The 288,358-nt window shown below is 45.5% G+C and overlaps 1 protein-coding gene and 1 long non-coding RNA gene across 2 annotated transcripts; both read right to left on the bottom strand.

Annotated features, from left to right (window-relative positions):
- Positions 1-16,924: 16,924 nt before the first annotated feature.
- On the bottom strand, positions 16,925-32,045 carry LOC138489625 (uncharacterized). The gene is made up of 3 exons (XR_011274838.1): positions 31,997-32,045; positions 30,198-30,281; positions 16,925-17,440 (listed from the first exon to the last, which is right to left on the bottom strand). It is a non-coding gene; the product is annotated as an uncharacterized lncRNA (long non-coding RNA).
- Positions 32,046-63,038: 30,993 nt separating this feature from the next.
- LOC138487311 (high affinity cGMP-specific 3',5'-cyclic phosphodiesterase 9A-like) lies at positions 63,039-226,248 on the bottom strand. Its single transcript, XM_069613918.1, has 15 exons — positions 226,018-226,248; positions 223,149-223,273; positions 212,412-212,482; positions 204,081-204,165; positions 196,514-196,595; positions 178,734-178,808; positions 177,641-177,727; positions 174,627-174,731; positions 167,478-167,560; positions 162,322-162,478; positions 96,993-97,106; positions 87,190-87,294; positions 86,970-87,098; positions 69,789-69,884; positions 63,039-63,059 (listed from the first exon to the last, which is right to left on the bottom strand). Exons 1-15 carry the CDS (start codon positions 226,246-226,248, stop codon positions 63,039-63,041), a joined length of 1,566 nt encoding a protein of 521 aa, XP_069470019.1.
- Positions 226,249-288,358: the final 62,110 nt, after the last annotated feature.

A 288,358-nucleotide genomic window follows, 5' to 3' on the forward strand; every position in this document is an offset into this window, starting at 1 on the left:
TGAGCGATCGAAATAGGATCTAAAATGCATGCCCGATCGATTTGGCCAATACAATTTCTGACCAAACTTCCCTTTAAATAGACTCTGAATAGCACTAGCATAACCCGCTTGTCAGTTTTGACTCCATACTTCGCTTCACTCACAGGGCACCATACATGGTGCAGAACCACCAGCGCAGGCTATTTGGATGCATACCTACCAGACTGGGTTGTACTCGCGATATCCACAACATTGCAGCATCCTCCCCTAAATGTTTGTGTTTTCACTTTTTTTAAGGCTCAAGGGGTAGGTCAGATTGTATTGTTCTTATTCTCTAGCACCTGTATGTATCATATAAGAGTCTCAATGTGTTATGGTAAGTTTAGGTTTCATTTGATTGGGTTAGCTGTGTATTGGTTGTGGTGGGGAGCTGGCTCATACTTATTTGTTAGGGGTTTATTACATATTGCCAGAATATCACTGATGTGGAGCAGCACTAATGTTCCCAGTGTATAGTCTCCCTACAGGCAATGACTGACTGCCAACCACCAGGCCAAGGATCAGGGGATGGTGTGAACAGATAGAATGAGGGCGTGGATAGATTGTCCCGTAAAATGCACACAAGGATAAGGTAGAAGACCAATGGTGGGCAGTACTTGTGCACAACACTAATTTGCTGCAAGAGTACATATGGCAGCAGTTTATATCTATGCTTTTGCAGGTGGGGCACTCACCTTGGACTTCACTCGAGATAAGAGTCAAGTGGTGCTCTCAGAGGATGTCTATTGGGGTTTGACACATTCTTTGGCACTCTCTCTACCCACCCACGCAGTTGCTCTCTCTCTGACACTCTTGAAGATATCCCCTTTTTCCAACTTCTCCAACTTTCACCTTTGCTCTCAGCCCATACTTTTTCTCTCATCCTTTCTCTCACACTCACTTTTTCTCTTACTCTCTCACCCTCTCTAGCTTATATTTCCTATTGCTCATCATCAGCACCCTCTGTCAATGGCTTCCTCTGTTGATCTAATCCCCTTCCCATGCCACTGCACACCTGCACCCTCTATTGCGTCTTCCTTTAAAATATTGCACTCTCCTCCCTGCACCCTGGTGCCTATAAATGCAAAGAACAACAGGAAACCCTCAAACTACTGACATTGCCAATGCTTGTTTTTGGGAAAGGGACCAGGCTGCTCCATGATGCTTGGCTTAAGCAATAATCTCGCGCCGGGGCATTACCAAGTCAGATAATGCCCCGGGACCCATAGTTAACAAAGGCCCGGGGCATTACCTGACTCGGTAATGTCCCCCGTGGTGAGGGTATTATTGCTATTAGTACCCCGGCCCACTGGACAGAGGTACTAAGAACATTTCGGAAAGGACGAAAAAACATAAGAAAAAAATCGCCATCAGGGAAGGGAAAGGAAGTCCCTTCTCCATGTCCATGGCAGCCATTCAAAAAATATAAAAAAGTAAACAAAAAAATGGCTGCCATGGAAATGAGAGAAGGCATTATGTTTAGTCCATTCTTCCTTTCCATGACGGCCTATCGCAGATTGGGAGCAGACGCGCTAGAGACAGAAGTGCTTCCACCGCGTTTGCTACTGAAGAAGAGACAAAAAGAAGATAAGTGAAGGGGAGCACTTATCTGAATGTGGTAATTCCCCCGTTACAAGCCTCCTCATTGGCTGGGAGGCTGACACCCCCGCCTCGATCCCCAACGGCTACTAATAAACAATGACACATTTTTTTGCACGCTCCCGAAGCCCACCAGCTAAAGTTAAAGATGGAGACCTGACCGAAGCAGAGCAGAAAAGCATTACATCTCTCGGTAAAAAAAGTAAGAATTACTGAGTGCAACATGGCAAAGGCTCTGTTTCTGGATGCCAATTTTGTAGAAGCCGCCTCTGACCTATACAATGGGATTAGAGTTCTAGAATGAAGCTGTAAGAGCTGATTTGTCTACCCTGTGTCAATGTGTGGCAAGGATCAACAGAAGACTTCACAGCAAGTCAGTGTTTAGGCATATTTTATATCTCATGAACAAAACAGGTTTGAAAAAAAAGCCTTGGGGAAATACGGAGAAGAAGGTGTAAGAAAAAGGGGCATAGCTATGTTCAGTGGTGCAAGGATATATGAGGAATGTAAGCCAGTGTAGGGTATGAATGCATCCTAATAGACTAGGACCCAAGGTCCTCAATCCACATTTCCCTAAACTAACAGCAATCCGAGACAAGGGCTGTATCACCTGGTTATAGGTCATTAAATCGCTGGAAAAACAAGCTTTTGGGATAAATAACTTAGATAAACAAAGGTTCGACATTTACATCGTATATCGTTTCCCTGTCACGTTCTGCCATCTAGTGGACTTCTATGGCACAACAGGAAAGTCAAACAATATAATGACACCCATTTTCCACATCCAATATTATTAAATATATCGAATGTATTACATTTTCTTTTATATATGGGGGACACCCCATCCTATCCCTTTAAGCAACCCCGATTCACCCTTACTGTCCCTAGCCTTCTCCAAACCCCACAACTCAACACATTAGTATCAGTCTTATTATACCAATTATTATACTCTTTCTTCTTGGGATTCGCGATTGAGCCCTTGCCTGAATTGAATCCTACCTTGCACCTTGACAATTGTCTACTGGAGCAACACCTCTCAACTCCCTCCTCTAACTGTTGGTTTTCCACAAGGCTCTCTTTTGGGTCCACTTCTCTTTACATTCTACACCTTTGCAATTGGGGCACTAATCTCCTCCTCTGGGTTCTCGCCTCGTTCCAACTCTTTGCAGGCAACACCCATATCATCTTCTTTTTTCCTGAACTCTCCTGGGATCTCTCTATCAAAATTTCAAACTGTCTCTGTGCCATTCAATATTGGATGGCTTTGCGCTATCTGATGTTAAACTGTACCAAAACAGATGTGCTTTTCTTCCCTGCCAAAAGCACTCTTTCATCTATTCCTCTGACTATCCAGTTCCCACCTGACAATACTCTTCTTCATCTAGAATCCTCTGCTTCATCTATGACCCTTGTCACACCTTCTCTACATTCATCTCCAAACAGCAGCTCGCCTCAACCACCTAAATATTAGGAAAATCAGGCACCTCCTTCCTTTCAACACTGCCAAGCATCTTTTAACCACTCTTGTCTTGTCCAAACTGCACTACTGTGCCAGCATGCTCTTTGGTTTCCCCAACTATGCTTTCTGTCCTCTCAACAAGATAATTAACTTCACTACCAGGACTCTCTTTGAACTCCCTCGCGTCACACCTACTTCCTTGTCCTGTCACCAGGCCAGATAAGCTGGTTTGATAGCACAGCGAGTAGAGCGCTCGCTTTGACATCTGTGCAGAGCCTGCTGACGCAGGTTCAAATCCCGGCGTGGCCAAACTCTGCCTTTCATCCTTCCGAGGTTGATAAATGAGCACCACACACCGTGGGTAATAATAAGCAGTGCTCAGATACCTGAGGGTTCGTAGTGCTATATAAATGCTAAATTATTATTATTATGGCTGATGATGCAAAACAGGCTTGATTTAAATGTCTTCTCCTGGTTCACAAATCTATCCACAGTAAGGCACCACTGTATCTATCCATCTCCACAAGCCTTCTAATATTCTCTGCTCTTTCTCCTCGACTACCCTTGTGGCTCCTTTCCCTCCCGCTGCTTTCTCTCACTTCCGCTCCTTCTCTCTTATTACTCCACTTGCATGGAATTCTCTTCCCCGGACATCCACGAAACCGTCCGCATGGATTTGTTCAAAACCAAACTAAAAGCCTATATCTTTGCCTCTAAGTTACCCTTTAACCTACCTCTCATCTGCCTGCTAGCTAACATTTTCCCCCCTCACCTCTAACCTGCCCATGTCCCTCACTTCCTCTCCCTCCACCCATCTTCTCAACCCGAGCACAGATGGCCGTACCGCCTACCCGCAGTTAAAAATGTCCAATGTTCATTGTCCTTAATCTATGTGTGTCTACTTATATATTGTCGCTGCTGGCTGTTCCATTTACTGCCCTCCACAACCTGGTCAGAATGTCCCTCAAACTCACCCAATTGTAAGAAGCTCAATGTTTCCCATCAAATCTGATTCTTATCTATTGTACGTTCTTTTGTGATTAAAAGGGCATTGTTCCTCCTGTATATAAATAAATAATTATTGTTGCTAATCACAATATGAAGATGTTTTTCACAATAGTAAGATTATTTATTCAAACAATATTTTAATAAAACAATATATATATATATATATTTTTAATAGATATGTTTTCCAACCAATAATATGACTGGGTTACTCATATAGTCACTCGCAGTCACAGCAGTTGACAAGTTCTTCTCCTCCCTGTCCCAGGTCAATTGACAGACTATAGTCGTTCTCTCGCCCCCATAAACCAAGGGCAGGGGTTCAGGAAAGCAATAGTCTGTTACAGACGTGGGTCTTTTGTTATCCCACCACAGGCTCGAGTTCACTGTTAGACCCGAAAAAGGTCTAGTTCTAACCAAGCAATCTCAAGATGGTCACCTTCCCCGTGGATATCTGTATCGCGTCACAGTCGGCTGTCACTGGTTCTCTGGCATAAGCCATTTGTTAGGCTAGGGACCCCAAAAGACAACGGATAAGGTCCTTTGTTGCAGGACTGAAGTCTGAGCTGCCTATTTCAGTTTCTGTGGCTACTTCTCCCTCCTCTCTCCTCTCCAACGCTCTCTTTTGTCCATCTCCTTCTAATACTATTTCTTTCCTCCTCCTCTCTTCCGTTTCCTCCCCAATCTTTCCCAGATGTTGCTCTGCTCCTTTCTTCTCCTCTTGCAACCTCGCTGCCCTTGCTGCTCTCGGTACACAAACACCCAGAGGAATGTTGTCCTAACCCACTCAACAACAGTGCATTTGTGGCCCTTTTTGTGCTGCTCAGCTGATGGCAATGAGGTGCAACTTCCCAGCGCACCAACCCCATAAAGGGGACTGCACCATCTTGAGGTCAGGCAGGTCTGTCATGTTGTATGACCATGCCAAGTATGCATGTGCCTGTTTGTCCTCAGCACACTAGGTCAGCAGTTTATGGTCCTGTGGTTTGGTGCTCTCCGCTTCCCCAAGTTTGGTAATTGTGCAAGTAGTCCAGTGGACTGAATCACAGACCCAATCAGTCTTTTAGAATATCTTCAGCACAGTGTAGCTATGGTCCTGGCTTGTGGAAAGCTTGTGTTCCCCTGTTTATTTGCTACTGGCTTTGTGGGGTTTGTTGTGAGCTAACAGGCTAAGCATGAGACTCAGACTTGCAACATGAGCCTCCATCATACCTGCCTGAGCATTCATACTTTCCCACCTACGTGCTGCATTGAGATGTATTCATTTTATTTTTTGTAAAGGGGCCGGGTCAAGGGTCACTTAACAGTGATATCTCGTTTTTGGGGCCAGAAAAAGAATAAAAGCAGTGTATCATTCGCCTCCCTCTGGAACAAGCGATAACATCTGTTTGAGGTAAAGGGAGACATGCAATGCAACACAAGAGAGGAATGCAGGGGTTCATCGTCCTTCCATCGAAAATTTACCATCGAACGTTAAATGCATCGAAACATAACCAACGAAAAATGCTCCATCGAACTGCCATACATAAAGTGAAAAGTGTTTATGTATCGAAAACCATTCATCAAACTGGGTTTCTTTATATACACACTTTACATTTTTTGCATTGCAGTCCGATGAAACATACATACAGTTTTAACGTTGCAGGGAGCTGTCCAGTGCTGAAAACTGCCATTTTTAACACTGGGCAGCTCCCTGTAACTTTTATTGTTTTTAGGGGGGTGCCCACCCACCAGGGATTCCCACCCCCTCCCCAACCCCATTTTCCAAATGTAACCCTTTCTGCAACCCAACAACCCAATTTCCAACACAGCCATACATCTACTTTAAGAGTATGTTTGTGTTGGAATTCCATCGAAATCCGTCTAATTTCATTTAATGAACATGCTTTTCGATGGAAAACCATTTCAATGAATGGAATTCGATAGAAATGAATTTGTTGGAAAGACTGGATACCGAATGCAGTCTTCCTGAAAATAAGCAAACCAGCTAGTGGCTGCATCGTGGTGATGACTCTAATACAGGATTCTGTGGAAGCCAGGATTGCTGTGTGAGTTTGAGGAGAATTGTGAAATGGAAGAAAGCAGCCGTGTTTAAGCCAAGCAACAGGCCCTCGTGCATATTTAAATGAGACCAGGGTCACATCTAAAGCATGCATGACAGGCACTCGTCTGAGAAATGTAAACAAGAATAAGGCTGTGGTGAAATCAATAAGCTTTGTAATCTGGCAGACATTATGAAGTGCAAGCATTCCCAGAAATGTCAAATCTGCAGTAAGAAGCATTGGCAAAGCCAGTGGGTCTGGATTTGGAAATGCAGTGGATAAGCTTGTTTTGGTCCTGTGGGGCTTTACAAAAATAATATTTCCCTCTACATTAACAAGGTCAGAGCTCTCGAATTTGACAAAACTTCTTGTTCTTCTAGTTGAAGTAAAAGAATGAACACACAAGAGAAGACCTACAAATCTGTATGTCCTATAATGTCCCCGGACCAATTTATTTTCCTATCGCATTTTCAATGGAGTATAAAGGTTTTTATTCGAGTTTCTTTTCAAATGAATGTTTAAACCAAATATCAGCACCAGCTTGTGACTTATTTATTTGTATTTATTCATGGGAAATCTATAAGGTGCTTATACAACAAGAAAGTGTTTCAAAGCACCACAAGGCACAAGGGTAGGGAACAAGGGAGCAACTAAACAGTGAGACTGAAAAAGAATAATTAGAAATGAACAACGGTCCTACGTGACCTTGTGACATTTGGGGCGTGCTAGTGTAGTGAGAAAATAGTAAAAAACAAAGGGGGTGGCGTGGGGGTAAGTGCTATTAAGGTCGCCCAGGGGAGGAAGTGGCAGAGGTGCTTGCTGGGGAGGCAGCAGGTAGTGCATGGGTGGAGACATCCAAGGCAAAGAGGGAGGACTACCACAGGTGGTTTGCATCACTGCTGGAATAATTGTTCTAATATTTAATGAACAGGAATCTATGGCATGGAAGCCTGGACATATGGGCATCAAAGCAAGTACTTGTGTGTAGGGAGTTTACAATAAACATAGTATTTCCACACTACGAGTCACCTTAAAGTGCATTTTATTCAGAATATGTGAAATAATATTAAATATTAAAGTGATGATTTTATGAATGTAAATTGAAGCTGGTTGTAAATGTATTAAAAGTTATAGTTGTATGTGACAGTTTAAAATGAGGAATGTATTATTGTTTAAATCTACATGGCCAGATGGCTTTTCTAATGTGGCTTTGCCAATGCTGATTTTCCAGGGAACCTGACAACATGCTCATTTTTCTGTTTAGCTCTACATATATATTTAAAGGGGGAAGGCTTAAAGTCTCCGAAAATTAGCATGCCCATTTGGAAACAAACTGAATTTATCTTGCACCAATGAAACATATCAAAATCCCTATAACAAATGCACAATCCTTTCAAACCCTCTGGTTAATGAAATGCATAAAACACCCACGTGGGCCCAACTTAAGAAAATTATTCTTAGAAAAATACGGTTAGAGATTCCGATAAGGCCTCAAATGAGTTTCTCTCAAGGGATATAATCTAAACTGATCCTACAACATGGGCTCTGCTTTCCAGGCCTAGTGTTTCAAAAAGCTAGAATACACTTAACAACTCACCTTTTGACATTATATGTCTCCATAAAATCCATCAATCAGCTGCAGTCCTAATGAAAACTGAAACAGAGGAAAGAGGAGGCATATCAGCCAACCCTATTAATCACTGACGGGAGGTTTTAAAAAGGTGTTTTTGATGGCCCATCTGAGTTAGCATTATTCATGTATTAAAACACTATTTTGGCTATAATTCCACAACTATGTGACATGGACCCAAAAGAAAAGATCTTTCGAAACCATGTGATTCACCTCTATAAAATAAGAACAAACAGGATGCTCCGAGAGTTATTAATAATTTATCAAATCATACATATTAATTTTTCAGTCATAATTCATTGTACATACTCATGTTGGGTGTTTCTGAATTCATGAATATTGTGTGAATTCAGAAATGTGTATTGTCATGTAGCTACAAGGAGATATGAACCAAACATTGATTTCAGCTCAACATAGTCCAAAGTGTACAGTCACCACCATGTTACATGTTCAGAAATATAATAGACCTATTAAAATTAAGGAGTGGATTCTCGGGAAGTGCCACCCTATTAAGATAGCCAATGGAAAGACTTGACCAATCAATATGTGCAATGTCACCATGACATAGTGTGGGAGAGCTACACATTATATAAGCAGAAACACACAGATAATTGTGAGAAGAGTTAGGATCCAAAAGAGGAACCACTGTTCCAAATGAATGAGTGCTCATCTTGGATAATGTCTAGAGATGAGAGGCCTTATACATGAAGAAGCCAGAAGCAGATTTGACCTGAGGTGGACTAGGTTTCCTAAAGGGACAAAGAGACCAGAAGGGGATGAACTGACTTGGGAATTGCCTGGAAACTCTTGGAGGGTTCCTGCTGGCTCCATGTGGTAAAGAATTATTGAAAGGTGAGTGTGAAAATTCCATAAATTATGTAGATATAGCCCCTATACAACTATTTGTCTTTTACGTCCCAGTAGTAGGTGAACTGGAAGAGTTTGCCATGAGGGGTGGCTTATTCCAAGTAGATTAACTTTACATTTCAGTGTGAAATTCAACATGACTTTAAATTGTGAGAAAGCAAAACCAAATTTGATTTATTATAGAATACTTAGCACATTCTTGTGCACAGTGTGCATCGGTTGATAAACCATCATCAATAAAATGGGAACAGAATATTATAGTTCGTTAGTGTGAAATGTTTCCTGCTTTCACTTTATTCAAAGCTATGTACAATTGCATTTAAATATGAACAAATAGTATTTTGAGCTTTCTCTTTGCAGTGTAAAACAGTTAGCATGTTCCAGCACCAAGAGTGCTGCATTTTGTAAATCCTAGCTAAATAAATGGAATCCTGTTTGACTGGAGCTATCAACTGGTGTGCAGTGCATTATAGCCTGACAGTGGATAAATAAATACAAATTGCGAGGGTCTAGTCCTTTAAAAAAAAAGATGCACACTGAGATGAAAGAGAGCTTAGTTGATTCACTTGGATTTCCATACTCATGCAATTTCAAAGGAAAAGAGAAACTTCTCTAATGGCACTGTGTTGAAGCGAGAGGATTCTGAATCAGATACACCCTAATCATTAAAGAGAATTGGGGGGGGGGCTGGTACTGGTGTCCATTCAGAAAATCATAATCTTGGTTGGATGCATAGTTTAGATTAATTAATATTCTGTGCTTTCTAAATTGATGAAACAGCTTCTAGAAACACAAACCTGTAGGTGATGATACCACTGATCTTGGCTTGCATTTCCTTTATATATGAATGATGTGAACCCTTAGCACTGGATTTACCTGACAGGGGGAATTAATTGGGAATGAAACATGGTCATGTGGATGTCTATGCAGATTTTCTCTGATACCAATACTTGTTATTGCTATTGCAGAAAATAAAATATGTTTAAAATTGATCAATCTTAAAAGAAATTCAGATTTTTGTATATGCTGTGCTGGCCAATAAACAGTGATTTAATTATACACTTAGATTGTTTTTTTTTTTAGAAATTAGTCCTATTAGAATTAAATAATCAAAAATAGAATGCACTACTTCTAAGGACTCCTTACCCAGTTTCCAGTTAAAATGTGGTCATATTAGTCCGCTTTCTTACAATAATTATTTTTATCTTTTTTAAATTAATTTGCATCCGATTACTGGTGGCATGGTCCAAAAGGGCCCCCAGAGAACGCTGGAGCCCGATAGGGGTCTGATCTAAAAGAACCATGTCATCCACGTCTGCCAACCATGGGACACACTCCTCCCCAAAGATTGCAAGACAGTATCCATGTCAGCGACATATAGATTAAATAGCAGGGTTGCAAAGACACACCCCTGCTTAAATCCCTGATTAGTGGGGATGGGTCATGTGACATGTCCTTCCTGATTGAGGTGAACAGTTACTCTGGTGTTAGAATACATAAGCCCTCATTACAACACCGGCGCTAAACCATGGCGCTATTAGCACCATGGTTGGTGCCGGTGTTGTAACGAGTCCGCCATGGTGAAATGAGGAAATACCGCCCCATTCCAAGGTTGGCGGGGCGGTATTTCCCCATTTCACCATGGCCCTTCCCCATTCCCATTTTTGCCCCATAGGGCTCAATGGGAATGGGGAAGGCGTCAATTACTGTGCTGCAAATTGCGGTACCGTAATTGCCTGCGAGGTCCCTTTGCGGGTCCCTACTTTAACGGCTGGTCCAGACCAGCCGTTCAGGTCGGGTCCCGCAAAGGGACATTGTAGTAAGGCGCTAAGTGGTTAATGGCGTCGCAGCCTTTTACGGCGCCGTTAACGACTTAGCGCCTGGGTCGTAATGAGGCCCATAGACTTGATGAAGTGAAGTAGCGAGGTGTCAACACTCCAATGAATATGTTTGACCCGCAGAAGCGAACACAAGGCCCGGTCAAATGCCGCTGCATAGTCTATGTAGCAAATGTATAGATTCTTATTTGGAGATTGCAATGTTTCAGCCATCAAATAATCTAGCGCCCAAATATTGAGCAATGTGTTTTTTTCCCCTTCTCTACCCAGTTTGTAGTTTATTTAGCATGCTCTTGCAATCTACCCACCTTTGCAAGTGCAACAATATAATACTCGAGAAAATGTTTCCACTTGAATCTAACATTGCACGGAGCCTGTAGTTTACCGAGTCCAGTCTGGAGTCCCTCTTAAAGATGGGAATCAATATTGATTTCCGCCAGGTGTCAGGGATTATGCCAGATTTAATAATATACTGAAAAACCAGGGTTAAAAGAGACGCCCATACTTGCAGGTGTTCCTTGATCACTGCATTCTGAAGACCGTCAGAGCCAAGTACATGAGAACCCTTCATGCATTTAATGGTCAACGCAACATCCTCCCTAGCAAAATCAGATTAAAAGTGTGAGATGTACAGGTACTTTTCAATAACATTATCCTTTGTATACTGATCATAGTACAGTCCCGTTATGAGACTGAGCCATTGAGACAGCGGGTTGAGTTCAACTGTAGCAAATTCTGGAATACATTTCCCGTAGTGTTCCAAGAACTTCTTACTATCATTTTGCTTTATTACTACAATATGATATGAGAGGTTATTCATAACGCACTTAATACCCAGAGGATTCTAAGCGTGTACCCGGGGGTCCAACCTGTGTTGCTCCATGTCGTCTTGCTTCCAAGGCAAGCACATTGCCCCTGAGCTATCCTCCCGAGACAGCTATCCTATGAAAAGGAACTTCCACTTAGCATTCTTTAAATCATGTTTATAACTGTGAACCAGTTTGTGTAATGTGTACGATACTTACTAATCTGACTCTTCTTTGCACTCCTGAATAACTACCTGATCTTTGAATCTGTTGAATTATCCTACGATGTTCTATTTTGCGATTGGAAATATTAGCCTAGAAGAGTCCAGAGTTCTTATTAATAGAAGTGGAAATATCCTGGTTAAGCTGCAAAGACTTAATACCTTGCACTATCATATAGCTGACATCCCATTCAAACGATGATAATAACATCTCAACCCTACCTTCAAATTGGCTAAAACACTTATCACATTATTGTTGGACCAGATGACGCGATTGCCCTGCATATTCACTGTCAAACTAGACAGAGCTCTGTTCTTATATGTCACTGCTCCGATCTTTTAACCAAATGAACATCGCATGGTCACTTAGGTCTGTAAAAGTGAAAAGGGCGGATGGGGACAATTGCAGCGGCTTACTGTTAACAAAAACGTAATCAAATTTAGAAGTGGCACTACTATTCATCCATGTGTAATGTGTATTCTTGACATTAACACCCAGCATTTGCAATTGTTTAAAATTATAATTATTCATCAAATCGACCCACCACCATCCCAAATTTGCGAGCTCTTACTCAAGTGTCAACAACAATATGTTCAGACATATCCTGAAAGTGATTCTCCATGCCCTCATTATTTCCAGCAGTCAGCAAGCATTGAAATCGCTAAGTACATATATACGTTACAGTTGGACTCATGCAGTGATAATCCACTCCACATGCCTTAATATGGTAGCTATCATATGGTATCCAGACGGATCATATAAATTAACAAACTCCTGTCATTTGCAGATAGATTATCAACTACCACAGCAAGGACGTATGGAGAGAAACTACCAAGCTTACATTCCCTTGTTACAATATGGACTCTGGTTCCGACTGCCAAACCTCCCTTTGGACACCCTCTGAGAGAAGGCGTTGCATGCCGACAGATACGATTGTAATGAGTTGGTGGATCTGGCGGCGGGTGAGGGTATGAGGAGGGGAGCGGTTGATGTGAGGTTGCCTTTGAGTGTGGATGAGGTGAAGGCTGTGATGGTGAGACGGGTCCTGGATGAGTGGCAGGAGAGGTGGGTGAGTGGGGTGAAGGGCAGGTGGATGTTCGGTGTTTGTGGGACAGTGTCGGTGAAGGTGGATGCAGGGAGTTCAGAATGGAGGAGGGGGGAGGAGGTGATGCTGAATCGGTTGAGGATAGGTCATGTGGGGCTGAATGACTGCCTATTTCGAATAGGGAAGCGTGAATCAAGGGACTGTGCGGTGTGTGGGGTGCCTGAAACGGTGGGACATTTTTTGATTAGGTTTGAGAGACATGTTGCAGAGGGAGGATTGATGAGGGTTCGGTTGACTGCGTTGGGTGTGGCTGAGCTGAGCGGGAGGACTTTGCTGGGAGGTGATGGGGAGAGAGGCAGGAGGAGGAGTAGTGTGATGTTGGATTTTGTGAGGCAGACGGGGAGGTGGGAGGAGTTGTGAGTTTAAATGGAGCTAAATAATAATTAGTGGGTACGGTGCACATCATCCTTTAGGATGGGGAAGCGCCTGCGTGGGTCCGCCCACGCCTCTGATAATTAAGAAGAAGAAGAAGAACAATCACATTTTCACAAACCCGGGTTATCTGCAAACACGAAACATCATCTGCACATAATTCTGCAAATCCATGAGGGTTAGAAAGGAAACAACGTTAACCCTTAGTATTCCAGGAAAGGCAACTGTACGAACATACAGTATAAACTTGTCACGGTTTATGCCCCGGCCAGAGACTGTGGGATCCTGCGCTCAGCAACTTGGTAGCCATATGCCTCAAAAAAGTGAGCCAGCTAGATCGCTCACATGCATAACCAGGGCTTTAAGTGGGAAGGGGCCTGCCGGGGCTGGGCCCCGGCAGGCTTTGAAATTTCATTTTGAGGCGGGGCCCTGCCGGGGCCCACTAATCTCCCCTGGCAGCCCCGGCCACTACACGAAAAGGCATTTTTTTCTACAGCCTAAAGCTCTTGCTCGTGTGCGAGAGCTTCAGGCTTCAGAAAAAATTGCCTTTCAGCCATAATGGTGGCGCCGCACCTGCGAGGCATCCCTTTAATCAAGTGATGCACGTGGGCCGGCGCCACCATTATGGAGAAAACGTGAGGCTGCTGGAAGCAGAGGCCTTGCTTTCTAAATACTGAAGCTCCCGCGGATTCGCGGGATTTTCAGTCTTTAGGAAAAAGGCCTCTGCTTCCAGTGGCCTCGCCCTTTCAGCCTTAATGGTGACGCTGCCCTTCCCCAGCTGGCGAGGGGCAGCACCACCATTAAGGCTGAATAGGCGAGGCGCTTTCCCCTGCCAGGCAAGCCTATGTAAAATAAATGCAAAGATCAGTATCCTCTCCCCCATAGGGGAGAGGGTGCTATTCTCTACAAAAGGCTGCCTGGCAGGGCTGCCAGTAGCCCATTGAGCCGGGGCTCGTCAAGGGGGCGTGGTCTAACGTGCTATCAAGACCCCCGTTGTTAGGCCATGCCCCCTTGATGAGCCCTGGCTCGATTTGTAGTGCCACTTAAGGCACTCTGCATAACCTGTATTATTCATTCATTGTAATGTAATGTAACAGATTTTGCAGAGTCCCGACTATGACCCGAAGACATCTAGGAGCTAGGAAAGCAGCAAAGTGAGCTCAGATCTCTGCCGAGCAGGTCATATCTGGGCCAAATAATCTCGGTAGGTGGTCTAGTTAAAATATGTTTGCGACAAACAACCAAGTCTAAATCCATGGTCCCAAGATGGCTATAATCAGAATTAAGAAATTTAACAATAATAGGAGATACAAACTCTACCAGAGCCAGTTCAGGGGGACAGCCAATTGGGGGGTGATTCAAAGTGTTCAATGTCAGAAGATGGATTAACTGACAGTGTCCGATTTCTGGGAAAAATGTCGAATATATAACTATGATTTAACAAAGGGCTCGCTGCTGTAGAGGGAATCTCCACAAATTTGGCATTTTCCAAGTGGCTGACCATCAGAATGCACAGGTGAGTGCGTCTCGAGAGGATAGCACAGGGGCAACGTCCTCGCCTTGGAAGCAAGACGACAGTAAGCGCATTACAAATAAGCTATCATATCATAGAAGAGGGGACAGCAACACAGGTTCGATCCCCAGGTCCATGCTTAGAAACCTCTGGGTATTAAGCGCGTTACAAATAACCTATCACATCATAGAAGAGGGGACATGTGAGGTGACAGAGCCCCATTGATTTTTTTTAGGGAGGCTTCCAATTTGGCCGAGTCAGCAGCTCAAGAAGCCATGTGAGCATACTACCTTTGTCCTTCTCGTGATGCGCGGGGTTTGCAATGTGATCCGGTTGTTGCAGCAAATGCACCCCACTGTAGGAGGGCTTATGAATGCAGGCACATTACCTACATCAGCCTGGGCAGAGGTGTCCCGTTGTTGTAGCCAATTACCCAAAGACCCATGTGGGCGAGTAGCCAAAAGCTTGGGTGCCCCTGATAAAGCTGCATTTAATACCTTACAAGGCGGTCTGGATGGGGGGTCGCCAGTCTTAGCTGAGCGGGGCAGAGAGGATGCAAAATGATTCCCAATCAATGGCCATATTTCCTGCCTCCTGCTGTTGGTTTGATGTCTGCAAGATGTTGCCGCCCCTGTTTTCTTGTTATTCCCTTTCTTCTTCCGCTTGGGTGCAGCTGCCGGGCAACCCTCAGTGGTGGCACATAAGTGGCGCAGGTGGATTCGATCAAGCTTTTATAATAGTTTGAGGTAAAATGACAGACGAGCAGTTATTCTTATCCATGGCCACAGAATAAAGTTGCTCAGGATCGGAGATTGCGTCATGCATCCAAGTAGTAACTGCCCAACTGAGTGGTGAAGAAAAGATGCTGGGGCGGCTTGACCCTTCCATGGAGACATGCTAGTGGTCCTGAAAAAAGAGACTCATCACTATTTCTCAGGATGATGTCAAGAACTTTGGCGAAAATCTGCTTTAATTCTAATTGCGTTTAGCAATATTGGAACACATCCCGAATACCATGTTCCCTGTAGCAGCAACAGAACTCGAACTAAGCATTTTGGGCTTCATCATGAGTTGGGCGGTAGCCCTTAAAAACAGCGGTAATGCTATTATCACCGCATTTAAGGGCTGGCACAATTATGAGTCTGGGGTCAAATGGGAGTTTTACCTCCAGCTAATTGCGCCAGCGCTAATAGTGCAACCCCAACTCATTGGGTCTAATGACCCAATGGGGATGGGGACCTATGCCCCCCCCCACAACTTGGGATCTGGTGGTAATTGCGCCAGACCAAGTTGCTGAAATGCAAATAGTGTTGGCCGTTATCCTGGCTCAATATGCACTGGGATACCACAAATCTTGTGATGAGGCCCATTGTCTTCCTTATCCTGTGTGAAAGGCACACACAATACAGTAGGTTCAAAGTCACTATCAGATATACTTACCTTTTCATGCACCTCCCAGCCCCCTTCCATGGCACAAAGACGGCTTGGCATTAAAAATGTAACTGTTGTCCGTGGGTTTTACGGTCAATGCTAACATATATTTACGCCTAGCGGCACAACGAGACAAACTTTATAGGACATCCTAAGGCCATTCAAAGGGTTAAATGGAGTTTATATTTGGTGCAAATGAGCCAGTTAGAGTAGAAGAAAGTTGTGATTGTGATATGTCGTATAGCATCACATATTCTACTACTGACCTGAGGAGGGCGCAGTGTCCCTGGAAATCGGATCAACTTCCCCCATAAGGAACTCCTGAGAAGCTGTGCATGTGAAATAGGGGACGGTGTGTGGAATAGAGCATTTCCTGATGCTGATTGTGCCAGGATGGGATATCTGTGTGTGGCAGTCAAGGGGCCATCACTCTATCCAAGCCCCAAGAAAGGGATAATTGGTGATTTATAAATAAGGCTTCCAATTTTCAGTTTTTACTGATTATTGCACATAAATACGGACGGAAATCAATCTGCTTTCTGTATTTATTTATAGAAATGGAAAAAAATGGAAAAACAGGTCTTTCTTTCTGGTTCTCTATGATTCCACTCATTCATCGCAGGCCAATCGCATTGCAGATTGGCAGCATGGGGAGTGTAAAAGCTGTATAAAAATAGCATTAAAGTTCATGAAATTGCTGACAGCATATATCTTAAGGAAGCAGCAGTCAAAGGAGCAACCGTTTGTTCTTATGGAAAAAATGTGCCTAGCATATCTTTCCTATACGGCTGCATGTGTGCTTTAATAAATGCATTTTTCATTAGAATAAATGTCCAAAAATACTAGCTGCAAATTATGTTTTTATATGGCAAAAAGTAAATGTGAATAAATGCAGAAAAAAGGCCCAAAAATAAATATGGATAAATACAGACGGAAATGGCAGCAATATATATATATTTTTTCAATTCAAAGTTTTTATTTTCAAATAAACAAAAATATAACAACAATTGAATAGATGATATTGACAAGAAACCTAAAAGCATCTGATACATATTAACAAGCACAATAACATAGCAGATCAAATCAGTACCAAGGTCTTTTAAAAAAGATAAGAAATAAAGCAGGACAAGAAAGAAAAAGAAAATAGAGCAAAGATTAAAGAACCTAAACATAATTATACTCTCAAGCATTGCTATTGGTTAATAAACCATCATATAATGAGTCAGAGAGCGAACCATGTTGGTATTATAGCTCACAGTCCAGAGACCTAATAGTCCAAATAATTAGGCATACATCACCCATATATCTCAAGGAAACTTCCCCAAATGTTCCAAAATTTCTCAACGTCTCCTGAATCTTTGTTAATGGCCTTCTCATAAGTGGAAACAGTGAGTAGTTCTTCCACCCACTCGTCAATGTTAAAGGAGCTGCTTGACTTCCACATTCTCAGTATCATCCTCTTGGCGATCATACATGCCCGGAGCAACCAAGTTTTCTTTCCAAAGGTAGAATCATCCAACTGAGATATGTCACCTAAAATCAGAAGGGAGCCAGATAAAGGGGTTGTACAGTTCAAAACCAGTCCTAATCTTTCACATACATATTCCCAAAACGTTTTTGTTTTCGGGCAAAACCACAACAAACAAGTGACTGAGGGAGCCACTTGAACCTTTGTACTTCCAGCAGAGATTGTCCGCCAAGAGTTGTCTCCGAAATAACTTAGCTGGTGTCCACTAGGCTATTGCAGCCAGTGCAGTTATTGAGCAAGTGCAAACAAAAACCCTGGATCAACTTTATATTGTTTCTATACATATTTGCACTTATGCAGTTTTTCAGTAGTGCACAAACTGCACTTAGCTGGTGTAAGCTTCGTAACAATGTCCTAAAATTTCCCTGTGGAATTCCGAGGAAGCTGATTGCTGGATGGAAGGAGCAAAGATTTAGAGCAACTAATTCCGCTGCCAACTGGACCGCGAATGCCAAAGCAAAGTTTGGGACATTTTAGGGTGGCGGAGCGACATTCACGCGGCCAGACTCAAGAACTTGGGGAATGCTCCTCCAACTTTCCGGAATATACAGTGACCACTGCGCACGTTCTGCTGTTATGCCACACTTTTTGTTACATTTAACCGGAATGTTTTGTGCGAGGGGATCAAATCGGTCGTTATGTACTGTTAGTAACTGTGGGCTGGTGATGCAAGGGTGAGCTATGGGTGACATCCATGTTGGAACAGGATCAGGATCAAGGAAGGTAAGTTGGCATTGGCACCAGGACATTTCATGTGTGGGGGATGTTTATAACAAATGTAGTATTTCTAGACATTACTTCTTAAATCCATCAGGCAACCTGCCAATCTCTCCAAGAGAATCAACACCGTCAAGGTGCCTACATGGATATTGGGTGATTTCTCAAAATCTCTTTTCCCCAAAAAAGCCAGGAGGGCTATGGCGGGCAGTAGCTGCCTAATATGTCCTTGAGCGCTCCATCACAGGTAACACCCAGCAGGGAAAACAAGTGCCTTTCCTGAATGGTAATCCAGTTTCTGAAAGTGCATAAACAGAGCATAGCTTAGATTCCAATGACTGGAACTCCACTGTTCCTCTGAGCAACGGGAAAGAGTGGCTACAAGAGACCGGCTGCACAGGGCACCTGTACACCCCACTGCCCGTCCCCCACACTTGCTTTCTCTCCATGGCTCTGTCCAATGCTGATCTCATCCATCTCCTGAGTGGTGCTCTAAGAGGATAGGGGTCTCTTTCCGCTATTGATGCTATTCGAGTGTATGGCTCCGAACACTTTGAACTCTGGGATTTAAGCCCCCATGTCATCCCTCCTCTGGTTCTATGACAGTTCCGTGCCATGGTCTGCTTTGACCGATGAATGGCAGAGGGCCGGCCATACAGGTTGGCTCCTATTTCTCTTCTTTCTTTCTGCTCCTTTCAGAGATAACATTAACTTAAAAAGAGCAAGTGCTTCAAATAAAGAGGAGTACTATTTAAATATACGAAATTACATTACTAAGCGTCACTGCAGGCCATGCTGGGGTCAGGTACGGAGGAAGGGGGAGATGGCAAGAGGAGCTCCGTCTTTAGAAAGGAAGTAAAGTTCAAGCCGAGCTCTGAAAAGATCCACATTTGGGCAGGCGTTGATTATTTTGTGCAGTGTAGCGGGGCGAGCAGGGAGAAAGAGCGGAAGCGATTGGAGGAAGAGTGAGGTTGAGTTCAGAAGTGGATCAGAGGGAACAAGATAGTGACTAAACTGAGATACGGGATAGGTACTGTGGAGCAAGACCATTTATAAATTTGTTGACCAGAAGAAGGAACTTGAAAAGGGAGCGGTCCTTTATGTAGAGCCAAGCAGCACGGTGCCAGTCCGTAGAAGTGGGGGAGGATCAACGTTGAGGACATTGTCTAGAGGGAGGAGTAGGGAGGAAGGGCAAGGAGTAGGCTTGAGAAGTAGACTAGTTAGCTGAGCCCGAAAGTGGAGATTTGATCGTTGTGGAGTGGTTAGTATGACAAAGTCAAATTTTCTGAATGTTGAGAAGGTTGTTACAAACAGCAGAGTGGGTGATAGTGATGAATTGTTTCAGTCGTAGGCTGCTATCAAAGAGGACCCCAAGAATGTGAATCTTGGGTGGAGGAGCAAGAAGGTCTGGCAGGAAGGAGACAGGAGAATATGGGGTAGAGATGGCCTTCGAAGCCGACAGAATGATGATTTCTGTTTCTGAAGAGGTCAGCATGAGGCAGAGGAGAGCCATGCAGTGACGAATTGCGGTCACACAGTTTGTAATCCATTTTGAGATGGCTGGGGTAGAAGAGGGAAAGGAGAACAGTATTTGTGTGTCATCAGCAAAAAGGTGATGGTGAAAGCCAAAGGATGAGAAAAGACTCCTTAGGGCAGAGGTCTAGAGGGCGAAGAGCAGAGGTCCAAGGACTGATCCTTGTGGGACACAGACAAGGAGAGAGGTGGGCGTCAGAGGTTTGCACGTTCCAAAAGACTTTGAAGGCCCAACCTTCCATGCAGGAGGTGATTCAGGCAAGAGCAGATTTGTGAAATCCAAGGTCCTGGGGAGAGAAGAGGAGAGAGGAGTGGTCGACAGTGTTGAAAGCAGCAGAAAGGTCTGAAAGGTTCAGAATAGAAGAGCGTTTGGCGTGGTGAATATTAGAGAGAAAGTTGGAGACCTGCATGTGTGCAGTGTCGTGGAGTGTTCACTACAGAAGACAGATTGAAGTGGATTTCCAAGGTCATTATCCTCAAGGTACTTAGGGATGCGGTCAAAGACTATCCGCTCAAGGACTTTTGAATAATGGGGAAGGAGAGCAATCGGGAGATAGTTTTCTGGGACGTTTGGGACAGCGGAGAGTTTCTTCAATAGGGGTAACACAGTTGCAGTTTTGCAGGAGCCAGAAAAGAGTCCAGCGGAGAGAGAGAGAGGATTTAAACTCAGAGAGATAAGGGCAAGTGATTGAGTCTACGTCTTTGATCATTTTTGGTAGAAAAAGGTTGATAGGAGCGCAAGATGGGTTGCCACTGTGAAACATGGGTGCTAATTTAATAGTAGAATGAGGGGAGAACTAATGGAGGGTAGAAGAGGTAGGTGGAGAGGCGGTGGCAGAAGGAGGGTTGGCTAGGGAGAGACAGCAGTGCTGCAAGAGTGTCATGAATTTGAGAGATTTTAGAGAAAAGGTATTGAGCAAAGACATTAGCAGAAACAGAGTGCTTTCTTTCTGGGCAGACCCTCCCCCAACATGGACCCTGGTGCATTTTGCAGGCATGCTGCGCAAATCTGTATATGCACAGACATGCATGTGAGCAGATTCATTTTAGTGTTCTGATTTCACTCAAAGAATGCAACCGTTTTCTGGTGAAATATTTTCATGTACAAGTTGGATGGCTCCCCACCAGCTGCATTTGTTCATAGTATTCTCTTCATATCTAAAATGATGACATTAATTGATTCTGGGAATTGGAAACATGCTGATGGTGCATTTTCTTTTAACTACACTGCGTGCCCAGTTGGTCCAAACTAAGCAATAGCCTGCTTCAAGATATTGGCCCTCATTACGACCCTTGCGGAAATCGGAAAACGATGGCGGAAATGCAATACCGCCATCGAATAGCGCTCGGTGCGACTATGACCCGTCACCGCAAAGTACTAAGCCATTAGCGACACCGTAGTGAACGCCAACGCTAACTGCACCAAGCACGCGCGCGCGCGCCATGCCAAACCGCAAACACCACCATGGCGCAACGGTACGCCAATTCCGACCCTAGCGGACATGTACCTAACGCCATCAGGCATGGCGGAATGTACCATTCCGCCATGGTGAGAAGTACGGCATCGCGAATCAACCGTAAACGGCCCCACTGAGTGCCTGTACACCGCTCCCTGCCCACAAAGTACAACTCCCCGTAGGTGCAATGAAGCCACAATGCAACCATTGAAATGTACAAGTCACCCATGCATGGCAACGAACAAAAGAAACACAAGAGGGGCCAATGGGAGCTGCAGGGCACAGATGGCACGAACACAGAAGCCATCCCAATGGACATGACCACAGTCCCCCACCAAGAAACGCACGCAAACACAGGCACCTGTGACCAGTCATATTCCGAGAATCACATCATTCCACCAGTCCACCTGGCTGACCGGCATCTGTTACACAAAACCCAATCCCCCGCCCCTGAGCATGACAACATTCAAACTGTCATATTGGCAGCCCCCATCCCTGACCTCACGGGCATAGTAGGCAAACGCGCCCAGTACAGTACCACGCAACTAAACTCCGAAGCTGGAACCCAATGCAGATCTCCTCACAATACATCGCCCCCCAAATAGGCATATGCCACATCACTTGCAAAGAAAAACGCTACACGGGCCAAATCAGAATAGAAATTTAATGCACATCAAAGTCACCAAGCCCATACAGCCATCAGGCCATGAACTCCTAAACACCAATCACCATTGTGGGCTGCATCCGCAAGAAATGACCAGCCACTACTTGTGTGTCGTCCTGTTCCCTCATGGTACACAGAGCCACATTCACGTACGAAAAGGCAACATGGAAGCGCACAGAACCGCAGGGCCGTCCCAATGGGGAGGCACTAGTCCAGCCGAAAGGCCGAAATGTTGCTCCGAGCCACCAGTACAGCGTAAGGGCATGTGGGCCATTGGCGATCGTCCCATAAGATCGTAATGCTGCTCCACTGATTAACACGAAGCAGCAGGTGTCGGGAGTAAAACCCATCTGCAGGAGTGGCATACAGATGGCAGTGGCAAAAGGGGAGGAGATACCTGTCAACCAAAAGAAAAGAAAAAGAACAGAATGGCCATCAGAACTACATTCCAACAACTCACTTCAATGATCACACGAAATCCACAGCCATATGCATGCTAGCCCACTCCAAAGGATCATCACCACCCCAAAACCACTTGCGACTCCTAACCATCTATATCGAGGTGCAAACACCATCACAAACGAGTGTACCTGTGCATGCGTCTGTCAAAACAGAATCCATCAGATGGGAATGTTAATGTGCATGGACACAAGTGTCTGAGGGCGTGTCGAGACAGGGAGGGCTCAACAAGGCCAGATAGACGATGGTCCCACCATGGCAGCCCTGCATCACATAGCGTAGGGGAGGCGGATAGATCCCAAGAAGCCCTGTACATGGCAAACTCTGTATCAAATCACCTGCCCATGCATCCATTCATCATTCCCTCATCCCGGAATCAAAACGCCTGAATAATTACTCACATAACATTAGAAACATCCATTGAGTCTGTGCGTTATGCAGCCTGCAAAATCCACAGTGCCCCAGCCCGTAATTCCGGTGTTGTGAAGTAACATGTATCTGGGAACGGCCGGCCTCATCGCCCACGTAGCAATTGCGCATCCCAAACTATTCATATCAATCATTGCTCCCTCGCCATGGGCCCTGTCTCAAGGACATTGAACAACAGAACGTTATATTTGCAGTCAGACCTGTGGGCATCTCCTCGCCGCTAGCTGGAAACCGAAAGCGCCGCCCTTGGAATTCCACATTTGCAACATCACGCCGAAAAGGCATCTGTGGCCGTTTGAAATCACTAATTATTCCATCGAGTGCGGCTGTGTGTGAAAATGTCAACTGCCTTCACCCACAAATGGGACGCCCCGCCCGTCATTGCAACTCGGTAAAGTGATGCATGAGGGCCCACCGTTACTCGAGTACTACGTTCCACTGACCCTTCACAAGTCTGTTCGCGACTGCACAGATAGTATGTGCAACAATGGGACCACAGCAGAATGAACATGTCAACCAATGTTACACGGCCATCGGGTACAAATACATGATTGCAATAGCAAGATGCCATTCCCAGATTTGCAGCGTTGTGCGCGGGACGTGCTCGGCCAAAGGGGAGAGCAGCTTGCACAGGTGGAATTAATCACCACAGGTGGAGGCCATACAGCCTGAAAACACATAAATTGCACAGCCAGTCTCCTCCCACAACCACACCGAAATGCTACCGGCAGGACTCGCGATGTTGGCCCTGGGGGACATGATAGCACTGCAACTACTCCAACTCCAAGAAGAAGACGAACACCAACTGCAACCGGCCGCACGAAGGAGACGCAGGAGGAGGAGGAGGGCAAGGCAGGGCCAGCAAGGGCCGCCAGCACAGCCACTACCACCACGCAGGCAGCCCGCAATCCCACGCCTCCGAGCACATCCGTTCGACCTCACTGATGAGCAGATCCACACCCTCTACCGTCTGGACCGGGACACCATAGCCGCCATTGTGGACATGACACAGGCTGACCTTGTCAGCATGATAGATAGCCCAACCGCCATCCCACCCCTACTGAAGGTGGTGTCTGTACTACACTTCCTGGCCACAGGCACCTACCAGCACACAGTCGGACAGTTGCATGGCATTTCTCAGCCACTGTTCTCACGGACACTATTGCAAGTGCTCGATGCCCTCCTGCAGCACGCAGACGACTACATCTCTCTACCACGCTCGGAGCAGGAAATTACCAACACAAAAGTGGGATTCCATGCACTTGCCGGCATACCGGGTTGCATTGGTGCCATCGACTGCACCCATGTGGAATTGGTCGTCCCACATGCAATGGAGGCCCAGTACCGCAACAGAAAACAATTTCATTCCCTGAATGTACAAATGGTGTGTGACTCCAACAGGATCATTACACATTGTTGTGCCCGATTCCCTGGATCTACCCATGATTCTATGGTCTTGAGGAACTCTACAATACCACGCTACATGGAGCGACACGCAGGGAACAGATCCTGGCTACTCGGTGAGTCTCATTACATGCATGATTATGTGGGGAATGTGATTTGGCAATGACCTGGCAGGAAGGGGGGGGGGGGTGTGCGTACGTATCAATGGCATTCCACATCATAGGTTTCTCGTCCACATACAGGTGATGCTGGATATCCACTGAAGAGATGGCTCCTCACACCAGTCCGGAACCCACGGGACCAGCATGAGGAGGACTACAACCATGCCCACTCACGTACCCGTGTAGTCATTGAACAGGCATTCGGCCTACTGAAGACTCGTTTCCGCTGCCTCAGCAGGTCTGGCGGGGCACTCCTGTACCGCCATGAGAAGGTTGCAAAGATGGTGATGGCATGTGTCATGCTCCACAACATGTGCGTACGTAGAAATGTGCCCATGCCCCCTGACGCAGAACTGCAAGCACCTGATGATGGTCATGATGAGGGTGGGGATGTGGCAGCACCTCATGGAGTCTGCGAGGCACCGGAGGCCCGTGACATTCGTCAGCATCTCATTGATGTATGCTTCTAGCACTCACGCCTGGTGGCTGATACATGGACACGGGACTCGTGGCACTGTGCGTGTCTGGGACATGCACAATATGGACTGTACGCCTATGATGGCCTAGTACACAAAAATCAATGTCCACACATCTCATTGGTTGATCGTGCACTTTATATGGCATATGTGATGTCATGTTGAACACCCTATCGACCCGCCACCCAAGTGAGCCCAACACACCCCCTCCACCCTCCTACCTCCCCCCCGAACCCCAGTGTCCAAAGATGCTCATTGTCAGTGGGCTGTCGCTATTGCAAGCCCCCTCTGCGGGTATCAGGGGCACCCCTGCCTGTGGAGCGCAGGTTCCTTCCAGATCTACGTTGGGGGCTGCCCTGGACGGAACTTGCAACGGATGATGTGTCTGCCTGCTCACGTCCATGCATGTCCCTAAGGGTTTGCGAGAGCTCAGTGAGCACACGGCGCACTGCGGCAAGTTCGGCACATACGTCTTTGGACGTCGCATGCAGTTCCCCCCTCAGGCTCTCGGTGCTTCTCTCCATTTGTGCCCTTAGCGTCTCTGTGCCTCTCTCCATTTCTGCCCTAAGTGTCTCAGTTGATGTTTCTATGTCTGCCTTAGTGCCCCCACATTCATCGGCATGGTCCTTGAGGAGCGTGGCCATTTGCTGCTGTTGCACGATTAACTTGTCGAGGGACTGTTGCCTCTGCTGGGCCATGCCCATTTGCGGGGGTGTCACAGAGGGGCTGTTGTCCTCATGTTGCCTTGCCACAGGGCTTGTGGGGGATGGCCAGTCGTTGTCTTGTGGGTGCCCCTGCGTGGTATCCTCATGTTGTACGGGATGGGACAGACAGGGGGATTGGGACAGGTCATGGATGGATCTGACTTCGACATCCCTGTTTTCTGTGTCGGAGCATGCTGCCATCAATGGGGTGTCACCTATGGTGCTGCTGCCACCAGAGGCAGTGCCTTCTGTGGCATCCATTGGGGGGACCTGTGGTGGTGGTGTTGTGGGCATGCTGGCTGCTGGGGTGCCTGTTGATGTTCCCTCCTCTGTGCTGCCACCTGATTTGTGCTGCTGCCGTGTCTTGATGCGTGCAGCTGAGGTGGAGGGTCTCTGGCCGTTGGTCTTGGCCCTCTTTGCAGGTGTGCTGGTAGGGGTGTCCTGTAGCTCGTCGTTTGGATCGGACCCTGTGGTGGAGTAAAGGAGGGCGAGGGTTAATGATGGGTCTGTGGGAATTGGAATGGCATTGTATCACATGCTCTGGGGTGGTACCTGAGGGTGATTTGGGTCGGGTCCTTGGAGGTGCTTTGATTTGTGTGTGGAGTGAGGGTGCAGTTGTTTGGCAGCCTGCAGTTAGGGTGTGCCTGCTGCACGTGTAGTGCGTGTATTAGGGGTTTTTAATTATTTATGTATTTATTGTGGGTTTTAACGTGCGCTATCAGGCCGATGTGTGTGGCCGTTCTCCTGGACATGTGTTTCTGTTGCACTATGTGGACGCATGGTACTTCACATGGATGGACTGTGTGGATTTGGCATTGTTTTATCTGGTACACCTACCTGAATCTTCGGATGTCTGCACTCCTTTCTCCATCCCTCCGACTCCCTCTATGCTCTCCATTCCGATGGTGGAGGCACAGATTTCTTCCCAGGGGGTCAACTTGATGGGTGATTCAGGACCTCCCCCGGTGGCTGTGGCAATGTTGCGGTTGGCAGAGAGTATGCTGCGGACGCGTATCCGCAGGTCGTCCCATCGCTTGCGGCATTGCTGTGGGGTGCGGGGTGCGGTCCCCACCGCACTTACCCGCTGTGCCACCAGAGCCCATATGGTCTTCTTGTTTGCAAGTGCCGTTCTGGTCATTTGCGTGGAGAAGACGACGGCAGCATTCTCCTGGAGGGTCTCTGTTAGCACGGTGAGTTCCTCGCGGGAGAAGTGGACCTGCCGCTTGCGGTCGCACGCTTTCTTCGCTACTTTTCCCATTTGTCTTGGTTTCGCTAGGGTGGGTGACGGGTTGGGGTGTGTTTCAGGGTAGTGATTTTGGTGGTTGTGTGGTTTTAGTGGTTTTATAGGTGTACGCCGGGATGTTTCCCGTTCCGGGCCCATGTTTTAACTTCCGTTTCCGTATATTTCCGGTCACCGTACTTTCCGGTAGGCGCACACTGCGGTGACCGCTAAGAGGGGTGGCGGTATTGCACCTAGGGCGCCGTACGGCGGCAGTGTGGGCCGTTTTGGGGTCATTTCCGCCATCGCGGACTTTGCACTTCCGCCGTGGCGTGGTGCTCGTGCCCGATGGGTCGGAATGGGCCGCACTTTGCTCCTTCGTGCAATGGCGGAAACGCTATTTACGCTGTGGCGCTCCGGTCAGTCGCTTTCCGCAAGGGTCGTAATGAGGGCCATTGTCACCTGTCTCAAGCACTGAATCCATTCCTGCACCCTCCTGCGCCCTCCTGACCGCTCAAACCACCTTCACCTCATTTATTTATTCTACATTTGTAAGGCGCTTATACATCAAGTAAATTGTGTTTCAAAGCACCCACAGGGCAGCAGGGAGGGACCGTGGGAGAGAAAAGCAAATATAACAATGAAAGATAGAGGCAGACCTACTAGGCCTTGTGAACATTGAGAACGTGAATGTGCAGAGAGAGAGAAGGGATTAGGGAGTTGGGGTAAGTGATAGTTGTACGTAAGAGGGAATTGCTAGGGAGTGAGCAGCTATTAAGTTACTTTGGTGAGAGTGGTCAGCCACCAATGAATAAGTAGGTGCAGGCCTGTGGTGGAATAGGCCAGTGGGTGCCAAGGCAAATGCTGGGAGCGGGCAGTGGCTGATGGGGATTGGGTGTGGGAGGCCAAGGCCCAGGAGTACACATAAGGGCCCTGGTCACCAATCTCAGCAACTGTGGGGTTTAGCAGAGCAGGGAGGAAGGGAAGGAGGAGGCATAACTGGAGGTCTTGAGGAGCTTCCAGAATTTGAGGAGATCCGGCTCAAGATGAAGGGGAAGGAGGAGGCTGTTTCATAGGAGGGAGACAGCTGAGGAAAGAAATTGGCCACCAGCTCGCTGTTTAGCAAAGTGCTTGACACGCAGAGATTTGTGCCAGAGAAACGTAGAGATCTGGAGGGAGAGTATTTAGTGAGAGTCAGTTGCAGATAGCATGCTCCCTGGCCCCAGACAGCCTTATGGATGACGCAGAGGGATTTGAATTTGATCCTTGCAGCAACCGGGAGCCAGTGGAGAGATTTTAGGGCTGGAGAGATGCGGTCCATGGGCTTGAGGCCAAGGATAAATCTTGCAGCCCTATTCTGGATTAGCTGTTACGGTAGTCTAGCCTAGAGAGAACCAGAGCTCTAGGGACATTGCGTTTCTGGGGGAAAGTGAGGAAAGAAAGAATTCCTTTGAGGAGGTGGAGGTGAAAGTCGGCCTTTTTTTTAGCAAGGTCCTGAGTGTGAGGGAGGAAAGAGAGGAGTCGAAGATGACTCTAGATTTTCTCGCTTGAGATGAAGGAAAAGGATGAGAGCCTATAGAAGATGGCCAGAGTGAGGGGAAGAAAGAGGGAGCAGGAGTCACAATTGGAAGGATCGCAGTCTTGATGGTGTTGAGGTAGAGATCATTGGAAGTTCACCCGGACTGGATGGCAGATAGCCAGTCAGGAATGATGGAGGAATTAAGGAGAGGATCAGAGCAGTGCTTCATTTGTAAAAAAAAATAAGTGCCAGTGCCCAAAGAATCCTGGATCACTAATGCTAGCCCCGGCGGCGCTGCGGTGCCAGCGGCCCGGCTCGGTGTTAGATCGGTCCACAACCAGCCCATCACAGTGCTACTGTTCCATGTCACATGTTTAGCGCTGCAGCATCTACTGGCACAGCCAGTAGTGGGATGGATGCGGAGGGAGCACCTACATCTATCTTTGTTTATTTCACAATTTATTTTATCACATGTTTTAAATCACTGAAAGTACTGTGGGATTAACTAGATTGGCATTATCTTGCATTCTGGGAGTTATAGTTTAACATTAAAACCACAATGATATGCTATATGGATTTACATGCTGTCATGTGGCTTTAATTAGAAATATGTGTTTTTTTGTAAGTAAACTCTACAAGACATTATTACTGTAGACCTTGAAATTCAACTATTTGAGCCAAGGTTTGTGATCCTGGGCAGACCCCTTTCCATCCCCCCTTGCCCCTGACATCCCCTGATATGACCTAGGATATGGCCACTGGCCACTACATGTCTTTTCTATGTGGGTTTCCTATTCATATTGAAGTGGAGGTTATGTTCAGGATAGCACTCTCATCTTCTGCCCCAGCACCCGTAGTGCCGCCTTGCACATAAAAAGCAGGACAGGCACCCTGCACACTTCAACGCCTGAAAATAAAGGTCCCGCTGCTATGTAGATGTTCAAGGTGGAAGTTATACAGAAACTACAGCATCTGGGCATTTGATTGGCAGCTCCATAAGCAACCCAGTGAAATCTATGCCTCCTAATTACCTACAATTATTTTAGCTGCCACAAGTGTTCCAGCGTTTCCCCCTGCTGACTAGTACCTTGTGTAACATCTTCCTTCTGCTTTGCACTCAGTTTCCATATGGGGCCATAGATTTACATGTTAGCATTGTCACAGAAAGCCAGGTGAGCTTCACCCCATGGGTAAAAATCATTGGTAACGCTAACATTTTGGGCTTTTGTGTAGGCATGGGAAAGGCACTTGCCAGGCATTGCCGTAGTGGTATTACCCGGCTATAGATGGTAGCAGGTGAAAAATGGTGCAAATACCTGGGCATCTACAAGTAGTGTCTGTCAAATGCTTAATACTTATACAAAAGCCAAAACTGTTAGCTTTGCCATTAGCTGTTTTTAACAGTACTTCTGTGAAGGACAGGCATAGTGCTTATAAATCAAGTGGCTGAAGGCAGACCTGGTTAACACATTTTTATTGTACCAGTAGCACGCCTACAGTGCCAATTAAGGCGCTTCAAGTGCTAAGTTTGATGGTAAGGCTCCATTAAAGCAAGCTCAAAGAGTTCCAATGAGGTGGCGTTTTTTGGCGAGCAGGGGGCGGAACTGGATGGGCAGTAAGAAGGAGCATCCCATACGCTTGTGCCAGCACCTCGATTGGGCTGAGAGCACCCAAATACGAGCTGCAGGGAGCTATGCGACGTGTAGATATTCTCAGTGAGTGTTTATACTAAACACTTCTTGGATCTCTTCCTGCCTCTGTTTACACTCCCCACTGACCTGTTCTGTGATCCTGGGCATGTTGACGTTCTCCCTGCACTTTGTAATCTATGATTTGGACAAAAAAAGAAATATTGCAAAATAGACGTTTTCTCATTTTCTCTGAAAACTCTCATGTCCTTAAAGCAGAAACGTTCCCCACACCCCCACCAAAAGACGGTCTGCAAACACATATGTGCCATGCGCTTTTAAACATGCCATGCAAAGCACTGAATTATTTTGCCAGGACACATTTTACTTACAAAGGGCAGCAAAGAAGAGCTCTTTCTACCCCCAAACAGTTGCTTTTTTGACGCTTTCATTTTCAGGTGTTTTGTCAGCCATACCTAAAATCACCAATATGTACAGCATAAAATCACTGCTTTTTTGCTCAATTATGTTTTGTGCTTCAGAATTCAACAATTATCGACTCAGTATTACAACGTCGCACCAATTACAGCTGTGAACTGTGGCACCTTTTTCTATTGATAAGTGCTCAGGAAATCTTTTAGCGACATTCAAAATTCCATTTGCTTCCATTACCTTCAATGTTATCGTCTGGCACACACCCAAGTACATCTGAACCCCCCCCCCCCCACTACCCCGCCGCCGCCTCTCGGAGAGGGAACAGGTTGAGAAGTATGAACACTGCATACACATTTGACTGGGTCCGGGTTCGTGTGTATTCCCAGGGCTGGGTATGCAAACTACTGAGTGAGATTCAGGTGTGGAACCCGCTTCGCGTGCTGCACCAACATGCTAACATTCTGTCTATCATAGTCTGACTTGGCAGGGCACACAGGGCCTCATTCCGACCCTGGCGTTAACCAAGGCGCTATTGACGCTGTTATCATTCCGACTCCGCCATGGTGAATGGCGGAATTACCGCCCCATTCCAAGGTTGGCGGGGTCGGTAATTCCCCATTCACCAAGGGCCCTTCCCCATTCCCATTTTTGCCCCATAGGGCTCAATGGGAATGGGGAAGGCGCTTCGGCACCGTAAATTACGGTGCCGTAATTAGCTCCTAGGTCCCTTTGCGGTTGGTTTTTTAACGCCTGCAAAAAGCAGGCGTTAAGTACCAACCCGCAAAGGGAACTCGGAATAGGGCGGTAAGGGTTTAACGGCACCGGTCTCGTTAACGGTGACCGTTAACCCTTACCGCCCTACTCGGAATGACCCCCACTGTGTATGTACAAGTCAGGTGGTGTAGGCTGGGACGAAGGGCAGGCAGTCTTTCCACCGGCATTCGGGTTTCTTTACACCCCGGCAGTGCTCCTTTTGCTGAACTCCCATAACTTTATTCAGATGTGACCTCTGCTACATAAACATTTTTGGAGGAATGCAGTCGCTCACTAAATAGTTCTGTGTTTGCTGCATGTCATCTTTAGATGCTTGGATTCAGGCATGCTATGCAGCGCCCCGCCTGCGGGGCCATCCAGAGTTTACACTCTAATGGAATGAGAACGATTTGCATCGCCTTTTCTCGCAGCGTTCTTGCTGGCGACTGTACAAACTCCCGTCACTTCTGCGAACCCTTGCTTTCTCACCTCTATTATTCTGTGACCCGCAGCCCCCTGAATCTTGGAATTACAGACCCGCATAAATCCTGCCTTGTGTGTTATTCTTCTGTCTCTTCATTGGCGGCCCTGCCCCTTGGCTGTGCCGGGGAAGGTTGAGGAAGGGGCGGCACTAGCAGACATTTCGCTCATCTCTCGCACTGGCGCGTATCCCTTCTCTGTTAAGAGTGCTCGCTCTTTTGTTATGCTTTGTATCCTGACACCTCTTTTGCCCCTCCCAATTCGCTGTCTCTTACGTTTTTTTTAAGGGGGGCAGAATTGGATAACCATCCTTAGGACAGTCCTGTTGAGGTATATTTAATCTAATGTAGTGTAGCGGAGCTGCTGTCATTTTGGCAGCCTCTTGGCGCTATGTCTATAAGAAGAGGGTGCAGGGAATTATTGGAATGAGCCGGCACACCCACATTGTCTTACAGGCCATGTTCAATGCATTTGTCCTCACATCTATTGTTAGAATTAATTTCATTTTTAAAATGTAACTTACAGGGATCTCCTCAGCGACTGGTCTGCTGTGTGTTCTTTTTTCGTAGTGCAGATTCCGACGCGGAAAAGGACAAAGGCATAGGCAGCCCCGCCCCCCAACATGTACATGAGCTCTCAGCTCACAAGAATCCACCCACCCCCACCCACAGCAATTTGTTATTGCAGAGAGCACGCCTGCCTCCTGGCTGGCGCCACGCTGGCGGGTAGCTGGGGCACTGTCAGCATGGCCTCAGTGATCGATTGCATTCATGAAAGAAAGTTAACCCTTACGTGTTAATTTTCTTTGATGAATGCCTTCATCCCCTGGGCACTGCTGCTCAGCGAGCCGTGATCAAGGGGCCCAGGGCAGCTGCAGAAAGACTGCCGGTGCCCATAAAACTGTGCCGGTGTTGGCCACCGCCAAACACCGGCACAAATTAAGCACTGGATCAGAGGGAAGATTGAAGAAGAGTTGTGTGCGTCATCTGCATAACACTAGAAGTTGGGGGAGAAGGTAGAAATGAGGTGTGCAAGCAGAGCAAAATAAGTGTTAAAGAGCCACGGAGAAAGGTTGGAGCCCTTTGGGATGCCGCAGGTGGAGATAGAGGTGGGGGAGGAGAAAGAGCCCAGAATAACCTGGAATGGATGGTCATTGAGGAAGGAGTTCAGCCAGTCTACTGTTCGCTCCGAGATACCTAGGGTATCGTGTAGCCGTTTTATGAGGATGGAGTGGTTGACTGTATCAAATGCAGAAGAGAGATCAAGTAGAATGAGAACAGCTGGAGAGTTGGAATCAAGAGATGCGAGCATTTCTTCACAGGGGTTCAGAATAGCAGTTTCAGTGTCTCTGGATGCTCAGAATTCAGATTGATGGTCATGGAGGCAACCAACAAGTTCAGTGTGCTGGGTCAGTTAGGGGAAGACCAAGAAATTCCCAAGGAAGGGGGTGATAGATATGGGGTGGTAGTTGGCTGGACAAGACTGGTCTGCAATAGGTTTTTTCAGGAGGGGGTGCACAAGGGAGTGCTTGAGGGAGGAGGCGAAAGATCCAGTAGCAAAAGAGGGGTTGCAGAAATCAGCAAGTGCAGGGACAAGAAGGCCAATATTGTCCTTGATGGTTCTGGAGGAACAGGGAGAGACCTGTTTGGAGGAGACCTTCATGGGGCAGACAACTCTAGCAACCTCATCAGGTGTGATAGGAGAGAAGGAGGAGAGAAAGGCAGAGGGGGTATGGAGGAGGGGGAGAAGGACGCAAGGGTGCTCTGGAGCAGTTGAGATTTTGTAGTGGTCTGTGGCCAGTGCGTTGCAGAGGGCCTGGAAGGGAAAAGGTGGGGAGGAGACTGCGGAAGGGCTGGCTAGTTCCTTGCAGATTTTAAAGAGTTTAGCCATGTTGTTGGATGAACCAGGGACTCGAGCCTGGATTTGGGCCCTTTTCTTGGGGCGAATGGAGAGTCAGTATTGTCTTTGGAGCAGGCAACAGGCCAGTTCATCAGAGCCATACATTGTTTAAAACTAGAAAATATATATTCAATGCAATTACTTGCAATAAAGGGATATTCTTCTGCTATGATGGTCCCTTTAGAAACAGAGCAGTTTGCCTTTAGTTTGATTCTATGGTGCAAACACACATGGCTAGGGACCCTGCAATACAACCCCATATGGGCCTTATGGGGCCAATATGCACAGCGAAGGAAACGCAGGAAGATATTACATTCTGAGTCTTGGAATTCTACTGGAAGCCCCCCTACACCACAGGAGAGACACTCCTATTACTCCAGCTATACATTCCATCCATGGACTGCACGTTCCCAAATGTTTCCGCTTCAAAACCGTCTGCAGCAATCATTGCACCTTCTACAAGACTGGCTCCCCTTCCTCCCACTCATTTATTTTATGAATTCCCTGCAGAAATCTTAAACCAGAATTTATTTTGGGAGACCAAACCAATTTCATTATGAAGGTCGCAGAGTGAAGGATGTTTCCCAGAGGCGGGAAACGTTGGCCTCCATCCCTCTCAGTGTTGGATCTCGGTTGTGAGTGGTAGACTGGAGGAAATTTTTAAAAATTGCTTTGTGGGTCTTCATGAATCGCAGATTGAGATTTGAATCGCGTCACATGTCATCGCTCAGAATCTGCCCGATTCTTCATCCTAAGCATGACTTCCTAGATATACTCAATGGAACCTGTGCCTTTCGGGGGCCAGGAAAGAGATTCGTAGTAAATAAAATGCTGAAGTTATATCTTCTGGAAAGGGCATGGAAAGAAATATTACGGCGGAGCATCAGACTAATTAGGTCGGTAGGGGAATTTGAGTGCGGTATCTCTGAATATTAATTAGGTAGGGAGCAAACTGAGCCCTACAGTGAGGTATATCAGTTTGTTAATACACCCATTGCAGAGGTCTGGTCATCAACTACAGGTTCCAATTTAACTGATGAATCAACATTTCACCCTTCTGAAATTGATAAAAATAAGTATTTAATAACAGACATGCAGCTCTTTGGGTCTGGGTAGAGTCAATTAAATATCAGACATGCCTTGGTCTGCTTTTCACCCTTAATAAGAACCATATCTCTCAACTCACACGCTTTTGGCGGGTGTCACCCGCCTTGTAAACAGCTGACTCACCCGCCAAGCCTCCAGCACGCCCATTCATTTCAATGGGCCTCTCACCCGCCAAAAACAAAATCGGGTGTTTTCCCCCGCCTTTGTGATACAAATGGTTGAGAGCTATGTAAGAACAGTACAATATGTCCCGTTAACCTCAGTCATATTAGAATATGGAGACATGGTTGCAGGCATGTGACCGTGAAAGGACTACAAGGCCAGGACAGCGTCAGTAACATGCTAAACATATATGACACCGCTTTTGATTCAGCTGAGGTGGCCTGCAGGACTGTTGCTGAGTGAATAACATCACAATGTGGAAAGATGAAGGTGCGCATTTACCTCTGAAAGAAAAGCCTGCCGGGCTTGGATATAGTCGCTCACATGTCAGGCAACCATGATGCAGCCAGGCATGGTTCAGAAGCTGCTTGTATGAGTACAACTGCGATTGGTAATTCTACTAGCGGGCGAGCTCATGGCACACGTTCTCCTGAAGCCTGGATTAGAGCTTTTGATGAGTCTTTTTTTTGTCACATGAATACATAGTTTATTTTTATTTCTATCCGATAAACTGCAACACAAGATGTAAACAATTGCCGTAACATGTTTTCCTTTAATAGGATGGCGGATAAGTGCCGTTGAGGACGGAAGCTTGATCTGCGCTCCCGCTCCGGAGACTTTCATTATGCTTAATTTTGACTTCACAAATGAGGTAAAACACTATTTACTAAGCTGCGGTTCCTACCGATGCTATTTTTGCTGTGTGAGGCGGAGTTCCTGTCCCCTCTTTCAAACCCGGGAGATGCAGAGAGGGATTTGAGGAGAGACCCGAGGGCATGGCCTCCTGACACTGAGGTCACGTGATTAACGAGCCGACGCATCCTGTCAGCTGACACGGCGATTTGGGCGGCCAGCTTTAATAAGGTACCACGATTTCTGGACAACAAAGGCTGAATTTCTATTATTATCATAACGCAAGGATTACTTTGGACACACAGCAAAGTTATTTATGAACTGAATGTGCTTTATTTAACACTTTCTGAACTAAGTGTGCAGATATTACTGCAGCTACATGAGGCATACAATTGTCTTTAATGGAAAGTGTATCAGGATTTAATCCTTGCTGTGCAACATAGTTTATGTGAATTTAAAAAGAAAAATATTGCTTTGGGGACACATGGTTGTTTTGAATCTTCAGTATAAACGCAGCCCTATTTTTTGAGAAATGATGTTGAGGAACCCATTCATTAATATATGAAGAAAATATCTTTGTCATATATGGCTGCTTGGCTTTGTTATAGCAAATCAATACTTTGGCTCAAATAAAGTATATTTATGTAATTCGAGTACAGCTATTTTGGGGAAAAAAGCATTTTTTAAGCATAGCTGCTCAGAATAGATTTTTGAACAAGTTGCTTAGCTGAGGGTAAGATTTATCGGTGCACATTTACCAAGGTTACTTCTAACAAAGCACCTTGAGTAGGTAGCTGTCTCTAATATTAGAAGATATTAGCAGCACATCATCATCAATTTGGTGCTGCATTCTTGACACAAATATGGCTTCAAAAAAAGGGCAAACTAAGGAACTGCCCTCAACATCGATGAATAGTGCTCTCCCACACCCAAGGATGATACACAAGATCCAGTTATGCTAGCCATTTTGTCAGAGATCAAGGCTCTCAAACCCTTCATGGAAGCCACAACTGCAAAACTACAATTACTTGATGACAAATGGTCCACCTTTGAAACAAGAATTCATGAAGTAAAAATGAGTGTTAGCAATGCAGAAGATGATACAGAAAGAGGGTTGTCAATGGACAATTCGGTTATATCTCTCCAGAAGCAAGCATAACATTTAGAGAATAGCAATAGGAGAAACAACCTACAGATTGTAGGCCTTCCGGAGAAAATTGAGAAAGTTGATTCTATTAAATTTCTATATTACATGCTTCCTACACTTCTGGACTTCCATGTGCCTCTGCAACTCAGTATCCAAAGAGCCCATCGTGTTCAACTCAATAGTTTATCTCGGAATACCCCAAGAACTCTGATTTTTTTGTTACTCGATTATACTCATGTAGTACTTATCCTGGAAAAAGCAAAGCAACATTTTGGGAACTGGTGTGGAAGACTCTTGTAGGCATTTTTCATATATGACAACCTAAGAATCATAAACATTATAGTTACCTGTTGACATTGTAATATCTATCCAAACAATTACATCCATTTGGAAAGTCTTTAAGCGTTTACACTGTAAGATATGGTGCAACTCAGTATATAACATCCATAGAATGGACAAATGCGATGCTACATCTCCACTTTTACTACTCAAGCATGAGTCAAAATGGATAGCAGTCATTTGTAGAATACTCACAAAATGCTTCTGTTAGTGGATAGGAAAATATAATCTATTGCCTTTCGAGTTCCTGGATAGCATCACTCCCCCACCCTCATGTGTATGTCTGTCTTGTGCGTCTTTGTTTGTGTAAAGTTCATATTAGGAGACTTATATATCTATGAGTTTATTTTTAAACTGCATTTTTATGCATTAGAATATATCATATGTTTGATGTCATATAAGACTCATAGTGATAAAATATGCTTGGAGGTATGGTTCTTTTATATTCATTATAGACTTATTACTTGTTCACTTTTTTATTGTATAAGTCTTGTATGCCTACTGATGTTAATAAAACTATTTAAACAAAAAAAACATGTTTTCCTTTGACCAAATGCTGGCAAGAACTAATCTAACCAATGCAATTGCTGATTACAGAAACATTTATCCGCGTGCAATTGTTATGAACTTAACCCAGACAAAACCCACAACTTTGTAAATGTTTGTTTTGTGTTTCTTTGGTAGAGCCTTATGCCCAAGCGATTGACCAACATTAAAAAGATGCTACAAAGAATGATATGACAAAAGAAAAAAGAAATTCAGAGCAAAGGAAGAACGAAAGACCACAAAACAGAAGGGGAATTGGTTTGATGGCCCATAGAACAGGAACAATTTGTCAGAAAACGGTCCTGGGTTCGCAACATCCCTCCTGTTACCCTGTCCTCTCGCAGGCAGCAGCAGCAGCAGGTGCTCTTACCGGATGAAAGACGGGGGGCAGCGGTGTCTTGTCCACGAACTGTCTCTTGCAGACGCGTTCGTCGGAAACCGCGTTTCCGACGCCTTGAGTGGAAGTTACCATGGCGATTACGGCAGTGGCCGTGTCGTGTCCCACGTGACTCCATACGCAAGGGGTCACGTGATCGACTTATTGCCGGTAGTCCGGTATTTAACTCCTCCTCGCCCTCCACTCGCTGCTTCTGATCGTGTTTGACAGCAGCGTTTGTTCTTGCTTGGATTTTCTGGTACTTTTTGACCTAGGATTACGTCTTTTGGATTCCTCGCCTGGATTACCCCTTTCTTGTAGTTACTTGGAATTTTGACCCCGGATCGTTCTAGGATTGTCTTGCCCAGTGATTTTGTGTTAGTAGGTTCTGGACGTAGGTGGTTTGTGACCGCTTCCTCTCTGATACTTTCTGCTTGTTCTCCTCTATTCTGGGACTTGTACTTGGTTGCTTGTTTTCTATCTCTCCTATTATTCTTGTTCCTCCTTCCATACATTCCGTTTAGCTCTCAGGCGTCCTCGTGCCGGCGGGCACAGGTTGAGGTGCTGGACTAGAGACTTCCTTAGCACTTTAGGCGTCCTCGTGCCGGCGGGCATAGGTTGAGGTGCTGGACTAGAGACTGCCTGGGCACCGTAGGCGCCCTCGTGCCGTCAGGATAGGTGATTGGTGATTTGGAGGACACGTACCCTTGAACTGGAGTGGATTTCCGAGAGATGACAAGGACAAGTACTCGCCTGGGATCTCTCACACCCTGAGAACACTGGTAAGAACCTTTCACTTCTCTTGCCATTTTTCTGTACCTCTTGTTACCTCTTCTGTTAAATACATTTTTCTTGTGGTCTACAGAACTCATCAGCCTTGAGGACCAATTTATGTGGAACTTCTTTGGTTAATGTCACGTTTCTCTGCAGGTTAGTCTCCTGAATATTGTTAAGCATTATTAGAGAGTTCTATAATAGTTGGTAATTAGTTGTATTTTTCTGCAGTTATTGGGAGTAACCTGGATGTCCTCATTTTCGTGAAGCGGTTGCGGTTCCAACGAATTTAGAACATCTTTCGATCAATTAGTTTCTCAGTCTGTCCTCTTGTACCCCTGAGAATCGCATTGATAGGAAGAATTCCTTACTTCACGACGTGTTCAACAAGGAGCAGATATCTAAGGTGTCTGACAAATTAAGGTTGAGCAACATAGTGAACATTGCAAGAAAAAAGAAGGCCAGCCAATATCGTCTCCTACAAACAAGAATCACTAACAATTTAGAGCGAGGCTGATCCTAAAATGTGGTTATTCCAATTCTGAAAAGCCTGATCATTTAAATTGTTTAGACCAACAAAGGTGCCTAGGCATAGAGAAACCTAGGGGCTGATTCATTAAATTATTTGCGCAGAAAATAGGTTACTTGCACCCAATCTCCATGCGCAATTCTGTTGGTCGATTTATGGAATTGAAAGCGCAGCACTTTTCCTGGAATTGCATGGATTATGCGCTGACCTGGCACACCTGTGCGAACCGTCGAGGCCCTTGTGCAAGACTCCGAGCAGCGGGTAGGCATGGCCTGTGCAGAGGGCTAGTAAGGGGTGGAACACCAGAAATGGGGACTAACTAGCAAAGAGGTGGGCGTTCCGAGGGACGGACTGCAGGCAGTTCCTTGCATGGCCACGATTGTGCAGCAAGAGACATATTCATGGAATCGATCGCACAACGTCTCGGCTGGGAAATGCCCACGCAAGCCCTTCATAGGATCCGCCACCCGAAGGCTGGCGTAAGTACACGTGCGTGTAGGATTTTCGGCACCCAGGTGGTATCGTATCACATGTCGGATTTTGGGGTGCGTTTACTCAATCGGGGTTCCGATGTAATGTAGGGGTGCATGTATGCTGTGTAGCGGGGTACATTTAGGGGTCACCAGAGGTCGCAACTGCGACCTCTGTGGTCTCCCTTGCAACCTCTGTTAAAAAAGAAAAAAAAATGAATTCTTTTTTTTTCTTTTTTGTAATGCAAGCTCCTGGAGTTTCATGTACAGGCCCAAAAAAAATAATAAGAACAGGAGTGCCTGCCACAAGTCTAACACTTTCAGCACTGACCCTAAATAAGAAAGAATAGGAAACCAAATAATGTATCTTTCTGGAATTCTATACAATAATTGCTAGACTCATTAAAGGTTTATTTCAGGCACACTTAAGGGGGTGAGTCACTGATTTAGTCTGTTCTTAAACGCCTCAACTCAGCCTTTCATCCTTCTGAGGTCGATAAATGAGTACCGACACAGGTTGGATGATATCGGGTGTATATTTTTTCTATATAAAGCGCTTAAGCGTAAGTGCTATATAATAACACATCATTATCATTTGGTCATGGACGTCTGCTTGCATTCACAGTAATTTGATAATATGGGCCTATACACAGTGATCTTAACGCTACATATGGTGATCCATTCTTGCATGACATGTGGCGATCCATTTTTGCATGAAATGTACATCACATTATAGTGATATTGTAACCATATTTTTTGTAGTGTACAATGCTATGTGATGTCACTTCCTGTTTTGTCAAGGGGTTAAAGGTCATGTTCCATCGCTTCCTGCAATATCACTTCGGGGTGGGGTCAAAAGACATCACTTCCTGTGATGTCATCAGGGGTTAAGGGTCGTGTGATGTCACTTCCGCTACCCCTGGCATTTTGGTGAAATGACACCCCTGGTACAGGAACGTTTTACGTGGGTTTGCACACACATTTCCCGAGTTATTGTCGAGTTGCGAATTTTCATACGCATGTTGTCGGGGTGCCGGATACAGTTACGGTGGACCTCGCGCAGGCTCCCCCCAGTCCTGCTTACAGGGGACCCCCGGCACTGTTTGAAGCGTGCATGTATTTGTGCCTGGGGGAGCGCACAAAGGTAGCTGATCTGGCAGTTTCTTGCTTTGCATGTGACCATGTCAAGGGCGTTCCAGCTGTGACTTGCGAATATGGTTACTTTGCGCGACCAATTCCATGAATACGATTTGCGTGCATTTTTCCTTCTTGGCGCACGGCCCTTGCGTGATTTCTGCACGAAATTCTATGAATCGGCCCCCAAATGTCTTGTGTCATTGGCTAGGAAATGTGTTATGTTATGTCACTTGAGATTTGTGTAGGGCACCTTTCCCACTAACACAACCTTATGGAACTGAGATCTGTGGTCCAGTGGTGCAAGGGGGTTAGTCTTACAGGTATGGGAGTCTTCTGAGCAGATGGCACAACCGACCACGTCAGGTGATGTAGCTTATCCTGTATCACTGGACGGGTGACCAGGAAAGGCAAGGATGGCCACAGCCCAACATTGCATGCCCGTAATTAGCTTTGCTGTGTTGACTTGATTCGCCTGCAGGTGATGACACATTCCTCGAAAATAGCAAAAGGCATCTTAATAACGACTAAGAGCAAAAAGTATACAGCACAAACAGTTGAGGCAATAGTCGGCATGTGTAAAACATTAGATTGCACATAGGTGCACTTTTCTTGAGCATACAGAAAGATGATATGAATACAGCAGGGGATCCTGTCGCCTCTGCTTACTGTGAACCATTATAGAAACAAGCTGGTCTGTAAATGCTCTCAGACGTTTGAAAACATGTTTAGGTGAGAACCAGTGACTGATGTCTGCAACAGTGGTAAAGTCACGTTCCAAACCGAAGCAATTAAGGGGTGTGGTGGGCTAGTGTGGGACTGTGTCCTCTGTACTGTCTCAAGTTAATCCCATGGAGCATCCTTGTTGCTGCATACTTGCCAAACACTTGGCATTGGCATTTTCCTGTTTGCTGAACACCTGTTAATCAGAGGAGGCTGCTTGAAATGACAAAATGGATGCTCCCATGTAAACACTTTGAGCCTCGTTTGCTCAAAAGTTTACACAGGAACTTTCTTTAAAAACATGTTTAATGTATGTTTTTGATTATTGCCAAACCTTTGGGACAGTAACATTTTAGAGTGAACTATTCCTTTAATGACACTTATTTTGTGAATCAGACATTTCCTTTGATATTTTCATCTGCAGTTCCGTTCACTTTCTCCTGGCTCATTTCCTGTCCCAACATGTGCCACGGATCACAAGATGCAAGTTGGCTTTTCCTGAAAAGATATTCATCGTTATAATCATTTCTGCAATGGAAAAGATGACGACAGAAACACACACTCTGTTGTTCTTAGAAAGGCTTGCTATTCGGTACAGATGAAGTTAACAGTAATACATGTGAGACATATTATGAAGCGTTTATACTGCACACAATCCCACAGTGGTGTTCTCAGAGTGCCTGCCTTATCCGGGAAGTAGGCATATTTTGCCCCGTAAGGGTTGGCTAGACCCTACTCTGACACGAGAAGAGGAGTGAGGATAACAAAAAGAAGGGGCGGGAAAGAGGGTAAAGTTTTGACAGACATCAGGAGGGGTGATATAGCCAGGGTGAGGTATGTTTGTGATAGTGTGATTGCATGTGGGTCCAGAGCAGTGCCCTATGTCAGCACTTGGGGAACAATGCTGTCTCCATCGGGAGGGGTGATATAGCCAGGATGAGGTATGTTTGTGATAGTGTGGGTGTGTGTGGATCCACAGCAGTGCCGTATGTCAGCACTTGGGGAACGGTGGTGTCTTCATCAGGAGGGGTGATATAGCCAGGACGAGGTATGTTTGTGATAGTGTGGGCGTATGTGGTCCACAGCAGTGCCGTATGTCAGCACTTGGGGAACGGTGGTGTCTCCATCGGGAGGGGTGATATAGCCAGGGTGAGGTATGTTTGTGATAGTGTGGGCGTATGTGGTCCACAGCAGTGCCGTAAATCAGCACTTGGGGAACGGTGGTGTCTCCATCAGGAGGGGTGATATAGCCAGGGTGAGGTATGTTTGTGATAGTGTGGGTGTGTGTGGATCCACAGCAGTGCCGTATGTCAGCACTTGGGGAACGGTGGTGTCTTCATCAGGAGGGGTGATATAGCCAGGACGAGGTATGTTTGTGATAGTGTGGGCGTATGTGGTCCACAGCAGTGCCGTATGTCAGCACTTGGGGAACGGTGGTTTCTCCATCGGGAGGGGTGATATAGCCAGGGTGAGGTATGTTTGTGATAGTGTGGGCGTATGTGGTCCACAGCAGTGCCGTATGTCAGCACTTGGGGAACGGTGGTGTCTCCATCGGGAGGGGTGATACAGCCAGGATGAGGTATGTTTGTGATAGTGTGGGTGCATGTGGGTCCACAGCAGTGCCGTATGTCAGCACTTGGGGCACGGTGGTGTCTCCATCGGGAGGGGTGATACAGCCAGCATGAGGTATGTTTGTGATAGTGTGGGTGCATGTGGGTCCACAGCCGTGCCGTAAGTCAGCACTTGGGGAACGGTGGTGTCTCCATCAGGAGGGGTGATATAGCCAGGATGAGGTATATTTGTGATAGTGTGGGTGCATGTGGGTCCACAGCAGTGCCGTATGTCAGCACTTGGGGATGGTGGTGTCTCCATCAGTAGGGGTGATATCGTCAGGACGAGGTATGTTTGTGATATTGTGGGTGCATGTGGGTCCACAGCAGTGCTGCATGTCAGCACTTAGGGAACGGTGGTGTCTCCATGTGTTGTGTAAGCAATTAGTAGAATGATAGGCACCTTGCTTGTGAAACCAGTTGTGGCTCAAAGTGATTGGATGCATGATGGGCCCAAGGGGAGCTCAAGACACCCAGTAGCAAGAGAAGGCCTTGGTCTGGATTGGGTTTATCCTGCACCAGTTCAGATCCCAGAGATATAGGTCCTGGCTGTCATTCCTGGGCATGGGAGGGACCGTGCAGAGTGTGGCTGAATGACAGGTGAATATGAATGAGTAATGACCAAGGAAGGAGAGGGATTACTGTACATGAGTGCTCTATGGTGTGGCACCCAGAGGTGCATGACAGTACAAAGATCCCACACTTGCCCTGTACTGTGCAGCTGCTGTATTCCCCCTAGGTAAAGCACCTTGAAGCACAGGACCATACAATTACCCCACAGTCACCCTAACTGCGAAACCATTTGTAACCGATGGTTCAGTGACTTGAAGCAAAGCACAAGGCACTCCTAATACTCGTTGATCACCCATAACTGTGGACGTTTACATAAGTGCCCTATGGTATAGCGCCTAGAAGCACAGCCCCACACTCACCTCGGACTGTGCAGTTGCTGTGTGTGCCCTCTGTGACCAGAACAGCAATGAAACATTGCACTTGCTCTGCCCCATGCTAAACCAGGTCAGAAAATTAAAAGGGAGTTGTGCAATACAAAGAGAGGTAAATGGTGTTGGTAATCAAAGGCAAGGGAATGTGATGGATAGGGTTAATAAAATATATATGTTATGTCTAGCCCTAGATGGAAAGTAGACGATGTTTGTGTTCTTTGTAGTGCTTAAAGATACAGTAATGGTCTTCTAGCACTAAGGAGCAGGGAGGGAATCTTTTTGCTTGTAAGTCTGTGCCCCAAGATAAGCACTGAAGGTCCTCTGGGCTCTAAATGGCCAAAGAAAGCCAGTTCTATTTTTATTTATTTATTTATTTGTATACAGTACTTAAACTTTTACAAATACGTATATCACAATAAAACAAAACAAAATAAAACACACTAAATACAACTTTCAAAATACATTTACACAGTGTACTGTATCAAATACACATTTAAAATTATAAAATGTTTACAAATTTGACCACAATACAATTCAAATGGTTCATCTTTCTGGTTTACACAATAGACATTAACCTTAAACTCAAATGTTTCATAAGTCCATAAAATATGGTTTCAATTGCGACAAAAATCAAACCAACTAAACATCGAATCCCATCCCAAAGATGGGGAAAAAGAGCTCTCATCCTACATCATACCAGAAAATAGGGGGTGGAGGGCGTAAGGAAGGAGGGGGAGAGCGAGGGGAGAGGGGGAAGGGAAAAGGGGGGTCGGGGGTATGCCCTTGTCATTCCATCTAATACCAAATAAGGAAATATTACCTATTCCAACCATAACTCGATAAATAATGTATTTTTATATAATAAATAGTAAAAACAGCAGAAAGGTCTGCATATTAAAACAAGCTTATACTTTCTTTGGGAGTCAAGTTCTATAATATGGATAAGGGGATGACCCTGAACACACTTCTCGGTTAGAGTGGCTTTCAGTAAGTAGATACCCTCTTGAGGGTCCATCCCTGGAGCCGCTGTCTGAGAAGTCATGGTGCCATGCCAGCAAAGATTTTAAGGATTCCTGGCTTGTTGTGGAGACAGGGCCCCTCGTAGCGGTCGCTGGGGTCTTCTGGGAATAATCTGCAGGTAAAATACCCCCTTTCCAACCAGATTGCCAGATAAGGAGTTGCCTCGTTAACAGGTGGCCTCACAAAGTCCCTTGACAGTCCTCAGGTCCAGAATGGAGAAAATGGCCTGGACACATGCATGAATTAGCTCCAAAAACGGAGCCAGGGGAGAGAGAAATGGTAATCTAAGGAGTTTATCTACCTGGAAACCCTTTAAAAGCACCATGCGTTTTTTGCATTACAACCTGTCACAATATCAATATGTTTACTGTAAAGCTGACACCCTAAGACTATTCAAAACCCAGGAGAGATTACATTAAAAATATGTGGAAATACTAATTAATGTTCACCACCACTGACCAATCCCACTTTCTGGCAGCAAGGAGAAAAGTAAGGTAGCTCTTGCATTCAAAGTTATTTCCAAATACCCTTTCCTTTGAGGGGTTTGAAGAGAGCCAGAAGGATCATGCAGGATGCAGAGTTTTGGTGGTGGGTGGGGTGAGGGGTGGGGAAGTGGGTGGAGCAGACATAGGTTCAAATGGTCAGCCTTCTCATCCCCATGACCCTGTCTCCCCATATAATTTGCCTCTAAGCCCACCCCAGAAGTTGTGCTTTTCATAACAAGGGTGATGTGTCCTGTCCTTAAATATATGAGTGCACCTGAGAAGCACACTTACTTGCCCTGCTAAAGTGAGGATGCCAAACCGTCCACTTGCCCAGATGGAGCAGAACAAGGCACGTGAAGAAGATTTCATTGAACAGGGTCGTTTGAGAGAGTGGAAAAAATATTGTTGCCATGGACATAAAGTTCTGGGTGACTTTGAGCATATTTCGAGGGCGATGGAAGGGTAGAGGGTTCTGACATCTGCCCAGCCTGTGTCTACCATGTGGCTCTGTCTCTATGAAGGCTGGCTTGGTTGTTAGTAGGGGAGGGTGAAATAGTATGTTTCAGACCCTACATGGAATGGTGAATTTGTAGGTAAAATCTGACTGTTTTGCCTTTTCAGCTTTTTTCTAACGTGAAACCTCACGTTTTGTGGTTGGTGCTTCAGGCCTGAACATAAGTTTGGGCAAATATGAGGCCACAACACTTTGGCTGCCTAATTGGCCAAACTATTCAGAAGATCAAAGCAAAAAAGAATTGCTAAATACCACTTTCACGCGAACTGGCAAAATGCACCCTGTGAGTCAAGTGGAACTTTAAGGTAATTTCACTAATTCTACTTTGAAGATGAATATTTCTCCCACCCCTAGTTATGGGAAGAGAGGGTGAGTAGGACAGCAGATCAAGAAAGGGGGATGAGGCTGGATTGGAAGCTGGGATGTGACAAGGTCTTGGACATCAAAGCCTGCTGGAAAAGATGGCTCAGGGATGAGAGAGCCAATGAGGAGGCAGAACTAAGCCTTTGTAGTTTTGCAGGTTATGCTCTGCCACAAGAAGACCACACACTAGGCGAAGGCTCTCTTTGGAAGGTCACCTACCTCCAAGAATCAACTATTTGTGGATCCTAAAACCCTTGCTATCAGCCACTAAACCACAATACCTGACAATTGTGTGGTTACCTAGGCTGATGGTGGCAGGTCCTGGTGATGGTTGGGTCCTGGGACCTTTGGTTGAAAGATCTGGTAATGCTGTTCCTACATTTCTTTTTGATGACCATAACTGGGAATGGTGTGATTACCAGCACAATTAATATCAATGCCTGGGCCATAATGTTGGTACCTAGGCATTTGATCATACCTTGCCATTGATGTATCTTCTCAAATGATGGCAACTTGAGTACTTGGAAAATGGATGGCAAATACTAGCAAACCCTTGCAAATGGTAGAAGTATTTAGATAGTTGAATACATTACACTTGGAGCATGGTGCTAGCATCTGGGTGTAACAGGAAAAAAGTAAGACATAGGGCCTCATTCCGAGTTTGGAGGTAATCATGGCGCTATTAGTGCCATGACTACCTGCAATACCGGTACCGACTCCGCCCTCGTTCAATGGGTACTTACCAGTCTATTCTGACCTTTGCGGGACCGGTAAGTCCCCATTAAAAAAGCCATTCCCCATACCCATTTGAGCCCCCATAGGGCTCAATGGGAACGGGGATGGCGCTAATAACGGTACCGCAAAATGCAGTACCGTTTTTAGCTCTAAAGTCCCTTAACGGGTCCCGTCCTTAACGAATGTCATGATGCAGAAATAAACCACATATTCAAATCGGTCCCCTGATCATTATCATCTAGAGAAATTCAGCTGGCAAATTAAAGGTTGTACGCAGATGTAAAGGTTTATTCTCATGTGATGGCAAAACATGGCATATGGTGTGGGCATCTCTTTGTATGATGTCAGTAGCTATTGAATGGGAAAGGTGTGAGAACCCAAGGTTTTGATGGGAATATCTGGGGAGGGTGTGAGTAGCTGGGCCTGTCTTGGCAAAACCTGGCACTTGGGCGAGCACCTTGACTTTTGATAACAATGCCTAATACATGATGGCTGTACCTATACTATGACGTGAATTCAACCCAAAATCATGGCTATGTTTGGCAAAAGCTTGAATACCTGGGGATGTGAAGGCCAAAACGTGCAAATGTCTATACAAAGGGCCTGGTTCACAGAGCGTTTTCCAATGGGATTGCGCCATTATAAAACAATTCTGTGAATCAGGCCAAAAGTGTTTACAAAAGGCAAAAGTATTAGCTGTGCCATTGCCTGCTCTGCGCGATCTCTCTTGGGAACGCTGCCGGTATCTACATTTGGCATTGCTCCCCTGCCCAGCCGTCCATTTCTGTTCATAGGCGCACAACCTTTCCTTTAGAAAATAGAAGACCCCTAAGGCTGCATACTCACAGTTAAAGGGGTGTCTTTGGGATGTTTACTTCAGTTTCCCAGCACTTGACAAAATTTCAAGTTTTCTTTTCTGCACCTGTAAAACAAAATGGAGACACCTGCATCTATGAGAATCGCGATGTTCTGTGCTGAAAAAGGATTTTATCCATCCGTACTAGAGGAGGGGGAGCCAGAGAGTTCATGGGTTAAGCAGATCCGGGGGGTCCAAGAGTCAAACACAATCAGGGTTTGCTAAAGATTCCTATATGGCTCCCAGCATTCCACCAGTCACAACACAAGCCCCTCACCTAGAGACATGCCTCCCCCCTGAACACAAGACCTATGCCTTGCGCTGTGCGCTGTGCCGCTCCACCCCCATAACACAAATCCCATTCCTGGCATCCTGCCTTCCCATCTCCAACAAAACACAGCCCTTACTCCACCCGCACAGCACAACACCCACACCTGCATCCTGACTCCCAAAATACAAGACCATACATGATGTCCTGTCCCCCACCCCATAACACACCTGGTGTCCTACCTCCCCACCCCAATAATGCAATACCCAGGCACGGCATACTGATCCTGCATCCCAACCCCCACAACACACACCCCATACCTTGTGTCCTGCCTTTCCTCCTCCAACAACACGCAGCCCTTACTCCACCCACACAGCACAACACCCACAGCAGCATCCTGACTCCCAAAATACAAGACCATACCTGATGTTCTGTCCCCCCACCCCATAACACACCTCCTCACCCCAAGAATACAATACCCAGGCAAAGTATACTGATCCTGGATCCAAAACCCCATGGCACATAACTCCTGCCAGGTATCATGAACACCAACCCGCAGAACACACAACCCATACCTGGTGTCCTCATTTTGAGCATATCATACATAGTGAGATGAAATGATTTACCGAGCAGCGCACATAGTCAATAGGTGATGTACATTTCTTTGAGACTCTAAGTGATAAAACTATGTGTTAATGTATAGGTTTAAAGATAAAAAAATAATACTCTCATAGAGATGGCTTAATAAAGTACACAACTCACACCTCAAACAAATCTGTCAAACACATAAATCTCTAAATTGGCCAACTAAGTTTAAACGTAGACAAACCAAACCCAAAGCACACCTCAATTCCTAGTACACACCATACCTGAAAACACACCGTGCCAAAAAAGGTTATGCGCAACTTCCTGGAAATCACTTCCGACTGAAGAAAACAAGACTCACCTCAGTGCTGTCACAACTCTATATAAAAATGAAATACTACTAGCCAAACGCAAAACCTATAATGCTAGAATATCCCAAGCCAACTCTAGTACAAAAGAACTTTTCGTTATCCTTAAAGAATTGGAAGTCCCTATCCCTGTGCCAGATAACTGCATCTAAGGACAAACTCTGGTGCTCAAACATTCAGCAAGCACTGGCAAATAAAATTACTATGCTACAAGCAAAAATTGCTAATAAAAAAGCCTCATTAACTAGTAGCATGCCTATTAGAACCTCATTAGATGCCTCCAAAAATACTGTCAAACCACCTCGTTTCAAGTTCTCCAAAGTCACCATAATTGAAACATAAAAACACATACTAGCTCTCAAACCATCTAACTGTCAGGGCGACTCATGCCCTGCTCAACTCATAAAGGATGCAGCCAGAGATCTGTCACCATTTATCACAAAACTTACCAACGCGTCATTTGCTTCTAATACCATCCCAACTAACCTTAAGGAATCATGGGTACTCCCATTACTGAAAAAACAGACTCTAGCCCCCTTAATTCCCACCAACTACCGACCCATCACTACGGTACCATTTCTACTGAAAATCCTAGAGAAAATGGCCTATTCACATATTCAAAAACATCTGGAATCAAATTCCTTACTAGGATCAAGACAATCTGGCTTACGGCCTCACCAAAGAACAGAAACAGCCTTAATAGACTTGAAGGCCCAGATAGATGAATTGAGGGACAAAGGAGACTCAGCCCTTCTCCTACCCTTGGACCTATCGGCCGCCTTTGATTTGGTCAATCACCAGGTCCTATGAGGGCATCTGGACTCGGCGACATACTTCTCCACTGAAGCCATAGCTTGGATACAATCCTTTCTTAGCGACTGCACCATGAGAGTCTTCTCACCTACGGCTGTTGCTGACCCTATTCCCCTCACGTGTGGCCTGCCCCAGGGTCCCTGTGTCTCACCAACCTTATACAACATATTCACGAAGCCCCTTTTCGATGATCTGGATCATCTGGGTATCACCTACACTAACTATGCAGATGATACACAGATCCTCCTACCTCTTACTGGCTATTATGAAAAGGATTTGGCCTTGGTGAACAAGGTTTATCTCATCATCCAGGCATGGATGGCCACCCATGGACTATGCCTGAATGATGACAAGACTGAGATTATCATCCTGGGCACTCCATCTTCCCTCAAAAAATGGAGTCCTAAATATTCCGCCTTTAATATCGACCAAAACATCATCACAGTCGTCAAGGAAGTAAAAACCTTGGGGTTCTACTTGGATTCCACTCTCTCCTTTAACAAACAGGTAAACGCCTTGGCCTCTGCCGCAGCCTATACCTGTAAATTGATACGAGCAGGTAAAGCCTTCCTCTCCAATGACATCTGCATTACCCTTGCCAGAGCACTTAGCTCGACTATTGCAATGCCATGTACATAGGGGCTAACAAACAAATAACCAAGAAAATCCAATTTTTGCAAAATAACGCTCTCAGAGCTGCGCTAGGAATTGCTAGGCGAGAACACATTTCTGAGTTGAGAAGAGCCAACAACTGGCTATCCACAGCTGACAAAAGCAAACTGAAAGTTGCCTCGATTACTCATAAACGTATAAACAAGGTAGCTCCACCCTACCTTTCGGACAGAATTAGCATGAAAACCACAACAAGAACAACCAGACTCTCCAATACTAATTGCCTTCTGACTCCCAGATTTAAATTGTCCAGAGTGGGAGGCAGTAGCTTCCAGGTTAACGCAGCCCAACTTTGGAACTCACTTCCCTCCTCCCTCAGACTGGAGCAGTCTTACCAAAAATTGTGACATAGTATAATAAAGTGGTTTAAAGCCACTGGGCCTCATTATAACCTTTGCGGAATGGGTTCACGGGCGCCGCTAATGGTGGCGGACCCGTTAAACCCATTCCGCAAGATTACGAGGTTCCCTTACGGGACCCGATGTGGACGTCTGGTTTTACCAGAAGTCCATAGCAGGTCCCTCGAGGAAACCAGGGAGCTAACAACGGGCCGGTCGTAATCGGTCCGTTGTTAGCTCCCGCACCCATTGCCATTGAACCCTATGGGGGCTCAAATGGGAATGGGGAAGGTCCGGGCCTGGGTTCCCTGTAGGAGGAATTACCGGGCCCTCCAAACTCGGAATGGCCCGGTAATTCCCCATTCAGGGAACCCGGACCCGGTTTTGGTGGCAGCCAAGCCCTTATTAAGGGCATGGCTACCGCCAAAGTCATAATGAGGCCCACTGACTGTTAGTGGTCCTGCTACACCCTGCCTAGCTGGCCGACCCTGTCACCGCTCTATGTATACACTATCTTTATTACACTAATCTTCGCTCTCTCCTATAGACTACACATGCCTGCTATCATCCCAATCTGAATTTTTTTCCCTGTAAATTTTCTGTATTTTTGTAACCGTATTACTTCACTGTGTAACTATACTGAATGTATATTTTCTTTTTGTGTGTAACTAAGCTTTGAGTGATCTTGTGCAATGCGCCCTTATACCCTTGGGTCTGGTGCAATATACAAATAATAAAACAAACAAACAAACAAACGCTATGGGTCTTATTACAAGTTTGGCAGAAAAGTGGACCTTAAGGTCACTTCTTTTGGTGGTAACAGAATTACCACCATTGTACCCACACTGTCAAATTATAGATTTGTTGCTGGAGGTAAATCCTCCACTTTACCTCCAAAAGTTAGCTTATGCAGTATTTCCACCAGTGGTAAATCTGCCAAAAATCCACATGGAGTTCTATGGACTCCAGAAAATGGGGAATTACAACACCCTATCACCACTTGTAATCCTGTAGTAACTCTACAGGGCCTAGTGGCAGTAGTGATAATCGAGTCCGGTGGTAATTCGCCAAGAAACACTACAAGTACCAGAAGGAAAAGTAATGTGAGTAGAAACTGCCCCCCCCCACCCTGTGAGTTTTATGACTGTTCCTGCCACAATAAAAAAAAGATCTGTTTAACATTGTTTCTCTTTAATCAGGCACTTATTTTGTAGATAACTGGATCTGCGGGTGTCAGGGACTCAGGTAGGCAGAGACAAGGACAGGCTAGGCGTAGGGGTGTTGTGGGTACTGTTTTGGGCACTGGAGGGGAGAGACAAACAAAGATGCAACCATACAAAAGGCTGCTTTGCCCCATGTGCAGGAGAAAGGGACTAAAGACTGCGTTTCCCAGCAGCCGGCGCCAAAGGACTACAATCCCCAGCATGCCCAGGGACGTTTTGGGCCAATCAGGAACCAGGAAGGGCGCGGCCGCCCCATCGCGCATGCGCAGAGCCCCGAGCACGGGGCTTGCGCTTGAGACTCCATGCCGACAAGACGTGTGGACCGGAGCTCCAGCAAAACTACACGCGAGGGGCCCAGCCCCACCCGAGCAGCAGCCCGGCCCCTCGCCCACACGAGATAAGTACTCCTCTTTGCTCAGGGCCCAAAGGGATCGAGGGGGAAGTGCAGGGGGCGATTGCTTGCCACCCCAGAGCCCCTGCACCGCTACGAAAAAGCTAAGTGTTTAGAACTTCGGCGCTCAATGTGCCGGCGGCATTCTTTTGGGATGCATTGACCTGTGCACGGGCGTTTAGTCATTTGGGGTGTTTCCGCATCTTGGAGACCATAGCAGATCCGTGAGGCGAAAACACAGCACCGGAGACACCTGCCACAGTTTTAGGGCACAAATCGATCACGAGGGTCTGCAGGAAGATTGCTTGTGCATTTGAACATGTTTGCAGGGATCTGCAAGGAGATCGCTTGCGTAGCATAGTGCAATAGCACTATACAGGTCTTGAGGGGGGCATTAGAGAGTGTGTCTGTGTGAGTGAGTCTGCATGAGGTGAATGCAGACAATAACAGAGGGCATGTTCTAATGCTTGTTAATTTCTTTTAGCTTGGACCTTTTGAAAACAACCCTTCAGACGTGCCAAGGACGTGACTGCTCTTCATGGACAGGACACAGAAGACCAGAGCTAAGTTGCATGCTAACTCCTGTACTGTTCCGATGACTTAGGGTTAGGCAGAGTTAAACTGTTCTTATGTGCAAATTGGTGCTTATGTACAAGTAGCTAGTAAGGGCTGAGAACACCAGAACAAAAGTGAGCAGCAACCAAACTTTCCCTGTAGAACTCCCCATTCCCAACCATAACCTCTACCTCACCCTCAATCCGGTTTACCTAATTCCCCCTACCTATCCAATCATCGAGACCCTAACCCTCCTTCCCTGCTCTGGTCCAGGAAACCCGTGTAAGCTCTGACTTGCGGGCTCCACGACCAAAGTAGGGGTGGTTGGTACTGCGTCGCTCCTGCGCCTTGGATTCTGGACTTCGTGACAGAAGCGCAAGCCCACGTAATATTCAGGTGCCCGAGCTACGTGGCCAGCCCCCATTGAAACCATGGAAGAAATAGCCAAAGCCCTGCAGAACTTACAAGGTGAACTGGCAGCGTCTAGACAGGACTACGCCACCCTGTCCGCACAGGTGCGCAGTTTAGCGGCTCAGACAGCGCCCTTACCTACCCAACCACCCACTCCGGTGCAGGTACACGTAAGTCCGGAGGCAATAGTTCCGTTGGCACCTCCTGAGCGCTACGCTGGAGACCCACAAAAGTTTACCACTTTTATTACTCAGTGTCGTCTCCATTTTCTGACCAAGACTGCAGCCTTTCGGTCTGTTCAGTCCCGAACGGCGTTTGTAATTTCGTACCTCACAGGGGACGCTGCGGCATGGGCAAACCCATTAGTCCAAAAAGACCATGCCATTCTTTATGACTGGGATGATTTCCTGGCGGAATTCGAGAAAATATTTAACCGGCGAGCTGCCACCCTTTGCAAGGATCGGGAACTGTTAAGCCTCAAGCAGGGGTCTAAGGAATTAGTGACATACGTCACTCATTTCAATCGGCTGGTAGCCGAAGCCGACTGGCCCCGTGATAAGCGGATGTCCCTCTTTTATCAAGGTTTGAGGGATGACATCAAAGAACTTATTGCCCAGGTAGATCCACAGCCAAGGGGATGTTCAGAGATGATTGATCTGGCCTTACGGCTTGACCATCGAATGGCAGAAAGGCGGGGCGATAAACGAAAGGGAGATTCACGACCCGTGCCTCGGTTGGATCTGTATAGGGGATCCCGGGGGGTGGCGGCCAGAACTGAGGGGGAAGAACCGATGCAGATAGGTTCAGTTCGAGGTCCCCTCACTAAAGAGGAAAAGGAACAAAGGAGGAAGGACGGCCTCTGTATGTACTGTGGCAAGGCTGGGCACTTTGTTCGTGAATGCCCAAGCAAGCCCAAGACCCAGGGAAACGCTTCGGCTCGTCGGTAGTGGGGGTCACCCGATCGAGCCTGTTGAGTAGTAGGGCCCCAATGGCAGGCATTTCGAACTATGCTACGCATGTCACCTTGACGGGATGTTTGGAGTTCCAAACACAAAAGAAACAGGTCACTATGTTTGTGGACTCGGGAGCGACAGGTAATTTTATTGATGTCCAGTACGTGGTTACCTTAGGTATCCCAGTACAGCAAAAGGCAGACCCGGAACCTGTACGTGCTGTAGACGGCACTCCTCTCAGCTCAGGGCCCATAACACATAACACTTGTTTGGTGACGTTACAATGCGGAGCTTGGCATAGGGAAAGCATTGCCTTTGATATCATTGCCGCCCCGCAATTTGGGCTGATTTTGGGATTACCGTGGCTAAAAAAGCATAACCCCCAAATTCATTGGACCACAGGGTCAATCAGTCTGGACTCACCGCATTGTCTTGAACATTGCCGGCAAGAAAGTACACCTTCAGTGTGTGCTCTCAACGTCTCGGTTAAGCAGGAAATGCGTCCCGAAAGTATACCCCAAGAATACACAGATTTCATGGACGTGTTTAACAAACAAGCTGCAGAATCATTACCCCCACATCGGCCATTTGACTGCAGAATTGATCTGGAGCCTGGGGCTACTCTACCGTGTAGTCGTATATATGCCCTAACGGAGGCAGAAAACAATCACCTCCAAGAGTACATAGCTGCGAATTTAAAGAATGGATTTATTCGCCACTCTAATTCGCCAGTGTCCTCCCCTTTGTTCTTCGTACCGAAGAAGTCTGGAGAACTCCGGACTTGCATAGATTACCGCAGAGTGAACCAGATAACCATTAAGAACCGTTATCCGCTTCCTCTCATCCCGGTTCTTTTGGATCAAGTTAGGGACGCGACAATCTACACCAAGTTGGACCTTCGAGGCGCTTACCATCTTGTGCGGGTGCGCGAGGGAGACGAATGGAAAACCGCCTTCCGGACCAAGTTCGGATTGTACGAATATCAGGTTATGCCATTCGGTCTCTGTAACGCCCCCGCTGCCTTCCAACATTTCCTGGATGAGGTCCTTAGAGAATATTTAGACGTATGTGCGGTAGTGTACATAGATGACATCCTAATATATTCTCAAAATCTCCAGGAACATGTCCAACATGTACGCGCAGTTTTGCAAAAGCTGCGAGAATACCACCTTTATGCAAAACTGGAGAAGTGCGAGTTCCATTGTACCACCGTGGAATTTCTAGGCTACTTCCTGACCCCAACCGGCGTACAAATGGACAAGAAAAAGGTGCAGGCAATCTTGGATTGGGCTCCCCCTACCAGTGTGAAAGAGATTCAGTCATTCCTGGGGTTTGCGAACTTCTACAGACGCTTCGTAAAGAACTTTTCTGCATTGGTCACTCCAATCACGAAGCTTCTCCGTAAAGGCTGCCCTTTTGAGTGGGACACATCGGCCGACCAGGGGTTTCGACAGCTCAAAAAGGCCTTCACCGACGCCCCGGTACTGAAACACCCGGATTTGTCTAGACCTTTTGTAGTGGAAACGGACGCCTCTAGCTACGCTCTAGGTGCTATCCTGTCCCAGCGGGACCCTCAGACAGGCCTGCTACATCCCGTGGCCTACTTCTCAAGGAAACTACTCCCAGCTGAACAGAACTATATCATTGCCGATCGGGAATTGTTGGCAATTAAGGCAGCTCTTGGTGAGTGGCGACACTACCTGATGGGGGCACGTCATACCACCACGATCATAACGGACCATCGTAACCTCCAGTTTATAAGAACCGCCAAGACGTTGAGCCCGCGCCAATTGCGATGGGCTCAATACTTTGCCGAGTTTGATTTCATCATAACGTATAGACCCGGAGCCAACAATCGAAAGGCAGACATATTGTCACGATATCCCGAGTCAGCAGAGCGAGAGGCAGGCATTGCACCACAACCTATTATTCCCCCAACACGTATCGTTGGAGCTACTTCTGATTTCTTTGAGGCCGTATTAAATGACCTCACTATGCAGGACGTCCATCAGTGGTGCAAACAAGATCCTCAGAATACTTTCGTTGAGGGACTCCCCTACCATGGGTCAGCCTTGTACTTGCCCACCAAGCAACTACGGGAAAAGGCCTTATCTTGGTGCCACGATTCGTCATTGGCAGGACACCCGGGAAAGTCAAAAACTCAGGAGTTGGTGGCTCGACATTTCTGGTGGCCCAAGTGGCGGCACGATGTTCTGCAGTATGTGTCTCAATGCGAGGTGTGTGCTCGAAATAAAGCTAGTCACCAAAAACCTGCTGGGCTCCTTCATCCTCTACCGACCCCTTCGGTGCCATGGCATACGATCACCATGGACCTTATTGTGGATCTTCCCGAGGTTCAGGAATTCACTTCTGTATTGGTAATTGTGGATACCTTTTCGAAAATGGCTCACTTCATCCCATGTAAGGGAGTCCCGACTGCTGGTGCAATTGCCGAATTAGTTCTGCAAAACATAGTCCGCCTTCATGGCCTTCCCTATTGTGTGGTCACAGATAGGGGTCCACAGTTCACCTCTCGCTTCTGGCGTGAGTTTTGCAAGATTCTGGGAATGGAAGTCCGCTTGTCGTCCGGATACCATCCCGAGACAGATGGCCAGACAGAACGCGTGAATCAATGCCTAGAGCAGTATTTACGGTGTTTTGCCACAAGTAGGGAGACAACCTGGGTCCAGCATACTTGGTTGGCAGAATTGGCATATAATAACGCCACACATGCATCCACCAAAAAGACTCCGTTCTACTGCCTTTATGGGCGACATCCACGGATCCTCCCAGTGGCCATTCCAGTTTCAGGATTTGAATTGCCTACGTTGGCTGGACAACGGTTGGGCATAGAGCAGGTTTGGAAGGAGGTGCAGGAGAATCTCACAAAGGCCAAGGACGCATATAAGCGCTATGCAGATAAGCGTCGTCGACCCAGCCCACTTTACTGTGTAGGAGATAGAGTGTGGTTATCCACTCGCAACCTTCGCATGGAAGGACCCAGGAAATTACAACCCCGATATTTGGGTCCATTCCCAATAGTTAAAATTGTGAACCCTGTTGCAGCTAAATTGACCTTACCTCCCCAAATGAAGGTACATCCCACTTTCCACACTTCCCTCCTGAAACCCGCTCCACATGGGACAATTGCTAGAAAACCACCTCCCGTTATGGTGCAAGGGGAACCTGAGTACGAGGTTCGAGCAATATTGAACTCTAAACAAGATAAAAAGGGCCAGGTGTTTTACCTCATTGACTGGGTGGGGTATGGCCCTGAGGAACGCACTTGGGAACCCTCCCAGCATGTACATGCCCCCAGGTTGCTGCGTGCTTTTCACAGGAATTATCCTAGTAAACCCGGAACAACTGCCTTCTGTGGGAGGGGGAGTACTGTCAGGGACTCAGGTCGGCAGAGACAAGGACAGGCTAGGCGTAGGGGTGTTGTGGGTACTGTTTTGGGCACTGGAGGGGAGAGACAAACAAAGATGCAACCATACAAAAGGCTGCTTTGCCCCATGTGCAGGAGAAAGGGACTAAAGACTGCGTTTCCCAGCAGCCGTCGCCAAAGGACTACAATCCCCAGCATGCCCAGGGACGTTTTGGGCCAATCAGGAACCAGGAAGGGCGCGGCCGCCCCATCGCGCATGCGCAGAGCCCCGAGCACGGGGCTTGCGCTTGAGACTCCATGCCGACAAGACGTGTGGACCGGAGCTCCAGCAAAACTACACGCGAGGGGCCCAGCCCCACCCGAGCAGCAGCCCGGCCCCTCGCCCACACGAGATAAGTACTCCTCTTTGCTCAGGGCCCAAAGGGATCGAGGGGGAAGTGCAGGGGGCGATTGCTTGCCACCCCAGAGCCCCTGCACCGCTACGAAAAAGCTAAGTGTTTAGAACTTCGGCGCTCAATGTGCCGGCGGCATTCTTTTGGGATACATTGACCTGTGCACGGGCGTTTAGTCATTTGGGGTGTTTCCGCCTCTTGGAGACCATAGCAGATCCGTGAGGCGAAAACACAGCACCGGAGACACCTGCCACAGTTTTAGGGCACAAATCGATCACGAGGGTCTGCAGGAAGATTGCTTGTGCATTTGAACATGTTTGCAGGGATCTGCAAGGAGATCGCTTGCGTAGCATAGTGCAATAGCACTATACAGGTCTTGAGGGGGGCATTAGAGAGTGTGTCTGTGTGAGTGAGTCTGCATGAGGTGAATGCAGACAATAACAGAGGGCATGTTCTAATGCTTGTTAATTTCTTTTAGCTTGGACCTTTTGAAAACAACCCTTCAGACGTGCCAAGGACGTGACTGCTCTTCATGGACAGGACACAGAAGACCAGAGCTAAGTTGCATGCTAACTCCTGTACTGTTCCGATGACTTAGGGTTAGGCAGAGGTAAACTGTTCTTATGTGCAAATTGGTGCTTATGTACAAGTAGCTAGTAAGGGCTGAGAACACCAGAACAAAAGTGAGCAGCAACCAAACTTTCCCTGTAGAACTCCCCATTCCCACCCATAACCTCTACCTCACCCTCAATCCGGTTTACCTAATTCCCCCTACCTATCCAATCATCGAGACCCTAACCCTCCTTCCCTGCTCTGGTCCAGGAAACCCGTGTAAGCTCTGACTTGCGGGCTCCACGACCAAAGTGGGGGTGGTTGGTACTGCGTCGCTCCTGCGCCTTGGATTCTGGACTTCGTGACAGCGGGGGTGTGGGGGGGTTCGGGTAGGCTATCATGGACAAATGAGCCTATCCAGTTTTTTATCATCCAAACTTCACACTTAGCCTAATACAGTATCCCTTTCCCTACTCGCAGATGGTGTGTCATGTATCACAGCTTGCCATGTATCAAAACATGTGCAACTAACAGCATTGATGCCTGCTGGCCTTGCTCTGATTGTGAGAATGGCACAGCTCTATGTGGGTGATGACGAATTCAGCCAAATATGCTGTGTGGCGAGAAAGCGATGTTCGGCCTGTCTTTTGACCACCAGTGGCTTGAAACTCGATTTGAGGTCTAGTCAGCACTGCACACTTGCCGGCCTGAGGTGCAGGGGTAGGAGGGGCCAGAGCCTGGCCGCCTCCTCCAGTTGTCCCAATGCACGGCCCTGCCATTTGCCATTACAGTCAGTGCTGGAAACTGAAAAAATTACTGGGGAACTGTCACCTATTTGGAGGGGCAGGGCTGTAAGAAGGAGGGGCGAGGCCAAAGGGTGTGGCCCCCGGGCAGGTTGCACAACACAGTCACCCTCATTCTAAATATGGCTTTCCGGAAATAAGGGTGCGGTAGCAACGTACCAGCACCCTTTCCAGCGGCCAAGGATCCCCAGCAGGCCTGACCTGCCAGGTTTTCAGGCCCCTACCGGCATGGATGTCACTGAAGCACCGGCACCATTAGCAATGGTGCTTCTGTGTCCCCATTTCTATGGAGTCTTAGAACTCCATGGAAATGGGGATTTACCGTTTCCATCACCCTTGTGATATCCCGGTGGCACTAAGATATCAGGTGGCGGTTTATGAGTTTTACAGGGTTGCCGGTAACCTGCTGCCTACCGGTGGGTTTTAACGGCAACCCCCTAATGAGCCCCACCATCTCTTAATGGAACCCAATGCTGGCGATTTGCATAAAAGCAAAGAGCATTATGGGAACATCATAATTTCCACAATTTAAAATGTTAAACATGTCTTATAGTGATTCAGTAAGAAACCCTTTTAAGTGAATAGTGGACTCTTCTGTTTTGATTGGTCACAATATTCACCCCAATAAAGAGATGGCTGTAAATTGCAGGACATATATATCGGTTTGGACTGCTACAACACTGTATGTGAGGCTTTAGCTGTTTCTGTATGCAGTGCAGTGCTGCTTCTGAAAGCTTGGTGCAGAGTGGGTTACTTCTGCCTGCAATAAGTGCATTTGATGATTATAGTCCCATAGGGAGACACAGAAGCATTGGCAGTTGTTAACGGTGCTTCTGTGATGGCTTTGTCTGCTGTAACCATTGTGCCTGGCGGTCAGACTTGTTGGGTACAGCCAAACCCATAGTTTGCAGGTCTGAAGACAATGATGGTTGTAGGCACCGCTGTTTCCTGACCAGCAAACTCAGAATGACGCCCATAGTTTCTGTGCATACTATAAGCCCGATCCATGGAAATGTGTGCAGAAATCCTGCAGGGGCGGCGTACTCAAAAGGACACTGTGTGAGCCTGCATGCAGAATCAAAAATTCGCACCCTGCATATTCATGGAATTTATTGTGCAAAGTAACCGTAATCGCAAGTCGCAGCTGGAATGCCCTCGAAACACCCACACGCAAAGCAGAAACACCCAGAACAGCTACCTTTGCATGCTTCCCCAGGCGTTTATACATGCACCCTCAAAACGGTGGTGGGTCCCCCCCAAGCAAAATGCGTATAAAAAATCATAACTCAGTAATTACTCAGGAAATCATGCGAACCCCCGTAAACTGGTCATGCACCCTGCTAAACTGCCTAAGCAGACCCCTAAATTGCATCAGAACTCTGGTTCAGTACACACACTGAAATCAGGCATGCAACCCCACCTCCGTGCTGCAAATCCTCTGCGCAAGTGTACTTAGGCCTGCCTTTGGGTGGCAGATCATATAAAGGACTTGCAAGGCCATTTCCCTGCCGAGAGGTTGTGCAATCGGATCCATGAATACGTCTCGTGCCACGCAACTGTGGCTGTGTGGGGGACTTCCTGCAGGCTGTCCCTTGGAACACCCATTTTTGAGCAAGTTCTTCCCCATTTTTGGTGTTCCGCCCCTTTCCCAGCACTCTGCGCAAACCATGCCCATGCTCTGCGTGGAGTCTCGCGCAAGGGCCTCGACGGCTCGCAGAGACATGCCAAACTCTATGCAAGTCCAGGAAAGGTACTGCGCATTCGATTCCATGAATTGACGAATGAGGATTTGCACGTAGAATGGTGCGTAAGTACCCTATTTTATGCACAAATAATTCCACGAATCAGAGCCTGTGGGTTCTGTAGGCTGCTTCCAAATTGTACATTTATTTGTAAGGATATGTGGATCATTTGCGCCACCTTCTGGCTTCGTTTAAGTTACCATCTCCCAACCAGTAGTAGTAGTACTGTACAACTGAAACCGAACGTTCATTGGAAGAACAGTTTGATTATTGTTTTTTGTGAGAGCTGCGTTTTAAATTTCGTTTGGATCCATTCATTTTCACTGACACTCTGTTGCAGGTAGCGTCTGCGGAGTGGGGATTGGGGGAGCCCAGAGGCGACCGCTGCAACAGTGTGTCTTGCGCACCTCTCCTCAGCGTTCAGCTTCGCCCTAGCATCCATCTGTATATAACTATGTCTTCTCACAATTGGCCCATATCAGATCACGTGCCATCCAAATTCCACAGCGGGGTCATCATATTCAAGTGCGTTACAGGGGAGCAACGAGCTTGCACAGCTGCCTTCACATGCATGCCCAAGGCTATTATTTATATGATAGGTTATTTATACCCCGCTTAATACCCAGAGGTTTCTAAGCATGGACCCGGGGATCGAACCTCTGTTGCTCTGTGTCGTCTTGCTTTCAAGGCGGGCACGTTGCCCCTAAACTATTCTCCCGAGACCACCCCATTTCTTGGGGAAACGTGGTGGCAGACTAGAGACCCGAGGGCCTCATGACTAGTTTGACAGTGATTGGTGGTAATTCTGCCACATTAACATCAAAATCGTTTACCGTATCACCACTTGGTGCAGTGGGTGTGACACGGCATTGCAAGTGGCTATAGACCTGTGCCATTGCCCATTTCTGGAGTCAATGGGAGATTTTTGGCAGATTTGCCGATGCTGGTATTTGCCGCATTGATAAATCATCAGATTTTTGGTGGTAAAGTGGAGGATTTACCTCCAGCAACAAGCTGGATGTGAATCTGCCAGTGTTACTCCAAACATTTGTGGATTTGCCTCATGGTAATACTGCCAGTGATAAATCTGCCAAAATGTATTCTTTGGCAGTGAAGGAAAAATGGTGGTAATTCTGTTATTGCCAAAAAAGTGGCGGTAATAGAACTACCACCACTTTTTCCCTCACGACCAATCTTGTAATGAGGCAGCAAGTATGGAACAATTTACTTTGCCAGAGATTTCCCAGGTGTTAGTGTTTGATGACACTCTGGGTAGCCCATGACGCATAGAATTAAGTTTGACTGTCATGTCTGTGGTCTATTTTACATGACAACAGTCAGCTGATCTGAAGAGCGGCCAGGGGGCCAATGCATGACGAGGGAGGAATATCTCATGAGTGCTAGGGACGCTGACCTGTGAGTGTGCGCAGAAGCTCTGTGGAGAAGCAGTAAGGCACAGTCATGCTCTTTGGATCTGCGAATAAATGACATGGAGCCCCTCGTTCGCTGCAGCGAGGACACGACAAGAACCCCTGCTTGAGTGGAGAAGATTGGGGGGGGGGGCACAGAAAGAAGAGGCGAACGGGAAGCACAGGGGTGATGTAAACCGGTGGGGCAAGCATGCTCCCTCCCCAAGGAGTCCTGATGCTGGGACTGTATCCTCAGAGCAGACCTGGGCAGGAAGAGAGAGTCAAGGCGATGGTGGCATCCAGAGCAGGCTGCAATGGGCCATAGGTGCCCCTAATTCAAACATCGCTTAGCAGGAACTGAGGTTAAAGAAGATTGTACAAATTAGGGGGCACTAAATATCAAACAAACTTATTACCAACCCTGTCACAGTGCACAATGGCCACATTCCATGTGACTTCTAGAAACGAGAAGAAAAGAGACTTTTAGGGTGGGGGAATTACTAATAAAAGATGAATGTGTTAAGGAAAAAAGCATACAATGTCTATACAACGGCAAACTTGAAAAATAGTATGTTTCTGAGCACATATATAAAGATAGGGTTTAAACTAGAAAGGAAAACCCATACAACCATAAAGGAAGACATTTTACAGAACATGTAGATGTTTCTTATGGCTTACCAATTTGAGGAAACAATCGAATTAAAAAGGCCGAGCTACGTTTTGGCTATTTGGACTATTTTTTTTATTTATTTTTTATTTTTAGTATACGTATAGTCAAAACATGACTTTATATACAACCATAAACTCATCAGAAAACCATATACAACGCAATACCTAAGACATAACATCACCAGCATAAATCCTCCAGGACCTTTACAACAATATCATAAAACTTCACCATATAGTACAAAAAATTAACACCATGACCTTCGATCAGGCATATCAATAAATCCTCCCCCGCGTTAATATCGGCCAAAGTACCATGAGACCTTTGAAAATTCTTGCGCATCCCAGATAAACCTTCACGAAGAGTCAGCAGACGAGGCGTGGATTCAATAAACTCTTCACCACATAATCTATATAAACACTCATGGCGAGGTAGAGCGAGTCTAGCGCCTACTATTTCAAGTGAACCAGCTATGTTAAATTTGATATTCAGGTAACGCCTGACCATGTGACTAGCAGGATAGGCAGACATATATCCTGGATTAGCAACCGTGTTCTGGTAGTATTCCAAGTACTCGCTGCTATTGACCTTGGTACCAAGGTTTACCAAAGAGTTAACCTGATCATATTCATGCAATGTTCTGTTCACTGTTCGTTTATATACGAGCATGGAGGGCTGCTCCGGGCAAGGGCCAATTAAATTGGCCCACTGTTCCGACGTTGAAAATAAACCTCTTTAGACAAGAGTCCCTTCCTAGAGCTATAACTTTCAAATAAAAGTGGGTTAGATACACCCGGGTGTCTGGTAGAGTACACTGGAGATTCATAAATGATAAGCCTTTTCTGTGTGACCATAGTTGCTATGGAAGAGACATTAAACTCAAGCCGAATGTACTGCACTGGCACAGACTTAGGCAGCCTGAGTAGAGATGTCAGTACCGTACCCTCCAACTTCTCCAGGTCATCACCAAATCCCCACGCCCATACTTCCGCCCCATATATCATGCAAGGTAATAACATGGCTCTATATAATGTCAATACCACGTTCATGAAATGACCTCCCTGTTTGCCTGCAAATGTATTCAGGGCTCCTAACTGCTGTAAGCAGGGGACAAGTCCTAAACATTAAAGTGAGGGTGCTCATCAACAAACGCAATTGCATGTGACGTTACCAGAAATTAGCATATCAAGGTGAAATATGCACATTTCAATAAATTGGCTTTGCACAGGACAAATGTCATTTGCCTTTCATAAAATCAACACACACACAAAACCAAGAGATGATGTTTTCTTTTAACAGTGTTTTTGAAAACGTTAAAAGGGGTGAATGTTTCAAACTCAAACCACTCATACAAATGTTTTCCCTGGAACTTGCAGTACCAAAATGGGACATTTCACCTTTAGTTGTTTGCTGTTTTTCATCAGGTTATAAAGTGCAGTGGTGAAGTGTCTGGCCGGAAAACCTGACGACTGCCGTTCCCCAAGGTCGGCTTTAATTCACAAATTCAAAGAGGCCATTCAATGGCTCTCATTTTAGCTGGGTGGGGGGAGACTGAGTCCACCCTCTGAAAAAAGTGTGTGGACTCCGTGTACCCTCGACTTGAGCCCTTGCTGTATGGTCTTGGAGTGTACAGCGCGACACTATACAGCCCACTTCATTTTCTCATGTACAAGAACACGGAGGTACTCATAGAGTGAGAGTTGTCCAGTTTGACCTCATATATTGCCCAGATGTACCTTTTTGGCTGAACGTGAGAGGATGCAAAAACCATAATTTTAGATTTTGCAGTGTTTATCCTAAGGCCCTTCAGCGTGGCATAGTCCCCCATAGTATGCAGTTGCTATTGCAACCCTCACGGTGTACAATCAAGTAGGCTAAGGTTGCCAGGATAACCGAGCCATGATGCCATGGTGTTGCCATATTTTGGGGGATCTGTATTACGGAGTTTCAGAGCATCATCTAAGTCGGCCAGATATAAATTGAACATTGCTGGGGTCGAAATGCATCCCTGTTTGACCCCCCTATATGTAGGTATCCATCCAACATCCATTCTTACACGTGTATTAGTACGTAGCTGGACAATCAGATGTAACAGCCCAGTGGGGGAATTCCAAGCATAAAGTTTCAGCCATAATCGCTCCCTCAGTACGGTATCAAAGGCGGCGCTGAAATCAATGTAGGCAACATACATAGATTGTTGTCTTCCGGCCCAGGCAGGGTGCATGAGTGTAACAAGTGTTAAAAAATGATATAGGGTACTGGACTTGGGCCGGAACCCCGTCTGATTAAATAGCAACATGCTATGTTCGTATATCCAAGCCTGTAGACCTTTTAATAATACATGTGCAAACATTTTCGAGGGGATGTCTAACAAGGCTAACATGCAGTAGTTCCTTGGATCCTTCCAGCTGCCCTTTCTATAGACTGGAACAAAAATGAGTGTCCCTCCATGGTGATGGAAGGACACCAATAATTACTTAAACAGGAGAGGGCCTGGGACTCAGCCACAGGGTTAATTTTCACCAGGGCATTGCAGGTTCCATTTGGGTGGGCTGGCTGCCCTACATGAATTTAAGGATTTAATCATAGTCACAAGGTCACCAGTTGTGCAGTTACAGTGCCAACGGGTACGCCCTACGCTCACACGAACCACATCTAACATATTAGCACCTAAAGTTTGTCCAATGTGTTTCACCCAGTCCTCAGCACTCATCCAGTTCCTAGGGATAAAGTCACTGGAGCGCAAATTTACTATCTTCCAAAATGATCTATTGTCATTATTTTCTTTGAAAAAGAATGGTGGAACCTTTCACTGTGCGCTCTGTTGCTTCTTGTATTTTGTTTGGTTGAATAAGTGATCCGACTGGCTTTTCTTGGTTTTTAAGTTAGACAATACTCCTTTTGTCGGTTTGCAGTGCCTTTATTACAAAAACCGTAATTTTGGGTTTATCCATATTAACAACCCTCTACACGTGTTTCACTGTCATTATCTTTCTGACAGTTCCTCAGGAGGGATAGGCCTTTATTCGGCTTTAATTTACAAACAACTGAAGAAGAAACAAAAAAATAAAATAATAATGACCATGTTTTGAAGAATTGTACTTACTTACTAGTGTCTAACATTTTCTAAACATTTTAGCAAAAAACGTTTATAATGACTTATTTAACAAATTAAGTCGCCCGTTTGAACCAAGAACTAGCACACTAATATGGATTGTAGGCTTACTCATGTGTTTAAGCTGTCTTTATGGCTTTAAATAGAGTAGCTAGGTTTTGCTTGAGAGTTAGTTTCCTCTCCTTAGCAGTAACCAGTCAGAGTGATGTCTGTATCCAGTATGTTTATACACCTGGATAGAAAGGAGATTTTAAAAAAATGCCCAGTCTTTCATGTTTACGGACTTTGTTTGCATGAAAGAAGACAGGTGTGCTACTTTAAGGGTTAAATACAAATATCGCTTGCATAGCTGCCAATAGCCCTCCTCTTCCAGATGTGAACCACTTCCACTTGTTGAATCATCATATGCCAGAAGGCGCCTGCCGCTGTATCCTGGGGCGTTGAAGGGTGGGGGGGTCATCATGAGTTCCTTGATTGCTCCTAAGTGCTATGCCAGTTTGTGCCTGATTTCGGCTTGGCATCGACTTAATGACTGGAGACTGCTTTGTTCCAAATTTACATTTCAGGATTGCTACTGCTTGACACCGATAACCTTGCTTAATGGTTATACTGCAAGTCCACATGGGCCACCATTGCTGTTCCAAGTATACAGACACCAGTCGCCGACTGCAGCCTTTAATCATGCTTACTGCTTGAGTCTAAAGCAGATGAGTGGTGCATACATGAAGCATTGTTGGCTCCACTCAATTACCCTGGTATGTGTGCAACAACATCCATTTCTGAGTCAAAGAAGACCAAGGTGAGGAGAGAGGAAGGTGAAGAGGTTAGGAGCAACAAAGGAAGGATGAATGGAGGCGAGGAGAAGAAACAGAAAGTAGGAAAGGTGGATGGTGGGAAGTCTCTTGGAGTTATAGGGAGGGTGACAGCAAAATGAAATGGCAACCCAAGCAGGTATGTTGTCCAGAAGCAGTGGGAGGAAGAACAAGAGCATGATGGAAAACCAAAGAGACTAGACATCACTCAGAAAGAGGGGTATGGCCAGGTCTAGCCACAGGCCCAAAGGCACAATTGAGCATTGCTGCGGCAAAGAGATAAGGGAGACTTGATTGAGGAATTATTGGTTCAGGACCCAGAGATAGGCATGCAAACCATTACCCAATGAGGCGCTAGACACTTTGGGACCTACTTCAGAGAAGTCACAAACTCCAATGAGAGCGCCTGAGATACCTTAACAAATCGACTGACTCATTGGCATATCCGGAGGGGCCTAAACTAAAGAAATAAGAAAAGACTGTGAAGGGTCAATGGAAGCACCAGTAGGGTTTATCATGTTCGAGCAAGAAGTTGAGGGAACCCTTGGCATGGGGAGTTGAAAGAAAAGAAGACATAGTGGAGGAAATGGAGCAGTAAGGGGAGAAGAGGAAGAGGTGGGGATATGAGCACAAGTTATCAATTTTAGAGGCAAAGTATCAGGCAATATTATCACCTGAGAGTGAGTATATGAGAGAAGGGTACATGAGACCTGGGATCCAAAAGCTGGTTAAGGAGCCCAAATAGATGAGGATGAAGAGAATGAAAAGTCAGAAGGGATCAATTGTAGAGTTGTTAACATGAAGCGAGTCAAGGTCACAGCAGGAACGGAGGGAAGTACAGCAAGTCGGAAATTGAGATTCTTGCCAACAATGTTCCAGTTTAAATAGAAAATTACAAAGAAACAGAAAGAAGGGAGCTAATAAGCATTGGGGAGGTTTGCATGAGGGAGTAAACAGATAGAAATAGTGAAGGGAAGATGCCACAGCAGAATACAAAAGGAGAGAAAAATCATCAAGCATCGAAGGAAAAAAATGGACATCAATGATGAATGATGAGATGTCGATGTGACAAATGTTAAGCTATTGGAAAGAGTAAGTAGAAGTAGTAAAAGACAGAGGAGACAGAGGAGACAGAGGAGACAGAGGAGATGGGAGGCTACATGTAAAAGACTAAGCGAAATGATCAGCAGTAAAAAGGAAAAAATAGAAATAGGGGAGCCATATGGATAATTAGACAAGATTGGATAAAGAGAGGACCAAGAGATATGAGATGGAGGAGTACGAATCTGAGTCCAGTGAAAAGAATCAGTAATCAAAGGAAAGGGGGCAGTCACATAAAGTGAGAAGCTGAAGGTTATAGTCCCCTGAAAAGAAAAAAAGGAAAGTCAGAAGGTAAGAGAAACATCAGTAGAAAGTCCATGTCATCAAAGAAAGGTGCACGAGGACCTTTGAGACCTTAGTTTGTTAAGAAAGATGGTCAGAGAAACTTAGAGAAATAGTGTGACATTCAAAAGAGGACAAGACTGGAAAAGAGGGAAGAGATGGGTGAGAAGTCCAAGACGAGTGGTAAAGAAAAGCTGTGCCACCACCAATACTTGACAGGTGGGGGAGAATGGGACAGCGTAGTTTGCCTCTGACTCTTCTTACATCTCAAAGTGGTGTCAAAAAAAGAAATCCAGGAATTGGTAGATAAACAAGATAAGGAGGATTCCTAGAGCTAAGAGGTTGGGAAGAGTTTTGAGGAGATAAAAGAATACAAGGAAAAGTATGAGTCATGATGTAGAAAAGAAGTGCAAGACATGTTAATATGTGTAAGTGAGGACTATAGCCAGATGGTAAAATAAAAGATGAAAAATAGCCCAGTATCTTAATAGGCAGCAAAAAACAGAAGAGCAAAGCATACAGCAGGATCCCTCCGTCCCCCTGCCCTTGATGGCGCATATCTGAAAGTTTTCTCCAAAATGTTTACCAAGCCCTTCAGCTCCTCTTGGGAGATATGGTGTTCACCCTGGCATATGGGGATGGGATTTTCCTATCTGTCCTCATTAATTCCATGCAATCACATACAAAATCACCAATAAACCCCAAAAACAACCTAATGGGAATCTTGAGTGGGTCATGTGACTGACTGTCCACTCATTTGTGATGGTGTCAGAGGAAACATAATTCACTTGAATGCTCTCCAGTTTAAGAGGACCGTCCATTAAAACAAAATAATTTCCAGTGCTCTTTTCCAAAGTCTGCATCATTAAAAATCACCAACAGTATTGATTCATGGTTTTCCCTTGGTTTAATGAAGTCTAGGTGGGGTTTGGCACATGTATCATATAACAGGGGTGCCCTTTAAGACCATCTTCCTTATAAATACAGATTATTTCTCTACGCTGTTGTGTGCCACAGAAAATATGCCCCTGCCTAGCAGTGAACATCCGGCTCCCACTAGGGCTGGGGCGTGCAAGGATGAGTTACAGTTATCTTCCAAGCACCCTTACCTCAGACAACGCTTCTTCCATTTCCTTGAGTTCTTCGTAGTGGTCCCGGGCGTCGCGCAGAGGCTGCAGCATGATCTCCTCTATCTGTGGGAAGAGCTAGCAGAAAGTCAAGATGACTTGTAAGGTGGAAGGATTTGTTTTTGGTGTTTCTCTGCAGATGCTTAGTGCCCAGAAACAAAGGTCTACATTGAGTAGACAAAGTCCCACTTAATAATAATAATGTTCATGCTCTTATGACTGAATGGGCAAGTTAATCAAGCCATACAAAGTTCCCAACAATATGTTTGCCAACTACATTCTTGGCTACCTTCAGTGAATATTGATATGGAATACTAAAAGTGATAGGCGGACTTAAAAGTATGAGTTACCTTGAAAACTACATGGCAATTTCCTTGCAAACTTAGAGAGAAACCTACTTTAAACAAAAGAAAGGCCCCAAACATTGGATGTTCATCACATTTGTTAAAAACTCAAATAGAAAAAGAAAGAATGAAGCTGTGTTGTCTCCTTCTGAATTTGTTAGCATAGTGGAAAATTGTTCATGAACAGAGGTAAAAATATCAAATAAATACCCTCCTTGTCTGTTCCGAATCAGGAAATACGAGGAACCAAAAGGGGGTCAGTAACCTAATATCCAAAGAAGGGTCTGTAACCGGGCCCCCAAAAGCAACATACCTCCCTACAGAGAACAAAACCACCTTTGCTTCTTACATGAGCAGGGAGCGCACCTCTGGATAATGCTAAATGCCTTCTTGTCTTTTTCTGGAGGGCCTCTGAAGCACTCTGCTGCCTAATGTGTCCCGTGTTGCCTTCCCCCCATCTTTAGAAAAATAATGATCTGAACTTTTATTGCCCACAGCAATTCCAGCTTATTGCCCTAGCCACTGCTCCACCAATGCCCCATTCTTTAGACTGCCCATTTCCCACATAGTCCCATACCAAACACACACATACACAAACACACAAGAACACATACAGACATTCAAACACATGCATATATAGAGTGTGTCAGGGAGGTGACTCCGGGGACCAAGTGCCTCCGCAAGCCAGTGGATGCAGGCACCCATTCGCAAAGTCTGCTGACCTGTTCCAGTCGGCAAAGTCGAAAAATGCAGGGATTCACCAAACAAATACAAACCTTACAGGGAACCCCAAAATAGGGCTCAAACCAATCCCAAACCTCCTCAAATGCAGTTATTTTGCAGTTATTTTGCAGTTATGCATCTTCCACTCCCAGGTTGCTCTCCTTGGCCCAGCATATACACACACATGAAACCCATGGTCGGTCCCAACATTAATATAGATTTACGCCACCCCCTTCTGCCGTATTTTTACCACAGGAAATGAAATTAAGGGCCACAACAAATTCCAATCCCTAGCAAAGTTCCTGGCATGAACAGGGGGAAACCCCCTATATGAGCCAGGCAGCTCAGTCAGAGGGTTTCAGTTGTTGGAGCAGGTTGTGTCTGGCTGGTGGAGCAGGTGGGAGAATGTGGCTTGGATAGTGAGGTAGAGGCCACTATAGATAATGAGGAGCCAGGAGGAGGAGGTGAAGAACTAGAGGAGATGATGAGAGTTTGAAGGAAGAGAAGGCGATATTAGACAGATGTGGTGAAGAGCAGTTGGAGCAGGAGGAAGTAACATCAGGATGAGGCGGTGAAGAGGAGGGAACATCAGTAGGATGTGAGAGAGATCGGAGGAGGAGGAGAGGGTAACATCAGGAGGACAAGGTGAGAGTTCAGAAGAGGAGGAGTAACTTGAAGAGATGTAAGACATTTTTGAGGAATTGAGGGATATCAATTTAAGAACCTCTGTGCCCTATTTCATCCATAGGTTTGTTGTTGTGTCGCATGTGTGTCCAAATGTGAACGGAGAAAAACAGGCTCCTGTCCTCCGTGTGATATGTCTCTGATTGGAGCTTTCACACAAACTTATGCGCCACCTAGTATACACAAATGCTCCAAAAAAGTGGTTAGTTAAAAAACGTATTTAAAGTTTTAATTGTGTGTTTGTTATCACATAAAGGTTTTGCCCTTTTTGAGACACGTGTTTCGGCATCTCTTGTGCCTTTTTCAAAACAGGGCATTGAAGTTACTTTTCTCAATTGTCATCTTTGTCTGGTTTTAAAGGCGATTGTCATGTGTTTAATCCCTCCTGAAAATTCGCTCAAACTATCTCTGGTGTCTCGCGTCGGCTCTCCGTGGAGACCCATGACATATCACCTTTAAAACCAGACAAAACAACGCTCTTAGAGCAGCATTGAGCATTCCCAAAAAAGAACATATCTCCGACATAAGGAGAGCCAACAACTGGCTCATCACTAAAGACAACATTTTGCTAGATGCAGCCTCACTCACACATAAATGCCTTAATAACGCCGCACCTCGTTACCTCATGGACGGATTTAAGAGGTACTCCCCCAACCGTCCCACTAGAAGTGCTAACTCCAACGTCCTTACAGTGCCCAGATACAAAAGTTCCAAAATTGGAGGCACTAGCTTTCAGGTGAAAGCCGCACAACACTGGAACTCCCGTCCCCCGCCCTAAGAGTAACCCAAACGTACCCACACTTCAGGCTCAATTACATCCATTGGATCAAGGAAAACGACCGCTAATCCACCTCCATCCTCCCAGCCCTACTCTCCAGTGACCTATTATTCTTGTGTACATATGGTAAAATTCTGGCAGTTGCCTATACTTCGCATATTGTAATTGTACTTCGTACTCTCTGTATATATGTACTTCTGTATATTACTATTGTATATTATTACTGTACAGCAATGTAACCAAGCTGAAAATATCCTTACTGCTTTCTGCACCCTGATACCTCCGGGTCTGGCGTGCATTACTAATATTAAAACAATGATACGGATTGGTTTGCTCCCAAGAATTGCGCACACAACCAAAAATTAAGTTGCTTAATTGCAGATAATTTAATGTAAATCAAACAACAGCCGAAACGTGTTTCGAGCAGAGCTCTTCTTCCAAGGCTGAGGAGGCTTGGCACTAGAACTACTGATAAAGGTAGATAAATATCCGACAATTATAAGTTGCGGCTCCGCTATATAAACGCGTATGCATATTCAATTGTATCTGTCAGCCAGAGCAATAAGAACCAGCGTTTCCGCCCGAACTGATGAAATGGAGTTCTAGTGCCAAGCCTCCTCAGCCTTGGAAGAAGAGCTCTGCTCGAAACACATGTCGGCTGTTGTTTGATTTACATTAAATTATCTGCAATTAAGCAACTTAATTTTTGGTTGTGTGCGCAATTCTTGGGAGAAAACCAATCCGTATCATAGTTAATTCATGTGCACACTGCAGGCAGGGCATTCACACACTGCTCCCAATTGCTGCCCATGAACCAGCCTTCAAAATCCTTTTTGTCAAGTGTGCCAATTCCACTATTGTCCTTTTCTGCCACACTTTTCTCTCTAATATTAAAACAAACAAACAAACATATAATTTGGACCTTGGGATGTCCCTTCCTCTCTCCCTTCCCCCTTCCTCCCACTCCCCTGACCTCAAAACAGACATTGTAACCCACATCACCTACCCCCTCTCCCCTCCCCTTCCTCCACTCTCCCCCTCCTTTAAGTAAATTGTTCTACATATTGTTCCAATGATTTGTTTCATGTTTGAAAATATGCTTCTCTCATTATTGTTCCTGTTGTTATACTGTAAAGCGCTTTGGCTTAAAGCGCTATATATAAACTCAATAAACATAAACATAATAAACATTTACACTCTGTCATAACGTGCCTTATGGTTTCTCTCATGTTAGTGGACTTACAAATTCGACAATTTCTGTTGTCATCCGGTATACCCAAGTCTGGCCAACAACTGTTAGTACCGACAATCTATTTATGCACAACAGCAACAGAAATCTCATTATAGGCCTTGCAGGGGACACAATTAAATATCTCTGGGGAGTTTTAAATTTATGGACAATCCCCCCGATTTCTTTGTAACACTTACATTTTGCGATATAAGAGTAGTTATTTGCCCAATCCCAGCCTTCTAATTTTTTGACAAAAGATTTATGGTACTCGTTCTGCCAGTCCATCTTACATTTGATTTCGCCAAAGGATGCCATGGCTAGAACTCTGTGTTTGGGAACTTCGTGTGGTGGTAAACACAGAAGTTCTAATAATGGGCAGGCTGGTTTAGTTCTGGATTTAATATATGGTAAACCTCTTTGTTTAATGACGATGGCAGGAAGTAAGATTAGTCCCAGTTTCAGTCTCAATAATTCAATTGACACTGAGGGGCCCAATCCCAATATTTTCCTCCAAAATGTGCTTTTAAGTGTCTTCAAACATGTCAGATCTTGCATGGCCAAGGCCTCCAGACCATACAACATACAAACATTGTTTGTACAGAAGTAATACCTGAGGCTGAATCCAGATGTTTCTTCTGCAAACGTCGCTATCATACAGGAAAGTATAATTGCTTTTCTGAGTTTGGTCATTATTAGTTCACCATAATCTCCCTTCGATGTTATCTCAACTTTTAGGTATATGTAACGTCTCACATATTCAATGCTGTAGCCCACAATGTCGTCTATTTACTTTTCTATGATTTGAAGAGGAAATATGGAAATCTGCCCTCCGTAAGAGAAGTACTCGTACCGGAAGAAGAACCAAAAACAATATTTGGCCGTTGGTCTGAGCTTACACCAACCCCCACTGCACCTACAATGGACAAGCACAATGAAAGATACCCCCTCAGTCACCCTTACAACCCAGGAGCAGTGAGAAGATTACCCAAAGTGGACGAAGACCCACAGAATGGAACCAAAGACAACTCCATTGACAGTCCCGACTAAAGGCACCAAGAAGCCATGCATCAAGTCGTTAGAGACAACACGGCATAGCAGCGTTAGACATGAAGCACACGTGCCATCCGTACCCTCGGTACACACCTACACCTAAATACACAAAGAATACATGCGTACAGTTCTATAAGTAGAGGACAGTGACATGTACATACTGTTTGCACGTTTATTATTTTCTTCATTAGCTTGCTGCAGCAATAAAGAAACCACAAGAAGCAAAGAGAACCTGTACAGGCTTGCAGAACCTTAGATGCAACTTATCCTATGGAATGGCAGGATCACTCAAGGGACCTGACAGAGCCATAACCCACTAACCTATGGATCCTATGGAAAAGCACATACAGTAGAAGCCATGCTATGGCTTAGGAAAACACAGTAGACCACAAATATCTCAGTAAAAGCTGAAGCTAAGCCGAATGAAGCGCGGACCAGAGAGCTGCCGTGCCTGTGTGGATGGGACCCGCTGCCAAGGTCGCAGTTTTGCAAATGACATTCTTTACCCTGAACTGAAGTGACACCAATGCGACAGATACGAGTAATTCTCCTTAAATACAGACTAATTCAGAGCTTAAGAGCTCACAAACACAGTCTCTGAACATGTTGCCCAGCAGAGCTGACAGTAAGCCAAGAACTGGCAGCTGGGAAGAAATGCAGTCTCACGAGACGGAGTCATATGCTGCGAAAGGAGCGCTCTCATAATGATGGTGGTTCACATACGGTTATAATGCAGACACATAGTTGTGCATATTACCTTGAACAGGTATACTCTGTGCTCAGAACCAACTTGAGTGCCAGGCCTGGGGGTGAGCAGCTCAGCCAATCACAATTTAGGACCCTAGGGGAGGGTAGCTGTGGGCACCGACCAATCATCAGGCCCGGATACTGCAACATTTAGCGGTAACAGTTTTCGGGGATGACCTAGCTCTGACACCTGACATGGGAGGACCAGTAAACTAACCACTTTAGGGATTGCTATATGGGAACTACCACTCAACACCCAATCACAGGAGGTGATGGGTTTCCTGGACAAGGGCCCAGAGTGTGACATCAGTGTGATGCAATCACAATACAAAACTGGCCTGCGAGCCAGTGTTCTCTGAGCTGTGCCTGGATTTGCCTCTGCGTACTGATCCCTGTCGGTTTGTTGGCTGTAATACCCACAGTTGAACTTGCTGCCTGTCTGCACTTGCGTTCCTTTTGGGAAAGGGGAAGGAGTTAGGCCTTCCATGAGTTCTAAGTTCACAAACTCCTAGCAACCACCCTGCTTGCCTGGGAGTTTGTCCCTAACAGATTGCTGTGCCTCATCTTTGTTTTCTCCAGGTTGATTACCAACCCATTCTTATCAGTGTACTTGAACAGTTCTGTCACAGATCTTTTCATTCCTGTGAAGGTACAGTTAAAGATAATCAAGTCATCTGCGAATGACAGACAAACTATTTTAGTTCCATTTACTGACGGGGTCAATTTGAGTCTTTGCCTAAAGCCTCTGGTAGGTCAGGTAAATATATATTAAACAACAGGGGGGCCAACACACATCCCTGTTTGACTCCCCTGTTGGTGATAATCAAATGTGTTATGGCCCCCCTACTGTCCATTCTAACTTGGACACTAGATTTCTCGTGCAGCATCCAAATCGCTGTTAACAAGTTGTCAGGACATCCTAATAATTCTAACTTTGGCCATAGTTTTCCTCGGTCAACAGTATCAAACGCCGCTCAGAAGTCGACCAAGACAGCATAAAGGACCGGATTGCCCTTTGTGTTTGCTTGCTGTATCATTCTGCCAACCAACTTCAAATTGTGTGCCAACCCGAACCTTGCCTCGAACCAGTTTGAAACTTACCCAGCCCTTTTGTGTATTTCATCCACTGTTGCAATTCATCTAATAGAAAGCAGGCAAATATTTTTCCAGCGATGTCTATCATAGACAGTAATCGAAAATTGGCGGGGTCTGATCGTAGACCTTTTTCTCCAGTATTCTGGTATTTTTTCTTCCATACAGACCTTTTGGAATAGAGTTTGGAGAATTGTTGCCCATATCTCTAGGTTTGTTTGTTTGTTTGTTTATTTATTTATTTGTCGAGCGCTCCAAACCTGAATGTACATGGCCGCATTACAGGAATTTTCAAATTCTTAGCTACATTGCATATTTATCGGGTTGTTTTTTAGTACTAATTTAGTAAGGCAATTGGGGCCGGGTGAGCGAGAACTTTTTAGTTTTGTGATCTTTCTCAATATTCCCTCCATGTCAATATTTATATCTAAAACCTCTTTTACTGTGCTTTTTTGAGGTATGTCTCTTTCTCACTTGTGAAGTTCTGACTTATATGGTCAATCGACTGCTGTTCACTAATGGAGTTTACCACTAGGTGTTCTTTAGCTGATGTATATTCACCTAGCACCTTCCATACATTCTTGTACTTCCCTGTGTTGATAACAGCTACAAGTTTCGGCCACTTTGCATTCTTACTCGAGTGATGCCACCATTTGACCCAATGCTTATATTTATTTTTAACCAAATAGATTGATTATTTTTTTCAGTCTCTGCTTCGCAAAGTGACATGCCCATCACCACCTTAGATCATAATGGCGTAGGGGACACCTCCGTACAAAAGCAGTAGCGAGAGAGACAGAACCCAGCCAGCCCTCAGGAGAAGACGGCTGTCGCAGCAACACCCCAAGATAGCCTGGCCGCCCACGGGGCTGGGGGAAGGATGCCCTGCGTGATACAGCCAAGGAGGACAGGGAAGGAAGAAAAACAGGTCAACACTCCCCTGGCCTGCCCTCGGAAAGGGGTGGGGACGATACCAGCCACCAACCAGCTGAGTCCCTCAGGGAGAAGGAAAAGGGGCCCCAGCTGGAGATATCAGAGTCGCTGTTCCTTGTTTCTACAAGTAGACATGGGATAAAATGACTGTGGAGATCAGGGACACACCCGGGACTACTAGAAGAATAAAAAGACACAGAAGGATGACGGAAGGTTAAGGGAGCAGAGAAGGAACACGCCGGGTCTTTCAGAAGTACCTTGATGCAAATGCTCCAGAAGATAATCCTGCATTGGTGTCACCTGTGGTAATAGATTTGCCTCAGGAATAAAAGGTTGTTGAACTTATACTAACTGGTCCATCATGCTGTTTGCGTCTGACTCTTTACAAGTGGTGGCAGCATTGGGATGTCATTGATGAACACCATGGAAAACTTTCTGAAAGCAATGACCGAGGGTCAACAACAGCTCCAGCAGGCTCTACACCTACAAGGCCAGCAGGCCCAAGACAATCGCGAGGCTTTGCAGCAGGCCATCCAAATACAACAAGCAAAGATGGTAGACATGACCACAAGCTCCTCAGGTCCCTACAACTATCTTACAGAAATAAACCCCAGGAGAGGGACCCTGCATATTTTTTTGTGAACTTCGAACAGGTTGCCCGTAATGCCGGCTGTCCACAGGAAAGGTGGGGGAAATATATCACCCCTCTCATGACCGGGAAATGCAAAGTGCCTACCAGGCCACCAACCACATGGGGGATACCCCTTTCCTCAACAAAAGAAAATCCATCCTGGAACACATGGGTCACGACAAAGAGTCTTACTGCATCAAGTTCCGAGTAACAAGACTAAATAGTGGGGAGACTCCCCAACAGCTCTTCTACTGTATCAAAGACCTAGCAGACAAGTGGCTGCAACCGACCAGCTCCACCCTGGCCGCAATGGCTGAGCAAATCATCCTAGAACAATACGTAGAGACGCTCCAGCCACCCATACGATGCTGGGTAAAACAGCATCATCTTCCTAGTCTAGCGGAGGCCACCAATATAGCCTCTGCCTACTTGAAGGCTGCAATGGGCTGCCTGACGACTGTAATAATGAATCAAATCAATAGCCCGGTTCTTTCAAACCCTCCGAAACCATGGGGACCCAAAGTAATGTGGACCCCAACCAAATAGCAGAAGGAAAGGCAGGAAGTACAGGAGCACATAAGCCCCCATACCAGCACCAAGATTCACGCCACTATCTATACCAAAGGCTCTACAGTTATACGAGTGTGGGGAATGGGGCCACATAGCCCGGAACTGCATAAAAAGGGCAAAAGCAGAACCAATGGATATCAGACTGTATGAAGGAACCGTGGACAAGCAGGTCAGAAAGCAGAGCAAATAACCTTATGTATGTGAAGCTGATGTAGAGGGCCACCACATGCGAGCCTTGGTGGACTTCGGTAGTCTTCAGACCGCTGTGAGGAGTGACCTTGATGGATCTGCCGACCCTGACCAACCAAGGGAAGGTTTAAGGTGCATACACAGGGACATAAAACCCTATCCCCTGAAGGGAGTGCAGATAAGAATAAAGGGGACAGAAATGCTCCTAAAAGCAGCTTTTCTACCCTCTCTCCCCGGCCCGAACCGATATCATTATAAAGATATCATTAAGGAGATAGAGGAGGGGTGGTGGAGTGAGGCTCTAATTTTCCATGAGAGGACCGAACCCGCAGAGAATAAGGAGAGAAAGTCACACAAAGGAAAGACAGAAACACGACTGAAATATCAAAAACATGTGCCCATTGGCCATTTATTGGAGATTAGATGAACAAAGGGTTAGCTTCAGAATGTCTCTGGGACAAGACCCTACCCTCTGCCATCTGAGAGAAACCGCTGAAACTCACTTTCCCCAGATCTGCGTGATTTTTCCGTCGCGGAAAGTCTGCGATGGAAATGTTTGCATGAGAAATGTACGAACCACAAAAGGTTTGTACATTTCCCATACAAACCCACACCCCCACCCACACCCACAACACACCCACAAAACACCCCCACCCACACCCCCACCCGCACCCCAACATACCTCTACCCTACTTACCTTTGAAGACGCACTGTGTCCCTGTGGCACCAGTTCCCTTTCACTTCTGTGATCGGGAACCGGCACCGCAGGGTCCTTTTCTTTTTTATTATTATTTTTTTTTTTGGGCAGCTGCAGGGGTTTCCCCGACAAACCTCGCTCACTATACTGTAACGTATAGTGAGCGGGGTATTGCGGGCGACACCCCTGCACCCCCTGTTTTTTTATTTTTTTTATCGGGTGTGCTGCAGACGTGTCCCCTGTAACCCCTGCTCACTGTACAACATAGTATAGTGAGCGGGCTGTTGCGAGGGACACCCCCACAGGCCCTGTAGTCTTTTTTCTTTTTACTAACCTAAAATGCATGCTACCAAAGGTTCGAACCTTTGGTGTTTGAACCTTTGGTGGTATGCATTTTTTGGACTTTTTGTAAAGTCGGACCTTTTTTTCAGTCATTTTGTACAGTTCCACTTTTCCCATTTCTGGAAGAATAGAGACCTCCTCTATAGAGTCACTGTCCAAAAGGGGCAGGAACCCCTGTGGCAATTAGTGGTCCTGCTTAAATTTCATCAAAATGTGATGGAAGTGGCCCATAACCAAGTGGGGGACCATCATAAAGATTTTTCAGAGGTTCTACTGACCTGGTCTCTATTGGGGAAATAACCTGTTTCTGCAGATGATGTCAGGCTATTAAAGAACCGAACCAACATACACAAGGCTCCCATTCAACTAATGCCTCTGATTCGAGAACCCTTCCAGTGCATAAGAATGGGCATTGTGGAGCCCCTGGACCCATCAAGTAGGGGCTACAAATATTTACTGGTAATCGTAGACTAGCACACAAGGTAGTGTGAGAAACCGGAAGGTGTCTCACCTGCCAGTCCACGGGGATCTGTCATCCAGGTGGCCAGGACATGGCCATCGCTTTTGGATCCAGGGACTGGACCAGTGCCGGAGGATCACCTGGATGAGGTGTCTTCAGGGAGTGGGAGTGGGAGTGGGACACCAAAGAGTGAGATGAAGTATCCCCTTCCCTGTAACACCTTTTCCCCATCCTACCAGGTAGGACACCTAGAAGCTCACCCCCCCTTTTCTGACACAAACACTTTCTCACAGTGAGCGACAATGGACTAAAACCAGAGCTGTATACCTTACATGTCCCAACACCATGGTCTGGCAAGGTCAGGCAATTACTGATCATTACACACACCTGACTCCCATCACACTTACCCACATGGATAAAAAGCAGAGCTCAGAAGCACACACTGAGCGAGAAAAAGCACATGAGGAAGCAGCAGTTGCAAGATGACAGTTTAACATAAGAAGAAAGGCGGCAAGACTGGAGAGGGTTGCAAGGAGGGACGTAACCTTGACCTCTAGAAATCGTTATTTTCACAAGCCTTGGAGAGTGAGAAGCCGAAGACCAGGAACTGAAACTGAACAATCCTACACAGTACATCAAAGGTATCCAGGGTGCTCCCGTGTCAATGACCCAGGCCGGGAGGAGTGATTGCCACTGTGGTACTGTCCTTAGCTTCTGCAAGAAAGACGCGCCAATAAAAGCTGTACAGCCGGTTGGAGAAACTGATACAAAATCAGCTTGTGTTTGAACCAATGTTGCAAGCAGCAACTTTGTATGAAGAATTCCACAAAGGACAGTGTTTGAAGCGCATGTAATGAGAGGCACAAACAAGTGGAAACTAAAAGAGTGAATGCACTTTGAAAAAGCCAAATAAGATACTGTGTACACAGTGGTCCGGTGCCACTTGGGTGCTCATTCGAAGGTCTCTGTTTGGTATCCAACTGAATGGTAACTATATTGTAAAAGGAACTTTATATCGAAGTGGTCCTGCGATTGGTCAAGCTACATTCAGTGCACATTCGAAATTCTTCGATAAGTGTAAAGTGAACTGCAATTGGTCCGAGCCCGGCTGAGGGAGACTAATTAAATATAAAGAAGGGATCTGAGCCCGGCTGAGGGGGATCCGTGGTGAACCATGAGTCACTCAAGAAAGAATAGTTTCTGAACATTAAAGCAAAGGGATCTGAGCCCAGAAGAGGTGGATCCAGAGTAACGGAAAATGGATCTGAGCCTGGCTGAGGGGGATCCACGGCGAGACACCCGAAGTAGAAACTTGTAAGAAGAAAAGAACTTTCTAATTTTGTTTTGTTCATTAGGCCCTCTTAATCAAGAGACTTGGATGATGAATGAAACTTGGGTACAGAAGGCCCTGATGCATGTAATAGAACTGTGTCCTCATGACGAAGAAGCCCAGGAGTGTGCTATGCTCGAGTGAACCGCCTTATCCCATGCTAAAAACATGGGGAAGGGTGACCAACGGCCCGAACATCATGATTTATCATTTTGTGAACGCTACTTTCTTTTTCATGAACATTTTCCCACACCATTTGTAACTTAGCAGTAAGGATTGGCAATAGGTTTTTAGTATAGGCCTTTTTATTTTGACAAGACTCCACTAGGACAGCTTTATTATTATTTTGATGGTCGTAGCTTGCACCTGTCTTAGGTTTAGATGGGCGTTTTTCAACACCATGTGAAAGTTCAATAAACACCCTTGAACTGTGGCCACTTGTGTCTGTCTTACTTGAATACCATGACTTTCCTTACAGTACCCAGAGGCATTCCCTTTGAGGGAGCTGTCAGCAACACAGTTATGCAATGCTCTAATGAAGTTCATGGCATGAGTCAGAATACCAAAAGAAAGTCACCGACCAAGGCACCAACTTTACCTCAAAATAGGTCCAACAAGTGTGTGAAGCTCTACACATCTCGCATCTAAAAACTGTCGTGTATCACCCTCAAACTGACGGTTTGGTAGAAGGATACAACCAGACTATCAAGCAGATGTTATGGACGGCCTTAGACGCGGGGAATCACGACTGGGATAGATTTATACTCCGATCTTGATGACCTTGAGGAACACCCTACAATCCTCCATCGGCATCGCCCTGTTTGAGCTCTTGTTTGGGAGAAGACCCAGGTCTCTGCTAGACCTACTATGTGTAGAATGGGAAGAACAACCAAGCAGAGAGATAACCATGACTGAGTATGCCCAAAATCTTTCAAAACATGTATAGATCTTGTCGGTGGTAGCTCAAACAAACCACCAACATGCACAAAAAGTACAAGAAAAATACTATAATCAGTAAACTTGCATCGACAGCCAGACGATAAGGTATTGGTGCTTCTACCGACCACCAAGAACACACATCTAGCTTCCTGGAAAGGACCCTGCCGGGTCAAGCGGCCGTGACCATGGTAACTTACAAAATATAACAAGAGGACAGGTGGCCCCGATACAAACCTGCCATGTGAATTTTCTCAAGAAGTGGAACGAGCCCCCCGCAACCATGGCTCTCATTGTGCGGGGACACCAAGACACAGATGTGATGCACCCAGAGGTGGAACCTGGGAATCGTGACCAACTGCAGATGAACCGAGAAATGACTACCTGTCCGTGTAATGAACTGGATAGCATAATAAAGAAATATGAGACCTGTATGTCAGGACAGCCAGGTCGGACGACAGAAACATACCATGCAATACACACCCCACCCAACCAGAAGTGCACCAGCGACCTTTCCGTATACAGAGGCATGTCTAGAAGCTGTGGAGAAAGTAGTAGAATCCATGCTAGAATATGGGGTCATCAAACCCTCAGTCAGTCACTGGTGTCCCCCCATAGTTCTGGTCCCAAAGCCTGATGGTACTATCTGCTTTTGTATGAATTTACAAACATTAAACAGCATCTCACGATTTGATGCATTCCCGATGCCACGCATCGATAACCTGTTGGACCGATTGTGTCAGGCCGAGTTCCTATCTACAATAGATCTGATGAAAGGGTACTTGCAGATTCCGCTACAGAGGAAGAGCAGGAGAAGACCGATTGTGCCACCCCTAACGGTCAGTAACAGTTTGGCTTACACGGGGCCCCAGCAATGTACCAATTCTGAAGGACAAGCTGCTAAGGACTCACAGCAAGTATGCAGAAGCATTCCTAGATGACATTGCCGTGCATAGCGACAACTGGGATGACACCTGAGGCAGCTGGAGATTGTTTTGGCCACCTTGCAAAAGATGGTATTACGTCCAAACCAAAAAAAAAAACACGATAGCAGTCATCCATCCCAAATACCTGGGATACCAGATAGGAAACAGAACGTTGCAACCACAGATGGATAAAATCGAAGCCATCCACCATCTTACTTTTCCTACAACACCCAAACATGTACGGGCCTTCCTGGGTTTCATAGGTTACTACCGATGATTTGTCCCCAAGTTCTCCATGCTAGCAGCCCCCTTGACAGATCTCCTGAAGAAAACAACATCTTTCTCTCCTGCAAAGCAGATGGCTCGGGCCCAGTTGGCCTTTGTGCAACTGAAGAGCAGCCTCTCCACATATGGCGTCTTCCATTGCCAAAACTTTTCGGAGCCGTTCTTCCTACATAGAGGTGCATCGGGTACGGGATTAGTTGCTGTGCTGTTCCAAGGGATAGGTGAGACAGAGAGACAAGTCTTGTTCATCAGCAGGAAATTACTTCCACAAGAGGCTTGGTACGCTACCATTGAAAAGGAATGTTTAGCAGTTTGATGTTGGTACTCTTGTTCAGAAGAGAACTGCCAGGCATTTTGGTGCTGGACTGCCCTTGGGCAGGACAAAGACTGATATGTAGTGGAAATTTCTCTTCTGTGAAAGGATGGTGAGCTAAAGACTCTGGTTGAGACTCTAACCAGGGATATAGGCCTGTGGAAGAGAAACTCCCAGAACCCCCCTTGTTTTTGAGTTAATCCAGACGTGGAACCTTTGCTCACTGTTCTTAGAGAGACACAGCTCCACCTCACTGATGAGGCCCAACCAGGCCGAAAACACATGTCTGGGGTTGCTGTTGGTACTCTTGTTCAGATGAGAATTGCCAGGCATTTCGGTGCTGTACTGCCCTTGGGCAGGACAAAGACTGATATGTAGTGGAAATTTCTCTTCTGTGAAAGGATGGTGAGCTAAAGACTATGGTTGAGACTCTAACCCGGGATATAGGCCGGTAGTAGAGAAACTGTCAGAACCCCCCCTTGTTTTTGCATATTAAGTAGCTTTGGGCTTTCACCCTAAGTTACTAGGGTAATCCAGACGTGGAACCCTTGCTCACTGTTTTTAGAGAGGCCCACCTCCACCTCACTGATGAGGCCCAACGAGGCCGAAACACGTGTCTGGGGATGCTGTTGGTACTCTTGTTCAGAAGAGAATTGCCAGTCATTTTGGTGCTGGACTGCCCATGGGCAGGACAAAGACTGATATGTAGTGGAAATTTCTCTTCTGTGAAAGGATGGTGAGCTAAAGACTGTGGTTGAGACTCTAACCCGGGATATAGGCCAGTATTAGAGAAACTCCAAGAACTCCCCTTGTTTTTGCATATTAAGTACTTTGGGTTTTCACCCTAAATTACTAGGCTAATACAGTTGTGGAACCCTTGATCACTGTTCTTAGAGAGGCACAGCTCCAAATCACTCACAAGGCCCAACCAGGACCAAACACGTTTCCGGGGTTGCAGTTGGTACTCTTGTTCCGAAGAGAATTGCCAGGCATTTGGGTGCTGGACTGCCCTTGGGCAGGACAAAGACTGATATGTAGTGGAAATTTCTCTTCTGTGAAAGGATGGTGAGCTAAAACCTCTGGTTGAGATTCTAACCCAGGATATAGGGTGGTAGTAGAGAAACTCCCAGAACCCCCCTTGTGTTTGCATATTAAGTAGCTTTGAGTTTTCACCCTAAATTACTAGGGTAATCCAGACGTGCAACCCTTGCTCACTGTTGTTAGAGAGGCACAGCTCCACCTCACTGACGAGGCCCAACCAGGTCAAAACACATGTCTGGGGTTGCTGTTGGTACTCTTGTTCAGAAGAGAATTACCAGGCATTTTGGTGCTGGACAGCCCTTGGGCAGGACAAAGACTGATATGTAGTGGGCATTTCTCTTCTGTGAAAGGATGGTGAGCTAAAGACTCTGGTTGAGACTCTAACCCGGGATATGGGCCAGTAGTAGAGACACTCCCAGAACCCCCCTTGTTTTAGCAGTCAAATGGGCCATGGAATCCGTATGCTACTATCTTCTAGGATGATACTTCGCATTTGTGACGGATAATGCCTCATTGGTCTGGCTAGCCAGACACAAGGACTCCAATCCACAAATTCTTCACTTGTTTCTGTCCCTACAGCCCTTTTCCTTCACCCCCGTCCACCTGCGTGGAAGCTGGTTATCTCAAGCCAATTATATGTCCAGATCCTTTTCCCTGCCCCAATGTCAGGGCTTGATGGGGGGGTGGGGGTTACGTGATGGGCAGCTAGCTGACCAGCATGTAACAATCCTTGCGGACAACCATACCGCCTCAGCAGTACGAGATGTCCCTCCGCAGCTGGACACCACAGGAGCCCTCTCAGCCCTCTCTAATCAAGACACAGGCTCTCTTGGAAGGATATGGGGGTGCTACCAGCCAGCAACCAGTAGAGACACCCAGGGGGAAGGAAAAGGCGCCTCAGCTGGAGATATCAGAGTCCCTATTCCTTGACTCTACAGCCAGCCTCTGGAGAAAACGACTGTGGAGATTTGGGATACACCTAGGCAAACAAGGAGAAGGAAGACACAGAAGGATGTAGGAAGGTTCACGGGAGCAGAGAAGGAACATGCCGGGTCTTTCAGTATGATCGGGAAGGGAAAGATCCAGGAGAGAATCCGGCATTGCCGTCACCTGCATAATAGACTTGCCTCAGTAATAAAAGGTTGATGAACTTATACAAACTCGTTCATGCTGTTTAAGTCTGACTCTTCACAATATTAAAGAATGATTAAACATGTATATGTAGCTGTTTTGATGCCAGTAGAATGATTCAGCACATACATTGGGCCTCATTACAACGTAGGCGTCCGCCGAATGAACAGTGCCGGTAAGGGACTGGCACTGTTCATTCTGGGCCGCCTCATTACGAGGTCTGCAGCGGGTCCCACTCTAGACCCCTGACCAGACGTGCAGAGCGGGACCCACTAGCAGTCCAGGATGTTAACAACGGGCCCGTCATTAAGGGGCCCGTTGTTAGCATCCTCCCCATTCCCATTAAGCCCTGTGGGGGATCAAATGGGAATGGGGATGTACCGGTTCCGGGTCCCAGGAAAGGGAATAACCGGGCCCTCCAATGTCGGAATAGCCCGGTAAATCTCTATTCTTGGGACCAGGACCCGGAACCCAGTTTGGGGGTAGACATGCCGGTAAAGACGGCATGGCTACCTCCAAACTCGTAATGAGGCCCATTGTCTTAGAAATGAGTAATGTTATGGTTTAATTAACTATAAATCTCTAGGTTAATGAATAGTGAATGTGTATTTTTCATTAATTTGTCAATATCAGTTAACATATGTGATGCTAACTCAGGTGTGGACACCGCTCTGCTTATATGCAGTGTGGAAGCAAATAGCATGTAAGCAAATGCAATAAAGGAACATACCTGCATCACAATTTCAAACATGGGTATCAGAACAAACTTGATGAATCCGATCTGAGCGGTGGGCTTTGTGACCTTGTCCCGGTCCATGAAGGGGGAGACAGGCAGGCCTTCAGACTTCTCACGATCACTCTGGACACAAAGAGAGGAGCTGACTTTAGTCAATGCTGGAGAAGGTCACAGCCAATACTAGAATTAATAGATACTAAGAGGTGATGTGTACCTGCATGAAGTACTCTTCCAGCAGGCAATCCACCCAGGGCTCAGCAACTTCGGTGGGGCGAACTTCGTTGGAGATATCGCAGCATTTAACCAACACCATTTCCAACTGGGGACAAGAGAAGTACACATTTGTTTTTTGCTAAGGGTTAATTAGGGGCTGGTTTTTAGTTTTGGCGTTGGTGGAACATTTTAGGGGCCACAGCTAAGGCAAGAGAAGGATGAAGCAGGCAATGGACCAGCCATTGTTTTCATTGGGCCTCTTATAAATCCCAGAACCCTCACATCGACACTAGTTGGCTTGCTGGCTGAAATTCGTGCCCTGCTTCAGCCGCAGCCCCCACAATATCTTGTTTTGCTGCGTGCAGTCTCAGAGGAACCTGCTAGGTCAAGGCGTCTTTAAGTAAACCTTGATGTGAAATAGGGTCAGAAAAGAAAGTCAGTGAGGAAGAACATGGGCCAGCTTTTTATGGAACATAGGAAATCATTCTTAAACAGGATGTCCCTGTCCCTGCTGTCCCTGCAGCATCTGCAGTCGAATAATTATTAATAAGGAATGGGCTCAATATTTTGGACCTGTTCACAAAGACTCTGGCTATCTGCATTTGTGATCCATGAAAATTGTGTAATTTTCAAAGTCGCAAGCATGCACAATCGGGTGTTCGTGTCATTTTCCATTGATACTATCCACAAAATAAATTGTTTATTTACAGATGTAAACACAATCTGTACCTTGTGGGGATTGGCTTAAAACCAATGGGTATGGGGGTAATGTTTCCGGTACTATCCAGTCTGCACCACTTCATCACAATCAGTGGCATTTGTCCAATCATGAGATTTGATAGAGTAGACCAGGGATCTGCAACCTTTGGCTCTACAGATGCTTTGGAATACAACTCACATCACCCCTAGCCAGCAAAGTCAATGGTGAGGGATCATGGGAGTTGTAGTCCAAAACATTTGGAGAGCTACAGGTTGCAGAACTCTGGAGTAGACATTTTTGGAGACAGCATTAAGAAGATCTTTACAGCAAGTCTAAAATAAGTGGACCTCATGCAAGATCCGCCCCACTGTATTAATAAACGTTGACTCTCGCAGCGGTTGTCAAACAAGTGCGCCCCACTCAGGGTACCTACTGTGTGATGCTGAAATGAGACCGTTACTGCAGTACTGATACGTGAAGACCCCACATAAGACAGGACATCATCCCTGCAAAACTGGGAAGGGTCCTCACTGTAGAACCCAAGGAAGAGCATGCAAGCACGACACTAGCACTGCAGTACAGAAAGGTGGCCCTAATTGCACGATTGGAACACATCCACCTGGCACAGTGCACTATACCTGCAATGCTGAAACCTGGGCCCTGCTGTAGGGCTGACACAAGGGCACTGTACACAGGTATTGGTTATTCCTCTGCTCTGCTCTTCATGCGTTGTAAAAAGTTGGGTGAATGATGATATTGTCAAGCTTCCTACATTTAACCACCATCCCTGCAATTTATATCCTATGTATTTGTGGGCTACGTTCAGCAATAACGTCCTTTACTTGGGGGGGGAGAGGCGGCGGGAAAGTAAGTTTAGAGGGTATCTTAAGCTTCCAAATGATGGAGGAGGCAGGCCATATCGTCTTTTAAATACTATTACCTGGAAGTTCTGGGCAACCTTCTACTTGCAGCTCAATTAATTTTCAGAAAATCAGTCACCCTTTGATCTTACTCTTTATTACAAAGACAGACTTTTTTAAAGCATTGATGCAGTGAATTCTTTACCAACAAAAGGCCGCACAAGACACATAATGGGCTATTTTGAGTTTAGAAGAACAAATGACACTTCTTTAAAGATCCACAATTCTATATCTTTGGGATCAAATCATGGAAAACTGGCAATAAAAAAAGGATACACTGTTGGGGGATATTTGCCCAACAAGCGGCATTATGAGCTTTTAACAGATCCGATGTATGTTATCACTTGGGTTACTTACATGTTTTCAGGTCAGACACTTTATGAATAAGGAACTTTTTTGGTAAAATGGAAAAGACCCCCTAACCAACCTGGTATCAAGGGATGAGAACTGATTCTACCGCTAGTTTCTCAATTGTACATAATTGTTCTGAAAACACAAACACAATAGTTATTACTCTTATGGCTGAAAACTAGACACACACGATGGTAGAACTGCATAAACAGGGATCTGATTGCCCAAGCCTTCTTTAGAATGCATACATTGTTGATACGAACTCATTTACCATTTTTTTAAAATTATAAACAGTCATTCGATCTCTACTACTCACTTATGACACTTCAAAAGTGGGGGAGTGCAATAATAAATGCATTGGCCCCAAGAATCAAAATGAGGGGAGCAATATTAAGCATAAGGTTTTAACGGCCTCAATATTTGTCTCTTGCTTTTGGAGGTGAGTTTTTAAAAATGTGTATTACGATTACTGGAACCGAAATTACTGCAACCAGTCTGCCCTTCTCTCCACAGGCCGCTCTGGCTCCGCTCATGCTGCCATAATGCATAATGCAAGACACCCCCAAAGTTCTCTTTCCTTAGAGCCAGCATTCAGCACTACCTAAGCCCTGCACACTTACCGGGCCTTCATTAACCACCGCTCCCATGTGACCAGGAGGAAGGAACCACAATTCTTCACTCCGCTCAGAAGAATCCAGTCTCATTAGGCCTTCCCTCCGCAGGTCAACTGACCCTACTCTTAATGCCAGCACCAGATTCTAGTTTTTTTCCTCATAAAGGAGTCATCCAGTTCTGCTGAAGCCCCACCCCTCCATCACCTGGCTTGGCTCTCACCGTCACATGACATAATCACTGCATTTTCTTTGAACTGCCGGGGAGTCACTCGCCCAGGCATCATCGACAAATGCAAGGGCCGCAATGATCTACCCACTCATCGTCGCCTTCCCAATCTCATGATATGAGGATTGTAAAGTCTTACGCTGCGGTTCTACGCGTAGCTGACATCATAGACTTTATCCACGTCCATAACTTGGATGACCTTTTCGTTGCAGAGTCCGTTTCGCCCGCCCGCCCCACATACTCAATGTTTTCATTCCATTAGGATACCGCTTTTCACATGTGGATAGAGTGGAGAAGGTCATTGGTGACCTTGCAGTCATCCAGAAGACAGCATGCCCTGCACTCTGCAGGCAACCACACTACTCTTATCCATGGAAGTCATCAGGGGGCACTTTCATCTCACCCCGGCTCAAAACTCGACATCTCCTCTACCATCCCCCAGGTTCCGCCATTTCTTTCCTGTATGAGATTACATCATCAGTCAGAAATTAAAACAAGATCTTCCTCTGAAATGCCAACCTATGTTTTACCTCAGCTACCAAAACCAACAAAGAGGAACTACTGGATGTCCTCAATACTACAGACATTTAGTCGTACATAACAAACCCTACCCACCTACATGCAGCACGGTGTACCGGATGTGTTCTAATGTCTACTTACAGATGGTCATGACTGCACAGATAATGCCATCATTCTAGTCCATTCCACTTGTGTTCTATTTAGTCAACAACCATGTACAAAAACACACACCTTACTCGCGAAGCGGTTATCCACGGTCTTCCCCACAAAAGCTTTGACCACAGCTGTATGAGCCGTAGTAGCCATTCGCTCCCTCCCAAGAACTTTTAACTGAAACATGATGATTCCCGGGTAAACTTCAGGCTCATCACCACCAATGAACTTGCCAACATCCTTGTCAACATCCGTGTATCCCTCAAACCCACCGCATATGAAGATGGCATCCTTCCCACCACCACCATCATCAAATCAATATGGCCCCAAGCATTGCAGCCCTTCCTTCATATCATCTATGCATCACGCTTTCAAGAGACGTTTTCCAAATGGATTTGCACCAAAAATCGAACATTAAATGCTGAATGCGACTGTTGGTCGCATTCGGCAAAGGTAAAAAAGATTGGACCCAAAAATACCAAACTGTGTGAGCAGGGGTTACGGGTTGTCCCCCGCCCCCTTAGTTCATTATTTGTGGGTTGCTGGAGTGTCCCGCCCATATACATGGAAGAGAAAGCGGAGGACAATTGAGCTATTTCCGAAAAGCTCGAATTACAAAATGCAGCAAAGTGGGCTTCGCTATTTTGTAATTCGAGCTTTTCAGAATTTGCAATAATGACGTACATCCCTCCACAACACTACAATCAGGCTCAAAATTCCCACTTCTTAAAAAAACAAATCTGTACCCAGATGACATCGCCAAATCCATAATGGGGGGAGGGGGCTTCGACCCATCGGGTCTTTGCCCCTTCTCACCCATTTTGGAGGAGCCAGCCCAGTAAAATACAAAAACTCCCTCAGCTGATTTTTCCAGCTGGGGGAGTGTTCTTAAATGTGAAAGGGAAACTTTGTTTTCCTTTCACAGTTACATTTCCCCAGCTGTGCAACCTCAATGAGCCATGCAAGGCTGGGAATGTTTTGTTTCCCCAGCCTCATTTGAAATGCTGGCTGAGAAACTGCATGTCTGTATGTGCAAGGGGGTGCTCCTGCACCTCCTCGCACATACAGACAAAGCAGGCTGGAGTGGGGCATCTCCAGGCCCATGCTCAGGCCCCTTGCATGCATGTGCAGGGACCAGGAAACTTCCTGATTCCTGTTCATGCTTGCAGGGGGCAGAAGCACTGGAACCTCCGGACCTGTGGCAGCAGGTACGTTTGTATATGTTCATTTTTTTAATTTAAATTATGTGTATGGATGCGTGCATGCTTGTATTGTTAGGTGAATGTATGATGATGGATGCTGATGTAAGTGCTTTCTGTGTGTATGTTGTGTAAATTTGTGTATTTGTATGTTTGTTTAATTAGTATTTAAATATGTGTATGGCTGCGTGTATGCTTGTGTTATGAGTGAGTGCATGATGGATGCTTGTGTGAATGAAACAGAGTGTTCGCTGTGTATGTGTTGCGTAATGTGTATTTGTATGCTCATTTATTTTTTATTTAAGTATGTGTATTTATGCTTGTGTTATGATAGTGTATGATGGACGTTCATGTGAATGAAACAGAGAGTGCTTGCTGTGTGTGTGTGTATGTTTTGTAAATGTGTGTGTGTGTGTTTATATGTTTATTATTTAAATATGTGTATGGGTGCGTGCATGCTTGTGTTTTGAGTGAGTGCATGATGGATGTTCGTGTGAATGAAAGAGTGCATGCTGTGTGTAGTTGTGTGTGTATGTTGTGTAAATGTGTGTGTTTGTATGTTTATTTATTATTTAAATATGTGTATGGATGCATGTATTCTTGTGTTTTGAGTGAGTACATGATGGGTGCTCGTGACTGTGATTGAGACAGTGAATGCTTGCTGTGTGTAAACCCCTGAGGTGTTGAGGGGTCGAGGGGATAGGGGATAGGGATGGTATTATTTTAATGGACATCTATCCCAGTAAAAAAGTTCCATACCTGCCCCCTGTCCCCCAGAGTGAGTGAGTGTGTGTGTGTGTGTGTGTGTGTGTGTGTACTGTGAGGCCCTAGTCATCTATGATAAATGTCTAGTAAAAAAAATACCATACCTGTCCCCCTTTCCCCCAGCGCCTTGCATACACACATATCACTTTGATTGTGATTGTGATTGTGTGTGCGTGTCTATGTGTGTTTGGTGCTGTGAGGCTGTGCTGTGAGGCCCAGGGGACAGGCATGGTATTTTTTCTACAGGACATCTATGATAGATGTCCATTAAAAAATACCATCCCGCCCCCTGGTATCCCAGTTCCTGGCATACACACATAACTACATTGATTTTGTGCATGTGTGAGGAGCTCGGGACCCAGGGAACAGGTGTGTCATTTTACTACGATAGATGGCCAGTAAAATAAAACAATCCTTACCCCAGTGCCCCCCAGCACCTCGCAATCACACATAATCACATTAATCATTATCGTTATTATGCCTTTCTGCAAGGCGCTGGTACACCATGGAGCAGACATGGAATTTTTTTGGACTGTGCATGGTTGATAAAGCAAGCAGGATAAGTGGTATTATTCTTACTGTGGTATGACATTTTGTATTGGCGTCTTTGGTAAAACAAGCATAGGTGTTATTATGTAGCTAGACTGGCATTCCAATGCAGCCAGTCTAGTAATTTCTTAATGTGGTATGACATTTTGTATTGGACATCTTTGGTAAAGCAAGCATGATAAGTGTTACTACGAAGCAAGGCTGGAATGTTGTATGCTACCAGTCTAGTCATGTCTTACTGTGGCATGACATTTTATATTGGGCATCTTTGATAAAGCAGGCAGGATCAGTGGTATTATTCTTACTGTCCAAGGAATTGTGGGTGCACTCCCAGTGTATGACATGGGGTTAAGATGCATATATGTATATTTTCTTTTGAGTTTTGAGGTGCGGGGGAGGAAGAATAGTCCTGTCCTATTCTTATTGTGGAATGACATTTTGTATTAGGCACTTTTGATAAAAGAAGCATAAGTGTTATTATGTAGCTAGACTGTCATTTCAATGCAGCCAGCTCAGTCATTTTGTATTGTGGTATGGCATTTTGTATTGGGCATTGTTGGTAAAGCAAGCATGCTAAGTGTTACTATGAAGCAAGACCATCACTTTTATGCACTTAGTCTAGCCATTTCGTATTGAGGTATGACATTTTATATTGGGCATCTTTGATATAGCAAGCATGATAAGTGTTATTGTGTAGCTCAACTGGCATTTTAGTACAGCCAGTTTGGACATGTTTTCATACTTTGGAATGCATTTTTAATGTTAAAGCCAACTGGAGTATGGTCTTATGTGGGGATACTGCCATATATTGGCAGAACAAATATGCACATGTTCTCTTATAGTATCATTACTGGCATGAGTATGTTCTTATATGGGAATAATAGGGTATAATGTTGCAGTCAGCATGGAAATGTATGGGCACAGCCAGTGTGAAAATGTTTTATACTGGCACATATTGTGGGAAAAGGCAACATGAGAATGTGTTGGAGAAATGCTCCTGTGCACTGTTGGTGACTTGCATCTATTGGATTTTTTTCATGAGTTACACTACAGAACCCAATTGCAAACTGTTTGGCTTTTTCTAAAAAGTCTGCTCGAAAATGAACCATTTTCACCCATTATTTAAAAAAGATTCTCGGGCAGAACCCCCACGAAGCCCCTTTGAGGGGTGTGGGCTCCCTGCTACGCTCAGTTGCTCAGCCATATCACAGACAAATAGTTACACCTCTGCAGTAAAAGAATTCACCAGCCGCCACTGGCCCAATCACTAACATTCCCTTCCTGGGGAATGGCCTTGAAAAAATTGTAACCATACAACTGCACAGAACAATAAGCAACCATGCTCCAGTACAGCAACTTGTGGCGGGGTTCCAGCTCTGAGAAACAGCCACGTGCAACGTTTGCCTGCCGTATATTTATAGCCAGTGAGAAAAGGCTATCTATATCATCAATGAACCAAAGACATTAAAAAGAATATATAGTCTGCTGTACTTATTTTCCTGTAAAGTGTATTCACTGCATACCAAATCACTTAAAATGTACATTCGATAAAAAGGGAAAAGGGCAGGCACATGTTTCACACTGCACCGCACTTTTCCAAGGCCACTTGTCTCGGGAGGATAGCTCAGCGGCAACACTTCCGCCTTGGAAGCAAGACAACACTGAGCAACACAGGTTCGATCCGCAGGTCCGCGCTTAGAAACCTCTGGGTATTAAGCGCGTTATAAATAACCTATCATATCTGTCATATCATATAAACAATCCTGATATTATGTTTCACCGAGCTTGTACGGCACCTGAGAACCAGCAGGTTTCATCTGGTCTGGCGTTCTGCTAGGATCTGCTGCTGCTGTATAGCTATAAGTAATAGACAACACCTTTATTTTATATATGTATTACTAATGTTATGTGTCTGCAAACACTAATTTTCAGATATTCTTTGAACTGGACATGTACAGTCAAAGGGCTTCATTACGAGTTGGGCGGTATTCCAGCGGTAAATCCACCGGAATATCGCCCAATGGATTTACTGTTACCGCCACTTGGTCCGGCGATTTACTGCTGGATTACAAGTGGGGGTAGCAGTGTTATTGCCCATTAATTTTTGGGGATTTCGGCTGAATTACTGCTCGTGGAATTACTGCAGTGTTAATTCCACCAATTTTGCGTATTTTTTCGGCGGAAAGCGGGAGGATTTAAATCCCCCACTCGACCGCCATACTCGTAGTACGGGAAAAGTAGCGGTAATTCCGTTACCACCACTTATTTCCCGCAACCGCTATACTCGTAATGAGGCCCAAGGTATTTACGCCATTCATGCTTATACATGTAAAATTCGGTAACTTCAAATACCAAAACTATTGGCTTTCACAAAGCTTGTTCACGTTTGTCCTATTGAAAACCCCACCCTGTAGTCCAAGTCAGTAGCACAATATTATCTGCTGAGAGTTCGGCTTGGTGTTTACATGTTACTACAAATAAGGAAAGCTTGCATCTCCAAGTGCTCACATATTACTGGGGTAGAATTGCATCCAACTCTGCGTGTCACGGGCAAGGATGCCTCACAACCCTGTGTTTGGAGTTCTCTGATGTGATCTCACACCCACATGCTAGTGGCATAGGTGCGGTCTCACACACCCCACTGTAAACTTGGCATCTCTGCAATGGCTCACAAGTGGGGTCCCACCTGCTCTTGGAGAACCTCCAGCTTTCCTACCGCTGCTGCTAGGCCCCTTACTCGCTAGCGACCACAGTGCCATTCCAATTCTGGAAGGCTCGTGTTCTCTACCAGCTGTAGATTCCAGTGAGTCCCCCCCCCCCCCATGGCCTCCTTGACCAGTCCAATGGCCCTTGATAGCTTCCTCGTCGCCCAGAAGAGCACCTAGCTCATGACCTTCCTGTTCGGCTTTGTGGCAGTGGGGCTGATGTCTATGGTCTCCCTGGCACGTCGCTGCGGGCACGTGACTGAATGCCAGCATGACGGCGTAGTACCAGCGCTTCACTTTGGATGATTGAGGGCCTGTGTCTGCTTGCTGCTTCAGCTTCCTGGTTGGGGATCTGTACAGTGGCGTGTCCAGACGCTTTTGACTGGGGTGGCCCAAGTGGGGCACTGACCTATGCAGGGGTGGCATGAAGTACACATACATAATGGTCATAGTTTAGGATAATGGGGCGGCACCTGCGGTGGCCAATCAGATTCCAGGGGTAGCACGTGCCACACCAGGCCACGCCCTCGACGCACCAATGTTACTGCTGGCTGTAACCTTGCAGGCCTGGTGATGCTCACGCTCGCCTGCAAGGCTCAAGACGAGTGAGAATGGGGAAGAAAGCAAATGCCCCCTGCAGTCTGCAGCCCAGCCACTTGCACAGCCTGCTGTGCAGTTTTCTTTTATGTACTCGCACATATGCGCTCCAAGGCATGCTGGCAGAAAAAGGGCTGGTGAGTGGGAACACACCTTCCTAAATCCTAAATTTTGATTGGCATACAATTAGTAAAGCAACTCTTCATTTTTGTATATGGGAGACAATATAAAAACTACTCACTGATAAACTGGCCAGTTCATGCAACAAGCATTGACAGTTGCCATCCCAACCAAATATTCGACCATCCCACCCCTCCCCTTCACCTCTCCTGCTCTGTAAATTTGTTATGCCCACAGGGTGGCACTAAAGTGCCAAAACATGCGCCAAAACCAAAATGCTGGACTGGGAACACACTGCACCAGGGATGTGTTCTGACTTTCTGTAATGAAGCAGATACATATTTTGTGAATGATGGAGTAACGTTGTTCATGTTCTGTGCACTTACACATTTCACGTGTTCGTCGCTGCCGAAATCAAAGTTAGGAACTATGTTTTTAAAGGAGTCCAGGATTTCCCCATGACGTGCCATGTCCGTGGCTAAAATTAGACCAATAATTGCCTACGGAAAATGGGAAAGAAATATTGTTTTATATAAACCATATTGAAAAGATGTAAGCATGTTAGTATTAAATAAGTGCACACACCGCAGATATTATTCACACACTTAATAGAATTCTAACTTAAAAGGCTTTAGGTTAGTACAGAGGCTATAGCATCTTAATATTTGTTCCGGACCGAAGCCGAAAGGAATGAGCTCCAGAGTCCAGGTGACCTTAGTGCTAAGGGCGTGTGTGTTCGTCCTGAATTCCCGCCCACATTTGTTTACTTCACTCTCATATTTAAATTCCTTGATAACCAACATGTAGATATCCCTAGAATTACTGAAATGTGTCTGAAAGACCTGGATTCCCGGACATATCCCGGAGGCCGAGCATATCCCTGAGGCCCAGGCATATCCCGGTCATATCCCTAGAATTACTTAAATGTGTCTGAAAGACCTGGATTCCCAGGCATATCCCTGAGGCCCGGGCAAATCCCTGAGGCCTGGCCATATCCTTGAGGCCCGGGCATATCCCTGAGGCCCAGGAATATCTCTGAGGCCCTGGCATATCCCTGAGGCACGGGCATATCCCTGAGGCCCAGGAATATCTCTGAGGCCCTGGCATATCCCTGAGGCCCAGGCATATCCCTAAGGCCTGGGCCTATCCCTGAGGCCCGGGCATATCCCTGAGGCCCAGGCATATCCCAGTCATATCCCTGAGGCATGGGCATATCCCTGAGGCCTGGGCATATCCCTGAGGCCCGGGCATATCCCTGAGGCTCAGGAATATCCCGGTCGCCCGGGCATATCCCTGAGGCCCAGGCATATCCCGGTCATATCCCTGAGGCACAGGCATATCCCTGAGGCCGAGCATATCCCTGAGGCCCAGGCATATCCCGGTCATATCCCTAGAATTACTTAAATGTGTCTGAAGACCTGGATTCCCGGGCATATCCCTGAGGCCCGGGCATATCCCTGAGGCCTGGCCATATCCTTGAGGCCCGGGCATATCCCTGAGGCCCAGGCATATCCCTGAGGCCCAGGAATATCTCTGAGACCCTGGCATATCCCTGAGGCACAGGCATATCCCTGAGGCCCAGGAATATCTCTGAGGCCCTGGCATATCCCTGAGGCCGGCATATCCCTGAGGCCTGGGCCTATCCCTGAGGCCCGGGCATATCCCTGAGGCCCAGGCATATCCCAGTCATATCCCTGAGGCACGGGCATATCCCTGAGGCCTGGGCATATCCCTGAGGCCCAGGCATATCCCGGTCGCCCGGGCATATCCCTGAAGCACAGGCATATCTCGGTCATATCCCTGAGGCACGGGCATATCCCTGAGGCCCGGGTATATCCCTGAGGCCGAGCATATCCCTGAGGCCCAGGCATATCCCGGTCATAACCCTGAGGCACGGGTATATCCCTGAGGGCGAACATATGCCTGAGGCCCAGGCATATCCCGGTCATATCCCTGAGGCACGGGTATATCCCTGATGCCTAACATATCCCTGAGGCCCGGGCATATCCCCAATGCTTTCTATGCAACTGTACATCTGAAATGCGGATAGAGAGTAGGGAATGGAAGGAGATGTAAGCATGTGTCTGAGTAAGAGTCCCCTGGCTTTTAGCCGATGTGGCAGCCTTAGAATTCCAAGCACGTAAAATCAGAGAGGAACTGAAACACATAGAAAAAAGAAATGGCTTCTCTCTTAGAAAAAAAAAGGGTTCTATGTTCTTTCATCGTCAGACATTATAACGAATGCCTTTTAAATGTGTACAAAATTACGAAAAGGTCATCAAATCTTTTTTTTCTTTTTAAGGCAAAGGGAAGCCATAGTTACTACCAATACCATCTGTGAGAATCAGCGCGCAGGGCCCACTTGCAGGGCTGATCTTTACTCCTGTGGTTTTATTTTGTTTTATATAGTGGGATAATTAATTACCTATTTGTTTTCAGCTAGCCAAAAAAAGAAAACTTCAAAAACACTTACTACTGAGTTTGGGAATTCGCTCTTATATCGCAGGTACACGGCTGCCATTAACTCATAACATTGAAACATTACCTCTCTAAATGGCACTCAATTAAGTGATGCCAAAAATGACTTCTCCATGCATGCGTGGCTTGTGGTTTACTTTGCGCATGTCTAACATGTTTTTAATCATGTAAATGCACACGTCAGGACATGTCTTTTCTTAACTGGAAATGAGATTGTAAATCATATTACGAACCCAAAAGGTGCTCATGTTAAAAAAGGATGAGCTGTCATACATGTTGCAAAACATTTCTGATGCATAAATCTACTGGTGCCAGACCTATTATAATTATTATTGTTCTTTTATAACACGCTGAATGCCAGCGAGTGGTTTCTAAGCGCGGGATTGGGATTGGAATTCGATTTCACCCAGTATTAATCTGCGCAGTTTCAATATTCCTTTTGTGCTTGATCCAGATGTCCAGGGAGGATTCGGAAGTAGAACGAAGAGGGCTGATGTCTTTGCAAGCAAGCGTTTTACTAAGTTGTGTGTTCTAAGAACCTGCATTTGTCACATCGCTTCTTGGACCCCAGAGAATAAGAAAGACCAGAGAGATCAGATACAGTAAAATGGTTTGGAGGAAAGAAGTTCAAATGAGTGAGAAACTCCAAGAACTGGTCCAGTCTTTGTTGAGGGACAGGCCCTTGAGAATGTGAAATGTTTCCAGATTAGACATGACATGGCCCAAATAAGAATCACTTGGATGTGTTTGGGTCCACCAATGTCTCCCAACACTCCAGCTCATCGTGGACCAGACCTACTGACTTGATCTCCCTGTGAATTTTACCAGGAGCCACCGAACACCCGAGCTCTTGAATGGTGGGACGCTGAGATCACTAACCATGGCAGCAGAGAGAACCACTGAAGGGAAACTGCTAGCCAGGGAAGAAAGAAGATCATGGGGGGATGGCGATTTCACAGGAGATAATAGAGGACATGAAAGGTAAGAAATAAAAAAATAATGTAACATGCAAGAGTGGGAAAAAACCATTAAGGAGGAGGAAAGGCTGGAGCTGCTCAATGCTTGCCAAGAAATGGTAGGCCAGGAGAGGATAATTTTTATTTTATTTATTTATTTTAATGTTTGTAACGCGTCACATGCCCGTGGGCCTCAGGGCGCACACAGAAACAAAAGACAGAGACAGACGGACAAGGCAGAGGAAAAAAAACGAGGAACCATGAGCAAGTTATTCCAGGTTAAAGAAATGAGTTTTTATGGCCCGTTTAAATACAGTGTAGCTTTGGATCTGCCGTATCTGAGCTGGTAGTGCATTCCAAAGAAGGGGACCCTGTACATCAAGGGTGGTACCCCCAAATCTAGCTGTCCTAAATCTGGGGTGTTTGAGGATGACCGCTGTGGATGAGCGAAGGTTCCTCTCATTAGACTTAATGCTAATGCGTGCAGACAGATATGTGGGGTTGCTAAAGCTCAGGCATTTATGGGTCGTAGTTAGCACCTTGTGTGTTATACAATGTTTTACCGGGAGCCAGTGAAGTTTCTTCCTAAAGGTGGAAATATGGGTGCGAAGAGATTGGTTAAAAATAGTGCGCACAGCATTATTCTGGGCCACCTGCAAAGAATGAACATTAGCAGCTGTGGTACCAGATAGGAGACTATTACAATAGTCTAATCTAGAATTTATCAGTGCTGAAGACAGGAGAGCACAGTTTTTTTCAGTGATAAATGGGCGAATATATCCTTTTCGCTTGTTAATCAGTCCGCAGCTAGACCTGATGTTAGAGAAATGGGACTTCATGGATAGCTCTTCATCAAGGACAACTCTCAGGGTCTTAACTTTCTTTTGGACAGTGATGATATTATCCGCAATAGGGAAGCTGGCATAATTAGGATAAAGTTTAGTCCGGGTGCTTTTGGAAGACACTATTAAGAGCTTGGACTTTTTATCATTCAAAGCCAGTGAATTACAGGCCATCCAGTCCTGTATGGCTTTGTATATGTTATTGATAGTTCTAACATCATTACTGTATGAGCCACTCAGTTGTATAACTACCTGAGTGTCGCCTGTGTAGTTTGTATATTGAACTCCAAGTTTACTCAAGAGGTCGAGAAGGTGGCGAATATACAGATTAAAAAGCAGAGACGACAGACAGGAGCCCTGTGGAACTCCACAAGTCTGAGAAATGGGGGAGGATTGATTGTTGCCTACACAAACCCTTACCATTCTACATTCTAGGGCCTAGAAAGGAGGCTATCCATCTAGATGCTGTCGTAGAACAATTGTCGACCTCTCCGAGCCTTGACACAAGTAAGCTGTGATCAACCAGCTCAAAGGCTGTGGAGAGGTCGAATAGCATAAGCATAGCAGCTTGGTTTTTGTCTGCTATGCCAGCCAAGATGGATTTAAGATCGAGCATGGCCGTCTCGGTGCCATGACGAGTTCTATAGCCCGACTATCGGGTGCCAAGGCTTTTATGTTCCTCGACATGAGCCTGTAATTGCAGGTATGCAAGTTTGTCTAATATCTTGAGGATAAAGGCACATTTGTTATGGGCCTATAGGTATCATTGTTGGTGGGATCCAAGTTTTCTTTTTTTAATAAAGGTGTTATCCATGCAGATTTTCCCCCTTACTGAATAGTATGTGGCAGAGACATCAGGTAGAAAGAGTTCTACATCTGTAGACAACTCAAAAACCCAAATGTCAGAGACGAGAGAAGAGAATTTTGGACAATATTTACCCAAACTATGTTGTCTACAACCATGTTCGAGAAAAGATTCCAGTCTGGATAGTGCCAGCTGAAGCTTGGCATCCCAGAGTGTGAACGGACATGTTGGGCAGGAAAGGAGAAGCATAAACACACACACACTGTGGTGAGGGAAGCCGAAATTGCTCAAGTGGAAAGTGGCAGAGTATGAAAAGGAAGTTAGTCATACAACTATTGACCCACCAACAAAGGAAGACCAGACGGGATGTACACAATGAACATCTTCGAAACGATTATGAAGGGAGTGAGGGCAGGAAAAGTCAGACAATATGCTCTAAAATAAATGATGACATTTTCATTTTAAGAGTGGTCTGAAACAGCCTTCTGCATCATTGCAGATGAGTCTGGGGGAGTTTGTCAGGGCCACTATGTACCTGATTATTCTCTGTGTTCTGGATGTGCAGAACTTCTCAAACTTTTTTAGAGGTTCTGAAGGATACATTTGGTGGCGATTTTGGAGCTTCTGATAATATCACAATGCCGAATTAGGGTGGTGGCTGCTGTTGTTGTTTTAGTGCTTATTCGGAAGGGAGAAGGCAGGGGACACACGACAGTGTGATTACAGACAGGGCTTAATCGAATTTACTTTTATTTTTCATAAATGCAGAAAGAGGGAGTGAGGATGAAAGCATTCTTTGAAAGGAATCTCTGGAATTCAAATAAATGGAGCTAGTGCCTCGTCAATTTAGTTTCAGGCAGAGGTTTTTTTTTTTTTAATCCAACAGGAGATCCTGTACTCTCTTGCTCCTGAAGGCTCTTGTTTGAACCCCAGAGGAGAACAGAGACTACAGCTCTCTGCACACGGCAATATTTTGATTTTCTTTGTAAGATGAATTTTAATTTGGACGGTTCTTTTGTGTTTCTGGTAAGCTTTGACTTTGTTGGACAGTAGATGGCGCAATTGTAACATGGAGTTCTAATTTAAATCAAATCAAACCACATTCAGCTTTATTTCGCAAGAAAACTGTTCTGTAAAAACATCACGCTACACGATATACAGTATCCCCAGTGTACACAAACATAGGAACGTATCGGTTTACGAACCATTACGTTTAAAACTCAACGTTCATCAATTTAAAACATACCCCTGCCTTAGTTTGGAGAAATATATATTTTTAAACTTGCAGCAAAACAAACTAATGCAGGGCCCAGCATCTATAAATGGTTCTATGTCATTTCACGGACAGATTGTTTTGCCGCGGTTGTTCTCAACGAAAAAACGAATCGAAATTGATACATTTTTATTTTTGGGCGGTTTACCCCCAAGCATCCAAGCCCTATTATTTTCTCATTATTCCCGATCCCCCCCACCCCTTATATGACTTTCCCACCCCCCTATATTTTTCAATGAGTTTTTCTGTTGAACATTTTTTGTTAAAAAAAAATCCAAAAAAAGACTGTCGATGAAAGGACGTTGTACCCTATAAATATATCAGTGCTGGTGGCACTGAGTAAAAGGCATATGTCTTAAAACTGGTGTTAACTGACTTATAATAGAAAAGTGTAATGTGTGATCTTCCACTAAAGGGTAATTACCGGGACAATACTTATCTTTTTACACCGATGATGGCACAAAATTCAGAGGTTACCGTATTCTCAAAAACCTGCTTGCTGCCTTATAGCTGATCTGCAACGCCTAAAACTGGAGCGAATCTGCAGATGGCTGGAGGCTCTGTAAAATGCTCACCTGCAAATATGATTGTTCAAGATTCACTCACAGGCACCTCAGGGATGCTCTATGCATCCAGGGGAAGCTCCGAGGACACCTCAGGGATGCTCCTGGCACCCCAGGGATGCTCCAGGTCTCCAGGCACCTCAGGGATGCTCCAAGCACCTCAGGGATGCTCCAGGCCTCTCAGGGATACTCTGGGCACATCAGGGATCCTCCAGGCATCTCAGGGATGCTCTTGGCACCTCAGGGATGCACCAGGCCTCTCAGGGATGCTCCTGGCACCTCAGGGATGCTCCAGGCCTCCAGGCACCTCAGGGATGCTTCCGGCCTCTCGGGGATGCTCCAAGCCCCTCAGGGATGCTCCAGGCCTATCAGGGATGCTCTGGGCACATCAGGGATTCTCCAGGCCTCTCAGGGATGCTCCTGGCACCTCAGGGATGCTCCAGGCCTCCAGGTACCTCAGGGATGCTTCAGGCCTCATGGGGATGCTCCAAGCCCCTCAGGGATGCTCCAGGCCTCTCAGGGATGCTCCGGGCACCTCAGGGATTCTCCAGGCACTTCAGGGATGCTCCAGGCCTCTCAGGGATGCTCCTGGCACCTCATGGTTGCTCCAGGCCTCCGGGCACCTCAGGGATGCTCCAGGCCTCTCAGGGATGCTCCTGGCACCTCAGGGATGCACAAGGCCTCCAGGCACCTCAGGGATGCTTCCGGCCTCATGGGGATGCTCCAAGCCCCTCAGGGATGCTCCAGGCCTCTCAGGGATGCTCCGGGCACCTCAGGGATTCTCCAGGCACCTCAGGGATGCTCCAGACCTTTCAGGGATGCTCCTGGCACCTCATGGTTGCTCCAGGCCTCTGGGCACCTCAGGGATGCTTCAGGCATCTCAAAGATGCTCCAAGCCCCTCAGGGATGCTCCAGGCCTCTCAGGGATGCCCCGGGCACCTCAGGGATTCTCCAGGCATCTCAGGAAGGCTCCGGGCAGCTTTTGGATGCTCCAGGCCTCTCAGGGATGCTCTGGGCACCTCTGCATTTGCTCCAGTTTTAGACCCATGATTCATGTATTAGGGAGAAGAAGCAAATCAGGAGATGCTCACGGGCATCTGCTATTTGTTGCAGTTGAAACCTTTATGAATCCGCCTTCCATGTCTCTTACCCATGGTGAGTTCAGCATGCCGTCTTTCAGCACAGCAATTTAGGCGTGGGCCGTTTCACTGCAGGCCGTTCACCGAAGATCCCCTTTCTGCATGCCCTGTAGGCTGCGGCCAGCAGAGCGCAGCGACCCATCAGCGCTCGAAAGTTATTTACTTAATATATTGTCATCCTAAACGCTAACAAATTATTGTATTGTACTTGTCAATTATATAACGTCTTTTACCATTATTATAGTCTCAATGCACTGTTAGTGTGAACTCCCTTGGAGAACCAAAGTCCAGAGTGTTGGAGGTCATGGAGCAAAGTTATGATACGCGTGTGAAATTGGCCAAATAAGTCTTAAGAGGGCTGGCCAGGCTCTGGTACAGAGCAACCCATGTGGTCAGGCATGTGGGTGGGTGCTGAGAGGAGTCAGAGCGTCAGAGCTGTGGACTCGCTCTATGCCCAGAGTACCCACATTTGTCATAGGTCTGCGCTGCATTCTGATGTCAGAGGTGTTGAGGCATAGTCTGGTGTGAGTAGGTGGAGAGTTATGTGAACAACACAACCACATTTTGTCATAGTCGTTGCTGTATTCTGATGTGTGCGGATAGCCATGCCTGTGGCCAGTGTCCACTAGAGTGGTGAGTTATATGTATCTGGTGGAGTTTGGTGGTAATTTGTTGTTTGTGCGACACATAGGTAATTGGCTTCTTTTGTCGAATCTTGCGGCTGTGTTAAAACGGTTAGCGACAGCGACAATGTGCAACTATTTGCAACAAGGGGAGCATTGGTTGTACTTCCGGGTTCTTCTAGGCAGATAAAATGGCCAGTGTACCCAGCTATCAGGCGCTTACTGAGCTTTTTCAGTTGTTACTGTTACCGTGGGCAGCCAATCCTATAGTTCTTACATGTGCAATACCTGCCCACCCCCTCTTCCTTCCAGAGTGATTCGGAGTCTGAATCCTGACTGCCCTCCAGGAATATTGAATGGGGGACCCCCACAGGGCATACTGGTGTGGGATATGGCCATGGCCCACGTCCTCCGCTGACAATTCCCCGGGGTGCATCACAATTTTTCCGATTGCGATGGTGGTGATTCTGTCACAACAAACTGTGAGTGCAATTGTCCTGTTTTTCCTGTACATGCCAGCTGTAGTGATTAACCAATCCTGTGACATTTCATATATGAAGGACTGTGATTCAGTTGGTGGTGCTTGAGGGAATCCAGGGTCATGATTGGTGTATGCTGGTGTGTGTGGTCCGGGCTGGCGTGAAAGCGGACGGCACTGCCAGGTATTTAGTGGTCAGGGTCGCCGCGAATGCAGCCGGCACTAACTGATGCTGAGTCTTTCTAAATTTGGATTGGAAGTTGGATGTTATTTCGGGAGGGGTTGCAGGATAATGCAGCAAATAGCCAGGTTTTGAGGACTTTTTTGAAGGACAGGTAGTTTTCGGACTGGCAGATGTGCAGAGAAAGAGTGTTCCAGATGGTGGGAGCCAGAATAGAGAACACTGAGCCGCCAACTCTGGTAAAATGGTGATGGGGGATAGCGAGGAGGAGAGCTGAGTCCAAGCTGAGCTATCGGGGAGGGGGGGGTGGTCGTGGATGACTTTGTTCTAAAGGAGCTTAGGGCCTGTATTATGGAGGGTTTGGTGTGGGATGCAATGGCTTTGAAGGTGATTCTTAGGCTAACAGGAAGCCAGTGTAATATTCTAAGAGCGGGTATGATGTGTTCGCTAAGTGAGAGGTTAAGGAGCAATCCGGCCGCTGCATTTTGGATTAATTGAAGTTTCCTGAGCTGACGTGCCAAGACACTGAGATAGCGGGAGTTGGCGTTGTCTAGGCGGGAGATGATGATGGCCAGTATTGCAGAGACTCTTAGGGGATAAGCGAGGTAGGGAAAGATTTGTTTTAGGATGCGTAAGTGGAAGTGGCAGGTTCTGGATACGGAGATGATGTGTTTGGAGAGAGATAAGCCTGCGTCCATGGTGCATCCAAGATTTTAAAGGACACAGAGACGGCAAGAGGGGCTTCCAGGGCAATTGGCCATGGTAAGGATTAGGGGAACAGAGCAGTTTTGCCAAATGCACTACAAAAAGGTAAATTTGCAGTGGTTTAGATGACAGTAAATATAAGGAAAACACCAAGCGCACAAGAAATGGAGCTGTACTTGAACTAAACTCGCCATTCAGAAATAGTTTGCTGTGTTCCACATGTCATGTATGTTAACTGCTGTTAACATACATGACATGCGGGGCAAAAAAACATATTAGAGCGCATAGTGTTTTCGTTAAATATATTATGAGTACAGAATGACGATATATTTCAGGAAACAATAACACACCAGCGCTGACAGGTCCCTGTGCCCTGCTGGCCTCAGCCAACAAGTCATGCCAAAAGTGGACCTGCGGCCGCGCCAAAAGGCCTGCACCGAAATGTTCGCTTCATGATAAGCATGCCTCCAGGACGTGTCAGGTTTTTAGATCGATGAGTTTTTCTCACTTGTTTTGCTGAATCCAACTTTACTGAATTGTTTTGGCGCATTGTACCACTTTTTTAATCACAAAGAAAGCGGGTGAGACCACCCACCACTCTATCCCCCAAACCTCCCTTCTATATATGAAACCCAAACTGACCATCTGTATGTCTGTGGTAAAAAGAAAAGAAGAAAAAAGGCGATAAAAAATCACCCAAAAAAATTGACAGGCTGCATCCAAGAAAAGTGAGGAATACACAATGTTTTCAATATGAAATCTTGCCAATGGTCGGTTTTAATACTTGCCTGGCCCATCTCTCTCTGAATTACAGAGTTGGCAAAAACAAAACTTCAGAAAGAGAATGATATGATATGATATGACAGTTTATTTATATAGCGCCTATACACAAAGTGTTTCAAAGCGCTTCAAGGCAAGGGAGGGAACAAGGGAAAATACAATGACATTCTTACAGGCCCTGAACAGTAAGGATGTGAAATGAACTATCGTACAGGGCCTGACAACATTTCAGATAGTGCAAGAGCTAAGACATAGATAAGGAAGGGAGGGGGGAGCGGGAAGGAAATGGAAACAGACAGGTGACTACCGTTCTAGGCCTGACAACATTTCTGGTAGAGCCAAAGAAAAACAAAAGGTGAGGGAGAAGGGTGCAGAAAGGGAGGGGAGGAACAAAACAAGCGACTATCATACTAGGCCTGACAACGTTTCAGATAGTCCTGGAGGGAGGGTGGGGAGCAAAAAAAACAGTAATGGGAGGGTGGAGGAAACAGACGAGGTTGCTATCATATTAGGTCTAGAGACAATTCTGATAGAGTAAGTGCATAGAAGAAAGTAAGGGGTGGAGATAGGAAAAGGGAGAAGGGAAAGGAGAAGAGAACAGAGAGTAAGCAGTCAAAAAGAGTGAAGAAGCAAGAGTGGAGAGCGAATACAATTGCAGAAGTCAGTAGTAACACATAATGTTGCAAGCCAGGATACAATATGAAGATGGGAACAGCATGATTCAGGGCCACCATGAGTACAAGATGCAAAGGAAGTCCAGTATGAGAGTTGAGAAAGAGTGAATGAAGTCCATGAAAGTCAAATCCAGCATTAGCCACAAGACGGTGATGGTGAAACCAGAATGTATCAGGACAGACTCCTGCAGAGGTAGGCTGGATCAGGTTGAGGTTGAGGGGGAGCAGGGTTGAAGAACCAAGCAAAACAGGCAACACCTGTGTGCGAGAAGGGGGTGCTCAAGGGAACATCACAAGGGAACCAGAAGGGATGGGGATGGCCTGTGGGGACAGAGGGGGTAACACACATTGGTGCATGCTTACCTGCTGTCTGAGCAGAGGGTCGGGCCCTGGGTCCTCCTGATCCGAACAGGTCCAAACAGGAATTGCCCTTTTCTCCGACTGCCGTTCACTGCAGACGCCCGGGCAAGAGACGCCCTTGATCTAATAGTTAAGAGCAGGAAGGAAGAGGTATGGCTAAGAAGGTGGGTGGTGCTTAGACCAGGTGACCTAGATCCACTTGCACCTGCTCCCCATCTGCAAAGGAAAAGAGGCTGGAGGGCTCCTTAAGTAGGGAAACAGAGTGGCAAGCAGGAAGGCACCAGGTGGGCAGAGTTTAGGCCAGATGACCTAGATCCACTTGCACTTGCTCCCCATCTGCAAAGGAGAAGAGGCTGGAGGGCTCCTTAAGTAGGGAAACAGAGCAGCAAGCAGGAAGGCACCAGGTCGGTGGGGCTTGCTAAGTGGTGATAAAGAGCGGAAAGCAGGAAGGCCCAGGTGGGCGGAGCTTGCTAAGTGGTGAAAAAGAGCGGCAGGCAGGAAGGCACCAGGTGGCCGGGGCTTAGGCCAGGTGACTTAGATCCACTTGAACCTGCTCCCTATCTGCAAAGGAAAAGAGGCTGGAGGGCTCCTTAAGTAGGGAAACAGAGCAGCAAGCAGGAAGGCACCAGGTGGGCGGGGCTTGCTAAGTGGTGAAAAAGAGCAGCAAGCAGGAAGGCACCCGGTGGGCGGGGCTTGCTAAGCGGTGAAAAAGAGCGGCAGCCAGGAAGGCACCAGGTGGGCAGGACTTAGGCCAGGTGACCTAGATCCACTGGCACGTGCTCCCCATCTGACACGAACTACAACTCAAGCCTTCAAGATCTCTGTAGCATGAGTCCACATGACTGTACCATGAGTCCAGAGAACTCATCCTTTATTTTATCCAGGCCATGAGTTACAACCATGAGGGGTGTTTCACCATATAGAGACCATAGGAACAGGGGCTGTGACCTAATATAATCCGCAACATAATCCATTCCCAGGTGACAATGCAGTGAAGAAACTGGGATTGAAATGCGCAAGCGTAACAATCTATGAGCAGAAGCAGCCTGAACGGCAGGAATAGTTTTGAGAGTCTGTAAATTCCCCAGCATGTGACATGCTCCCAACAGGTTCTGCTCTACAAGCCTTTCACTGGGTAATTTGCCAACATTAGGTCTGAATGCATCATCTTCAATTGGACCCACAGCTCGCGCATACCTTCAGGTCAGACAGAACACAGCATCTTCCACTGGACCCACAGCTCGCGCAGACCTTCAGGTCAGAACACAGCATCTTCCATTGGACCCACAGCTCGCCCAGACCTTCAGGTCCGAATGCAGCATCTTCGATTGGGCCCACAGCTCGCGCAGACCTTCATGTCAGAATGCAGCATCTTCAATTGGGCCCACAGCTCGTGCAGAATTTCAGGTCAGAATGCAGCATCTTCCATTGGGCCCACAGTACGCGCAGACCTTCAGGTCAGAATGCAGCATCTTCCATTATGCTCACAGCTCACACAGACCTTAAAGTCAGAATGCAGCATCTTCTATTTGGCCCACAGCTCGCGCAGACCTTCAGGTCAGAATGTAGCATCTTCCATGGGGCCCACAGCTCGCGCAGACCTTCAGGTCAGAATGCAGCATCATCCATTGGGCCCACAGCTCACGCAGACCTTCAGGTCAGAATGCAATATCTTCCATTGGGCTCACAGTTCACGCAGACCTTAAGGCCAGAATGCAGCATCTTCCATTGGGCCCACAGCTCGCATAGTCCTTCAGGTCAGAATGCAGCATCTTCCATTGGGCCCACAGCTCGCGCAGACCTTCAGGTCAGAATGCAGCATCTTCCATTGGGCCCACAGCTCGCGCAGGCCTTCAGGTCAGAATGCAGCATCTTCCATTGGGCCCACAGCTCGCGCAGACCTTCAGGTCAGAATGCAGCATCATCCAATGGGCCCACAGCTCGCGCAGACCTTCAGGTCAGAATGCAGCATCTTCCATTATGCTCACAGCTCGCGCCGACCTTAAGGTCAGAATGCAGCATCTTCAATTGGGCCCACAGCTCGCATAGACCTTAAGGTCAGAATGCAGCATCTTCCATTGGGCCCACAGCTCGCGCAGACCTTCAGGTCAGAATGCAGCATCTTCTATTGGGCCCACAGCTTGCCCAGACCTTCAGGTCAGAATACAGCATCATCTTCAGTATGTTATATCATGGGGGTGGGAGACCCTTTAGGTACCAAATGGACCAGTAAGAACACTGCAAGGCACTCGAAAGATCCATAAATTCCGAATAAACATTGAGTTTATTCCCGTCAGTGTATTTACTCAGTACCAAAAGTACATTTACAGCCCTTTCAGTCATCACTAGGCCTTCTCTAAAGCCAAACTGAATCTCGCAGATTGGGTAAAGCTCCTCGCCCCGATCCAACAATCTTGCATGAAGCATTCTTCTCAAAGGGAGATCGGTAGATCATTATTTGGTTCTCCCTAACCCCTTTTCTATGCATCGATAACAAAACTGACCTTTGCCAGCATTCAGGAACATGACCACTTTAGCTGTATCATCAAACACACCTTTAAAAACAGGAGTCCAGAATGTTACACCATATTTCTGAAGGTGCAGTGGGCACAGACCGGGCGCGGGCATCTTATTACTATCTTAGTTCGTCATTCAGGTCAGTCTGAAGCTAGATGCTCGCTCCGCTGTACGGACAGCAGAACCCCTTTCAGAAGCAGTTTCACAAGTACCTCTTGGTGGATAATAAAGGGCCTCTAAATGTGCTATCCAATCTAAGAGCCCCATTACAGCTTTGCCCGTAACCCACCTGCAGGATACTGGCAAAACTGCTGTATTGTTTCCCCGATATCCTGGTGTTACCGGGATATAACAGGTGGCGGAGATGCTGGTAACTTCCCATTCCATGGATGTGATTGCCGGAATTACTGGCACTGATAGTACCGGTGCCAGTGATTCAGGCATTTATTTGCCGGTATTGTCCTGAACTACCTACTGGTCAGGCCTGCCGGGAGATCACTGCCCCCAACCAGCAAACTTGTGTTTCCCCAGTCTTCAAAAAATGCTGGTGCTGGAATTACCAGCATTTTGCCAGCATTTTTTGTTCCAGACCGGGGAACTCATAATGAACCCCTAAATCTTGTACATTAGCACGCAGGCCCCTCGGTATCCCAGGTTCACTCATCCATGCTGAAATTATAGTGCAAAATTTTTAATTATCTTTAAGTGCAAATATATCAATTCTTCACCAGTCTTATCTTGTTGGGCTTGTTTTTGCCATTTTTATAAGTTTTATTAAGCTAATTTAGTTTCAAATTCATTTATTTTGTTATTTTGGATGTTATTTCTTTGGGGCTATTTTGTTTGGATTCAATTTTATTTTTCATTATTATTGATCTTTTAGCTTTCCTTTTTTCTGTACTTTATGCTGTTGACATATGTGTTGAGATATCAGTATTTGTAAATTGTCTAAAATAGCTCTGTTATATTTATTCCGATTGGGTGCAGTCATCGTTGAACCAGTCACTTGTATGAATGATCAAGACTGATTAGTCTTTTTCCCAATGGAATTTTTCATGAGCCCAATTTGACTGATAATCCAATGACCATAATGACTTTCTCTGAGCACAATCTGTGCCAGGGAATACCAAGTAACACTCAGGAGCAGCACTGAGGTCTGCATAAGATCGATTCTGAGAACTACTCCCTACTGCTCTCGTTTTGTAACCCTTTACCAAACGTTGCCATTCCCAGGTGAAAGTGCTAAGAATTATAGCAACATTTCTGGCTGACAAGGCACCCTGAACTTCTGCTCTATTTACCAGTGCACAACCATGCAGAATGCTTTGTTGTCCCAATGTTTCCACTTTGCTATCTGGCGTTTGATCACCTGGAATGATTCGAGTAATGGCAGTGACAGGTGCCTGTTGTTAGAATTGACCAGATAACAAAGTAAGCACAATGTACAATTTACAGAAAACAAAAAATATAAAATGAAAAGGAACCTCAGAAAAAAACAAAACCAAGACAAAAATTCAAGTGACCAAGAAATTTTAAAAAAGAACGCTTTATAAAATTCTTGAAAAAACAAAAGTACCCATACATCCTAATCTAACATACAACCTAGCAGCAATCATAACACAAAGCAATGTAGAGACATAAATTCATTGAAATTAAAAAGACCAAACGAGTACGCTACAGGAATGCCGACCACAGTTTCAGGCTGCTTGATACGTGTTGTCGCATACATAGTTGTTGTAAATACAGGCAAATTTATAAATGTTTACAGAAACACTTTAAAAAGAAGTAGTGTTGGCGTGGTTTTGATACGAGCAGGGTGGGAATTACTTGTCGCTGTGTGTTGCTGGAGTGTGTTGATATAATGGGGAACAAGGCAATGGAGGGTGGCAAGAAGACTGTAGGGCAGGTTAGTTAAAGGGATTTGATAGTTATAGAAGGAGTGTTGTTTGCCAAATTCCTGATGAAACCACGCCGTGGATTGCCGAAAGCTGGCTAGGCTCACAAATCCTGGCTATCTTTTTTGTTCCAGTTTCTTCTGAATGTATAGAAAGTGGTATGTTGGATGGTGCCACGAGAACAGGCTTGTTGTCACTAGTCCATCATGGCAGTGGTAAGACCTGGTCCCCTCTATGTGTGGCATTCAAAATGTAGCTTTCCCAATCAAGATAAAAGGTGCCAGATGAGACTCATTGGCAAGCCAGAAGGTCCTGGGTGTCAAGCGTGTCCAGTCTTTTGACAGGTTTGTAGTGTTGGTGTTTACCTGCGATCAATAAAGTTTTATTGTCAAAGGCCAGATATGAAAGGCTTCGGCAAATTCGATCCATGTGAGGACCTGGCAAACCGGAAGGAACGTATCAAGGCCATTTCACTTCTCACAGCCTAGTGAACAGCCATGATTTTAGACATTTCCAAAATATCTTATGGCCGTGTGGTGTGCGGAGCCATCTGAATTTCAAGCTCCATAAATTGTCCGCTAGGACGGAGAAGGTAGGCCTTTCTTGACATATCCTGCTGAAGGATGTGACAGTGACTAAGGCTTCCTTACTGGACCACAATATCGTGCTCACTGGGTAGTGGGTGCCCTTCTTTCCAGTAGCCTCTGGGCCTGTGCTGCGGAAGACTTATTGAGCAATGCAGAGGGATATGTATTGGATTCTGTGGGCCTCATTACGACCCAGGTGGAATGGGTTTAACGGCGCCGGTAAAGGTGCCGGTGCTGTTAAACACATTCTGCCCATTACGAGGTTCCCTTGCGGGACCCGCCCTGGACGTGTGGTCAGACCAGACGTCCTTTGCGGGTCCGGCAAGGGGACCAGGGAGCTAACAACGGGCCCTCCCCATTCCCATGGAGCCCTATAGGGGATCAAATGGGAATGGGGATGTGTTCCCTGAATGGGGAAATACCAGGTCCTCCAAGGTTGGAATGGCCTGGTATTTCCCCATTCAGGGACCACGGACCCGGACCCAAGTTTGGAGGCAGCCATGCCCTTAATAAGGCCATGGCTGCCTCCAAACTCGTAATGAGGCCCTGTGTGTGCCTGGGAGCCAGTGAAGGGTCCTGGGTGATCAGGGAATGTGTTCCCTTCTTTCCAGTCTCAGCAGGAGTCTGGCTTCTGAATTATGTTTTCTGTGGACAGTCCAACAAGTTCTCTGGGAAGCCTGAGTAAAGGCTGCTTGTAAAATGCATTTATTTTATTTTCTTTATTGGGTATTTATTATGCACCTATATACAATGTGTTTCAAGGTGCAACAAGATAAGAGGGGGGCGGAGGGGGCAGGGATAACAAAAACAAAATGGACCTAATAGGCCTTGTGACATTTGGATCATGCAAGTGCAGTAACAAGAATTGCGGGCAGAGGGGAAAGGGGAAAGTGCTGGGCAAGGTGGAAGGGCCCGTGGCGTAAGTGAGTGCCAGGAGAGGCTAGGTGGACAGAGCCAGGGGAATGCAAAGAGTGCAGGAGAAGGAAGGTCCACATGCTAAGCGCAAGGTAAGGGTTTTGTAGGGCTCAAGGGATGCAGACAAAGCCACGCTAGTGCAGGGGCAGGGGGGTTCAGAAGGGCAAGTGCAGGTAGAAGGGTGGGGGGGTGGTCAGGGGAGACCAAGTGCAAGGTAAACTAGCAAAGGAGGGCCTGGTACTCTGTAAGAATCTGAAGAAACCAGTTAGCCAGTCAAGAGGCAACCGGGGACATTAGCAGGGGAGGGGGAGAGGGAAGGAGGAAGAGAAAAGGAAGGTCTTGAGACACTTCCAGATGTTAAGGAGATCCACAGCAGAGTGTTCTACAAAGCAAGCAAAACTATTTCTACCTGCCATATGCTGTTTAATATGGCCCGTACCTTAAAAGCTAGCCGACGGATCATCTAACGAAAAAAGAGACACCAAAAGCAGCAGGCCAACGTTGCATTGATTGTCTCAAGAACTCCTCAAAACAGCCAATGATATAGGCGGCAGTCAAAAAGCTGCCCCCTCACAAATGCCCCATTGCCAAGGCTATTGAGTCCTTTCTTGCATTCTGAAGCACTCCATCGGCACAAGAAGCTGGAGCCTTGCCGATGCGAGGCACAGTGAGCCTTCTCATGCACCAGGATGTGCATCCAACCGCAGCTGACTACTCTGCCGTTCAGATCACAGGTATGCCGTGTTCAACTGATTTTTATCTGAGCATTGAGAAATATTTTACATTTAAATCAAAATTGATTTGCGCTCTATGTCGTCTGCCAAAGCAGAGTGCTCTACAAAGCAAGCAAACCAATTTCTACCCGCCATATGCTGTTCAATATGGCCCATACCTTCAAAGATGGCTGACCGATCAATGAACAAAAAAAAGCGACACCTAAAGCAGCAACCCAACACAGCATTGCTTGGCTCAAGTACTCCTCAAAACAGCCAGCCCCCTCACAAAGGCCCCATTGCCAAGGCACCTGTCTGAGCCTGTCAGAGCGTGGAAGAGCTCGCAATTGCTCTCCCAACACCCTGCTGCCTGCATGAGCAATCTCAGTCCCACCTGCATGAAATCATGTAAATCACCTCCTGCATGCACTCAAGCTGCATTGATGTCACCTCTCGCACCTAATACCTTATCCTACTGACCTTGGCAAAACAGGCACCTTTGGGGCAACATTCACCCAATCAGACTATCTGCTGTCTCTGCACTTTCAGAATTAGGAGCCCCCTCCTCACCGACACACGCCGTGAGTACCAGTGGTCCTACCTAACTTTGCCAATCCACCTCCGACATAACGAGCCCTGATGGGAGTTGACGGCCCAACTCATCTACATGTGAGCTATTTTGTATGCAGTGACTCACATCAATGTACTTCACCATCACATGAGTGATCTGTACACCTGTGCACTAACATTTTACTCAACAGGTGACCGCCACATACCAAACCCCTGAACTGTCCCTCCTACGCTCTAATTGCCCCTCAGTTGCAACCAATTCCAGGGAAAGCCCAATATCTTAATATACCTCACTGCCTCACCCTAACCCAAACATGCCTTGCATGCCTCATGTTTAGCAATCCCTCTGGCTTTAAACTAAATCTAAGCGTATACTACTCCTATGCTGCCACAGTATTAGGGAATATATGTTTAGCAAGCCCCCTGACTTTAAACTAAATCTAATCGTATACTGTATGTTGTATTTCTATGCTACCGCTGTATTAGGGCATATGTGTTTAGCAAGCACGCTGGCTTTATCTCAACCCAGGTGTATATTGCATGTTCCATTAATGCTGTGCCACTTTATGCCATATGCTTAGCAAGCCCTTTTAGCCCAATCCAAAATCAGGGAAACAGAGAGAAACCACAGCCTGCAGGGACAACATGTACCAAAGCTCACCCAGCGCACTGCAGTTTACTGCTGGCGCCTATATGCAGGTCAGAAATGGCCACGATCGCCTTTACTGCCCGCGCCACCTCCTTTCCCCATGTGCGACTCCTTTCCTCCCAAAGGTATCCCCATTTGTATTGCCTTATACATCGCTATTTGATGCTCAACTAACAGCTATTAATCCCAGCTTCACAGTAGCCCTTGAACATCCATCTAGTCATGCCGCCACCACCCTAGTTACAAGCACTAGACCTAGGCTTGCCACACCTACCCAAACTAATTAGTCACCTACTCTTGCACAGATCCAGATTTAAAAGCCAGAACTTGTTGTTTTTGCTTTTTAGTTTAAAAGTCAAGTCTTGCTGTTTTTGCTTTTTGGTTTCAAAATTCAAATCTTGCTGTCTCTGCTTTTTGGTTTAAGAGTCAAATCTTGCTGTTTTTGCTTTTTGGTTTAAAAGTCAAATCCTGCTGTACTTGCTAACTTGCTCTGCACTTCTCTTGTAATTGTTGCTTCTCTGTAACTTGCCAGCTCAGTGACTTCACTGCTCTCTTTGTTCCACTCCTACCAGCCCGCCCCCCTGCTTCTTCCTCCTTTACTCGCTACCACTCTCATGGTGCTTTCTGTTTCTCCTATCTTTTCCAACTGCTTCTCCATTGACTATCCTTCCCTTCTCACTAAGTCTGATGGGAAGAAGTTCAAAAAGGATATCGTGGCCTCAAACCCTGGTCTCCCTATCGCTGACACCTATTCCAACGCTTTCTCCAGACAGACCCTCACTGACATCCTCTTTGTCGTTCCTTCGCCAAATCTATGGACTCTTCATATTATCTCGGTGCTCTGTCCTGTCCCCTCCTCTCCCATTAATGGTGGTGTCAAACCGGATATTAAATTATGCCTCTTATTACAAACGATTTGTATGTGTATTGGCCTACGCCAAGTTGCGTAAAAATTCTACGCGAATAACTCTCTGCGGCAAGGTCTTGACCTTAGAAATTGATGTAAGTCGCCATCTTGAATCAAGCCTCCATTTTAGGTTAGAAACCGCCATTTTGGGGTTTTATACAAAGTCACCCTGTAATCTAAAATGGCCGTCTCGTGTGTCCTTGTTCTTGCCTTAACCTCTCCAACCTCTGTAGGGGAGTTAATGTCCAACCTGCCCTCAGGCTACATGTTAGGGTCATGTAGACCTTGTCCTTTGTTGACCTCGGGAGCAGGGGATTACTTGAATTAGCAATGTTAAACTACAAGAAAACAAGAACAGTAATGCTATCCGAATATAATATGCGAAACATTGTTTGGTCTGTATTAAAGCAATATATAAAGAGAGTAAATGTTAAATTGAAGAATAATGGAGTGTGTTAGTAAATGTATTGAAAAAGTAAACCACAAGCACAGGATATGTAAATTAGGAAAGTGAACCTGGCGCGACCCTAGCCCAGTGCATGATTAACCTGTAAAGGGGCTGGACATCATTTTACAAATTGTATAAATGCGTCGGTGTCCAGCTAGGAAATTCCCTCACTGCTCGTATTGAACCCTGCTGGTGGTCTCTGTGATGTATTGACGGCCAAATAGCTATTTGTGTACTTTGTTGAATACTGTTCAGTTTTGTAATAAAGATTCTGGGAATCTTTATAAGCCTATGTCGGTGTATTTTCCTTTGCTCGGTGTAACAGCCGTAATATTGTATTTTTTCTGATTCCACAGATTGCGCCCGAATAGGGGCCCTCAAGATTGACTTTGTCTCGTTGAAGGTTGGCTCGGCTATCGGACCGGGATCGGACGGGGTCAACAGAACCGGCCACTCTAAGACGAGAAGTGAATTCCTCGACGAAACTGCACGATCTGATCCCTGGACAGTGAGCTGTAGCCAGAGACGACGTCTTGACGAGGGTCCATATATTTGAGGTTGGTAAATTTGCCGAAAATCACCAGACACGTGGGTCCTTTGCATTGTCCTTAGTAACCCAATCGGGCCTCCCAGTCCTTTGGTCAGGTGAATCGTGTCCGGATTCTTAATTTAACCCTGACAAATTTGAATTTGGAGCATTGTACTCGCGAGCACAATTATTTAACCAGGTAACACCAGAACTTTGATATGCCTGGGAAATTGTCTGCCTGCTTTAGGGCATTTTTCTGCAGTGACAGATAATCTTTGGAAGATAGCCGTCCCGCACCACAGGAGGGGTCGCCTGCATGTACTATGTACTGTAAGAAAGGCTTTGGTAGTATAGCATTTAATGACATTTGGCACAGACAAACCAGACATAATTCTAATCTTCGGTGGTCAACCAATGGTAGTTTTGAAATCCCTCGTATAGAATATTTAGAGTCTGTATTAGTAAAGAAGTAGGCTAGGCCTGCAGCATTTGACGTGTTGCACAGTTGGAAAATAGAAGCTTTGCAGCAACAAAAGAGTAGAGAGAAACATATACGTCGACATATGACGAGTGTTCGAAAAGGCACGGTTATATGATCAAAATAAACAATTGGAGTCAGTTAGGAACACGGACAGGGCATTTCAATTAGGCATTCAGAAAATCTACCCTTCAAAAGATTTTCATATGTCAGACGAATTGATTAATAAACTTTTGCATGAACGAAGGCCCGATGCCTCCGCGCCACCTCCATATGTCCCTCCTCCTGGCGCTTTGCCCCTTCCTGTGGTAGTTCCCCCTCCCATAGTTCCTCCGGTCCTCCCTGTTGTTCTTCCTGTTGGTCTTCCAGCCGTCGCCCCTTTGCCTGCCCCCTTGCCTTCACCTGTTGTTATTCAGAATGTGCCTACTCTTCCTCTTCCAAGTGATCCTGCATCGCTTGTAGTAGACCCGGGAGCGAGACCAAGGGTTGTGACTCGTAATACTGGGTCGTCAGACAAGAGGAGTGAATTGACTGCTTGGGCTAAACATTGTATGGAGAAGGGTGAACAAGCTGATGTTTTTTCCACACTCGAAAATTTAAAAGATACTCCTGAGAAAAATGTTTTTATCGAAGGATTAGGGACTCATTTAAGTATAATGTGGAATAGACTAAATGATGTAGATTTCCCACAAGGGTTACGGGATTTGAACGCCTTAGCGTTGTCCAGAGATACTGCGGAGAAGTTATATGAGCATGTTGAGAGGATTTCTGAGTATAGGAAGGAGTTGGAATAGTTACAGAACGAGGAAGTAGATGGTGATAGTTTAGGTAGTATGAGCCTCATTACGACCCCGGCGGTAAACCATGGTGCTATTAGCACCATGGTCCATGCCGGGGTCCGCCATGGTGAATGGCGGAATTACCGCCCCATTCCAAGTTTGGCGGGGCGGTAATTCCCCATTCACCATGGGCCCTTCCCCATTCCCATTTTTGCCCCATAGGGCTGAATAGAATTGGGAAGGCGCTAAGTACGGTGCCGCAAATTGCGGCACCGTACTTAGCACCAAGGTCCCTTTGCGGCACCCTACTTTAACGCCGGCTAAAAGCAGGCGTTAAGGTCGGGTCCCGCAAAGGGAACTCGTAATCAGGCGTTAAGGGTTTAACGGCGCCGACACCTTTTACGGCGCCATTAAACCCTTAACGCTAGGGTTGTAATGAGGCCCTATGTATTTACAGAAACGGTTTTCTCCTCGTAGAGAATTAAAAGGTGAGGAAGCACGAATTTGTACAAAGGACGCGATAAGATGGATTTCGGATATGTCGATAACTCCAGATGAAGTATATGACACATACAGTCAATATACGTTAGAAATGCAAAAGAAAGTGATACAGGTGATGGTAGAGCACCTGCAGAATGAGTGTGTAAGAAGAAAGATTTGTTGTCCCGCAGAATTGTTGAGTGTTTATAAGAGAGCTTTTTTCGATTGATACTTCTTCGACTGCCTTAGCGCTTGATTTGGCTCTGTTGCTTAGTAAGCGTTCGGAGCTGCCTACTTCTCAGTTGCCTATGAGAGAGGTCCCTCCGACATTTGTCCCAAAAGTTGAGATTGCAGCTGATGCTGCACGAGGTATAGTAGCCGGAGAAATTCCTGCACATTACGTTTCACAGTTTGTTCACGTCCCGTTTTCAAGACAGGAAGTGAACACCATAAAGCAATCTATTTGTGATATACGAAAAAATCCGACTGGATTCTATAAAGAAATAGAGTCGGTCTTACAGTCGTCGGTATTCACTCTAAGTGATATTGACCTATTATTTCCCTCACTCCTTCCAGTTGATTTGTGGAAGCAGATTAGGACTATAGATGACATACATGGGTTGGGAGATACATGGGATAACATGACTAGGCTGGACAGAGAAAGACCAGCTGGAGAACGACCACCTAAAGTGATATTAACCTTGCCTGATAGAATTATTGTAAAATTGAAAACTATGGTTCCAGAAAAAAGAATCATATGGGACAAACTTACGGCCTGTGTCCAAGGAAAGTCTGAGGGTGCTACCGATTTTTTCAATCGGTTCGAGCAGGTATTCTCGGATTTCAGTGGACAAGACTTGGGCACAGAGTCAGGGAAATGGTTGTTTGTAGACAAATTTGTACGTGGATTGCTGCCTGACATCCAGTTACAGATTATGTCCTGTGAAAGTGCTTGGCAGGCGAAGTCCCAATCAGAAGTATTGCATATGGCTCAGTATTATGAAAATCGTGTAAACACTGAAAGAGAGAAACTTGAGAAAAAAAAGGGTGACTTGAAAACTAAAGTTTTATTGCAGCAGATTGTTAGAAACCCTAGAGGGGGTAATCAATTTAGAGGTCAGTACATTCCACAGGGAAGTGCGCCCTTGGCTCCGGTAACCATTAACCAGTGTGCCTATTGCCGACAGGAAGGCCACTGGCGCGCACAATGTCCAACCTTACAGCAAAGGTCATTTGGGAACATGGATAGACGATCCAGAGGTCGCCCAGGTGCAGGGGGCCCTGGCAGAGGTCAGTTTGCACCAGAATCACAGCAATCTCCTTCACAAGATAAGCAAGTTTTGAATGTGGATAATAGAAACATTTTTTATCACCCTTCTGCCGCGTACCTCTCCGAAGAACTTCCTTTTGATAATATTTTGTTCTGCTAGGATTGCCCGAAGCAGGATTTGGAACCTACGTCTATTCCCGTTCATCAGAAAGACCCTACGTTGAGATGGCGGTGGGAAATAGAAAGCATCTATTTTTAGTAGATACAGGAGCACAGAAATGTTCCATTGACCATTCACGGGTTCCAAATATTCCCCTGTCAGGGCAATCCAACGTTTCCGTAGGGTTTTCAGGCACACCTGTAGTTTGTCCGGTGTCTTTGCCGGTACTGATAACACTGGGTCCCTTCACGGAACAGTGTCCATTTTTACTTACCACGAACTGTGGGGAGAACTTGCTGGGGCTAAATTTATTGAAGGCATTACACGCAGTAATTCATTGTTCTCCGGATGGAATTCGGCTAACAATTTCACCCCAGCAATCACTCGCCTCTCAGTTTTTGACTCGACCTTTACCGCCAGAATTTAGTAATGTTCCAGAATGCTTATGGGCAATTGATGATAATGATGTGGCATTCTCCAGATTGAACCTGTTAAAATTATTTTGAAACATGGAGTAAAATTGCCTCGCATCCCGCAGTATAAGATTTCAGTTGAAGGCGAACAGGCTTTGAAATGTATAGTTTCTGATTTTGTACATTGAGGAGTAATTGAGGAGATTACGGGTAGCATATGTAACAGCCCCATTTTGCCAGTATACAAAAAAGGTGATAATGCGATTCCCTTTCGTTTTATAATTGATTTACGCGCTATTAACAAAATTGTGGCTCCTCAATTTCCTATTGTACCTGATGTTACAACGATATTAACCATGATTCCAGCTTCTGCCACTCACTTTAGCGTTGTTGATCTTAAAAACGCGTTTTTTAGTATTCCCATACACAAGGATAGCAGGTATTTGTTTGCGTTTATCCTAGGTGGACGCTCGTTTACATTTACTCGTGCACCACAAGGGTACACTGAGAGTCCAAGTATTTATAGTAGGGCATTGAAAGAGCAGCTTGATACCCTCGAGTTGCCTACTACTTGCACGTTACTACAGTACGTAGATGACCTCCTCTTGGCCGTTGATTCTGAGAGTGCCTTTAAAGAAGGCACTTTGTTGTTGCTTTGTCATCTAGCAAAACATGGCCACAAAGCTTCACTTAAGAAATTCCAATATTGTTGCCAGGAGGTCGCCTATTTAGGCTATCTCCTGTCAAAGGAGGGAAGACGGTTGACACCTGAACGAATAAAGACCATTTCTGGTATGCCTGTCCCAAATGCGCAAAAGGAAGTTAGAGCCTTGATAGGTATGGCTTCTTATTGTAGATTGTGGATTCCAAATTTTTCTTTAACGATTAAACCAATGCTGGCTTTGACAAAGAAGAGCATTTCTTTGCCATTGCCATGGACCTTGGAACACCAGACAGCATTCGATTTGCTCAAATCTGCGCTGTGTTCGGCACTGGTTTTAGGAACTCCGAATTATGATAAGGCCTTTGTATTGTTTGTACATGAACGTGATGGATGTGCTTTGGCTGTGTTAACGCAGGAACATGTAGGGAAGAATAGGCCGTGCGGCTACTATTCCTCCGCCCTTGATCCTGTAGCATTCGCTTTACAAAGATGTTTGCGCGCTGTTGCTGCTGCGTCTGTAAAACAGAGTGAGGGAATGGTCTTGGGTCATGCGTTAACCCTAATGGTACCTCACTCTGTAGATATTCAATTGAATAGAACTCAAACGCAACACCTCACTTCTGCACAATTGACAAGATATGAACTGATCTTGTTTGCTCCCCACATTGAAATTCAGAGGTGTTGCGTATTAAATCCGGCTGAACTTTTACCTGTCTCACAAAATACTGTTGATGATGACGATACGTCACATGATTGCCTTTATATGACAGAACAAGAGACTAAAGCCAGAATAGATTTGAAGGACACACCTTTGAATAGCTCTCAAGGAGAGCTATTTTGTGATGGCTCTTGTTTTAAACTTCCAGACGGTACATCCACGGCTGCTTATGCTGTCACTACTTTAAGCACGGTTGTGGAAACCAAAAGAATTATGCATAAGTCTGCGCAGGCCGCAGAAATTATAGAGTTAACTCGAGATTGTGAGCTTTCTGAAGGGCGTACAGTGAATATATATACTGACAGTCAGTATGCCTTTGAGGTGGCCCACAATTTCGGTAGACTTTGGAAAGAACGAGGTTTCTTGACCTCGCACGGAACAAAAATCCAGCACGGCACTTTAATAGTGCGATTGCTTTCAGCACTTGCACTCCCTGTTCAGTTAGCTATCATAAAATGTTCAGCACATCAAAAAGTTACAGATGATGTAGGAAAAGGGAATGCCTTCGCTGATCAGATAGCTAAACAGACTGCCACTGATTTCAGTTCAGAAGTTGTAAATGTTTGCACTTTGGGAGAAAGTATCGATGTTGTAAAAGATATTCAGGCAGATGCTACCATAGAGGAAACTAAGAGATGTATCGAGGGTGCAGGAAGATTGGATGATGATGGGTGTTGGGTAGACAATGTTGAAGGGAAATGGTTACTCCCTGACGCCTACATTACAATGATGGTTATTATGGCTCATGGTCCGAAACATGTGTGTGCGCGGACGTTAACAAAAATGCTACACAGTGTATGGGCCAATGATAAGATTTTCAAAATTGCGGAGCGTTTTGTCCAGAACTGCATGGTTTGCTTGCAGCACAATGTAGGGAAAGGTACCTTGACTCCTAGAGGACGTTTCGCTCCACCTTCTGTCCCGTTTGAGGTTATTCACTTTGATTTTATTGAAATGGAACGGTGTAACAATCTTAAATATGTATTGGTTGTTATTTGCGCCTTTAGTAAGTGGGATGAGGCCTTCCCGGTTAAAGATGCAACGGCCATAACCACGGCAAAAACTCTGTTGAAAGAGTTTTTTCCTAGGTTCGGGCTGCCGAAAGTCATCTGGTCTGATAATGGGCAAAACTTTATTGCTACTGTAATCCTGCAAATTTGCAAAGGATTACAGATTGACAAGCGGTTCCATTCAGCTAGACATGCCCAGAGTGCCGGATTAGTGGAAAGGCACAACGGCATTATAAAGAACAAACTCGCTAAGACGTGTGCTGGCACCAAGCTAAAATGGCCGGACGCCTTAGCGATCGTGTTACTATCGATGAGAACGACCCCTCAAACTAAGACTGGGCTCTCTCCCTTTGAGGTGGTAATGGGGAGACCTGCTAATATTTGGGGTATGCCAAAAAGTCGCTCATTACGGGATAAAGAAAATGTGTTTCTTTCAGACTACTGTAACCAGTTGACTAAAAATCTGTTTTCAATTTATCACCAGTGCACTACGAGGGCCCCGGTCACAGTCTACGACTGGGGGACTGGATCCTCACGAAGGTTTTTGAGAGGTCATCTTGCCTTGCACCTCGGTGGAGGGGTCCCTACCAAGTCCTGCTAGTCACCCAGACTGCCGTCCGGGTAGCGGGTCGTAAACACTGGATCCATGCGACGCACACCAAACGGATCCCACAGCCCGTGCCATACGATACAGAAGACACAGAATCTCTTCCCACTGCTGTAAATCGCGTGCCTGAAACAGCAACAACCAACAAGGGAGAATCGGAGACCGCTTCAGAATATGCAGGGCCGGACAAAACGGACATCTTGTCTCCGCACTCCCCAACAGTGGAACTTCCGGATCAATCCTTTCTTGATCCCATTTCCGTCCGTCCACCACTTCCAGGAGGAAGTGACGACACTTTGTTCTCACCAGAAACTGCAAAATATAATTTGCGCCCAAGGAAATAAATGTACAGCATGGTCTGACTGTGCGACTGAAAAAAATCATTCGAGGGCTTGTCTTTTTGGCCCAATTGTACAGAAAGGTTCTGTTGGCTAAGGGTTGTGGGAAAGACATTAAGAAGACGCACGACTGGAGTCGCCAGCAAATGAACAAGTGGTGTTTTTCGATTGAAGACTACGATGCCTGCCCCCGCTACCGCTCGTACTGAACTTTTAGATAAAAATGTGACTAGCAGAGACAATGATCAAGTATGTAAGGGGACCCCCAAAGTGTATTGTTGCCTCCTCGTACTAATTACTGGATTTGTAATGACTTTTGGGTTTGGGTTATGGTATCTGGAAGAAGCATATCCGTTAGAGGACTTTTTATCTATTGAAAATGTATCTGTGATTCCCACTCCTTCTGTGCAATTGCATACTTTGTCGCCTAGGGATTCTTTGCATAGACGGAATTATCAGAATAATACCCTTTTATTAATAATGAATGCCACTCATGCAATGTTTAATAAGACCAATTGCTGGATCTGTACACATTTACCGCAACATGGGGATAAGGGGCTAGGTTGGTATATTTACCCTTTGCTTCTGACAACTGCCTGTTACGCTTCTCTTGGAGCACTATTTTTTGGTCGATGGAATGACAGCATCTCAGGGAACTTGGATGGTACAAATTTAAATAGTTTTGAAAAGAATGTTTTGATGCCCCTGGGATGCTCGCTTTTTGCAAATAGAAGCAAGCCAAACGTTGCTTCTGTTAGGCCCTCTGATAGATTGTCTCTCCTTTTCAGTCTTTAATCTCTTTCAAAATGGCTCCTATAGGCTATAAGGATGCCACGCCTCCATCTTATTCTGTTAATCACAGCCCCGATTCAGTATCCTTCTGCATACAGAGGAATGGAACACGGTCAATGGGTAATTTTAGAAAGTGCGCCAACGTTGCGAATTTGACTAGTGAAAACAGACCTCTGTACGTAGGCGAACCTGCCTATTTTGTTGGCGGTAATGTGGCATTTCCGTGGTTGCCCAGGGATTGGCAAGGAACCTGTTATTTAGGGATTCTATTACCTGGGGTATTTATTGCCAGTACTACAGAAATTTCAAAGACTCGTCCACGACGAGGTGTAAAAGGGGATACTCCAGCGCAAACCTTAGGAGATATTATGAAATCTTTTGTACCATTTTTTGGGCAAATTACGAATTCAGAAGATATTAGGGGACTAGCGAGAGTATTGGAGAGAACCATCAATCGGACCACTGACATACTCTATAATATGACGCTAGAGCAGAGAGCGATAAGATTAGTGGCTCTTCAGAACCGGATGGGATTAGATGTCATCCTGGCAGAGCGAGGAGGAGTATGTAAATTAGTGGGGTCCGCTTGCTGCGTTTACGTTCCAGACTCCTCTCCAACGATCTTTAGGGCGATCCAAAATCTACATGTTCTTAGTTCAGAAGTACATGTTCCTGAGGGAAATTGGGAACTTGTTACATGGTTTTGGGACCTCCTACGGTCATGGGGATGGAAGTTGTTCTCGGCCCTACTGATCATCTTGGGAAGTTTTCTGTTTCTTTGTTGTTGTATACAGTGTCTCCCTGGTATATGCTCAGTATTAGGGGGATGTTGCCCGCAAGCAACAAGTGTATTAGGGAATAAAATACACGCCCCAAAGGAGCTCTCCAAAGAGTATGGGCCTCATTACGACCCTGGCGGAAGACCATGGTGCTATTAGCACCATGGTCCATGCCGGTAAGTTACCGACTCCGCCATGGAGAAAGGGGGAATTACCACCCCATTACAAGGTTGGCGGGGCGGTAATTCCCCCTTCCTCCATGGCCCTTCCCCATTCCCATTTTTGCCCCATAGGGCTCAATGGGAATGGGGAAGGCGCTAAGTACGGTGCCGCAAATTGAGGCACCGTAATTAGCACCAAGGTCCCTTTGCGGGTCCCTACTTTAACGGCTGGTCTACACCAGCCGTTAAGGTTGGGTCCCGCAAAGGGATCTCGTAATTAGGCGCTAATAGGTTAACGGCGCCGCAGCCTTTTACGGCGCCGTTAACCCATTAGCGCCTGGGTCGTAATGAGGCCCTATGTGTTGAAGGAAACTCTGGTATCAGACCTAATGGCAATAGATATGTCCAACAATGATTCAGGGTGTCTGGACGATGACGCATGGAGTTACTTGCAATCAAATCAGAAATAGTATTAGCACTTGGCATAGGCCAAAAGGAGGGTTTGTCAAACCGGATATTAAATTATGCCTCTTATTACAAACGATTTGTATGTGTATTGGCCTACGCCAAGTTGCTTAAAAATTGTACGCGAATAACTCTCTGCGGCAAGGTCTTGACCTTAGAAATTGATGTAAGTCGCCATCTTGAATCAAGCCTCCATTTTAGGTTAGAAACCGCCATTTTGGGGTTTTATACAAAGTCACCCTGTAATCTAAAATGGCCGTCTCGTGTGTCCTTGTTCTTGCCTTAACCTCTCCAACCTCTGTAGGGGAGTTAATGTCCAACCTGCCCTCAGGCTACATGTTAGGGTCATGTAGACCTTGTCCTTTGTTGACCTCGGGAGCAGGGGATTACTTGAATTAGCAATGTTAAACTACAAGTAAACAAGAACAGTAATGCTATCCAAATATAATATGCGAAACATTGTTTGGTCTGTATTAAAGCAATATATAAAGAGAGTAAGGGCCTCATTACACGGTAGGCGGTGAGCCATGGCGCTATTAGCGCCATGGCTCATGCTGGTAAAATACCGGCACCGCCTTGGCGGAAAGGGGATTTAGCGCCCCATTCCAAGGTTGGAGGGGCGGTAAATCCCCCTTCCGCCATTGCCCTTCCCCATTCCCATTTCTGCCCCATAGGGCTCTATGGGAATGGGGAAGGCGCTAATTACGGCACCGCAATTTTGCGGTGCCGTAATTAGCTCGGAGGTCCCTTAGTGGGTTGGATTTTAACGCCTGCAAAAAGCAGGCGTTAAATCCCCCAACCCGCAAAGGGGCCTCGTAGTAAGGCGGTAGGGATTTACCGGTACCGGTATTTTACCGGTACCGGTAAATAACTACCGCCATCCGTGTAATGAGGCCCTAAATGTTAAATTGAAGAATAATGGAGTGTGTTAGTAAATGTATTGAAAAAGTAAACCACAAGCACAGGATATGTAAATTAGGAAAGTGAACCTGGCGCAACCCTAGCCCAGTGCATGATTAACCTGTAAAGGGGCCGGACATCATTTTACAAATTGTATAAATGCGTCAGTGTCCAGCTAGGAAATTCCCTCACTGCTCATATTGAACCCTGCTGGTGGTCTCTGTGATGTATTGACGGCCAAATAGCTATTTCTGTACTTTGTTGAATACTGTTCAGTTTTGTAATAAAGATTCTGGGAATCTTTATAAGCCTGTGTCGGTGTATTTTCCTTTGCTCGGTGTAACAGCAGTAATATTGTATTTTTTCTGATTCCACAGTGGCACCCACTGGGACGTTCTCATGGCTTCCTTTGACTCCTCTAAATTCATCATTAATGTCTACCTTAATGGCACTGTCATGGTCCAAGGCCCTCAGGCCAATCTCCTCCTCTTTGATAGGCGCTTCCTTCGCCATATCAATCTCCTTTCATCTTCTGCTGTCCCCTCTTCGCCCCCCTTGGCTACCTTGCCCTCTCTTTCCTCCTCCTCTGCCTCACCTTGGCCTCCTTCTCCTCCGTAGGGCATACCTCTGATTTGTACCCCTCCACGGAAGGTCTTTAAGGCTGGCAACCTTCTTCATCTTGCCACTCGCAACTCTCGCTCTGCTGTCGAACACTCCTCTGACATCTGCCACCTCCTTGATGAACTTGACCTTGATGTCCTCGGTCTTACCGAGACATGGTTCACGGCCAGCTCTGTCACAAGCTTTGACACTCTCCTCCCTGAGGGCTACAAGATCCTCTCCGCACCTAGATTCTCTCGGTCCGGGGGGTGTATGCCTGATCTTCCCTGAGTGTATTCCTGCCTCTATCATTCCCACTCAGATTACTCCTCTTTTGAATGCCTAGCCTGCAGGCTCTCTCTCTCTCTCCTAGCCATTCTCTTACTGTGGCTACTATCTACCGACCTTGTGGTCAAATCACCTAATTTCTCTCTGAGTGGGCGGACCTCTCCTCCTCCCTCCTGGCCTCAACCACTCAACTCTTCCTCCTTGGTGACCTCAACATCCATCTAGAATCTCCTTGTTCATCCTCTGTACTCTTCTGTGACCTCTGCAACTCCCTCTCCCTTTCTATCCTCCCCTATGGCCGACTCACACTGCAGGGCACACACGTGATATCTTGATCTCCTATGACCTCCCCTTCTCCATCCCTCTGACCACTCCTCTCTCCTGGAGCGGTCACCCTCTCCTCTCCTCTCCTCTACTCTCCTATCCTCCCCTCCCCTCTCCTCTCCTCTCCTCCTCTCCACTTTCCCTCTCTTCCCCCCATGCCAAGCCTACCCCAACACCGCCACCTACCTTCTCGGACATCCAGCCCATGAAATATGTGTCATTTGAGGCTCTTGCTGCCACCTTCTCTCCCCCCTTCCACCCATGGCTGAATCACATCCTGGCATAGCCCTGTCTCTGTTCTACTCTTCTATTTCTGATATTCTTGATGCTTTTGCCCCTGTCATGAGGATCCGTTTGAAGTCCAAAGCCAAGTGCAATTCTTGGTATGACTCCAACCTAGCTACACTTAAATGTAGGTGGAGGACGGATGAGAGGAAATGGAGGGCTTCTTGTTCATCCTCTGACAAACTGGCATGTTGCCTGCTTCAGAGGCAATACCGACTCTCTGTCCACACCAAGAAGAGAGCCCACATTCAAGCCCGTGTCTCTGCGGCAGATAACATCTCGGCTGAACTCTTTAAAATCTGCAAGGAGCTGGCCAACCCTGCTGCAGTCTCTACCCCTGCTGTCGCCTCCCATGCTCTTTGCAATGCCATTGCCTCTCACTTTATCTCAAAAACCCAGGACATCCTGTTGACCCTCTCCTCCCCATCCCCACCTCTCCCCTCTCCTTCTGTACACCCTAACCCTCCTTCAGCCACCCCCCACAACCCTTGTTCTCATCCTTTCCTCTTTTCTCCCCTGATGGGGTCACCATACAAGTCCGATCTATGAAAGCCTTGTCAAAACAGGTTCATCCCTGTTTATCGAAAAACCATCAAGGACCACATTGATACCCTCGCTCCCACCCTTGTCGATTTCTGCAACCTCTCCTTTGCCTCAGGAGCCTTCACCTCCCCTCTGAAGCACTCTCTTGTGCATCCTCTTCTCAAGAAACCCACAGCTGATCCTTCTTGTCCGGCTAACTATCGCCCAATTCCCATTACTCCTTTTCTAGGCAAACTCCTGGAAAGGCGGGCCATCTCTCAGTTTAATCTTCATTCTGATTCTGTTGGCTGTCTCCACAACCATCAGTCTGGCTTTAGAGCTGCCAGAATCATGGAAACTGCTCTCATGAACATCCGTGAAGATCTGCTCTCCAACCTTGACTCTAACATTCCCTCTGTCCTCTTCTTACTGGATCTCTCTTCTGCCTTTGACATGGTCAACCACACCATTCTGCTCAACCGTCTCCGTGACAACCTGGGTATCACCGATCACGCTCATGCCTGGCTGACCTCTTTCCTTTCTGATCAACCCTCCCAGGTCCAACTTGGGTCCTTCCTTTCATCTATCTCCCTTTCTACCTGTGGTGTTCCCCAGGGGTCTAACCTCTCGCCCTGGCTTTTCAACCAATATCTACCAACTCTCGCCCACTGCATTGCAATTTTCTGCTCCAATTTCCAGTGCTATGCTGATGACACTCAACTAATTTTCAGGCATCCCTCTGCCACCGCCTCTCCTTCTCTCATCTCTGATTGCCTAATTGCCATTAAGGATTGGTGTGCTGCCAACAATCATTGTCTGAATGCCAGCAAGACGGAGATCCTCCTTATCAGCACACCTTCACCCTCCTTTCCCCTCACTCTCTGGCTGCCTCCCTTGGTCCTCCTCCTACCCCCATCTGCAAGGCCAAGAACCTCGGGCTATCTTTCCTCCTCTGCCCACATCACTGATGTCTCTAAAAAGTCAAACTTCCTACTGCACCTCCTCAGAGGTACTCTGCCTTTCCTCTCCTTCCCCCAGAAGCTCACTGTCTCCCGAGCCCTGGTTCTCTCTAGGTTGGACTATTGTAACAGCCTCTCTCTAAATCTACCTGCCTCTACTCTCCGCCCCTTGCAACTCATCCAGAACAGGACTGTGAGACTTGTCCTTGGCCTCAAGCCATGAGATCGTCTCTCTCTATCCCTGAAATATCTCAGTCTGCTCCCAGTGGATGCACGGATTAAATTCAAAACCCTCTGCATTGTCCACAAGACTTTCTGGTGCCTGGGTCCAAAATAACCTCAGCTATCCTTCCGTAAATACCTCCCCTCTCGAGCTTTCGCTCCTCTACCTCTAACTCCCTCAAGGTCAGTCGTTTTTCAAAGAAACGAGCTGGGGGTAGATCTCTGTCTTCGGCTGGGGCCTCCCTCTGGAACAGCCTCCCTTTCATTCTGAAACTTGAGGAGGACCATCGCCATTTCCGGAAGCACCTCAACACCTTCCTCTTTGCTTCTGCTTTCGCCCCTCCTCTCCCTTGCTGATCTTCTCATCTCTGCACTGTGCTGCTGGTCTACCCTCTGTCTTCTGACCCCAGGTACCTGTTCATTCTGCCACCCTCCCGCACTGCCTCCGGCCCATCCCTTGCAATGGGGTCTGTATCTATAACTATAGAACCCCCCCTTTTTCCTGCATTTATCAGATATACCCTGTCCGCTGCCTTAAACCCAGCACTTGCCACTTGCTGGCTGCACTACCACTGTTTGTTGTCTTTTATTACTTATTTATTGTGATTATTTATAAAGGTTTTCCTTTCCTCTGCACTTTCCCCACCCCCCTTCCATGCACGTTTCCCCTTTCCCTCTCCCATGCACTTACGCGTTCTCAATGTCACTGGGCCTAGTAAGATTGTTGTTTTTGTCCTCCCTTGTTCCCTTCCCTTGCCTTGTTGCACTCTGAAACACTTGTGTATGAGTGCGATACAAACAAAATATCATATCGTATCAACCCTCATCTAAGCTTACCAAAATGCCAACCAAGTGCAATCCCAAGACCACCCATAAAACTCCCCCACCCCCTAAACAGATACTCAAGCTGCTTACCAACCCCTATTGCTCACACACATCATCCATCACAACAGCACAGCTAGGGCCCACTGCTCAGTGCACAGGCATAACTCGTCTTACGCACCTCAGCTCTAAAACACTAGCAGTCCTGCAGCATAGCACCTTACCTGCACTAGGACCAGCCAGACATGCTAGACTCTCTTCAGAACTACCACCACACCTACTTAACTACCACCACACCCACTGGCCCCTTACCACACACTACTAACACCACACTGTTGCATACACCCAATAGCATAACACACAGTGAACTCCCCACCTCACAGCAGGAGCAAGGGATGACAACACATAAGGATCCTATCCCTGCCGCCCCCAACACCCTTGATACGGACACATTGCCCCACACAATAGCCACCAACACTAGTCTCAAAGGTGCCCTGATTAATGCTTGTTCCAAAGGAGCTTACGCCATTGATATCCACAATCTACTACTTGATCAAGAACTAGACTTCCTAGCTATCCACGAATCATGGCTATACCGAGCATCAGTCCCCTCTCTTGCCCTAGCTACCCCTCCTGACTATACTATCCTCAGGACAGACCACCAGGATACCATAGGGGGTGGAGTGGCAATAATCTCCAAAACTACTATGCAGCTTAGACCATGCCCCATAGACCCTGTTCCAGGATACAAACTCTTGCTCTTGAAGCTCACTCCAGACCCAAAAACCACATTCAACCTCACACTTATTTACAGACAACCTAATAACACTAACAAGCCCGAACTCGACATCCCTTTGCTCATCACTCCTCTTCTGAAACCACGCACCAAATGCATTATTTAAGGCGATATTAACCTTGGATGTGATGATACATTAGACCACAAAGCCACCACTCTCACTTCTGCCCTCCATGACATGCACTTCACACAAATTGACAACTCTCCAACTCACATTAAAGGAAAAATCCCCGACTGGATTCTGACATCCAATGTAACTATAAACGTAGAATCCATCTCAGAAGTTACTTGGTCTGACCACTTCCTAATACGATTTGACCTCCTCATCACGAAGGCACAAGTTCCACCTCCTGCCAGTCATAATAGACCTATTTCCATCAGAAATACCTGTAAACTCACAGCAGGAAATCTCAACCCTATACTTGCAGTTGCGTTCAAGACACACTCCACTGCTGACACTAACCCCGACAGTATCTCCACTCTTTATCACACTTGTCTGAAAACTACTCTCAACATAGTAGCCCCACTCATTTACAAAATTCCACACAAACTAAAGCTAATGAACTTCTGGTTTGACAAAGAACTCATACTCTTGCAGCTAAACAAAAGAACAATGGAGCACCTTCACAAAAAGAACCCTTCCACCAATACAGCTATTGCACTTGTTGCAGCCACTAAAACATACACATCAACAGTGGTAGCTCACAAAGCAAACTCCCTCAACACCCACATTACTAATGCGTCGTCAAGTGCCAAAGAACTATTCTCCATACTTAGGGAATGAGAATCACCCATTTTCTCTGTAGCATTCGCCCACTCAGACAAAGCCTGGTGTACCACCATTCAAAATGCACTGGCACACAAAATCCTCACATTACAAGAGAAAATAAAAAACAAAAGAAATCTACTAGCTGGCAAAAGTATGCCCTCTCACTTACCTAGCGCTAAGGCGGTTACCTCTGCATCCCAATTAAAATTTAGCAAAGTTTCCTAAGATCAGGTCTTGGCCACTATCACCACCCTTAAACCCTCCAACTGTAAAGGTGACAGCTTTCCCGCCCAGTTGGTCAAACTCTGTGCACCAGTCATAGGGCCTCATTACGACCCTGGCGGTAAGGGGTTAACGCCAGCGTTAGCTGCGCCGACCCCTTACCGCCAATTACGAGGTCCCCTAGCGCCATGGTGCTTTTAACACCTGCTTTTAGCAGGTGTTAAAATCCATGGCGCTAAGGGACCATGGAGTTAATTACGCCACCGTAATTTACGGTGGCGTAATTAACGCCTTCCCCACTCCCATTATGCCCTATGGGGCAAAAATGGGAATGGGGAAGGGTAAATGGGGATTGGGGACTTACCGCCCCGCCGAGGTCGGAATGGGGCGGTAAGTCCGCCAACCACCATGGCGTAAACGTAGTTTACGCCATGGTGGTAAAGTCACGGCCCAGGCGGTAACTTACCGCCTGGGTCGTAATGAGGCCCATAGTGCCCATTTTCACCGACTTCATCAATGCCTCGTTTTCCTCCAACTTAGTTCTGTCAGATATCAAATCAGCCTGGGTAACCCCACTACTCAAGAAACCGTCCCTTGATCCCACCATGCCTACCAATTCTCACCCCATCACTACCGTTCCCTTCCTACTGAAGATAATTGTGAGTAGCTTACACCCAAATCCAACATTACTTGGAAAGCAATCACCTGTTAGGAGTCAGAAAATCAGGTTTCCGCCTCAAACATAGTACTGAAACAGCGTTACTAGATTTAGAAATCCAGATGGACAACATCCGAGATTCTGGCAACACAGGGATTTTACTCCTACTTGATCTGTCAGCTGCGTTCATCCTGGTAGACCACGACATCCTGTGCCTTACTCTGGCTGAAAACCTCCACTTTTCCGCAGAAGCCACCCTATGGATCAAACCATTCCTATCGGAACGCACTTCCAGAGTATTTATTGGTGATGAGGCAGCCGACCCCATCACTGTACCTCTAGGTGTCCCTCAAGGCTCTTGCCTCTCACCTACACTGCACAATACATACACTAAACTACTTTTTGCAGCACTTGACGCCATGGGTGTCCTCTACACTGATTTCGCAGATGACACCCAAATATTGATTCCTATCACTGGGGACCACAAACAAGACACTGCCACCATTAATACAATTAATAAGATCTATTAATACCATTAATAAGATCTATGCAGTCACCCGAAACTGGGTGGCCACTCATAGCCTATGCCTGAACAACGAAAAAACAGAGATCCTCATTGTAGGCTCACCCGCCCACCTAAAATCCCTAGATGACAGCTACTCGACCATAAATATTGATGGCACCTCCACCCCAGTCTTGAAAGAAATAAAAACTCTAGGCATCTACCTAGATGCTAATCTCTCCATGACCAAGCACACCAACACCCTTTCCTCATCCACTGTCTATACCATGAAACATATCTCACTTAACCAACAATTCCTCACTCCCCACAACTGCCTCACCCTAGCACGAGCCCTCATCCTTTCAAAACTAGATTACTTCAACATACTGTTACTGGGCACCACGACTACTAATCTTGCCAAACTGCAACTACTTCAGAATAAAGCACTACATGCGGCATTTGGCCTAAAACGGAATGTTCACATTTCCCATTGTAGAAAAGTTCATTGGCTCCCTGTCAAAGCGAGAATCCTCTTTAAGGCTTTAATTACTGCCCATAAATGTATCTCTAATGATGCTCCCATCTATCTGAACAACAGTGTAACCCAAAAGATCTCCACGCGGTCCTTAAGATCATGCACTAGCATTGCCCTGAACGCTCCTCGATACAAGAGCAAAAGGGCGGGAGGCTCTAGCATCACAGTAGCCGCACCAATGCTTTGGAATACGCTACCGGCTCACATTAGAAATGAGCAATCACACCATTGTTTTGAGAAAATGATCAACACCTGGCTCTTTGACAAATTTGACTAATATACCAATCAAGACCATCAGATTTATTAATATTCAGTAAAAAAAAAACTTTGTTAAAGGGACGTTATGGTTAAGTTGCCCTACTAAAAACCCGTAAAATTCACACAAAAAAAAAACTTTGTTAAGGGGACGTTATGGTTAAGTTGCGCTATTAGAAACCTGTGAAATTCACTAAATAATGTTTACAAAGGTGACATTATGGTTCAAAGTAAAACCGAAAACCCCCTGAAATTCGCCAGTTATGGTAGGCTAAGCAACCATAACTGCCTGCACCACTGTGCACTGCTAACACTAACACTAACACCCAGGACATGAAAGATGGCATCACAAATGTCATTGATGACACCACTGATGACATCACATGTGTAGCCCCTTTGTTTTTGTTCACTGCCATATATATATATATATATATATATATATATATATATATATATATATATATTCAGTAAAAAAACTTTCTTAAAGGGACGTTATGGTTCAAAGTAAAACCGAAAAACTCTTGACATTCGCTAGTTATGGTAAGCTAAGCAACCATAGCTCGTCCCATCACAAATGACATTACATGTCTGTCTCCCTCTTTTTTCCTTTAGTGATATATCTTAGCCAGTAATACTTAGGAACAAAAAAATCGAAAAGTACTATATTTGTAGACTTGCACTTCAAATATGTTCTTACAGTAATTCATTTGGGGTTCACTCATAGCATATGAAACATATACATAGGGAGTATACAAGCATGAAAGATACCAATGCTTTTTGTGTATGAAGACAATCAGTAAGGTTATCCACACTTTCTTATTGTTCTGCTGTTTTTTTTATTACTGTACTTTCTGTGGATATGCTCATATTTGTATTCACATTACTCTCTTTAAGGTGCAGTCACATCATGTGATAGTTATTCATAGGGAAGTAGTAGGTTTGAAGCAGAACAATCATTTCAGCGCATAAAAATAATCAGATAGGTTATGAACAATTTCTGGTTCTACTATATAGGGAGTGGGTTTCATTAGCTACTTATAACATGTTGCACAGTACACAAAACTCTAATAAGAAAGCATTTACCATTTCACTATTTAACATGGGAAGATTATGAATATTGCACCTCCATCATGTATGCTGCACACAATGCTTATGTTTATACATGAGTACATTATTAAACTGTAAAGAACGTCATAATAGAATGCTATGTATATCAATGCATTGCTTAATGCACCACATAGCTCATGACATCTATTCCAATGATCCTTGACAGTTTTTTTATCAACATTATAATAAGAATCCCTTGTGCAGACTTTTCATGAAAAGTACATGCACATGTGATGTCATCAGTGATGTTATCAATTACATTTGTGATGTCATCTTTGATGTCCTGGGTGTTAGTCTTAGCAATGCACGTAGGTGGTGCGAGTTATGGTTGCTTAGCTTACCATAACTAGCAAATGTCAAGGGTTTTTCGGTTTTACTTTGAACCATAACGTCCCTTTAACAAAGTTTTTCTATTGAATATCCATGTATAAATATGGCAGTGAACAAAAACAAAGAGGCTACACATGTGATGTCATCAGTGATGTCATCAATGACATTTGTGATGCCATCTTTCATGTCCTGGGTGTTAGTGTTAGCAGTGCACAGTGGTGCGGGCAGTTATGGTTGCTTAGCCTACCATAACTGGCGAATTTCAGGGGGTTTTCGGTTTTACTTTGAACCATAATGTCACGTTTGTAAAGTTTTTTTAGTCAATTTCACAGGTTTTTAATAGCGCAACTTAAAGAAATACCGGAGAGGTGGGCACCACAATGTTTACTCACTTCTATTCAATTTCTACTACTCTCAGTTAATTGTTTGACCTGGAGCTGCCAGTTTGAACTGGCCCTATAGCACAAGGACATCCATAAACCACATACAAAAGAAAACAAGGCAACTTTGCCTTATTATAACTGGCGCTTCTCAGTTGGCCCTTAGAGAGGGCTGCAAATTCCCAAAATATTAAAATCCAACGTTCTCATAAATTCAAATCAAAGCTTCAAATCAAAGCATCAGTTAGATCCGTGCAGTTTTTGCCAGGAATGTTTGTTCACATCCCTGTTTTTATGATTAAATTTATTCTAAATGTGATCTGTTGGGCGATCATATTTTGCCATCAATATAAATGAAGCCAATGCATTTCGGTGTAAACCTTCATCAGGGCTGTATATAGGCTATTGATTACATCATCAAGCCACACATAGTCATACATATGTTAATACAAGTTCATTGAATGATTCATATACAATACATAATCGAATTCACACATACCATTTTGTTTGTCCCACGAATATTCAATTGGTACGCCAGGAAAAATAAATGAAAAACAGAATTTTCATTTAGTATCAGCGTTACAAGATTCTATGTACAGGACATTGAGGACCCAAGAACTACAGACATTACAAAAAGGCTTAAGCTTTGTGCCCACATATGACAGTACCTTATTTGAGTCCAAAATTGAACTATACAAACTAATCAGAAAAATGAAGCTAAAAGTGTTTTTTAGCGAACTAGAAAATGAGGAAACAGGGAACAGAAGAGAAGAAGAATTGAAGGAATTCAGGAGCAAGAGCACTTTTATCCCTCCCATCAGTATCCCATCAGTAGACATTTTCCAAAAACAGGTAACCAGAGACTTCGAAAAAAAATGCATTTTAAATCTAAAACTGGACGCAATATGAAACCACACGAGTTAAAATTAATTCAAGACTTATATGGTGATCCAAATATCACAATAAGAGCTACAGATAAAGGTGGTGGTCTAGTTTTGTTGAACACAGTTAACTATGATGAAGAATGTGAAAGACAACTGAGAGACATCAATACTTATGCACAATTAGAAAATGACCCAACAGCAGAAATTAAAGAAAATCTGGGGATCCTTCTAGACAAAGCGGAAGAACTAGAGTGGATAAACCATCACACAAAAAAATTCTTGATGAATTCTTACCCACGGACACCACACTTCTATACTCTCCCAAAGGTACACAAAGACTCAGTCAAACCACCAGGCAGACCAATTGTTGCAGGGATAAACAGCATCCTAGAACCTCTTGGTAATTATGTGGACTACTTCTTACAAATTTTGATTAAAAAGAACAAGTACATACATCCGAGATTCTACACACTTCTTGCAATACCTGAATTTAATACCATTTGATTCCCAAAACATTTGCTTTACAATTGACGTTAAGAGTCTGTACACGTCAATCCCACATGATCTGGGTAACGAAGCAGTAGAATGGATACTTCTGAAGGCAGAGGAGATAAGAGCTAAAAAAGAATTCATAATGGCACTTATGGAATTTATCAGCAACAATTCATACTTTAGATACAAAGACAATTACTACCTACAGGTGGCTGGCACAGCTATGGGGGCCACCATGGCCCCTTTCATATGCAAACTCATTCATGCACAAATTTGAAACTGAAAATGTTTTACATAACCAACGGTGGCAACAACATCTGGGTATCTGGATAAGATACATCGATGATATCTTTGGGGTATGGAAAGGCAGTGAACAAGAACTACTTGAATTCTTTGATTACCTAAACAGTAAGGACACAAGAATACAGTTCACACATGAATACTCTCGTGAAAGTATACACGTTCTGGATGTACAAATTAGAATAACCGACACAGGATACCAGACCACCATCTTTCGTAAGCCTACAGATAGGAACAATCTACTCCAACGACTCAGCTTTCACCAACCAAGCCTCATCAAAAATTTACCATACAGCCAGATGCTTCGCGTAAAAAGACTAGTGAGTGACCCTGCAGAGTACTAAAAAGAAGTCAAAGAAATGTGTAAGAAATTTCTGGACCGTGGATACAAGAAAGAAGAAGTGACAGCAGCAGAAACACGCATAGCAACTCAGAAAAGGGAAGATCTATTGAGAACTAAAACCAAGAAGGAAGATGAACCCCCCTTAGTATTCATATCCAAGTACTCAAGACAGAGTAATCGCATCAAAAGTATCATTAAAAAACACTGGAATACAGTCACCTGCGACCAACGTGTAGAACATTTATTCAAAGAGGTCCCAACATTCGCCTATCAACAAAGTCAGAATTTGAAAGATAAACTTGTAAAGACCAGACCAGCACAAAAGAAGAGAGCCACCAAGAGAATAGGCACTTTTCCTTGCCTGAATTGTAGCAATTGTGGCTGCATCATGAAAGGTGATTCTTTGAAACATCTGTATACAGGAGAGAATATAAAACTAAAAAGCTTTGGAACATGTGACTCCCAAAACGTGATATATACCATAAAATGTCCCTGTGGCTTGCATTATGTTGGACAAACTGTAAGAACGGCCAAGACAAGATGGAACGAACACAGATCTTGTATACGTAACAACAACAAAACTTCGGCTGTGGCAACACATTGGCATGACAAAAAACATAACTTGGCACAGATTCAATTTGTCATCCTAGAAATAGTTGAAAAGAGAGATCCACATGAAAACTTTCAGAAAACAATGGATCAACAAGAAACTTTCTGGATAGATTTTTTGAGTTCACTGATTCCTAAAGGAATGAACGAAGAAATTAACTACATGTGTTTTTTGTAATTAAACATTCATGACTGTGTATGAACTCGCACAACAGCCATCGTAATGGCCAACCAGGTCTGGAGTCCAGACATTAACATATGAAACGGACGTAATTTGACACTTGGAGTGACATTTGTTTCTAATTTCATAATATCATGCACTAGATTGTCTAAAACATTGTTTGGGTGAAAGTTTTCTGCTTGTCCTTCCAGATGAAAAACCATACGTGACGTTTTATTTAAATGCCACAGTCCTATTGTTTTACATTCACACTGGTGCCTGCTTTAATTAAGACCTACCGTTTGAAACCCGCAAATGAGGAACCTAAATACTTCACACAGTATGTTAATTAAATTTGTATAAAACCTGCAAGCATTAGCCAGTAGAGGTGGCGATACATGGTTACCCGCAATAATGATGAATTTAGAACATTATACAAGACCGATTACACTTATAACATGCATTCACTCTACTATGTACATGCATTCACAGTAATAATCCGATAATAATGTCAATCACATGAGAAAAGCGCTGACAGCTTGGTAACACATAGCGTTTCAGGAGTTGCCATGGAGACATCCCCGCCCCAGGGTAATCACCCGGGGGTGGGGCGCGAGGCGTACGTGCTCCGGCATTCCTGTTGGACCTCGGCGCTTCGACTCCGTCTCCAACGCAATGTTTAAGTAGAACTAAGAGACGTGCACATGCATGTCTCTCTCCAGTAGGCAGAACAACGCAGGAATCAAAGGTAAATGTCAGAGAACATCCGCCGCTTTGATCATTAAAGACATGCTGTTCGGGCTGGCCGTAATCAATATAGTATGGATGTTCTAGGGGCAATAGTCCTACCCGTACCAATCGCAACCAATTTGGAACTAATGTTGTAACGCACCAGGTGTCCAAGTTGTCCGTAATTGGACAGAATGGGGGCATCCTAAGGACATTAGACCTCTCCGTACTGGTCACAACCAACATAAAACATGTTCTTAGAACACAACAGGTGTCAGGGATGTCTGTAAATGAACAAAATGGGAGTGTCCTAAGGACAGTATACCTATCCGTACCGTCCGCAGCCAAGATGGAACTGTCCGTACAACAGGCGCGGTGTCCAGCACGTCCGTAGTCAAACAAAATGGAGGTGTCCTAAGGACACTGCACCTAGCTGTGCAGTCAGCAGAACATCTACGCACATGCGCACCACACCCATAAGTACTGCGAACATCGCGCCTGTTCCCTAACTGTCCGTCTCACTTGTGTCGCACTTTCAAATCGTTTCAAGATCCAAACACTATCCGTAGAACTCCTGCGCGCATGCACACATCCGTTACTATGCATTTGGTTTCCAGCAGGCAGCCATTTCCTTCACGGATGTGTTCACGACGTCATCATGTGACCGCACGCACACTGAGCGTGTGGACTAATTTGCGCAGTTTGTCTGCTTCCACAACATTTCAAAAGAACTTATACAAACATGGGAAATTATTTTACAGTATAAAATCACCATTTCACATGTCCCATGCAATGGCCCAACCTTTCAAAGTATTGTTTAGAATTTTTGCAACGCTTTTGAGTGATTGATATGGTCACGAGCCGCACCCCTCCACCCCTATAAATGGCCACACCACCGAGCTCATCTTTATTGTGCTTCTGGCTATAGCAGATTGAGTTGTGCTGCCTTTACTGCTGTAGCGAACATTAACCGACTAATCCTTATGGCATCCATGGCTGCTGTTGCTTCATTAGCCTCAGCACCACCCCCAAACCCTCCACTGCCAGCACATCCCCAAGGGCCTGCAGAAGGAAATACGGGTGAGGATGTAGAGAGCGAGAAAGAAGAGGAAGAAGAGAATGAGGTGGAGGAACTCCGCACTACAAGCACTCGCCTGGAGTCGTGGGTGTGGCGGTTGTTTACTGTTTTTGGGAACCTACCAAAAGCACGTGCGAACCAGGTCATGTGTAAGCAGTGCAATTTGGTGCTGGTTTGCAGGAGACCTGGTGCGTACAGCTTTGGTACGACAACCATGAAGCGACACCTAACTTCGTTCCAAAGTGTGGACATTCGCAATGTGGTGCCATGTGAAGAACGTAGTAGATTGAGTTCCTCCACAGCATCCTCCGTGGCCGATCCTCTCACCACAAGAGATACTCCTGTGGGGGAGCGCTTCCCTCTAGCTGCCTCACAGGCCATTCGCGATGCTGTTGACTCTTACCTTTCGAGGGTCACAATATTGTGTATGTACTGCGACGCAGTACTCTGTAGGGGGGAGAGTCTTCAAAGTGCTTTTGAGACTACGGTCACGGAGCACCAGAAGAACTACCTCCTACCTAAGTAAAGCCCACCCTACATCTTTCTCTCTCCACCTGCCCTTTCTTATCCCCGTGGTTGGTGTCCCTTCCTTACCCTCCTTTGCCTCCTCTCCTAGTGTGTTGTGTGCTGAAAAGCAATGAACTGGAAAACAACAAAAATTACAAAAAAGGCTCTTTTCAGAGCTGCCTTTCTCAGTTTAACAATAGAACTATCAAGTGACCGGTGTAGGCCCCCACGCATTTTTCAAAAAGTCTGCGGAAAGTCATAGGATGCACAAAAATTGAGGGTGCAAGCAGAGCAAAACCAATGCACTTTTCGCTGGGAGTAAGTGGTGGCTCTGAAAAGAGCCTTTCCGTAGTGTTTTGTGTGTTTCAAAAACTGTCGATTTGAAAAAACAGATTGCCAAATAGATGACTATGAATCCAAAAAAGGTTGCAATGCATTTTGTACATTGCGAAGAAAAATCTGATTGTCAGCATATGTGAGATGGACTCCATCTCTGCAAAAAATGAAAGTGCTGCGAAACAAAATGTTTTCATTGTGGAATGAGGACATGCCAAAATCTCTTAGAAAGGCACAAACAGCCTTATTGACATTGTGCCTTGCTTTCTCCATTTGTGGACCAAATGCAGAAGAATGCAGCCATATTTGTCTTTGTGCAATACGGGAAAAAACTATTTGGCAATTTGGAAACATGTCCATGACCTTCGCAAGTCCTTCCTTCATTGCAAATTGCAAAGAAATTCCAGAGACATGGCCTAAACTGTTTCCTCTGCAATTAATAATAATTATATCAGGATGACGCTCTGTCTGTAAAGTGGCACAAGGAGGTACAAAGTCCAACCACCTCATTCCAAGCACGCCATGTCAGTGCACTTCCGCATGAGGAAATCCAAGATCTGCACATAGACAGCAACTTTCTGCATGCACCTTCAACCAATGTATCCATGAGTCTCCCAAAATCCAGATAATCTGTTTTCGAGCACACAGAGCCATGACTGTCTGGTCTGCTATCAGGGAAAAGACGTTCTCACTAAATTTCCCTGTTCAGAACACACCCACTGAACTTTACTGACCAATCCCTACCTTCGGATAATCTCCTTTGCTTACATCTTCATCCCAGAATCCTTGTTGGTAATACGCGCTGCCTGCATACTACTGTCATTTCCGCGGACACGTAGAGGATCAGAGCGTGACGACTGTACATTTAAATATTATTCCCCTTTTCCCTTTCAAGATGGGCTCTGAAAAGAGACATTTGTTTTGTTTTTGGGAAGATGCCTTACAGACACCTGTTATTTCGTTTTTTTTAAATATGTTTTCTTCTTACTTTACTCCTACAATCATTACAGAACCTTCTCCAAAGCAAGCCTTACATTCAAAAAGAACATGGCATTTCCCAAAGAAGATAACGCAACACCATCTGCTTCAAAATAAGCCACATTACTGGGAACAATGTTCTCATGGCTGCAGAAAAACATACCAGCTCGTAACAAGAAAGCACACATGCCACAATTGATGTTACACCTCCCAATACTTTGATGAGGACAGAAAACAGAACTGTTGTCCCATTTTCCTCTAGGGAGTAAGCCATAAAAAATTACTTTCGCATTTGGAAAGATGTTAATGACTGCTTGCACCAAGTGTTCTAAATCTTCCAACAAAGTACGTGAACTCACGTAGCCCAAATGGCAAGCACCGTAGTGTAAAAGTACCACATGGGGACTGGTCATCCTACGCATGTCTCTGCAAACTTGGAGAATTGCAGCAACATTGCGATCCGTCTCAGCGCTCCACACCACTTCCACTCCTCTCACATCGAAATTGTGTGCCACATGCCTACTTTCGGAATAGTGCTGTAAACCATGGACAAAAATATCTCCAAGCACCAAAACCCTGACTGTCTCCACCTCTGCCATCTTCGCGTATATGCACCGTCTTTCAACACAAAAGAACAATATGAACATCTGATTGGCTGATGCCTACAGTCCCCTTTCCATGCTGGATTTGCTGTAGACGCCCTACCCGGGGACAAGCACTGTCTACGTGCCGCACGTAACTCTTAGCCAGTTCTTCTACCCTTTCCACATTACTCGCAAATCCATGCCCTCATTGGACACAGCTAGGCAGTCACACAACCATCCACCAATCACATTCAACATCTCTACATCTAACACCGTCATCAAAATTTCACACTTCAAATGTACTATTGAACACTCTGAATGCAAGTCGCATATCATTGCAAAGCACTTACTTCAAAAACTATTGTGCAAGTGTCACGTATTTCTACGTACAGCTCCATGCATGCGCACATGCATGACTATAAAGTACAGGTGTGCATATTTTAATAAGAGAACATGTGCAACCCTTATGATTTCATTTAAACAAGTTAATAGCACTAAATCTGCATAGCCAATACATACCAACGCTCCCCCTTTAAGTGCAAGACTTCCGATTTTTCATTGACAAACTGCACTACTTCTTACTGTCTCCCGCATAACCTATACATGTGTAACAACCCTCCCTATTTAGTGCGAAACTCGATTTTCTGTTAGAAAATGTCACCATTTTTTACTGTGTACCACCTACATTAATGCTACTTCCAATGCGATCATATGAGAAAAATAAATGCTCCCGATTGCTGTGGTGACATCTCCCTCTGAGGGTCTCCCGATTTTTCCAGATTCGTACTTATAAAATGAAAGGAATTACATTTTTCCCATCTACTATAATGACCTATGATTTACAAACCTCTCTGCTATGGACAACACAGCTTAAAAAAAATAAGACATTTTCATAAACTAAAAATTTTACTCATTTACGAATCAGCTTCAACTAACATACTGAAAATAACATACAAAGGCAGCACATAGTTAAGTGAAATGCACACATGCACTGTGTTGAGATATCAAAGAAAAATACTCCGACGAAAGATGCAAAATTAACGTGTACAGTGACATCACTGCTTTAAACACACAAAGTTACTAACTTCTTCTTTTTACAATTGCAGTGAAGACTACTCTCCTGAAAATCAACAGCATCTACACTTCAAACAACATATCCAAAGAAACCTAGTCATTCTGCAAAGAAAAGTAAGTACAGTACTACCTTTATATTCTTACTGTTTCTCAAAGAGACTGTGTGGGTTATTTATTTAATTTGCACACCAAAACAAACATTGATTTCTGAACCATTCTACCCACAAATACCCATTTATTAAAGAAAGAATAACAGGCAGAATGGCTCACAAATCCCTGTGTTTTTGGAACTCAAATAACATACAGAAGCCTTAGAATGTTAGTACTAGAAAACAAATAGCTGTTTCAATTTTATACCATTACGTTTACTAATAATGCTTCTCCTCACCACTAGCTCACTTTGTACTCTCATCTAAAGCACAGTGCAGTAGTATACAAACAGAAAAATAGCCTTCCCAACTCATTGTAACTGCCCAATGCACATTCACACACCACCATAAAGAGCTTGCCCATCAAACTCATGCACGCATGCACACATACATTGTACAACACACCAAACCATGCCTTCTTTTTTTCAACAGACCCCAAAGAATGCCTACCAAAAAGCAAGTCCGTAGAAAGGAACGAAGAAATAGAGCAAATGAAAATAACACTCTCCAAAGTAGCAGAGTTTGTAGAGAACGTTGGAACAAAACAGCTAATACAGTCATTTAGCAAAAGAAAGGAAGCTTCAACTACCGAAACTGTGGCTCCTCTATCAAAATGTGGCATGAAACAGAAAACGCTTTACAAAAAATCAGCTACCAGTACTGCTAACAATGCTCCTATGAATCCTGATATAGTAACAAGAACCCATAGTGAAAAAGGTATTTTAGCAAAAATGTTTTGCCACAGAGTTCTTCAGAATCTAATAAGAAGAGGACCGAAATCATCCTCAACCCTTACAACCTACCATAGAAAATTAATCATACAAGCTCTCTTAGACAGTGCAATCCTTCTCAAAAGGAAGTTATTTATTTTATTGTTAAATAGGATGACACCACTAACAAAACTAATTACTATACTACAAAAGAAACTTATCAATAAACGGAATGTCAACAAAAATAACTTCTTAAATATTTGTGGAGGTGAATGGAGTCCCACAACAACCACAGAACCATATTTTAATGAAGAAGCATACAAACAAAACCAAATAAACACAATTGCCATCCATCGCAGTGGACGAGGGTATGAAAAAATCAATCATACCATCATGGAACAAGAAACACTGCTTACAAAAGAATCCCCTGAAAACTCAGAATTACCTCTCCATTCGACTGAACCAGACCGTTCAGTATACAAATGGCCATGCACGTCAATGTGTGACATTCCTAACAAATCTTTCAAATCTTTACGTCAGTTCCTCAATCAGTATGTGAAAGGTAAAGACAGATGAAAGTGCTGCAAAATATGTATATGTGTCCATTGCGCAAATACACAGGACTACAAGGACATTCATTAGCCTGCTTTTGAGGACCTATTTGCAAAAGCACCTTCCATGATATCAAAATGATATCAATACATCATTCAAATGTAAGAAATCTGGTGTATAAACTGTACTATACTAAAAGTCCAGCTTTAGAATTAGCCAATTTAAATAACACTCTTCTACATGGTACACCCAAATACCTACAGGAAGAAACCGACCATATCCAGAGAAAATATTTTGGAAGTGAAAGCCAGTTACAAAATGCAATAGATCTAGAACAGACTAGCAACAATTCTGCACATAGCAACCTTCTATTACACACATACAAAAAAGAAATACTAAAATTTAAAATTGCATCGGCTGTTGCTAAGTGTAGTGGGGAGGATAATCGATTTTTGTTTATTAACTGTTCAATGGCTTTAGGAGATGACCTACTGTTGTGCTTATTCTTGTTGAATGTGCTTAGGAAGAACTCTATCGAACTGTTTTATCATTACTGCTCTATGTGTTATAAATAGAAAATCTAATAAAATATTTGTTTTAAAAAAAAATTGCATCGGCTGAAGTACCAAACCATGTGTGTGTATGTTGCCGCAGAACGTTTTACAAAAGGAACACAAAAACTATAGACGTAACATACAAAATAGAAGACAATGAAGATTCCAAATGGTTTGAATTAGCTCTCTACCTTTTATCAGAAAACAAATACCAAATAAGTGAAACCCTAATATGTTGCTGTTACAGCACTACAAAACTGGACAACAACCAAACTCCTTCACGTGCTATCACAAATAATTTGGAATTGTTCCCACTACCAAAACCCCTGCAACAACTCAATTTGTATGAGAGCATCATAATTCAAACAGTTCACCCGTTTCAAGCAATAATACGCCTTCAACCAAAAACAGCAAAACGACCTCCCTCTGAATTGGTGAAAGGCATTTGTGGCAAAGTAGTTTATTTGCCATTAGATCTGATAGAAAATGTACACACTCTAGGAGTGCAACGTCCAATAGAGCATTCTTTAATTGTCTTGGTAATCGGTGTACCAACAAAAGACAAATGAAATTGGCAACAACTGGTGGACTTACATAAAGTTAGACAAGCATTGCAATGTCTGAAAGACAATAACGAATACTACAAAGAAATAAATATTGAAGAAAGCTTCAAGAGTCATCAGAAACTGGTAAATTTGAACTTCTGGATCCTGCTGCAGTATCCACTCTTTTAGACCATTATACAATTCATCCACTGCATTCCAATGAAAGCATAGATGATGCACTAGAAACTTACCAAATGCGACAAACCAAAGGGTCACCAAAAAAAGTATAGAAGCACATGCTTTTCCACTGCTATTTCCTAATGGCAAAGGCAGAAGATACGATGATAGACCCACTCAGATTACAGCATCAGAATGCCGCTCATTACAAATGTATTCTCAAGATCCCAGATTTAGACAAAATGTGGAATACATATTCCACCTACTCTTTGAAAGTGAACTAGTAACCCTATGTTACGGAGTTGCACACATTCTGAAATCTGAAACCCACTTTCAAAATATGTCAGCTACGCAATTAATACAATAAGTACAAGAAAAAGATGAGGGTTTACAATCAAGTATAACAAATCTGTTTGCAAACATGCGTGGTACAAAAGAATGCTGGTTCTGATGGCACGGAGACGTACGTTGTATGATCAGAAACCTTGGACCACCGACTTGGTTTGTTACATCAAGTTGTGCAGAGTATGCATGGGAAGATTTACATGAGTTCCTACGGATATCAGACTTGGTTTGTTACACTAAGTTGTGCAGAGTATGCATGGGAAGATTTACATGAGTTCCTACGCATATCAAACAACAACAAAACCAACATAGATATATTAACACCTGGAGAACTTTGCTCTCTAGATCCAGTTAATGTGTCAAGATATTTCCATCATCGTTTCATTGCTATGCTACACTTTATTTGTAATAAAACTGTTCCTCCCCTCAGAGAAGTGCAACACTTCTTTTGGAGTCAAGAATACCAAGCAAGAGGAGCACCACATAATCACATGCTTTTATGGAACAAAGATGCACCTAAATTTGGTCACGACAGTGATGCCACTGTTTTGCAGTTCATCCAAAAATATGTCACTTGGGAAATCCCTTCACAACGGACATATAGTTACCTGCATGGACAGACTTTACAATTTCAAAGACACAAATGTGACAAATATTGTCATCGCAAATACAAAAGCAAAGGGAAATACTACACCAAATGCCGCTTTGGTTTCCCTAGACCAGTTACAGAAACAGGTGAAGTGAACAACTTGATGTCTTCAGTTCGACATAGTGTTAAAGGTAAATCACCTAAGAACACGTATTACATAAAAAGTACAGAATAATCAAAATAAATCAATGATTACAATGCAATCATTGCCCTCTTATTGAATGCAAACATAGATGTGCAGTACATTGCAGACAATTCCACTGCAGTTGCAGGATATGTTACAGCCTACTCACAAAAGCAGAAAAAACAGAGCTTCAAGACCTCTGGAATGACCTATCATCAGACAAAACACTATCGCAGGAATTGTACAGCTTAGGCATAAAAATGCTCTCTCATAGAGAATGTGGTGCCTATGAAGGAGCAGATCGTTTAACTGGTACTGCTTTGTATGGAAAATCAGACAACATAGTATGGCTAAGTCTTGGTCCTGCTAAATCTAGAAAAAGAGTTCTGAAATCATACGAGGACATAGAAACAATTGCCAGAAATGATCCCAAAAGCCAAGACATTTTAAAAAACAATTTACTGGACACATACTATCCGAACAGGAGTAGCACTTTAGAAAGCATGTGTCTATACGACATAGCTCAAAACTTTGCATACAAAAATAAAATAAAACCCAATGAAAGCAAAGGTAGATATAGAGTGACAGATTGTGAAGGCAGCTCAGTAAATCTTACCAAACGAAGCTTAATTAATCATGTCAAATTGTCATTAAAAAACTCCTCAACAGAAAGAACTATATTACATGTCTCTGCTACAACTTTTTAAACCATGGAGAAAAGAGGAAGAGATACTAGATAACTATGACTGCTATGAAGATGCTTTCAAAGCAAATGAAAGCGCTATGACCGATGTGATCTTTACGCAGTACAAAACAATGTTGCACAATGAACAGCAACACAAAGAAGAACTTCAGGCCCAACTTGATAAGGACACTTCCGACAGTAGTCAACCTTCTGTAACAGGAAGCCAAGAACCACTAGGACAGCCACTAATGGCACATGAGGCCGAATTAGCTACGACAGAAGTGGAAAACACCATGTGTCACTTTGAAGAAGATATAGAAGACTTAAGTGTACTACAAGTGAAACTGAACAAAGATCAGCGCACCATTTTTGAAGAAGTAACAAAACAAATTTCACATGGTGTACAACACGAAAATAAAGAATGTACCTGCCAAATTTACAAACCTATACTACTGTGCATCAGTGGTGAAGCTGGGTCAGGAAAAACATTCTTAATCAAAATCATCAGCAACTACCTTCAACAATTGATAAACAACAAACTGTCAGCTGTTGTAACTGCCCCCACAGGTTTAGCTGCCTACAACATAGGCAGTGTCACTTTACACAGATTACTACTCCTTCCAGTAGAACACCAAAACAAATTAGACTGTTAGAAACTTTCTGCAGAAGCTGCAATGGAACTACGCAGAGTATTAAAACAAATGAAAATGCTACTAATAGATGAAGTGAGCATGGTCTCCAACCTAATGTTGGCTTTGATTCACCTCAGATTGCAAGCAGTACTTAAAACAAACTAAGAAGTTCTCTTTGCAGGGAAACACATTATTGTTTTTGGAGAACTTCTACAATTGACACCAGTGAAAGGTGAACCTATTTTTAAAACCTTAGGACACAAACTCTGCTGTAAAACTGTTGGCAGCACAGGAAATGTCAACCTTTGGCAACATTTCCAATACAGAGAATGAACAGAGAGCATGCGGCAATCTGCATATCTCACTTACACCAACATTTTAAAAAGTATTAGAGTTGGTGTACTTTCTCAAGAATCATAAGCAATATTGAAAAACCGGCACATCCATGCACTTTATGGCGATAACGCATGTGCTACTGATGTTATGGAACAATGAGTGCACAAAAATGTCATTTGTATGGCCTTAATACCAACTCTTGCAAGCTGTTTCAAATTCAATGAAACTATGTTAAAAAATAAATGCAACCAATAATGGAAATTTGCACCACAGACATGGTATGACACTACCCATGTGTGAGCAAGCCACAACAAGACTAAATGCCTTAGAAAATTCAATCTCCAACACAGCTGGGTTGGAAAAAATATTAAAATTATCCTTAAATTGTAGAGTAATGCTTAAACGTAACCTTGACGTGGAGCAAGGGCTAGTTAATGGGGCACTGGGTACAGTTGTTGGCTTTCAAACATACCCACGTGACAACAACATTCAGTTTGTCAATATTCGCTTTGACAAACTTTCAGAAGTGAGAAGGATAGGGTGCTCAACTGCTCGATTCCTTCTCTTCAAAGACATGTATGTACGTAGAGAACAATGTTTTCTAACTCTTGCATATGCAGTCACCATTCATAAATCCCAAGGTCTTACCCTAGACAAAGCATTGATAGATATTGGAAACACAGTCTTTAAAGAAGGCATGAGCTACGTAGCACTATCACGCTTACGTATACATGATGGTCTATTTGTAATCAACTTTGATGCAAGTAAACTGAACGCTGATATTCCTTGCATTTTAGAATACAATAGACTGCGTATACCCCCATCTGAAACCATATCCTATTCAGAAAAAGTAAAACGTGGTAAAAGAAAACAAATTCAAATAGAAATGCAACAGAATCTGACGGCAAATCCTTCAAAGAAAACAAAAGAAGCTAAAACTTCATCAATTACCACAAGCAAAGAAGAACCTAATAGGGAAAGTAAATCAGGTACTTCTTCAAAGAAGGAACAGAAACTCTGAAAAAAGCACTCAGAGACAGACCTAGCTGGTCCATTCAAATTTTCAAATGAAACTGGTGTAAATAGCTATGCAAATGTAGCAATGAATATTCTATTTCAATTGCCACCAATTGTTAACAATATTTACTTACACAGTACAGACCAATTGTGTTTGCAAATGTTAGTCCTTCATAGAAACGCAACAAACAATCCTGACAACACGTACAGTGTTCACGGAATAAGACAAGAATTGGACTACTGTGCTGGAATGGTGAGATTCACTATAACTCACAAGAAGATCCACACGAATTTCTAATGTACTTACTACAAGTACTGGAAAACAAAAACATACCTATAAATGAAATCTTCCAGATTTCATACATGTGGAAACATACATGCACTCTCTGTAACAATGTGATACAGGAACAAATCCCAAATGAGCGATTTGTGTATGTATCCATAGCTAATTGTGAATCCATTCCATTTCAGCAAGTTGTACAGAATGCAAACCATGGCAGATTATGTAGCATGTGCAATTCAGATAATCGCTCAACCTTACTAATACAACACATAGTAACTACATAATACTTATGCTTCTACGTTACAATGCAGATGGTACCAAAAACAACTGCAAGCTGACTGGATTCACACACGGTCAAGTGTCACTTGGGAAGAAAACCTTTACAACAATAGGTATAATCTACCACGCAGGAGCTACAACCAATGCAGGTCACTACACTGCATACATTAAGAAAAAATGTGGATGGTTTGAATGTAATGATAGCACCATTATTCTAAACCAGAGATTGCCAGCTGATCCTACAAATGCATATTTAATCTTCTTAAAGACAAAATTTAATAACTAATGTGTACTTCATCATGAACAAAAATTCAAATAAAAGACTATAACCAGTTAGAATACGCCAACAGGTATCTAACTGCCCAAGAGTGTATAACAACCACACAGATAAATGAATACCACAGATCCGTAACAGAAAATGCACAGTTAGAATACGCCAACAGGTATCTAACTGTTTTCAAAAATCTGCAACAAGCCAACAGACATAGCATTCATCAGAAACAACAAGTAAACAATCAAAGAAAACAAAGAAATAGTTTGTAGCATAGCAAAGAAAGGGTTTTTTAAATCCGACAAGGATTTTTTCCCCCAGACCCAAGGATTTGAAAAACAAACACAGAAACTGAGCAAAATGCACAGTACACTGGTTTGTAAACTAAATATGAGGGTAAAAGAAAAAAAAAGCTTAAATGTCTACTGTACAATGTAATAAGTCTTTATAAAATACAAACACTAACATGCTCTTTTCTTTAATCAAAGAAGTTAAAAAAGGATATTTCCGCCAAGTACTAAACTCATGTAAGAAATATATGGATTCTCAACAAAGTAAACAGTAAGTATAATTTCACCCATGTCATACATATTTGAATCTATACGTCTAATCTATGGCAGTAATATGGTGCAGTGGCTTTAGGCAGGGCTTAGCGTCTTGGATGTATAATCTACCACCTACAACCTGCGGCCAAGTAACCAAGACTATAGATCCTACCCACAACCACTGCAGCATATCAAAACCATAGTGCTTATAATTTCACTACTTATAAGTTTACTCTTGGGTGCATGGTCTGCAGCGATGCACCTAAGACTGTAGGTTGTGCACACAACCACCGCACCATAGCACACCCATGCTGACTTATAACCTCACTCCTTATGACTACAGTTTTGGGTGCATGGCCTTTGGCCTTGCACCCAAGACTCTCGGTCCTGGCAAGAACCACCACAGCATATCGCACCAATTGTGGCTTCTAATTTCACTACGTATAAATTTGGTTTCGGGTGCATGGCCTTCTAGACCCTCCCCATAACCACCTGAATGAGGTTTTCTTTTTCTTTTTTTAATTTTAGTTTTTATTAGCATTTTTAGATATAACAAACACATTCAAGAACCCAAGAAGCTCCCCCAACCCCCCAACCCTCCACCCCAACCCCCTGCCCTCCCCCTTACCCTGTGTCCAAAAACCTATATTTGCCTTGGGAGAATGACAATGTTCAGTTCTTCGTCTGTACCGTGTAGATGATGTGATTTGTGGCCTTTCATTCACTAGGTCGTGGGTTCCATGGCGTGTTGTCTCACCTTTCGGGGTCCGTCCTGGCTTGTTCAGGCCGGAAGCCTGGCGTCAATATCAATGAACGTCCCAGCCCCAAGACTGCTGTACATCATACCAGTCTGGAGGAACATGCTGCTTTCTTTGTTCACCATCGCAGTTAGTTTGTCCATCAAGAACATTTTTTTCACTTTTAGCAGCCAGTCCTCTTTTGAGGGGGACTCGGGGCTTTTCCACTTCTGGGCAAGGGCCACTCTGCCCGCCCTCAGCATGGTTTCCCACATCCTAGGATATCGATATAGCTCTGTTTCCTCCGGGGGGAGAACCAACAACATTGTTAAGGGATTCAGTGGCAAACGTTCTTCTATTACCTCTGCCATCCAATCCCACACTGAACCCCAGTAGTCCTGAACTTTCGGGCAGAGCCACCACATGTGTCCTCTGGTGCCAGGCTGTCCGCATCCTCTTGGACACCTAGGCGAGACCCGCGCGAACATCCTCGACAACTTCGCGGGGTCCCTGTGCCACCCCTGTAGCACCTTAAAGTTATGCTCCATGTCCGAGGTGAACAAATTTCCGTGAAATGCTATCTTGAAGATTCTGGCCCAGGAGTCCTCGGAGATCTCTTCCCCTGCTAGGTTGTTCCAAAACATACGAAAGTTTCTTCTGCCTTGAAGGTCGTAGGTGTTTAAGATTTTATACATGTTGGACACTGCCCCTTTCCTTGAGGTCGCCAGATCGAGGAGTTTTTTGAAGGGGTCAGCTGTCTCCTCAAGTTCGGGCCCCATGACGGGTTGCATAGGATGCCCTTCAGGCGGAAGTATTCGAAGATAGACAGTGAATCTCTTCCGAGAGCGTCCGTGAGGTCTTCGTATGTTAGGAATTCCCCTTCTCTGAACAACTGCCCCGCCCATTCCATTCCCTTGTCCGACCATTCCTGAGAGTGCCGGAACCCCCTGCTTCCCAGTCTAAGGGGGTTGCCCCAGAGAGAGGTCATCGGGGACGGCCAGGTGGTGAGGTGGGCTGTCTGGGGGCCCTCTCTCCAGATGTCCCAGAGGACTCCCAGGGTCGGGTGGGACCTTAAGTGTTGAGGGATCGACCCGCGAGGGGCCCACAAGAGGTCTCGTACCTTCAGGGGATGGGCGTCCATGTCTTCCAGGTATGTCCAATACGTCCCCATTCCCTCTTTCATATGCTCCAGAGGGATGCAGAGTTGGGCGGCACAAAAGTAGAGGTAAAAATCCGGGAGCCCAAATCCCCCCTCCTCCCTAGGCAGAGACAAGGTGGTCCTTCTTATTCTCGGGGTTTTCCCCTGCCACACAAAGTCTCAGACCCCCTTTTGTAGCTCTCTAAGAGTCTAAGCGGAGATGTTGGTTGGGAGAGCCGTGAAAAGGTAGAGAAGCCGTGGTAATATATTCATTTTTACTGTAGTAATTCGGCCATACCACGATAGGGTCATCTTGTCCCATCTCCTCAAATCTGATTTGATCTCTGCCATCATGGGGTCATAGTTAGTGGCGCTCAATTTCGATATGTCTCTGGTGAGAAGTACCCCCAGGTACCGTACAGCGGCCTTCTCCACTTGATCCCGTGAAACCAGTCTAGAGGGTCGAGCCCTGGGTCTATTGTCCTCATAGGGAGCAGGACAGATTTAGCGGCATTTATCTTCAGGCCTGAGAAGCGACCAAACGCGGCCACCAACGCCAGGAAGGAGGGAAGTGATGCGCTAGGGTCCACCAGATATGCCAGGATGTCATCTGCAAACAGGGAAAGTTTGAATTCAACGTCCCCGCTTCTGATCCCCCTGATGTCCGGGTGAGATCTGATTGCTATTGCCAGTGCCTCCATCGTGAGGACGTATATCAGGGGGGAGAGAGGGCAGCCCTGCCTTGTCCCTCGGGAGAGGGGAAATGGTTCGGACAGGCTCCCGTTCAGCTGTACCCTTGCCGTGGGTGCCCTGTAGAGGGCGGTCACCCAGCTCATGATGTGGGGCCCGAAGCCCATCCTCTGGAGGAAGAGACCCATGTATCGCCACTCGACCCTGTCGAAGGCCTTCTCCGAGTCCAGGGAAAGGACACATGCATTTAGCCCCGACCTCTGGGCAAAGTGGAGGAGGTCTATTGTCTTGCGTATATTATCCAACCCTTGCCTTCCCGTAATGAAGCCCACTTGGTCACCATGGATTAGCTTTGGCATAATTCCCTCCATCCGCCTCCCCACCACCTTGGCCAGAATCTTGACGTCAATATTTAACAGAGATATGGGGCGGTATGAGGAGCATTCCGCGGGGTCCCTCCCCTCCTTGGGCAGAACTGCTATTATGGCCCCCATCATGGACTCGGGGAGGATGCCGTCCACCAGGACAGCATTGAAGACTCTCGCCTAGAACGGGGCCAGGGTGGAGCGGAATCTTTTTATAGAAATAGACAGTGAAGCCGTCATCCCCAGGGGAGGTTCCCACCCTCATGCCGCCTATCACCTTATCAATCTCATCCTCTGTCACCGGGCCCTCTAACCTCTCTGCCATCTCCCGCGAGAGGGATGGGATTTGTATGGAGTTTAGGAAATCCTCTATCTGGGAATCGTCCCCCTCGTATTCCGAGGAGTAGAGGGTTCTGTAGTATTGCCGAAAGGCCTCTCCTATTTGGGAGGAGTCGCGGCCGAGATGTCCCTGGGTATCCCTCACCTCCTTCACCCTTCTACTTCTCTGGACTTCCCTTAGCTTCCAGGCTAGGATTTTATCGGCTTTGTCCCCTTTCTCATAGTATTTTTGTTTCACCATTAAGAGGCTCCTCTCGGTTTTGTGTAGGAGCAGATCTTTCAGTTGAAGCCTGTAGTCCTCCAGTGCTGCCACACGGTCATGCTCTACAGCACCTGAATGATGTTTGATACTACGGGTGTACCTATAGCTGTAATATGCTGCAGTAGTTGTGGCCAGAGGCTAGAGTCTTGGGAGTAAGGCCACAGATATTTGAATGTATGGGTGTGCAGTATATAACAACCATAGTGGGTTATAAATCCAGTGCTTATAACTTTTTTCTTGGGTGCATGGCCTTCGGCCATGCAACCAAGACTCTAGACCCTCCCCATAACCACCTGATCGATATGCAATACTACGGATGTATCTATAGCTGTGATATGCTGCGGTGGTTGTGGCCAGGGCCTAGCATCTTGGGAGTATGGCCTACGGCCTACGGCCATGCACCCAAGACTCTAGGCCCTGGCCACAACCACCGCAGCATGTCACACCCAGGGTGGCGTATAAATCAATAGCACACCCATAGAAACAAAAAATGTAACTACGACATGTACTCAATTTCAACGTTTGCTAACACCACACGTGTCCTTAGAACAGTTTCAAGTTGCCTGCGCACACAGCAGAATAAAGTAGCACCCAAGACTGTACATGCTCCCCACAACCATCTGATCGATAAGCAATACTACAGGTGTATGCATTGCTGTGATATGCTGCGGTGGTTGTGGCCAGGGCCTAGAGTCTTGGAAGTATGGCCTATGGCCTACAGCCATGCAGCCAAGACTCTAGGCCCTGGCCACAACCACCACAGCATATTGCACCCATGGTCGCTTATAAATCATTAGCACACCCATAGAATGAAACCTTTTAACTGTAGCATGTACTCAATTTGCACTCAGGACTCTAGGCTCTGCCCACACCTACCAGATACATAATCGATTGTATGGATGTGCTGTATGAATGTCATATGCTGCAGTGATTGTGGGCAGGGTCTACACTCTTGGGTGTATGGCCTACGGCCTGCAGCCATGCACCCAAAAGCCTACGTCCTGCCCACAACCATCGCACTATATAAAACCAATGTTGGCTTATAACTCCAGTGCTTATAACTTTGTTCTTGGGTGCATGGCCCTCAGGGGCAACACAGGTTTGATCCTGGGTCCGTGCTTAGAAACCTGTGGGCATTAAACGTGTTATAAATGACCAATCAATCAATCATTATTGTCCACGTAGTCACACTTTATTGGCCAACCCAATTCTCTCGGAGTGTGTTTAGGGAGGGAAAGTTTGAAAGGGGGTGGTAAGTTGTTGGGTTAAAAGAGTGTGCTGTGAGTTTTTGTTGATTAGTCTTAACATATGTAGACGTAAACTGCTTTAAGACACTTCCTTTCGCTATGCAGCAGTTGAAAAGTGATCGGTAGAGGATGGTGGGGCTTCGTTGTTGCGTGACGGCTTTGTGGTAATTGTTTGGACGTAGGTGCTGTGATGATCCTTACTTGTCACTGCAGTTGACTAGGATTGCATAACCTTGTTCTAGAGGTCCTGTGTGTATGGATCTGAATGCATGTTCTTTTTGGTGTTTGAGTATCACGGTTGTATTCTTTTTAGCCACATGGTCTATCTTTGTGGTTCGGTAAAATTCTGTTAGTCTAGGGAGTGCTTATTCTATCACAAAGTTGTTGTTATGGGACCAGTGTTGTGTTGTGTTGTAGGTAGATGGGTTCTTGGACTCTGTCAGAAATGTAAACACTTCCTATTGTGGTTAGGTAGTCTGGCAGCAATTGAACTCTTATATCTTAAAATAATTTTATTAAAGAAGCTTTTATTTGTCAGGATTTAACTTTCAATACAAGTTTTTTTATCTCTTAAAGTCTTTTCAATCAGGAGATGGTCTATTGTGTCCTATCTTTGACTTAACTCATCCCTAAGTTCTCATTTTATCCAGGATTTCTTTGACTTTCAGTCCCTCTCCACACTCTGACTCCATCAAACTTATTTTCTCCTTGTCCCAGGATTATCATCCCTTTGGCACGCTAGTCTTGTGAAATGGTGCCTAACCTACAAACGCCTTCCTCAGGAGGACCGATGGATTTAGGTTGCTCAGGTTTAGCCGGATATCCCAGACTCTCACAGATCTTAGGGGAATTCCATAAGTCCCAGCAGGGATTCTAGCTGTTGCTGTCCTCCGTATATTGTATTTTCTTTTCGTCTTGAGTTTTTACAATTTATGGGACTCTGACTATGTTACCCAGAATGCAGTGTTGCATTCTGGACTCTGACTATGTTACCCAGAATGCAGTTCTCCATTCTGGGGTTAGTTCTCCTTTCCTCACTTGGGATGCTTTGGAATGTCATACATTTCCTAGCATGCAGCTTTTCACACCTGCTTGATTTTTACTTTTTCACATGTATACTGCTTTGGGGTTTCCTACAGTACCCAGCATGCAGCAATTCACACATGGATCAATTATTTTTAATGTATTTTGGGACACTTTTAGATATCCAGCTTCAGTTTCCACAATGCATTGTTTCAACATTCTTTTAATTCACACCTTGAATACTTGTCTGGGAAATCCTACTGCAATTGCAAGAAAATGAAAACAACATTTCACACTTGTATACATTCTTCAGATCCCAAAATGCTGCATTAAACACTTGGATCAATTCTCCTTTACATATTTGAACTATTTGGGGATTTCATGCTTCAATTCTCAGAATCCATTTTTCGCCCTTGTTTCAATTCACCCCTTTCATATGAGTGAGACTTTGAGGTGTTTAGAGAATGCATTTAACATTTGTTTAGTTTAATTCTACTTTTTATTTCTTCCGAAGCTTTGTATGTCTTTCTTCAATGTCCACTATGCAGTGTTTCTCTCCTTTCCATATTTGTGACTCATTGAGGTAAGAGTGGGAGAGGAGGTGGTTGGGTCAGAGGATCTCTCTAAGACGTTTAATGTGAATGTTACAGAGCAGTATTGATTGGTACTCATTCACTCTGATTCATTGATCAATATGGAACACTCACAGGTCCCAGAACAAAGATTAACGCTCTACACCCACTGATATTGATAATCAAGGCCAGATTCATGCCCGGACCACCTGGGCGACCTCCCGGTGGGCTGCATTAGCCCGCCTGCCACGCCAGTTCGGAGGAGGCTTTCAAGAGCTCCCCCGAGGTGGGTGGTGGGTGAAGACATGGCAGGTGCCCTATTGTAATGAAATGCGCCTGCTCTCGTGCTGGCACTGGGAGCGCCAGCAGGAGAGTGGGGTGCTTTTTATTACAACAGGTCACCGATGCTAAACCAGCATGGGGCAGCCTTTGAAAGGCAGCCACATGCTGGTTTGACAGCTGCGCTCTATTTAAGTGATTAACTCCTGCCTCCTGCCTCCTGCCTCCTGCCTCCTGCATGGGAGCGGGGAGTTCAGCACTTCATTAAATAGAGCACAGCTGCTGGTTTTGCGGTGGAGCTCTATTTAGCAGAGCAACTATAAATGTGGTGCCCCAACCCATCACCCCTTTGTAGGGACCCAGGGGGGTGGAGAGTCGGAGCAGGGGGGCCACATTTTGGTGACTCGCCCTGGGCATTTCCAAAGCCAAGGCCGCCCCTGCTGGCAATGTTACTCTTTCTGAGCTTTGAGATACTAAGACTCTCTTGTCTGGATCCATTCACACAGTCACTTTGATTACTGCTGTGCCCTCAGGAAAAGTCATTGTAACTTAGTGTTTTGGGGTCAGCTGCAGATTGTGAACTTTGCAGCTTAATGTCGATCTGAAAGGACTAGCAGCCCATCTCCCCCTTAAGATAAAGAGATTGAAGCACATCTCCCCAGCAGTGGCCCAAGTGCACTGGGTGCCGGGGAGCACACAGTGGACATCACGTCCCTTTGCACGAATTATTGGCCTTTCTATGGCCCTGGTCCCTGATTCCTCAGACACACATCCCTTCAGGCTCTCAGAGATCTGAACCTATACTTCTGCTCCCTGACTGGAAGTTTCAGAGGGCTCACTGAGATGGGCGTTCTTTCTCATATTGTGTGTCCCGGCTCTGCAATGCTATAGCCCTCCATGTTAGAACACAGAAAACTCCCCTTTTCTTACTAAGGGCCTTGGCATGATGCGTAAGTGTCATTATGCGTGAGTCTGGGGTGGCATTAGGAAGCTACTCCGGTAATGACTGAGTATTTTATAAAGCATGTTAATATAACATAAAAACACCATTTACATTTTTTTTAATTTCCAAGAGCTTATGTACTACACCCAGGGCTTTAAGTGGGAGGGGGCCTGCCGGGGCTGGGCCCCGGCAGGCTTTGAAATTTCATTTTGAGGCGGGGCCCTGCCGGGGCCCACTAATCTCCCCTGGCAGCCCCGGCCACTGCACGAAAAGGCATTTTTTTCTACAGCCTAAAGCTCTCGCTCGTGTGCGAGAGCTTCAGGCTTCAGAAAAAATTGCCTTTCAGCCATAATGGTGGCGCCGCACCTGCGAGGCATCCCTTTAATCAAGTGATGCACGTGGGCCGGCGCCACCATTATGGAGAAAACGTGAGGCCGCTGGAAGCAGAGGCCTTGCTTTCTAAATAGTGAAGCTCCCGCGGATTCGCGGGAGTTTCAGTCTTTAGGAAAAAGGCCTCTGCTTCCAGTGGCCTCGCCCTTTCAGCCTTAATGGTGACGCTGCCCTTCCCCAGCTGGCGAGGGGCAGCACCGCCATTAAGGCTGAATAGGCGAGGCTCTGTCCCCTGCCAGGCAAGCCTATGTAAAATAAATGCAAAGATCAGTATCCTCTCCCCCATAGGGGAGAGGGTGCTATTCTCTACAAAAGGCTGCCTGGCAGGGCTGCCAGTAGCCCATTGAGCCGGGGCTCGTCAAGGGGGCGTGGTCTAAGCTGCCATCAAGACCCCCGTTGTTAGGCCATGCCCCCTTGATGAGCCCTGGCTCGATTTGTAGTGCCACTTAAGGCACTGACTACACCACCTAAGCCACAATGTGTGTCACGGCCCCCGACCTTTACCAATATAAGTGGCCAATGGGTATTTCATTTTTAGTCTGCTGGATCACTTGGTCTTTCTATACCACCAAGCAAGGCTTATTTTGGCTATCATCATCTCTCTGGGGACTTCTGATATACTTCACCTGTCTGATCCGCCGGAAGAGGTCCGGGCTGACATTGGAGAATATGTTGTTTTCAGGCTGAGAAAGGATCTGGAAGGCCACAGCGCAGTGATGATTCTCCAATGGAGAGATGTCATTGTACCCGACGGCCAGCTCAGTCCGGGCATTGATTTGGTACCTTTGATGCAAAAGAAAGACAAGATCCATAATCAGCTGCCGTGTTACCTAAGGTGCGCTACTGGACTAGCGCGTGGGTACTTAGAAGTGGCTTCGGAAACATCAAGCAAGATTCCACACTGAACAGGGACAATGGGGTAGAGGGATGTTGTCCCCTCCGGTAGAGTACGGCGCATTACAAATGACTTATCATATCATATGGGACATTGCATGGACAAACAGACTCGTGAAAAATCCAAAATACCGGAAATCCTTTCAGATGTTTGCTAAAAAAAAGTCAGGCACAGTTTTAGCATGTCTCAGAGCTTTAACAAAACAATAGGCCTGATGCTGAAACATCTGCACTGAAACAAATCAAGAGATGCATATCAGAGTCTCAACCTTTTGGCTAAGCTACAAGCCTAACACCGGCGCACACCCTTTCCTTGCAAGCTCCTGGTGTTGGTTCTCTGCTGCTGTCCTTTGCTGGACTTGATCCATTGCCCAGGCCCTCGCCCTCTAGGTAGTTGCTTCCTTCCAGTCCACAGACTGACAAATGATCCATTCTTTGTCTTTTCGAGTCTTTCTTCCTTCTGATGTTAGCATGCAAGTGTGGTGCGCTGAAAGGGGGAGATTTGGTGAGGAGGGTGTTCTTTTAAAGTTTCAGGTGTTTTGTGCATAGACAAGCTTGGGTCTGACAACTAACGCAGAAAGAGTAGAATGAGAGGGCTTTCTTGAAATGTCAAGAGTAGGGGATCTCAAAAATTATGAGGTACCTTGAAAAAGTGACCAAGTGATCTCCATGACCTAAGTCAATAATGGACATAGCAAACTATTAAAAAGGGCGGATACGCTCAGCATCGGAACCTGTGAAATGACACTGGCATCTTGAAAGGACTAGAGCTACATTGAGGACCAACTTCTTTGTGGAGAACAAATCCATTAAAAGACTCAGGATGGTGGGCACTCTCTACCGCGGAAGAGCAATAAGTTAAGATGCCATGCATATAGGCAGCAACTGTTCTTGGATGTTGTGCTGTATGAAGAAAATCATAAAAATGAGATAGCAAAAGAGAGTAAGGATATGCGATCCAGCACTAGATGTGGCACGATCCATCTCGTGCAAAGGTTGCATTTATGCACAGAAAGTGTCACGATTCAAATGTTTGCAATGTAATGTTCTGCGTCAATCGTATATATCACCACTGCCAATTCAAAAGATAAGTAATGGCAGATACATACTAGAGATGTGTGTGCCCCAGAGCCAAGAGGTCTGTCCTACTTAGTCTGGACATGCTCATCAGGACATGCATTCTGGAACGCAGTGAGTGATATAGTATGAGAAATCCATGGGACGAATTATCTTTATAGTCCTGAGATCTGCCTGTTGGAACTGCCACCAAGGAGTAAATAGCACATACGGAAACCTTCTACTCAGACAGTCCCCATCAGTTCTAAGGGATCTAATTTGCAAATGCATTAGAGGAAGAGCCAGCACCAGTCCTTAAAACCTTTTTAATTTCTCCCTTTTATTGGGTAGTCCCTTCTTCCTTTCCATGATGGTCTGTCACACATCGGGAGCGGACGCACTGGGGACACAAATGCTGCCAGCGTGTCCATTCCCGAAATGCACAGAAAAGAATTCAAGTGGGGGTGAGAGGGTGGGGAGGGAATTCTGTGAGTGGGGGTGCTGGGTGAGGGTAGGGGAAGACTTACCTCATTCCCCGGCAAGGGGGGATGGTGGCTGCCAGCCCTGAGGAGGCTCAGGGCAGCGAGATTACCGTCGGGTAACGTCCGTGTTCTTAGCCTGCCCATTGGCTGAGAAGCCGCCATACCCCCTTTGCCGGGTACTAATGTGACGTATGACATGACCACTCTCTAAAGCAAGAGCATCAGCATGGGAGTCCATGATTAGGGTGCATACACTTCTCTCAGTTAAAACATAAAGATAAACAAGTGAAAAGTATTCCCATTTTTTATTTACTTGGCCGATCATAACTCGCGGGAGCCATAGAACTGAACAAAAAATGAGAGAAGATACTTATATACAGTTTTAAGTGATGCATCTAGCTGTTTCCAATACTCAACTAGTTAAGCATGCCAAATTAACCCTCTGCATTATTTATATCTCTTAAGATTATCCAGTGTCTACCCATTAATATCTATCTTTTAGTTGACATCTTGACACCCCTTTGATGCAAAAGGCTGATGTACATTGAACCAGCCTCTTTTTACTACCATTATGTGTCTGTGGAAATGTTATCTTTTTACTCTTTTAAGATTTTAGTAAAATCACATCTTACATAGGTTGTTATTCAGATCTCAATACATTTGCCAACTCCAGAGCTAATAAATGTGGTATTCCGCATTAGCTGTACCAGACCTGCAGTACTAGTTGTGTTAATTTTCACTATTCCATGTTAAGAGTCTGCACAGAAAGGGATTCGAGCTGTTAGCCCAGTTTTAAAATCAATAAAAATCCAAGTTTTGATACCTTTCATTGGACTAACTGACAGTATTGTGCTAACATGATAGTTCTGTTAGCTTTTGAAACCCAAGTGACTTCTTAATCATATGGTAGTCAAAGTGTTTTTCGCAGTCAGATGGGACATTACAAGCACTGCAAGCAATACATTGGCTGTGGCTGCCAGGAAGATGATAATACACATTGCAGTTGGAAAACCGCAAGTCCGGTTATAACATCAGAAAATGAAGACCACCGTACATGTGAAAACCATTACAGCGCAGGGAAGGTGTAATATTTTGGAATCTTTCTACAACAGCATTACTGTTTTTGTACACTGGGTTCCCCTTGTAAAGGTACGCTGCGTTTAAAAATGTGGATACTTTACGCATTACATGCAAAGCATTGGTTGAACAACATGGCCATGCTTGAAATGTAATTTCTCATCAAGAAGAATTGCCTCCCAGTGTTTGAGTAAATCTCTGTTTCTTTTCCAATTTGTGTCCCTGTAGACAAAGGGGTCTTGCAAGACTGAATTCCTCACATATTTGTTCTTGCAGCCAATACAGTTTCAAGTGGGAGAATTCCTTGTCTTTTATTTCCATGTAAAAATGATGCCGAGCTCTTTGTGTGTTTCGCTTTGTTGCTCATTTGTCATGGAACCACCATATGATTAAGATGTCTGTGGGATCTCGAAAGCTAATGGAAATACTATTTTAGCATAATACTTTCAGCTAGTCCAATAAAAGGTACAACAACTTGGATTTGCTTCTTGTTACGAGAAAGTTCATGAACAAATTAATGAGCCAAGCACCACAATTTATGGAGGAGGTGGAGGACAAAGTGAAGCAACGTGGGTCTCTCTGGCCGGCCTCCCTTGGCACTCCTCCTACCCCCACCTGCGAGGCTAAGAACATCGGGGTCATCTTTGACTCCACCCTTTCCTTCTCCGCCCACATCTTTGAGGTCTCTAAAAAGTCAAATTTCCGACTGCACCTCCTCAGAGGTACTCTGCCTTTCTTCTCCTACCCCCAGAAGCTCATGGTATCTCAAGCTCTGGTTCGCTCTAGCTTAGACTATTGTAACAGCCTCTTTCTAAATCTACCTGCCTCTACTCTCCGCCCTCAGCAACTAATCCAGAACAGGACTGTGAGACTTTTCCTTGGCCTCAAGCCCTGGGATCGTATCTCTCCAGCTCTGAAATCTCTCCACTGGCTCCCAGTGGATGCAAGGATTAAATTTAAAACCCTCTGCATTGTCCACAAGGCTTTCTGGGGCCTGGGTCCAAACTAACTTCAGCTATCCCTCCGCAAATACCTTCCCTCTCGAGCTCTTCGCTCCTCTACCTTCAACTCACTCAGGGTCAGTCGTTTTTCTAAGAAACGAGCTGGGGGTAGATCTCTGTCTTCAGCTGGGGCCTCCCTCTGGAACAGCCTCCCTGCCACTCTAAAACTTGAGGAGAACCATCTCTGGTTCCGGAAGCACCTCAAGACCTTCCTCTTTTCTTCTGCCTTCGCTCCCCCTCTCCCCTGCTGATCTGTTCTCTCTTGGCACCCTGCACCTGGCCACCCTCTGTCTTTTGGGCCCAGGTACCTTCTCATCCTGCCACCCTCCCGCGCTGCCTCCGGGCCACCCCTTGCACTGGGGTCTGTATCTGTACCCATACAGCCCCCCCTTTTTCTTCCTGCACTTATCAGACCTACCCTGTCTGCTGCCTTAAACCTAGCACTTGCACATTGCTGGCTGCATTACCACTGTTTGTTGCCTTTATTATTTATTTATTGTTATTTATCTGTTTCTCCTCTGCTTCGCACTTTCCACCTCTCCCCCTTCCATGCACTTTTTCCCTCCCCCCTCTCCCATTCACTTGCGCATTCTCAATGTCACTGGGCCTAGTAAGATCGCTGTTTTGTTCTCCCCTGTTCCCCTCCCTTGCCTTGTTGCGCTCTGAAACACTTATGTACGAGCACGATAGAAATAAAATATCAATCAATCAATCTATGATGTAATCCTGAAGACGAGTCGATCAGTCACATTTTGTTTAATACACCAGTAATTTAAGATTGCAATTTATTCAATAGAGGTTAATTAATTTTAATAGGAAAATACTGTAACTATATTTCAATGTCTGATTTTTTCTGTTTCTATTTTTATTCAAATTATAATATCGTCTTTGGAAGTTTTTAAATACATTTTACGTCTGTACATTATTAGGAAAATTCTCTAAATTGCTAATAAATTAAATGTTTTACTTGACAATAGTCGTGTGGTTTGTACAAACCATTATCAACAGTCACATTTTAGATGTTCAGTGAAGGCAACAATGGAGAGGGACGTTTTCACTAAACCCAGAACATATATAATAAAACCGTGCATGCAGTAAACTATGTGTTGTGAGGCAGAAATGTTAGTTCAGCCCCACATGCTAACCAATGTTTATTCAGAAATAAATCCCAGATTAGTGACCACATTTAAGCAGCTACAAAAACCCATATTGGTTAAAAGGAAGCTCCCGAAAAGTAATGCTTTCCAAGAACAGATTTGAAAATATACATACGTATTGTTGTAACCAGGGTGATCCAAGTCATGGCACGCGGCAGCTGTCATTAGGATTCCCAACTCAATTAGAGATAGTTTTTCCTGTTTCAAAGACATAACCAATTTTGTCAACACTTGCCATTGCCATTCTAGTCCAAGAAACAATTCTGAGTGTTGCAGATTGTCATACCTTGTTATTGGGCTTATAGGTACAGTAGCTTTCCAGTTCCATCTGTGGTCAATTCTTCCACCTATTACTACTCAACTCTTTACTTGTATCTAAAAAGCGCCCTATGTTGTCTTGAACCATAATGTCCCCCTCCTCCCACTCATGACCCGCGCTATGACATTTGATACTCTCGACAAAGTGGCAGTTGTTCTCACCCAATGTCTCTCCATGGTAGAGAGGCTACATTGCTCCTTTCGTGGATAAATGTGATATCTATCGCCTGTGCTGCCTTGTCGTAGAAGTGCCAATGCTAATATTTGAAAGCAAGAATATGGGCCTCATTACACGGACGGCGGTAAGGGTTAACGGTCACCGTTAACCCTTACCGCCGTACTACGAGTTCCCTTTGCGGGTTGGGGAATTTAACGCCTGCTTTTTGCAGGCGTTAAAACCCAACCCGCAAAGGGACCTTGGTGCTAATTACGGCACCGCAAATTTGCGGTACCGTAATTAGAACCTTCCCCATTGCCATTATGCCCTATAGGGCAAAAATGGGAATGGGGAAGGGCAATGGTGGAAGGGGGAATTATCGCCCCACCAAGCTTGGAGTAGGGCGGTAATTCCCCTTTCCGCCAAGGCGGTGCCGGTAATTTACCGGCATGGACCAAGGTGCTAATAGCACCTATCGTGTACTGAGGCCCTATGTGCCATCTCAAAAAAGGTCATATTATACTCTTTGTTCGAAGGTATATAAACCTGCATCATACAAATGCAGAACAGAAAATCGGGAAATGTTTCCAAAGTAGATCACCAAAATGTCACATTCCACTGGCATTTTGCTTACCGGAACTATTTGTGATATCTCACCTCGTACACACTCACATGAGATTCCCTTCACTTGTAATTCACTTGATCATAATGAAAGAAGAGTGTAATTTTCAAAGATAAGATCAAAACTCAGGTTGATATTTTTAAATGGTATCTGGTCATATTGTCGAATGCATTTTTTCAAATGCAATTATCTTGAAAACATTTCCTCAACATTTGTGTTCTCCAAATGTATTATTTTTTGTTTTATATATTCTTTGGGGGTTTCGTAAGTAAAAAAAAGTGTTTAAAAAAAACAGGGACTTGGGGGGAACCACCCATTTTAAACATACATTTTAAAAAAAACATTCTAAAAAAAACATTTCGGCAAAATTGATTCAAGAAAATGGCATCCGAAAAAAATTACATTCAAAATAGTCACTTTAAAACCACAAGAAAATACATTCTTTTAATTTTCTATCAATAAAAGAAAACAGACAATGTCACATTACAACTGTTTAAGAGCACTTTCTTAGTATTGAGGATTTGGCTAGTGAACACCTGTGGGCGAGATAGAGAGCGCAAGTCAAAGGCAGCGTTAACGGTAATTCTACAAGGAGGGGAAACTAAGGAACAGTTCCATTACAATGGGGAAGGGGTACCGTGGATCTCAATTTCAATAGCACATAAACATTCAAGGAGGTATTAACAGGGGGAGTTGAATTTGCATGGACCAGGGTAGTTAAGTATCCAGCAAAGATAGGGGGGTTGGCGCCTTTCTAGATCTGCACAATCTTTCCATCTTAACGTCCTACTTAATAATCAAAGGTAGTTTTCAAGAGTGACTGAAGAAGGGATGGACTGGGTTCTAGTAGGTCAAGGTAACTAGTGTACTTAAAACAATATGCATTTCTTTTCAGAACAGAGGGTTATAAATGTATTTGTTTTTGCATTTATTTTATTTTTTCTAACGTGCCATATGCACGTAGGTCTCAGGGAGCACAGATAAAACATAAGACACATGGAAACATAGACAGAAGGGAGGTCAGGGGTGGGATGAGCTCAGAGAAAGAAGGAGTCGAGCCTGTTGCTAGATTAAAGAGATGGGTCTTGGTCTTTTTTTTTTAACAAGTTGAGAGTCTTGATCATTCTCATGTCGGGTGGGAGGGCATTCCCGGCTGAGGGGGCCAAAACATCAAAGCTTGTGCCTCCGAATTTAGCCAGCTTGCACCAGGGCTGTAAGAACAGGGATTGATCCTGTGACTGAAGAATGCGAGAGGGCAGATACGGCCTAAGGCCATCCAAGAGGTATGAGGGTGCTTCGAGGTTCCTGCATTTATCAGTACGAGTTAACAGCTTGTGGCTAATGCCATTTTTGACTGGTAGCCAGTGGAGGTTCCTCCTAGCAACAGAGACATTATTGCACCTGGTAAGGTCATGAATTGCGTGCACTGCCCCATTTTGGATAACTTGCAGGGATGTAATTTTGGCCTTGGTGGTGCCAAGCAGCAGGCTGTTACAGTAGTCTAAGTGCAAGTTTATCAGTGCCGAGGCCAGCAAGGATCTTTTGCTGAGGGAGATAAACAGGCGAATTAGATTGAATACGTTGTTAATGTATCCACAGGAGGCCCGGGTAAGTGCAACCTGGTGTTTCATTGTAAGCTTGGCATCGGGCGCGACGCCCAGCGTCTTCACACTCTTGGCCACTGTGATTTTGCTACCAGCAATGATAAAGCTTTGGTAGTCAGTGGCCCAATTTCTTAGCTTATGTCCTGAAGCGACAATCAAGAGCTCAGTCTTGTCTGAGTTTAACACCAGAGAATTGTCTGCCATCAAGGCCTGGATGGCATTTTAAATGGTATTGATAGCCAGGGAGTCCTGTGTGTGAGAGCCTGAGGGCTCCAGGACGACCTAGGTATCATCGCAATAGTTAGTGTATTGGATACCCAAGTCATTGAGGAGCATCAGGAGGGGCATAAAGAGTCAGTGAAATGCAAGAGCCCTGGGGGGGGCCCACAGGTGATGGCAGCTGGCGAGTAGTTGGCGTCATTGATGGCCACTATTGCAAACCTATTGCTGATCCTCATTTATAAATACAAAATGGTGTGGGACAATAATGTATGCACAAAAGAAAAGTGTTCAAGAAATAATATGTCAGGATAGTTGAGCAGTTGGATTCCCTTCCCCATGTTTTCACCACGGGACAAGGCAGCACATTCGAGCTTCACACACACTCTGGCTTCTCGGCCATGAGGATACAGTTCAAAGCATAGGTATCAGAGCCTTCTGCAAAAGCCTCTTTCCCAATAACAGTCTCTTACTGCAGAGGGCCTGTCATAACAAAGAAGCACCAAAGTTCCTTTGTTATCAGCATTTTTACATGCACAAGTTCTCGCTTCCAGTGTTCATCATGGGTCTCCCTCCTTCAGGTTTGGACCCTTTTTTACGACAATGTTCACAATTGGTCTCCCTCGTTCGGGCTCCGACCATGGATCTCCCTCGTTCGGGCTCTGATCCCTTTAGCACAATATTCACGCTTGGGTCTCCTTTGATTGGGCTCGGACCCCTTTATCACACTGTTCACAATTGGCCATGTAATCTCATTCTCTACGTTTCCCTCTTGATATCAAAAATTGAAGGACCAAGTTACTAAGGCAACGCCTTATTACTGCGCCAGAAAAAGATCTTGGAAACCAAAGAGTTTTATACTGTGGAAGTTTTTATTGTTAAATTTTGGGTGACACAAAAAAAGGTCGCGGGGGTCACAAGGTGATATCAACCCAAATGTTCCTTCGCAAGCTTTCATCAAAAATTGAAGGCATTTGAATGTGCGATGGGTTTTGCTTAAACCGTTGCAGAACCATTCAATCCACTTCACACAATGTTCTTGCCAATCTTCTATTTTAGTTTCTGCCACTTCTTTGCAGAATACCTTGAAGAGACCTTTGATTGAGCACCCTCCTGATGCCGGACCACTTTGTCACTGCTATTGTATCTTTCTCTTTAATGTTCAAACATTCATCAGCAATTAAACTTTCCTCGTGTCTTTCATCACACGCATTTCAATCTTCATTCTTGCGCTCTTTATAAAATGTTGCTGCTTGTAAGCTTGACTTCAACACAGACCGGTCTTGCATCCGTCTCCCAAACCCACCGGCTTTCTTGATCTCTCTGGTGCTGCTTTTGATCTTGGAGCCAAGGGCCTTGGATATCCCTGATACACAATACAGGATTCTTCAGTCTGATTTCCAGGCCTTAAGCTTTCTAATCTGAAGGGTTCTGGAAAGTAACGGCTTCTCGCTGAAAAGGTCATGGGTATCTCCCTCCTTGCGTACCCTTCTTGGTTTGCCGTCTTCCTTCCTTCGTTCAGCTGCCATTGGGAAAGTATTGTCCCTTCGTGTGCTTTGCCTCACTCAGAGTGTTCTTTTGTGCTCCACCTTTTATCCATGTGGGGAAGTTTAATGGAAGTCAGGTGTGAGTGATTACCAGTATTTGCCTGACTTTGCCTGACCATAGTAGTGGGACATGTCAGGTACAATGCTCGGGTGTGAAAGTGTTTGTGTAGGGAAAAGGTGGGGGGGTAGAGTTTCTAAATATCCTATCGGGTAGGATGGGTAAAGGTGTTACAGGGAGGGGGATACTGAGTCTCGCCATCGGGTGTACCACTCTCACTCCCCAAAGACCCCTCACCCAGGTGATCCTCCTGCACTAGTCCACCCCCAGGGTCTGGATCCAAAGGCTGTGGCCGTGCCCTGGCCACCTGAGAGAGTGACCCCCGTGGACTAGCCGGTGAGACAACTTCTGGTTTCTCACACTTCTTACATTTGAAAAGTCTTGATGCAAAGGAAGAGTGGCAGAACTAGCCTAGGACTTCTTTTCACGTTAAGTGCCTTTGCAAAATGGGCCTCAAGCTCCTCCCCTCATCTGGGTTGAGGTTTATTTGTCATATTTACACATAAATTGGAAAGTCAGTGAGTCACAATGTCAGGAAAGCACTCCAACGGCATGTGTGGATATATCAGTGGTCTTCAAACTGTTGCCTAAGGGGCCAGAAGGATTACCAATGGGGGGGTGTCTGGATTTGCGAGGCTCTTCAAAAACAGTAGGACAGTGACTGCTTTCAATAGAAAATATAAGCATGCAGGGCATCTGAGGGGGCGGCAACACTATTTATACTCAAGGGGGGGGCTCTACAACAATATGTTTAATCAATCGGGGCTCAGTATCAAAAGGTTAGAATACCAAAGGGTTAAATGGTGCCTTGGAATTCTGAAATATTGTCCACAAGGTTGATTGTCAGAGTAACATTTGAAGGAAAATGATAACTGTATCAATCAAATAGATATAGAAAAGTCAGTAACTCATGTCAACGCCCAAGGCCCCCAGGAGCAAGCTAAAAGGAAGGCAGGCAATCCCTTCTAGTTCTCCACTCCAGAGGAAGCATAAACAGCAGCAATGCGAATTGTCTAGTGGAATTGAGCGGTAAACATCCTGCTGGTGCAACTTTATCGGCCAAACTTCTTTGGTGATGACATCCCTGAGAAGGAAAATGCCCAACCGTTTTGAAGATCATGCAAACAAAAAAGGCACTGCCTTTAATTAGTTTCATTAGCAGACATAATCACCCTTTGTCTTGCTTCTTTATAACAAACAGAAAGGTCACAAAGCCCTGAACTCTAGGAGGGAAAACATTTCAGACTGCATTTTATGGACAGGAATTTCTGCGTGGCGTGCACATCATATTACATCTCCTGGGCGTACATTTTGATAAGGTTATGCATAGACATCTGCTGGCAACTACTGGATGGTTTGCAGGATGCAGGAACCGACTGTGGGCTGCTAACCCCATTCACCCAGCTGATGAGAGGTCTATTGGCAGAGCTGAAAGATTTAAATGGAAAAGTAGAGGGGATGGGATCTAAGAACTGGAATTTACCTGCAGATATTCCAGCCACAATTTGGCTTTGAAGGAGGCCAGCTTTAGAAGTAACCCTAATGTTAACATGCATGGTGTTTCACCTCTGAAAAATACCAAGTTGGCCATATCCCTTTGAAGAGCTCTGCGAGTAGCCCCTGGACTACCACTGGGATCTGAACAGAGGACAGCCCCCCACAGCTGCACTTTACACTCACTAGCTGACTTCATCTGGGCCAAGAGGGGGGACAATCTCCAGTCCTCCACAAGTCATTTCAAGAGTTTGTGTAACACAAGCAACCTATTGTATAAACATTCTTGAAGTGTGTAAACAGTGCTTTCAGGGCATTTTTAGGGTGATGGCCCATTTGAGACTAAAATTTGACAATCTGATAATCTATAAGGGTCCTCTCCAATTTAAAGGCAGATTGCAGAGGGAACCATCTGCCCTCATTAAACACTGTGGGTGGGGATTGATGGATTTCTTGAGATGAACGCCTTCTAACATGGGAGCAGAGATGGCAGAAATGATATGTCTTATCCTCTTTGCTTATGGTGGGAATCTGAGGTTTTACACTCCTGATCTCTGGGTCCCACTTGGGAGAGCAACACATTTACTAGAGGACCTCAGGCATTGTATCCCCACTCTTGCACGACCTGTGAAAGGGGTGGAGGAAACACAGTAACCGAAATTAAGGGACATGAGGTCCTGGGCCTTCAAGAGCTTCCTGAGAACTAGGAACACCTCTTACCTGCAGGATCGCAGGTGAATAATATGGCAGATCTTGTGCACTGGCACCATCATCTGTTTGGTAACATTGCAGCCTTAAGGGAGGCCATGCTGGGATCACCTGGACACTTCTTGGATCCACAGTAATCTTCCAAGAAGAAAGAGGAGGGGCTCACGAATTGGAGCCTGAATATGGACTTGAGGTAATGGCTTATGAGAAGTGCTGTTTGTAGATATGATTTGAGAAAGATATTTGATATGTAGAACTGCTAAAGTTTGACAGCAATAAAGAGATTGCAGATTATTCAAGTTTCTCTGGAGTACCTTAAATGTATTTACCGATTAACATGACGTAAGTCTTAAGATGCTGCTCCGGCTAGTTTTCCCTACCGCATCAGTCAATACGTCATTCTCAACTGAAGGTGGAAGGGTTCACAGTCTCCATGCATCATAGCAACTTCTTATTCTATATAATAATCGATTGTTTTAATGTTTAGGATACTTGTAGATATACACTGGCTTAACCCTTTCATGGGGGAATACAGACCTTGAGGTCGCAAAGGTGGATCATGCCGTACATCATCTGCGTGACGCAGAAGCAGTGGCGGAAGTTGTGGAAGGGATTGGTCCGGTAATTCTCCTGGATAGTTATCTAACACATAGGAGAGAAGAGGAAGAAGCATTGCCATCAGTACGGTCAGACCAGGAACTGTGGACATTTGCATCATTAGTTATACAGAACCTTATCATCAGGCATGCATTGCTACAGACCTGAGCAGTGGACTTCTGCTGAATCTGGTCAGGTGATGCATTGCCCCATCAGTTTCTGCTGAATCTGGTCAGGTGATGCATTGCCCCATCAGTTTCTGCTGAATCTGGTCAGATGATGCATTGCCCCATCAGTTTCTGCTGAATTTGGTCAGGTGATGCATTGCTCCATCAGTTTTGTCTCTGACCTGATTTTGGTACTGTGGACATATTTTTCCAGCCACGACCTGCGCCCTGTGGTCCAAACGCTGGACATATATCGCTGTGGCTCACCAAATGCAGTGTTTACCCATTTGCCTAAAATCTCTCGTCAACTCTATGGTATGTAGCTTAGAAATAATGGACCTCATTACGAGTGTGCCGGTCCGGTAACAACAGTGCCGGTAAGTGTACCGGCACCCTTGTTACCGGACCGGCACACACCGAGTTCTGTAAGCGGCTGCCGCCCCGCCTGCCAGGTCAGACCTAGCGGGCAGGACGGCAGCCGCTCATAGGCTTTGACGGAAGCACCGGCACTGTTGTACACAGTGCCGGTGCTTCCGTCCTCCCCATGCCTGGAGTAACATTATCCAGTGCCTGACTTCACAGACCACCGGGGCTGCAATGTCCCAGTGATTCTGTGAAGTCAGGCGCCGTAAAAAATGACAACTCCGGCGGCAGCCTGTCTGTTTTACCGGTACGGGTACCGCCGGAGTTGTAATGAGGCCCAATGTGTGGAAAAAGAATTATTTGCTGTACCATTCGATGGGTTACAGATCGTATCCTGGTACACCTTTAAGCCACTAGACTAAATAGTCAGTATGCAATGGCAATACATTGCCATTAGTAGCATGTTAGTGTATCCCATCTGCCTGTGCTTGCCATCACATGCTCCAACAGAGCGTTGGCAGAATCCGACCTTGAGTCTTTGACTAATCCTGCATTTCAATTCTTCTTCTTCTCTAATGAAATCAGAATGATCTTTGTTGTGAGAGGATTCCTCTTCAAAGAAATCAAAGAAACCCAAACCTCTATGCAAGCAGGACAGCCCACCAGGTGCTGGACATCAGCAAGGGATGACCCCTTAATCTATAAATTGGTATTGTCTGCATATTGGTGAATGAAAGATAGCTCAGGGTCAACGCGCTCGCCTCGGAAGCAAGACAACGCGGTGCAATACAGGTTCGATCCCCGGGTCTGCACTTAGGTGTTATAAATAACCAATTACAATGGAACCCCTCTGACTCCACAAGCAGATCCCCCAGCACCTCTGTATACATATTCAAAATCATGGGTGACAAGATTGATCCCTGGGGGACTCTTCTTGGAGGGGGGAACCTGAGCAATTCTATCAGGATAAACTGGCAGATGCTTGATAGCGCTCTCCCCTAAATCTTTAGTGATACTGGTATGTATAATACGACCTACAAATGAGGTGGCTTATGAGGAAAGTATAGCAAAAAATAAATCTACAACTTCCATCATTTGGAAATTAGTCCATATTTGTACATCCCTAATAATGACGCGGGACGTGGGCGTACCACTTGATTTCTATTTGTGTTGAATTGATTTTATTGCTCGTATTCACAAGCTATTGATTTAACGCTATAGAAACTGAGTGCTGAATCTGTTGTAGGGGAAGCAGTCTCATTCAATGGCGTATTGCCTTCAAGATTGATTCTGTGCAGCATCTATGGTGTTGCGATAACAGGTGGCCTTCGCCAACCTGATACCTAACCTTCTCACTTTCCAATTAGCCCATTACTTCAACTGATGCTCACTGGAGTTTTATGTTCTCCACAATCTTTCAAACTTCCAAGTAGCCGTTCGCTTTCTCTAAGGGACTATATTGAATAAGAAGCAGTGTTCTTACCTCTTCTTGATGAAAAAGAAAACACCTCTGTACAGGCAGACGAAATCCCGTTCCCTGCTTAAGCTCATTTTGCCTGAAGACTTTTATGTGTGATGATTTTGAGACACCAAGACAATCATTTACCTACTTTCTCATGTACACATTCCCCTGTGATACATTTTCTGTGCATCCTAATGTTCCTTTGCTCTGCACCCCTAACACAAAGCTTTTCATTTACTAAATCCAAACTACTGGATTTGCTTGTTTGCAGTGTGATATTGTATTTGAAATGTTCCTTTAGTGACTAGAGTATTCCAAAGTACACACAGGAATGCTGTTTCCAAGAGAAGGAACACAATTCAGGAGTAGGTTGTGCAGTTACTAGTAGCTAGGCCTGTATTTCTGGCCATCATTCTATTTACAGTCCTGATGAAGTGCCTGTTGGCACGAACACATGTTCATTGTTTCATGTGATTGCACCCTGCTACTCCAAAACTAAAATCTATTCTCATTAGAAGTAACTTCACAAGCTACTCCTAAACCTTAGACCTTTTTGTGGGAGACAGGGATTGTGTGTATATCTGTGTTATGCTGCATTCGCCTTACCCATGCAGAAAGGATTCACACATACCTGTGGCAATTCATGCTTCACTGAACACATTCTACCACACATTGATTTTGTCTTGTAGCACTTAAATAGCAAGTTTTGTTCCACCCAATGTTACTCAAATAATGAACCTCAGATGGATTACAGATTGGGGCTGCCCTTCAGTTTACACAGGGTTCACAGCAGAAGACACACCTATGCTGTCAAGAGCTTTTACCTTATTTCCTGGCAAACAGAGAAACAGCAGAAGAGCGTATTCAAACATGACCATGCAGCGCCACACAGACAACAAGGTGGATAGGTGGATGCCAACATGCATCAAGAGATACATTGACTAGGACCCAGAGGTATTTACCAGCCAGCGCTTCAGAGTGATAGGATTCATGTTAAACTCTTGCACAAGCCCCAGGTCATGATACATGAACTCCATGCAACTCAGCATCTGAAAAGAAACACAAACACATTCAAAGAAATCTAGAGGCCATGTGGTGCTGTGAAAAAGATGTGTGATCTAAATGTGCTGGCCTTGGGGGCACAGGCTTGCGGGGTCATGAATGAGAGGAAGTCCTGCAGCAGTGAGGAAATTAGCTAGAACACATCCGGCGATGAAGAGCATCACCAGAACATCAAGCCCTAATAGTCCTTAGAACTCAACTGCCTTCCAACAAACCCCAGCTCTACCAGAACCCTTCCACCGGACCTTCCTCGAGCGCTCGGTGAAGTGGGAGATACTAACTATCCTGAAATATGCCACCTTTAAGGTGGGGAGAGAGGAGCGAAAGTCCTGAGCGTTGCTGCACTTGGAGCTCCAGCATTTCCTTGGACTCAGTTGGCTTCCCCGTCCATTTAGTACACAAACTCTACATGCTTGCAATTGCAGGATACACACTATGCATTCCCCTCTGCACTCATGCATGTCTACGATGCAAAAGGACCGTAATCCCTTAACATCACCCTTCACCAAAATTATTCGATTTGGAGAAACAGTTCTTCCTGTCTGATTGATCATTTTCAATGTGTTTTGTTTTACAGGCTGAGGGGTAATGGCTGATGGGAATTGTAGTCCAACACATCTCGAGAGCCCTGGCCTAGTTTAAATTGAGCCACTCCCACGCTCTCCAGTTCCAAAGTTGAGCAAGAGGCTTCCAGGATTTGCAATCTGTTATTATTCCTGCCCACCATCTTCTGCACCAAGCTTGCCCCTCAGCCCCCACATGCTTCGGGTGAGTATTTCTGACAGTCCAAGTGCTCAAGAGGAGGGTCATTCAAGGAATGCATACACAATATTTCACTTATTGGGACCCTCTACATCAATGCTAACCATCTAGAAAAATAGTTCCAGTGAAGTGAGGATGGGGCGAGAGGAAGACATTTTTTGTCTGAAATGTAAGTAGTGGAAGTAGGAAAAAGGAAGTGAAGTCACAATAATGCTGTTGGACACTACTAGCCTCATTGTGCTCCCAGTGCCAAACATCAAAGGTGGGTTTCTTGAGTGCAGCCACCGTCTCCGAAGACAAGGTATACTGTGGAAGGAAAAGAAATAAAACATGTTCTTTATGTTTACAGAATGGTACTCTACATAGCCACTTGGTCCACCTGAAAGAGAACATTTGGGGAAACTGAGAGCACCTGGTAAAGGAAAACAAGCGTAGATCATGTGAACATTCCATCCTCTTAGAGCTTCTTAAATCCAGGTCTCGAATGCCTCTTCATATAAAGTTCGGATCTGTGTGATTTTTCCGTTGCGGAAAAGTCAGAGACAGAAAAGTTTGCATGAGAAATGTACGAACCACAAAAGGTTTGTACATTTCCCATGCGAACATACATTAAAAACCCCTACAAACCCACACCCACAACACACCCACAACACACCCCCACCCACACCCCAACATACCCCCACCCTACTTACCTTTGAAGACACGCTGTGTCCCTGCAGCACCAGTTCCCTTTCACTTCTGTGATCAGGAACCAGCGCTGCAGGGTCCTTTTCTTTTCGGGCAGCTGCAGGGGTTTCCCCCGCAACCCCTGCTCACTATACTATAAAGTATAGTGAGCGGGGTGTTGCAGGGGACAACCCTGCAGCCACCATTTTTTTTTTCTCAGGTGTGCTGCGGGTGTGTCCCCCGCAACACCCCACTTACTATACTGTATAGAATGGTGCGCGGGGTGTTGCGGGGGACACGCCCTCAGCCCCACGTCCGACCCCGCCGAAACACTTAAACAAAGACCACGAAATGTTCGATCTTTTGGTAGTTAGTACTTTTCGTGGTGTGTGCTTTAGGCCTTTTGGTGGGGTTGGACTTTTATATTCAGTAATTTCGTACAATACCTAAAGTTCACACTGCAACACTTACAATGCTGGACCTATCTCCCAAAGCAAAATACATCAGAGGCAATGCAAAACACTAGAAATACCTTCTAGTCATCTGCATCATTTAGTACATTCTAAATCAATAAGGCTGTACACCATTTATTTAGTGAAATACGCTCAAACACATTTAAAAACCCTTGTTAGAGACAAAACCAAGGGCAAACATGCCACCAGTGGTACAGGAATTAGTTATTACCACCTGAAATAAAATACCACCCATTGCAGGAGTTGAAAATACCACCAGGCTGTAAATTCCACTCTGGTGGTTGCTAAAATAGCGTTTGGCAATTCGTGCTGGAAATTACAGTGCAGAATAAAGTCAGTTGTGACCTTGTCAAACAATGTGAAACAATTGTTGTGCATAGCCACTAAACACTGCGCGGATCAGTCTGTGTTGGGGTGTAATGGTAAATCAAGCTGGTATTTGTCAGATATACTATACAGGTTTTACAATTCTCCCAATTTATGGCTGGAAGGTAGGCATAGTTACTTGAGGTGGTATTCTAAGTACACACTGCTGTGGCCAACTCTCTGAGTAAATAAGGCAGAATTTTCCACTAGAAAAATTGCCCATTTTTACCACCTGAGGTGTTGAGGTACAAACTTCAAATTGGCCCCGAAAAATAATTCTGCCCTTTTCATTGTACAGGATATTGTCCTTTGAATACTTTAAATTCATTTTTTTAGATTGGTCCATGGTAACGGGGTGAAAAGGTACGCACCTCTGATGCGCTGCACCACTTCCCATGTAATTAATAAAGGTTCATTAGTATCAGGCAGAGGGTGCCGGCCTCCCAGCCAATGAGGAGGCTCAGAACGGGGGGGATTACCAGACAGTAATCCTGCCGCACTGAGCCTCCTCGGGGCTGCAGGCTGACATCTTCCCCCGCAGAGGAATGAGGTAAATGCTTCCTTCCCCTCCCCAATCCACAGATTTCCCCTCCCTACCCGCACCCACCCCACTTGCCTTCTTTTGGTCCCTCTTCAGGAGTGGACGGGCTGGGAACAATTCTGTTCCCAGCGCGTCCGCTCCGGATCTGCGTCTCATCGCCATGGAACGGAGAGAAGGGACTATCTGTAGTCCATTCTGTCCTTTCCATGGTGGCCATTTCCCGTGTTTTCATTTTTCCTATTTGTTTAATGGCCGGCCTGGAAAGGTAGCAGGGACTACTTGTAGTTCTTTCTCCCTTTCCATGGTGGCCACTTTTTTTACTTTTTTCAATGGCCCCAATGGAAAGGGAAAACAGACTTCGTTTTCCATTCCATTCCATTCCGTTTTTTTTGTTTCGGTTGGGAAACACCAGAGAGTCTTGCAAACCAAAAAAACAACTATTAGTACCCCGGTCTAATGGGCCAATGTACTAATAGCACTAATCCCCTCGCCGGGGGGCATTACCGCGTCAGTTAATGCCCCGGGGCCTTCATTAAGGGCCTTGCTACTCTCTGGCCTTTAACAATGGGCCCGGGGCTTTACCTGACTCTGTAATGCGCCCCCGGCTCGGTATTACTGCTTAAGTAGTGACCCTTTTCCGTATTAAAAGAATGTACAGCAGTGGTATGAACAACTACTGTACTCACCCATGTACAAAATGTTTAAAGATTACCAAAGAGGTTACTATTGCTGTCAAATTCCTATCCCCTCCCCCTTCCCTGCACTTGCGTGATCTGAATGTCACAAGGCCTAATAAGATCGTTGTTTTGTCCTCCTTCTGTTTCCCCCTCCTTGTCTTGTTGTGCCTAGAAATACTTGTGTACAGATGAGTTATCAATGCCATGTCATATCATATATCATATCAAATATGGTAGTTCTGAAATGCTACAAGAGGTATTCCCAGAAATATCACTGCCCTAGTCTTAAACTCTGAATAGGACAAACTTAAGAAAAACGGCTGGTGGAGGTGGTATTTACTGTCTGTGGTATTGCTGCTAAAAAGTCCCCCAGTTCCTAACAAGGTCCCCATGTAATGATGGCATTGTCAGTGCTACAATGGCGGCATTCTTAACCTTGAAATGTAAGTATGCTATGTTTGCTGCTGGTGGTAAAATTCTATCCCTTGCAGTATTAATTCGACCAATAAAAATGTAGGAACGTGTGTGTTCTATCAGCTGCATTCTTCCAGTTGGCACAAATATATTTTAGTTACATCCCTATTAACTAACAAAATAAAATATTGTTCTGCTAAATGATTGTACTGTTTGATGACCACAGGTAAAGTTCCTATGTCATAACTTGTATTGAATTGTGGGTAATTGTATTGTTTTCTGTGCAGTACTTAGAAGTTCTATTAATGGCATTTTGTTCTGGAAGAGGTTGGTGGTTGTGTGACAGAATTTGCAATATCATTCATTCTATTTGGAATCTAATATCCCTTGAAAGGAGCACATTAATGTGATGAGTTTAATGTCAGATTTCTTTCGTCAATGACTAGGATACAGACTGAGTATGTTTGCACACAAAGAATCCTGGTAATTCCTCCACCGGATTTTGGGATTTTAATTTGGCATTGGATACACAATCACTCAGGCTTAGAATTTACATTTTCAAGAATTTAGATGGCTTAACTTCAATTGTATGAGTAAATAAACTAATGGGGGTTTGGCTATTGATAGAAATAATATATGATAATTGAAATCATACTTCAAGATTGAGAATCGCAATAAATTCACATTTACAGCGTAAACGTTCAAGTGTTTATTTTTTTTCTCATAGAATTGTAATATGGGATGGAATGTCCCTAATGATAATAGCTTAAAACAATGGACCAGTGTTCTTGGCTGATCTCATCATTATCATATAACTGTATGAGAAACTCTGTTATTCTTCGTTTTCCACCTTAAGAAATGGAGATTTATCCTAGCTCTATATATTGATTGAGACTTCATATTTGGTTACATGTGTGAAAAGGTATAACAATAATTTGTCTTCTTATTCAGTGCTTTCAGGTAGATTCCTTCTGCTTCTTAGTGCTGTAATAAGAGGTGTTCTTTTTTTTTTAACAACTTTATTTATTTCGGTTCCAGCATAACAAGCAGGTTGTCCACATTGAAACATATCCCATCATTAGCGACATACTTGAAATGTGTTCACTCCCCCACAGGGCGGCCCCCATCGTGATCTCCCCCCTGTCTGTGATGCTCTAATGGTCTGGGTATCCATCGAGGCTCCAGGGCCCTAAAAATTTTGTCTCCAGGTGCGGTTGGAAAGTCATTGCTGGGAATCTGCTGTGGAAGTCCAGCACTGGAGCCCAACAGTCAGTGAAGCGATAGAGGGCCCCCTCTCTCGCTGCCTTGACCTTCTCCAACACTAGTATTTCCCAGACTTTTATCCACCAGAGGGGCAGTATGGAGCCCTGTTGCATTTTCCATTTATGAGCCACTATGATCTTGGATGCTAGTATTAACTGCGTCAGCAGTTTAGCGGAGCATCCTGTTTTAGGGTAGCAGTCCGGGCTCGCTACACCCAGGAGGATCACTTCTGGGTCCATCATCAGTTTGCGTTGGGTAATGTCCTCAATGATTTGTATGATCCCCTCCAGAAGGACTGCACCGTTGGGCAACCCCACCACATATGGAAGAAGGATCCCCTTTCGCCACCACGCTCCAGCAGCTCAGGTCTATAGATGTGTTGCAATGGTGTAGGCGGACTGGGGAGAGGTACCAGTAATGGAGAAGCTTGAGGGCGCTTACTTTGTTCGTAACACATCTGGAGGTTGAGTTGATCCTCGTCCATATTTCCACCCACGTCTGGTCCTCGATGGCGTGTCCTAGGTCTGCTTCCCATCCTGCCATGTACGGAGGTCTGACCTATAATATATCCTCCTGAAGGAGGCGATACAGCTTAGTGATCTGCCCCCTTTGGGCGTCTTCCTCCAGCGCATGTTCAAGGGGGTGCATGTCCCGGGCCGCCCCTTGACGAACCGCCGGTTGTGAGATCTGGTGGCACAGTTGGGCATATGTGAATCTCTTCCTCTCCATCAACTGGAGGCGGCCTTTGTATTCTTCGAAGCTGAGCGGACTGTTGCCCTCGTAGAGTTGCGAGAGGGAGCGGAGACCCCCTGCGGTCCATCAGTTTGTTGCGTCCATTCCTGGAGAGAAGTCAGGATTCCAGATGACCGGGGAGAGCGGGCCCAAGCCCTTGGGCAGCTTCTTCCTTCGCCGGGCCCATGCCCATGCCTTGAGAGCTTGAGAGTTGCTTTGGTAGATGATAGCATCCGTGGTCCAAGGCTCCGGAGGGCCCCCGGGATGTGTAGTAGGGAGTGCTCACCAGTTAGACTGCAAATAAATCGTTTGTGAAGTTGGGCAGACCTAGGCCACCCCATTTAGCTGCTCTTGTCATGACTTTCATTGGTATTCTAGCACTGTGCCCTTTCCAAACAAATTTCACAAGCTTCTTCTGTAGCTGTTGCAGGGCTTGTTTCAAGGGAGAAACTGGGAGAGCAGAGCACAGGTACAGCAATCTGGGGAGGAGATTCATTTTGCATGCTGTGACCCGCCCCAGCAGGGAGACTTCTTGGCTGTACCAGCGTTGCAGGTCGTTCTCCTGCTCCTTGACGAAGGTGGGAAAGTTGGCTGCATACAGCCGTTTTGAGTCTGCTCTGAGGCGTATCCCTAGGTAACCTGATTAATCGGTGCTCCATGTCAGTGGGCAAAGTGCTTGAAGGGTGGGTATGAGGGGGGCACCCAGATTGACACCCAGTACCTCTGATTTGGAGTAGTTCACCTGGAATCCCGATACTTGTTCACACGCCTCCAATTCTGTTAGAACGGCGGGTAGTGAGCTCTGGCAATTGATGATGGAAATCATCACATCGTCGGCATACAAGGAGATCTTGAACTGCTCCCCGTTTATGTCCGGCCCAGTGTTTTCATCATTGGATCGTGTCCTTTGGGCGAAAGAGAGTGTTCTTTTTACCCTATTTCATGGTACTCGATTTAACACACCGTTTACCGTCTTTACCACGGGATTCAAACTTGCAAACAGAAGGCTGCCCTCATGTCAGAGACCCGTGATTTACTCCTAAACAATGCACCCCTAAATTATGATATTGAGACCATACTTTTGGCAGGCTTTCAATTTCCTCTATCTTCTTGGCAGACAAGCCATGACATTATTTTATTGTTGTCTGTGGATGAAACATTTCTTTGTTTTAACGTTGATTGAGAAGCTCATCATCGTCCCTGTCCAAATTTAGTTTGAACTCTTCGATGATGTTTTCAGGATATTATTTTTGTAATAAAGATTTCTTTTTAACACTGTGGTTATTGAAACACTGCTTGAGATGAGCATACACACTTACATGGGCAATTTCTTCATCACACCCAGGCTACAAATTCTGAGGTGTGACGTCATCAAGGTGCATGTTGTTCAGCCTCCCTTGAATGGTCTCCTGCTTAGATGGGAGACCATCTATGATGAATTCCATCTATGTGGGATTGAGCTTCACGTATGTGCTTGTCATCGAGGCTATTATGGAAACAAGGCAATTCCTGGGTCCTCAGATGTCTGGTGTACCACTGACCTTTAGATATATTTGGTTATCTTCTACATAATGGTATAGTGAGATGTCAGGGTCATTGACAAGTGATCCCAGTGGCTTCACATAAATCTTAGGATCATTGGAGACAGTATTGAGCCTAGGGGGACTCCATAGGTGACTGGGGGCAGTCTGACCTAACGTTCCCCATCTGGACTGCTTAGCACTGGCCGAGTGGTAGGATGCAAACCAGTTAAAAACTTTATTTGCACAAATCAAATAAAACTCAACGTTATATGGTTGCACAAGGCATGGGTGGAGTGAGAAAGGCATGAAGCAAGATTCTACTTTATTTCCCCAAAGTGGAATGCAGCATATTCAACATGTATTCCTCTTATCTTAAGGGGTGGTTCTGCCATGGCCAATGGACAGCATGGTGAAACATGAAAAGTTATCATGGTGTGGAGCATGCAATGAGTGTTTTGCACATGATCTGTGTGTAATGAGGCTTTGCCTTGCCTGAAGTTGCTCTGCTATTGATATTCCGGACTTGGTGATCGTTCTGTCCGCCTCAAATTCCCACTGAATTTCTGAACTTATCGTTCAAGTTCTGACTTTCATAAACCCAGCCCAGAGCTTTGAAAGTAGGTTAGGGAATATTCAAGACTTTTTCGTCATGGTTTTATATGGAGATTGCGTTACAGTTTTCAAAGTAGGAATTCGATATTTCATGTTTGTATATAATCAGAAATGGACTGCTGCTCGTGGTTAGAGGTGGGACCTATCCCTTTGGGAGAATGAGCAAAATATTCTTAACGTGACTAGAACTGCCCAACAATGTTGGAGAATAGGCCAAAAAAGCAATCCATCCATTTAAGACACTTGGACCCCAGACTCAATCTTCTTTTGCAATTGTACTCCTTTAAGGTAGATGGGGCTGCACAGGATTAGTTGCATGAGTTGTACCATCTCCTCCTACTTCCATCTCAGAAGTGCATGAAGTCAAAAGAGCCACATCCATGCTCAAGAGCAATGTGCACCGAAGCGTGTAAACAGCACCGCTGTGGATTTCATTGGTGGGCACAATCCCAGAGGATGGCCTCTGCAAGAGGAGCCCGCGGGCGGGCTATGTCAGAGCCAGCTGATGCCAGTGCAGTCTAACCATTCGCTCTGTCAGTTCCTTACCCAGGCACAACAGAATAAACCAAAAGTGATCTGAAGAAAGGGGTGTTCTGCATGGCTGGCGCACACAAGCTGATGTGTGAAGGGCTCGAGCAGCTTAAAGATAGGATGATCAGTGTCCCAATCTGGGGATTCCCAAAGAAGGCCCTTTTCTCACTCCTGCAAGGCCCACTTCCATGTACCATACCACTCATGACAATGTCCTCCTTTGCCTATCCACAATCCTCAAATAACAGGGCAGCTTATTCCTTCGTCATACCTCTACCCCCGTATCTCCCCTTCTTAATGGCATTGCTGATATGGAACACTGATTACTGGGCACAAAGAACCTTAGTTGTAAACCTGGTCTACGCAAACGTAAGCAAAGGCCAAAAACAGCTGCAAACAGAGCTACCTGAAACAGTACACATATGGCAGAGAAGCTTTAGCAAACTAGATAAGACTTATGTAATTGCTCTGTAGGCATTCTTACACAGTATGTACAAGGCCACTGTAGCTAGTCTGTGAACAAACTGGCTCATTACTGGGCTAGGGATTCTTGTAGAAAGCTGGCCATTCATTTCTGTTTCAACTTCCACCCCATCTTGTAGATGTCCTAAAGTGTGAGTAAGGCGCTTGCAGACCCACTGGCACAGTTAGTTCCAAGGCATGCAGTGGTACGAGTAAAACCCAAATGATATGCAGGGAGGAATGCACAAGCACTGTTAACAGACCATTGTGGGTCTTGCTCAAACCTTTTTGTGGGGTCCACGACTATTCAGAAGCTGCAAGTTGTGCCATGCAGAGAAATCAAGAATCCTACCAGGCGACCTTCAAGAATTACTGCTGAAGCCAATTGGAATATCAAAGTACCCTCGAGCATCGGAGCCATGGGTTAGTCTACCACCACACATGGAGAGTTGGTAGTTTGCACAGGTCTGAGACCATCCACAAACATGCATGCATCACATATATCACACAATGACCTGGCCGGCCCCCTACCTGCAGAGCTATTTAAGTGGAGATCTGCCAACTGGTAGTCTGGGTGTAAGGTAGAGGAAAGCGGAGCAGGTGGAATGGTGGTAAGAACAATGCCGGATCATGAAGAGCAGAGCATGGTGAAGAGGCGAGGGGGTGGTGAGGTAAGCAGAATAAGGAGAATGGGTGGAGAAGCTGTGGAGGAGAGAGAGAAAATGGGAAATGGCAGAGTGGCGAGAAAGTGGAAAAAGAGAAGAAGAAGAGATGGGGCCTCATTACGACCCAGGCGTCAACCATGGCGCTATTAGCACCATGGTTGATGCCGGTACCTTACCGATTCCGCCATGGTGAATGGCAGAATTACCGCCCCATTCCAAGGTTGGCAGGGCGGTAATTCCCCATTCACCATTGGCCCTTCCCCATTCTCATTTTTGCCCCCATAGGGCTCGTTGGAAATGGGGAAGGCGGTAATTACAGTACCGCAAATTGCGGTACCGTAATTACCTCCAAGGTCCCTTTGCGGGTCCCGTCCTACCCGCAAAGGGACCTAGGAATTGGGCGGTAAGGGATTACTGGCACCAGTGCCCTTACCGGTACCGGTAATCCCTTACCGCCCGGGTCGTAATGAGGCCCATGGAGTAGCAATGAAGGAGAAATGGAGAGCAGCGAGAAGGAAGGAAAATAGAAGGAGCAGAGAAGAGGAAATTGAGGATGGTGGAATGACGAGGGTGGACTAGAGAAAGAGAGAAGGCGAAGGAGTGTAGAAGAAGAAAAGACGTGTATCAGCACCAAGGAGGTGGAAGGCAGAGAGAGCAAAGGAGAAGCTGTGGAGAAGAGGGCGGGGGGGAGAGAACATGACAAAGCATCGATGTGGTTGAGAGAGAAGAGAGAGGGTTTGAGAATGAGAACAGGAGAGAGAACATGGCGGAGGGGCAACGATGTGGAGTGAGGAGAGTGAAAGAGAAAAGATGAGAAGGTAAGGCACGAGAGGGAGCATGCTAAATGGTAAGGAGGTGGTAAAGAGAAAGTCGGAGGAAGGGAGGTGAAGAGAGAATGGCGAGGCAAAGGGAAGAAGCAAAGAGAGTAGAGAAGAGGAGGTGAGGATGAAAAGGTGAGACAGCAGAGCAAAGTAGGAGAAAGAGGAAGAGGTAACAGAGGAAAAGTGGAAAATAAAGGCAGAAATTATGAGAAGGAGAGAGACTGGTGTAGCCCTGATTTTTCTTTCGCCAGGAACTGACTCACTGACACCACCCCACCATCCCAGACCAGCTGCTCTGGTGGGGCGCTGAGCAACCTGCAAATAAAGAGGTTTAATACAGGGGATGGGTCACACCCTGAGTTCCTTGATATTTAACGGACACAGACACCAGAGTGAATTTTTATAGAGACCCTAACGGGGTCCCACTTTATTAAACATACCCTTATTAGACCCTAGGATTCCCCTGGCGTGAGCTCCATCTAAGCGGAGACCAACTATGTCAGCACACTCTTCCTTGGGACCCTAAGAATGAGCTTGCCCCAACTCATCCCCTACATTCAGGTACCACATGGAGAGTGAGTCCAGAGGATCGCCGAAGTGGATGGTCCCATCTTGTAAGGTGGCCTTGGGCAGGCAGCCAACCTATGCTACCACCTCACACCAGGGTGCCTCCCCTCTACCCCCAATTGATACCCATGGCCATCTACATAATATCCTATCTATCCTTACTGAGCAGTTACCCTACTTAACATTTACCAACCATAACATTAATCCCATATACACATAACTACTCACACATATATACATTGAATCACAACATATACACAACATAACACACTTATAACAATAGGGTGACTGCTGCAGGCAGCCACCCCTTCACAGTACTTTTAGGTCGGTCCAATGTGCAGGGATGCTCCTGATGGCACTGGCTGAACTGGGCCATGCCCCACAGATGACAGGTGAGGCCTGGCCCCCTCCTTTTCTTCCAGGGTGGCCCTGACCACCACATGGGGCCACCGCACATCCTGCATTCTTGTATTTTCCAGGGTGGCCCCCTATGCACCTGTGTATCGCCCACACTCACCGCTGCGACCTGCGGTATTATATAATATTTAGGGTGGGCCCTGTTGGCTGGGGGGCCCACCCGACATCGCCATGCAGCCAGCGATATTTATATTATTCAAGGATGGGCCCCGTTGGCCAGGTAAGTCTTTTTCTTTAACTGTCCATTTCAACTGTCTTTATGTTTAAATCCTCCTGGATTCTTTCTCTCCCCTGCCCGCTTATTCTCGGGCAGGGGAGTTCTTTTCTATTGTCCTGTCTTTTACTTTACTTTCAACATTCCATTCAGCCCCATGGTGGGCTGGATGGATTCTTCCAAAACACATACATAAATAAAACACACACTACACTTAAATAAAGCCTTTTATTATTACACTGCTGTCTGTGTCTTTCTTTCCTGGGTATTCCCTCAGAGGGCCAGCATTTGGCCCAACTAGCTGGGCCCCCTGGGGCCACGGGCTACACTGGAGGATGGGAGAACAGGTGGAGTAGGGAGAGCAGAGGAGAGGAGGTCAAGGAGAAAAAGAGAGAGGGAGAGAGAGAGAGAGAGAGAAAGAGAGAGAGAGAGAGAGAGAGGAGTGATCCTCAGAAACATCATACAGTGGTTGAGGGGTGTAAGGTTATAGTGAAAGCCCTCAAGGGCCCCAAAAGCAACCCTGCTAATCACCTCCATGAGGGAAGCTCTGAGAAACCTAGTGTCTGATCAGCTGTGTATTTGCCTGAAGCCTGACCCCATGCAAGGCCAAATGGCACCAAGCATGGATACATGAGCAGAGAGTTGATGTGGGCTAATGTGCGATACTAATTACTTCAGCAACAACCAAGAAAGAGACAATAAAATCCAAGAAAAAAGTGCAGGGCACTATAAAATCCAGAGACTTTATGTAACAGTTGGCTTGGACCTGGGGGAGGGGGGAGGGGTGAAGAACTGAGGACAACAGTCCTAAATATAGCCTACCAGATTTGGGTTACCCTAAACCCGCCCTGTGGGATCAGTCAAAACCAAATCCCTGATGTGTTTATATAAAATAGATGTGTTCATACAAAATAAGTGAATGTATAGATCGTTGTCGTTCATCTATTGCTCCCTCGGCTGTAACACATGGTGTCAGAATTGGTATTGCAATTTGCTGCCCCCCAACCTCGAAAGTACAGTAGGGCAGTCGCATTCACCTGCCCCAGACCACCAGAAACCAGAGGATATTCCAGTCACGCACTGTAAAGTCTGAAGCCCCATTTGAAAAACGAGCAAGTGTGGGACCTAGAAAGGAGAGTGGACCATCCATGTACGGATCACAAATCCATCCTGAGCTTGGAATTACGGGAATACTAGTCAGTCCCATGGAAGTAAATCAACATCCCAGTAGGGGTTTTGAAGAGTGTGGTTGGTGACCTCCGCCAGGGCTGCCTGGACAGAACTGTGAAATGTTACACCGGTGTAAAGATGTGTCATATCACCTGCATATATGGGCTTTGCTTGGCCAGGAAAGATACTGGAGAAAATAGTGACGAAGCAGCTCCAGGATCATGTGGAGAAACACTCTCTCCTGGACACTTCCCAATCAGGCTTCTACCAGAAGCATGGTACAGAAACGGCACTGCAGGCAGCGTGGGACAAGCTTCTTGATTGGTCAGACAAGATGGCGCTCTCCCTCCTAATAATGCTCTACCTTTTGACAGCTTTTGATACAGTAGACCACAGCATTTTACTCTCGAGCCTAAAGACAATAGGGGGGAGTCTGGAGCAAGCCTTTCTATGGTTCAACTATTTGTCCAACCGAGATCAACAAGTTAAATGTGTAGGGTATCTATCGGACACTCTCCCATTGAGCTGTGGTCCTCCCCAGGGCTCCTCACTCTCGCTTCTCCTTTTAAATCTTATATGAAAACCTTATTGAACATTTTTAGGAAATTCAATTTAAGTCATTCATATGCAGTCGATACTCAGATTTCTTGGACAGTTGACAATAGTGAGGATTCATTACAGACAATTGATCTCTGCTTGAAGGAAGTTAATCTCTGCATGTCCCTCAACTGGCTGCAGCTGAATGCAAAGCAAATGGAAGTGGCCCTGTTTGGACCGAAACATTGATGCTTCAAAGCTATCTTCCCCTCCCAGCTTTATGGGTTTGAGTCTTTATGCATCAAAAATGCAAAAACCTGGGCTGTATTTGGCAAGCAAACCTCTGGGCTGAAAATCAGGTTGGTATCAAGGTGCAGTCGGTTTTCTACTTGCTGCGCCTTTTGCATCTTGCGCTCCACTTTATACCGCAAAAAAAATCACACTATTGTAGTGGAAGCCTTGTCAACTCCTGTCTGGACTAAGGTAACAATCTGCTGGCCAAAGACTAAGCTATTGGACTCACCTCCCGTAATTAGCTGTCAAATGAATTAATAATATGTACAGAGGTTGTCAGCATGGAACCGTTATTTTGTTTTGTTTTGTTTGCAGTATGCAGCATGCATGCCAAGATGCTTGATTAACCAAGATAAATTGGAGGATGTAATAAAAGTGGATTTTCGAAATTCTCATAGACAGGATTTGTAATTGACAGGTATGTTTTTGTAAGATGTTAATTTGTTTTGTTTGTGACACTTGATATTGGGATCAGGCGTAATCGAGGTTTATTAACCTCTCATCTGTTAATATGTTTTAGAGTCCGCATTGATGAAGAACAGAGTGTCCGAAATGCATCGGCTATGGGCCTCTGCTGATGAAGGTTGAATTAAAACAAAGTTGATCAATTGAAAATCTAAATGAATGTGAATACCATCATTTCTTCGACCACAACAGGTTGATTGAAAAATCTATACAAACAAAACCATTGGATATCAGAGATTTAACTTCTGACGCAGTATTCACCACACCACCAGGCGTCTCCAAGCTCAGTGAGAGTCTCACTGAGCGATTCGCTGCCAATAATCTGCTTGCTGGCAGTCAGCAGAATCAACTGACTAAACTCCAGAGAGCACAAAATGCCTCAGTTCGGCTTATCTTTAAAGTTCCTAGAACAGCAGCTATGTCAGCCCTCTGCAGAGCTCTACCCTGGCTCCCATGGAAGGAAAGAATTAACTTCAGGATTTTATGTTTAGTTTGTAGATGCCTTCACAACCTTGCGTCCTCGTATCTTGCTGACAAATTGATTTGGTACCTTCCAAGTCGACCTCTTCGGTCATCAGACGTTCTGTTGCTTGTGGTACCACCCTCTTGTTCCTCCAGCGGAGATTGCCGGTTCTCGGTCTGTGGTCGTAGACTGTGGAATACCCTACCTTGGTATCTTCGCAACATGACAGATCTAACCCAGATTTGAAAATCCTTCAAAACATTCCTATTTAAATAAAGTCATATTGTCTTGTAGCAGAGTAAAAGTTAGATCTTTGCTGGTGAACGTACTCTGGATATTAAGTGTTTTGTGTTGTCTTCTGTGCCCAGAATCATTTTATTTTGCCAGGTGACTCAGCACTTTATACATGCTTCAAAATTCAAAATTCATATACCAAGAGAAACCATAGACATGAGCTTCTGCTACATGACTCAGCTACCCAGGAACAAAGGTGGGTGGTGTAAAGAATCGCAGTTAAGTGGAGAAAAAGGGGAGAAGGGTTGGAGAAGGAGAGGAGGAGCATTTAAAATGTGATTGGCTAGGGAGAAGGAAATAGAGAATGTGACAGAGTGCTACAGAGTTGTAGAAAAGAAAGTGAGAAGGGGAAGTTCAGGAATGAGAAAGGAGGCAGAGAGAGAATAGGTGAGGCCAGAAGAAAGGAAGAAGAGGATGAGAGAGAGTTGAAGTGAGGCAGAACATTGAAAAATAATAGACAATGGGGAAGAGAAGAAGGGGGCAAAGAAAAGGGAATGAAGGGGAAAGACAATAGAAGTAAGGACAAAATGGGAAGTAAGAAAGAACATGGAGGAGTGGAGGGTAGCAAGAGGAGAGAGGGATCAGAGTAGGGGGAAGGTGGTAGAGGAGAGAGCAGAGGCTAGATGGTGCAAAATGAAAAGAGGGAGAGTGTTAAGATGGATTTCTAAACTTTGACCTGGTGGGCACATGTTTAGGAGGCCACCCTAGTTTACTGGAACTGGGGAACCTTCTGGACAAACCGGAAAAATCTATGGTATCTTGGCAGGCGGTCAAGACTAAATCGCAGGAGGGGTGCGAGTGAACCGGAAGTCCACAATGAGCTCACACAGTAACAAACCACAAATTACTCTTAGGCAAGTGTATATGAAAAATAAACGTATCATAGGCCTTTATAACAAAATCACGATTAAACCACAATTATCAAGAAAACAATTGCAACACACGCTTATTCACTATGTAAAATATATACAATAATGAGATTAGCCTAAGGCTTATGATGGGGGTGGAAATAAACATAACCTGCAACAGAAAGGGGTTAGTTTGGCACATATCTCAGTTGAGGCAGTCCGTAAAACAAAAAGCGGGTTCTCTTCAGGGGGCTGTAGCTGCTCAGGAAGGGGCTTGAGGCGATGAAGAATAAGTTCATATTCCTAGAGGAGGGTCTACCTTTGCGGATAGGGTGCTACTTACAGAGTTTGGGAATAGCTGGGGAGCGCAGGCTATCCCAGACAAGGACAGTATCTTTTAAGTGACTCTTGTGTATAAAAAGGGGTGGATATGCTAGGGGGCCACCAGTAAGTGATGAAAGTACTCACCGACGCTCGACACAGTCTGGGCCAAACTTTGGCAGTCTAACCCACTTTGCTCGGAGGTGTTCACCCTTCAGTTTCAGGATTCTCCGGCTTTCACTGGCTGCGGGACGGGACGATCGTCCTTGGCCGGACAGTAGCCTTTACTCAGCTCTCGAAGAAAGGAGAAGGATAGTTCCAGTGCAGCACATCTCAAGACACGGCAATGGTAGATCTGCAGGCACTTTCAGCGATGGTCACCACAGCAGGGCGATACAGGGACCGCAAATGCTTGTGGTGTGGTGGACTCTCATAAATCATGACCCAGATGAGCTAGGATATCGAGATTTGGTGGGAGAGGGCCCAGGACCACAAGCTATCGATTCCAAAGTCTCGAGTCTGAACTCAGGACAGCGGTGTTCCTGTAAAATACCATGGGTTTGAGCTGGACTGTTCACTGGATGACACACTTCCGAAGAGGGTCTTTGCGAGGGTAAGTAGGAGGTGCCGAGAGTGGTTTTTCCCACCACTCCAAAGGGGCAGAGCACCCTTTCAGGCCTTCTTGGTTTGATGAAAATGCAGGGGTCCAATGGGACAACACCAGGGTTAGGGTGCCAAACATTCCTAGCACGTCACCAGAGTTTCCTCAAGTCTGCTCTGTCATTAAGGATATTTGGTTCCTTATGAAGTTCAGTGTGAACCTATGTATATCAATCTGGAATGGATGCATAGCCCCTTCTCTTATCGAAGATTTGTTTCGCGCACAATTCTCAGATAGCCATGGAGGATCTGCTTTCTTGCACGGATGCCAGGCATGGGCCAATCGTGGCCCACAGTGTTTCCAGTCATTCAAGACAACCAGACATAATGGCACCAGTAGTGTGGATTCGGACCAAACAGTCCCAACCCTCTTCCCGGGCACTAGCACACGTGACATGCAGGAGACGTTTTTGCAGGAGGCTGCATGCCCAAATAACAAATAGCCGGGTCTCTCGACCTGGGGGAAGGCAAAGGGATGAAATGGCCTAAGGACAGAACAAAAGACTTTGTGGCACAGCCATTTTCGGCACTGCCCACAGACTTTGGCCAAACGAGGTAAACGTGGTATGGTCCATAAAAACGAAGTTAAAATACTTTAAAAGTAAACTGCTTCCACCAGTTCCTCCTAGGCACAGTTGTACAAACACCAAAACACCAAAACATCCGTAGAGGGTGGGTAGGGCCATAAAACAAAAGGACCCCCATGCACGGTACTGTAATGTACTTGGCACATAGATAATAAGATAATGGCAACATAGTCGAAGACTATGGGAAACATAGTTTCCCAGTACTGACAGTCTGAAGGACGTCTCAGTTTCCCCATAACAAATGAGCGAAAGCCCAGAGGGGTGCAGCTGAAGGCTGTGCTCCACTGGAAAAAGTCAGGTTAGGTAAGCCAAACAAAAGCAAAAGGTTTAGGGGGTTCGCAAATGGAAGGGAAATCTTTCCTAACAGAGAGGAAGAAGGAAGCCTGAGAAAGGTCATACAGTGGTGGCGAGGCCTACATTTGTAACTAAAGCCCCCGAGTGCTTCCAAAGTGACATTACAAATCACACTGATGTTAAACCAAGACTCTTTTAGTCTCAGGATCTGATCAGCTTTGTATTTGGCCAATTCATGATGAAATGTCTAAGGATAAGAGACCAGATTTCCTCATAGTATAATGTTCAGATGAACCAAAGCATGATCTTGACACCTGCCAAGAATGACCCAATGCAAGCCAAGAAAGAAGGGTGGGATACTGTAAAACCCAGAGACCTGCGCAACAGTTTTGTCACCAGGTCAGTGGGCCTGAACTAGGGGCTTAGAGAGAAGCACTGGGGCCACCATGTCCGCTCAGTCACAACTGTATCCCTAGTGTGTTGAAAGAAAATGAAAGGGAAAGTGCATTTGTAGAAGGTTATGATGAGTCTGTGGATTTTTCAGCTGTGAGGTAACATAATTCACCCTAATTGACATTGATTGTTAGGTACTCACACAATTGTAACCAGAATGGTTTTTACATGCAACACATAGTAGCTTGGATTATGTAGAATTATGTATATAATGATCCTCTTTAATATGCAAGAAGCATTTTTTTTAACTATATTTAAACTGTGGTATGTACAGCTTGTGTAGTCAGACATTCACAACAAGAATAAACATCAGACACATGATGGCACTGAAGCACAAACGTTTACAATTCACCATCTGTTACACACACAAATACATACACCACATTGTCATTTCACAGTTACCCGAAAGCCTTTGCAAATGCTGGTTTTTTATTCTACTGCAACAAGTAATTCCCATGTCTTAGACAGATGTATTACTTTCAGAGCTAATACATGGCACAGTTATATATGTCTCACTGCTCCATTGGTAATATTAACACTGGCTTTAAAGCTTTATGATCGAATTCCATCTTCCCCCATATCCCTCCCTCTAATCTGCATATCAATAGTTTCGTAACTAGGTGGTGCTAAATCCCAATCTATGAGCCAAAACTATTCATGTGCCATAGAGACTAAAATTACCTTAGGATAAGTTGGTATATCTCGCCTTGGGGTAGATTTCTTGCCTTCATCTGCATAGTAGTGTTTACATGGGCAGTTCAATCTAGAGAAAAACACAGTTTGGAAAACTCAAATAAATGGCTTCGTAATTTTTAAATATGTATTATTATATATAGACGAATGTACCCCTAACAGTACATTGTAAGGATGTAAAAATGTCACACGGTTTTGGAGTCAGGGCAGGATCTTAATAAAGTAATACGGCCTCATTACAAGTCGGGCAGTGTGGTAAAAATCTGTGGTAATGTGGCAGTAATTCTGTTTCCGCCACATCACTGCACTGCCCAACTATGAGTTCGTTGGAGAGGAGGTAAACCCGCCACATTGCTGCCAAAAATATTGTAAAATCGGCGTAATTCTATCAAAATCCCCATGGAGTCTTATGGACTCTATTAATGGGGACTAACACCACCTACCAGCACTTGCAATCCAACGGTAATTCCACCGGACAAGTGGCGATAATGGTAATTCATGTTGGTGGTATCTCAGTGGATTTACAGCTGAGATATCACCAAACTCTTGATGAGGCCCATAGAACTCTGAGGCGTTTTAATATCCTTATAATATTTTAACACCTCGGCGGGGATGCGACATTGGCTTCAACGGCCCGCAAGTTCCGAGCTTTGGTAGGCCCAAGCAAAGTGAAAGCCTCAGCTCAGGCTGTGGGCTGTTAAAGCACATGTCCACCCCCCACTGGAGGTTGAAAGGTATTCGCACCTTGGGATCCTTTACTAGTGTGCGGATAGTTTTCTTTTTTTCTTTGTCTGACGGGAGATCAGCTCAGCCGAGCCCATCTCCCATCGCGGGAAAATATGCAAACAAAAGGCTATAAGAAACACATTCCAAAATGGCCACTGTCATCAAAAAAGGGACATAGTCCCTTTTCTATTTTAATGGCGGCGGTGCAGATGGTGATTAGATCATTGCGCCCGGGAAAGACAGATTGACTAATGAAAATCTGTCTTTCCCGGGCGAATGTACTTTTGACATATCAAATTCTTTATATGGCCAAAGCAAAGAGAGTCAAGCAATTTAGTGGGAATTGTTATTGTTTAGTTAATATAGCCTTATAGACCTTGAGAGGGGTCATTCTCACAGCACAAGGGCCCGCCCCCAAGTTATGGCCGGTGCAAAGCTGAGGACCATACTTTGAGGAAGAGTCACTATCCCAAATGATAATGACCCCTCCCAAGGTCTCCCAGGCTGTTAGCACATGGTGGTAGTAGCAATACATGTTTTGGAGTTTTGTGGTGAAGTAAAAAAGATTATTTTAATAGTGAATAAAATAAAAAGACAACCTGATTTAGTAAATTAAATATGATTTTAAGTTGTATTTACATAGCAAAGTTGTCTTCATAAATTAAGCGTTTTAATTGCATACTTGTTTAAAGTGGAGGTGGGTTAACATGATCAGGCATTAAGTGTCATGCAAAGGTAAACAGTTTCTCTATAAGAAAGCAAACGTTTTTCTCCCATGTTTTCGAATTTTCTATTCAGTGAGTTAAATCAGATGTTGCAACATTAAAAAATGGTCCCCTAGCGAAATTGCATTGTTGTTTGCCTGTCTGCTTTTGCAGTCAGAATGTTTGGAATACGTTCAATACCTGTTGTTTTTTTTACTGCATCCTGAACATGCTAATTTGGTGAGTGGAGATCAATAACGATCTTCATCTGCTAATTTTAGTTATTTAATTACGTGCCAGAGGAACACAGAGCACCAAACCTAGAGATTAAGTAAAAATAAACTACAATGCAATATACAAGAAAAATGATTAGTCAAAAGGGGCAATAATACTAAATAAATTCAACTGTCAACCAATCCGTGCAACTCACTGACAATGGGCCTCATTCCTATTTGCGCCATGACTACCTCCCATACCGGTACTGTGTCTGGTTTGGTGAGATGGGGACTTACCGGTCCAGTCCGACCTTGGCGGGACCGGTAAGTCCCCATTCACCAAACCATTCCCCATTCCCATTTGAGCCCACATAGGGCTCAATGGGAAGGGGGAAGTAGCTAATAACGGTACCGCAATTTGAGGTACCGTTATTGGCTCTGATTTCCCTTAGCGGGTCCCGTCATAAGGGAACTCGTAGTAGGACGCAAAGAGATTACCGGCACCGATGTCCTTCACGGTGCCCGGTATCCCTTTATGCCCCACTCGGAATGAGGCCCAATGTCAATATACTGAAAAGGCAACACTCTCATCATCACAGCCATAGGGAACAGTGCCAGGGAGCTCACCAGCTATATTCGCCATCAGGGTGCTGGACGACGCTGGACTGGGAGAAAATTCAAACAAGCCTCCGACAGCGCAAGAAACTATTTGATTGTAAGAGCCTTTTTTTTTGTTCTTGGTATATCAAGATGATTTGGTTTGCGATTCACAAATGCCCCCACAGAACTTGACCACGGAGGCCAGTTGAGGAGGGAGTGGAATGGCAATAGCTTTATATGCAAGACATCCCAGTTTAAACTGGATTCTGGTTTCAAAATGAAGACAATGCACACTGGCTAGGATGGGCGATATGATCACATTTTTATGGCCACCCTATCAACCGGGCTTCAGAATGACAAACAGATTTCAGAGGCCACGGTGTGCCCCTGTCAGAATGGCGTTTCAGCAGTCCATATGCAAAGGCTCCACAGCCTGAAGCACTATCCAGGTCAGCAGGCCTCCGAGCGCCAACTGATATCAGGCCCTCTGGTGCTATTTAGCAACATATTCTTTGATGGACCCCATAGGAATGAGCAGTCAAAACCAAAGTTGGGAAAACATTAGTTTTCACAAGAGTAGGAAGCTTAGAGTCCACCACCTCATCCATGCCCACTGAGGAGACCTGAGGGCATTTAGCCTTCAAGGTGTTAAATGTACAACTTGCAGCAGACATGCAGGATTCAATCAACAAGATGCAACTCCCCAGACAATGGACATCCTCTTCAGATGTCATCTTCAGGTGGTGCTCGTTTTCATCTGAGTAGTGATGAACAGAGACGCCACATCCAGGCGCCACATCACCCAATACCTCCATGTACAGATTACATTTTTGCACCCGGGGAAGTGCCATTAGCCAATCGGGTGGCTGGAACAGCGGATGAGAATGCACATTCTCTGCCCACTGTTTCAGCCATCCAAGGCCCTTCCCCGGGGGCCACCATTTATTTTTATTTTTATTATGTGGGCAGGCTGCATGAAAGCCACCCCACAGCCTCCCAAACCAAACCAAACTTCTTCCCCACCTCCTCCTTCCCCACCTACCGCTCCGGCCGTCACCATAGAAATGGAAAAGGGACTTTTCCTCTGGAGATTGGCATCGCCCGGGCAGCAAATTTCCAGAGTAAATAAAAAAACATTTGCACCCCGAATAAACCCCAGGGTGTAAATGGCTTTCAGCTCCACTGTGGGTGGCAGACATGCCAGTAATGGCTCACATCCCTCGCCGAGGCCCTCGCTTCGCTCAGACTTATCTAAACTCGGGATGCCGGGCCATTACCAGCCATGTCTGCCCCCACAGCGGGGTGAAAGCCATAATAACAGTGCAAAAATATAACCCTGTGGCATCCCATACAATGCGGGCATGTTGGAAGATCTGAGCCACTTGACGGGAAGTCCCCTCAAGCAAATGTGGACAGATAAAATATAAAGACGTTCGCTGGCACCCACTGTATCAAAGGTGGCTGTGAGATCTAGTTTCACAAGTAAGCAGGTATCGTCATCATCAGAAGCCGAGGGAATGTCATCCACACCCGGAGAGTGATCGCTTCAGTGCAGACACAGGGTCCAAAAACCCCATTGAAATGAGTGTATAAGATCACATCGGAGACAGCTAAGGCAAACTAGTAATGGACAGAACATGATTAGGAACTTTAGGGTCCAGGTTACGTTGTTCGAATAACATTGTTAAGGAAATTTACCCTACGACAATGAGTAAGAATTATACGTAAAGGAACTGGATGGAGCTGTTTTTTTCAAGAGCAGGCAGGTAAAGCTTCATCAGCCCGAATGGTAGCTTTTAAGGACAATATTAGAGTGGCAAGATCAGAATGGGACAACATTTAAATGCAAAATAGGGAAAGTTCTAGATGTACCAGCATTGTACATACCATCCCAGTTAGAGTGAGGTGCAGGTGTGGGCCCTGGGTGGGGAAGAAACCTCACGGTGGAGGTGGGCCTCAACGCAGGGTTGTGCTTCATCGCAGAGACGGTGATTTTAAAGTAAAATAAGAAACCTACCACCCAGGAAACAGATTGTTACTATGGATGGAGTGTCCTTCCTGGCAGTGGTGTCCTTTTGTGCTGTCATTGGCCTCAGAGGTGGGATAGGGAATGTCTTGGAGTGGCAGTGGCTCTCAGGACAGGGATGGGCCTTGAGTCGGGTTTAGGCCATGGATTGGTATGGGCATTTGGGTGGGGATGGAAATCAGAGCAGATGTGGGCCTCGGCATGATGGATGGGCAATGGAACAAAATGGGGCTCTTTGCAGGGATGCGCTTTGGGACAGGGATGGGGCTCAGGGAAGGAATAGACTTCAGTCGAAGGATGGGTTTTGTTATCAAAATGGGCCTCTAGTGAGGATGGGACTAAGGGCAGCATTGGTTTCAAGCAAGAATGGGACTAGGAAGGGGATGGTGCTTGAGTGAGGACTAGAGGTGGCCCTTGCATGAGGTTCAAGGGCAGGAATAAGCTGTATGTTTGGTACAGGTACCTTTGATCGGGGAAAGCAGTGAACGAATGAGTCTCAGAAAACGTGATGGTAGAAAACCGATTGTATGATAATCCTCTCATTCTTAGGTCATAACTAGCTGACTAGAGATGTATTCTGAAAATATAAATCACTTATGTTTCACTTTGCATTCTATATTATACTAAAATATAGTTATCACTCCCATGCTAGCGGCGTACCAAGGGCGTTAATGGCCGGCAGTCGAAGCCTAAACAGGCCCTGGTGTGCCCCCAACAAGGGGGGGTGGCCATTCTCACCTCGGGTCTCCGTCCCGGGTGTACATCGATTTTAGTTTTTCTGTTATGGGAGATGGACCCCACACATATTGCACAAGCCCAATTGCCTGTAAAGAGAACAAAATCAAATTGCCCACTGCCATAACAAATATAAAAGTAACCATTTTCCATTTCTACGGTGGCGGCCCAATGTGAACGAGCTGCAGAGCTCTGACTCCTAACATATAACTGAGGTGGGGTGATGTGCATGAGATTGGGGATGCAGTGATGGCGTGGTGGAAAGTGGGTTTGTGGGATTAAAATGGGTAAAGGGGCTGGCTGAGGGGCCGAGGTGCAGAGGCACCTAGAAAGAATGGCTGCACCAGGGGAAAGGTCTAGGGTGGCTGGTAAAACGTGAGCAGCACACTAGCAGTTCTCGTCCACGTTTCCAGCCATCTGTTTAGCTGAGTGCCCTTCCCCGGGTGTGAATAAACTACAAGTTTAATACTGTGTCATGGAGGGATGAAATCAGGTCCCACCTGGCTATGCAACTGTGCAAAGTAATCTTGCTATGTGAATACCAATACTCAAGTTTGCTCTGTTTAGGGTGCCTAGCTACACATCCCTCGTGACAGCCATTGCAGCTGAAACAAGTTTGGGGTGTCTTCTGGTCCTGTGTAGCAGGATTGTAACCAGGCACCAAGTAGACTCGTCTTACGGGGTTCAGACTCATACTTGTTTTTTCTTTCTGTAATGGCAAAGATCGGGTGAGATATAAAGGGATGTAAAACTCACCTGAAGAATTCCCATTGGTTATGCCTGATTGAAAGCTTGCCGTCAATTTTTGATTCTGCCATTGGACCACCTAAACCTACACACCATAGTCTTCACCCATCAATTAGTGCCCCTCATTTTATGTGTGCATTGTCAGTAGGGTTCAACGAAGACACAAGGCCAATTGACATTCATTTCATTCCAATGACCAAAATATTTCAAACAAGCAAAATGTACCCGTTCTCTGAAACGGTTCTGTGGACAGACATGACAACATTCTCATCAACTGTTGAAAATCAATGATCCTGTAGGTCATTGTTCCAATTCCCTTATCGCTTGGTGTGCTTTGCACTCTGAAGTAAACTGCACTGAAAATGGGTGCGTGTGGCTGGCTGACATACCCCGGACGAGGTGTGTGGGGAGGCAAAAGTTGATCTGCATACTGGGGCCTACTGTGCTCTTTCCCCACCTGTTGCCACAGCCTGGCATGGTGCAGTTTGTTGAGGTGCAAATGTCCCAGAAACCATGCATTCTAGGTTTGAGGACCAGTCCGTCTACGACCATATTGCTGTTTCGCCGATTTCAGGCAACCGTCTCATATGTGAAGGTGCTGAAATCTGGGGAAAGTGGCGGGAGTGTCCAAACGTCATGCAGCCAGTAATGTTCGGAGGGTCCTAACAGGTAACTATGCAAAATTTGGTGCAGATTGGTGAAACATCATGGAATTGTATAATGAACAACGCTTCGCCAAGCCACAAACCCACAAACAAATGTTTGGTTTTGCGGGAATCCGGGGAAAGGGGTGAGGTGTTCAAATGTAGCCAGTAATGTTCGGAGGGGCCTAACAGGTAACAAAGCAAAATTTGGTACAGATTGGTGAAACGGTGTGGAATTGTATAAGGAACAAGACTTCACCAAGCCAGAAACAAACCCACACATTTTTATTTTTGCAAATATAAAAGAAAGATATGCATGTGATATTCCAATTACCAATTGTTTCTAGAATATAAAAAATATGGTTTCATATTTTAAACTATTGCAAGATGGTTGCATACTTGCCAACATTCTGTGACCAAAAAGATGTAGGATTTTTGAAGTTTCAAAAATAATAATTCCCATAACAATGACATCACAGGAAAATACAAAACATACATTGTTGGCACCATTGAAGCATTCTAAAATACACACAACCCATAAAACAGCACAATATGGAAAGATGTTCAAATGTTAAAAATGTATGATTCTGAATGGTAACGTAACACCAAATTCAATTACCAAACTTCACAGAAGGTAATCACACAGAGCTGGTAGGCAACGTTAGCCACTGCTCAGTAGCAGCTGCACAGGCAGTACATAGTTATGGCAAGTTGAACACTGAATGACATGGTGACTGATACCCCCCTTAGTCTGATAAGCAGATGCTGTGTGATAGTGGTATGCTCTGCCACTTGCCTTCACTGGTGGTTCACCTAAGGGTTGTCCCAGCAAGAGTGCAGGACAGTGGCGTAGCTGTCAGGTCACTGGATTGGTCTGTGCCCAATCAAAGTAATCACCTACCAGCCCACTGTACAGACAGACTAATTAATGTGTTGCATGCTTTGTCCTGGAGCCTGCCTTAGAGTCACCTACATTACTTGCCACTGTAAAAAGCAGTAGGAACTGTCACCCAAATCTGTAGGCGGTAGGACTGCTTAAAAAGCAGTTGCCTACTGCCTAAATCTGTAGGGTTGGCAAGTATGTGGTTGATCCCAGTTTAAGCTCTACTGTTACACCCGGGTAAAGCTTGGTCCCCATGAAAACAAATTGTACAGTACCTGTAGCTCTTCATTTCCATCTCATCCCGGAGCTTCTTCAGGTCATTTTTGCATTTTTCAATTTCAACGACCTTAAGACCTTCAACTGAGCAGAACAGGACATGAATTTTTACATGGCAGTGGCACCAAGTGTTTCATTGGCTCTTTTTTAATAAAAAAGGCAGTGTCAGTAACAATTCAGAATAAATATTATTATTATTATTATTATTATTATTATTATTATTATTATTATTATTATTGTATTTATTGAACGAAGACCTAGCTTGGAGAAGCAATGGAACCCTTTACAGAGGTATACAACAATACAGATGCACTACTGAGTACTTCACAGAGGTATGCAACGGTACAGATGCATACGGAGCACTTTTCAGAGGTAACAACAGAACAGATATACAGATGGGAGTAGGCTACAGCGGGGTACAGCTGTACTAACACAGCATTAACATCAGGAAAAACAAACCTCTAGAACAGGTGTCTACGATCTGGGATTTTCTTGATGTTTTGCACTGCAACTCCCATGATCCCTCACCACAATACATTTGTTAAAAATGAAAGATTGGTCGATGGCACGTTCTGTCCGGAACTCCAGGGCTTCAGTTGATAAGAAGTTGACGTAAAAGTATTTTGCTCCCTATTTTGGTAATTTGGGAGTAAAAGGATATTTAGGAAGTAGAAACATACTATGGGCCTCATTATGAGTCTGGTGGTATCTCAGCGGTAAAACGCTAATATACCAACACATGGATTTACCATTTGGTCCACTTGGTCCAGTGAAATTACTGCCAGATTAGAACTAGCGATATGGCGGTGTTGGTCCCCATTTATGGAGTTCATAAGACTCCATGGGGATTTCGGTGGAATTCCGCTGGTGGTAATTCCATCGAAATTGATGTTTTTTGGCAGTAAAGTGGCAGAATTATCTCCAGCATTTTGCTGGAGGTTTTTCCTCCACCTTACCTCCAACCCCATAGTTCCGCAGTACAGTAATGCAGCGGAAATGCAGTGGTAACTGTTAAAACTACATTAACACCGTTTTGGGCCACACCATCGAACTCATAATGAGGCTCAAAGTCCTTTTCAACAAGTACAAATATATAAAAATGTGTTTAAAATAGGCATTATTCTTGTAATCCAAACATTCTTTGCATCTAGCAATTCCAGGATAGGATGCAGCCAGCTGTGTCAGTGACTTCCAGACTTCCAAGCAAATCCCGATTGACGCAAAGATAACTTTTTCACTTCAGCATTCACAGGTCCTGTTTATAATTTATCTGGGATCCCCTGCCAGACTCCTGGTGCATGGGAATTCTCCATGCCAGAGGTCTGCAACCTTTGGCTCTCCAGACGTTTTGGACTACGACTCCTATGATCCTCACCATTGATATGTTGGCTAGGGCTGATGAGAGTTGTAGTCCAAAACACAATGAAAGCCAAAGATTGCAGACCCCTTCGCTAAGATAACAATTGTGTTCAAAGACTGCTGCCAGCATTTAAATGCCCCAAATTTGCGGAGCAGGACGGTTAGGCGCGGCCAGTTCGGCGCGGGCCGATTCGCCGCGCCCACTTCGGCGCAGGGGACAATTGGGCACGGCCATTTTGGCACGCCCAGTTCGGCGCTGGGACGTTTAGATGCAGGGTTATTTTGGCGCGAGGGAGAGGATACGCGAGCGAAGGATAGTGTCATTACTTTTTTTTCCCAGGGAAGGATAGTGTGATTATTTATTTTTTATAGAGGGATAGTTCACCTATCGTCCTGCGCACACTGACCCCCCCCTCACACAGACCCCCCCTCCACTTCGTAGTGCTGTGTGTGGAGATGAGGGTGATCGGAAGCTAGGTGTGGGGGGAATAGGGTGCTGAGGAGGTGGGTGTGGCAAGGGGGGCTCAGAGACTTGTGGCAATGTGGGGGGCTCGGAGACTGGGGAATAGGGTGCTAAGAGGCGGGCTGTGTAGAGGAGTGGGGCTCAGCAGCTGTGTGTGGAGATGAGGGTGATCGGAGGCTATGTGTGAGGGAAGAGGGTGCCAAGAAGGGGGGCATGGGTAGGAGCAGGCTCAGAAGCCTGGTTTGTGTATGGTGTGCAGTGGCTTGTACTATGTAGGGGCTGAGGGTTTTCAGCCACCCCCCTCCCCCCACAATGCCAGCTTGACAGGCATGTCGGGTCCTGCGCTGTGTCAGCCAATGTATTTTTTTCTTTGGCTCTTTGCTTTGCCCAGTGATGTATTTCGTCTAGATGCCGAGAAAGCAATGAATGCCATGGGAAGCCATGTGCCCCTCACAGTGAAATGCCAACCAGCCGGGCAAACGCTTGTTTAACGTGAGCCTTATAAAAGGTATAGTCGCTGCCAGATCATGTGTCCCTCCTGCTAACTTCGCATTCCAATCAGCATGACTAGCAAAGTGTTTAGTCTTAAACTGAAAACCACCAATTGCATGGATTTAAATTGTGTTTTGGGGGACTGCAACGTATGTTCACATCGTGCATAAAAACAACGAATAAGAGGATGTGATGTTCTCACACGTGCATAAACCAGGAAGGGATTAAGGACATCTCAAATGAGCCCTGTTTAGAGGGAGGCGCTGGGTCCTGGCTTTCACACTTCCTTTACAGTCTGCATCTACCTTGATTAATCATTCTACGTGCAGGCAGCTTTTAATTACCAACACAGTGTTCTCTACACCCCTCTCCCCCCGCACCTGGATTAATAAACGTGAGGTCCCAATACAGTAATGATGACACTGACCATTTCCCTCTGGCCATATTGCCCTGTTTGTTAGTAGGACGCTGGGGGGCATGTTCATCTCGGTCCATGTGGTATGCTTGCCACCCTTCCACCATCCAGGGCCTGTAAGGGGTCTGCCTGTTGCTTCCCTGGGGGGTCAAGACTGCAACCTGACGCCCCACCCTCCCATCCACCTCCTCCTCAGACAGGAGGGCATGAGCCAACTCCTTGCATCTCCCTCAGAAGGAAAACCACGTGTTGCTTGCCCCTCTAGGATAGAACTTGTGCCCTGGTGGCAGCTTACACTCAGATCGCTGCAACAGGTGCACCAACCAAATAGAGTACGTCACAAAGACCATTAAAATGCCCTATTGTCTGGGGTTTTTGGTTGACACAAGTAAGGGTTGCTCATGAGAAATGTAATTCTGGAAAGGAAAGCAGAGATAAGAAGCAATGGGTGAAAGGCTTGGAATTAATGATAACCGCTGTCAGTACGATCATTTTTTGCCAGCTTTTCCGTCTGTCTTGGTCCTGCCACCAGTAGGGTCAATCCAGTCCAAACTGATGAGTCGTGCCCATCAGCAATCCCAGCCATGTTTGGGCATCCTGTTCTAGCAGCTGGCTGGTAGCAAGAGCCAGCCTGTTCTGCATGCAATGCCGTTGAAGGCTGCCAAGAGCATCGCCGTTGGTTCTGATGGGTCTGTGTACTCCCTATAAATGAGTGTATACTCGGGCGTGTTTGCATGGGGAATAATAGGAGACCTTGGTGGGCAGGTCTGTCTACACTCTCCTCCTTCGCATCCTGGCAGAGGGGTTTCTTCTGGTGAAAAGACTGAGACAGATGTCCTGAGAATGATTAGAGGAACACGACAGTCTCATTCATTTCAGATTGCCGCGCCACTCTGAAGATGTGGTCGTGACCGACAGATTGAGCTAGGCACAATCCTAATTGCTAAAGGCCCCCCACCCCGGATTCTGTCATCTGTGATCAAAACATGCCCACATCCACCCGCAGGTCTATGTGAGGGAGGCGGGGGTCAGTGTGTGCAGGACGATAGGTTTTATGGAATCATGCTTTTAAATTTGGCGTGAGGGAGTTCAGACGAGGCTGCAATGTCAGCCACGTCCAAACGCCCCTCGCGCCAAATCGGCGGCACCAGATGGCTTCTGCGCTGAAATGGGTGCGCCGAACTGGCCGCCGCGTAGAAGTGGTCGCGCCAAACCAGCCCATGCCGAATCGGCGGCGCCAAAAGGGGGTGTACTGCAAATTTGAATGCTAATGCTTGATTTGTGTGTTTCTATTATTTTTTTTTTACATTTACACCTCCCAAACAAATGGAAATAAAAAGATATAATTTGCAGTAATAGGTCCTTTAAGGTCTGTCACTAGAATGGGGCTCATAGGCCCCACCTGGGTTGGGGGTTGAGCCCAACCACCCACCAATATAGGGGTTAGTTTGAGTGGGCCTATCGAGGTGTGGAGTATTTCAAAAAAGGTAGCAAGCGCTCCTCTCCAGAAAGAACATGGCATAACCTGTTCTGAGATGAGAGTTTGCAGCACACGCTTTTTGCTCAGTGTACCTTTCACAGATGGGAAATATCCATTTGCATATCAGTCTTTGTCCCGCCCACATGGGCAGTCCAGCACCGAAATGCTATGGCAATTCCCTTCTGAACAAGAGTACAAACAGCAACCCCATACCCGTGTTCCAGCCTTGTTGGGCCTCATCAGTGAGGTGGAGCTGTGCCTCTCTGAGCACAGTGAGCAGGGAGTCCACGTCTGGTTGCCCACAGGTAACTCAGGGTGACCAACCCCAAGTTCCTTGCAAATATTTCAAAAAAGGTAGCAGGCACTCCTCTCCAGAAAGAACATGGCATGATAACTTGTTCAAAGATGAGAGTTTGCAGCACACGCTTTTTGGTCACTGTACCTTTCACAGATGGGAAATATCGATTTGCATATCAGTCTTTGTCCCGCCCACATGGGCAGTCCAGCACCGAGAACGCTCCTAACTGATAGATATGTATATAGGGTCTGCCAGCAGGTCCTTTGCAACTACAGCTAGTCCTATCCCTTGATAGAGAATTCTTAGTGATTAAGGGATTTGCTGGCAGGGAAATGTGCGCACAGTATATGAGGCGTGCTTTGTGCCTAGCATTGTACAGGCTCAGGTTTTGTGAACTTCCCCCCTTGGGCCTGTGGTGCTCCCGTTGTGCTGACAGATGTTAAACCAGGTTGCTGACACAGTACTCCTGGTTTAAGGCCTGTGCAATACAAACTCAAAATTGAGTAATTTCCGCTGGCAGAAAATCGCTGATTTTGCCATATGCCACAATCTAAATCAGGCCCTTTCGGCTTTTGGTCATAGGTCCGTTGGTAGAAACAATGGACCCCATGATGTCAATGTGCACGCAGCCAATACACGCTAGAGGTCGACCACTCGAGTGAAGATATCACCTAGCACACATGACCATTGGAAGTCAATCAAGGGTTAGAAGATACCCAACCAAATCTAGACAAAACTCAATGCCATCTGCAGACAGTCTATATAGGATGGTAACGAGCTAAAGCTGATGGCATCTCTAGCACAGAGGGTCAAAGTTTACTGTTAGATCCTGCAAGTGTGGGCACTATTGGAATTTAATTGCCTGCCACCCAAATTAACTGTCCCAAGAGCAGTGGGCTAGGTGGTAAATTTGGCCCACTATTTTAATTAACATGCAGTGATCCCCTGAATGTTTGTGTGCACAAGAGAAAATGAGGGTCAACAATGAAGAAACAAGCATTCAAGCATGGCCAAAGGGAAGAAGGGAGAGGAGTTGCTCGACGCAAACTGTGGAGATGTTTTATTTTCAAGAGCACTGATGGAGAAGGGAGGGTGGATCAGATGCAGCCAAACAACAGAGCCATAGAAGACTGAGGGTTGGCCAGTACAACAGACGAAGGAGGGAGGCAGGAGCCACCATTCTAAAGGTAGCCATGAAGACAAAGAGATAAGAGCGGCCGCAGCACAGGATCGGATACACATCTGGAGAAGTCAGTGCCAGCACTCTGAGTGGGTGAGACCCAGCCAACAATCTACCCCAGGTGCCAGCAGCAAGAAAGAACTATAACATTTGCTAGAAAACACTCAGCAAAGAGTAGCTATTGCAGAAGAGATTATACTGAAGTTTCATGGCAATCTAATTGTCCAACCTCTCGTTTTCCCCTGTTCCGGAAGCCTACATGCACTGGCATCTCTAATTTAGAATGTGACAAAAAGATCTTTACTTGTGTAATCTTAAAATGATTTGTATCTGTTTAGCAATTAATGTCACAATTACAATGAAAATATCATCAGATTTGGAGTTGTCACCACAATGGAGTTGAGTGGTTGCGCAGTTCCTCCATCACTGGTTTTGTCACTCTCTGGAAATAACTTGGTTTGAATCAAGGACTGATTTGATCTGCACATTTCGTTTTACTTACATCCAACCCCCTTTACACAGGAACTCTATAAGGTTTTCCGGCATCACTAGTCCTGACAAAATGGACCGTCTGCTATGATTGATTAAAAAATGTGTATAACAAATTTTTATTCAAATAATTCGAACTGAATTTAAACATAAAACACTACCCTCACCTAACACAGTGTACTAAACACTAAAAAACAGTTACTAAAACATGAAATACAAAATTCACTTATTTGCATGACACAAAAGATATCACATAACATAACACAAAAAAATCTCAATGTGTCTCTAAAACAACAACCATCCCAACATGTTTCTGTTCTTCACTGCCCAGTTCGGGCGAACATTCTTCAGGGGAAATTTTTTTTAAAAAAGCATCCACTAATCTCTTCAACACCGTGCTGAAAGGGTAGATTCAAACTTCTATACAGGCAAAGGAAGGAAAGAACCTCCGAGCCTTTAAATGGTGAAACTTCAAAGCGCGTCACAGGATGACAAATTCGCTGGTTTCTCGCCAAATGATTTGAAGGGATTAAATCACTCTAATGGCAGCTTCCAAACGCACACCGAAGCTGCCATTAGAGTGATTTAATCCCTCTGAGTGTACAGATTGATACTTTACGGCTTGACTGTGTGGATTTCTCCTTTGCAAACACGTTGATTGCTGCTTTACTTGTTACAGTCTTGATCCCTACATCTGTGAAGGTGTGGCGATACTTTAGCGGACTATGACGCTTTTGTGAAGTAGTGGTCTCTCATTTGGCGAGAAACCAGCGAATTTGTCATCCTGTGACGCGCTTTGAAGTTTCACCATTTAAAGGCTCGGAGGTTCTTTCCTTCCTTTGCCTGTATAGAAGTTTGAATCTACCCTTTCAGCACGGTGTTGAAGAGATTAGTGGATGCTTTTTTTAAAAAAATTTCCCCTGAAGAATGTTCGCCCGAACTGGGCAGTGAAGAACAGAAACATGTTGGGATGGTTGTTGTTTTAGAGACACATTGAGATTTTTTTGTGTTATGTTATGTGATATCTTTTGTGTCATGCAAATAAGTGAAGTTTGTATTTCATGTTTTAGTAACTGTTTTTTAGTGTTTAGTACACTGTGTTAGGTGAGGGTAGTGTTTTATGTTTAAATTCAGTTCGAATTATTTGAATAAAAATTTGTTATACACATTTTTTAATCAATCATAGCAGACGGTCCATTTTGTCAGGACTAGTGATGCCGGAAAACCTTATAGAGTTCCTGTGTAAAGGGGGTTGGATGTAAGTAAAACAAGACGTGTTATCTTACTCTTTATTGTATTATACATATTGATATCCCTGTCAGTAGAGTAGGATGTTATTATAGGGACTGTTTATACCTATTTGAACATACTTGATCTGCACATTGCCATCCATTGGTCAGCCCTGAAACATGTATTTTATAGCCCATTTCTCTGCAAGTCAATATAAGTATTATACACCCCTGATGCTCCCTGTTAATAACGCGCATGTGCCTAAAATAGAAACATAAAAGAAAGGCTATCCAGTGATAATGTTGCTGTGAAAATGGCCGCCAGGTGGTGACATTTCCCCAAAAAGGCACCCTCCAGACAATCAAACACTGTCCCCAAATATTCTAGGATTGGAGGTAATAATTTGTCATTGTACACCTTCTAGAATGTTTGGGGAAAGGACTGTAGGGCTCAGGAAAACTAAGTCACTGGATACCATAGAAAGGAGGCACCTGTACATCATGGGTGACGCAACTACTCTGGACACATATCCCCTAAATGGACTCCATATCTACCTATACTAATAATATTCTGACCCCTGCACCTGTTACGGGTCGTCTTAAAAGAACTCGGAGGAAGGTCTTGCTTTTCAGCATGCAAGCCTGTAGAGAAGCTAGAATGCTATATCCTTTTCTGCTCCTGAGGCCTACGGGTTTGTCGTTGCATAAGTTGACACCCCGTGCCAAGACGCAACTGCCAGTGAATCTGCCAAACTCAAGGACCTTGCTCTCCCGCGTCCACCCTGCACCATCATGAGTCTATCTCCAGGTATGGCATCCACAACTGTTGCTGGATTGGCCTCCTCCAGTTACGTAAACCACAATATTTCTACATAGATGGCACAGATGGCATACATGGCATAGTGTAAGTAGATGTAGTTCTTACTTTCCACCTTCCTCTCCAAGAGAGCAAGTCTTTCTGTAATGTCTCTCTTCATTTCACTGACCCGAAATGCTCTGTGTAGGAAAACAGAAAGTTAATTTGGTGATTCATGGGCTAATATTATTAGATCTGTCATGAATAATACATTCGTCATAGATGTCCATTGCTCTCTGCCTGTAACCACACATTGCAGATGTACATTGCCAGGGCTCTATGTGAACAGTGTCTGATCGCATAAACCACAATGCTCTTCATTTTAGGCTGCAGGTAATTTGGAAGGAGGTGGACACGTTTAATGCCATTATCATAACATTTATGTTTCATGGCTCTTTTTTTGTTGCAAAGATGTTCCTTTGCAGAGGTCAGTTCACAGAGGACACACACAAGCTCCACACACACAAGTTCCAATCAAACCAACATTGGGTCAGAGGTGCTGCAGAGAACATGCTGTGCCAGCCACAGTAGAGAAATAGAAGAAACAAACCAACACAAGAGGGAGAAAGGAGTTATAGACAACGGGAGAAAAAGTATTAACCATGTAAATAAGTGAATAGAACTGAAGCTAGAAGGAAAAGAAATACCAACACTGACTCAGAGCCCTGGAGGATGTCCCTGGTGGAGATTAGAAATTATTCTGTTTGGACAATTATAAGCACTTTTCACTGTTACGGCAACATTGCTGCAAACACACTCTAACTAGGAGCTCTTGAAATGTAAGATTAGCACTGCATTAAATGCTGCATGGGCAGAGGTATGCCATTAGGGCCCACATGTGCATGCACAAACACTGTTTGTGCATGCACTGGCGGCTGGGGAACAATTGTAAGTGGATCTAGGTCACCTGGCCTAAGCCCCGCACGCCTGGTGCCTTCCTGGTTGCCGCTCTTTTTCACCACTTAGCAAGCCCCGCCCACCTGGTGCATTCCTGCTTGCTGCTCTTTTCCCTACTTAAGGAGCCCTGCAGCCTCTTTTCCTTTGCAGCTGGAGAGCAGGTGTAACTGGATTTAGGTCGCCTGGCCTAAGCCCCACACACCTGGTGCCTTCCTGGTTGCCGTTCTTTTTTGCCACTTAGTAAGCCCCGCCCACATGGTACCTTCCTGCTTGCCGCTCTTTTCCCTACATAAGGAGTCCTCCAGCCTCTTTTCCTTTGCAGCTGGGGAGGCGGCGTAAGTGGATCTAGGTCACCTGGCCTAAGCCCCGCCCACCTGGTGCCTTCCTGGTTGCAGCTCTTTTTCACCACTTAGCAAGCCCCGCCCACCTGGTGCCTTCCTGCTTGCCGCTCTTTTTCCCTACTTAAGATGCCATCCAGCCTCTTTTCCTTTGCAGCTGGGTAGCAGGTGTAAGTGGATCTAGGTCACCTGGCCTCAGCCCCGCCTACCTGGTAACTTCCTGGTTGCCGCTCTTTTTCACCACTTAGCAAGCCCCGCCCACCTGGTGCCTTCCTGCTTGCTGCTCTTTTCCCTACTTAAGGAGCCCTCCAGCCTCTTTTCCTTTGCAGCTGGGGAGCAGGTGTAAGTGGATCTAGGTCACCTGGCCTAAGCCCCGCCCACCTGGTGGCTTCCTGATTGCCGCTCTTTTTTGCCACTTAGCAAGCCCCGCGCACATGGTGCCTTCCTGCTTGCCGTTCTTTTCCCTACTTAAGGAGTCCTACTGCCTCTTTTCCTTTACGGCTGGGGAGCAGGAGTAAGTGGATTTAGGTCACCTGGCCTAAGCCCCGCACGCCTGGTGCCTTCCTGGTTGCCGCTCTTTTTCACCACTTAGCAAGCCCCGCCCACCTGGTGCATTCCTGCTTGCTGCTCTTTTCCCTACTTAAGGAGCCCTGCAGCCTCTTTTCCTTTGCAGCTGGAGAGCAGGTGTAACTGGATTTAGGTCACCTGGCCTAAGCCCCACACACCTGGTGCCTTCCTGGTTGCCGTTCTTTTTTGCCACTTAGTAAGCCCCGCCCACATGGTACCTTCCTGCTTGCCGCTCTTTTCCCTACATAAGGAGTCCTCCAGCCTCTTTTCCTTTGCAGCTGGGGAGGCGGCATAAGTGGATCTAGGTCACCTGGCCTAAGCCCCGCCCACCTGGTGCCTTCCTGGTTGCAGCTCTTTTTCACCACTTAGCAAGCCCCGCCCACCTGGTGCCTTCCTGCTTGCCGCTCTTTTTCCCTACTTAAGATGCCATCCAGCATCTTTTCCTTTGCAGCTGGGTAGCAAGTGTAAGTGGATCTAGGTCACCTGGCCTCAGCCCCGCCTACCTGGTAACTTCCTGGTTGCCGCTCTTTTTCACCACTTAGCAAGCCCCGCCCACCTGGTGCCTTCCTGCTTGCTGCTCTTTTCCCTACTTAAGGAGCCCTCCAGCCTCTTTTCCTTTGCAGCTGGGGAGCAGGTGTAAGTGGATCTAGGTCACCTGGCCTAAGCCCCGCCCACCTGGTGGCTTGCTGATTGCCGCTCTTTTTTGCCACTTAGCAAGCCCCGCGCACATGGTGCCTTCCTGCTTGCCGTTCTTTTCCCTACTTAAGGAGCCCTCCAGCCTCTTTTCCTTTGCAGCTGGGGAGCAGGTGTAAGTGGAGCTAGGTCACCTGGCCTAAGCCCCGCACACCTGATGCCTTCCTGGTTGCCGCTCTTTTTCACCACTTAGCAAGCCCCACCCACCTGGTGCACTCCTGCTTTCCGCTCTTTTCCCTACTTAAGGAGTCCTCCAGCCTCTTTTCCTTTACGGCTGGGGAGCAGGAGTAAGTGGATTTAGGTCACCTGGCTTAAGCCCCGCCTACCTGGTGCCTTCCTGGTTGCCGCTCTTTTTCACCACTTAGCAAGCCTCGCCCACCTGGTGCCTTCCTGCTTGCCGCTCTTTTCCCTACTTAAGGAGCCCTCCAGCCTATTTTCCTTTTCAGCTGGGGAGCAGGTGTAAGTGGATCTAGGTCACCTGGCCTAAGCACCACCCACCTCCTTAGACCTGCCTCTTCCTTCCTGCTCTTAACTCTTAGATCAAGGGCATCTCTCGCCCAGGCGTCAAAAGTGAAGGGCAGTCAAAGAAAACAGCAATTCCTATTCAGACCAGGAGGATCCAGGGTCCGACCCCCTGCTAAAACAGCAGGTAAGCATGCACCAACATGGGCTTACACCATCTGTCCCCACAGGCCATCCCCACCCTCTCTGGTCCCCTCGTGTTTTCCATTGTTCCCTTGTGCACCCCCTTCCCACACACAGGAGTCTGTCCGGATACATTCTGGTTTCACCATCACAGTCTTGTGGCCAATGCTGTATTTTACTTTTATGGACTTCAACTCATGCTGGACTTCCTTTCCATCTTGTACTCATGGTGGCCCGGAATCATGCTGTTCCCATCTTCATCTTGTATCCTGACTTGCAACATTATGTGTTACTACTGACTTATGCAATTGTGTTCGCTCTCCCCTCTTGCTTCTCCACTCTTTTTGACTGCTTACTCTCGGTTCTCTCCTCCTCTCCCTTTCTCCCTTCTCCTATCTCCTCCCCTTACTTTCTTCTATGCACTTACTCTATCAGAATTGGCCCTGGGCCTAGTATGATAGCAACCTCATCTGTCGCTCCCCCATCCCCTTACTGTCCCCCCTCCCTCCAGCACTACCTGAAATGTTGTCAGGCCTAGTACGATAGTCGCTTGCTTTGTTCCTCTGCTCCTTTTCTGCACCCCTCTCCCTCACCTTTTGTTTTTCTCCAGCTCTACCAGAAATGTTGTCAGGCCTAGTACGGCAGTCGCCTGTCTGTTTCCATTTCCTTCCCACTCTCCCCCTCTGTTATCTATGTCTTAGCTCTTGCACTATCTGAAATGACGTCTGGCCGAGTAGGATAGTTAATTTCACATCCTTACTGTTCATGGCCTGTAAGAATGTTGTTGTATTTTCCCTTGTTCCCTCCCTTGCCTTGAAGCGCTTTTAAAAACATTGTGTATAGGCGCTATATAAATAATCTATCAAATCATATCAAAATATTACCCCATGCACAAATTCTGGTAGCATGTGCGCAATCAAGTTTGCTTCAACACACATCTAGTGCAAGTGCATTTGCAATGGCATTGATGTGATTGTGCAAGTGCAAGCAGTGTGTCAGCATGTGCAAACTGCAGACATACCAGAATAAGATCCCTATGTGATCCGGAAAGATGCTAATCCACAGGAAAAAGACACTGCAAAATATCTGTTCTGTTTACTTGATCTGGCAGGATGAGGTGGTTGAAATCATCGTGTTTCACTGCCAGACTATGAAGTGTGAGATCATCCTCGGGGCATTAGGTGTTTTGTATTTGTACTGTTTTTATAGAATGCAAATTGCATCTCCGAAATAAACACAATGATGATGGTGACAGAGCTGACCAAGACCAGAAGAGGGAGGGATAGAACGGTTCTATGTGATCTTAACAAAAAATGAAATAACAAAAACATTTTTAACAAACCTGAAATACCGAAAAAATACTGAATGTTTTTATTTTTTTTTATTGATGGAGAGTTCCTCTCAAACCCCCTGTTTTCCTGAATGTTTATAACCCCATCCCAAACCCCTCCCACCCATTTGAATCCCTTACCCTACACCCCCATATATATTTTTAGTTAAAACATCTGTGTTTTCCGTATTTTAGGTTCGTTAAAAAAGTGATTCGTTGTTTGAAATTCGCTAACATCACTGGACACTGAATTCAACAAAGGTAGCAGGCGCCCCTCTCTCGGAAGAACAAGGCATGATAACCTGTTCAGTGGTTGTTAACCAGATTGAGAGTTCGCAAGCATCTTCTTTTTGCTCACTGTTCTTAGAGAGACACAGCTTCACCTCACTGATGATGCCCAACAGGGCTGAAACACGTGTATGGCGTTGCTGTTGGTACTCTTGTTCAGAGGAGAATTGCCTAGTATTTCGGTGCTGGACTGCCCCTGGGCAGGACAAAGACTAATATGCAGGGAAATTTCTTTTCTGTGAAAGGGACAGTAAGCTAAAGACTTGGAAGAGTCTCTCCCAGGGGTTACTCACCCAAGAACAGGTAATTGGGCTGTGTTCGTGCTGGTAGAGAGATTCCCAGACCCCCCCTTGTTTTGCATAAATTAACTTTGGGTCTTACCCTAAATTAACAGGGCGATCCAGACGTGGACCTCTTGCTCACTGTTCTTAGAGAGCCACAGCTTCACCTCACTGATGATGCCCAACAAGGCTGAAACACGTGTATGGGGTTGCTGTGGTACTCTTATTCAGAGGAGAATTTCCTAGTATTTCGGTGCTGGACTGCCTCTGGGCAGGACAAAGACTGATATGCAGGGACATTTCTTCTCTGTGAAAGGGACAGTGAGCTAACGACTTGGTAGAGTCTCTCCCAGGGGTTATTCACCCAAGAACAGGTCATTGGGCTGTGTTCGTGCTGGTAGAGAGATTCCCAGACCCCCTCCCCCCACATGTATCACTGGATACTGGCTAGAACATTTGACAAGTGGAGAACATCCAATAGGGCAATTCGGGCAGCCAGCCCACAGCCATTTGGTACCCTGAGGACATCAAAGTCCAGTTATTAGAGCACTCAGTCTCCATTGAGTGATGGCTCATCACTCAGTAAGGTGCAGACTCATTAAGGATCTCTTTTTTAGATGGCGAGGAGTAAGGAATGTTATTTTCATGCTGCACAGGAACTGTAATGCTAGAACTTGATGCCTCTGCAGAAGGACACAAGGAAACCTGCGTGTTGGGGTGAGGAAGGGCTAACTGGTGATGGGAGGAGCCACTTAAGAAATTGGGTGGGGTGGAACTGCTAATCTCATAAGTGCCTGCCTGAAGCGGTTATCAGTTGGACTGATGTGCTATTGCCTCGGGTGCATGTTTTGGATCCTTCTTTGTTGGTCATGCAACACCACTGTATAATTGCTGCTGTAGGAACAATGTGGTAGTGCCACAATTCTACTCGACTACTAACATTGCATTGTTGGGATAGCTCTGCTTTACGAATGATATTGCAAACATTTTTTGTCGGCAGAGTTTTTGCTTTTTGATTATATCAATATGACTTTTGCCTAAGTGCTGTGTTCTGTACTGAACGGTAACCGTTTCAGTTTTGAAGTATTGATATACAGGAAAGGCTTTGATATCTGGCACTCTTAAAGAATCAAGGTTGCCGGTCGAGAAAATATGCCAGTTAAAAGGCATTACCCATTTTTGCCAAATGGCAATTTTGCCGAATTTATTTTGATACATTTCTTGTCGGTTTTTTTACTACAAAATCATACATAGTAAGTTTGGGTAAGGTATATAGTAGGAGGGTGGGAGGGTGGAAAGGAGGTTGCTAGGAGTTCTTGTCCCTGCCCCTGCCCCTTTTTGCTGGTAAAAAAAGCAATAAAATCGGGCAAAACCATTTGGTGAAATTTCCATTCTGCAAAAATCATTTGCAGAACGATCACTCCTCTGGATTTCCTCCCATCGATTTGTATATTTAATTGTCTAATCCCTCTTTGCTATCCTTCCACCTTGAAACCTTCTGACTTTCCTACGCACAGACTACTGTCTGGTAACTCCCCGGCAGAGCCACAATATACCGTCCCTCCGACCAAAGGTTTTGCTGCAATAAGACCACTATGGCGAAGAGAGGCGCAGTATAAATACTTAATGACATAGCATTTGAAGTTTGTCAGCAGTTTTTCATGTTAAATTAGTGATTTAATTCTCATGTGAGAAGATATGTTCCAGTCGGGACCAGTGCAAGGCTTTATAACACCCCACACCATGTCCCTTTGTGGCGCACACTCTCCCTTGCATAGTGGCACTCTCTCCCTTGCACAATGATGTTACTAGGCCCAGTGACATTGAGAACGCACAAGTGCAGGGGAGAGGGAAGGGGGAAAGTGCAAGGGGCAGGGGAGGAGTCGAAAGTGCTGAACACATTATCAAAGCAACAACAGGTAGTGCGGCCAGCTTGTGGCAAATGCAAGAATAAGGTGCAGGAAGAGGACTGTAGTTTGTAAATACATACCCAAGTGCAAGGGTCACCAGGAGGCAGTGCAGGTACAGGTAAAATAGCACCCCCCTGATGGCAGTCTGCTGGCAGTGCACAAGGCAGCTGCCTAGAATTGCCTAATAGCAGCACCAGCGCAGGTTCCCTTCTGGCTGCACTAAGCAGCAGGTGAGCAGCAGCATTTTGAAGGCACAGCAGGTGGCACAACAAGTATTCTCTGCACCCAATGCAATAACTGTTCCCAAAGCCCAGGCGTGAAACAACTCGGCTAGGCTTGCCCGGACCTTTTATGTAAACGTCAGCCTAGAGCAAATGTCCTTTTGTGTCTATATGCAGAAAGGAACCTGCTTTGTTTACCTGGGCATTCTCAGGTGCCAGAGTAAGGTGAGAATCAATATAGACGTGCAGGGTCTTCTTTTCTTTGTCTGGGGTGGGACACTAGCCCGATCTTCAGGCCGGATCAGGTATGGCTAAGTGGATGCTGCGGCAGGCACAACCCTAATTTCAGTTTTGAACCCTGTTGTTGGACATTCAGGAATCTAATATCAGGAGGCCGGTGGAAAGAACACCCTGAGGAACTCCAGCAGTTGGACATAGCTTAACCATGCATCCTACTTCCTGCACTCGCTCCCCTAGGAGACTACGCTCATATCTCACTGCGTGCACAAATGTAATACCAAACCTAAATCAACCGGTGATCGCGCTCAAGGCATTGTTTTGACAAGTACTGATTGATGTGTTCTGAAAATGTAAAGTTATAAAAGTGAAATTAATTCGAATTTCATCTATGAAAGACAGACCAGCGAAAAGCAATGAGATCTTCGTCCTTCAGCCGCATTCTGGATGTTGCAGTCCAGGATTTAGCGTTGGGATGGCACCTGTGGAGCCTTTGCTCTGGGACTAGGATGAGTCCCGACTCAAAGATGATGTTTGCCCTTCACAGGGGGAAACTGAAATCGATGTCTTTGCTATCACAGGGGGAACATTTCGGGACTTTATCACCTATCCATGAGTGGAAGTGCTACGTCAACGGACAAACCTATTGAGTCGGTCGCATGCAATTGGAGGCTAATGCAGACAGTCAAAGACCGCATGAACCTCCCGGATCACATTCATCTTCTTGTAGCTGCTTAAAGCACCTCTAGCTTTCTCTAGCAAGGACATAGGGGCCGTGGCCACCTCATGAGCTAAATGGATGAGGGAACCAGGGAGATCAAGATGCAGGGACAAGACCCTCCTTTGGAAAAGGCTCCACCCATGGAAACCTTGACACCAGGTTATGCTGATATGGCTGTCTCTTGATCCAAGCGCCCACCTCCTTTCTCTGCGCATTCTCCCCGTTACTGGAAAAGGCCTGGACCAAGGTTGCATGGCTCCATCATGCACACAGATTGAAACCACCGGCCCTCTTCTCTGAGAGTGGTGCGCGCCAGAGGCACTAGGCCAGGGATGGACCAAAAATGGTACATTTGGGCTGCTTCCCCCCCCCCGCATCCCCTGACACACGTAGAAGGCCCATAGGCACCAAGGTACCAGATATGTCGGCCTCCTGCCACAGTCTCTAACAGAAAGAAACGGATTTAGACGTTGTCCTCAACACGGGGGATTTGCTGTGCATGGAAAGCGCAGTTTTCTCCAGAAAGGTTCAGTGTTAGCATTTAAAGATGTCTTCCTCTATTCTCATGCTCACTCGCTCCAGGAACTGGAGGGAGCGTGGGAAGTCTTTCAATCCTTAAGACTCTGTCAATAAGGCTTAGCTTTCTTTGGAAGTCCTCCTCCATTCCTTCATCCAGCCCTAGATGTGCTCAAAAAGGGATCTGATACAAAAGTGAGACTCCAAGATAATTTGAGGTGTATTGTGCTTGGACCTATGGTATGTTGGCACTCCAAGGTGTTCACTTTATTTTATTTGTACAACACCTGGAGTGCTGTGTTGCTTCTTGATCTTCTTTTCGGAGTTTCCTGGTTTACCAGATACCTGGACCCTGCAGGAGTGGAGTGCCTGGAGTGCAGGAGTGCCTGGACTGCAGGAGTGTCTGGAGTGCAGGAGTGCCCAGAGTGCAGAAGTGCCTGGAGTGCAGGAGTGCCTGGACACTGCAGGAGTGCCTGGAGTGCAGGAGAGCCTGGAGTGCAGGAGTGCCTAGACCCTGCAGGAGTGGAGTGCCTGGAGTGCAGGAGTGCCTGGAGTGCAGGTGTGCCTGGAGTGCAGGAGTGCCTGGAGTGCAGGAGTGCCTGTGGAGCAGGTGTTGCTTCTTGATCTGCTTTTCGGAGTTTCCTGGTTTACCAGATACCTGGACCCTGCAGGGGTGGAGTGCCTGGAGTGCAGGAGTGCCTGGAGTGCAAGAGTGGAGTACCTGGAGTGCAGGAGTGGAGTACCAGGAGTGCATGTAGTGCAGGAGTGTCTGGACCCTGCAGGTGTGCCTAGAGTGCAGGAGTGCCTGGAGTGCAAGAGTGCCTGGAGTGCAGGAGTGGAGTACCTGGAGTGCAGGAGTGGAGTACCTGGAGTGCAGGAGTGCCTGTAGTGCAGGTGTGTCTGGAGTGCAGGAGTGCCCAGAGTGCAGGAGTGCCTGGAGTGCAGGAGTGCCTGGAACCTGCAGGTGTGCCTGGAGTGCAGGAGTGGAGTGCCTGGAGTGCAGGAGTGTCTGTAGTGCAGGTGTGCTTGGGGTGCAGGAGTGCCTGGACCCCGCGGGAGTGCCCAGAGTGGAGGAGTGCCTGGACCCTGCAGGTGTACTTGGAGTGCAGGAGTGCCTGGAGTGGTGGAGTGCCTGGAGTGCAGGAGTGCCTGGAGTGCCTGGACTGCAGGAGTGCCTGGAGTGGTGGAGTGCCTGGAGTGCAGGAGTGCCTGGAGTGCCTGGACTGCAGGAATGCCTGGAGTGCAGGAGTGCCTGGAGTGCAGGAGTGCCTAGACCCTGCAGGAGTGCTTGGAGTGGAGGAGTGCCTGGACCCTGCAGGTGTGCCTGGAATGCAGGAGTGCCTGGAGTGCAGGAGTGGAGTGCCTGGAGTGCAGGAGTGCCTGGAGTGCCTGGACTGCAGGAGTGCCTGGAGTGCAGGAGTGCCCAAAGTGCAGAAGTGCCTGGAGTGCAGGAGTGCCTGGACACTGCAGGAGTGCCTGGAGTGCAGGAGAGCCTGGAGTGCAGGAGTGCCTAGACCCTGCAGGAGTGCCTGGACCCTGTAGGTGTGCCTGGGGTGTAGGAGTGCCTGGAGTGCATGAGTGCCTGCAGTGCAGGAGTGCCTGGATTGCAGGAGTGCCTGGAGTCCAGACGTGCCTGGAGTGCAGGAGTGCCTGGACACTGCAGGAGTGCCTGGAGTGAAGGAGAGCATGGAGTGCAGGAGTGCCTGGACCCTGCAGGTGTGCCTGGGGTGCAGGAGTGCCTGGAGTGCAGGAGTGAAGTGCAGGAGTGCCTGCGCTAGATTATGTCATTAATCTATGCTGTGTTTTCGCCACGGCAATTTTACACATTTGCATTTTAAACGTGCAGTTTTCACCGCAGTCTGTTTCGAAACTGCCGAGTTAATGTTCGAACGGACAAAGTGGCAGTGGCCACAACATGTAGATGTTAATGTTAATGTTAAAGGATATTTGTACCGCGCATGGTACTGCGCTAAACAGGGTTTGCGTAAATATCTTTGCTGTGGATGTTATATGTTCAGCTTCGTCAATATATTTTTTTGTTTTCTTTTCTTTTGATTTTTATTAGCTTTTTCAAATGAACCACACTTCTTTATCTGACTTGCATGGGTTCTTTGGGGAGCGATTGCGTTTTTTGTGCTCTATCAGCGAAGAATTACACAAACCTTTCAGTGCCCATGGCAGATGCTGGAAGTGCTTTCTCAGAAAACCCAATAGCCTTGAATATGAAAAGATGAAGTGTTGTTATTTGCGTGGCTCTTGCCATTTTTTCGGATTGCATCATCAGCCCCTTCAAGAGCAGGTGAAAGAACACATTATCTTGCATTATTACAAACTTTCAGCACATCTCAAAATGTTCATAAAAATAATACACATTTCTATACTCCGAGGCAAGATTATTATCTAGTTGTTATGCATTATCCTATGCCCTTAAATGTCCTAGATAATAGCTCGCTATTTCAAACTGATAACTACTACCAAAACAGACTTTGGGGCAATTCTAGTCTCATTAGCAAGTGAAATATGCGAATAAATCCTGAACATGACGTATATATTTGCATGTTTTTTGTTCTGGTGACAATGAACTTGAAATGTTATGTCTGATGTGCCAGGAATACATTATTTTCCCCCCGCTGTAGTGTAGATTAGCATTGAAAGTGCCCCCGTGTTTATGCCCTGGAGGTGTTTCTTTGGAGATAAACTGAGTTTATATTAAACAAGTCGTCATAGTAAGTCATTGTGCTGGAGCCTCATAAAACCTGTGGGCTGTGGCACATCTTTGCATCACGGCTCTTTTTCGCATTTCCCTATCATTGTCTCTTTTTCAGTGCACTGGATGCTCTCTGGGTCTTTTCAACATCAAATATCATGTCTTCATGTGTCCATTTGTCATTTTATAGGTATGCAGTGATAAAATTGCGGCAAAAATGTCGCCTGGACAAATAAACGCGGCATTGTGGTTTGACCAGTTTAAGGTGTACCCCATTACACCATTTAAGGGTCTGGAGGCTGCGGGGGTGTCCCCCGCTCCCCTTAAATGGTATAATGTGTCTGTGGGTTGCGGGGGTGTCCTCTGCTCCCCTTAAATGGTATAATGGGTCCAGGGGTTGCGGGTGTGTCCCCCGCATCCTTTACATGGATTGCGGCGGCAAAACCACAGCCTTTTTGCCGCAATATTTTGTGTCCACAGCCATTTTTGCCACGATTTTCAGACATGGAACCATTTTATATTAGCACGTCTAAGCCGTTATTGACCTCTTCTCAACCAATTAGACTGTTCGCATTCATTTTTATTTATTTATTTTATTTTATCTACTTGTACCGCGCCGATAGCCTAAAGGCATCTGGGTGCAAACACTGAGACACGGACAATAAACTTGCTGTGAGACGGGACACATAACAAAAAACATGCAAGGACCGCTGCCTAATGAATCCTATGCTGTCATGACCGGTTTTTCACTTGAAGAGGTATGTTTTCAGTTTTTTTTCTAAAGACTATGGGCCTCATTACAACTCCAGCGGAGTTGTGTATTTTTTCCAGCACCTGGCAATGGGGAATCACTAGAGCATTACAGCCCCAGGGTTCCCTGAAGCGTCAGAACAAATTAATCCCCATTCCCATTTGAGTCCCATAGTTGTCAAAGTGTGCGAGCGGGTGACTTTCCGCCCACCAGGTCAGACCTGGCGGGCAGAAAGACACCCGACCAGCAAATGTACTCTGCCGGTCCGGTAACAACTGTGCCGGTAAGCCTACCGGCACCATTTTTACTAGACCGGCAGGGTTGTAATGAGGCCCTACGTATTTAGACTCAAGTCTTAGTTGTATGGGTAAGTTATTCCATTTGGTTGCTGCCATTACTGGGAAGGCTTTGCCCATGCCATTGGATTGCTTATGGGTCATAACTGTGATCTGGCCCGAAGCTTCAGACCTCAAGCCTCGCCCGGGTACGAATGGGTGATCTTTTCCTTGAGGAATGCTGGGGTTTTCCCGTACAGACATCTGTGGACTAGGGTCATAGTTTTAAACAGGATCCTGTCTTCCACTGACAGACAGTGCAGAGCTACTCTGTCATTGCTGATATGTTCTTTCCTTGTTTTTCTTTTCACAATTCTAACTACGCTATTCTGAATCACTTGGCATTTTGCTATGCACCACTTATTAGTGCCTAATAGTAGTGCATTGCCATAGTCGAGTCAGGACAGTATGGTGGCTCTGGTGATGATCGCACAGTTTTCCTCACTCAGGTAAGGTTGGATAGCTCTGAGGAGTCGAAGATAGTATGAACAATTCTTGTTCAGGTACATTACCCCTGCTTCGGCACTCATGGAGGCTTCCAGAAAAAGCCCCAGTGTTTTCACTTTCCCTACCACCTGTATAGGGGAGTCATTGATATTAAACGACTCATATTGTGGACCAAGATTGGCCCGGGCTTGGTGGAAGCCGAAGCCCATCAGCTCTGTTTTACTGCCATTGAGGCACATCCAGTTCTTATCCATCCAAGGTTCAATTGTGTTATATAATGCATTCCCTTTTCGTACTTCATGGCGGAGTTGACGCTCAATTCTACCACCGAGTGTCATCTGCATAGCTTGTAAAATGCGTTCCGATATTATCGAGTAGTACGCAGAGGAACCTGAGGTAAAGGTTGAACAGGAGTGGTGATAGGCTGGCACCCCGTGGGATGCCACAAAAGATGGAAGTCTCCTGTGAGAATTTGTCACCCCAGTGGACTTTCGATTTCCTGTCTGCTGAGAAAGATGCCAACCAGCTGGTGGCTTCTTTGAAGCAATTGGCCACCTACTCCAGTGCCAAATGGAGCTGTTGGTGGTCCAGTAGATCAAATGCTGCACTTAGGTCAAGGAGTATAAGTAAACCGGCATTGCCTCTATCTATGATGCTCAGCATATGCGTTTGCAATTCCAACATTGCCGTCTCCATGCTATGAGCTGCCCGGAAGCTGACTGTCGATTATGCAAGATATCATTTGCCTCAACGCAGGATTTCAATTGAGCTGTGCCAACCTTATCCATTACCTTGAGTAACAAATTACAGTTTCTTATTGGTATCAGGTTCCCTGGCTCCTTTTGATCCAGGTCTGTTTTTTTCACAAGAGGTTTGATGGCAATTCTTTTGATACTTGTGGATACTACACTGTCACGGAAGGAGGCACTGATGATCTTAGTGAGCAAGAGGGCAAAGATGTCTGTGTTCTCCAGAATCATTTTCAGGGGGAGGATATTCTCAGCACATGATGTTGGTTTCATTGCGGACAGCATTTTAACCATCTCCTTAATTGTGATATTCTGAAATGTAAAACTTTCCTGGTGATTCAGTGGTTTAATCAAGGTAGGTGGATTGATTTGGGCCTCAGTCGCTGGTTGTGCAGCTATTATCAATTCCCCTTCATTCTTGATTTTGATTTTGTTTGAGAAGGCTGCCTGTACTTTATCTCAATCTGCCTGGGATGGAATGAACATAGGAGACAAGGCTCTTGGTTTTTGGATAGATTTGTGAATTTCAAATAACTTACTGATGGAATTGGCGGCTAACCTGATCTGTTCGTTAAAATTGTTTTTTTTTGCTTTGTAAATGCCCTTTTTGTAGGTCTTCTCGATTTTGCTCCACTTTTCTTATTAGCGTTTAAGGTAGCTGTGTTCCCACCCTTGAGGATGTTAAGTTGTTATGTGATTTCTTCGTTGAAATCTGATGTTAGTGATGGAGGTCTATAGACCACAATTATCTTGATGCTGCTGTTATTAGTGGGGGTATGCTTTAAGTGCAATACCTCACAGCCTGTGCATGAGGTTGTGGATGGGAACATATGAATGGAGTCCCTAGCTATGACAGCAACCCCCCCAGGCCCAGTCTCTCTGTTGTTTTGGTAGATGGAATATCCCTCAGGGACAGCGATGGCACATGTTGGTCCAATGGGGTCCTGCAGCCAGGTTTCTGTGAGACATGTAATGTCTAGGTCATCCTCAAAAATGAGGTCGTGAATGCTTTGGGCGTGTTTATTCATAGATCTGGTATTTAGTAGACATACCCACAGTACTTTAGATGTATTCCCTTTAGGTGATAGGTTTTCCATGTGTGAGGACACCGTCTTTTTATGAGTTCTCTTCTGGGATCTACCCTGTATTTTGATAGAGTGCACAAGAGAGTGATGTTCCATGTGTGCTTGACTATATGAGAGTTCCTGTGTCCGATGTCTTTTTTCTTCCATGGCCTGCTGTGCCATTTGTTGCACAGTTTCCATGCGAAGTTGGCAATGCAGGTCATTCCATAGCCTCCCCTCATGTCTAATGCCCATTCTTACCTCATTAGAGGGTGTACAGCGCTGATATAGCCAAAATAATGTGGGCAAGAGACTGTGGGCTTCAGATGCCGTGGACGGCGAGGACCAGCGAAGACCGGCTTGGCTTTGAAGTGCTGGCGCTGAAGCGCCTGATGTTTCAATTTATGCCAAGCCGGGTATCCTGGGAGTTGAAGTCCCTGGGATTAAGATTCTAGCAGCCAGTGACAACTAGAATCAACCTCTGCTCGTGGAAGGCAAGTATTTCTAACACAGTAAACAAAAGCACAAGGTTCTAGTGACCAAAGCGATTCTGAGGCTGCAGGAAATATAACAAGCTGACACAATCTTAGTTACTGACACGCACCAATATATAACACGCTGCTTTAAAAGTTCACAGAGTGTGTATGCGTGGGATAATAGTGCAGATGGAATGTACGTTTCAACAAACCACTGATACTGCTATGCTCACAAGTTACGATAAGCAATAATGAAATCTACCTAGCACAAGTAACGTGTTGCCTTGGTGATGATCCAACAACCCTCCTTTGGGCATGGTGAATGTCACGGTTTAAGTCATGGCCGGCGCTGAAGTGGCTTTTAAGTGCCGGCGCTGAAGCGCCTGACATTTCAATTTATGCCGAGCCGGGTATCCTGGGCGTTGAAGTCCCTGGGATTAAGATTCTAGCAGCCAATGACAACTAGAATCAACCTCTAATCGTGAAAAGCAAGTATTTCTAACACAGTAAACAAAAGCACAATGTGCTAGTGACCAAAGCGATTCGATGCAGTCAATAACTACAGCTTTGTGAATAAAACCCATTCTGTCTTCAGAAGCAGACACCAGATGGCAATTGTCGGCATCCAGGAAACAGCAAAGCAATTTCCTTGGAAGATTTCTTTCAGCATGCCACTCCAACCTAATTTAACACAACAAAAAGGAAAGCTAAAGCATGAAACAATGCTTTCACTTCCGTAAAAAGACAACGTTCACTTTACATTGTAACTAAAGCAAGCCCATGTTAAAACTGTTCGAGCTCAACCAAGTTTACAATTAAAATGCATAACCCTTGACTTGATAGTGGCTAGGAACCTATCAGTACAGATGGACAGTATACTACTGTGCATCTGGTCGGACCATCACTCGATAGTTTTCCAAATTCACCTCCAGAGCCCGCTTCCAAAAGGCAAAAACTCAGCTAAAACAGTAAGAAATCGCTACTTTAAAAAAGTCACTACAAATGACTTGAAAGGTTGCCTGAACTTGATCATGAGTTCCACCTTAGACTCAGACCCCCCCAGCCATCCTTGTTCATGCCTTTAACCATACTCTGGGCACTACGCTGGACAGAGTTGCCCCAATCAGGAATAACTTGGTTGGATACATTGGTCCTCATTATGAGTCCGCCGGTAACCCTGCCGGTGCTTTTGGCAGGTTGCCGCCCGACTCGTAACATTTTACTGGCGTCTGGCTTCCCGGTGCCCCTGGGACATTACAAATCCTGGCGGCCTGGGATATCAGGAACCAGGAAATATTGATCCCCATTTCCTAGAAGAATGGGTGCACAGAAGCACCAGCAGCGTTGTCAGTGGTGCTGGTGCTTCCATGGCAACCTTGCCTACCAGGGCCGATGCGACCGGTAGGCCAGACCTGCCTCGCACAATGGCCCGGCAGGCAGAGTTTTAGTCTGCCGGTCCGGAAAGGGAACCGGTACGTTGCTACCGGCATCCTTATCTCCAGACCGGCAGACTTGTAATGACCCACAATGTTACCCACCAGAAATGGTATACTCAAGATCTCAGCTTAATGAAGAAGAACTAAAGGAACGCTGAGGTAAAATGGCTGAAATGCCATACAGAAACAAATGAAAGTAGCCGTAAAACATTAGACAAAGTATATAATTTAGCAATCTCTGATGAAAAAAAGAATTTCTACAACAAGCAGATCGAGGCAGCAATTAACAATCCTAAGAAATTATTGGAAATCATCAAATCCTTCGAGAAGACGAGTACTCTATCCACTCCTCACTACTCAATGGACCAAGATTGTCTCAAAACTAAACAAGCCTTCGAGGCAAAAGTGGACAAAGCCAGCTCAAAGATCAAACTTGAATTAACTAAGGATATGACTTATTTAACTCTTATCCCTAACACTGCATCCAAGGAGAAATATGTTGAATTTAGCTTCTCCCTTATTACCATTCCTGACATGATCATCACACTATTTACACTTCGTCCCTCTCAGTGCCACAAAGCACAGTTCAACCCAACCTAATTCTTGGCCACAAAGATATCTTTGCTCCTTTTCTTTTCAGGTTTGTAAAATCCTTGTTCTCTAGCAGCCAGGTTCCGGAATCCATCTAAAAGTCCTCATTACACCGCTGGTAAAAAGAAATCGGCATTGATCCCAAAGATCCAATCAACTTAAGGCCCATTACGAAATGCAAATGTTTGTTCAAATATTGGCTAGAAGTGCCACCATTCAATTCCAGTCTTTTGTAGAATCATCTAACATTCTACACTCTAGACAATCTGGCCTTAGACCTCATTATAGTATTGAAACTGCCCCTTTAGATCTCCAGACTGCCATGTTGAATATTACAGATGAGGGCAACACTGCAATGTTCATATTGTTAGATCTTTCAGCAGCATCTGATCTTCTGGATCATGGCCATCTCCTCATCACTGTGAAAGACATTGGGCTATGTAGCCCGAACACCATCAAGTGGGTGGAGTCTTTCCTAGCTCACCGTACTTCCAGAGTTTGTTGGGGTGATACCACCTCCCCACCGGCCTCAATTAACTATGGTGTTCCACAGGGGGCTTGTGTATCTCCTTTGCTCTTGAACTTGTACATCAAACCCCCTTTGACCTCCTGGATGAGTTGAAGGTGTTTTTCACTAACAATGCAGATGATACTCAGCTAGTTCTCAAGCATTTTGGGGGACTATGATCTTGATGCCATCAGTGTGCAATCCATCTATAGCCACAGTGAAATCTGGATGAAATCCAACTGGATGTGCCTTAACGGGAACAAGACTGAGTTGATGATATTTGGATTCGCTCGTGCCAGACTTAAACTTGACCACAGATACCAGTCTTTCTCCATCCATGACCGTTGTATCCCAGTTTCCATAAGAGTTAAAACCTTAGGCTTTCAATTTGATTCCCGCCTCAGCTCTGAAGCCCATGTCAACCAGACGGTAAAAAGCTGCTCTTACAATCTAAGATTTCTGAGGAATCTCTGCCCTTTTTTATCAGAGTCCAACTCCTCAGCGGTCACCCGGGCAACTATTCTGTCTGCACTATGGTAACTCCCTCCTGATCGGTGCTCACAAAAAAAAAGGTACAGGATCTGCAAGTTATACAGAATGACACTGTTCGCATCCTTAAGTGGAAGTCCAGGAGAGAGCACATAATCCATGATCGGCAGGACTTACACTGGCTCCCTATTATGCTTGTCTTGATTTTAAGGCAGCAATACTTGTTGATAAATCTTTATACGGCACCTCTCCAATCTACATTAAAAATGTGGTCCATCCATAGTAGCCCCCAAGAAAGCTACGGTCTTCGGGTATAGCATTGGTTAAAAACCCAAACTTCAGGCTTGCCAATGGCCTAGGAAGATCTTTCTCTGTTCTTGCTGCAAAATATGGAACTCCCTTCCATTAGACCTGAGACTATTGAAGGAACATCCATCATCCCGCAGACAACTGAAAACCCGACTCTTCCACTGAGATTTCCACTCTTCCATTCACTGCTCTAAATTCAGCTTGTCCCATCTTTTTATTGTCTTCTCTGTGTTTTTGCCTTTGGCGCCTTGATGCCTACGGGCTTTCAGAGCCCTATAAATAAGTAAATAAATAAATAAGTGAATACAACTTGCCTATTTCAATATTGTAAAAATGAAAGCATATTTAATTAACTAATATGTTTTGTGTATTTTACTAGTTATTAAACTAACATGTTTTACTTCAACAATACAACTCCAAAACCTTTCTTGCAACTAACATTATGTGCTAAAAGCCTTGTTGCTCTCGGAGCGCTCAGTATTGGTTGGGATAATGACTTTTTTCCAACTTATTGCACACCTGAGCACTGCAATTATCCACAGTACTAGTGTGGGCGGTATTACAGAAACTTTTCACTGGCAAAAATGCATTTAGCACACAGGGACTGCGACCTCTGAGGTCTCCCTTGCTACCCCTGTGGTCTTCCTTGCTACCCCTACAAAAAAAGAAAAGAAAAGTATCTTTCTTTTTTTCTTTTGTAATACAAGCTCCTCGGCTATGGCCAGCACCATGTGGCTCTTTACTTCTGGAGTTGATGGCTTTCTTGTTCAGGCCTCTTAAAAAAAAGAACAGGGGTGCCACAAGTCTAACACTTTCAGCACTGACCCTAAATAAGAAAGAGTAGGAATACCAAATAATGTGTCTTTCTGGAATTTTATACAATAATTGCTAGACTCATTAAAGGTTTATTTCCGGCACACTTCAACACTTCAGGGGGTGAGTCACTGATTTAGTCTGTTCTTAAAGACCTCAACTCAGCCTTTCATCCTCCTGAGGTCAATAAATGAGTACCAACACAGGTTGGGTGATATTGGGTGTATATTTGTTCTATATAAAGTGCTCAAGCGTAAGTGCTATATAATAACACATCATTATCATTTGGCCTTTGACATCTGCTTCCATTCACAGTAATTTGGTTATATGGGTCTATACACCGATCCTAACGATACATATGGCGATCGATTCTTGTATGAAATGTACATTACATTATAGTGATATCGTAACCATATTTTTCATAGTGTACTTAGGAACAATGTTATGTGATGCCACTTCCTGTTTTATCAAGGGGTGAAAGGTCATGTTCCATCGTCTCACGCAATATCACTTCGGGGTGGGGTCAAATTACATCACTTTCTGTGATCTCATCAGAGGTCAAGGGTCGTGTGATGTCACTTCTGCTACCCCAGGCATTTTGGTGAAATGACGTCCCTGTTAGCACGAGGGCAAAAATTGCTCAAATGCAAACAACATATTCTTTCAATTCATGTTTAGACCAGAGTAATATTTTCCATAACTCTAGCACTAATGTAAAGTCCAAAAATGCATTGAAATAATGTTTCTTGCATTTGGACAAATGTTGCCCTAGTGCTATTTGCTTGTGACCTGTTGCAAAGTTGATGAAATATGTCCGGTAGTCTTTCAATGCATTTGTACACCAGGGGTATATGTGCCCCAGTGCTGATAGGGCATAGTATTGGCATTGGGGCAAATATTGCCTTGCTGCAAAAATACATTGGTAGAATATATGTCTTGCACTAGGGCAATTTTTGGCCTACTGCTTCTGTTGTGTAATATGCACTTGCACTGCTGTAAAGTTTATATAATGATGCTTCTGGCAATGTAAGACCAGTGCTACAAAAAGGCAAATGCTAGGCAGCATCCCAGGGTGCCACGTGCAAATGAGCACTTCCCATGAGGTAGCATGATGCCATAATGCAAATAAAACTCCACTCAACGCTGTCACAGTATATAGTCTTACTTGTGGGGCTTGGTAACACTGATCCCCAAGGCACGCACCTTCCTCCAAGCTTCAGACCCTTGCACGACCTTTCTTCTATTGCCCTTGTGCTTTTTCTTGAGGTTAGTCGTCGCTGACATTGGTCTCCCTCAGTGGCAGTTTGCTGCTAATCTAATAAACTTTAACTGGGATTCCTCTTGTCATTACATGGTGACGAGGATCGGTGAATTGACACCACCAGGCAGCTTGTCTGCCTACAACTCCTATAAGCCTAACCACCATGTTAAATGCTGAGTGCTCATGAGAGTTGTAGTCCAAAACATCTCGAGAGCCACAGTTTGCAGACCCCAGTGTTATTGCAAATTAGACCATGGCGAATGGTCACCATATTAAATTCAGAACCTCCCAATAGTGACTGTGGCCATCTCATAATACGCACCAAACCTCAAAAAAGAGAACTTGCTGCCCACCTGCTTGTCAATAACTGTTGATGTCTGTGACAGGGTGTGTCCAATCTGAATGTAGCTCTGTATGGAGAAGAGTGCACGATAGCGGAAGGTGACCAGCAGTGCGCCAGCAGGAGCATGGGTCAGGCTATGTTCTACGTATGAGCCATGCAACTACACACTGCTTCCGCCCTTACGGAGGATCAACTGCAGATTTGGATGTGAGAGATGCCCTCCGGACATCGGAAACATGCACACAGGAAACTAGGCATGGTTGACGCCATATATAATTGTAGCCTAGGTCGGCTCTATTAGCCTGGTTACTGCAGTTGACCTCCAAACCCAACCAGTAAACAAGGAGTGAGATTTAAGGGCTAGAAATCCCTACGGCACACTCGCAAACCAGTCTGACCAACTAACAGGGACAGGCCCACAGAGATGATGTCTTCATTTACTAAAATGATGATTAGAGCCATTAACAACATGTGTTTTCCAGCTGCAGGAGACATTCAGCAAAGACTACATGGTCCAATTTGGAACTGATGATCAATCGTAACAGTCACTCTCCTGTCCTTTACAGCCGGGTTATCCGTGTATTGCTTATTTGTCCAATCATCTGGTGGGTTGTTAGGAGTTGTACTGTTTCTTGGAGCAGTTATGCAATAGAGATGTCTAGTTTTCAGTTTTCCAGAGTATGAGTTTGCTGTGTTCAATGTGCAAAATGTTTAATGGCTGAAAATGTATTGCACGTATCAGGGGATCCATTTATCACCAAAATTGTAATGATGGAAGGCTTTGAATTAAACATAACCATTGGCATTGCTCCTGGCAACTTTCCAAAACATGTTTTTAAATTGTCTGCACTATTACAGAAGGGCGCAGCCATTTTAAAATCAGACTTCACCTTGCGATGATGGGGGCAATCCAAACATTGCTACTCAAAATGTATCTCAGTTTATACCATCTCTAGTGTTAGTGCCTTTAATGTATACAGACTGCTGGTCAGGGGATCCAAAGCCTTATTAGGAAAGTATTTTCCAGGTGTTCAAACCAAGGCTGCTTCTGGGATCCCTTTTTGGTCAGGAGATGTCCTTCCATGAACAAAACGAAAGAGTGATGACTGAAAGGTTCTGAATGAACTATCACCTCTGGTACTTCTCTGAGCATCCCTCCAGACCATCAGTTTGTAGCCTGCTATGCCATTACAGAAGGGGAAAGACATGCACATTCTGACTTGGTCACATCCAAAAAGGAGCAGTACAGCCTAAACTGCTGCATCACCTCCCCTCTGCACAAAATCACAAGCGACCACACACATGTTTCGGCCACATTTGGCAACATCAGTGAGGTGTAACTTGAGCATCTAGGTATGAAAAAAGCTTTCAATCCACTTTCTGGCCATGCCTGTCCCACTTAGGGTGACTTTAGCAAAACAGAAGATGGACAACTGGAAAGTTTGGAATGCATCATAACCTTTGGCAGTGGTGTCAATTGGCCAGACAATCATTTTTCAGCCTGCTATGCCATTACAAAAGGTGAAAGACCATATGCAAATCAGGCTTTGTACCACCTCAAATTCGTCAGAACATCCCAAGCTGGTAGGTAACAGCCCCTCTGAATGAGATCACATGCGTCCCCAAAGAACTTTGTTAGTGAGGTGAAGCTTGGGATCCCCATCTTGGCATACCTATCCCACTTGGGGTGACTTAAGCACTACAGAAGAGTGATGATTGGAGGGTGGGCAACAGAACATTCCTTTACTATATGTCTTCAACAGCTGAAAGCAAACCTTTGATAGACATATCTCCCAATGATAAGAAACGCTTGCACATTTGCAAGAACAATAAAATAATTGTATCATATCTAACACTGCGTAAACCCCCTGCGGTTGAAAGAGAGCAGTGGGAGGTAAACTAGGAATAAGCCTTCTACTGTTGTCTATAAGGTGAGCGAGAGGATGTAGTCATTGAGGTGGATCCACAACTTCTTCAGATTTGGGAAACCTAGCTCTGCTTCTAGACTCAAGGCTGTCCAATTCCAGGACTCGGGGGCCAGAAACCTGACGGGTTTTCAAGATATCCCTCATAAATATTAATGAGATAAAATCTGCATTAATTTACAATGATTGTATGCACATTGATCTCATGAATATTAATGAGGGTTATCCTGAAAATGCAACATGGATCCGGCCCTTGAGTCCTGGTGTTGGACAACCCTGTGAGCACCATCTGGGGGAACATAAGCTACACAAAGGCAGAGCTAGACATTGAGTATTTCCTTTTTCATTTAAAGATTGAGCAGCCATGAGACACTTCTGTGAGGACCATCTCTCAAACCCGTGCATACAGGCACTGTCCAATGTCCCTCCTCCAAGGAAGTAAATAAATGTGAAGTACTGGAATAAGTTGCTTATTGTGTGGCTCATGAACCCAAAAAGGTACACAGAAACATAACCACTTGGCAATAGGAATGGAATCCAGACTATCAGGTGAACTCCAAATGGTTCAGCATCATTTAGGCAAGACTCTACTAACCACTGTGTCTCATTTTACACTACTAGCGAGGCTAGAGATATGACGGTAACCTACTATACTAAACTTCCTGATGATTGGTTTAGTTGCAATAGAAAGATGTGACAGATATCCAATCGAAAAATACATTGGGCATGCCATTCTTGGCAAAGAATCAACAAGTGCATGTGCAAATAGTCAATAGTTCAGTGCTGATATATGGACCGATTGCTACACAGTCCATGGAATGTACATTAGCACGAGTGGACCCTCAGGCTGAAGAGATGAACTATGAGGCCATGGCTAAAAGAACCAATTCCTCCACTGGTTGGTCTGTGCATACAGTTTATACCTCCGCAATGTTGGATGCACAGCCTTCTTAGCTTTTATACATTTCATCCTAATATTTGCTTGGAAGATCACGCTGTGAACACCAGCAACATCCAATCAGATAGGCAGTGTATTGGATCTTTGAGGTTTCCTCAAAATAATTTGGCTGAATTACATTTCAATGAATTTCTTTTACTGTTCTTTTTACTGAAAAATGTGGCGGTAGACCTCCCTACGACTTCCTCAACTATCGCTCTTTCTATATATCTAACCCAAATCCACCATCTCCCTGTGCTGCTTTAATAAAATGCAACAAAATGTAATTTGGTCAAATTACTGGTCGTAAAAGTGCGGAATGCCTATATGTTACCAGACACATGGAATGAGGTCTTTGGCAGGTTTGATGTAAAAAAAAAAATAGCAGTCTACCACAGCACCTACCACATAATTTTCATATTGATATAGAATCTGGATGATTATTCCCTGCTGCAGCATAGAGGCTGTACCTGAGAATGTGAACCTACAATTTAAGAAGGGCTACACCTTAAGAACAGCTCAAGAAACATTTGTCTTACTGCTTCATACAAACTTACCAATGACCAGTGGCCAGTTGCTTCCATATGAATCTATGTGATCACTACACCACCCATAATGTCGACTGTTAAATTGCCAACTCCCATTATGGATAACATAGGTCACTGTGCCCTGCATCCCCATACCCGCCTCCCCCCTATCCACTTACCTTTTAGGTGGCACACTTCTTATCATCGCTTACCATTACGGTAAGTGGGGGACACCTCTGCAACCCTCCGACTCCTGTTACTGTGCTAAGAGGAGCAGGGGTCACCCCTGCAACCCCTGCTCTGCTTGGGCTTAGTAATCGGAGTTAGGATTTTTTACGCACCAGAAGTCACAGTAACTGCGGGGGAGCAGTACTGAAGGGGGCATTTTTGTATGTTTCCTTCCATATTCGTACTTATTTGTATTTATTTGAAGAACAGGGATGTAATTTCGATCAGAAATGACTTAACTATAACACAGTTACAGGTGGCGGAAGCATTCCCAGTTTACGAGGGTTTACAAAATTAGGACGCATACCAGGTCAAAGCAAAACCAACAGAAACAAAATGTATATAACATTAACCTAAGAATGCCAGTGCTTCAAACTAAAGAGGACTACTAATAGAATATACAGAAATTACATTGTAAAACGTCACTGGGGGCAGTGGTGGGCTCAGATAAGGAGGATGGGAGAGGGTAGTGGGAGTTTCCTTTTTAGCAAGTAAGTGAAGTTTAAACCGAGCTTTGAAGGGATCAACAGTTGGGCTGGATTTGATTGTTATGGGCTGTGGGTTTTAGTTTAGCGGAGTGAGTAGGGGAAAGAGCAGAAGCAAGAGGAGGCACAGGGAGGCTATGAGGCAGTGAGTTTGAGTGCAGAGGAGGTTCAGAGGAAACGAGACGGTGAGTAAATTGAGATACAATCCGACAGGTACTGAGGAGCAAGTTCATTGATAGCTTTGTAGACTAGGGGAAGGAACTTGAAAAGAGAATGGTTGTGCATGAAGAACCAACCAGCATGTTGTTGGTAGGTAGAGGCTGGGAAGATCTCTGTAGTTTGTGGAGAGTGCGAGTAGCCAGGTTGATGACTTTGTCTAGTGGAAGGAAGGAGAAGAGAGATAGCGAAAGAGTAGGCTTGAGCAGTAGTCCAGTTTGCTGAGCACAGGAGTGGGGATTAGAGTTTTTGTAGATTGGTTTATACAAAAAGTACACGCTTCCAGATGTTGAGAAGGTTAATACACGCAGCAGAGGCAGTGGTAGTGATGAATTGTTGCAGTCGTAGGTCAAAGAGAACCCTTCCAACCTCTCTTTCATTCCAGAGAAGAACAGGGAGGTATGGACATGTGTCTATTATTGTATAATCAATAGGCTTCAGAAGCAATGTTGGGACTACCTCATAACCTATGGCCAAAACTTGAAGGGCTTTTTTGAAGGAAGGTACTCGTCCTGCCAAATATGACACCAATCCAGGCTATTAGAGTAAAATGGGCAAACCATTCCATTAAAATCATGGAGCCAATGTTGTCCATAAATTATGCAGTTTCTGCAAATGCCATGGCATATGCAAAATCCCAGGGTATGCCTCATGTCTTAGCTTACAAGAGGTAATTGACAGAAAAAGTACAGCTGAGCACTGACAGAGTCCTGGAATGATTTTCAGCTCACAGCCTGTCTCAGCGGTGGGCTTGTGTCCGTTTTAGCCATATGTCAGATCTGCTCTTGTGGCTAGTATTATCTCTTAGGAGGAATGCTTTCGTGCACGCCCATCCCCAATGCACAGACTTTATTGGTGCAGAACTATGGCTGGCACACTCAAGGACATTGTACTGTAAAGGTATCACATCCCTGGTGTGACGAAGGGACTGTAATCATCAGTATTTGCTGGATGTGTTTTTGTCTTGGCACACCTGTTTAGGAATGCATTGTTTAAGGTGGGACATTTATACCTTCCTGAAGCCACTTTGTTGCTTTATTTCCACAGGAAATGTTGCTATTGATTGCTCCCTGTGTGATTTGTTGGTGGACATGATGGTTACTATATGTTTGTGTTTTGCGTACAGATCATCTGTTCTTGGAGCCTATTATTGAGTGATGGACCTTGAGATTGGCCCCGACTACCTTTTTGTTTCCATCTAACCCCATCATCCACCAACTAACCTCATTATCCCATCTACACCATAACTCACCGGGCCACCCGCTCCAACACCATCACCCACCATGCACACCGTTACCCTATTTACATCTGTCACCCGTTGACCACAACCTTTGAACCCCATTTGCCAGGTATTACATTGGCAACGTTTTTCTGTGCAGTTACATAACTATTTCTGCCAGCCCTACCATATTTTTTAATCAGGGTTAAATGTCCACCTTGGCAGTTGCACAGCTACTTTGATGAGCAAGTGGAGTCGGCAGAGGTGAACTGGACAGCAATCCGCTCAACTGCAGTTTGTTCATTTTCCACCTAGGGCAATCGGTATCCAGTGATAATGTTGTTGTGAAAAAGGCCACCAGGTGGCGACATTTCCTTAAAAATACACCCTTCAGACAATCCAACACTTTCCCCAAATGTTCTAGGATTGGAGGTAATATATAATTATACCCCTCCTAGAATACTTAGGGATAGAATTTTAGGGATCAGGAAAAAAAGTTGCCTACCTGACGACTTTTTCATGGCGACATTATCACATGGAACTGGCCAATCCAGGTTGCACCCCATGTGGAAAATACGTGGCCAGCTCTAATCAGTAAGGGGCGTCACCATGTACATTTATGGTGCAATGTCAGTTCCATAGATCCCTAGGGACTCCGCCCATTGTACACACATAATCCGTAAGAGTCCATGCCTCTCCGCCTGCACCAAAATGTGATACAGACAGAGACGCGCGCCGAATACCTGCACAGCGTGAGGACATGCAGAGAGCAGATTTCCCACTCCATCTAGGAACTCTGCATCCAAATGGCCCAGAGGTAGCAAAACATATTTCACCATTCAGATACTCATCACAATGAGGGTGTATGTTCCACCATCCTTCAGTGCATTATTTGCAGTACCATATTTCACCATTCAGATTCTCATCACAATGAGGGTGTATGTTCCACCATCCTTCAGTGCATTATTTGCAGCTGAAGTTGATTCCCTTTGTCTCAATGGCCTATTGTGAAAATGTGCCCAGTATTGGTTCCTATCCCTCTCAATTGTCATTACCAACAATCTAAAGTGTAGATGTGTGCAGTTGCCTTTGTCTCATGCCACAAGAGTCAAGGCTTAAGGAGTGAAGGAAAGCTTAAATGAGTACCATTTACCTTGAAAACTGCTCTGTGACTTGTGAAATAACATTCTGGAGTGTTTCTTCCTGGTCTGAAATATAAAAATTGTGCAGGAATGAGAATAAGTATTTAAAACAAATACAGAGACCAACATATGACACCGCACAACAATCCCTTAGCCTGATGAAGTCACACATTTGGTCATAATAACAATAGTGATATTATAACGCTTTTATTTGGCACCTCGTGATGGGTTCTTCCATCCTCGAAGCACCCTACTCAGTGCTGGATATTAACGAGTGGCAAAACCAAATTAAGAACCTAGCAATGTAATGTAAAGGGTTCTTATCTTGTGCACCCTCTGCCATTTTGGAGGTCTCTTGGTGCACGTTTCTGGAAGAGGAAGGGGAAGTGGAGCTGGAGGTAAGTGGGAAGAGAGGGAGACCCAGGTGCGGATCCTCAAATATTGATGGGTGCAACAGTCCTGGTAGGCAGACTTGTCACAGAAGCACTGCCACCGTTAGCTTCCGTCACCCCAAACCCATGGAGTCCTATGGTACTCCACAGGAATGGGGAACAACATTTTCCGGTGACTGACTTCCCGATCCGCAGGGACTTGTAATGTCCCAGTGGCACCGCGACATCACGCGCCGGAAAGACAGGTTTAACGAGTTCGGCCTGATGTCTGATTGCTAATTTATACTAATTATTCCTGATCTAGGGAAACTTTTTGCTGATATTATGGCATTATTTCAACAGTACAGAGACCACTTTTTTGCTGCTATGGCATTTGTTTCTTCATTCACGTGGGCGCATTTTGGAGTCTACATTGATAGATTTGTTATGACTTTCATATCATTGGATATAGCTCTGCAGGCTGAGGCCTGACCCGGCACGATTGTTGGTAACCTAAAGGATATGTCAGCACCTGTAAGGTCTGTCTAGCCTGCAGTGGTACGCTGAGGCACAGCTTTGCTGCCTAAGCCTGAGAATATGGCATCTAGATAGCATTTCATTTTTACATCATGTGAAGTCTCAGTGTTAGTGTAAGGCTAATTACCTGATTGGTAGAGGAATGCTAGGAATAGAAATGGAGGCAGGAAATGGAAGTCAAGGGAAATACTTTACACGTTTTGAAAAATAACCAATATGGACCTTTGTCAAGCTACCTAGCCAAGTTACTAGAACTCACAGCCGCTTCTAGGGGATGGGCAAACTGGGCAATGCCCTGGGGCACAGATGCGGGGGAGGGGTGCAGCAAGGTTGGCCATTTAATTCTCCCATCTGGGGGAGAAGGGAGCCTTTCATTAACAGGAGCACTACGCGGACAGACGCAGGGGACTATAGTCTGCTGCCACCCAGATCCGTCTACGCCCCATTAAGTAGCCAATGGCTTAATACATTGCTCACAGTTTTTTAGGACTGCTCCCACTTCTCAAATTAGCAGTTCTTTGCCAAACTAAGCCGTGCTAAACTGCCACACATGCTCTACTGCTTGACAATTGCTTCGTAGCACTTGCATGCCAAAAGGGAGTGTTTGGGATCTTAAGGTGGGCTAAACAGACCCTCCAGGATATTGCAGCATGAAATGGCAAATTTTGCGGCATGAAATGGCAAATTTTTCAGCACAAAACTTAATTTATTGCAGCATTTTTGCAGCACATTTTTGATTGACTGGAGGGTGCAAGATTGCCACATTGCAGGAAAGAGGCAGTGTGCAAGGATACAAGATGTCAGGGTGTCATTATTTGTACCTTTTGTGTCAATTAAATAGGAAGAGTACCAGATGTCTCTGGTCTTGGGACAACAGTGTTTGTTTTGGCTATGTTTTTGGTTTAATGTGCATGCCTATTCAATATTATTAACAGCATTAATAACGGTATTGATCATTATAAATTGCAATGCTGAAAATATTCCCCTTATATGTCCTCCAATCCCCCAAACACCCATACACCTCTCTCACTAACACACCTCACACGCCTCACCAATTCCACATCACAATTTATATTCCCGAACAGCTCACTCAGTCATACACACTCACATGCTCTGTCACACTTCCAAGTCACAATTTGCACTTTCCAGTCCCTGCCAAACTCCAAACCATACTGCCAACTCACACCTTACGCTCCCCAATTCCTCCAGCAGTATACCGTCCTTCATTCTTTTGCGCTACTTCTGCATTTTGCATTCTTTCTCCCATTCTATCGCACTCTTCCCTCATTCTTTTTCCCAATCCGCAGCTCACTGCCTCTTTTCAGCCAACCCCTCTCTGCATTTGGCCCCCTGACCCTCATGAGCCCAAGCTCCCTCTAGTTTCTGTACCTCCGCTCCCTCTCTGATTTCTGGCCCACCGCCCCACTGCTTCCTGTCTGTTCTCTTGCCCACCGCTTCCCCCTCTGACCCACTGCTCTCCTTCTGCTTTCTTGCCTACCACTCCACAGCTCACCCATCGCCCCCCTTTCTCTCCCTTCCCTCTTATATTGTGACCATTTTTTTATTTCTGAAAACTGTAGATTTTGGCCCTGATCCTCACATAATGGGGCATCTAAAAATGTAGCAGAGGATATGCTATTTTTAGATAACCCATTTTTGGAAATGAGCAGGTCACCTTATCCGCAAAGTGACCTGCGCATTTGCACAGGGATGAGCTGTAGCGCAAAGGATGTGCTGGGCAGCTGCCTTGAGCACGTTTGTGTTGGAAGCGCTCTCATGACAATGTTCTTCAGGCTCCCGCGCATTATCACAGTGCGGGGCACTTAGGGCCTACCACTGTAAAATGTGACCCCAAAAAAGCACACATTTCGATCCCTTTTGAGGAACAGAAATGCAAGTGAGACTGCAACTGTCACACTTAGAAGTATTGCAGTAGTTAGCAAAGACCCTGTCACCCCTGTGCTCCTATTCAAAGCGGGCGCATAGGGTTGCCTAAAATGTCTGCACATTTAAAAGCACCTCTTGTCAATCTGGGATGCGCTTTTAAATGCGCAGACATGCCCCCCGGATTTGCGCAAATAGGTGAAAAAGGCCATCTCAATGCGCGCATATAAGATGCACCCGTTCAGTCAGATGTCCTTTTTTGGATTGGGCTGCTCTTTTTTTTTCGCAAGTGATGAGATGTGTTAGCGCATTTAATTTCTTGAGTCAAGAAAAGGTGTTGAGAAACTGGGCCCTTGAGGTATTTTTTTTAAATGGTTGTTTTTGCAAAAACTGCTGTTTTTGTGCTTTTTGAAAAAAATGCCATTTTGCTGCATTTTGTAAAATCACTATAAGCCGGAGGGTCTGACTAAAAGAGCGGTTTTTCCTGTCTTAATCGAAAGGACCAGAGACTGCCTGCAGGAGCACTCGGTTTTGTGGGCGGGGATGGAAGACTGAAGAGAATGGCCAAAGTAAGGGTTAATATACGAGGATGGGAGTAATTGGCATTTACTAATGGTCTTGTAGAGGGTGACCAGGCTAGTTTTCTTGTTTGTGGGATAATTTTAAGGTGATCAAGTTAGAGACGCAATGTCATATGAACACCACTGGGGTTTCATTTGAAAATCGTTGTTTTCTGGTATGTTAATCAGTTGAAACAAAAAAGTCTACAACTCCCAGAATCTATTGTTCTTTTACATGAAAGCCCAGGACTGCAGAACATGTGTGCAGAAGACATGGACTCACCTTGCCAAACCATGCAGTTTACTCGGAGGGAAAAACAAAAAGGGTGAGTAAGAAGGGGGACAAAGCAATGTTGTTATCCATTAAGTTTGTTGCTGCACTTTACGTTTTAGCAAAGTGCAGGAGATGGAAAAACTGAAGGTTTGAAGGCTGAGAGAAATGAGCTTAAGGGGATCATTACTTTCTTGGTTTGGCGTTGAATGTGTCCAAGAGCAATTTTGCGAGTGTGCGCGTTATTTACTGTGAAAACAATGTTATCTTCAAACATAAAAAGCAAGCATTGGCAAAGCCAACAGTTTTGGCTTACATATGGTGAGAACGTTTTCTTTGTTGCTACGGTATTAAAATCACTCGTCCATGTACCCTCACGATTTGCCTAGTGTTACTATTACAGTTTTGCTAGGATATGTTAACAATTTTCTCTTTTATTTGAGAGCAACATTTGTGGAAAGGTACATTACGCAGCAGCAATATTCGCTTTTGGGGTAGCAACATCTAGGAGAATGCCCTTCATTTAGGCAATGAACATAAACATGAGTTCCCGAAAATGAATTCCTGCCTGTAATTCGGTTGCATACGTTGACTACTTATTAATTTTAAGAAAAAGTCAAGACAATGTTTTTGAAAGTGCAATGATGGAATGATGTTGGAGACAGGGCAGTGCATGGTAACATTAGAGGATCAACGTGCATTCTGGTGTTTTGTCTTGGGTGCAATAGTGTCCAGAAACTGCATTGCTAGAGCTCCTTGTAAAACCTATAAGTTATACTTAAACTTACTTAATATACCTATACTTACGTATTACTTGATTGCAGTTCCTCGTGTGCAATTTCCTCATGCACTTTTGCACAATATGTTTTTGCACCAATTTATTTTTACTGTGGGGGGCCAAAATCCCCTGTAACCGACAACCCCAAGCTCATCCCCCACCTTGCACTCCCTTTGCACCTACCCCCACACACACACAACATTTATATATTTAAACTGCAAAAAATGAAATAGCGCAAAAGTGCACGAGGAAATTGATCAAGGTTCCACAAAACGGGCTCCACATGATTTGCGAATGCACACATTGCAAGTGCCCGCTGCAAGGTTGGACATAGTTTGTTTGGCAGGTCCGTAGCAGAGTCGATTTTGGAGTCAGAAGGAGCAGGGAGTCCATTTTCAGTTTCCATAGACCTGTGGAGGTCCATCAGTGTTTTAGCCTTAAATCTTGCTTAGAAGAAGAGCGAGTGGAGCTTACATAGTTTGGGGGCTATTTAGTTGCTCCTGTGAGTGCTTTTTTATTTTAAGTTTAGATTTCGGTGTCACCTGTGCCTGTGAACAAGACATGCCACTGTACAAGAAAGTTCCACAATCAAGCTTAGGAAGTTCCACAATCAAGCTAAGGAAGTTCCATAATCGAGCTAAGGAAGTTCTATAATCGAGCTAAGGAAGTTCCATAATCAAGCTAAGGAAGTTCCATAATCAAGCTAAGGAAGTTCCATAATCAAGCTAGGGGCTAATTATGGCTGTGGAAATGATGGGGCTTTGAATCGCTGATAAAAAGGGACACATCTGTTCAAGAGGTACCAGGTAATATGTTTTTATGTTTAATTAATTTGTGCTGAAGTTGATAGTAATCGTTCGTCAAACATTGCTCACGAGGGTATATTAGATGTTTCCGTGGCGTGCGGTGCATTAGCTGTAGCTTTATGCCGCTCCTGACTTTACTGTGTAGACACCCAGACTTTGCATAATTCAGGCTCATCCAAAGATAGTGCATCCGCATCTGGATTTACTCAAAGCACGCAGACCATTGTGCATCTTCCGGCCGCCGCTCATAGGGTTTAAGGACCATCTCAGAGTTTTCACTATAAGATTAAAGCAGTGCCCACACTACCATGAGATCATGAAGAGGTTTATCATCGATGTCGAATAAGACAGCCAAGAGGATGATCCCAATGGCTTTCCATACCACATGGCATATGGGTCAGACTCCCTCTGCTTGAGCTGCACCTTGGTAGTCCGCTCGGATATAAATGCTCTTTTCCAAGTCCTTGCTGATGCCATCATAACTTCCACAGCAGGCAACCGATTCAACGAGAGGGAGTGGTCAAGGTTTTTGAAGGCAGCAGGGTGGTTTGTCAGCATCTAACCATAATTGTCAACAAGTCCCCTGGACAACCATAAGTATTGTCTCAGTAACTGGACTGGCTCAAATTCAATATTCAGGAATCACTCAGGATGGAGTGCTCTTCTACAAATGCCTGCAGCTGTAAATGTGCTGCCTTATCTGATATCTTTCGTAGTGATGTTACATTTGTACTTTGCCACTACCTTGAGCAGGCATTAAGGCCCAGGGATTGGTGTTTAGCCAAGGGCATGATCCAATCTTGCTTTACCAGTGATGAAACAAAGAATACAGTAAATCACGCGTTAGCACAATTGGTGATCAGCCTTGCCTATTCACCGATGCACTCCTTTATTATAATGAGTGAGCAAGGCTGTCTAAGACAGATAGTGGGCTGCTAATTTCATACACTGCCCGTGATTTGCTCAGTCGAGATGGATATAAAACTAAACTGAGGACCAGTCCCCAGGCATGACGAACTGAAATCCCAGAATGTTGTCAGCAGTTCCCCCAAGCGTGGTCCACTATTGCAGGGTCTAAGATGTCAGATGTTAAAGAGTCTTCTCTGAAGGCTTCAATTTTTGATGGAAACATTTATTCGCCATTCTTAGAGCTGGCAGAGGTGAGCGACTTGGATGAGGCTTCGCCAATATGTGCAAGATGGTACAGATTTCTTTAGGCAAGTTGGCTGCTAAAGAAATCTGATCTGAATAAAAACCATTCCAAATTAATGTGGTATTTATAGTTTGTTTAGGGCAGTTAAAATACTTTTGTTGGCATCTCACTGATTTATTTCCATCTCTGCTCTGATTAACGTCGTTTCTGTGTAATACCTTTAGCTTAAGTGCTATGGGCGTCTCTGTTGGTTCTGAACTCCCATAAGGAATCATTGTAGGCTCCACCCACTCACGCAGTTAAGTGCTAGGGCACAATTCCACCACATTTGGTTGGGAGGTTTAGAAATAATTAACTTTTATTTGGCTGGTGCAAAAGCATCAGTGTTTTTATTTATTGTATCATTGTAGTGTGTTGCTGCTATATAAGAGTCTGGACTAGGCTGGATCACGTTTTCAGGTGGTTCCATCTCAATGGGCCTCATTATGAGTATGCCGGTCTGATAACAACAGTGCCGGTAAGCTACCAGCACTGCTGTTACCAGACCGGCATACTTCGAGTTCTGCGAGCGGGCGCCTTTCAGCCCGCCAGGTCTGACCTGCAGGCGGAATGGCACCCACTCGTAGACCTTGACGGTAGCACCGGCACCATTATGAGTGGTGCTGGTGCTACCGTCCTTCCCATTCCCATTGAGTCCTATGGGACTCGAATGAGAATGGGGAGAATTTTTTCCCGGCGTCTGGCAATGGGGAATTACCGGGACCGCCATTTTTACCGGCACAGCTACCGTCAGGGTCGTAATGAGGCCCAGTGTCTTGGCTAGTTTACACAACTCACATGCACTGCATGGTGGTCCGACCAGTCGATTGGCTGCTCCTGAATCTCATTAAGATGTGCGACAGGAGCTGCTAAGTTACGATGCCTTCCCAGAGATTTGCTCAATTCTAAAGCCTTCAAGATGGGCCATACATTGGTTGCTGCTTTGTCCATTAAAGCACTGCCTCAGAAAATAAATCCTCCAATTGAGAGAATTTTAGAATGCTGCTTCATCACGTCGATATAAAACAAGTATTGAAATGGTATTAGCACAACCAGTGACACCTCACATCAAAAAGTGTGTTGTTGTACATCAGACCATTGTTATAGTTTGTCTTGTAAATGAAGCCACTGGTGGGAAAAGCCATGATCAAAGTGGGGCATGAGGCCTGGAGAAGCTGGGCCTATTAGTACCCTATGAGTACCCGGATACCAGCTTCAAGTCCTCCTGATTAGCTGGATTCTAAGCCTTACTTGCTGATAAAGCCCTCCCTGAAAATTCTCTTGCACACGCAGGCCTTCGCCGCACATTTCAATTGTTACCATTTTGCCTCACCCGCTCTATACCTATTACTATTCGCAACCACCTCTGCCACTCTCCTTGGTACCTGCAAACACACATTGGTCACACTTGACACCTTTTAGACATCTACTGTTTTCACGCAGCAGGTCACTCTTCTTCCTTTAAGGTCCTTTTAACGCACTCTCCACAGCCAGCACTTTGTTGCCAATGGTGTTCCAATGTTCCTTCATTCCATTTCTATTCTTTCCTTTGGTGCACACTTCTCCCAACATGGCTTCCACGTTGAGTACACTTTTGTGCTACTCTGCATCACACTGTTCTGCCTTCAGCGTCAAAGGATATTCAATGCAGACCATGACACAGAACGCAAACAATCTCAGTCCTTCTCATGGCTGCCATTACCCAACATGTTCCCAGTGCATGGTCAACAGGCTGGGCTGGGCTTTTAAGGGAGCAGGGCAATGCTTGAAGCACAGGCCCAACACACTAGTGTGGGACCGTCTTTTGGGTCAAAGTGGGACTGTTTTGTGGCAAAAAGGGGCTACTCTGATTAGTAATTTCACTGTGCAGCTTGTAGTTTTGACCAGTGTTAATGAACAAATATTATTTAAAATGCTCCATTTGCCACACATTTTACCATAAATCTCCCCCTTGGGTAGCAGTCAAATAGTCTGTTATGAAAGGAATTAATCGTCATTTGTAACTATGGCCCACTTTTTATTTGTGCCTGAGCCACCTTTATGTCCCAGTCCGACCAATTGTTAATTGCTATAAGCATCAAGGAAGCAGGCTTTGCCAGACAATGGGTCTCATCACGAGTCAGGCGGTATCCCAGCTGTAATACAACCTAACTGTAATAGCATTAGCGCCAGCCGTTCTGGCGTTATTAGTGTCAGATCACGGGTTGGGCATTAACGGTAAATCCCCATTGGGTCCTTTGAGGCATTTTCGGGACAAATACTGCACGCTAACACAGCTGGCGGGATTTGTGCCGAAAACACGGCGCTAATGGGATTTTTACCTCCAGAAAAAAGCTGGCGGTGACACAGCCCCTTTAGCGCCCTACTCGTGATCAGGCCAGCCCTTAAATGTGGCGGCATTACCGTTGATGTCTCATTTAAGGGCTACCATCCAGCTCGTGATGAGGCCCATCCAGTGCCGGGACCCTAGATATAGTCTGCACCGGCCACTAAAGCCTGTGTCCTGCTTAAATATACCAAAGTTATTGTCCAGAATTAAATTAATCCTATACAAAAACAAGAAGTGAGATAAGCACAATTACCTGAACTCTGGGCTCTAGACAATGGAATAACTTGGTACGGAGACCTGAAACAATTCCCAAAGAGGTATAATTAGTATTGTTCAAACAAGATGACGTGGACGTTTTACTGCATACTGAAGTCTGTATACTTTCTCATAGTAGTGTTTATTTGGAATGCAAACGGTTAGAACGTATTTAAATCATTTTCTGAAAGATTTCATGGGACAAACTATTTAAAAACAAATATTTGAATCTTCTCTGTCAGTCCACTTTTAACACACATAATAAACAGAAACAGAGCTTCGCCCATCATGGTTTAAGTTCAGGCCTACCAAAAACAAAACCTATTATTAAAGTTAAATGGGACAGTACTCACCCACCTAACACGCAGCGACCCATTCCCTACCCCCAACGGCTCATTCATTTTACTTCAGACACGTGCCCTTCACATCTGTAAAGTTCTTATTATGTGTTCTGCTGAGCGTAATTATCGATGATAAAGTGATCATTGGAGGCAAGTTCTGCTTGTTCTTTCAAGCACATGCTTTTCAAACCATTTGTAATTCAGCTGAATTCGTTAATTCGCCACAAACATTTTGGTCTGTTTATTTCACATACCAATGCATAGTTACAGCTACTATTGCAATCAATCAATACACTTTATTTGGCTTGAGTGCCATAAAAGCTGAAAACATGCAGTAACACAATAATATATTAAAACAGAATGAGATATTAAGACAAAACCAACTGAATGTTCGTTACACAGATAAAAGTGCACGCAGTTTAAAGTGCAAAGTGCATGCAAAAATGTAATAAAACACATATAATCTCACTTTGGAGTCCGGTTGGGAGAGTATACTCGCAGCCCCACAGGCTCTTAGTGACATCAATAATCAATATCCATACATTTATTTTAGTCTGTTCATAATATCAGTGTTTAATGTCCATATACTGGGTCTAACCAATTCAAAACCGGGTTTCCTCTGTAAGTAGTGTAACCTGTTTCTGTCTTGAAAACCAAGCTCTGGGTACATTTTGTGTGACACAACTTACAATGTATGGATCTTTGGTTCCTTTACATAGCTCCAGTGCCTCATTAGTTGTGCGGACACTGGCTTCCCTAAAAAAGGGGTGCAGGTATCTCTCTCTCAGAGATCTTGAGGCAATGCACAATAACATAGAGTGTACCACTGTTTCTTCACCCAGGCCGCAAACAGGACAAATCTTGAAACCCGCTCCAGCCCATCGCTATGTTAGAGAGGCTGTCTGCGAGGTCCAGAGTCTTTGGGCCTCATTACGAGTCTGGAGGTAGCCATGCCCTTAATAAGGTCCGGGTTCCCTGAATGGAGAAATACCGGGCCATTCTAACCTTGGAGGGCCCGGTATTTCTCCATTCAAGGAACCAGGACCATCCCCATTCCCATTTGAGCCCCCATTGGGCTTAATGGGAATCGGGAGCATGCTAACAACGGGCCCGTTAATGGCAGGCCTGTTGTTAGCATGCTGGGCCGCTCAGGGACCCGCTAAGGACTTCTGGTAAAACCAGACGTCCTGAGCGGGTCCCGCGAGTGGAGCTCGTAATGAGGCAGTAGGGGGTTAACAGCGCTGGCAGCTCTACCGGCGCGTTAAACCCCTACCGCGAGGGTCATAATGAGGCCCAAAGTGCTTTTATGTATGGAGGAGATATGTAGTTGAGATACCTTTCTAGGCCAAATTTGGATTTAGAGCAAAGGTACGATTCCTGGATAAAACAATACATGCTTTCTTAATTCTTCCAATGGCCACCCTGTCTATGTGTAGCGGCTCCTCCCACAGTCTAGCCTCATTCAACTCCAACAGGTTTTCTTTTAACATGGACCACCCAAGGAATGCTTTTACCACCCTCGAGGCTAATAAGATGTTTCAGGGCATCTAGATACTTGTCCGGCTCTTTAGAGCTCCAAAGTCTCACCCAGTACAATATTGGCTGTAGAGAAGCTTGTTTGCCAATTGTCGGGTACATCATGCTCCAAATGTAAAAGAGCATTAGGGTCTAGGGGGAAGCTGTAAGAATGTCTTCAATACTTTGTTTTCCACCCTGCTAAGATTGGATGTATTTATGCTGCCCCATAATTCCGAACCATAGAGGTAGGCCGGGATGGCTTGTTTACCGTACAACTCAACAGTAGGATGGAGTGCCCCTCTCCCATGTCTATTATAGAATGAGATTGTAGCTCCATCGTATTTCCCCAGTGGGGAGCATGCCTTCTCTAGCTGCGTGGCCCAGAGACCATTCTCGTTGAACCTTGTTCCCAAATAGTCATAGAAATGTGACTTGTTCCAGCAAACAGCCCTCAACAACAACACTCAATTTATAGTAGTTGGCGAATTTGGGCTTAGAGGCCATGACCTCTGCTTTTTCAGCATTCAAACTTAGGTCGAGGTCCAAGCATTTCTTTATGACGATGCCAGGCACGTCTTTAGCCCCCAGGGGTAGTGGACATATAACTGCATCATCTGCATAGAGGAGAGCGGGATGTCTACTACAGGCTCAGACTGGCCTATAGGGCAATAGGCCCATGGCCAAACCAAAAACACAAAATGCTGGTGTGGGCTAGTTTTTTGGTCAAAGTGGGCCAGTGCTTTGGACAATTTGGGCCAGTTTGATGAGTTAATTCACTCTGCGGCTAGTAGTTATGACCAGTGTTGCTGAACACATATTTTTTTAAATGCACAATTTGCATCACACTTTATCAACAGTGTCATAAAAGAAATGAATAGCCATTTGCAACTGCGGGCCACTTTTTCATTGGTGCACGAGAAAAGTTTATGGCCCAGTTCGACCCTGGTCTACTATTACAGCGCTCGAAGCAGGTCAAATCCAGCATGAAGTGATAGTAGGAAACCTAATATTTGATATACTTACTATATGGTGCTGAATTGTAAAATTAAAAACTGAGCTACATTTGGAATTCAAAGATCACTGAAAATAACTTAAAAATAAAGCCAATTGTGAAAGTTATAGGACATCATTTTTAAGAGGGTCACCCTTATACATCTTATAAGAGGGTCAATGTACATCTGACCATTTTTTCACTACTAATATCAAGTCCCAAAGAAATACCCAAGACAATCCAGGATCGGAAAGAATTAATTACCTAGACAAGTTTAGATTAAAAAAAACAATTTTGAATTAAAAAGACCTCCATTCTGGACATGTAACATGTGTCACGTAGGCCACACTCCACTCAGGTACTCTTCCACCTGCATAACCAGGATCCAAATGCAATGCTCCCGGAGAAGCTGGGATGGCTATGCGGTCACACCAGTGGCAGATGTGCACCATACAAATGCCAATTAACATCAAACAACATAACACAATGTAGCACAATAGAGAAATAATCCTAGGAATCCATATGATCTTCTTGATGCCCCCCAAATACGGAGGTTCAGGGGTATATTTTCCATGTGTCAGTTTAGTCCAGGTGGGGAAGGTACAGAAAAAATCATAAACATGGGTCTAACATGAGAGGATAGCATCTTGACAGATTGGAAGAGATGCAGTGGTCGAAGTGAGCAGGAACGGTCGGAGAGGTGCCCCACACCTTTTGTTTTTTACTGTTGACAGTTCTGCTACATTTTGCATCCATTTTCACCCTTCCGGACTTGTTCTTTATGAAGTTGGCAGCTGAACTTAAATCTGTTTCAACTCAATTGGCTGTCAACCAGCATGGCTGCAACTCTTGAAAAATGTGTTGCATGCTGCTCCCTTCTCGCCGACTATGCCCCAGCCAAGGTCACAGTTCATCTACTTTTTTTGGTGGACTTCTCACTTGAGAGATGTGGAAATTGTTGATATGGTTGTCCTGGAAACATACACCCAATCGACAATGGCAAAGCCTGGAAGTCATTTCAGGTCTGTGATACGGAGATAGTAGAGACTGTGGTTGAAAGAGCTGCAGCAAGTGTGGGGTTATCCTTGAAAGTGCAGTTTTTCACACTGCATGCTCCAGATAGACCTGCATGCCAAAGGAGATGGAGAGTGGGCTGCAACAGTATATTCCCATGTCCTGGTGGGGTGGTGATGGGCATTGCCTGGAAGGTTAGAATCCTGGAGAGTTGGTGTGGGAGAGTTAGTGTGTTCCATTGGATGGATGGCTTGGCTCCCATTGCAGAGTGCATTTATTTCCAGTGGAGCTGCTCATCATTGCTGCCCACAGCCCTATATTAATTTGACATAGATATTTGGTGGTGGCGGTGGTATTACAATCATGCATGGTTGTGAACTGCAGTACACCATGATGTACTTAGCAATCATACACACGTATTCCTACCTGACTAGCTGCATTTATTGTTTATCTTGGTCACATTTTAATTATCCTATTAAGTATTTTATATTTTTAAGCTGCTATTGCTAAAAGATGGAATTGTTGAAGGTGAGGAATCTTGTGGAGGACGGCTTTCATCTGACAATTTTTAATTTATTTAGCAAGGTACTGGTTTATGTGGGTGTGACCTTCTGTTCAGAGGATCTGGTTGGTAGTGGATAGACGTAGCGATGACTGCCCTGAAGAGAGCTTACCTTTTATTTAGAGGATGGAGCGAACATCTCCAATGGTGCAAAGTGTCGAGCTGAGGGTATTTAGAAGAGTGTGTGGACAGCTGTTTGGGTGTGGGTGAGTGAGTGCAGTTCTTTCTATGGAGTATCGGGGGATATTTTTAAGGCTTTGGACCTGCCTAACCATTCCCTTGTAAGAGAAGATATGTGGAGGCTACACCACCCATATGATAGACATTACTCGCATTACCCGGCCCTGCATAATTTGAACACACAGTTAGATTATATGTTTGCCTCCCCGGAAATGATAGGAGAGGTAGTGCAGACTGAATATAAAGCGAGAATCCTTTCAGACCACTCACCACTGATCTTAACATGTCAGTATCAAGCCCCTAGAGCTAGAATTCCAATGTGGCGGCTGAGAGCCGAAGCATTGAAAGACACAGTGTTTAGAGGGGACCTGAGGAGGGAGATTGTTGAATATTTTGAAAACGATACCGGAAGCATAAAATCGGCCGGCACCCTATCGGAGGCATTCAAAGTGGTGGTGAGGGGATCAGCGATAGCAAAATCTAAAGGGCTGCAAGGAGGCATATTGCAAGAGCTGCAGAAGGCAGAGGAGGAACTAGAGACAGTCATGCGCAGAGGAGTTGACTCCCTAGAAAAGGCTGGCACTATAAACCATTTACAGCAAGTATGCACAGGGCACTGGAAGAGGCTATGTAACCTAAATTATAAGAAATACATAGAGAGGCAGCACGCTGACAGGGACAAACCGGGGAGGTTCTTAGCATGGTTATACAAAAGCGAAACACCAAGACCGACGATTAGAGAAATACAAGGGGAAGGAGGACAGATACTTGATACCCAGGAGGAAGTGAACGAAGAGTTCCTCGAGTTTTATAAACTATTGTATGAAGATACAGATGGAGGAGAAGGCAGCGAGATAGTGGAAACACTAGAAGATATTGCCCTACACAAATTGAGTGCTGAAGAGAGAGAGAACTTAGATGCCCCTATCACACTGTAGGAACTAGAAGCAGTGATCAAGGAATTGCCCACTTGCAAAGCCCCGGGGGCGGACGGACTCCCTAGCGAGTTCTATAAAACATGTAAAACACAAGTGCTTCCCTCACTATTGGCCATGCTAAACGAAGAAACATTGCCAGAATCCCTAAGGGAGGCGATAATCATCCCGATTCTTAAACCTAATAAGCCGAGCATGGATCGCGGATCGTATAGATCGCTATCCATGCTGAACCAGGACAGCAAGACACTCACGGCTGTGTTGGCGGGGATGTTGAGACAGGTCATAAGCAAAGTTATACATCCTGATCAGACTGGATACGTCCCGCACAGAAGCATATCCGACAATCGTAGGAGGCTTCACTGGGTCATAGAGCAAACAGAAGGGGAGGCGCAAGAAGTCGCAATTGTTTCATTGGATGTGGTGAAGGCCTTCGACTCTGTTCAGTGGCCGTGGCTGATAGAAGCTTTACGGGAATATGGTATAGGGCTATAATATCCAAAATGGGTTAAACTGTTGTTTAGCTCACCACTAGCCAGAGTTAAGACGGGAGCAGTTATTTCGGAAAGGAGGCATCTTATCAGATGTACCAAACAGGGGTCCCCCTGGTCCCCGATGCTATATATCCTTGCACTGGAACTCCTAGCGATATACCTAAGACATCAGTACGGAGAGGTGGGGATTTTCACAAAAGGAGGGCCACATCTAATATCATTGTATGCAGATTATATGTTGTTATACTTAAGATACCCGGAAGAAAACCTGCAAAACATCCTAGAAGTAATGGAGCGATTTGCGTCGCTCTCGGGCATTGCAAACAACCCCAAACAATTGTGCATATTCCCTCTGGGAAGATATAAAGGGATACCGCGGGAGCTCCTGCCCATTCTACAAATACCCTGGGAGACCAAAACCTTTAGATACCTAGGGATAGATATCTATCACGCGGTGGAGAATGAACACAAACATAACAAAGAGAAGGCATTAGCAAATATTGAGAACATCATGAAATTCTGGGTTAAGCTCCCTTTGTCCATGGTAGGGAGAGCGCCTCTGTTGAAAATGGTTGTGTTACCGAGGCTGATACACTTTTTTTGAAATATACCATACATGATACCCAAGCGATTCTTTGTCAAACTCCAGAGCATATGCAGAGGCTTCATCTGGCACAACACTAGTAATAGAATATCCTGTGGAAACTATAGAATTCATATGACAAAGGAGGCATAAAACTTCCCGAATTTGAGATCTATCGCTGGGCCAGCCAGCTACAATATGTGGCCAGGTGGCTATCGGACGACTCAACAGTGGAGTCCAGACTGCTGAGTTCAGAATGTACTCAATTATTCCTGAAAGAATGGATATGGTTGCCTAAATCAGAGCTAAAAGGGTGTCCGAGAATGCTGGAATTGGGATGGCAAATGTGGCGAAAGGCTTGCCAGGTCATGGAGAACCTGACCCCGTGCTCCCCACAGCTACCGCTAGTAGCTCTGACCAAAGGGGATGGGCAATTGAGTAAAATGATACGCAAGCTCTGGGAACCAGTGGGTATTGCAACAATAGGAGACATATAGCCAGATGGGAAGATACTGGAATTTAACGCATTGGTAGAGGAAACAGGCCTACATCTAGGGCAATATATTACATACACCAGACTGGTGTGATGGGTGAAAAAAACATGGTCTGAAATAGTGCTGGAAGACCAACCAGATACAGCCATTGAAACAATCTATTACATTGCAGAGGGAGGGCACGAGGTTTCCCGAATCTACGAACTGTTGATGACCAGGGTGGGGAAGGAGGTGACCCAGCTAAGACAGGATTGGGAAGAGTAAGTGGGGAAAGCATGAATGATGGGCTGTGGGAAAGAGCTCAGAGGTACCATAAAAGGTGTCCAGGAATGCAAGGTTGCAACAAATCCAGCTATATGTAACTCATATAGCATAAATGACCCCCCCGAGGATAGCCCAATTTAAAAACGCAGAAATACAAACATGTCCCAAATGTGGAGAAGTGAATGCGGGGATGACCCATATATTCTGGGCATGCCCGGAAATTGGTAAATTCTGGAAAGAAGTGGCCCATCGCCTGACAGAGAAGGGGCACACACTAGATGTGGAATCGGTGTGGGCATGTATGATGGGGGGGTTCCCTAGACCATGCAAGCTAAAGCATGTGGGCAAACTTAAAGACCTGCCTTACACACTGGCCAAGCGCAGAATTGCCATGGGCTGGAAAGCAAGTAACAAACCAAAAATAGAGGTTTGGTGGAATGACCTCAAGAAGTGGGCTGAAACCGAAATGGCGGTATAGACTGAAGCAGGGGGGTTGGGGGGAGGCCGATGCATTGACAGCCTGGAGACACTTAGTGGCCACATTGTTTGGGTCCACCCAGGTATGCCTACGCGGGGATGATACCTCCCAAAGCACGGAGGAAGGAACACCCCTAGAGGATATAACGGCGGAAGGTGAAATGGAGTAGGCTCAAGTTAAGGGGGGATGGTAAAGGGTAAGCAGTGGCTATGGTTTTATATGATACAAGATACTTAAAAATGTATAACATGCACCGCTAAGTTTTTAAGTGTTGATTGGTTGTTGTAAAAGTTAATAAAACCTGTTTAAAAAAAATAAAACCATTCCCCGGTGAGCTCCAGACACTCTGCACAACTCTGTGTCTGGGTTCTGGCGTCCATTGTGATACCAACATCTGCAGAGAATCCCCAATGGAGCTGTGAGAATTAGCATGTGCACAGCAGTAGGGATTACCTCATTTGTGATTAGCCCACATCTATACAAATTAGTTATTTGCCCATTTCTATGTGCACCCATAAAATTAGAAAGTAATCATTTGGTCTTGCAGAAGGGGCATTTCGACTCATTCTGTGTCACCAAAATGCATCTGTTGGGGGCACAATTTCAATGATATGAATAATGTGGTGGCTGTTGGTGATTGTGGATGGCTTAAGCTGTTGCTTGGGTTAGAAGCAGACTGGTGAGATTGGAAGGGGATAAAAGGAGGCGGTCCAGGATGTTGCTCAGGGAGAGGGTTCATACAGTTATGTGGGTACTGATGATGCATTCAGCAAAGCATCTGGGATTGTCCTGGTGGTAGGGTAATCAGGGATCTTTCAGCCCATGGTAGGTGTTGATAATGGTTGGGAAAGCTGAAGGTGTTTTGAGTTTCCCACATTGGATTTCATAATAATACATGTCTAACATGTGCTTTCTGGTCTCTAGCAAGACTGTTCTGTAAGACCATTGTCCCATAGAGCAATTTCTCATGCCACACTTCACAGAAGTACAATAGTTCATTTAGGGGCACAGAAAGGGGACTTTTAGTGGACCAACGAGAAACATATCGGAACAAAAAAAGGCATAATTTTCCTCGCAAAGAAGACTGAAACGTGCAATACTGGTAAAAAACGACCAGACAGACAAACACACCCTTACATGTATTTATATGTATGTGTTTTCACAACTCAACAACTATTATTTAAGTAAACCAAAAACATTGAAAGGTAGGTACCTTTGAGAGTTCATCGGCATTGTTGGGTCGGTAGCGACCATGGCTCCATCCTGGTCTAATACCATGATTGAAGTGTTTCTATTGAAGAAGAAGAAAACTAACGATTAACAACGGAAAGCCTCCATACGATCTGCAAGCAGTATTTCTTATCACACACACACACACAAGAACTGCTGCCTGTGGTAAGTTGTCCCTAAATAACAGTTTGAACCTTTAAAATAAAATCACAATTCTAAATAGAGAAAAGAAAAAGACAGTATCACGATAAAAACAACTAGAAGGTAAACGTATCACAGCTGTTGATAAATTAAAGGGCACATTTATATTTCATACTAGCTTAAGTACCCAACTTCACACGGGATGTCCATTCTCAGATTTTTTTTCATATTCCACTGAAAAAGATGAACAAATATTGTTGTTTGTCACAAAGGAAAAACCTGATACATATTAATTTCACTAATTAATTGAACCACAAATTTTCATTCATCTCCAATTTAAATTCTCACCTGAATATCATACATGTATGCTTACTCTGAACATTTGCAGTGTTGTTAGCAGTGGTGGCCATTTAAACACACACTGCAAATAATCAGAGTAAGCTTATAAATATGATATTCATGTGAGAATGTCAATCAGACATAAATGAACATTCGGTGTTCAATTAATGAGTGAAATTAATGTATTGAGTTTATTGCAAAACAAATCAATGAAAAGAAAGACACGCACTCTCTCCTAAAAAAATGAAAATAAAAAAAACGCAAAACCAGTTTAGCACAGACAGCGCGATGATGAGCACTTTCTACATATGACCTATAGATAGCGCGAGGAACACCACAAAATGTAATGCCGAAAAACTAAAATTAATTATCTAAGGAACGGGACGATCTATTGAGCTAGAGATAGTTGCATTAATTCAGCAATGAAATCAAGAATATCCCATGCAAAATTCATGATGCCAGACCACATTTTTCATGAGGGGTCACGTCCCCAAGATCAACGCCATATACAAACCCACAAATAGAACTTTGTTTTATATATATCGATTGTATTGACTTGCTTTGCACAGTGCTGTGCTGTGCCCCTGCAACTAACTCTTCTAAAAGTTCTTATTTGTGAATATGACACGTCACCCCTTGAGGTATCCATTTCACCTTAAAGGGTGGTGCATTCACTCTAACTCCTTGTGTAACTGATCTTCACAAGTCCTTAGATAACGGTTAGGATCACTATAACTCTATCGAGAGTGGTAGCATGGGTGGTATAGCTCAGTGGCAATGCACTCACCTTGGAAGCAAGATGACAGAGAGCAATACATGTTCGAATCCCAGGTTAGAACCTCTTCGGTATTAAGCGTGTTATAAGAAAACAATTATAATAATTATAATTATGATAGTACAATTTTCCATTTCCATAACATCACTTAAATTACTATAAGGCCCAGGTTATTTATTATTCTTTGAGGTAGGGTACTGGTGACAAGAGACTTTAATGTCCATGTTGCCATTTTCATATGTATTTCATGGACATTTGATTTTTCCTTTACAAATGTTTTTGCGGCAAAATCATTACTGCGAAAGGAAATTAATAAGTGTATGGTTGGGTTACATTCCGTAATCTTCTGTTCTCTTCTTATTAAGGTTTCATTTGATCTGTGTGAATGTGTGTGTGTGGGTGTGTCAGTGTGCATGTGTTTGTGTGTGAGCGCGCACCTCTCTCTCTCTGAAGGGATGTTATCAATGCAATGAAGAACATCAAAAACTCAGAAATTCACCAGTTATGTTTCCCAAGTCATCCATAAGTAGGCTACCGTCATTTGCTACACATGGCATTAAACGCAGGGCTAGTGGACCAAAAAGCCTTTTGGAAATAATCTTCATGGTCTATTTGGGTGTAATGGCCCTTAAAACAAAAATTAAACTCAACATAAGCATTCTGGGGTATATATTACTGTTTTTCCTTTGCCGTTTTTGATCCTCTTGCCATTTTATGATATGATATGATATGATATGGTATTTGTAACGCGCCTATACACAGGTGTTTCAAGGCGCGACGAGGCAGGGAGGGGAGGGACAAGGGGAGACAGACAACGATCCTACTAGGCCAGGTGTCATTCAGATCGCGCAAGTGCAGGGGTGGGGGAGGGGGAAAAGTGCAAGGGGAAGGGGAGGGGGGGAAGTGCAGTACAAGGTAAGTGGCGTAAAGTAATAAATAATTAAATAGGGCCAGCTGGTGGCAAGTGCGAGGTAAGTGCAGAGCAAGTGCTGGGGAAGGGGGGGGGGGCTGTAGGGATACAGAGACAGTCCCGCAGTGCAAAGGGGTTCCAGGGCATCAGTGCAAGTGGAGAGTGGCTGGGCCCAGGACCGAGGCCGTTTAGAGTGGTCCAGTTGCAGGATCAGTGCAGTTTCAGTGAAGAATTAATTAGCTGTTCAGCAGGGGAGAGGGAGAGAGAAAGCAGAAGCAAAGAGGAAGGTTTTGAGGTGCTTCCGGAACCGGAGATGGTTCTCCTTTTGTAACTATAGATAGGCGCATATTGTCTGTGATGTCATGAGGGACATCATGAGCAGTGCATGGCGGTGGCCAAATTATGGTTGACTTGGTCATTATAATTTGTGAATTTCAGTACTTTTATTGTTTTCTCTGGAACCACAACATCCCATTAACTGTTTTAAGGCAATGTCTAAGATTTTAATTTCAGAATGGTAACTTCACCTAGCTCATTTTCTGCAGTGTTTTATTTTTAATGATATAAGCTAATATAGGCTTATATATCCAATGTGTCCACTAGACATGGCCTTCGGTCATCCCCAGTATAGGCAAGGCCTGGGGCATGGCTGTCTACGGAGCCACAGGAACCTCAAAGAGACCCAATGTGCCCACTGGGAAGGGGGTTGTGGACAGTCGCTCTGGGCATGACCTTCGTCCATAAATCGTGGTCTTCCAGATGTCCTGCAGATGTGCCCAGTAGGCACTTTTCTCAGGCATGTCAACAGGCCATGCCCATGTCAAATTATAGAGACAAAATGTGCCCACAGAGTGTGGTCTGTGGCCATGCCCAATGGACACTTAACACAGGCATCGTAAATAGATCCAAAGTGCACACTTGGCATCGCCCACTGGACTTTGGCTATTCCAGGTGGACACTTCATCCGCAGACAATAATGTATTTCCCTGGTGGTTTATTTGGGTAAGAATAGCGTGCAGGCATTCAATTAAATTATTTTGTTGTGGGTAGAACTTAGACACATAGACCCATTCTTGAGGAAATCAACCAAAGCAGTCACTGTCGCTTGGGTGACTTCCTCTTGGAGGACTAATCAAACTGGAAACATGTACACCCTTCCTCTTACATGTTACCTTACTAAAGCTGGATTTTTAGAGGGTAAAGAAATACAACTATTTTTGGCTGCTCCAAAAAGGGGCTCCTCTCCTTGGCTTACATGGCTATGTAGTGGAAATATTGTGATTACTGCATCCAACCACAGACAAGATGGTCAATAGTCTTCAGTCTATAGCACGTCTCAGTACATTTGTGATGTATGCCTTGAAATGCCTTTGTGCCACTTGTATATCAGTTTTTTCGGGGGATATAAAAGAAACAAGAAACTGAGCGGGATATAGTATCTAAACTCTAAAATAGAGGAATCTAACGAAGAATTGTATTTTAAACCTGCACCTGCTAAACAAAGAAACCCTAATAAAGAAATGTCTTCATTTGAATAGCAGCTGATACATGCCTAGTACCTTGTTACCTAGCATGTGACTTTAAGCACTTCAAAGTGCATCAAAACAAGATTGAGAGAAAGACAACGCACGTTGGCTCTCTTCAAACTTGTACAATCAATTAACCTGTGTGGTTTATTCAGTGTGATAATGTAGTTGGGTAACCCACAGTTGGAAATCCCCGAACAGTCTCTCGCCTCTTGTGTTTTTGAAGAACATATGGAGCCAGCAGCAGACATGGATGTGGTCAATAAAGTATGCGTCAGATGGGGTACCAGATTAGAGGAATCTCTCCCAGAATGGTTTGAGCAGACAACAGGAATCGAGGGTGTTTCTGAGGTTCTGCACTCGCATGGGGCAGGATCTGTACCTGGATCCTTTCCCAAGACGAATCTCTGAGAAGTATATAACCACCTAACCATTTCTCTGCTCCCTATGATCAGAGCAAAAACAATAAGACCCCCTGTGAACCAGGAAATCGGGACTGGTTCAACAAAGAATGTGTAAATTGAACCGCCTGCTACAATTGAGGGTCACATAGGATGGGCAAGGGACAAGATCTGTCTAATAAGAAAAGCATATCAAACTCTTGTTGCTGATAAGAATAAAGAATTTTGGAAACTCAGCTGGCAGAAATTGATAAAGGCAGCAGATGAAAAAGACATGAAATCTTTCTCAAGGGTAATGTCTCAAGGTCTCGGGAAACAATTCATGCATGGACTCAAACATTGCTGAAACAGATTGGGTTGAGTGCTTGTCAAAGATTTTTGGGGAATGGAAGTAGGGACTCCTCTCCTCTACACCAACGAATCAGGCCGAATCCCTTCAGAGGGATCTAGCGCCTTAAGGAGGTGGCCTTCCTGTCTATCTACAGTGATGGGAAACTCAAGAGTCGAGCAAACAGGGCAATTAGAAAGACCACTTTTTGCAGGAGCTACGATACGCAAACCTATTGACCACATGGCATCTGTAAAGCTTGAGGCCCTAGTATGATCCCTGCTGAGGTCTTCAAAGTTTTTAGTGACTGGTGGGCCCACATTTTTAGTATTGTCTTTCCCTTTTTTACAAGTAGTGGGATATACACCTTGTCCTGGTGAAATTTAATCATTGTTCCCCTGTAGAAGAAGGATTCTACAAATGAGGTCACATCCTACTGCCCTATCAACCTGACAGATATAGACCGCAAAAACGTCTGTCACATAATTCTTCAGGAACTGAAGTGGTGGATCGTCGAGAAGGAAGTCCTAGATCAGGCTCAAGGTGGTTTTAGAGCAGTGTTTTCAACCAGTGGATCAGGCCTTTGTTCTTTGGCATTTATCATACAAATATGCCATGGTCAAGAAAACACCCCTGTATGTGGCATTTTTAGACTTTTCCTCCGCTTTTGACCTACTGTGCAGAGAAAGGATGTGGGACAAACTTGCTGTTATGGGACTCGGATAAAGCCATCTTGATATTATCAAAGCTCTTTATAATAACACTGCAGTTCAGACCACATGGTCAACTGACACAAAAAACTCAAACTGCGAAAGGAGTGAAACAAGGATGTCTACTTGCTCCAGTCCTTTTCTGTCTATATATAAACAACATGGTGAAATATGTTGAGGAAGCTGCAAGAGACATCCCCAATATAGAAGGAAGGCCTGTGCCTATGCTCCTATACACTGATGACTTGGTCCTACTTGCCCGGACACAAAATGCCCTCGTAGCTCAACTTCAGACAGTCTCTTCTTATTGTTCCAACAACCGTGTAACTCTGAGGCAAATCAAAAGTGATGATTTTCAGAAATACAAACAGGGGCAGGTCCAAACCCAGTTTCATGCTAGAGGGGGAACCTCTAGATGTAGTGGACAGCTTTTCCTATTTAGGTGTTTTATTCAACTCAAATTCCTGATGAAAATCCCACAGAGCTCTTGCGCCTATAAGCCTCTGTGTTCCGAAGTGCGCAGTATACATTTTCAAAGTAAAGTCTAAGAAAGCCTCCACTGCAAGCAGAGCTATTACAGGGTTTGCAAATGCACAGACAACTTTCTACTGCAATTGAGAAGGTTTATTGTGCAAAGTTTGGAGGACCAGTTGCCTATGGAGCCGAGCTGTGGGGGCTTGATAAATCGACCACCCAAATAGGCACATGCAAACGGCTCCTTTGGAAGAATCTTCTCTCCCTTCCTAAAAGCTTCCCATCAGCTGCCCTCCATGCAGACATACTTCCAGAAGCAAGCGAAAGGGTTGACGGATAACCCTGCCAGATACTCACGCAAGAGGGTGGCCTACGAGGCAACGCAACTGGTGGATCTATCATTGGCACAAACACTTTTTACAATCCGTTATCTCTCGATATAGGAAGAACCTGTCTAAGAACCTGATTTAATTGGGCTTTGGACACATGTTGGAGCAAGATTCTCCAGTAACTAGCATCTCTATGTCTCTACTGCACAAACTTAAAGAAGCCCAGACGCAAAGACAAGGAAGGTGGATGGAGTAGGAGTTGGTAGGTTTGGCACATGTATCCGAGGCTGACGTTTTTATGGTGGAGAAGCCACCAACCGTACCTGTCGACACTTGCCAAACCTCAGGTGAGATGCCTTTTTGCCCTTGCTCAAGCCAATACTCTAACTCTGGCTGCCAATTACTAACAAATGGAAGTCCAACCCAAAATGTTTCATGTGTACGGCAGAGAGAGAGGACTTTCCCCATTTTCTCTTTGTATGCCCTGCCTATGACTTTCTCAGGGCACAACGCATTTCACCTCTTCTAAGACTAAAGGTCTTCTGGAAAGCCAAGATGATGCCTTGTTTAATCTTTTGGGGGATTTCGACACTAACATCACCAAAGGTACCTCAGGTTTTATCTTTGGAGCTTGGCGACATGGAGCGAAAAAGACCAGTGGCGAATCTGATTAGAGAAGACCTATGGGGCTGCGAGCAAGGACTTCTGAGCCTCTAAAAGTGTTCGGATCCATATATTTTTTTTCTTTTAAATATTTTTAATGTGATATTTTGATATTTTATTATGTTTTTACTATATGGTCTATGTCATACAGTATTCTTTTCTGTTTTTGCATTTTCCCGTAAGGAAAGACTCCATGTGCCTCATTATGACGGGGGGCGATAAAACCTGCCGGACTCCCATAGGACTCCATGGGAATAAAAAACCTTAGGCACCGGCACTTCAGTGAAAGGTCTGCAGGTAGGGGCACAAACTCACGACAGGTGAGTCCTGCCAGGAGTTCCATGATCCTACCATCAGACTCTTAGTTTGGCAGTCCGGAAAGGGTGCTGGTACTTTGCTACTGGCACCCTTATTTCTGGACCACCAAACTTGTAATGAAGCCCAATGACTTGAAAGTGTAAATAAAATCCGTTTGTTGATGTCTAATTAGTGCGTAGGTTTCAGTTTTTTTTTCTTCTGAATTCAGTCTAGTTCAACTTTGAAGAGTAAATAACAACAGTTTGTTCTTTGCTTTGAATGTTATTTTAATTATGTGTTATGTATAGTAAAATGACTTAGGCTTTAAATATTGCTGTTCTTTCTGTTAATGTATGTTGAAAATTATAAATAAAGAGTAAAAAAAAAATCTTAATCTTAATCTAGTAGCATTAGATCATATACCACGGGGCTCTGTTGTGTGCCAGATGACTTCAGCTTGGGAACAATAAATTGACAGCGGTCATTTAGCACACATTCCGAGTATGGCGGTAAGGGATAGCGGCCACCGCTAACGAGAGCGGTGGCGGTAATCCCTTACCGCCATACTCCGAGTTCCCTTAGCGCCAGGGTGCTTTTAACACCTGCTTTTAGCAGGCGTTAAATACCATGGCGCTAAGGGACCTTGATGTTAATTACGCCACCGTAATTTACGGTGGCGTAATTGACGCCTTCCCCACTCCCATTATGCCCTATGGGGCAAGAATGGGAATGGGGAAGGGTAAATGGGGATTGGGGAATTACCGCCCCGCCAACCTTGGAATGGGGCGGTAATTCCGCCAACCACCAAGGCGCTGCCGGTCCGGGTACGGCGTCAACCAAGGCGTTAATAGCGCCATTGGTTAGCGCCGTACTCGGAATGAGGCCCAATGAAGCCCCATGGTGCAGGGTCCTATGATTCATCGAAATATCACTTCAAGTAATCTGACTGTCTCAGCAAGGGTCTTACTGAAATTGGCAGGCCAGAAATTGAAAAAAAGTGCTCCCTTCCCCATTCTCACAAAGGATATTTTTTTAAGATAAAGATTTTTTTTACAAATATGTGAAAAAAATTAAACAGGTAAAAAATAAGAAAAATAATCTTTCCTCACCCAAAAATTATTATTGCAAAATGTTTAGGCTTAACATGTCTGGTATTTGAATTTGGCAGATCAAGACCCACCAAACAATGTTTGACAAAAGCAAAATGCACCAATGTTTTACAATGCTGTTCTTTCTTGCCATTGTTTTGAGATTGCAGTTAGTTTAATCAGGGTTAGCCAAGTCCACAACTCGAAAAGTGTAATCACTCCAAGTTTTCACTTTAACCACTGACTATTTCAATAGCTCCCATAAAGATTGACTGTAGTCAAATGTATTTGATGTGGGTCGCCTAAAAACATGAACCATATTTGCCTATTGATGACCGGATTTTTGGTCCCCTACTTTAAGCAGTGTACAACTCTTCACACAATGTATGAACCTTACCTTTGAAGACCTGCCGAAGAACACAGCAGATCTTTGACGTCACTGGAACTGCATTGTTGGCTGAAGATCACCTGAAGGAGCAAACATTCAAGTTACACATTATTGTCAAGTGTGCCAATGTATAGGAGACAGCATATCACACACACACACACACACACACACACACACACACACACACACACACACACACACACACACACACACACACACACACACACACACACACACACACACACACACACACACACACACACACACACACACACACACACACACACACACACACACACACACACACACACACACACACACACACACACACACACACACACACACACACACACACACACACACACACACACACACACACACACACACACACACACACACACACACACACACACACACACACACACACACACACACACACACACACACACTTTGAGGTTAGATTTATTTTATTTATTTCATTCATTTATAGAGCGCCTAGACCTGGAGGTATCAAGGTGCTTGTACAGAGTAAAGACAGGATGTTGTGAACAAAGTACATAAACAAGTTATACATATTAGTTGAAAAGCCATGTTTTAAAAGGTTTTTTGAAGACATGGTATGATGGCTAATTTCTGATGTGGTTGGGCAGAGTGTTCCAGAGGGTGGGAGCAGTGATGCAAAATCTGGAGCCCCCCAATCATTTGCAAATGAATCTGGGGGTGATCAAAGCACGGCTGGATGAAGGGCAGAGGCATCGAGTTACTGGTTTTGTGGGAGGAATGAGGTAGACAGGGGCACTCTGGTGCAGACATCAGTGGGCGATGGCTAGCCTTTTGAAATTGATGCATGCTTTTATGCCCCCTTCTTGCTGCTGAAATGTGGTCCCAACGTTTTAAGCCCAGGGACGCTCTTACGGCTTCATTTTGTAGTAGTTGGAATTTTGACAGGTTCTTGGAGGAGGTACCAGAGAATAATACATTGCAGTAATCGATCATGCTGTCGTTAACCCTTAACGCCTGATTCCGATTTTAACGGCTGCTTCTAGCAGCCGTTAAAATCCATGGCGCTAAAAAACCGCCTTGGTGCTAATTACGCCACCGTAATTTACGGTGGCGTAATTAGCGCCTTCCCCACTCCCATTATGCCCTATGGGGCAAAAATGGGAATGGAGAAGGGTAAAATGGGAAATGGGGATTTACCGCCCCACTCACCTTGGAATGGGGCGGTAAATCCGCCATCCACCATGGTGTAAACGTAGTTTACACCATGGTGGTAAAGTTGGCGTACTTACCGCCTGGGTCGTAATGACCCCAACTGTCTGTATTGGCTCGTGCAAGAGTGAGGTAGTTTGGAGGAGAGATGTTTGTCTAAACATTTCTTCTATTTTACCCTACTCATTGGGGGGGAGAGAGAGGAAGGAGAAAGAAAACTATGCTCCTCCTTGCCCTCTGACTGTCTTTTTTATGTATCCAACATGAGACCAACGAAGAATCTGGGACCCTGCTGTTATCAGTTCCAGAAAGGATGTTTTGCTCATATAATAAAGGCTGAAGAAAGCTAACTGCAACATACCAAAGGAAGAGGATTGCGGCAGTCCATTTTTATGCCACATGAAATAGCCAAACGAATACTAATCTGTATGCTCATGGGTGGCCTGCAAGGTTACATGAAAATCTCTATACTGTTCACCATCGATGTGAGATGTTTATACACTTCTATTCCGCATGACATGGGAATGGATGCAATCGAATGGTTCTTGCTCAATGAAGGAGAAATGAGAGCAATTACAGAATTCATTCTGGTACTCCTCTAGTTTATCTCGGAGAACTCATGCTTCCAATACAGAAATCAGTTCTTTTTACAGACTTCTGTAACTTCAATTGGGGCCACTATGGCACCTATACATGCAAACTGCTTCATGCATAGATTTGAAAGAGAATACATCTTAGATCATGCAGTATGGCGTAACTAGTTCGTATTGGTTCCATACATAGATGATATTTTTGGCATCTGGACAGGCTCATCTGAAACTTTACAAGATTTTTTGGTATATCTGAACACGATAGACCAATGTATTCAATTTACGAGTGACAGTTCGACCACAGACATACCCTTTCTAGACGTGTCCATCCATGTGCAACAAGACCAATATCGAACAAATATCTTCCGGAAAGAAACGAACCTCAATAATTTACTTCATCGGCTTTGTTTTGATCAGCCCAGCTTAATCAACAATCTACCACATAGCCAGATGATGAGAGTGAAACGGATTGTCAATGACCCCACATTATATGACAGAGAGATAGAGAACATGGGAAACAAGTTGGAAGCACGTGGCTACAAATCAAAAGAAATAGCAGCGAAGGAACGATTGCTGACACCTACGCACAGAACCAAACTTCACAGAACACATCAACACTGATTGTATTTGTCTCCTGCTACTCCATCCAAAGCAGCCAAATTAAGTCTGCAATCATCAAAAATTGGTGCACATTAACCAATGACTCTAGAATTGAACATTTATTCAAAGAAAATCCCATATTTGTGTATAAAAGAAGTGAAAATTTAAGAGACAGACTTGTCAAAACTAGACCACCAGTTAAAACATTGTCAACTTCAAGAAAAGGAACCTTTCTATGTTTGCATTTCAGCAATTATAGCTTCGTATCCAAAGGCGACACAATTAATCATCCACGAACAGGGGAATGATAAAGATCAACAGTTACACAACATGTGACACACCCAATATAATTTATGCCATCAAGGGGCCGATTCATGGAACAAACGTGCGCCGAAAATCTTCGCGCAAGCAGGCGCAAGCAGGCGCAAGCGGAAAAAAACAGGCGCACTCGCACACATGCGATTCATGGAAGTCCCTGCGCGTGTACACCCCGGGATGTGCGCCAAACACGTGCATGGCGCACAAGTCAATGCAACATCCCGAAAGGCGTGCGCGACGCGCACAGTGAAGGCGCACAACCTCGGCGCATACACCAGAAAGTGGGCGGGACACGGGGCGTAACGCGCGGAATGGGGAACAACGCGCGAAAATAAGGGCGTAACTGGGGATGTACTGCAGGGAAGCAGACGGAACGCCCACACGCACTCGAACCACACGTATTCATGGAATCGAATAGGGCAAAGCCACGCACAGCCAAAGACACGCACAAGCCGAAACACGTCCGCCACACGAAGGCAGGCGGTAGCATCCCTGCGCATTACAAAAGTGGCAACATACAGCAATTGGGCCTGTGCGAGCGGGGCATGTGTATATCGGGGGTTCGCGTGAAGTTGTTCACGCGATCGGGTCTGGGGGAGCGGGCTACGTGTATTTCAGGGGTTTGCGTGAAGTTTTTCACGCGATCGGGCCTGGGGGAGCGGGCTATGTGTATTTCAGGGGTTCGCGTGAAGTTTTTCACGCGATCGGGCCTGGTGGAGCGGGCTACGTGTATTTCAGGGGTTCGCGTGAACTTTTTCACGCGATCGGGCCTGGGGGAGCGGGCTACGTGTATATCAGGGGTTCGCGTGAACTTTTTCGCGTGAACTTTTTCACGCGATCGGGCCTGGGGGATTTCACGCGATCGGGCCTTGGGGAGCGGAGGAGCGGGCTACGTGTATTTCACGCGATCAGGCCTGGGGGAGCGGGGTACCACTCACCGTCTGCCTTGCGTGTAGAAGAGCGCGTAGCCAACACCCGCTGTGAAGTAATAGCGTGTGAACCCCAACGGATGGAAAACACACGCACCGCACGAAAAGCACGTACAGAACAGTGTAAAGGCACGCGGGATCTCCAAGCCCTGCCAGGGCAACGCCCGTGCGCAAAACGTCACAGACGCGCTTACGCTGTAAGGGCCTTTGGTCCAATGAAATCGCGTACGTGTGCTGACGCGCTTACGCGCTAAGGGCCTTTCCTCGATTTTCACACTGACGTGCAGGATTTCCACGTGCCAAATCACTCCGTATCAAGCTGGCCACGCGAAAACACACGGAAGACCACGCTCCTGCCCAGAAGGCCGAATTACTGCCTCCCAGTGCCCTGAGCAGCCTCCCACGTGCCGTGCCATCTGCTGCTGCCTGCCTGCCTGCCTGCTGCCACCGTGCCCTGCCATTTGGTGCCTGCACATCAGCCATCTGCAGGGGTCCAGTTGCTGTGTCCACCCCTGCTGGAACAGAAGACTCCCGACTCGGATAACATCGCTCCATGGCCCAGCCCCAGGACCCAGTTGCCCACCCACTCCTGCCCCTGGGGTTGCCATGTCGGGCACATCCACATCTGGCACCAGTGGCAACCCCCGGCCAGAGGGGCAGAGGGGCACCAGCTTCACTGCCACCGAAGTTGGTGTCCTGGTGGAGCAAGTCCTGGGGCAGTATGATGTACTCTTCGGATCGTCCCGCGCCAACAAGGAAGGACGGGAGAGGATCTGGGCCGACTGTGTGGTTGCCATCAACGCGGATGGGGTGGCAACCCGCACCATCCAGAAGGTAAAGAAGCGCTGGGAGGACTTGAGGTCCAGGACCCTCGTAAAGGCCCGGCACCTCGTGGAGGGGGGCCGGGGCCGCATGAGTTCCATCCAGATGAGGGTCCTGGAACGCGTACACCCAGCGCTCCACGCCCAGGTCCTTGAGAGGGAGACCCGTCTGGAGTTGAGCGGTAAGTGGCCAAGCATTGCTGTGTGAGACAGGGCATGTTGCAGTGTGCTGGTTGTCTGATACTTGCCTGTATGTGTGACATAGGCCATGTACGCATTTATGTGTGCAGGGACATCATGGTAATGCATGTGCGACCAGTAATGTGTGAACCGCACGGTTGTTGCATGTGTTTAAATGCGACATGGGGAGCCCTATGCAGATTGTACACATGAGAGCCTGGCAGTCTCTGTTCCTGGACATGGGTGGGGGTGAGGGATGGGTGCTGATGCCAGGTACATATATGGTATCCATGTCTGTGTGCCTGACCTGCGTGTCTGTGACTTGTGAATGCCATGGATGCATGACACATGTCTGTGACAATGTACAGATTCACTGATGCAGCCTAGTCATCCTTGTATCCACTGTGATTGGGGTGTACGGGGCCAGATGGATGTGACTGAAGTGAAGTGTGTGCATGTGATAGGCATGACCCATGATGCATGTGAGTTCCATTACATTGTATGTTTCGAGAGTCCATTGGACATGTATGGAAATGTCCATGGCATGCACCATGACTGTCACTGTGTGTGCTTTGCCTGGACTGACACATGTGTCGTGGAGGGACATGATGGAAGTGTACTTTGACAGTGGCACTCATCTGCTATTGCTTCCTGTCTAGGGGACCATTGTACAGTAGCCTGATGCTTGTGTTCTATGTCTCCCTCTACGCAGCGGCTAGTGAAGAAGAGGGCGGAGACGGCGCTATGGAGCAAGGCGGCGGGGATGCCCCCACGGCTGCAGCGGAAGGGGTGGGTGAGCCCCCACAGGGGCCTGCTACGGCGGAAGACGGTGAGGAGCCATCCAGGTTGGTGGTTTCCACAGAGGAGGAGGAGGCCGCCACTGAGGCGCACATGGGGCCTGGTGGGGGCATCCCTGCTGGTGCAAGTGGTGCAGTCCAGGGGCAGGGGCAGGAGGCAGCACAGGTCACCGTGGAGGGGCCTGTGCATGTCGCTGTCCCTGACCCTGTGGGTGCACCACCATGCACCAGCAGGGATGCCCCGTCCCAGGCCCGTCCGCAGGTAGAGGGGATGTCCATGTCATCTGACTCCCCTCCACCTGCGGACGAGGGGAACCCTGGCCGTATGGAGAAGGTTGTGATTGGGGTCGCAATGCACACGGCTGTGATTCGTGATGCCGTGCGTGCTTCCCACGAGGAGCACGCACGTCATCACAAAGAGCACCGTGCCAACGTTGCCCAATTGGGATCGTCCATGTTCGGGGGTTTCCTGCATGTGTTGGCCAATCTGGCGTCCCTCTCCTCCTCTGTGGAGACTATACGCCAGTCGTTCTCCTTGCCGTCTTCCGGCCCAGATGCCACCAGGGCCCCCTGTGGACCTGCCCTGACCAATGCAGCCAGCTCGGTGGGGATCCCATCCCTGCCAAAGTCGGGAGTCAGAGGTCCAGCAGGGGTGGACACCACAGCAACTGTACCCCAGCAGATGGAGGATGTGCCGGCATCATCAGGCAGGGCACGTGCACGACGGCGTCGGTGGATTCCATCAGCCTGGATGCCGTTGTGCTGGCAGAGGCAGTGGCGTCGGAGGCAGCAGCGGAGTCAACGTGGGAGGCATCATGGCTCGGGGCCATCAACATCGGAGGGGCAGGCATCGGCCGGAGGGCAGGAGGATCCAGGACGGGAAGTGTCTTCCGTGTGGCAGCGGTTGGGCCAGCAGATAGGTGCGGAGCGGCGGCGGGCGGAAGAGGCGCGGCTCACAATGGTCAGGGCGGAGAACTCCATGCGGAGGGCCCTGAGGCGGGCCGAGTGCCTCGAGGCAATCCGCAGGGGGTTGGAGGAGGAGATGGCGTCGTCCCTGCGGACCCTCGGGGCCATGGAAAAGGACCGCCTCCGGGACATCGAACAGGAGTTCGATGATGCCCTGGCCCGGAACATCACGGAGTGAGCCGCTAGACTTGCCCGCCGCCTTTGTATATAGTTATATAGTTAGTGTTAGGTTTCCTTTATTTATTTTTTTTATTTGGTTGCGATTGGACAATGCGCCACATTTTTGTATGTAGTTCAGTTTTTAGTTAGTTGTCATAGTTAGGTTTCATTGGGTTGGGCTCATGGACCCGGGATTATCTTGTAAATAGTTCTTCAATGGATTTGTCTATTTTTTGGATTTTTTTCATCGCCATGGAGCAATGGTTTTTGTTTATCATTTACACTTGGATTACTTTTCTGACTGTGACTTTGGACACCATTTTTTTGGATTGTGCTGTGTGTTTTTGATTTTTTTCATGGACATTCTTCTTCTTTTGGTTGTTTTGCTTTGTGGTTTTTCTCATTTCATTTCCATTCAAGTTGATTTTAAATACATTTTTATTTTCATCCTTCAATGTATCGTATCATCTCATTGCTTTCATGCATGTCATGTTGGGTGTCTTAACATTCACTTGCAGCCATTGTGTGTGACAGACATGTGTTCATTTGCATTATTTACATTGGGTGTGTAACATGTCATTGCCTTTGATATGTGGGTGGATGTGATAGTTGGTTGGGCCTTTTGGCAGGGGAGGATGGCCATTACGGACATGATTGGGGATTGGTGGGACCCAGGTGCAGGGGGGCATGGATGGGACATGGGTGGGGGCCTGCTGGCAGGTGCCCCACAGTGCTGGGGGGTGGGGGGGTGGGGAACATGAGTTGGACATGGGTGGGGACCTTCTGGCAGGTGCCCCACAGTGCTGGGGGGTGGGGGTGGTGGGAGACATGAGTTGGACATGGGTGGGGGCCTGCTGGCAGGTGCCCCACAGTGCTGGGGGGTGGGGGTGGTGGGAGACATGAGTTGGACATGGGTGGGGGCCTGCTGGCAGGTGCCCCACAGTACTGGGGGGTGGGGGTGCTGGGAGACATGAGTTGGACATGGGTGGGGGCCTGGTGGCAGGTGCCCCACAGTGCTGGGGGTTGGGGGGGTGGGGCACATGAGTTGGACATGGGTGGGGGCCTGCTGGCAGGTGCCCCACAGTGCTGGGGGGTGGGGTGCTGGGAGACATGGGTGGGGGCCTGGTGGTGGGTGCCCCTGCACTGCTGGGGGGTGGGGGTGCTGGGAGACATGGGTGGGGGCCTGGTGGAGGCTGCCCCTGCACTGCTGGGGGGTGGGGGTGCTGGGAGACATGGGTGGGGGCCTGGTGGAGGCTGCCCCTGGTGGCTGGGGGGTGGGGGTGGTGGGAGACATGGGTGGGGGCCTGGTGGTGGGTGCCCCTGCACTGCTGGGGGGTGGGGGTGCTGGGAGACATGGGTGGGGGCCTGGTGGAGGCTGCCCCTGGTGGCTGGGGGTTGGGGGAGGTGGGAGACATGGGTGGGGGCCTGGTGGTGGGTGCCCCTGCACTGCTGGGGGTGGGGGTGCTGGGAGACATGGGTGGGGGCCTGGTGGAGGCTGCCCCTGCACTGCTGGGGGGTGGGGGTGCTGGGAGACATGGGTGGGGGCCTGGTGGAGGCTGCCCCTGGTGGCTGGGGGTGGGGGTGGTGGGAGACATGGGTGGGGGCCTGGTGGTAGGTGCCCCTGCACTGCTGGGGTGTGGGGGTGCTGGGAGACATGGGTGGGGGCCTGGTGGAGACTGCCCCTGGTGGCTGGGGTGCAGGGGGACATGCGTTGGTGGGCAGTAGTGCAAGTTGACATGTGGGTTGGCTGGGGGGCATGGCCATGGTGGATGGGGTGCCTGCAGGACATGTGCAGGGTAGGCCCCTGTGGTGTGAGCCACCTGCAGGGGCCGTGAAGGGTGTAGAGGGAGCACCTGGGAGGACCCACACGTGCAATTCACGTGTGGTGCTCCCCGCGCACCCCTGTAATACACGTACCCTGATGGAATCGCGTGTGGAACTTCCCGCGCACCCCTGAAATACGCGTATCCTGCTCGCAAGGGCCCAATCGCGTGTGGAAATTCCCACGCACCCCTGAAATACACGTACCATGATGAAATCGCGTGTGGAACTTCCCGCGCACCCCTGTAATACACGTACCCTGATGGAATCGCGTGTGGAAGTTCCCGCGCACCCCTGAAATACACGTACCATGATGAAATCGCGTGTGGAACTTCCCGCGCACCCCTGTAATACACGTACCCTGATGGAATCGCGTGTGGAACTTCCCGCGCTCCCCTGAAATACACGTACCATGATGAAATCGCGTGTGGAACTTCCCGCGCACCCCTGAAATACGCGTACCCTGCTCGCAAGGGCCCAATCGCGTGTGCAAATTCCTGCGCACCCCTGTAATACACGTACCCTGATGGAATCGCATGTGGAACTTCCCGCGCACCCCTGTAATACACGTACCCTGATGGAATCGCGTGTGGAACTTCCCGCGCACCCCTGAAATACACGTACCATGATGAAATCGCGTGTGGAACTTCCCGCGCACCCCTGTAATACACGTACCCTGATGGAATCGCGTGTGGAAGTTCCCGCGCACCCCTGAAATACACGTACTATGATGAAATCGCGTGTGGAACTTCCCGCGCACCCCTGTAATACATGTACCCTGATGGAATCACGTGTGGAACTTCTCGCGCACCCCTGAAATACACGTACCATGATGAAATCGCGTGTGGAACTTCCCGCGCACCCCTGAAATACGCGTACCCTGCTCGCAAGGGCCCAATCGCGTGTGGAAATTCCCGCGCACCCCTGTAATACACGTACCCTGATGGAATCGCGTGTGGAACTTCCCGCGCACCCCTGTAATACACATACCCTGATGGAATCGCGTGTGGAACTTCCCGCACACCCCTGAAATACACGTACCATGATGAAATTGCGTGTGGAACTTCCCGCGCACCCCTGAAATACGCGTACCTTGCTTGCAAGGGCCCAATCGCGTGTGGAAATTCCCGCGCACCCCTGTAATACATGTACCCTGATGGAATCGCACGTGGAACTTCCCGCGCACCCCTGTAATACACGTACCCTGATGGAATCGCGTGTGGAACTTCCCGCGCACCCCTGAAATACATGTACCATGATGAAATCGCGTGTGGAACTTCCCGCGCACCCCTGTAATACACATACCCTGATGGAATCGCGTGTGGAACTTCCCGCGCACCCCTGAAATACACGTACCATGATGAAATCGCGTGTGGAACTTCCCGCGCACCCCTGAAATACGCGTACCCTGCTCGCACGGGCCCAATCGCGTGTGGAAATTCCCGCACACCCCTGAAATACACGTACCGTGATGGAATCGCGTGTGGAACTTCCCGCGCACCCCTGGAATACACGTACCCTGCTGATTTCGCGTTTGAAACTTCCCCCGCGCCCCGAGATACACGTACCCTGATGGAATCGCGTGTGGAACTTCCCGCGCACCCCTGAAATACGCGTATCATGATGTAATCGCGTGTGGAACTTCCCGCGCACCCCTGAAATACGCGTACCCTGCTCGCACAGGGCCAATCGCGTGAGGTACTTCCCGCGCACCCCAGTGATACACATAGCCCGCTTGCTGTGCTGGTACAGGGTTAGCGCAGCCCTTTGCGCTGGATTGGGTATATTGATGGCTTTTCCCTGCGCGAGAGGCGTTCTTGGGGGCGTAACTGGCGCTGCTGCAGGATCGCTGCGCCACTGTGCGCCACGGCTGGTTTTGGTGGCTGGAATCCATGAATACGCTGTGCGCGGAAATGGATTTTAGCGCACGCGGCTGGCGCAGGGATTCGCACACGCACACTGTGCGCCAGCCGCGTGCGCCACTTGTGCGCTGAATTCTATGAATTACCCCATAAATGTCTGTGTAGGATTTACTATGTTGGCCAGTCCAAGCGACAAGGTAAGATCTGTTGGAATGAACACAGATCGTGTATCCGTACCAATAATATGATCTCAGCCCTTGCGAGTCATTGGAACGACAAGAAGCACAACATTAGCCAGATACGTATTCAAGTTGTCAAAGTGGTTGGACAATGTAATACACAAGAAGATCTCAGCAGACGTTAGATCAACAAGAAACGTTTTGGATCGATTGATTGGACTCTTTGAAACCAAGAGGAATTAATGATGAAATACATAACATGTGCTTCCTCTGAACTACCACCATGCACAGTAGACATGTGTTAGTGAACAGTTGAATTCACAGTTGACAATGTGATATTAGTGTGTTTTTTGACATAATATATCTTTTTGACATTATGACAGATGATAGCTTGACAGGATGAGAATTCCCAACATAGTTGTTCCCAGGCTTTACCCGCCATGTTCTTTAATGAAACTAATTACTACACACAGTTTCACGAACTGTCCTGAGACACTGGTTGCAGCTTGAAGCTTACTATCCTTGTTAGTGGATATCAAGAGTTTTAGGATAATTACGTTCTTGCTGAGCTTTTTAGACATATCTATCATACTGATAATTTTTTACAGTAATATTGAAAGTGTTTGCGATCAAGTCAATTTCACAAAAGGTGACATCATGTTACTAACATATGAAATGTTTTCTGGTGCGTTTTGAGGACACACATGGGAATAAGGTTACTACGGAAATCTTGAATGATCCGGTTAATTTCCTTAAATGACCGATCATGGAATATTATTTGTAACACATCCTGCACCATTCATAGAATACATGTGCACGGCAAGTTGGAAAGATCTGGTTAATTTCCCCAAATGAGTGATCATGGTATACAATTTGTGATACATTCTGTACCCTCTCAGGGATACACGAGCGCAATCATATAAGCCCCCTATCGTGGTACGGCATCCCGTAGACCCCTCTTGCAGGGACCTGTGGGACGTAAGGTGAGTACTGCACTGTTTGGTGCTACCTTACGAGACAATGCGGTCAATGACTAATGGTCATTGTGAGCTTCCACTCCAGTAGCGCAAAGAGAAACTAATATATCCCAAGGTGGATAACATGGTTACTAAGGACGCGGATTGAACGACATTCACACGTCATCATACTCTCAGACGCGTGCACTCTATCCCTTAGCAACGGCCAGTAGCGTCATCCTCTGGCGCTGTAAAGTTATACATTTTCTCATACAATAATTTTACATCACATAACTATTTGTAATAGAATGCCACCATCCAGATCGGCGACCATATATACTATTTATGAGGAGCTTCATTAAATCTCAGTCGAACAATATAGAGACTCATCGTCATGTGTCGGGACGCATGCGTCGGGTCGCTTAGCAACAACTTGACAAACAGATATGTGGGACATCTTCGTGGGATGCCGGCTTTTTGGAGCAGTTACAGAACGTTAGTATAGGTAAGTACAGAGGGTCACAGAATTATCCATAGGAGAGAGAGAACGTTTGGACCCCAGACAGAGATATTTACTATAATTATTTTTATTTTTTCCCACAGCGTTACGGCAGAAATCAAATAACAAGGTAGGCAAATTCTCCTACACGCTATAGTGAACACTACTAACGTCAGTAAATTATAGTTTTAAATCAGCAATTTCTTTGGTAATTCTAGATGTACGACACTCCGAGAACCAACAGCTAATCCCATTGCATGTGGCTTGCCACTCAGGTACTTATTTTACCAATTGTAGTACACGATAAAAGTACTGTAACACGAGGCTTTAGACCACACATCTCATTAACTTGGGTTTTAGGCAACACATTTCACTAATTTGTGTTTTGATTTAGCTTCTTTCCTCTTTGAACCAATATCTGAAGTAATGGTATGTGCAATTTCGGTTTTGCATTGATTAATCCTATTACTGTATTATCTTGTTTTTGTTTTGTTTGGGATTTTATTTGCTTGATGAATTATTTTTCTTATAATGGTGGACACATTTGGAAAAAACTGAAGTGTCTGTGGTATGGCATAACCTTTTAATTTGTATACAGTGCCCTATAGCCCTGAAGATGGACACACGTCCGAAATGCATTGGCTAAAACCTCTTTTGGCACGGCACAGTTGGACGCACTTCATGCCTCATGATTACATTTTCAAAAGTGGCTAAATCCAAAAATGTAATTGTCTATTGATTAAAATGTATATTTTGAATACTTGGAACTACATTACAATCCAACAGCAACTCCATAGGAGAGCATAGCGAGAGTGCACTTAGGACCGGATTGATTTCCGTTTCTTCCTGTATATGATATCAATAGTAGACACAATCGGTGCAAGTTTTGAAAACCTTTATTTACACCTTTGATTGGGACAGCAGAATTCCTAACTGGTGCTAACTCTATAGTGGGAGTAATATCGACCATTAAACAATAACATAATATGCCCAAGTCAGTCCCGTCAAACTAAAAAGGCTTATACTAAGAAAACCTAACCTTGCCTTCCTTCTTAGAATAAGAAATGTGTTAAGGGAATAGAAAATGTAAAAAAAAGTCTCAAAAGAAAATGTCAGAATGGCTTCAGCATCAACTCCCTTCCCCAGGTTCAACCCCATGGGGTCTAGACAGTCTCTCAAAACACAAAGGACGGGTGGATGGCACAGTTCTGTCAGTCTTGCATACTTTGGCTTACTGGTACAATTCCACTGTTCAATCTTAGTCTTTTAACTTCTGATAGTTCAATCACTTCTTTAGGCTTTGCCTGCCTTGCCATCAATACTTTAGTTCTGAACAGGCTTTCCTCTGCCAGGTTCAAACCTGTCTTGTTTCACTTTGTCACACAATGTCTCACAGTTCTGCTCAGGCTTCCCTCTGCCGGGCTCGAGCCTGTCTTGTTTCACTTCATGGGGGTTGCCTTCCCCACGATTTTCCTCATATCTTCTCACTGTCGAAGACTTTCGAAACTGCAAAGATTTTACCCAGACCTCTGCATGACCACTTCGATCTTTCTTTCAACAATCCTTCAATTCACAATTAATAACATCTTGTGTCATCAATACTTCTTGGCACTTATGATTCTCACTCTTTTTAGTCTGCGTTCTTGGCCTTTTCAAATGTTCATGTGTAATACCAATACCTCTTGGTATTTGTAGTTCTTATTCTTTTCTAGTTTCAAAGTTTGTATTGAACACCAATTGCCTCTTGGTACTTGTAGCTCTTATTCATAGTTCTCATTCTCTTTCACATGCCATTTATATATATTTTACTTTTGCCCTGTTCGCATATTTCACAGTTCACAAATGTCACTTTCCTCTTATTCAACTTCCTTTCCTTATCACGGTTTCCTTTGATCTCTGCTTGCCATATCTTTCAAAATTCATAACATTTGAGACTTTGGAATGTGCGACTTGATTTTGCAGGACCACTCTGCTACTTTATATACTTGTCTTTTATCATTTGTTCTCTTCATCTGCATTTTATCGGCACACGCGCAACCATCAACTTTCAAATTACAGTCACTTTCACTTTAACATCAACCAGACTTGTGTTCCCTCGATAACTCACCAGCTATGTTAATTGGATTTCTTTCATCTCTTTCTTGCAGCTGAAAGCTACAGACAACGCCTTTTCTGCCCTCCCCAGCTCTGCCGTTCACTCGGGAGGATCGCAGGCTGCTTTCTGGCAACTTGAAGGTTTCTTTCCTCTGATTACTCGGCTTTGCTCTTCGAATGCTCACAGTCTTCCTCCTTCCACAGCCTGGTTCGCATCAGCCTCGGAAGAGCTGATACTTCTCGTACCCAGCCTCACTCAAAGTGTGCTTGTGCGCGCCACCTTTTATCTTCGAAGGGGCTGTTAATAAGAGGCAGGTGTACATTGTTAGAGCTAAGTGCCTGACTCTGCCTGGCCTTATTATAGGGACAGGGCCCATGCAAATCAGGGAGTTAATCCATCTTCATTCCTCATCTTCCTCGGTGCAGTCCTTTTGTCACGACAAAGAGTGGAGGGATTATGGGAGTTGTAAAATAAGCAGGGATAGGGGTTAAATGGGTTGTGGAAAAAAGAGGATACCGTGTCTTACCATTGGGTGCTTCTCCCCCACTCCCTGAGGACCCCCTACCCAGGTGATCCTCCCTCACTTGCGAAGCCCATGGTCGGGATTCAAAAACGATGGCCTTCCCCTTGCCATCTGAGTACAGGATCCCCAGCACTAGATTGTGAAACAGCCTCTGGATTTTCACACTCCTGATAAAAAAAATCTATTATATTTAATAGTATGTGCTTGGTCTTTAAAAATGTTCAACATCGAAATATGACTCCCTTTTGGAACAAACTCTGAGTCTATACATAAAGATCCAATCCAGATTGAAATCTCACTGTCACCAGATAACATAAAGAAAGACGGCGGTTGTTTCTTTGTGGTTCAGGTATCAAAATTGTGGAAGGTCCTTCCCCCACCCATTAGCACCTGGTAGAGTCCAATCTATTGACATTTGGGAAGCACATTAAACCCATTATATTTAATCTCACTTAAATTAATGGTTGCTCGTTTATCCAGCGATTCATCCATTCTATAGGGCAATGATACCCCCGGGTGATCACTGAGCTCTATAAAACCCAACTTACATGTCTTAACATAACATAACAATGGCAGCTTATTGAGGGAAATGCATGGATTTTGCAGAGAGGCAATCTGGTGTGGCAACTGCAGCAGTGAGTTTTATTTATTGGTGGTGTCAGAGTAAAGGATGACATTTCTCTAGGATGCCTGACTTTTGTATGAATGGAGGTTCTGAGGATTATAAACACAGTGATTTGATGGAATGGTAGTGCTTGCAGCCAAAGTCAGGCTCAGGTACCAAAAGAGCAAAATAACTGCTGATTTGTATCCTTCAGGGTCATGCCAGTCACACCATGCCCTGTGACAGAGGGACAGTGCAGTTACACAGCCAGTCTAAGGGTTCAGAGTAATATTCTTTACGGAAGTGCCGGTGACCTCTTCTTGGATTCCCTTGGATGTGGGACAAAATGGTAGTGCTGCATACTGACAAAACTGTCTAACCCTCATTCCCAAAATTCCTTGTCGTTAAATGACAATGAAATGCCCAACATACATTGTGTAATGCATTTTTGGTTTGAGGTGTGTCAAGATGAAATAGAAAACCTTTTTAAAATCTATTGAGTCAGTAACATTCAAGCATTCTTGAAGGCAGGATGTTTTGGGCCCATGTAGGGATGTTTGGGTGGGGTGCCTCGAGGAATTCGTAAACAGATGTTGGTAAATTGTGTATCCTAAAACACACTCTGGCAGTGAAACTGTTAATCTGATTTGCAGTGGTATGCTTCTGTTCCAATCATGAAGTCAGGCTCAGGACAGTCTTGGAAGAGTCCAAACTAAATGGTCAGTTTTGCAAATAACGCAAACATTGAGAAAAGTGCATTTATGGGTCAGGGTAGACAATTGCTAGCAAGTTGATTCTTTTAAAAAGACGTCAACATATTTTGCTATATTTTAAAACATTTAAGCAATAAGCCCTGAGCTGGGATGCATTACCACTTCAGGTAATGCCCCGGGACCCATAGTTACAGGCCTGAGTGAAGCGAGAGCCTTAACAACACCTGGCCGGCGCATTACCTGAAGCAGTAATGCCCCCCAGCGAGGGGCTTGTTATTATTAGTACCTGTTAGACTGTTACTAATAGTATCTTTGTTAGTTGCGAAATGACTTTGGCATTTAGCAACTGAAAAAAAGAAGAAAACAGATGGCTGCTATGGAACACGGGAAGCCTTTCCATGGCGGCCATTCAACAAAAAAAATAAAGTAAACAAATAAAATGGCTGCCATGAACAAGGAGAAGGGACTAAACGTAGTCCCCTCACCCTTTCCATGCCGGACATTGAAATGTGGAAGAAAAAAAAATGAGCATGGCCACCATGGAACAGGGAGAAGGTACTACAGGTGGTCCCTTCTTCCTTTCCATGGTGGCCAATCCGGAAAGGTATGTGATTGCGACTGACCTGATGAGGGTCAATCATGTTGTTTGCTGCAAACTGATTGTCCCTCGCCATGTACTAATATTTAATAATGTATTTAATATACTAAGTAATATTAAAAAAGGGCACAAGAGCTCAGCACATAAAGATCCCCAGTGTGCATTGAAATGTAGGTCTCCAACCCAGTGCTTTACGTCATAAAACCAAGTGTTGGGTCCACAAAATGTCATAAAGGGATCCTGCTTATGTGGCTTTATCAAAATGATTCAGAATTTTATTATTCTCCATCATAAGCAGCCCCTACTTTGCAGCTTGTTCAGAGTTTGAAACCTGCCCAGGCACATCCAGTACACTTAGGCCTTCATCAGTGGTGTGGCAGTAGAAGTAAAACAGGCAGTATTTGGAAATAATGCCACTTTGCATGGTATTAGTTATTTGCTGCTAGATAGCGGTATTCACAGGGAATATCATCGCTGGGAGATAACGGTTGAGTACAAAACACCTCCAATTTTTACCTCCACCCAAGACCATCTGCCTCATGATACACGGTTGATTGGCCCTGACATGTCTGAAATCTCCTCCTTGCTCTTTATCCCTCTCCTGTATCATGTGTATGAATGTCTCTCTCAATCTCTCCCACACTTTTTTCTCTTCCTTTCTCTCTCAATCTCACTGTTAAGTCATTTTATGAATCAGCATATTCGATTTTTTTTTAGTTAATTATTTTTCACTCTGATAATATTTGATGTAAAGTGATGTCTTAATCATCAAAATGGCATAGAATTCAATCCCTGCTATCATAACAGAAAGTCATAATTCTATTAAACACACAGAGGCAAAGGATTATGCTCAACTCTACTCTTTACTTCTCGAGCAGCTTTTAAAACAACTGTCAAAACAACACAATGCAAGGAAAAAACTACAACATCCAGAGAAAATAAGTATATTTCTAGTTTTAAGTTGATAGGGTGTAAAGTACATGGGACCCTGCCATCCAATCCTGTTCCACCTGAGGCTATACCACCCCTTCCTCTTTCTTGAGTGCTCCAGCAGCAGATAAGTGCATACTTCTTTATTCATATATGTTACGTGTGTATGAGACTAAGTGTGGTTTAGCACTACCATAGGGTTTGCACCCAGTGACTTTAGATTAGGAAGTGCAGAGCAGCGTGCACTAGGCGGAATGTTATCCATAGCACTTTCTGTTCTGAAGCTTGTTCCGTTGTTCCGGCGCTCGGCAGCGAACTTCTGCATGCCTTATATATTTCATTCATTCTTTCCTGCCACAAGGACAGATCCATTCACAGTACGGGTGTCATGGAATCAGTATAACCAGTATTTCAAGCACTGGTCGGGTTCATGGTCAATGGAGCACAAGCAAAGGGTCTGTCTTCTGCGGCAGTAGGTGCTTTTGAACAGTTGCTGTTTTACCAGATCCCCAGGTTGCAGTTGATGCCACAGCAGAAGAACATGGCCCAAGAAGCCGTGAATAATCAAAGGCCTGCTTATAAGGCCATCAGTGCTTTCTGTAGCTCTGCTGCGAGCGCACCATCAGCTAGAGGAAATATCTGCTGCTAAAAGGAAGCGAGGAACACCGGAGTGTTCCCTCTTCCCTGCCATGTCTGCCGTGCCCTGTGGAACAACACAGCCACCTAAGATGGCCGCCGCCATTGCCAGAGCACCATAAACAGCAATATGCCGGATGACATCAATGCTGCATGCCCTGATTGGGTGCTTCACCCTGCCTGCTCCTCCCCTCCTGCTACAAATGGGGAAGGAGCCAGCCGGCAGGGGAAAACATGCAGCAAAGGCCTGGCCATCAGCGCTCTCTACAGCTCCGCTGTGAGCGCACCATCAGCTGGTAAAACTAAGCGAGGGTCACCTGAGTGTTCCCGCTCCCCTGACGTGTCTGCCGTGCCTCATGGAACAACACAGCCACCTAAAATGGCCACCGCCGTTGCCAGAACAACCTTAAACAACAATATGCCTGACGACATCACTGCTGCATGCCCAGATTGGGTGCTTCACCCTGCCAGCTCCTCCCCTCCTGCTAAAAATGGGGATGCAGCCAGTCGGCAGACGAAGCCGTGCAGCAAAGGCCTGCTGATAAGGCCATCAGCGTTCTCTGCAGTTCCGCTGCGAGCTCACAATCAGCTGGAGGAAGAATAAGCTGGAAAAACTAGGCGAGGGACACCAGAGGGTTCCCTCCCCCCTGCCGTGTCTCCCATGCCTCGTGGAACAACACAGCCACCTAAGATGGCCACCGTCATTGCCAGAGCAACCTTAAACAACAATATGCCTGACAACATCACCGCCGCATGCCCGGATTGGGCGCTTCACCCTGCCAGCTCCACCCCTCCTGCTAAAAATGGGGAAGGAGCCCGCCAGCAGGCGAAGCCGTGCAGCAAAGGCCTGCTGATAAGGCCATCAGCGTTCTCTGAAGCTCCGCTGCAAGCGCACAATCAGCTGGAGGAAGAATCAGCTGGTAAAACTAGGCGAGGGCCACCAGAGTGTTCCCTCTCCCCTGCCGTGTCTACTGTGCCTCGTGGAACAACACAGCCACCTAAGATGGCTGCCGTGGTTGCCAGACCAACCATAAACAACAATATGCCTGACTACATCACCACTGCATGCCCGGATTGGGCGCTTCACCCTGCCTGCTCCTCCCCTCCTGCTACAAAAGGAGAAGAAGCCAGCTGGCAGGCAAAGCCATGCAGCAAAGGCCTGCCTATGAGGCCATCAGCACTCTCTGCAGCTCGCCGGTGACACCAATGGACCCAGCTGCAGGTAAGACTCTGCCTCACCCCAGAGCTCCTGGTTCTCACAATGCCTCAGATCACACCACTCTCCATCTCCACTTGCCCTTGATGGCCCACCTTGCCATCACCTCACCGCTGTGGTGCCAATCGCCGAGCATAAACCAGTGCCGCCAGTGCCATCCACATGTGCTTCCGCAATATGCATCTACGATGTAGGCTTTCCAAACCACCTTCTGGGGCAGCCCACATCCCAGATGCTAAGCCGCATACTGCTCACCACCCGTAGATGAACCGCCATCGTTATCACAATGCATTAGATGTAGCCTACAAGTATCCGGCCCCTCGGCCCAAAGCTATTACCTCTCGACCTACTCCCATCCATGTACTTACCCCACAAATCATGCGGACCCTCAAGGGGTCACACTGCTTACCACGCACTATGCATTCCAGCAACTCCAATGCCAGCAGGAACTTTACCAGCACAACTGCTCCTCAAGATGTGGGCCTGCCCTATGCTGCACCCACTGTAAAGACCACTGTTTCGCCTGCTATGAATGTGTCACCTACTATAATGACCACTGTTTTACCCACTGCTACTGATGTGCCACCCACTGTAATGACCACTGCCTCACCCACTGTATTGATATGCCATCCAGTGTAATGACCACTGCCTCACCCGCTGCTATTGATGTGCCACCCAGTGTAATGACCACTACCTCTCCCACTGCTATTGATGTGCCACTTATTGTAATGACCACTGCCTCACCCACTGCCACACCAACCCGGCACAGAACCCCCCTCTCAGTTGTGCCCTTGTCAATGCTCGTTCCGTCCACGCTCATGCCCTGAACATACACAACCTTATCACCACCCACAACCTTGACCTTCTCATGATCACAGAAACGTGGGTGCATGAAGCTTCCGACCCGGACCTATTCATGGCGGTGTTGTGCTCATAGCAAAGGACACCCTATATCAGGAAGACAGATAAAACCATTGAGAATAATGGTGACTACTTTCTCCTCAAACTCAACCTATCCCCTAACTGCACCATTGCCCGTCACCTTGTCTAACGTCCCCCAGATCCCATGGCAGACTTCCAGGCAGCCCTTACTCGCCTCCTATCAGACAACCTAAATAAATTCACTAAAGCCATCCTCTTAGGAGACTTCAACCTCAATGATCCTTAAGATCGCGCAGCCAAGTCGCTGAACAGTGCGCTTGAGACACTAGGGTTCAGGAACACCATCACTGACCCTGCTCACACGCAAGGTCATACCTTAGACTGGGTAGCCCAACACAACTGGCCACTCTCCATTACTGTCAACTCACCTACCCCCTGGTCGCACCGCCACGTCATCCATTTTGACATCACTACCCCCAAGAAAGTGCACAGGCCAACGCTACCACTGCCACCCGCGATATTTAGAAGCTCACACCAGCTCACTAACGAAAAGGCTACTACCCCACCTACTAGTGCCCTTTTCCAATGACCATGAGGTTCTCGCTCAATCCTACAACACCGCTATTAAACTAGCCATGTACACCATTGCCCCTTTCACATCCCGCAAAGCTAAACCTACTAGACATACCAACGTCTGGTTCACCCCAGACATGCTAGAACTCTGCTCCAGAAAACACACTGCCCTATCCCTAGGGCAATCTAATCACTTGGACACTGCCAAGCTTGAATACCTAAAACTTTCTACAGACTACAAGAAAGCCATCATCCGAGCCAAAGCAAACTCATTTAACTCTAGGATCACTAATGCCAAATCTGATACAAAAGAGATATTCTCTATCTTCAGGGATCTAGAGACTCCTACCACGCTCCCTCAAAGTATCACCAGAGATAAGACCTGGTGCGATGGGATCCAAACAGCCATGCTCAACAAATAGGACACCTTCCGAACTAAAATGAAAACCACCCAACAATCTTGGACCCACTCGACACTCCCTAAACCACCCCAAACTAATGAACCAACCACCACATTCTCCTTCAAAGAAGTCCAAGAGCAGGAAATCATTAATATCATAAACTCCATTAAACCCTACAACTGTAAAGGGGACAAATGCCCTGTGGCCATTATCAAAGAATGTGCCAGCACGTTCTCCCCCTTCCTTACGGCTTTTGTTAATGCATCCCTCACCACCGGACAGGTACCATCCTGCCTCAAAGAAGCCTGGGTTTCCCCTCTCTTAAGAAAACCCATCCTGCACCCATTGTTACCCAACAACTATAGGCCCATAACCACTGTTCCGTTCCAGTTGAAAATACTTGACAAAGCAGCCTACGTACAAGTGCAACAATTCATTGAGGACAACAGGCTCCTGGGGCTGTGCCAATCAGGTTTTCTCCCACGGCACGGTACAGAAATGGCCCTACTTGATCTGAAAAACCAAATCGTTGACACACTGGACTCTGGTAAACCTGCCTTTCTTCTATTCTTAGACCTATGCGCAGCATTCAACTTTATTGATCACAACCTCCTCTGCCACCAACTGACCTCGACAGCCAACTTCTCACCCAACGCGACCTCCTGGATCACATCACTCCTGCAAAGTAGGACCATGCAAGTGTTCTCTGACCTAGCATCTGTCTCCCCCACCATCATCCCATGCGGCGTCCCGCAATGCTCCTGCATCTCGCCCATAACATATTCACCAGACCCCTTTTTCACATCTTGGACTCATTAGGAATCTCCTACACCAAATAGGTGGATGATACTCAAGACCTCCTCCCACTAACGATCACTATGAGTCTGACTCCAGAGCCCTCAACACAGTATATTCAAC

This window comes from Ambystoma mexicanum, chromosome 9, assembly GCF_040938575.1.
Source record: "Ambystoma mexicanum isolate Mex_15411 chromosome 9, UKY_AmexF1_1, whole genome shotgun sequence".
NCBI classification, from domain to species: domain Eukaryota; kingdom Metazoa; phylum Chordata; class Amphibia; order Caudata; family Ambystomatidae; genus Ambystoma; species Ambystoma mexicanum.

Bases quoted from the DNA above. Each gene is read 5' to 3' on its own strand.
- LOC138487311 (XM_069613918.1), bottom strand. From the start codon at position 226,248: ATGAAACCAACATCATGTGCTGAGAATATCCTCCCCCTGAAAATGATT. The intron at 212,483-223,148 runs GTTTGTGTAATT...TTTCCTACACAG, and splicing joins TCTGCCATGGGCACTGAAAG to AGCATTTCGGGTCAGTGAAA. The intron at 87,099-87,189 runs GTACACATCACC...CTTTGTGTCCAG, and splicing joins TGGAAGAGTACTTCATGCAG to AGTGATCGTGAGAAGTCTGA.